This window comes from Centruroides vittatus, unplaced genomic scaffold (genome assembly GCF_030686945.1).
Source record: "Centruroides vittatus isolate TY-2023 unplaced genomic scaffold, ASM3068694v2 contig_374, whole genome shotgun sequence".
NCBI classification, from domain to species: domain Eukaryota; kingdom Metazoa; phylum Arthropoda; class Arachnida; order Scorpiones; family Buthidae; genus Centruroides; species Centruroides vittatus.
In genome coordinates, this window is record NW_027122196.1 from 282,765 (window position 1) to 571,122 (window position 288,358).

At 29.7% G+C, this 288,358-nt stretch overlaps 5 protein-coding genes across 9 annotated transcripts in view; 2 read left to right on the top strand and 3 right to left on the bottom strand.

Annotated features, from left to right (window-relative positions):
* Positions 1 to 566: 566 nt before the first annotated feature.
* Positions 567 to 32,037, bottom strand: LOC136975508 (neurensin-1-like). Its single transcript, XM_067270570.1, has 3 exons — positions 31,903 to 32,037; positions 12,493 to 12,574; positions 567 to 2,932 (listed from the first exon to the last, which is right to left on the bottom strand). Exons 2-3 carry the CDS (start codon positions 12,562 to 12,564, stop codon positions 2,144 to 2,146), a joined length of 861 nt encoding a protein of 286 aa, XP_067126671.1. The 5' UTR covers positions 12,565 to 12,574; positions 31,903 to 32,037; the 3' UTR covers positions 567 to 2,143.
* Positions 32,038 to 49,217: 17,180 nt separating this feature from the next.
* LOC136975531 (transmembrane protein 14C-like) lies at positions 49,218 to 60,539 on the top strand. The gene is made up of 4 exons (XM_067270601.1): positions 49,218 to 49,371; positions 53,018 to 53,119; positions 56,008 to 56,095; positions 60,334 to 60,539. The coding sequence occupies exons 1-4, from the start codon at positions 49,296 to 49,298 to the stop codon at positions 60,386 to 60,388; spliced, it is 321 nt and encodes a 106-aa protein (XP_067126702.1). The 5' UTR covers positions 49,218 to 49,295; the 3' UTR covers positions 60,389 to 60,539.
* A 3,146-nt stretch (positions 60,540 to 63,685) lies between these two features.
* LOC136975509 (laminin subunit alpha lam-3-like) lies at positions 63,686 to 172,573 on the bottom strand. The gene is given in 66 exon segments (XM_067270571.1): positions 63,686 to 63,870; positions 64,240 to 64,459; positions 64,541 to 64,668; positions 68,134 to 68,284; positions 68,632 to 68,772; positions 68,848 to 69,037; positions 69,105 to 69,317; positions 69,390 to 69,578; positions 70,988 to 71,127; positions 71,555 to 71,719; positions 73,813 to 73,933; positions 78,524 to 78,647; positions 79,688 to 79,835; positions 80,713 to 80,872; positions 82,348 to 82,469; positions 82,546 to 82,702; positions 83,976 to 84,130; positions 85,268 to 85,285; positions 86,674 to 86,826; positions 90,911 to 91,065; positions 93,294 to 93,444; positions 93,446 to 93,471; positions 93,564 to 93,680; positions 95,561 to 95,669; positions 97,594 to 97,732; positions 98,874 to 99,034; positions 99,126 to 99,242; positions 99,352 to 99,550; positions 100,337 to 100,487; positions 102,275 to 102,386; positions 102,460 to 102,567; positions 102,645 to 102,787; positions 103,489 to 103,682; positions 112,725 to 112,808; positions 113,620 to 113,732; positions 113,856 to 113,996; positions 114,516 to 114,630; positions 116,390 to 116,514; positions 119,550 to 119,723; positions 119,942 to 120,112; positions 120,204 to 120,344; positions 122,446 to 122,679; positions 122,778 to 122,917; positions 123,967 to 124,150; positions 124,235 to 124,341; positions 126,981 to 127,158; positions 129,173 to 129,279; positions 130,643 to 130,851; positions 131,082 to 131,308; positions 132,436 to 132,549; positions 132,624 to 132,735; positions 135,310 to 135,521; positions 135,614 to 135,715; positions 140,466 to 140,621; positions 143,322 to 143,462; positions 143,543 to 143,698; positions 143,940 to 144,095; positions 144,244 to 144,362; positions 144,999 to 145,116; positions 148,268 to 148,357; positions 150,956 to 151,075; positions 152,976 to 153,035; positions 156,130 to 156,372; positions 157,778 to 157,931; positions 163,902 to 164,028; positions 172,222 to 172,573. Coding segments are annotated over 66 exon segments (9,426 nt in total). The 5' UTR covers positions 172,322 to 172,573; the 3' UTR covers positions 63,686 to 63,751.
* Positions 172,574 to 199,362: 26,789 nt separating this feature from the next.
* On the top strand, positions 199,363 to 249,245 carry TfIIS (RNA polymerase II elongation factor). The gene is made up of 9 exons (XM_067270577.1): positions 199,363 to 199,604; positions 200,157 to 200,225; positions 224,387 to 224,495; positions 232,409 to 232,648; positions 235,292 to 235,345; positions 236,471 to 236,625; positions 239,899 to 240,045; positions 244,381 to 244,452; positions 248,660 to 249,245. The coding sequence occupies exons 1-9, from the start codon at positions 199,536 to 199,538 to the stop codon at positions 248,666 to 248,668; spliced, it is 924 nt and encodes a 307-aa protein (XP_067126678.1). The 5' UTR covers positions 199,363 to 199,535; the 3' UTR covers positions 248,669 to 249,245.
* A 1,646-nt stretch (positions 249,246 to 250,891) lies between these two features.
* The window catches only part of LOC136975517 (probable 3',5'-cyclic phosphodiesterase pde-5), a 61,969-nt gene continuing 24,502 nt past the window's right edge, over positions 250,892 to 288,358 (bottom strand). For all 5 annotated transcript variants that reach the window (XM_067270581.1, XM_067270580.1, XM_067270579.1 and 2 more), the window contains exons 3-27: positions 287,295 to 287,372; positions 277,833 to 277,988; positions 277,724 to 277,761; positions 277,462 to 277,623; positions 277,353 to 277,390; positions 277,180 to 277,258; positions 276,985 to 277,078; positions 276,857 to 276,912; positions 275,606 to 275,656; positions 274,346 to 274,404; positions 274,214 to 274,265; positions 273,629 to 273,777; positions 273,459 to 273,551; positions 271,771 to 271,839; positions 271,582 to 271,696; positions 270,174 to 270,313; positions 270,020 to 270,106; positions 268,792 to 268,942; positions 268,565 to 268,720; positions 268,367 to 268,417; positions 268,170 to 268,291; positions 267,996 to 268,107; positions 267,838 to 267,918; positions 251,918 to 252,006; positions 250,892 to 251,833 (exon numbers count right to left, since the gene is read on the bottom strand). In XM_067270581.1, the coding sequence (XP_067126682.1) occupies positions 251,782 to 251,833; positions 251,918 to 252,006; positions 267,838 to 267,918; positions 267,996 to 268,107; positions 268,170 to 268,291; positions 268,367 to 268,417; positions 268,565 to 268,720; positions 268,792 to 268,942; positions 270,020 to 270,106; positions 270,174 to 270,313; positions 271,582 to 271,696; positions 271,771 to 271,839; positions 273,459 to 273,551; positions 273,629 to 273,777; positions 274,214 to 274,265; positions 274,346 to 274,404; positions 275,606 to 275,656; positions 276,857 to 276,912; positions 276,985 to 277,078; positions 277,180 to 277,258; positions 277,353 to 277,390; positions 277,462 to 277,623; positions 277,724 to 277,761; positions 277,833 to 277,988; positions 287,295 to 287,372 (2,330 nt within the window). In that variant the 3' untranslated portion in view covers positions 250,892 to 251,781. The remainder of the gene's footprint in view (positions 251,834 to 251,917; positions 252,007 to 267,837; positions 267,919 to 267,995; positions 268,108 to 268,169; positions 268,292 to 268,366; positions 268,418 to 268,564; positions 268,721 to 268,791; positions 268,943 to 270,019; positions 270,107 to 270,173; positions 270,314 to 271,581; positions 271,697 to 271,770; positions 271,840 to 273,458; positions 273,552 to 273,628; positions 273,778 to 274,213; positions 274,266 to 274,345; positions 274,405 to 275,605; positions 275,657 to 276,856; positions 276,913 to 276,984; positions 277,079 to 277,179; positions 277,259 to 277,352; positions 277,391 to 277,461; positions 277,624 to 277,723; positions 277,762 to 277,832; positions 277,989 to 287,294; positions 287,373 to 288,358) is intronic.

A 288,358-nucleotide genomic window follows, 5' to 3' on the forward strand; every position in this document is an offset into this window, starting at 1 on the left:
TTAAAAGATTGGAAATGTGTTTAAATTATGATAAATTAAAAGAGAAGCCTTATTACAAGGCTTATATCAAGGTCCTACTCTACAAAACTATCTGGAAATACAGTACAGTATATATAAACAGAGATAAGGAATATCCTTGCTTATATTCACTTCCATTTAATGAATTTAATGTAAAGAATTTTATTTTGTAAGGAAGAATGTTTTGTAAGACAGTTGATTCAATTATTATTAATTAGATATATAAACTTAAAAGAATTTATCTCGAAATAATGCTATTTGGGGGTAAATTAAGTAAAAAGTAGGAATGTTCTGCTTATATTTGCCTCCAAACAGTGGATATACCGCTAAAAAATAGCATTACTTAGAGGTAAATGTAAGCATAAATAGGCGAGCTTCTGTTTACAAACTTTTTATTGAAATTCATAAAATTAAAAAGAAAAAACTGTTTTTAAATTTAATCTTGTCTCCTCAGTCAAATAATTTTTATCTGTAATATGGCATACATTTCAAACTTTTAATACAATCCTTACTTTAATTGGAATAAAATCATTTTCTGGAATTTCTCTATTGAATTCTCTATATTTAAAAATTTCCTCTATTTAATGGTGCAATTTTTGTTAAAATTTAATATACAGATATTGCACAACTTGTTAATCTATTCAATGAGTGAATATTCACAATAGACTCACAATATAAAGGATGGCCCAAAAGTCAGTTAACCATTATAAGAACTATTATAAATTTTTCTTATTCAAACACTTTACTAATACTTCTTGTTCAATTCCCAAATTACAATTGTTGGATTTACATATAAGTTAAACAACTTACAGCTTAGGACCTCACCCTGTAAGTAAAGGGGTAATTGTTTTTAAAGTCATCATTATTTGATTGAGCATGAAGCACCTCTTATATGTTATAAATTACTCTTTATCTTGTCTAAGTTCAATCCTGTTGACAAAGTGTTTGGCATACAGATTTATCATCACCGGTTAACTGACATTGGGCAATACTGTGGTTTCTAATAATACAAAATGATTGCATTAATTTAAGTATCATTGCCATTTCTAAGTACATCTAGTAAACATGAAGGATCTATTCTAAGTGTATATACTTCTTTATTTTTTTTAAATATTCTTTTCTATTATATGCTATATTAATGGCAAACATCAAAATATGGAAACAGATTTTAGGAATTTGGAGTAATAATTCATTTCTACAATACAGAAAATGGATGTAAAATACAATTTCAAAAAAAAAAAAAAAAAAAAAAGGAAGTTTTTATAAGTTTAAAAATTAAATATCTAAACCTAAATATTTATAGCTTACAAGTAATGTTTAATTTATATTATTTTACTTTAGACAAGTATTAATGGTTCCTAAGGGGGTGCCACATTATCCATAAAATATGTTCATTATCTTAAAATATTCATAAAAATAACAATTTTTTAAAAAATTATAACTGGGTTTTAAAGTAAACAATTAATATATTTTCTAGCAATATTTACTATTGTGATTTTATTAAGTGCAAAAGACTTATAAATAGTGCTTATGAATGTAATAAAACATTTTTTAAAAATGATTCTCACATATAAATTTTATTATAAAATCAAAATTATATTATTAAATAGTTTAAAATATATTTATATATATTTTAAATAAGGCAAAAGGTCTTAAAGCTCAATAAATTTAAGTCAAACTATAGACTTTGCATGTAAATTAAGTACTCAACAAACACATTACTTGATCTAAATTCCCGTTAAAATTACGTACAGTACATATAACATTCTGTGTTTTTTTTTTTTTTTTGTCCTTTTTAAAGTAATTATGCTAATTATGTGTATAATTTATAAATATTTAACTAGGAGAAACATCAACAATGGTTAATAACATCACATAGATTTTAGTTTACCGAGTAAGACACATTACAGATCAAATTCGATCCGGTTACAAGGAACTGTATTATGTATAGAGGTATTCTAAATCAATATTTAAACATTGTGTTTGTATGTTTCTATTTGTTTGATATCATTATCAATGCATTCACATGTAAAATCTCTCTACATTTAATCTCATTCGAAAAAAAAAATTCCAAACGAGAAATTTGATAACATAATCCCTAATTGGATTGTGTACAGAAAATTCTTCACGGTATTTTGCACAAACCGGCATTTGTCATGACTACTTCATTTTCTAAACCTCTTTTAGGTTGGATATTGGCTACTTCTTCAGTGGCCGGAATTTTCTTATCTGTTGGACTTTTAGGAGATTCGTGGCATTCGACAGCTACTCTAAAACTATCATTTATTATATCTTCTTCGTAATATTGGTTCATCAAACTTGGTAAGAGGAGTGCCGCTACTAATATAATTCCACCAACGCAAAATACCACCAAACCGACAACTTTACACAAGTCCATGTTACGATTAAAATCGAGAGCCGCGTGATCGATTATGGCCATTTCTTGTTGGTGTCCAATAACTGGTTCTTTACGAGGAACCAAATATCCAACCATGAGCAGTACAACACCGAACACCAACAGGTTAATGCCTAACCATAGGGAACCTTTCCAGAAGAGTGCCCCGCGTTTTCTTTTCCTAGGTGCTATCAGATAACGATAATCTGCATATTCTTCGTATATATTTGGATCTTTAACGGCTACCGATTCGTAGAAGCTATGCAAATACGATTTGACTCCAAAAAACTCCGGGCATCCATCTTTTTCTTCGTGTTCTTCGTGTTTTTCTAATTCGTTTCCATTAGGTAGCAATTGTTGTCTTGGCGATTCTTCTTCCTCCTTCGATTTTTCCGTTTCTGCAACCATTTCGAGCTGTCCTCTAGATAAACTCCTTGCTTTTCTAAGCATCATTCTCTTCTTTTTCATTTCCTCTCGTTTTAACTTCGGTCTGGCACCTTTATAAGTATCGTCTTTTGACTAAAGAAAAATGTAAAACATAAATAATACTGATAATATATAAAAATTCCAAATAAAATATTTTAAAAATTCTACTAAATTAGATTAAAAAATCTCTAAATATTTTTAAAATCTGTTATTATTTGTAATTCTATGTCTCAATTAGTGGCAGTTTTAGGTTATGACAGACCCTAGACAAACTTGAACTCGAGGAGCCTTTTTATATAAGTTTAGATAATAAAGCTTCATCATATAATACTCGATATCATCTGGAATTCAGGTCAAAGGCGTATTATAGATCTCGGAGGTCCTAGTAAATTAAATTTTAAGGAACTATTCCATCAGATATCCATACTTTAAATGTATTTTTTAACAAATAGTTGGGCAATAATCAAGCATGTTTACACTTATATTAATTAACACACTTTTTCTCAATTGTTATAATAATACATTATAAAAGGAAAACTCATTTAGGACCTCATTTAAGGCCCTTGGAACCAGAGGAAAATGCATTTTATTTTTACTAAGCCATTGATCGTAACTAGTGTTTAATTCGGAGAATTTTTTTAAAACCGTAATCAATTATATCGTGCTTATATGAGGCCCCAAAAATGCGAAGCCTTAGTTTGTCTATGCCTAGAATTTCCACCGGAGAGAGCCGAATTTACACACAAGGCCTCACTCTTCTAAATTTATTATTATTTAATGAAGAGGGGATGGAACCTTATACGTTACAGCTTTGGAAACCAAGATTAAATCACTGGTTACGATTGCAGAACGAAATACATTATTTAAATTGGAAATATATATATACAGTATATATATTTATTTATTTTAAATCATAATTTATCTAAATATTTATTTTAAATTTCAACATTTATCTTAAAAACTTCGATAAAATATTATTGACGAAAGAAATAGGTCAAATAAATATGCTTATCAGATTAGATTGTTTTCGATATTCTTTTTCCGTTTAAGCAATAATTTAAAATGAGATTATTACTATTTTTTTCTAATTTTTAGAGGCTTGAAATCTAATTTAGAACATAAAAAATACGAAAAACTGATTAATCGTGTGATGGTGAAAGCGAAAACAAAAATCTATCGCTTCAATCGAAGGACATTTGCGGAATTTTATAGAGTCAAGTACAGAAATTAATCTCCGATAGCAAAGAAAAAGGTCAAGTATATATACTCGTTTTAAGTAAGATTTTCTTTTCGAATATTATGAAAGTAATTAGGAATAATTTTGAATTAAATTTGCATATTTAAGATATAAAATAAATCTTAAATAATTAATTCTATCCCGGGCTTCTGGAAACCGTTCACTTTTATCCCGGAATCCCGGGACAAGCAAAAGACCGGGAAATGAGAAACCCTACCAGATTTTTACCGTCTCTAACGCTTGAATAGGGCCCAGTTACCCTTAAAAGACTTCCCGTAGGGCATTATTCCCTGCGTAACGACCATCATAAACGCATACAACTACTATTACATGACAATTACGTCACACTTTACCATGGCTAGATATAGCCTAGAAGCTCATGCGTAAAATTTAATTTATTTTTACGGTATTTTTACAGGCATTTAGGATGATATTAAATATGCAAATTATTTTTTCATTTTTTGAAATAATTTAATACGTTCTGCAACCTCCAAAATCATATTAATAATGCTGTGTAAGATAGTATATATATTAAAAATTACCTTTGAATTACGTAGAAATTTTCACGAATACAAGAAATTTAAGTTTGTTGGAAACTACATACAACAACAAAAATAAATGCCTTTGAATTGAGTTAAAAATTTAAAGAATAAAATGAGCTTAGATCAAACTTCTAAGTTAGAAGGTAATTTTCAATATTTAAATAAAACATAATACAAAATATACATTATTGTAAATTTTTATAAGATTTTGAAAACCAATCATGGTCAAAATGCCCTTTCCAATTCAATGGATGTGGGTGGAATTGTCTTTAGTGCATTTAAGAGAAGACAAACGTTACGTGTTTTTTCACCCGTAACGTCGAAGATTTCTATCAATACACTAGTTCGTTTTCGAGATGCGTTGCAGTACTTTTGCTCTCAAGTATTCTTGATTTGTCTACGTCGACTGCTTTAAAATCGGTAACAAACTTATATCCCGATAATTCGGCAATTCGTTTGGCTTTAATAATCAGGTTTATGAAGAAAAACTTCATACCTGAAAACTTTGTACTCGTTTCTATCTTCGTACTCGTTGCCCAATTTGCACAACCTGACATAATGCAATTATTGCAGCTACTGGGCGTAGTTAAAATTAAGACAGCATCGGCGCAGTTATTCAAGATATTACAGGTTCTGACAAGTAAAGATTTTTCAGAGTCCTGCCACAAATACATATTGATTATTGACAATCTGTAGATGTCATAACGAACAAATATTTAAAAAAACTAATAAGCAGGCTTAAAATTAATAAATACAAATGTATTCTGACAGTTAATTATACTTTCTGTCTACAAAATTTCCTCAACCTTAACACAAAAAAAGAAAAAAGTGAACTTTTAAGAAATTTGCGGGATTTTCCGGGATATTTCCCGGGATAAAAAAAAAACAGTCAGGGTCCTGAGATCCCGTTTGAGAAACCCTAAATACGGAATACACCACACAGCCAGCCCATCCGAACTCTGGAACGGAACTGCTTGCTACTGTTGGTCCAATTATTTTACATTGTTATAAGGCATATTTGCGCCCACCAGTGGCCGAATGGATTCGCGCCTGGTCAACGGGCTGGCCATATGGAGTTTCCCGGGTTTTCTTCACATTTGTAACACCTAGATAGGGGCCAGTTTTTTATAGACAGTCCTCCCGAGAGGCGTCCCCCTCGGCAGATCGCAAGTTAACATACTCGGGCTTTTCGAGGATCGATAGAAGCACGGTTACTTGCAATTGGGGGCCTTTAGTATATTAAAATATATATATGTTACAGTAAAAACTCGTTTTTAGTGAAAACGCGTTTTTAGTAAAAACGCGTTTTAACTAGTTGAAACTAGTTTTTACTGGATGTCATAACCCGTTTTGTCTAGTTAAAACTAGAATTTACTGCTGTACATGTTTTGATTTTAGATAAAACTACAATCAAACATTAACTTTTTAACTTTTAACATTAGTTAAACTCTCTTGATATTTAGCAGTGGCGTGCTGTCATTGGAAGCGGTGGAAGCGCCGCTTCCACCTTCCAATGACCTTCCCTTGTAGTTTCTAAAATATAAATTTTCATATTTTAACGTACTTTGAATCAATTAAAATTAATACTTTATTATAACCGCATTATGTATCTTATTACAAATTTCTATACTACATGTGAAAAAAACGATAAGATTGCTATTGTATATTCGAATATCTGTGGCGAAATGGAAGCACTTCCGAGACAGCTTCCTCGGCGAGAATAACTGAATGGTGTAAAGCAGCCAGAGGGCATTGGCGCATGCGCTTTACAGAGCACCAACCTCACCTGGTTTAGCTGGTGGAAGCTACACACGTGTAACGCTTCCAACGATTCTATCCCTTAGACACTGGGTAGGGAGCTATCTAAGCGAATTGTTTAAGATTTAAAAAGTAAAGATTATTCAATGTTATTTTTATGTACGTTTTTTGCAAAGTTATACAGTATTTAATTATAATTTTTTTTTAATTATACTGTAATTATATTGACAGATTTTCAGACAAAATATTTAGAATTTTTATCAGTTTTAGATGTTAATAATTTTAATATCATGAAAAACAATTTTCCAAGCGTGTTTTAATTCTTTAAATTAAGTAAATTTTATGGGAAATTTTTTGATTTATCTACATTACGTAGTGAATCGCAATATTTATATACGTGTCCGGACTATATTCACAAGTAGCTCTTAAACATAAAACATATTATAATTAACATCGATCCGAACAAAGACGTACTAAAAGAATTATATGATTTAATATCATTAATTTTTATGGTACCATCTACCAGTGCGTCTGTTAAGTGCAGTTTTTGGACCACGAAGCAAATTCATACATTGGCTAGGAACACTCGGTCGGAGGAAAAATTGTCGTCGCTAGCGAAAGCTCTTTCGGTGGAAGTTCGAATTCATCTTCGATTTTGACTTTTCTCCCGCTCCAGGTAAGAGTCTCGTTACGTTCAGTAACGAGGGACCAATCACTCGGAAAGCGTGATTGAGGGAGAACGACCAATCAAAATGGACAAAAGAAAGAGCGGAGATTGATATAATCTCCGACAATCGAGGACACCTGGCACTCGGTTAACATTCTGAATAACCAAAACGCCGTGTGTCAACGCGCAAAAACAAAAACGAAAAAAAAACAATTTCTCGTCTATTGTGCCAACCTGTAACCCGTGCCACTTCGGACTTAGACCCTGTCCCCAACGCCAACAGAGGAAGTCTCCCCGTGCCCTACAGACTTATCAATGCCGCTGTCCCGGGGCCACCTTCGATTGACCATCGAAGAACCAGACCGACGCCCAGGATGTCCGAACGGCTGATTGTCCTAAGGCAAACTATTTTGTACATAGTATATAAACATATACTATGTACAAAATATTATATTAAATATTTTATGTTTGTTTTTTGTCGGTTTTTGTCAGATACGTCTCTTCCGCCACCAGCACATACGAATGGACCCTAGGCCATCACTGACGCGCAATTAACTGATTGCCCCTGAAAGTCGGCTTCTTACAGAAACACAGCTTCCCTATCAACAAATGTCACGGCACGCCACTGAATTTTAGCTACATAAATATGTTTGGGGGAAATAAATAAAGTGATGATTGGGATTAAAACATTTGTATTATTTAATACGATATTTATTGAAAATATTGGTCACACATCTGTGTTATTAACATTAATTAACCCTTTGTCCCTGAAGGCACCGATCGATCGGTACCCTGGCTTTTTAAGCAAAACTTCGAGAGTACCGATTCATCGTTTCTTTGGTAAATATGGATTTTTGTAAAATTTATTAACAACAGATATAATCTCGTTCGATATGAAGTGAATAAAGTATAATAATTCATTATATTAGTTGATAGCAGTATAAATTTTGATTTCAAACAAATGTTTGATATAATGTGCGATAATTTCGCAACGAATAAACTTACATGCATAAGTGTTATATCAAATTGTACAAAACAATCTTCTACGTTTTTCTGGCTTAGTGCCAGCAAACAACTATGTAACTAGACAATGTTAATTTTCACAAAATGTTACAAATTATCAAGTTTATGTGTCAGTTCTGATATATATTATTTTTTTTTCTTATAAATTTTTCTAATAAAATGCATTGAAAAATATCGTATTTAAAACTAAAGATATTAATAAATGTAAGTGATTTTTTTTCATATAGATATAATGATAATTTGATTTTTGGTGAACTTTTAAAATAATATCGCCTGACTGATCTATATTGCCTTAGGAGGGATCGCAAAATAAACGTAAACATGATGTCGGGGAAAAGGGTTAAAGCGATACGAAATTCATCATACACTATAGGAACGTGTTAGCTGAATGACCTTGGTTGAAACAGTTTTTACTAAGCCATTTTGTTAAAACCCGTTTTGTCTAATTAAAACTAGTTTTAACTCAAATTCATTTTTGACTAGCAGTAAATTCTAGTTTTAACAATGACATCCAGTAAAAACTAGTTTCAACTAGTTTAGTTTAGTTAAAACGCGTTTTCACTAAAAACGGGTTTTTACTGTAACATATATACAAAATAGCATTAAGAATGATAATTTGGTATGAATTATACAGAGATTTAATATATTTTTTAATTTACTTTTTAAAAAGTTTATCAAAATGTAAAATTTACAGTTTATTTTGTATTATTGTAATCGATATGCGGAGCCCTTTAGAGGTCGAGAGAAGCACTAAGTCTATCTTTTTGAAGCCTCAGAATGTTAAAAATATAATTTTTTTTTTATTTTTTTTAACGCTATTACATTTTATAAATAATAAAATTTGATAGAAAAGTAATCGATTTTCCTTGAATAAATTAATTTGTAACAAATGTTTTAAGGCCCCCATAAATGTGAGGCACGAATCAAATGGCCCTATTGCTCCATACGATAGAGAAGATATTAAATTAATATTAATCTAAATTTACGTCAAATTAAACTTGTTTTAAGTTACATAAGACTTAAATTTTATGTTGTAAATTCTTATAGAACTGAAGCCAAATGGTCATTCTGGATAAAGTTCATATAAAAATTTTTATATTGGCTAAATTATTATTATTATTATTATTATTATTTCTTTCTTACTAAAATTCTTGTTTTACGTTCAAAAATAGGAATGTTTTTTTTAAAAAAAAGTGTTGTAATATCAACAGATTATTCGAAGCGCTTCTACTTATCCACGGTTGAGTTATTTCTTCTGAAAGCTTACCCAGAATCTAAAGACAATATATATGTTTTCTTTTAAACTATTGTTTACAATAAAACGTCATATGTCTGTCTATCACGTAATCCGATTAGTTGGATACTGTTTTTTTTATTGTTCTTTAATACCTGATTTTTATATCTGTTTTTATCTGTAGAAAAATACAAACAGGAGAAAACAGCAAAACCTGTCTAAGTTAGTCACTATTGATTCCATAAAATTTGTCCAATTTAAAGAGGTTTTGTTTCCTCGGGGCGTTATAAGGGAGCGGTCCATAATCTGTATAATGAAATTTTGGAAAATCGATTTTCGTAATATCAAGTGCATAATGAGGAAAATAGATGTGATAAACAGAGTTTCAGTGAAAAGATAATACAGAAGGAGATCCTAATCTTAAGGCCCTCTGGTTCTCCAAGACAAAAGGAATGAGGAAATCTATATTAATGTTCGTAGGGCCGAATTCGTACATAAGTTAAACAAGTTATAGCTTACGGCCTCACCCTACAGATCTGCTAATTTTTTTTATTAGAGAGGGAAAGGCACGTTATATATTATAGTTTAAGACCAACAACAAGTCAAAATCTGGTCGATTCCAATTAAAAATCCAGTTTACAGAAGTGTACTCTCAGGTACAGTACCTTCTCCATATAGGTTATATTCTTAATTATAAACAGGCATTTTTAAGTTGTCTCAATACAGTCAAACCTCAGTACAGCGCTCTTCTAAATAGTGCCAATCTCGTAAATCATTACGAATATTCACTGGCGTAATTACTAACCCATGTACAATATATTAAATAGAGAACTCTTTAGTATCTGTGGAATCTTAGATTAGATTTTGCGTTGTAAACAACATTATCACCAAATGACTTGACTTTCAAACGCGTAGACCCCGAATACAATTCTTAATATTCAATGTACTTCGATGTAGTGCCAGTTTCAGAGATGCTAAATCAATGTTTGACTTTATTTAAATCATACAGAATGATTATTAAGCAGTCGCGATTTCAAGCCGATATGAAATCTCAGGCTTTTATCAGGGGAAATCTCTTTTATAGCCTCACCATCGCTAGATGAAAATATTATGGAGTGGATAATCAATTTACCTTCATCATACCATAAAAATAGCATACTTTTTTAAAATTTAGAATACAAATTTACTCTTTACATCAGTGTTTCTAAGCCAATTTTTTATTCTTTTTTTACTGCCGACATCTTTTAAATTTCTAAAATGGTGATAATGAATCCATAACTATAGCTTGTTAAAATCTTTGAAAGAGTCAGTACATTTAGCCTCATATTTCATATAATAGGAACATGTTATATAAAAAAAATTTTTCATAGGATTCTTCAAGATCCATTTTTGCCAATTTCAGAAATAATGGTCTCTCCAATTAAGTGAGAATGCCCATCTATCTAAGCTCTTCTAGTGGACAGATACCTTCGTGTGAAGACTCTCCAACGTGTAGGATGATCAATCAAATCTCCCGAATTGACTGTTATACAATATCCTAGTCTATTCTAGGAATAAATTGCAGAATTCCTTCGATCAATAAACTTCCAATTAGCGTTTTATTAGTTTATTATTAAAATATTTTGCAATTTATTTTTAATTTTTGAAAATTTATTTTATGTTTGTTATCTCGTAGAATCAGAAAATGTGTTAATTTTTAAACACGAATTTCATCTACGTTTCATATATTTATCTAATCTCTATTTTTTTTTTTTTTTTTTTTAAATAGCTTAAATTAGCACTTCGTTCGTCTGTCTGTATGTAACAACCCATCTAAATTCAAGATGTAAAATTTTATTTTTGTTTTAAGGATACAAAATACATTCACGCACCAATTTTTATCAAAAATTTGAACACTTTTCAGCTATTTTCACGTAAAAATGCAAGAAAAATGTTAATATTTTATCTTTAGAGTACTTTTAGTTTAATATCGACCTATCATAGAAGCTAACTAAGTAAAACCTCTCCAAAAAGGAACCTGAATGAAACGGAAACCTGTCTAAGGAGAAAAAATTCTTCGGAACGGAGCGATTTTTTATGTTAAAAAGTAACTTGTTCAAAACAGAAACTTATCAAACTGGGGAAAAAAATATTCGGTACCGTGCAATTCCGGCTTACACAGGTGTTACTGTACAAGCTTAATTGCTTCATAAAAGTAATTAGCTTCTGTTCTTGCTTCAGTGATAACTCTATGAAGAATTAACTACATAGACAACAATTTAAACAGGAATAAAATAAATTACAAGTAAAGAAACGTAAAGAGAATTAAAAAACGAAATAAGAAAAATATCCTACGACTGAACTTATTGATTTATAATCTATTTTATCCTCTCAATTTGACATATGCTGATGCGCGATATCTTCCATTTTAGTATAAACTGTCAAGAAATAAATTTTATTGTAACTAGCAAATTTATGTATTCATCAATTCTCTCAAGCGATTAAATCACGTCATATAAAGCTTAATGTAATATTACTAAGCAGAAATTTATTGTTAAATTCAATAAAAAAAAAAAAGAACTTTTATCGCTGCATTTAATATGAAAAACTAAATGTTTGCACTATTTTTTTTTTGTATAAAAGCAAAATTTTCTAAAAAAAAACACATCATAAACACATCATTTGCAGACACATCTCTTTAGAAAGTCCTGTAAACAATATATAAAGGTGTTTTCACACATTATTTGCACAGTGAATTCGTGTAAAAAAGTTCGAATTGTGCTAGATTTGTGTTCTAGTTTGTATACAGTAGGTGTGAAAACACTTTATACGTACATATATATATATATATTATATATACAGGTGAACACACATTCACATGTTATCTCCATTATGAGTCTTAACAAGAAAGCATGAGTCGAACTCCTTACTGGATTTACCATGCAAATATGTGAAAAAGTCACCTTTTTTATATATTTATGGGACTTTTTAAAGACCTAAATTAATAAAAGGCTGAAGTAGACTACACATAAAGATCCTGTTCCTGCTTTATATGTACATAAAGGTGTGCTCATATTTTATATATATTTAGAAGTACAGTCTTAATAAAAATAAATTGTAATTTTAAAATGTAAATATAGACTATTCAGATTATTATCTTTTTAATATCAACTCTTAATACTAGATTACACCTAGAGAATAAACAGTTCTTACTTGAGATTTTGCAACAGAATGTTTTTCTCGTTCGGTCGATAGTAAAGATTCTTTCTCCTTTTCTACGTTCATTTTTTAATTTCTGTAACCGAGAAAACTCATTTTAATATATTAAAAATTTAAAATAAATTTCCTAATTCACTATTTTATATAATTAAATACCAAAAATATTAATTATAAACTTATTAAATGTAATTTTGTAAATCGAAAACACGATTTAGAAAATCGCATTTAAACTGCTAAATAATAATTAAATGTGTGTAATTTGTATCTATTTAATTATTTAAAATTTAATTGCGTAAAATTTATTCGAAGTTGGAATAATTCATAATTACTTATTAATAAGTAATTATTAATTATCTTTATTTCTGATGCTCCGTTTCTAATAATTAAATGTTTTAAGCTGAAGACAATTTGGAGGAGGGAGAAAGGTGGTAATTATTTATCCAGTAACTGAATGCATTCTTAAATATTTGTTGGAGATTATTGAGAGATTTTTATTATTATACGGGTTGGCCCAACAGTTAGTTGTCCTTCGTAAATCGTATAATAACTGCCTCTTTCAAATACAGTCAAATTTATAAAAGTTTTTCAAACACTTGGGTTGTGTGATGATGCGACAATAAGTTGAAGTCCACAAGAAAGTTATAAAAGCTATAAAATTTGGCAGAAAGAATTGTCTTTGACAATTTTTTGCACATTCCAAGCCTTGTTTATATTATTATATTCTCATCGAGCAAAATATATCATTGACTGTAAGTAGAGAAACTAACACAGAAATTGTCTCATACATTCATATGAGATTTCATTATAATATACAATAAGAACCTCTCTAAGTTAGACATTAGTGGTTCTATATAAAAGATTGATGGAACAAGAAGGCAGAGCAACATTTGGGCAATGTTCCAAGTGGACTTTCTTTGGGAAATTGGCCCCTACTTAGATGTTAGAAACGTGTTGAAAATCCGGAAAACTCTATGGTATGGATAGAAGCTACTACCGGTGTTCAGTGGTTTTACCCATTAGGCCACTGGTCGTCACCAGAAAAATGTGTCCAATTTAAAGAGGTATCCGCGACAGACGGAAAAAGAAAAAAATACTTCGATGGTTCCAATTAAAAGAATTCAATACAGGTGTGTTCAGGATAGTAGGGATGTCCAACTTGGAAACTTTTACTTCTTTCTCTTAATTAATTGAAATTATATTTATAAATCCTTTCTCTAAATTTCTTCAGCAAAATGGTAGCTTCTTTTATTGATTTTTTAAGAGTTAATTATGGAATTTTCTTAAATATTTAATTAAAGATATAAATTTTACTTCTTGGCTTATTTCTTTTACTGCAAATATTTTTATATGCCATTCTATTTGCCTATTTTTTAAGATGACGTTTCTCTGTACTTCACAGATCTGATGGGTCCATTATAACTTATAATCAGATTAAGTTAATAAAATGATTTTAATATTAAATTTAGTTTTTTTTTTTCCTTTGATGTCGTATGAATTTCAGCGCATTCATTACTCAAAAAACGCCGCATATTTACTCATATTTACGTCAATTCACGCCGTTAGTGAAGGTTTGTTGTAAGAATTTTTATTTTAATACTTGATAAATATCTTAAATATATAACTTAATATAATTTAAACATCAGAATATTCGAATATATTTCTGTCTTTTGTCGCAGATAAGACAGCGTGAGAAGAACAGTGATGAGCCAAGATGTGATGCGCTTCGTTGCGATTATTCGCATCACATCTCTTTTCTTCCTTATTTTTTAAATTTTATTTTTTCAGATTTAAAAAATACTCAAAGACGTTATAAATAGATTTTTTTCTCATTTCTGGCAACGTCATTCCATGTCAACTGCATTGTGTCAATGACACGACACATTCGCATTTAAATAGGGAAAAGACACTATAGAAAAGACAATTCTACACAAATCTACGATAATTATAAGTTGAATTTTAAATTTAAATAATAATAATTAATTCGGGTTTAATTTAAATTTTTAATTACTCAGAAATTCAATTCGGAAATTACAAGTGAATTTTTAATTAAATTTTTACAATCATAAAACATACTTAATGCATTTTAATTAATAAATGAACAATTTAATTAAAAATTAAATTTATGTAGGAACGTTTTTAACTGTTTATAAAGACATAAAGTTTATTTATTTAATTATTTAATAGCGATTAAATCCCCCTTTAAAACGCAATTAAACTTAACTTAAAGATAGGATCCTAATATATATGAAGTTTGCGTTGAATCGTAGATTTAGAGTACTCTTTAAAGTCCATATACAACAAAACTTCGATAATATTTTCCGTTTATTATACCTCATTTTAAATACAGTAAACGTTCGTTAATCCGATAATAATCCGGCATGTCAACATTTTGCCATTCGGAATTCGTTTGAGCTCGTGGCGCGCTGAAGATCCCGGAAAGAAATACATTACATGTCTGTAAAATAATTTAAATACAGTATTATATGCGGAGGAATCATTGATTTCGTACAATAACGTGCTCGTTAATGCTTTTGCGGGTTTATCAATCAATATTAACACCTTATTGTCGTGCACTTGCATGACTAATTACGAACCCGCGACAAAATACCAGTTTTCAGTTGTTTCTACCCACTTGGCCACGGCTTGATCATCAGGCGAAGTTGATTTAAATGCCCTAAAACATCTACGAATTAGTCATTCGAATAAAATTTATGTTATATAATCTATTAAATTGGAGTCTATATTCTCTTTCTGTATCCTATATTTTAAGTGTACATTTATTGAGAAAAAAGAAACCAGAACTAAATAATATTTGGAAGCTTAAATCCTTTGAAATTTAAGCTTTCAAAGGCTGACAAAGGAATTTGATTATAGATGAAAGGAAGAAACGAAAATCAAATGGCATCTAACGACCTTCATAATGCTATTCAATGGATGGAACATGTTTATGTTGAAGTAGAATGAAAATGATTCTGTTCTATTCATTAAAATTTTTAAATTTTTCTTTATTTTTTAATAAAAATAAATAAATAAATAAATAAAATCTTATAACTATAAAAGTATATATTTGTTATAAACAAAAGAACTGTCAACTGAATTGCTATCTTTGTAAACAATTTAATCCTCAATTTATTCTGGAAATTTTTCGAATTTTATCGATTTATTTAATTAAATTTTTATATTTTAAAGTGAAAAATTTCCTACTTCTTGTTAACTTGATAAAATTTAAATTAGAAAAAATTTTAATATTTAAAACTTTAAAATCTGAATTAATTACAATTAAAAAAAATGGTTCGTTAAATTAATATAATTTTATTATCCAAAATTCTGGAATAATTTTATGAGAATAATTAATGGTTTTTTAAAAAGAAATATAATATTATACATGGAAATTATTGTCATTTATGTCATCCTATGCGTCGCATCGCATCCTACCTATAATGGCTCGCGTCGTGTCGCGTCGCGTGGCATCGCGACAAATGATTTTTGTCTTTCGAATTTTCCTTTTTATCCTCATTTGGAAGCATTATTTTAATATTTATAAGCTTGTAATCGCCTTGAGCCTTATCGATGTTTACATATTATTAATAATCATATCAGATTGTTTATAAATTGATTATTAAATCTGTTACAGGAATTAACTAATTATCACTTTCTTAAAACTCTTGCTCTCTTTTTTTATTATTATTTATAGACCTTATAAACTGATCAAGGCCACACTCGGCAGGCTACGAAACACGTACAGTCGAGATACATTCCTAAAAACACATATCAGTGGTTTTTCCAGCCACCCTTTATTACAAACACATTCATTTATTTTTTGCTTTAACAAATTGTAAGCTATAAATCAATAAAATATTATAAAAGATTACAATTTATTAAAGGAATAATTGAAAATAAATAAAAGAAATTATAAGTTCTTAATTATTTTATAATTAAAAAAAATTAATTTAAAGATTATCAATAATTAAAATGACTTTAAAAAGTTTATTATTATTAATTTGTTATATTAAATTGTAATTTTGTTTGCTTAAACGAAAATTATTTATTACTTTTTAAAAAAAAATCTTCCATTGAAAGTTAGTCAAAACAAATATTTTCTTAAAGCACAAGTATTGTACTTGAAAATTCCAAATCCATTACAAAGATGACAAAAGAATAAATTTTGTTAAAAAAGTTTTTTACAGTTTATAACATAAAGTAAACATCAAGTAAGTTTTTCCATATATGTACAGTATATTATTATTATTATTACAGTATTATCATTTTACATTATACATAAAAAATATAATATAGTTAGGCCATTTAATTTATAATATATAATCACTATACATTACATAAGTTGTTTGATTTTGTTTTATATATAACTCAAATCCTCAGTCCTGTAAAAATGATTCTGTTTAAAATTTTGTGGGTTAAAAACATACAAAATCTTGGACTGTTTTTGACCCACAAAAATGAGTTAACATCAATTAACTGTGTTTTGCTTTGTGTGTTTCAAGTATACTTTTAAATATGTATATATATATATATATATATATATATATATACACACACACACACATATATATATATATACTGCACTGCTGTTTTACTTTATATTACATGCATATAGTCTGATGATAAATAAAGTATCTGAAATATGTATATTATTATTATTTTATTTCTTTAATCTGTATCCTAAAAATATAAAATTATATGGGTCAATTTTAACAAAGTTTATAAGGGTATATTTATGATCTTTGATATATAACTTCATTTAAAATTATTTTCGAAATTGTGTTAATAGAATTTTAGTTCATGATGATAGAAATGTATGTATTTTGATCCTTAATACATTGATTTATTTGTTAAATTACGTATTGATTCTTATTGAAAATTACAAGTTATTGAATAAATGATGTAAAAATTTATTAATAAATTAATTTAAATTAAATTATTAATAAATTTTTAATTAATTAAATTAATTAAGTTACTTAAATTACTGAAATTAAATTTAAGCAAATATTTAAATTAATTTGAAAGATTTTCTAACAATATATTTTAATTTATTATTAAAATCGTTATGAAAATTGATAAATTAATATCAAAATTCTTTTAAATTAATTTAAATATATAAAATTCAATTAAATTTGTATATATTTTAACATTTTAATGATTAAAATTAATTCTAATATCTTTATATTACAAACCTTTCTTATATTTATTAAAGTAAATAAACAATAGATAAATTGGAGAAATAAATAATAAATAAGATAAATTATTAATTTTATAAACAGATAAAACTGATAAGTATTCTTAATATCTGAACTGTAAACGATTTTAATGATAAAAAAATAATTTAAATTATAAATTTTAAAATATAATACTTTATTTAGTTATCTTTTGTCAATTATTTTTAAATGTACATTAAATTTTTATAGGGTATATTAAATGAAATCTAAATTATTGATACTATATAAATAACAGTTACTAATAAGAAAATATATCCATTTAGACGTGTTACAAGTGTATCTAGATGTATTATCTGGAGGAACATCATTAAGAGATGATGATCAGATGTTCCTGTACTAAATTACAGTGAAGTGAGTGCAGAAAAATAAAATAATCGTGTATAATTCAATGTAATATATTAATTTCCAACATATTTTAATGTTTTTTTCTACTTATAACAATTAAGATGTTATTATGTAAAGTTTTGTTGTAATGTTTATAAATCTTATAATTTTTTTAATGCTTACTTTTATTTCTAAGTAATTATAGCCATGATAGCCAAATTGCGGCTTCCGTATATCAAACCCCTATTTCTCATTACTTAGGGGTGTAACTAAGATTTTGCTCTGGGAGTATGGTGTAAAAAGTACTATAAAGCCTCCGAGAATTCAACACCCACATTACTCCTCGTAAGTAAGCCACTGTCTGTGCATATATTGTGTATATATATACTGTATATAATATAGGATGCGACTCTCAGCTAGTGTATTTCTGATACACTATCTGCTATCGTGACAAGATATGGCCACTCCTGAGTTATAGCTTCTATAAGGAAGAGTATTTATGCATAAAATTAATATATGATAGTTATTATACAGTTAATTAGTCATAGAAAGTCATCAATTATATATTTCATATTGTTTAGAAATTAATTTATAGGGTCTTGTTAATCCTTCATAAGTACCTATATTTTGTCTGCTCGAACGGGGTTCGCCTCTAAGAGAAAAATTTTCCTGTTTAAATCTAGAAAACCATTTCCTGCGGGCACTAAATGAAAGAACACCTTCTCCCTGTAAACACTATAAACACTCCGTGTTGTTTCCGCCGTGTTACTTCCTTTTTAAACGCATACAACACAATACGTCGTAAAACGCTCTTTTAAGGTTAACAATTTTCCTTTAGAAATACAAAACTTCAAAAATTAATGGTTAAAAAGTAATTAGCATTGTTGTCACATTCAGCATCTCGAAATCACTACAAAATTTCCCGTAACCCCCGATAGCTGAGCGAATAAAACCACTGAACCCCCAGTGGTCGGTGGTTTTTATTCGCTTAGTGAGGTCGTGGGTTCGCGCCTCACTAACGAGATGGCCACGTGGAGTTTTCCGAGTTTTCTTTGCGTTTGTAACTCTTAAATAGGGAGCCAGTTTCCTATAGAAAGTCCTCCAAGGAGCCATCCTCCCTTGGCAGGGAGCCATTCCCTTGCCAAGGGAAAATGACTTCCTGTGAGGGGGGATTCCTGATTCCGAGAGGGAAGAGTCATTCCTGATGAATTTATAGATTATACGTTTATAAATAATGTATTTTCAATAATATATTTGATATATTTTATGATTGATAACTTCAATTTGGTAAAATAATAGATGTAATCTTTACGTTTAAAGTCCTGCTGATTGTCTGTCATTTACTGTATCATAAACTTCCCCCCAAAATGATATTGGTTGGCTTTTAGAATATTAATATATTTTTCTCATTTTAAAATAAAGTAAAACTTTAATAAAATATTTTATAAGATTAGAAATTATTTAAAATTTTAAGTTTAATATATACCTGTGGATAACATCTGATTTCAAATGCAGGAAACTACGAAATATTAATACAGTATTTTATAATATATCTGATAATTTCCTTAATAATAATAATAATAATAATCTGATAATTTTTACATTAAATGGAAGAAAAAAACATTAAAAAATTATTATAATCCCAAATTAAATGTCTTATTTCAAATAATATGTCTTTAAAAATTAATACCTTAGCACAGTCTAAATATTTATACAAAATGTAATGAATAAAATCAACTTTTCATACTTTCTCTTATATTTATCAAAGAATTTATTAATAATTTGGATAATTTACTTAAGAATAGTACATATTGTTGACTTTTAGTATAACTTTCTTGATAAAATCATAAATTTATTTCTATTTTCGTAAAGAAATAAATGAGATAACATATGAAGAGACGTCTCATTGATGCACTGGGGATTTCGTTATTTCATTTGATTTGAGTTTCCTTTTGAAGATTTATTCTTTTATAAAAGATTGTTTGTAGTAGTTTCCATTGTAAATATTTTATTTGACGTTATATTTAGAAGTTTAGAAATTATTACATTCGGCTACATGAAGGGGGGAAGAAACACTTAAAAAGTGCAATCAAAAATGTTTTTTGTATATACATTTTTATGCTTTAAAAACTGACAAAAGATGTATTTTTTTCTGAATTGCATCAGTGTAAAAGGGAGGATATAATATTAATGTTTGTGTAGATAATCATTAATCATCTTTACAAAAATATTTTATTTTTAAGCCCTACTTTAAAAAATAACTTTGTCAACCGTAATCATTCTTAACTTTCTATTTTATATAAATATGTTTTTTAGTTTAGCCCGTCTGTCTCTGGTCTTATCGCAAAAGGCCTTTTCTTTTAAAGTTACTTCCGCCTGTGGCAATAAGAGAGTCTTTTACCAAGATAATTATGGGTTCGGTCAGGCCCAATGGATTGGCTGGGTGGTTAGAATGATCTACCCCGAAAAATTTCTGGGGTGCCACCATAACGCCCGTATACCATTACTTCAATTTGACGTCACTTTATACATCACACTGCAAAAAACTATAGAGTTGACGTCAAACTGAGCAATATTCTGACGAATAGAATGCACTCGTGTTTCATATTTCCGGGATCTCAACAAACATTTAATACAAATTATTCGTTCCATTGCATTTCTTTTGTATTAGAGGGAAAGACAATTTTATTTTTTGTCAAATTTTATTAATTAGGAACTATAATACAATTTTTTTTAACGTTGTTTGTTTTTAAACACCAGAGGCCTGTAAAAGGTAAGTGGTTCGGGCCTCTTTCGATCTCTGAGAAGTCATCGTTTATCTTATCTTCAAATATTTGCAATTATTACAAATATTTTTCAAATTTCTTACTGAATTACTCGAGATTATATGCAAAATTCCTATTTTCAAAGTTCCATTATTATAATTAAAATAAATAGAAGATTTATTCGAAATACAAACGAAAATAAAATAAACAGAAATTCTAATTGAATTTTGCTATTTTAATCATAGTTCGATTTAATAGAAAGACTATTCGAATGAATTTTTCTTCGAGGAATGTTTACTTTCATCAAAAATTATTGAAAGATTTTTTTTAAATTTTCATATTGACACAAATCCAAGATTTGAGCAAAAGAAGCATTCATTTAACTATGGCCAATCCAAGAAATTGGACACAACCGTACCTTTAAAAGGAATTACAGACAGAATTTTATAGGTAAGATAATTCATTTAATATTAATTTATAAAAACAATTTGAGTATTCATCAAGCGTTATTATGTGATCTATGGAAGGAGAAATGTTAAAAACGTAACAAGTTGCCCATGAACTTTATCGGTTGAAGATTGGATTTGATTAATGGAATAAGGCAACGCAACATGGATACGATCTGCTGATTGATGATGCTTCTCGAGAGGACTTTCTTTGGGAAACTGGCCCCTATTTAGGTAGTAGGAACGTGAAGAAAACCCGGAAAACTCCACGTGGCCATTCCGTGTCTATCAGTTTTTAGTGGTTTTACTCATTCGGCCACTGGTGGGCATAGGTTGAGGAGAGAAAAAAAGGAGAAGGATAAATATATTGTATTGTATATTAACCTATAAGGCTCGACTGCCGGATGGTTAAAGCGGCTACCGCTCTGGAGACCTAGAATCAAATTCGGGCGATCATCCCAAAAATTTTTCGTGGAAAAAATGACACATATGGCAGAGAAAAATAACCTAAACGGCTCATAATATTTTACTTTATAAAGGAAACCTCTTATACTGTAATATATAAGTTTATGGGCCAATATATAGTTTTACATACTGACCCATATGTAAGAAAATTTTATTTTATTAAGAATAAACGTCATCACAGCATTTTTATCAAGAAAAGCTTAACCATTGTAAACTCATAAACTAATTATATACCTAATCACGTATACTGTTATCAAACATATATATTGATAACAATACATGTGCAGCTACAAAAAATGTATTTATATTGGACTGCAATTTGAAAAAAATTGTAGGCAAATTTCCACTGTCGTCCGTCCGTCTGTCTTTCTTTCATTAACGTCGAGAACGGAACTAGAAAGATGAAAAACGAGGGAGACCAGGTATGGAAAGCTTAGGGGAAGGAGACCCCGATTAACTATACAGGAACATCCAATGCTAGAGATCCCCTCGACCTTTAATCACCAAAATTTAATAACATCAATGCCGCTAACAGACAAACTTTCCAGCAAAATTTCAGAAATTTTCGACAAAAAGCCCGGGGGTTATTAAGCTTTAAAGTGGGTGAACAAAATTGTGCCTCCCCCTCACACATAAACATCCATACATACAGAAACCCCTCCCTTCTGTTGCATTTCTCGACGTTTTAAGGTGTTCTGAATACAGAAATATAAAATTCTTGAATGGGTCTTCAGGTTTTTTACATTTCTGGAGCCGGATATAACGGTCGAGAAAGTAAAATAATAATAATAATAATAATAATAATAATTTTAAAATAATAGGATAGAAGATAATTGAAAACAAGTCATTTTAATGTCCGTACTTGACATTAAAAAATGTTCGATGATTAAGAAGATTGAAATTGGTCTAAAGACAATCTTTAACTTGGAGAAATGTCCTCATAAATCCATTATTTCACCTACTCGAGTGATAATGCACCCTCGAATCGACTCTAACTGCATTCCAAAGAATATGATTATCGTGCCTTTTCTCACTTTTCTCAGAAAATTTATATCCTTCTTCTGTTATTGATTTTATTCTCCATGTCTATAACGTCTCTTTTTTTAAATAATTTCTCTTCTATTTTTAGACTTCGACACAATAGTTCCATATGAAATTATTTTCTTTCAGATGTCAGCCAAACTTTTAATTTATATAAAATCGTTTTACTCTTATCATCAGGGGGTCCAAGTAGAGTCATCCGACCCAGTAAAGACACAAAGAGATTTCCGACGTTTCATCCTTTATGTAAAGGACATGATACGAATTAATCTTTATTTTGATACGTGGAAGAATTTTTTAAATTCGTTTTTATTGGTTATTTTTTATGTATGGTTCTGGAAAACCGTCGTTAAGCGATGGTTTTCCAGAACCATACATACCAAAAGTTTTACATTTTTGGGCTCAGGGCACCTTGAAACGTCGATAAATGTAAAAAGAAGGGGAGTTTTTCTGTACGTGTGAATGTTTATGGGTGTGGGAGGCACGATTTTGTTCACCCAATTTGATGCTTAATAACTCCTGGGCTTTTTGTCGAAAATTTCTGAAATTTGGCAGGGAGGTTTATCTGTTAGGGGCATTGATGTTATTAAATTTTGGTGATTAAAGATCGAGAGGGTGGGGAGATAGAGGGGCTTAAGTGCCATATCTCGAGTGGTGTTGGACTTAATAAAGATTTTACTCGTTATTAGCATTCACAACATTTTATAAACCCATCTCTGCCCTCAATATTAAGCTTTTTTGCTATTTTATAATAATTAATAATATAAAAAGTTTTTTTAATACAATGTCATAACAGATGGAGTCACACACTATTTTAACTTTTTTGCCGGGAAAGTTATGAAACTCGTTGCTGGAATTATTTTTCTGTTCTTGCTTTACCCGAATTTTTCTTACTGTTTTGCCCAAATTTGGGAGGCTGGTTCTGTTTGCTCCCCCAATTTGAACGCTCAAGTATACTGTTTTCATTTATATAAGTAGTAAGAGACCCTGTTTTATTACGTTTTCACCTTTAGATCCTGCTATAAGACCGTTAAATTAACCCTGCTTTTACGACTGATATAAATTTTCTTTACCAAATTGGAACTAGCTGACCAAGTTAACTGACTTTTGGACAACCCTGTACATTATTACGTATATAGATTTTAGTTACGTATCCTTGTGTATATAATTTTTTGTCAAACAAAAGAAAATCAAGTTTTAAGGGCTGTAAAGTAAGGAATTTGATATATTATTATTATTATTATTATTATTATAATTTCATAAATTACAAAGTGAAATGAGAGAAATCACGCCATGGAAGTATATAAAAGACATTATTCTTTAGTACTTATTGTCACCTGGTTTGATCAGTATAAAATCTAGTGAAATGCATTGAATATTGCATTGCATTCCTACTAACTGAAAAAATGCATTATTCAGATGTTTCAACAATTTCTTTTCAAGATTTTTATACATTTATTTTTTTTTTTTGTTTTTTCAAAAAATGTAAAAGTTCTGTACTGACTTTTACAATACTTTTGAATAAATAACACATTCAAATATCGACTTTTAACCATAAAATATATGTTATTGTGACATCGCCTGAATGCCGAACTGCAATTTGTTAAGCATATTTTTTAATTTTAAAAAATCCAGCAACGAGTTGCTTAACATTCTCGGCAATATTTGATGGCGCCATCTGTTATGATATTTTATTAAAGAACTTTTTATATTTTTAACTATTATAAAATGTCAAAAAAAATTAATTTCGAGGGTAGGGATGGGTTTTATAAAAAAATTTTTAAATGCTAATAACGAGTAAAATCGTTATTAATTCCGACCCTAATGGAGATACACGCGGCTTCTATTATCTCCCCATTCCTTCGACCTTTAACCACCAAAATTTAATAGTATCGAGCCCTCTAATACACAAATCTTCCTGACAAATTTCAGCGATTTTCGATAAAAAGCACAGGAGTTATTAAGCTTCAAAGAGGATGAACAAAATCGTGTCTCCCCACACTTCCATATCAGGCCTCGACTTTCATCTATCTAACTCTGTTCTCGAGACTAACGAAGGAAGGACGGACAGACAAACAGACGGACGACAACGGGAATTTATAAATCTGCAATTTGAAAAAATTTCAGCCCAATTATACTTTTATAAATTACAATTTATGCTATTTTTATACAGTAAATTCACTTCTAAAATAGCATAAATTGTAATTTTTTAAAGAAATTACAGTGAATTTTTTATAAAAATATTCCATATAAAGTACATTATAATGTACTTGACATTCGCATTGGGGAGGTGATTTTTAGAATCTGTAGATTGAATTTCTAGGAATTTGGTACGTGATAAAAGCACTAGAAACTAGGACCAACAGTTCTTATTTTTATGATTTTCACGTTTCTTTTAAATAATAAAATAGTTGTTTTTTTGTTTTATAAAATAAAATTTGCATAAATTACTTTAATATATTTATAACGTACTTCAAAATATTATATTTTACATTATGCATTCGGTTTAATAATAAATACCGTTAAAAGTATTCCCATTAAAAGTGTATGAAGTGTATTTTATATAGGAGAAAATATAAACTATTTTCAATTCTCAACCAAGGATATAAATAACTACATCTTTATAAAATATATGTCTTACAAGTCATGTCATACGAATCCCTCGAGTGAAGTTCAAAGAATTTCAAAAAGTAAGGGGAAATTATATATATAAAAAAACGAAATAGAAGCAATCATTTATTGAGTATAAACTTTAAAAATTATGTTTTAAAATAATATAATTAAATTTATTAAGAATCAACTCTATAAAAATATATATATATATATATACTTTGCAAGTGATGCTGTATGAACTCCTGAACTAAAGGTCAAAGAATTTCAGAAAAAAAAAGAGAAAAATAACTGAAAAAACTGAATGAAAATTAAACCCTTCAGTGTTATTTTTAAAAAATATTTTAATTAAATTTTTAAAGAACTGTACAGAACCTTACAAGGGGTGTTATATAACTCCCTAAAGGTCAAATAATTCTAAAAAATAGCGAAGAAAAAATATGTAAAAATCTGAATGAAATTACTTATTTATATAATATAAAACCTTATTTTTTAAATATTTATTAATTTAATTAAAATTAATTAGAACAATTTATCTTGTTTAACGTGTTTATTAACTAAGTAAGTAATCAATTTATATTAATAGCTGTTTTAAATAAAGGGTTTTGCCTTACAGAATCTATTCATTAATATTCACATATGAAGTTGAAGAGGTTAACCTAATTCTCTTGTATTCTTTCATTTTAGATACTTTCTATATTTAACCACCCGCAAAGGTAAGTTAAACGATACTCTCAAAAGTAGTTTTAAACTGAACACTACAGGTAATCGATAAATTGAATACCCGTCCAACGCCTACTCGCGCTGGTCACGTGACTTTCTTCTACCCACGTTGAATTCGATCAAACACCCCCGCAGCTTGACATATATATATATATATATAAGCCCAATAGAAATAAATGCTGTTATTGATTAATAAAGGTATGTCAGCCGAAGACTTTATATTATTTTCATGAATTTTATTAAAGAATTTAAACCTATAAATCCACCGGAAGACATTTTAGATTATAATATATGCATCAAATAATATATATATGTACTGTATGTATGCTAGGTGAAGGAGGTTCTATACCGTTCGCGTATAAGGATTCTGTACGAAATTTAATAATATCAACCCATCTAATTCACAAATCTCCCTGCAAAATATCAGAAATTTTTGACAAAAAGTACAGGAGTTATTAATTTTCAAAGAGGGTGAACAAAATCGCTCTCCTCCCACACACACTAACATTCATACATACAGAATCCCCCAATTTTTTGAATTTCTCGACGTTTTAAGGTGCTCTGTATGTAAAAATCTTGGGGGAAGTTATTTTTTGATTGATTGTCATACTTCCTCTCCGTTACATATAACAGCCAGAAACTAAAAGTTATTATTATTTTATTATGTTTTAAGGAAATTCCAAGCGCTAAAAATCATAGAAATTTTTCCATTATAAACAACAAAACGGTATTAATTTTAAGCTTTCACTTAAAATAAATTGTCGAAAAGTTATAGTATTTATATAAAGTAGTGTTTTTCATGACAGAAAAAGAAAAGAAAGTCTACAACGAATGTAACACCATTAAATTCGTATTGTTTGATGTAAATAGTAGTCTCGACACTGTTTACGTCAAGATAAAGCCAAGTGCTGTCTAAGGAGCGATGCTCATGGAGGGAATCTTACTTTTCGCTATAGTAAATAAATGCAGATGTTTAATGAAAAAAAAATCGTTCTCTTACAAGTATTTTGTCAATTATTCTTAAAGCTTTCGTTTGACAGCTTTAACACGCTTTCATAATGATGAAGGAAAACAGGTGTCATCTTGAATGCTCATCTTTCCAATGAAATTCAATATAAGTGCAAAGAAAACATTCTGACTCATATAACTTACAGTTTATACAATAAACCTTTCTCTTACTTGCTATAATTTTAGTTGATTTCGATTAGTTGTGGCCTTAAACTACAATATACAAGGTCCACACTCAACTAATCAGTAGCGTGAGTCCCTAAGCTATAGCTTCAGCTTATATTGTAAATTCGGCCCTGGAGCCAATTATATTAATTTAGTTGACTCCAACCAAAGGTCGAGGGTCGAGACATTATGTAACTCTGCATATAAAATATTATATTGTATACAAAAGTCATTTACATTTGGTATAGAGGGAATTACGAAGTTAAAATTCGTGTCAATATGTTACTAAAAGTATCGACATGTTGTTTGCATGCACAGATAACAGAGAAAATAGTGAAAATATTTATATTTTTATACAAAAAATATATAATTTTCAGCTGACGTATATTATCAAGATTTAATATTTTGAACCTGATCAATGGATTTCACAAGATTTCACAATAGTTGATATGCATTTCGAGTGTCTATTGCACGCTTTTTCAGTCATTAATCTATTAACACAACTGCAGTCTTTTTCAGTCATTAGTCCCAACATAGTTGCACATGTTCAGAGATTAATGACTGAAGAGGAGTGTCATACGTTCGAAATGTTTATCAATTTTTGTGAAATTTTAATATCGTAAAGTCTTTGCATCAGAACGTGCGTTTGTTCTATCTTCTATTTCAGCAGAATAAATAAAGGAATCACTAACAGCGCGGTTCTCCCATTGGGAATTAAAAGAAACTGAAAAACTTCGATCAAAATTTAAATATTTGGAGAGATTTTGTATCAATTGACTCTTCGTTTGAAAGGAAGAGTTCTAGAGAAAGTTAAAGTAAATATTAGAAAATCTTCCCCTAAAAGTTTCTCGATTATTATTTAAATATATATTAAAAAATAAAAGTAAAACAACAGTTTTCAATCAAAACGAAATATATTTTTAAAATAATTTTACAAATAAATTATTTTACTCGCCATAATTTCAGGTTTTTGATCTCGAAAATGAAACGAAATTGAAAAGCCAAGAAATTCCTCGTGAGTTTTTAGTTACAAATTGTTGCTGATAAATAAAATTTCACTCATTTTTATACAGTTATAATTTCTTAATTACGAAATTTCATTGAATATATGCACAAACATAAAGATTTGCATCCATAGGCAGGACTGTATGAAGACATCTATCATTAGGATGAGTCATGGAGGCTGATTTTTCCAACTGATGCAATTGCCAAGTAACAAGGCTGGTTCCTCTCCGCCCCTTCCCTCTTCGTGCCTTCTTATTTATACTTCTGCATCTCTTAATTCCGAAAAATACTTTTTTTTTTTTTAATGCGTGACTGTCGGCTGTTGAACGTAATTTGCCCGGCACCGGGAGGCAATGCGATCCTTTAAGTAATTTTCCTCCTGCCCATTGGCTAAGATATACTAACTTAAAAAGTTAAAATGAAGTGAAATCAAAGAACTGAAATTCTTCCTGCAGCCATGAAATTCATGGTTGCAGGAAGAAATACATATTTCTTTTTGTTTATTTTGCAAAATTATAACTTCTTCGTTCTGAAAACTCATTGAAATGCATGCACAAGGAAGTTTTTCTTTTCTTGTTTCCTGGGAATACAGGTGAGACGTGACACTACAATATAGCTTATCTTTTACGTAAAAATCCTTTCGGTTACGCATTTATATTGAAACTAGAGCTGAATTTTTAGTTTTTATACGGGTGTAATATTACAAAATTTTATCTAGAATATAAAGACACCTCCACACATTCTGTTTACATATAATTAGGTCATTTTTTCGTAAACGACACCCTAAAAACTGTTCCGTCTGACGCAGTAGATGAAGTTTCCAGGCAGGGCCATTTAGCGGAGGACCCAGACACAGAGATATCAATAATGTACTCAATAATATAGAAATTAATATAAATCACAGTTTTTTACAAGAGGTTTAAAAAATTTTGTATTCTATTAGTTTTATTAATGGCCTTCGCTGAGCGGTGAAGCCACATAGCTATTAACGGCTCGAGCCCTATCTCATTCCTCTCATATTACAATATAAATAATTTATTTTCAATAATTTAAAAATCCAAAATATTTATAAACTTTTTTTTTATTTAAAAACAGAACAAATGAGTTAAGATCACCGAGAAAACTGAATCCCAGATGGATCATTTGGTGTAAATCCTCTACACAGAGGGTCATGTTGAACGTAATTTGCCCGGCACCGGGAGGCAATGCGATCCTCCAAGTAACTTTCCTCCTGCCCATTGGCTAAGATATACTAACTTAAAAAGTTAAAATGAAGTGAAATAATATAATATAATATATATTATATTATTTCACTTCATTTAATCCCTCATATTCAAGATATGAGGGATTAAATGGTTTAGTAGTTCAGCACTGTCCATTTGCCCGTGCCCAAGACACAGACGGCTGTTTAATCCAGGCCCTAGGGGGTAAAATAGCATAGCGGGGTGAATTTAACCAAGCTTAAAGAGCTACGCGTACGCATGTTAAAGCAAAAAAAAAAAAAATATGTTTTATTTTATTTCAAAATATTTTTTAAATAATAAAACTTATAACTCATTTATATATTTCTAATTATATTTATTAATTATATTAAGAGACAATGAGCAATCAAAGCATCATAAAAAATCTAATCAATGAGAGATAAGATAACATTTTAAAACCATTATTTTACTGTTTAAAGTTCTGATATGACTTTTAAACAGTGGAAAACAGATAAAAATATTATCCAATTTATAAACTGATAAACTTATTTTAAGTTTTACGCGTTTATATAGAATTAGAGCAAAAACAAAAACGTCATCCGAGTAGCACTTTAACTTTCATTACAACGACTTTAGTGTAGCATTTACAAGAGAATTCAATTCGAGAGAATGGAGAGAATTGGATAAATTCATGGAAAATTTAATTAATTAACCATAAGAGTTAAAATAATTGATCCACGAGAAGAGAAAACTCTTTTCTCGATCCATTATTTCAATAAATGTGTTGATGGATCGATAATTTATTTTGATAGCTCCTTCTTTGTGATTTGGGAATATTCTAATGAATGGATTAATTAATCTGGAAAAAATATCAAAATATTCTAATATTTATTGCAATTTATTTGCTTAATAATCATAATATTGCTTAATATTAACGTCATAAAAATTCGGTAAAATCGAAATGAAATTTCGCTTTGTTCTCTTGATGTGTTTTCAAGAGAACAAAGTCAAATATCGCTTCGTCATATTTTAATATTTTTAACAGTAATTTATCTAAAATTCTGCATATTTTTAGAATTTCAAATTGTTTTATTCATATCTGTGATAAACATTTTAATTATTTTTAATTGTTAATAAGTTACACAGCATCAATTTAGATACGAGAAAGGAGCGCTTATTTTTCTGTAAAACGAGTGTGTAAAAACTTTATTTTTAATTAAATCTCATTAAAAACTATTATATGTAGCTCCTATATATGTATAAAAAAATTATATATATATATAAAACATATAAAATCCTTGTACAAGTAAGAACTATGCCTCAGATTCACTGATACTTGCTGTTATTTTTTATTTTATTCTATGCACAACAAAAGAAAACAATAAAGTAAAGGTGCTTAAATTATCGCCTAAATCGAGTGAATTAGCACATATTTAATTTAATATTAAATTTACTTTGTAATTCGACTGAGTTAATGTGATCCAGTTTTAACTAATTGCACGTCCTTCAATCGGAAACGTCAAAGAAACGTAAACATTTCATTGGAATATTTTGCATAACCAATGATAATTTATAAAAGAAATCTCGTAGGAGTGTACATGTATCGATATTTACTCATATCGATACAGCTACGTGTACAAAAGAACACCGAAACTACTTACATAAAAGTACACAATCAAACTGTATAATCGACAGCTTAAATTTCGAGTTACGTAAAAATATATTTAAAAATTACGCTTATAATTGTTTTATTATTATTATTATTTTTATAATTTGAAGATTACTGAACTGAGAAACTGTACAGATAAAAAGTCAACACGTGATATTGCTTAGAAACAAACGAGACCTTGGTCTATCGGTTGAACTGGGGTGTAAAATTAAGTAAAAATGAATAAAGATTATTGGCGTTAAACTTTATAAAAATGGTGCATACTTTACTACTTAAAAATCTCTTTTATATTTACGATAATTCTCGATAACAACAGCGTACAAGTTCAACGGCCAAAGTAGGGGAAATTAATGATCCAAATGATGACTCACAGTTATTGTAGGTCAAGTTTTATAACTTTACTTTTATGTCCTTTCTACCAATAGAATTTATCCGTAATCAAAACAATTTTTTTCCCGGTTGTTTTTTTTATTGTCAAGGTCAACGTCGCCCGAAACGGCGGCATTCTTGAATATCAAACCGATGTTACGATGGTATTTTTTCTACTAAAAATCGTCTTACACAATTAACTACCTTTGTTAACTACAATAGATCATGTTACACAAAAGCACCATTCAGCATCTTCAATTTATCAATGAAGTAAACAATGTTAATGGTGCACACCGGTTAAGTGTCATTCTATAATATGGCAATTGTTAATTAATACAGTGAGGTGTGTATATTATAGAAAATGTGTCAGTAACTCACCTGAACGACAGTTATCATCCGCTTTCGTACTACATCTACTGAACAAGTAGCGTGGATATCCTTGCGATGGTCTGCTTGGAAATCGGGAGCGTGGGTGGTCTAGTTTCGATCATGCGCATTTTTCGGCTATCGATCGCCAAAGAAGTTGCATGGCAACCAAGAACATGGCCTCATCGCTAACGGAAAGGACGTTAGAGGTGAACTTTGTATTGTTTAGATGAATAGAAACGCATCAGAAAATTGTAATTGAGTCCCTAACGATTGGTCGCATTTTAAAAATTGTTTTCAAAGAGAAATTAGCGTTGTAATTACTCGCCCGAGTGGAGTTTATTATCGTACATAGAACGTTTTTTTTTTTTTTTTTTTTTTTTAAACTGTTAAAAAAGCTTTCTTTCTAATTTATAAAAATTATGAAAATAAATAATTAGCAATCTTTTCTTGTTTCCTGACTTATTCAATTCTCTTTTACTCTATTACTTTACCTTATTGTTCCGGCTTCTACAGGTTGTTTATTCTTACTCTTTGCAAAGCAATTCCTCTTAATTATCTGTTAAAACGTGTTTAAAATGGACGTATAATTTGCTTTAAATTTTAAAATGATTCGGTTTAATGAATTTTATTTAAATTTCTTCTTTTTTTTAATTGAATATAACTATATATTTTTTGAAAATATGAATTTATGGGTTTTGAAGGATTTATTGTGGGCTATTATTTGCCTTAAATAGTAGATTCATTACACCAGTCGTAAAGGGAATACAGTATATTCAGGAAGTCGTCATCTTTTATTATCAATTCATTGATAGCTCACAATAAAACTTGTAAAATAACTAGACACAAAACAATTGTAAATCCTTTAAAGGGCTTTAAAATCTTACTAATCTTGAAGCAATTCATTACTTAATTAAGCGACACTTCTGTTGGTACAGATTCTATTTTTTTGTCCTATATAAAATAGGATCTGAACCAAGAAAAGTACCTCTTTATTCAAAAAAGATTAATTTACAATTATATATATATTTATTTATTTAAAATTAATTAGATGTTTATCAGAGAAAAGCTCGGTGACTCACCTTGAATAAATGTAGTTTACCATGAACCAGTTATAAAAAGGATTTTCAAGGTTCATCCGTTACCATAGTTAGGAAGAAGTTGCATTAATACCTATATTTTACCCTAGGAAATTAATTAAAATATTTATATATAAATGTATTTAGAACGAGCAATTATTTATCGTGACATCGACACAATGCCGGGCTGCAATTTTTAATCATATTTTTTAATTTATTTAATTTAAAATATACGCTATCCACCTCAAATTTGTAGCGGTTTGTCCCTGTACTTCATACTTTTCTTCCTTTAACAATAGAGTCGTACCGATTTCATATTGTTATGAGCTATTTTGTGGTAAGATAATGGTAATATTTTTCATAGAAAACCAGGGATAAAAGTTTTTCATAAAATTTTATATAATTAATTTATTGAGCAAACTCAAATTGGAAGTGCCACATCAACTGAGATATGGACACTTCCAACTTGAACGTGTGCAAACTGTTTTGATGATTTCTGCAATTTATTTCCTTCATTTAGCTTCTTCTTTGAATTTGTATTAAATTATTTATTTATATAATTTTAAAATTAATGGTTTTGTTAATCGAATCTCATATCATAGCAAAAATTCCATGTAGAAGATGCCCAATAGTTAATCGGGTTATATCGTAATAAGACTCATCTCGGTTAACTCGGGTCATTCTTTATTATTAATTGAAAATACTAGGCCTATATTTTTAAGTGTAAATATTATTAATATTGAATGTTAAAATATTTAATTAAATTCTTTACTTTAAGTATTTTAAATGCATTCTTTTTATTTTAGATTCTTAAATATAGAAACGAGAGACTCGGTATCTAGAATTTGTGCGGATATTTGAATCAATAGCTTTAAGTTTAATGAAGTCTCTCTATATTTGGGAGGCAAAGAGGGAGATAAGTATTGATCAAATTACAATTTACTTCGATATTTATTTCTTCATTGTTAAATTACATGTCGAAAATCTTGCATATAAAATTCAAATTTTACAGGCTGTTTTTTTCAACAAATTACTCCCAAAAGCATAATTTATTTCCATAAACGTTTACATTCGGGTCCACATAGAAGGGAGTCAGCAGAGCTTTCCAGGTTTTATTCACGTGTCTAAACATGTGAAGAAACTCGAAAAACTCTACGAGCCGAAAAACTCTACGGTTGGTGAGGTACGAACCCACAACCAGTTGGTTTTATCCACTCGTTTTGTTTTGTTGAGTTACAGCAACGCAACACTTAGCGATCTGCCTTCCGGGAGATTTTTTTAAGGGTAACTGGCTCTATTCAGGCGTTACAGACGTGGAGAAAACTCGGAAAATCCCACGTGGCCAGCCCGTCCTGGCGAGGTGCGAACCCACGACCGAACTCCCAGTGGAATCGCTTGGCCACTGGTAGGCCTTCGCCACTCGTCTATCGGTGGGCTCTCTAATTCGAAGGGACATTTTTCGAAGGAAATATTTTACGATGTTTTCTAGTACTTATTGCAAGATTTAAGATTAATTTCGTGTGCATTATGAAATTTATTTACACTTAAATACGATATCCCTCTTTAAATATTTAGTATTTATTTTTCTGAAATTACTTCTAAAATATGAATTATTTAATATTTTAATTTTTACTTTACAAATCAATGTGAAGTAAAAGCTCTATTTAATGTTATTTTGTAGTTTTTATACAGCAATAAAAAATAATAAAGCAAAAAACCAAGAGAGAAAAAACAAGAAATTATAAAGTAAAAAACTAAATAAATAAATTTTAATTGGGAAAATGAATTATTTATAGGTCTAAGGAAATTTGGTTGATAAATATTCATCGTTTCTTGCAATATGCTTTGTAAATTTTAAAAAATTGCAAAATGTTATTTTACTCCTTTGAATATTTGGAACAATTAAAATATTTATCTATTCAAAATTCAATAAACATTATATAAATTTGTGTTGCTTTTTATTGAATATTTCAGCAGTTTATGGACTTATTTATTCAAACTTGAATAAATTTTCTGTACATTCTATCATATAATACGACGAACTTTGGAAAATTATCGAGTTTTGAATGTAATTATCAATTCTAGAGTATTATCTACTAACAACATTCAATACTCTCTTTACATGTTTCATCAATTGATTTATAATTCTGCAAGTGACATTGCCTTACACTATAATCGCCCACCAGGCTGAAATCACTATGTCATGGATTCGTTCTCACTACGAGCCATCCGGTGTTTTTTGTCTAACACTAGAACGAAAGCCAGTTTACCATAGAAAGTCCTCTTGGGATTCATCCCCTTGGCATATTGCCCGAGTGTTGCGTTGCCTTATCCCATTAATTCTGCATCCTTTTTACACTGTAATTCACCACCAATTTGATTTCTTTTTAAATTAACGAGTGTCTGGAGATTAAAAATATTAAAAAAATAAACACACATCACTCAATTTAGAAATGCCTTCATGAACGACTAGTCACGTTTTCACGCGATCTTAAATGAACAGATCATTATTCATATGGTTAAATATGATCACGTTTCAGATTTATTTTTAAATAAAAATAGATTTAAATCTTTATTTAAAAAAAACGTAGAAAAAAATTAATGCGCTTTATGAGTAGAATTAGTAAGTACCGTACATTGCTGTATTAAGAGAAGTGAAGTTCGTCGCTTAACTTTATTAGCGAGGTTGAGGCCGAAATTTTAAACGCGAAAACATGTACAGTACATCGGACGTTCAGCACCGCTTTCCTGTAAGCCTAAAGTTTGACATGGCGTTTGGAATGTCGAGCATGATTCCACTGACTTTCCAAACACCATTGTCACACTTCTGGGCTTACAGGAAAGCGGTGCTGAACATCCGATGTACACGTTTCGCGTTTAAAACTTCGGCCTCAACCTCGCTATTGTAATTTGACTAAAACGAGTATAAACCTGTCTAAAACGGACACTATACAAAACAAAACCTATTTAAACGGAAAGTAAACCTTGGATTTACTAATGTGAAAAAGCACTTATATGCCGGAAACCTGTCTAACGTAGAAACGAAAGACCCTTTTTCGAGAAGTAATTGCGTAACAACCTGTATAATACGGAATTTTTCGACATAACGCTAAATTCCAAGTTATAATTAACGTAACAAAGTATCTGTGACGTTAAAACACTACTGTTTCTCACGAACTTTGTAAGAGTTAATAAAAACATCACCCTCCATAAAACGGAAAATTTTAAACAGTACCACCGCGGTCTGTTTTAAGCTGGTTTTTACTGTATATTCGTAATGAAGACGTTAACAAACTGATATACGATTTGTTCGTCATTTTGCAAACCATAGAAACACATAAAACATGTTCTATTTTATCATCCAGGTGTACATTTTTACACTAATTTAACCTAAGCTTACATTTTCTAATTTAAAAAATATAGGAATGATGTAAAAGTGTGCACTATTTTGATAAAACTAATGCACCTAAAATTATAAAGCGGAGTCGACCTTTCGGAGGTACAGTACATTCGTTTTATCAAAACAATGTACACTTTTACGTCAACTTGACGTCAATTCTATATTTTTGTAACGAGAAAGTGTTACAATGACGTCAATTTTGATGTTATTTTGACAAAACGAACGCACCGTTAAACCCTTTCATCACCCGGTGGTCCTGACCGAACCCATAATGGGCTTGCTAAAAAGGCCTTAGTCCACAGGGCAGAGAGAGAGTTAACAAAGGGAAAAAAAGCGCAGGCTCCTGTAGGTTTTTTATGCACGCTCTTTAATCAATTTGAAAACAATACAAGGCATGACTGTACTGTGTTAAGACTGAGAAACCTGCAAAAACATTATTGACATTAACATTCACGACGGTTCATGCCTACTAGTGGCAGAATGAATAACACCACTGAAAACTGATAATTGGTCGTGGGTTCACGCCTTACCAACGGGCTGGCCAGTAGAGCTTAAAGTTTTCAGGCTGGCCAATAGAGCTTAAAGTTTTCATGTTTGTAACACCTAAATAGGGGCAGCTTCTCAAAGAAAGTCCTCCCGGGAGGCATCCCCCTCACCCATATCTCCCCCTGCTGTAAACAAATAAAACAAAACACAACGATTCGTATGTATGTTATACAGTAGTCTTTTATTTTCCAGGCCTGTTTAGTATATCAGCCTGGAGCCTTTAGCGTGCCATGTCAAATTATTATCAGAAATTCCGGTTATTGGACATTTCGGGTTATATGGTTCGAGTTTAACGAATTTCTACTGTATGTAAAATAATAAATCGTGAAAACTTCAATTTATTTGCTTATATACTTAACTGCGAATATACTTTTATTATATAATTGACTTCGCATTGTAGGCAATTAGAGGGCTTTTTTAATCATACCCATTATGTGTTTTCGTCCAGGCTTATGATGGGGCTACCGAATGATGAGGGACGACTTCCGACACATCCACGACTGACCTCCCACGAAGAATTTTTGAAGTTGCTCGCCCAGATTCAATCCTGGGTCTTTCAGAGCGGTAGGATAACGCCTTCACTGTCTCGGCCATCCTGTCGTCAATTCTTATAATCGGTTATGGAACTTTGTAAAGGCCGTTCAATATACAATAATCATGTTATGAAATTAGTTACAATACTACCAAAAATAACTCCTCAACAGTTTGTGAGTATCTAAAGAAAAGAAGATTATTTTATGACAGTCAACAAGTATAACATCTCTGCAGGATAAACGAAGCGATGTTATATAAAGTGTTATAAAAGCAGGAATGAAAGACAATTTTTTTTGATAATAGGGAATTCTTGGTGTGTTTGAATAGAGTGAATACAGTACATTTTTAAGTAACTCACCAGTGCCAAGTGGAAAACAATGGTAACAAAAACACCACTAAACAATGGTAGTTAGTCGCGGATTCGCACCTCACCAACAAGCTGGCCGCGTGGACTTTACCGGCCTATCTAATACCTAAAATAAGGGCCAGTTTCCCATAGAAAAACCCCCAAGGAAACATCTTTCCTCTGGCAGATCGCCTTTCCGTTACCTTAGTCTATCAATCCAATCCATTTTTAGTTAATGCGGAAGACGTGTCTTCCATGTGGTATCTAAAAACAGCGCATATTCTCCTCATGACAAGGAGGAAAAGATTTGTTGCAATCAGTACAGCTTTGATAAACTGTGCCACTTAAAGTGAATCATGTCGTGACTCTTTAAAGAATGATTACCAAATTGATTCATTTCAGGAGACAGTTGATTGCCCTAATTAGCTCTTCTGTTGAGAGATCACGCAACCGATTCATTCCTTTATCACAAGCTTATAATACTGGAGCACGCACTTTACTCATCAGATCTGGCTCTGTGACAATGAATACAATCAAAAATTTAAGGTATTATCTTCCGAGATTTCCGCTTGTATTTTAGAGAGTATTTTGAAAAGGATAAACATTGAAATTAAAAAAAAATAAAATACAGTGGTACAGTACTTCGTACTTCGAACGCTTCAGAGTTCGAACGCAAAATTCGAATAAAATCTCACATTATCTAACATATTACATATGTTAATATATAATGTGTTAGATAATATGATATTTTATTCTTATGTTTACGACCAGTAACTACAATTTTTATTTTATATACAATATTTATGTATTATATATATAGTTTTCATGTTTTAATTTATTATTAGGGTATTCAATTATGTTAGTTTTTTTATCTTATGTTTATTTAGGCCTACTGTTTTCAGTTTATCGAAATGGGTATTGTTTACAATCTGGAAACGGATTGATTCACTTTACATTATTTCTAATGAGAAAATTTGATTCGGACGTCGAGGGATTCGGAGTTCGAACGACCTTCAGGAATAAATTAAATTCGAAGTACGTGGCACCACTGTAAATAATTTATGGAAATGATTCGAAAATACTTACAAAATGATATTCACTTAATTAATTAAATATATTTTAGGAATCTTTATCAATGCCAATATAAGTGTGGAGTTTAGATATGAATCATCTATGGTTCTGTGATAGTACCACAGATCTACATACTAACTAAACAGTAACTAATTAACGTTGTACGAGGTCCTGTGACTTGAGATGCCGCTTTTATATAAGCGTATACAGTGCAATGTAAAACTAGCATTAAACGATATTTATATTCTATAAGATATAGAAGAGATCTAAGTTGTTTTGGCAAGAAAGAAATATAGTTTTATAATTAGGAGCATAACAGTAATTCTCCTTAGTTTTCTAGATAAAAAATAAGCCAGCAACAAGTTGCTCGACTTTCCCGGCAATATTTAAAATTTTGGTGGCGCCATCTGTTATAATATTTTTAATTAAAAACTTTTTATATTTTCAACTATTATAAAATGGAAAAAAGCTTAATTTTGAAGCTAGGAATGGGTTTTTAGATTGTAAATGATAATATCGAGTAAAATTGCCATTAAGTCCGACCCTACTGGAGATACACACGACTACTATTATCTCCCCACCCCTCGACCTTTAACCACCAAAATTTAATGGCATCAATCCCCCTAATACGCAAATCTCCCTGCAAAATTTCATAAATTTTCGACAAAAATCACAGGAGTTATTAAGCTTCAAAGAGAGTGAACAAAATCATGCCCTTCACACATTTACATTTAATTAAAGAGTAAGTAGAGCTATCTGTATTTAGTAACAGACTTTGCTCTCTGAGAAATTGAAAGAAGAGAAGGCATGAGATATGAAGTGTGAAGTAAAGGGGGATAGGAAAGTGTGAAAAAGAAGACGTGGGAGGCCCAAGGGCGCCTGCATCGCATTTATCGATGAACAGTAGGGTACAAATAGAATACAATACAATATCGAAATATACAATTGACAAAAGGTGGAAAGCCTACTAAAACAAGAGGTAGGCTTTCGTACGAACATACAACTTGTAGAGCGTCACCAATTACAGAATACCAGGTACAAAGCAAAGCTTAATATTATTTGTGTTTCTTACAAACTAATTGCAACTATAAATACAATACTGTGACAAGTGGTTATTCACCACGGAACCGGTGTTCAACAAGGGCTGTGCCCTGGTAGCCCACGAACACTAAGATATAGATAGTTTCATTGCTGTAAGTATTACATAAAGCTTTAGTTTTATGCACAAAGTTTTAAGTCCTTGCCACACTTCCTTGTTATTTTGCCCTTCACACACATTAACATCCATACATACAGAAATTACCCTCCGAATTTTTTGCATTTTCCTCTGTTATAACAGCTGGGAAAGTAATAATATTGAGTGTTACTATTTAATCACGTCTTGGGATATGTCGTGAACTAAATTATAATTATTATTTAATAACAAGTAATTAATAAAATAAATAACACTTAAAGAATTGGTTAGAAGTTTTGCCAAAATATCAAAGTTCGTGATTTGGATTTCAGCCAAGAGCAGAAAATATTTTTTTCTATCTTGTCTGGAATCTGGTTTTCCTCTTCCTCCTCCTGCTTTCTTCATCCTCTGACGACTTTAACACTTAAATAGGGACAGTTTTCTATAGAAAGTCCTCCCTCGACAGATCGCCCATATCGTATACAAATAATCTAACACACTCTGCATGGAAAAAAAAAACACTGATATGGTATATAAATGAGAAGATAAATAATTTTGTCAAGAGAATGTGTGAAATTTAGCTTTCTATTGTAATTTATAAGGTCAAATTGTTTAGGAAAGCAAAATTATTCTTTATATACTGACGTTTTCGGCCATTTTATGATCATCCTCAATTTACAACGAATAGAATATTAAATGTCTTAATTAAAAAATAACGAGAATTTTTGCCCATTAGAATATTAGAACAGTTGTGCTTTTATATTCTTATCCGATGAGTTTATGTCATTAATATGCATGAAGCTTATAACATGAACAAAGCATGATTATGAGTGTAGAGAACATTTAATTTCTCTTCTTTCATCTTATACAATTACTTTCTCTCGATTTAAAAAGTTTGAAATTAATTATATTCCACTTAATATTAAAAATAATTTTAGTCAATTTTCTTAATTGTATAATATCACATTAATTGCAAATTAAGTACTATAAATACTCTTTAAATAATTCAAATGGGTCGAAAAATCCCAGGAATATGTTGGACCTCATCCTTCATCATCCGGCCGCATCATTATGGGCCTGATCGGTCACTCTTTCTGTAGGCATTAAGTGAACCTACACAGCAGAAAGAGTTAAAAATTATGTCAACCAATAAGACAGAAAATTGTCTTTCCAACTTACTGATGGTCATTCAGATGAGTCAACTTATGTTTTCTTCCAAATTTCATTTGCCTCAAACTTGAATTGTCTTAACTCTCTTAAGGTATGGTTTGGTTTATTTGGTTACGACAACGCGACACGTGAATATCTGCGGAAGAAAATGACTCCTGGGAGAACTTTTATGTAAAACTGGCCCCTATTTTAGTATTACAAACGTGAAGAAACCCTGAAAAACTCCACGTTTCCAGCACGTTGGTGAAGCGTGAACCCGCGACCAACTAGTGGTTTTATCCACTCAGCCACTGGTGGGCAAGCCTGTCTTAAGATGGAATGATTTGAGCAAATTAGGGAATAACTGCTCCTTTATCTATTTTTTACCTCTTTTAGGTAAACAATTCTTAATTCTCTTACCAGTGGATTCTAAATTCCTTTTTAAATAGTCATGCCATTTCAATTTTAGCTATCTAGCACTTGTTTGTGTACTTAATTCATTAAATCTTGCTTTGACTAGTTCGTTTTTTGTTTCTCTTCTCGTTTTTTCCAATATACTTGAAAATTCCACTTTATATTCCGTGTGCAGTTCAACATGGTAACAAAGATTTATTGATGGTCGTCATCTGAACTTTTACTAAGGATGATGAAATACTAAGACTAAGACAGTTGAAGAGGAGAGCTTTGTGGAAGGGCTTGTATTAGGCCTGGGCGATCTGCTGAGAGATGGGATACCTCCCGCGAGGACTTTCTATGGGAAGCTGGTCTCCTATTTAGGTGTTAAACGTGAAGTAAACCTGGAAAACACCAACCCGTTGGCGAGACACGAACCCACGACCAGTATTTAGCGATTCATCCACTCGGTAATAATAAGCTTGTTTGCCTCCGAATTGGCACTAAATCGGGTGTGGCGTTAAATTAAAGTATGCCTACTTCAAATAATAGGTATTATGTATAGTACTGAAGTAACGTATATAAAAACATTCACAATTTTTCATGTATACTAATCCTTAAGTGTTTATTAAGGGGCTGTTAAAAGTTATTTTCAATTTAAATATATATTTAAAAGAAAATAAATATTTATATTTAAATACAATTAATAAATCAGAATATTTTCATTATTTATTATAATTTATTTACAAATTATTTATATTAAACTTTAAAAAAGGCATTTGAAACTAAATTCTCATAAATTCTTAAATTTATTCTTGTGTAATTGATAAGAGCTAAGAGACAGGTGACAGAACTGGGTCATCGCATACGTAGGACCTCTCCGAAATTTTTATGGGTGGTTTGACCCGGATATATCTCTCACTTTTCCGTTTCCCTCATTGCGGGCCTAAGAATTGATGATGCGCTTTAAAAAAGCCCTATTAGTGCTCACAGAATTTTAAATCATGTGTCGAAAGGATTTTATATCACGTTTCTTTACATTGTAATCTTTTATGTAAAGAAACGTGATATAAAATCCTTGAAGCCCTCTTTAACGAGGCTCTAGTTACTTTTAAGGGGCCCTTCTGAGCCTCGTCAAACTAATGATTAATTAATCTTTCTTAACTTTCTTAACTTAACAGCTATTTTCAATTTATAGAAACTTTATAGGAAATTAAAAATAGCTATTAAGAAGATTAATTAACAGATAAACAGTCCCTAATTGTTTTTAACCGTTCTTAAAATAATCTTATCGGTTCACCTAGCGTTAAAAAATATCCTATTTTTAACTCTATTTAATGGTAATTCTAATTATACGAATGAGTGTTCATGTAAATTATTACTTAACAAATAAAGTATTTACGAGCAGTTCTTGAATAATGAATAAAACTGAGTAAACTGTTATATTAGAACAGTTTACTCATAGTTTTATTCATTATTCAAAGTTTATTTTTCAAGTAAATTATATTTAATAACAGTTCATTTCATTGTACATAAGTGTAATTATATTGATCTCTGTGTTACTGACATTTGAAGTTGATGAAAATTTAGCTTCTCAGAGACAGCAATACCATGAACAAGTGTTGAGAGATATGAGACTGGATTCAATCCCTTTTCCTAAGCTATAGAATTATACAAATAAAATCAATTTAAAAAAATTAAAGAATGGATTTTTTTAAACCATTAATCAAAATAAACTTTCATTTATATCACTTTAAAATCACATTTTTGAGGCCTTTTGTGGGGTTAGAGCTTAGGTCAAGTGGTTTTGCTTCCTCCCTCTGAGTCTTGTCATTGATAAATAAAATAAATTAAATAGATAAAAAGCATTATTCAATTTCAGAAAATTAATTATTATTAATTTTAATTAGCCTTTTATAATACAATTCATAAATATTGTAAGATCATTCAAAGTATTTATTGCTTAACAGAAGCATCAATAGTACATTAATGTAAAATTAATATGCCTAATTAATTAATTGTGTTATTTAACAGAAATCAATAAATACAAAGCATAGAAGACATGAGAAAGTTGAATGAGGCCTAGCCTAGTTAAAAATATGAAGCTTCACTTTTCTTTAAAATCATAAAAATATATTAATAAAATCAATAAAACAAATAATAACAGCTGATTTTTCACCTCTTATCAAAAGAAACTTTGATTTATATCATAGTTTTATATTTAAAAAAAAAAACAAAATTTTGGGTCCCTCTGTGCACAGGGCAAGGGCGAATTTTGTTGTGGTGCACAGGACTCGGCTGCAACCCCCTTCTGAGGCTTTTTTCCCGTGTAAAGCCAGGTATCCCAAGTTGTAATATATTGTATAAGACATATTGTTTCCTTTCTGCTCCCCCCTCTAAATATTTCTGGATCTGCTATTGCCCAGGATCTCGACGATATGGTCTTGTTGACTCCCCTCTATCTCTCTTATGTAAAGAGAGATTGTAGACATCAACTTTGCTCCCCTCAGATTAAACGAAAATAGAAGAAATTTGGAGTTCTGTCTGGAATTTTTTGAGTTCCACAATTTAATATAATACATTGCATGCAACGCGATCGCTGAAAGCAATGTATTATATTAAAATCTGTCTAACAATTGTCTTCTCTGCTAACACGAAAAAACCCAAAATCAATATTATACAAACTCTCTTGATTAAACTGAAAAGAAAATAATTATAAACTGCGTAAAATAAAATTGGTTTATGGATTAGATTTTGGCAACGTGAATTATAAGTAGATTATGAGAAAGATCACGAAAAGTTACGCTTTTGTTTGAATCCGAATCCCGATGGTCGTGTTGATGCATTGATTAATGCCAGGCACCAACACATTATAGCCTATATGACTGGCCACAATTAGGCTCATTACATTCTAGCATGACTCACAATTGTATCGATCAGCATAGATGAGGGTTGGAAAATAACGTATTTTCATGCTGGAGATCGGATGGCCGTCAGCCTGAATCGTCTCTCACTTTTTAATTAAAAATTATTAAATATATTTTAGAAAATATTAACTCTTTGTTGTCATGTAATTACACTCTTAATTAATTGGCTCACCAGCTGCCGAATGGATAAAACTACGGAACACTGATCGTGGATTCGCGCCTCACACAATTGGCTAGTCGCGTAAAGTTTTCCGGGTTTTCTTTACGTGTCTAACCATCTAAATAGGTGTAAAAGATCTCCTGGGAAGCACCTTCTCCTTGGCAGATCGTCCGTGTGTTTCGTTACCTTATACTATTAACTCAGTTATTCGAACGGAGTAGATGGTAGCGCCTGCATTTGATTATTGGAATAGCAAAAGATAATTAATTTATCATCATTAAGAGTATTGGTGGTTTTAGCCATAAGAATCCTAGCTTTTCGTTTAAGGTCCAATGCTTTTAGCAACCTCAGATACGAACAAATAGGCCTATATACTTTTGATCACTCCAAATCCGGTGCCAGCGTACTAGACTTCGTGTATTGACCATACATATAAAATACCATTTGTGATACGGGCTTAATTCTATATTAACTTACATAAAAGGTGCCTAGCAAGTTACGCTTGCCTAAGGAACTACACGATTCAAAACATTAAAATTAATGAATATTATATTGTTGATTTTAGAAACTCATCCCACTGGGTTGGTTGGTTTGTGGAATGTGGCAACGCAACACATTCTATAAACCAACGATTTGTCAAGGAAATGCTTCCCGGGAGGACTTCTTACAGAAAACTGGCCTATATTACGGTGTTAGGCATGTGAAGAAAACTCTGAAAACTTCACGTTGTCAGCCGGTTGGTGGGGCACGAACCCAATACTTCAGTACTCCGTGGTTTTATTCACTCGACCACCTATGAGCCTCATCCCACTTGAGGTTATCCAGATTAATCTTTGTGATCTGAATACAATAGGGTAGATTTTATGTCTTTTCTGTGACGTTCAGAATAAAGTACGTTTTCTAGTGTAAATCTGTCTAAATTTGTGAATATTTTCATGTAGGAAAATATTCACAAAATCATAATTAGCTTCGCGTACGTCGACACTTTTCAAGGATTCGGAAAGTTTGATAAACTCGTGATAAACAGAGAATGGTGTCGATGCTGATCAAGGTTTATATAACTAGATCCTGTCTGATTATCGTCTACTCGACTTGTTTTTGTTGAAGTTTCTGTTGACTAAGAGCTAATAAAATTTATCTCAGAGTATTTTTTGTCTTGGATGATCTCAACTGCTTATCTGATTATTTTCTCAAGTCAAAGATCTTCAGAAATTACAATTTTGGATCTGAAAATAGATTAAATGTTTTGATAGATCCAGATAAAAATAGGTATTAAATGTATAAATTATTTTTGTAGTCTAATTGCATAATAATTGTTTAAATTTAATACTATTCTAAACACATATGAATAAATTCATCTTGTTAATCAGTTAACACATTCATTTGTAGTTGTTGATATACGTCAACGGATATGTGAACGATCTCCCGGGAGAACTTTCTATGCTAAAGTGGTCCCTAAACGTGAATAAAACCCATAAAATTCCACATGGCCAGCTGTTGGAGAAGTGCGAACTTACGACCAACTACTAGCGTTCGGCTGTTGTATCCTCTCGGCCATTGCTAGGCAGGTTCACTTGTAGATATAAATCGTAAACTGAATTTAGAACAACGTGTTTTTCTTCTACACAATTGAAAAAAACACGATAAAAAATATGATTGCGTGTTTGAACAAGATAGCAATTTAGTATTTACAATAGTTTAACTAAGTTTTAGGCTAACCTCTAGTCAGGGCTGTCGACAGGAGTTGATTTTTTCCGCCCCGGAAAACTTAGGGGACCGTAGTGGTTCTTCTCCTATTAATTTATAGGAGTAGAAACAAAGATTCTCTCTGCCCCTTGCCCCATACCAAGCTTTCGACTGTCCTTCCTTTAATTCTCAAATAATCAAGTAATAAATAATAATGCTACTTTCAGCTTGAATTAAATACATTGCTGTCTTTAAAAAGCATGATAAATGATTTTTAACTTTAAAAACAGCTTAAATAAGTAAACATCGTGTATACAGTACACGTTTATGTATTACATACAGGGCTGAGAGAAATGAAATGGAGTTCAGTCAGTCACATACCCTCGCCCCTATTCAGAATTCATAAAAATGTATGAATAAAACAAATAAAAACATATTTAATTTATACATTTTCATATTACTTTTTTTTTAATATAAGGGCTAAATTTTGAGGTCCTTCAGGAGCCGAACAAAAAGATCTCTAACATCTTCTTTATCGGGGTTTAATAATGCATAAATATTTTTGCAATGGATTTAAAAATAGATTTTTATTGATTTTTCTGAATATGAAACCAATTATGTAGAATATTTACAGGTATACCTCGACTTACGTCCCTCTCGAGTTACGTCGTTCCCGATTTTACGTCGTTTGTCAAAAAAGTATATGGAAAAATAAAAATCAAGTTTAAGTCAGTTTATTCGACTTTAAATCCGTCCGCCATAAACATTGAAGTCGTAATATCACTAGAAAAGCGTTGAAAGCACATAAAATCATATTAAAATATGTACATTTACAGTAAATGTTAATACAATCATCATAAATCCTAGGGAACCAACCATGAAAACATCTGTGTTCCTGTGTTGTCGTCTTATTTAGTGGTCTTTAAGTGCTCATTATTGGCGTTTCCTCCATTACACAAGTAAATTCGACTTAGGCCTACGTCGCCTCTCCTGGAACCAATTACCGACGTAAGTCGAGGTATACCTGTATTTGAATTATTGATATAATTTCATTTCTTTAAAGTAATTCTGATTCATTTAGAAATAAAAATAAGGATAGAAATTTAGCACAGAAGAGCCGTAAAATTTGATTGATATAACTGAATAAAAATTTCTTTCCATAAACGATGATCTTTCATTACTTTTATTGATCTTATTCATACATTTCTATGGCTTTCAGAGAAAAAGAGAGAGAATCACAACTATGACTAACTCGACACCCTCTCACCTCTCTCAGACTCTATATTTTACATATTAATAAATTATATAAATTGATAATAATTGGTAATAAAAGGAAATAAAGAAAAGAATTTTTTTGAAATGCTGCTTTTTCAAGCTAAAAAACTTTAATTTGAAAATCCTTCTTGAGATCTTCACGTTTTTTTTTTACCTTTCGATGAGGAAAAGAATAAAAATCATAATTACTTAGAAAATAAACTCAGGTAGTTGTAGTAATAAATTATACAGTGACATTTCATGTATTTAATATAAGAAAATTGTTGTTACAACTGCTTTTGATGGATCCATTACGAATCCATCGGGAGCAATTTCTAGAGAGGAAAGTGAAATTGGATTACTTCAATGATTAGAAGACAAATTTCGCTTCTGTACTCTGAATTTTATTCATAATTACTGCAAACGTTGTCATTTGGGTTTGCTATTAAGTCAATATGGTGAATTTATCTGGGATCAATAAAGTAAATGTCATGAACTAAACATGATAACAAATCAAAGTGGTTAATATAAAAGAAAGCGAAGATAGCCAAGTTTTCTTTTTTTTTTTTTTTTTTAATCCAAATGTAAGGCCTCACTTCTCTCCGAAAGGCATTAAAATATACCACTACAATCAATAGACTGTATTGTTATGTTTTAATGCCTTTTTGAGAGGACTAGGTTTGAATAACCAAGCTTAGTCTCTCACTACAAGCGAGGGAGAAGCTACTAAGGAATTTGAGGGGCATCTTGTCCATCCATAATGTCGGCAATTTTCGCTGAGTAGTCGACAAAGTCATGCCATCAAACAAAAACATAATATATTTACTTCGAAATTAAGAGAAATTCGACAGTATAAAGAAGTTTATTTATTTATGGCAACGAGATACATGGGCGATCTGCCAAGAGAGATATCTCCTGAGATATCTCTAAGGGAAACTGGACCTATGTAGATGTTACAAATGTGAATAAAACCGGAAAACCCCACATTGGCCAGGCACGAACCCCCACCCAACTACCAATGTTCAGGGGTTTTATCCTCTTGGCGACTGGTAGGCTTTAGGTCGTTTAAGAGCATGAGAGATGGGAAGAAAAAAGTAGGTCTTCTTAACTGTCATTTTGTTTGAAATATCAGTATCAGAAATTTTTTCAAATTGGTTAATAATAAAAAGTTAAAGATTTTCTGTAAGATTTTAATCGTTAAACAGTATCTTTTTATTTATTTAAAGTGGCATTTGCGAATAAATTAAGGTGGCAGTCTATCGCTCTGGAGGACCCGTGATCAAATCAGGACGGGATGAAAAACCCAGTAATTTTTCGTGGGATGGTTCGACCCTCACGGATATGAATCCCGTCCCTCACCATCCGGCTGCCCCATTATGAATCTGGTCGAATCAATGATAGAAGGCCCTTTTATTGCTCAGGGCGAAAAAGGGGAGAAGAAACGTGTACGCAATCTGACAAATTTTTAGGAACTTTAAGAAAAGTTATTGATATAATTTAATTAAAATCATTACCGAAAATGATTTTAATAGTACATTTAAAGAAAAATCACCAAAATTTTCATGAAATAATAAATTAATAAAATGAAAAAACTTTTGATACCAGGGGGCGTTATAAATTTAAAGAGTAAAGGGAGAGGATGTATTTATTTTTGATTTAGGAACCTCGTGATACATTCTGCTGTCGATGGGAGTTGACGTTTTCATTGCGGGTTATGCTGCGACAGTTGCAGTCGGTGGCGTTGTCGGATACTTCAGAGCGAGTAAGAGAAGTTAATTTGTGTTTTGATTCGAATAAATTCCGTTTATTTTCCAGAACAACTCGAATTCTAGAAAACTTTCAAGTTCTAATCAGTTATTAAACACGTTACGATGCTGATAATTACTTATCAATCAACATCGTAATCAATGAATTTAGTGTTCTTATATCTAGGAAAGAATTATCTCAGGTTATAAAGTAGGCTCAAATCAAGCTCTGAATTGAATCTACTTTATAACAGAGCTGAAGAGCATACTCATAGGAATAAAAAAGTCAAAGGAACCATACCTCTATGTGCGATCCTTCGTGAGATATTCGCCTCCAAAAGTCAGTTTTTAATATGTGTCGGTATACTGCGTATTCTCTGTGCTCCACATTGTCGTGCACTTTGTTACCTGCTATAGCAGGGGTGTCAAACTCAAACTCCTTGAGTATGACAGCAGGCCAGATTAAAAATAAAATGCAAATGTAATACTAAGTATAAATAAGAAGTATATAAAAAGTGATTTTATTAAAGAAAATAAGTTATAATTTTTTTAAGTAGCGAGGTATTAAATCGAAATGTCATTTTGAGAATCCAGAAACTTGATTCCTTTTAGGCTTCATTATCTCCTCGATGTTTAGTGTCAACGATGTTGTATTGATTTTCAAAATGGATTGAAATATTCATTGTAAGTCTTAATAAATCTATTTAGATTTATTAATCTTCATTGTTGAAAACAACTGTTCACACACACATGAACTTCTAAACATAAAATGCGGGCAGCATGGTTCCTTAAGTTGGGAATTTTCATTTTTGAAGTACTTTGTGTAAAATTCCAATATGTCAACTTCATTGAACTTGCTTTTTAATGCAGTATCATGCTGAAAATCTGTTTGTTCCATTTGCAAGTACGTTGGTGCTTTACCTATGTTGAATGTAAATAGATCATTAAAAAGAGGAAATTTGTACGTATTGAGCTCGTGAAAATCTGCAAAATGACTATCAAATTCGGCAATAAGATCAACCAAACGGTTAGAAAAATCTGCTAATTTATCTGCATTGTATGTGCCAATTTCACGAATGCTAGGGAAATGGTCAAGTTTTTGTTCTTGCGGCTGTGACTCTCACAACTTTAATTTTATTTTGAAAGCTTGAACATTTGAGTACAGTTGCATAACAATTACATTTTTTCTTTGAAGTTTAACGTTCAAATTATTCAAGTGTTCCGTCATATCTACTAAGAAATCAAAGTCCAGCCACCATTTATTGCTGTCTGATTTTGTCCTCTACTTCTAAATAAAATTAACTGTTTTAATTATGAGATTCACCTGATTCATTTTCAGCACTTTAGAGACTAAGGCTTCTTAATGTACAATACAATACAATGAATTCCAACGAATTTGGGTTGTTCGCCATTAATTTCATTTAAAATTTTGTTTCGTATTTTCGTCACACCAAAATTTTTACCGACCATGATTTAGTAATATATAAAATTTAAATTCCAAAGTTACTTTAATGCAAAAAATGATAATTGGCAAAAGTTATTTTAAAATATGGTAAAGGAATCCCAAAAACATGGCAGGGAAGTGCATCAGGAAGCAAGAATGTATGTGAGTCTGTGTGATCCAGAGAAGTAAAGATTTCAATCCTATGCCATTGTTGACCTCACTCTCTGGAGATCATCCTATAAACACCATTGGAATGAAGGCTGGGTGAACTTTTGACTTATACAGATTGCAACAAACAAACCAGCTGCTACTGAGGTTCACTTCTTGCTAATCTGCTTAGTAGTCTAGCAAAATACTGTTAGACTACCATAGGCATAAAAATATTTTTAATAAAAGTCTAATTCATAATGCTTTTTGTAGAGTGAAAATAGTGAAAACCATAACAACTGCACACTGGGATTTACAATACAAAACGCTACTCACAAAAAACCTTTAACCGGTGCAAAATAAAATTTAACAGTCACTACAAATGCTTTCAGACCCCATTCTTTTTTCATCTTTAAAAATCGTCCCAAACGATTCTTTACCTGAGGGAGGGCCCAGGAGGGGTCTGAAAGCGTTTGTAGTGACTGTTAAATTTTATTTCACACCAGTTAAAGGTTTTCTTGTGAGTAGCATTTTGTATAGTGAAAACCTTTCAAAAAGTTCAAACAGTATCAGAATGTGCTTGTTGTCAGTTGAAAGAAAAGTTTTCACTCTGTTTACTTTTTCAAAAATTTTCTTACAAATTGTTGATTTCAAGAGAAAATCAGTGTGTATTAGATTTATATCTGGGAAAGTTATCTTAACAAATATATTAGTTTATGTCTTGAAAAATTTAAATTATTCCTAAAAGCTTTCCATCTATGTTTTTATTATTTCCTTTCCATTACAGATTATTTTATTGATGCTTGTAGCAAGAGTGCATTAACACATCAAACTACACTTCCCAAAAAAGACGAACACAGGACAATGTTGAAAGTTTGTTATATTCTCCCAACTCTTCTCCCTTATGTAATAAACAACTGCTCTCCCTTACACAACCACACATTAGAGTTAAGCATTACATGCTTCATTTTGTTGATAAGAAATAATATAAAATTTTATATAATTTTTACTAAAATCTGTTTAGTTATTCTAGAACTGTTTTACTCAATCACATATTAAATACTGTATATAATACTAGGTGGCAAAGTCCGTAACTGCCTATGGCAGCCCAACTCCTGATCACTTTGCCCAATTGTTTCCAATATAACAAAAATTTCAATAATATGTATATCTTCATCTGTCTAATTCTGAGTGAGAATTCTATAATGTAAACTAAGTTCAAGTCCATTTTGAAATGCACTTCCTAAGTTAATTGGAAAAATACCTTTTATTCAAATCAATTCTTTTCTTCAGTACAAAAAAACACAAACTTTTCTTACAGATTTTCTCCATCAAGATTGAACATAGAACAACCTTCAAACTCCAGAACAAAAACAACAATGTGATATTCAACTGATTCAAAAAACTTTTTTGAATGTTCCACAGAAAAAATATTTCAGTTTCATAGTTATGTGGTTCACTTCACTTGCTTGCCCACAGGATTGACCCACTGTATAGACTATTCATAACAGAAATTTCATAACAATTCAAACCCCATCTGCAAGGGGCCAACTCCCACTTGCTTTGGCCCCTCCTTGTTTTGCTCTTTTTCACTTCATTCCCTTCACTCTTTTCTACCTTTCATGCAGTGGCTAGCCAAATCCTTCTGCCCTTGATCATTTCACTCCCTTCTCAGCCAACCCTTTATCCCTATTTGCTTTGCTCAACTCAACATCTGATGGCTTTGCTTGCTTCACTTTTCACTTCCCTCTCAAACCGAACCCTCCTTGCCTTGCTCCCCTCCTTAGTCTACTGCTCAACCTCCCACTCACTTTGTTTACTTGTTCAAAAATTTTCTTACAGTTTGTTGATTTCTGGTGCTGTCATTTCTACTTTATTTTTCTTTTTTAAATCTGTGATGGGAAAAAGTGTTGTGATGATTTTAAATATTTTATATACTGTGTATATATATAGAGCAGATATGATTTTTTTTAACTCCTTCAAGATGTGTGAATTTTATATGTTTTATATAAAAGTTTAGTATTATTTATGTACTTTTGATAACACTAAAATATAAATTTACAATATTACAGAAAGCAAAACATCTTTGGCATCAGGACTTATTTTTGGTGGAATTTTGGGTTATGGATGTTACCAAATATCTGAAGATCCAGATGATTATTCCTTAACTTTAGGTTTGTCAAATATTTAAATTTTAATTTAATGTATATTCTTAATGTAATATTTATAATTAAATAATTAATATATTTATTGATAATTACTATAAACAAGAAATCCATAAAAAAATATTGTAAAAAATTAATCTATATTTGTGGGCAGCTATATAAATGTTTTAAAACATAATGTTACCAATAGGTATCTGCCAATCATGATTCATAATTTGTCACTGGAACTACAACTGGATTTATTAAAAAATGGCATTGAAAAGAGGAATCCTAGTGGATATCATTACATTTTAAAACATATAAACAGGAAGTTGAATCTGATTTTAAACATAAATATTTTAATTCCATTCTTCACCAAAATAAAATTTAAATAGTGTTCAACAGTTTGAATAAGGAGTAATAACATAGTTAGACTGTAGAATATTTCAATTTAATCAAAATTGGAATATAGGATTTACACTTTTATGCACATTCTGGTTTATAATTTTAGAATTTAGGTGGCAAGCAGCCAATGACAGTCTGTCATTGGCTTGCTTACTTGGCTGCTTGCCACCAAGATTTATCCAATATATATACAATACTATCTGTGACCATAGTCCTGATGTATATTATATTATGTATTATTAATTTTTAAAAATTAAATGTGCTTTCAAAAGCAAGCTTTTATTTTGAAAATTTGAAAAATGACATCTCTATCTTATTATTTTCTGTTCTAAATAATAAATTATACAAGGTGTTTGGAAAGTCACTGTGCACTTTTCTAATCATATTTTCACATTATTTTGAAAGACATGTGGCCCCACGCTCACCAGATCTAAATCCACCAGACTTTTATCTATGGAGTGCAGCAAAATCTGCAATGTATTGAGATCATCCATGCACACTGGATGACTTGAAAGCAGTGATGTCAGCTTTTATTCCAGGCTACAGGTGAAAAAACACATAACATTGTCTTCTCTTAAATGCATTAAAGGCGATTTCACCCAGATGAATTGAATCGGAAAGGGCATTCTTGGTAGCAGGCTTTTCATTAGTTAAATAATAACTGAATCGAATCATTGGAATATTGACCAACTCTGCTTTTTAAAATCTTATTATAAGAATTTATAATATGTTGTATTATGTTTTATTTAAAAACAAAAATTACTTTTGGAAAAATACCTTTTATTCAAATCAACCCTTTTCTTCAATACAAAAAAACAAAAACTTCCCATTCAGATTTTCTCCATCAAGGTTGAACATAGAACCTTCAAACTCCAGAACAAAAACAACAATGTGATATTCAACTGATTCAAAAAACTTCTTTGAATGTTTCACAGAAAAAATATTTCAGTTCCATAGTTATGTGGTTCACTTAAGTTAGAAGTTTGATCTAAGTTCATTTATTTTAAAATTTTCAACTCAATTCAAAGCATTTTTTTTATTGTTGTTGTTGTATGCAGTTTCCAACAAACTTTAATAAATTTTTTCTATTTGTGAAAATTTCTACGTAATTCAAAGGTAATTTTTAATACATATTTTACACAGCATTATTATTATGATGATTTTGGAGGTTGCAGAATGTGTTAAATTACTTTAAAAAATGAAAAATAATTATATAATTTGATTTTAAGATTTATTTTATATCTTAAAAATAATTAATTCTATTCCGGGATTCCGGGAAACAGTTTACTTTTATCCCGGAATCCCGAGACAAGCAAAAGACCGGGAAACACTACCTGTAAGGAACTGAGTAAGGTGAAAGCTTGGTTGAATCCAGAGATAACAGAGGTTGTCTGCAATAATGAGAATAAAATGTCTGGCGATCTCTGCTTTATCTGTGGAGGTCCACTCATACTGCCATTGAGAGACTTTCTCCCTCTAAAGCAGTTATTTGATATGAGTGGCAGGTAACAGATTGTAATCTGGGAACTGATCTGTATGATCTGCCACAGTTTGAGCAAGTACATCTGCCCTCTCATTTTCCTGATTGCCACAGTGTCCCCTCACCTAGTTGAGTGAATAGTGATTGGTGCTGGAGATAAAGGTGTTTAGAATGTTCCTGATGAGTGGGTGTATGCTGTACTTATTTTACAAAACCAAAATGGCTGACAAGCTATCAGAGGAGATTGCCACTTGTTTGTGAGAGTATGTTACCTCGCACCACTGAATGGCTTTGATTGATTGCAAATAGTACTGCTTGGAATACCAAGAAATTAGGAAGTAAAGTGCTAGACCCTTAGTGAATCTCCCTTCTATTGAGATAAGTCACAAATGCAAAGCCAGTTCCAGTGGATATCTTTGAACCATTAGTATATATTTCTATTTCATATGTTGCATCAATTGAAGAGTGCATCCATACCTTAAGGTAGAATGAGAAAGCTTGTTGAAGCAAGTTTTACTTTCATAGGAGTGGGCAGGGAAGTTCATGGAGGAGACAGTGATGTCATTTCCTTTGGCAACAAGATAGCAAGATACTGCATATCTACATGAAGATCATTGGTAGCTTTTTGCTCAGGACTTGTAAGGTCACAGTTGAGGCTATTGAATATGATCGAGTCAGGAGCAGAAGTGCTCTTCTTTGGGCAGTTTGCTGCTGTTGCTTGTTGCAAGATTGTTGGCTGGCATGCCTCCAGATGGTTGAAGCATTTGTGATTATTGAGATAAAGATAGCATTGTAGATGGGATCAAGTGCATTATGTTTGAGTTGAGAATGTGATATAGGTTTTAGCCAAATTTTATACATTTTCCTCACATATTTTATAAGAAAGTTGAGCATTTTTATTGTAATTTTTTTTTCCTTTAATTTATGGAAACCAGTTTAAATTTTTATAAACTAATATAAAATGTAATTTAGATTCATACATTATTAATTGTATAGTAATGTTAATTAATCTTAAAAATTTTATATAATTTAGCTACATCCTTGGTTCTTGCTGGTGTAATGGGATCACGTTATTATAAAACTAAGAGGTTCATGCCTGCTGGTTTAATTACAACTATTAGGTAAGTTAAAACTGTAAAATCCACACTTTTATATCTGATTAAATATTAATTTAATAATTAAAATATTGTAAAAGTAGGAATGTTAATCAAATAGCTTGCAAATTATAAAATAACAGCTCATTTAAAGTGTCCTATTAACACATTATTGTTAATATAATAGAGAGATGATGGTCACATAACTCATTAAGAAGCCTTATGTGTTTTACATTGTCTTCCAAGTTGAGGTGCTTTACCATTAATTGTTCTTATATAAATTTGTTAATGTTCTTATTGTAAATTTGAACAAAACAGTTTTTTGAATTTACCATTTGAAAGAATTTGAAGATGAAACTTCTCGGCATCAAAAGCATTAATATGAAATAAGATTTCTTGATGAGCTAAATGGCTAATGTGTTTTCTACTACTAATATTGTACAACCTAACAAACAGTAGATTTAAAATATTGTATGGATCAAAAACTGATTATAGTTAGAATCATACATTTTTGTTTTGATAAGTGCACTAGTGAAAATCATGAGTTTAATTAAATATTTTATGACAGATCTGTTAAATTTCACTGCACAAATTTCTGATACCCAATATATTATCTTAATCTCTATAATCAAATAGCTAATGAACAGATAATTATAAAAGAATAACTTTTATATTTGATTTTTTGAATGCAATAAAATTTAGCGAATCTTGTTATCTTAGACCTACAAAAAAAATTCATTAAAGTACCGTACAGAATTATAAATCATTCTTCTAAATATTTTGATAATTTACACACGATTTTGCACAGTTGTGTATTTTTGCATTTCAGTTTTACAAAATAACTATGACAAAACTGGAGATGTAAGCAGACAAAAGAAGCAGCACACCTTGTATAACTTCAGCAAAATATTTATTTGACCAAAAACTTTTTAACATTACTACATTACTAATTGTATAGTAATGTTATAAAATGTAATTCAGATTAAATATTAGTTTATAAAAATTCAAACTGGTTTCCATAAATTAAGGGAAATTTTCAATAAAAATGCATAACTTCCTCATAAAATATGTGAGAAAAATGCATAAAACTTGGCTGAAACTTATAATGCATTCTGTGTTAAAGCTCTTTCAAGTCCCTGCAGTGTAGGCTTTCTTCAACATGTAGGGACTTGAAAGAAGTAATATTAATATAGTAATAGGCCTTCTTCTTTAGTTGGAATACCAACTTTAAATTAAAATAGAACACAAAGAACATTTTAACTACATTTCAAATACAATGGAAAATAATTTAAATGAATGTAAAGAATACTAGAACACTCATACAATTCAAATATAACGACATAAGAAATAAATAAATACATTGTATAATAAAAATATAAAAATAGTTTTATGTTTGCTTGTATTTCTGAAGAAGGCCTACAGTAATAGGTCAAAAAGGTTTTTGGTCAAATAAATATTTTGCTGCAGTCTGCTGCTTTTGTCTATTTCAGTTTTATTCAAACAATGTTTCTTACTTTTTAAATTTTTAGTTGCACTCCTTACTAAATTTCTGACTGTAGTAATGGACATAACTGGTATATCAGCTACTTCATTTCTGATATTTAATTTATCAATCAATCAAACATTTTTCTGATTATATATTGTTATATATCCAATTTGCTGCATTATTACAGTATTTATAATGCAAACAAAAATATAACACATTAATAATTTTTAAAATGTAACAAAAATTTTTCTATGTATGCTTTAAGTCTCTTGAATTATTCTACTTTGTTGCTAATAATATAAATGTTTCTCTCCATAATAAATGTAATTAGTTACAGAAGTAAAATGAAATTAATTTTTGTAAAGCTAAAATGTTTCTAGTACAGTCAAACTTGTCTATAACGGAACTTCAAGGGACTGAACAACTCTTCCATAGTAGACAGGTTTCTGCTATATACAGGTTACCTACTATGGGTATCCCTTGATTAATGTGATTAATAAATTTCTCGATGTTACCGCATATATCGAAATTGCATTAATCAAATACAGTGTACTCTGTATTCAGTCGAACAATCACCACCTGCTAGAACAAATTTTCGGTTATTAAAGTTAAAATAAAAATATTTGTTATTATTTCATTCATTTGTAAAAAAGTTCTCTAAGATAAAAATGAGTAACCAATTTCAAAATAAAATAAAACCTTACAGTTGCCTATCTTTGTCAGACAAAATTATACTCAATTCAGTTTGTTTTCTTCTTAAGTGAAAAAAAAAGAACTGCGTGTGGAACACAATCATCAGCATGTTTTACAACCATTTCAAGTGGATGAAGTGTTTCAACAAATCTTAGTGTGTCTGTGACACACTAAGATTTGTTGTAAATTTACAAGTTATTATTCATCAAACTTTAACAATTTCTTCCCACAATTTCTCTTCAACAGCTTTTGGGGGACCCATGCATATTATATCCTTTAGTTCAAAATTTTCTGAACAAAACTTTCACAACCACATTTGATACATTCGGAGTTTATAAGCATCTTCCCCATACAATGTATGAGTATTTTTTACTGTTTGTATAGCATGATATCCATTATGAAACTTAAAAAGATTGAATAATATGCCCAATGTGCATTTCATCTGCAGACATTTTGAGTTGATTTTATTCAAATTAAATTTGATGTAAAAAAGTTTAAAATAAGCTTCAAAACAAAGAATACAATCTCACATTAGGAATAATGTGTTAAATTTCTCAACTTATAATTACATCACATAGTTATGTTAAGTAAAAACAGTTGTTAATAAAAATAAGCAAAAACTTTGTTCAAATCCCAATAAAATTACTGTAATACAGTTGTCATATTTTGCTGTTCTGTATTGGGTATGTGTGTAGTTTGCATGTAATAAACTACGTACTGGAAATGGAATATAAAAAACTACACCTTTATAAATCCAGCAAAAATTTTAATACAATAAAAACGTTTTCAATTGTTTTAAATGATCTTCATCAGTTATAGAAAAATTGAACATAAAATGAATTCGAAATAAATATAAAAATTAACGGAAAAATGCCCTTGTGGACGAAATATAGATAAATAAATAAACAACTTAAATGAGGTCAAAATACAGTGAAAAAGAATAAATATAACATCAAAATTAGCATTATCATTAATTATTGTAAAATGATCTCCAAGCGGTTGACAATGCGTCTGCATCTCTATGGTTTATACAACCAGTTCCCATGTGCACCTTGCAGATTTCTAATTTCTCAAGATGCTTCACTGCTTGCTTATTTGATGTTCTGATGATTGCTGCCTAATCCCATTGGATGCTAACATCTTGTTGTCTTGCATAGCCGCTAGAACAGTGCTGTCCAGGTTCTTATTGATTGTATATTTGTATTCATTGAGCCTTTGTTTTAAAGTGCACATCATTGCCCCCACATAAACAAGCTTGGAATTGAAACATTGATTGTGTAAAGGTACCGCGAATAGATACCCATCATTGAATTCCGATCCTCTTTCTTTTTATTGTTTCTTAAAAGTTTGAAAACAGTGGGATTACGTTGGTATACAATGTGAAAATTATTAGCTTTGGCAGTACCTCTATGTATCCTGTTTAAACATGGGATATAATTTAGTACTATTCTTTTCCTGTGGTCTACCTTTGGAGAATGCCATCCCATGGTTTGGAAGGATTTAATAAGTCTCTCAACCTCCTCTCTCCAGTATCCTTGTTGTTCGGCTATCTATCTTAAGAATGTAATCCAGTTCTTTGATTGTGTCATAAATGCTTGTGCAATGTGTATAAGCATGTTTAATCCATGCTCTGAAAGATGCCAACTTGATGTGCCTAAGATCGATGGATTGATGTGGGATAACAATGGGCTGAAGCAGATTTTACGATATATGTTGGTGCAGATCTCCCCCTTTCTTGCATGTGATAGAAATGTCCAGGAAGTTGACATTAGTAACGTTCTTTTGGTCAACTTGTAGCAATAAGCTATAAGGGTTATCGTTAGATCATGTCTAAGAAATGTTGCAAGTTAGGCTGCCTTTGTCACAGTATGAAAATGTCATCCATGTATCTAGTGTACAAAAACCGAAGAAATTTTCTGTTAATGACAGGTTTTTGCCATATACAGGTTCCATTATAGACAGATTTGACTGTATTATAATATCTCTTATATTAGCTATACATTTAATAAATATTTTAATGTTTAAATATATGCAGAAATATATAGTTGAATTTAACTAATTCTTTCTTATTTTTTAATCCTTTCAGTTTGGGTGTGGTTGCTCGTTATGGAATTCCACTAATAGTAAAAAATCTACAATAACCATCCAAATTCTTTTGATCAAAATTTTTTATACAGAACAAAGAGATTCGTTTTATAAAATTTCAGTACTCAATAGATCCTTAAATATATATAAAATGTATTTTGCAAAATCATCAAATTTATTTAAATAAAATTTGTTTATTTGTTTAGACTATTGTTCAGTTTTTTTCCCTTATAAGTTGTCATTGGGTTTAACAACTTGATAGAAAATAGAACATAAAACAGATTAAAAGAATGTAGAGATTGAATTTTTTAACAAGCCCATTATGGATTTGGCCAGGCCCAGTTCAATATTCAAGTATATTTACATACTCTAAAAGATGCTCAGTTTGTAACCTAATCCAACGAATGTTTAGTTTGTAATTGAATTCATCCCATACTCTCTCACATGTTCCTGTCAGTTGTCTTGATAGCTGCAGTAATTCCCAACTTTATTCCAGACATAGAGATAGCATAAACACTTTTTCTTTTACATAACCCCATTAGAAAGAAGTCTCATGGAGTGAGGAAGCCATTTCATCCACTAATTCTGCAACTCTATCTCTCCCAATCCAATAGTTTGGTAGTGTGGCATTCAGTAATTTGCAAACACACTGATGAAAATGAGGAGGCACTCTGTCATTGAAAAATGAACATGATGTCATTTTCTGTAAGCTATGGCATTTCTGCAGCAAATTCAAATAATTAATTCCATTCAGTGTTCTCAGCAAAGAAAAAAGTGGGCTATATAACTGGCTTTGTGACATTGCACAGTAAATCCCTTTGATGCTCAAAGGGTTGTATTATGATTTTTGGTACTCCCAACAGATTATGGAAATTAAACACCAGGTGTTGTACAATGGTTTTATCATTATCCATTTCATCTTACAAAGCCTCATGAAAGTTTTTTGTTTAGAGCAATTTCTCAGATTCCAACTTGTGAATCATGGTAAATTTGCAGGGTTTTATGTTAACCAGTCTATGTAAACTTGCCACATAGTCATTTTTAGCATCTGTAACTCACAGTTTCTTTGCCCCACTGATTTTCTTGGATTTCAACTAAAAATGACCACCACTTGCTGTACAGCCTCTTCACCCACACAGGGACAGTCATTGCTTCTCTCATACAAATGCATCTCTGGTTTTCAAAGTAGTTGCCAAACCAACTCTGTATCAATACTCAAGGATGTGGATCCTTGCAAAACAATAATCTGAAGGCATCGACCATTGGTGCATGAATTTGTTTTTGCACATTCAGTCATGCGAAAGCTCTTTTCTACACCATTTCTGAAAACAGTGAACCATGGCGTAAAGATAGATAATATGGAGTTTTTAATATTATACAAAATAATAAAGTAAGAGGAAATGTTATTTATCAATTTTTATTTTGCACTAAATTTTTTGAATTTATAAATTATTGTTTTAGTATAATCTGTTCAATACAAATAAATTAAAATTTTAGTTTTTATTTACAATATTTCTTTTATACATAAGATGTTGAACATTTTGAGAAAATCTTTATTTTTTCAAAATACCAAAATTTGATCATTTATAATTATCTAAATAAAATATTTTTGTAAATAATGTACAATAAGGAAATGTTAATATATGTTTTGCTAGTTATTAGATCTATTGAACTGCCAAATTGTGTAATGAATATAAAGGTAATTGTAAACCAAATTAAGAATTTAGTATTTTGAGAAGTTAAAAATGCTTAATAGATCTAATATTAAACAAAACATTTGAAGAGGTCAGTTCAGGAGGCTGGTTTTGAGTTACCAGAGATTTTGTACACATTCCCATCTTTTTGTAAAATAGCACACAATTAGGCTGGACATATATTTATATCGCAAGCATTCAAATACTTTGATGGTAGCACAGGTTTTTTTACCTCAAACATCAACCCACGGACTTTCATCCTTCTTGAACTGACCTCTTTTAAAATTATACAGTTCCTCTCTGTTATAATTGTATATGGACAGACAACCTGGTCATTTAATTTTTAATAAGATTTAGGATAAAATTTTTCTGTAAGGTAATTGTGCAGTCTACAATAAGATGATAATCTGGTTTTGATTGATTGAACTGTTTTGTTGAAATGTTTCTGAGCTATGGAGGAAATGGTGAACCCAGAATTAAAGACAGAAGAGATGGCTAGTATATAAGAGAGTCTATGACTCTGTTATCGTTATCTTGTCTTCAAATTGTTATGGAGAAATGACATAAGAAGTAGATTGCTTGGGTTTTAAAGCCTTATTGTGTTGTGGACCCATCCAATGGATATGCAAAGAGATGGATGATGAATTGGTCATAACCAGGAGGATGCAAGGGACAACATCAGCTTATCTAAAGAGGAATTGAAAGCTAGGGGGTTGGAAGATGTTGCCCTGTAATCCTCTTCTCCATTATATGAATTCATACCAAGCACCATTTGATTAGTGGAAGTGTCTTCAAGAAAATAGTTGAGACGAGGAATGGAAAATGAACCGAAACCTAAAATAATTGTGAGAAATCACAAGTCCAACTGCACTGAGAGATTTGAATTTGAGTCTTTTAATTATTGAATATGACATAATAATTATTGTTGTAAAATTGTACTTTCACATGCATTGAATTTTTTTAAGGCAAAATGTACAATGTCTGATCTATTTATTATATACAAAACATAAGCATATGTGGATGTTGTTCCATATATATCATCACAAAAGTATTTGGTGTGCACACAAATATAAAACATTTTTGAAATTTTGATATTGTCTGGGTGGCAGAACCAAATGAGAAAAGTATTTACTGAAATGTACTAGTAATTGAATGGGAAGAAATATAAAAAACTTTACACTGAATATAAGAAACAAATTGTCAGAATAAACTAAATATAAATGAAATAAAAGATTTGTATCATTAATTCAATTCCAGAAGACATTCAGCTCATGCTATTTGATCGACAAAGATTATAACTTTGTTTCACTATCTGATGATATTGTGAATGCTCTAAAAACAAAGAGAAAATTACATATCTGTTGTCATATAAAGTGATTGCTAATTTAGCAATGAACAGAACACTGTTCATGGAGGAAATGATCATCATCAGTTTTATCAATAATGAAAGAATTTAATTTGTAATGTTCAATATGTAATAAAGAAATCTAAGTGTATATGATCTTATGTCAGTTTGTATGCACAATTCAAACAATATTTTCTTGTGCTCTTCATATACCAGAGAGCGAACTGTATACAAAATGGATTAATTAAGATAAGTTTTTGTTTTTAAAAATGTAAATTGAGGTTTTTTTTATAAATATCACATTTTTCACAAACTTGATTAATAAAAGGCATTATTTATTTTTAGTTTGTTAATAAATTAGTTTCTCTCGTCCAGTCGATTTAACTCAACGGACAGGAAGATATCACGTTCTTCATCAACATGGCTTCCATCCACGGCAGAGGTTTGTTATTAATTTTGATATTTTTGATGCACCCAGTGAAAAATGTTGAGTTGTCTTCTGAAATTTAAAAAAATTTTAATAAATTTCTGAAATATTATTTTTGAACTGATAACATGAATTACATATGTGATAATTGAAACAAAAAGTTAATGGTCAGTTGCATAAAAAATATTGATAAATAACTTATGATTCATACAATTTTAGAAATGTCAAGTTTATTCTATTTTTACTGAATTACTGACAACTAACATTGTAAGGATTTTGTCAATAATAATAGTCTGTCTAGAGTGGAAAGAAGAACTATAGTGCTATTAAGAATTAATCTAAGTAAATACAATGTTTGCATCCATTCCTACATTATCATCTTTATCAATACTTAGACTTTGTTTAGAATATAATAGGTTCAACTTAAATATGAAAATTTACCCGTGAATCCTCCGACGTAAATATCTTGATTCGACTCATCTGGATATTGATTCCAATTTCCTTCCGTTCTAATTATTTCTAAGGCATTAACTTTCATAGAAAGTTTACCATAAGAATAATGAACATTAACCGTATGCCATTGATTGTTACACATGGCAAATTTTGAAGGAAACTCTTGAGTTAACTCTATGTTATCATCTGCATTCACAGAGACTTTCAGCTAGAAAATAATATGTAAAATATAAATTATTATTATTTTTAAAATTGTTTATAAAAATTACAAATGAATTAAAAAAATTACTTTTCCTTCTTGCAAATAAAGAAGAAGATTTGGTATTTTAGAACCAATCCTCATTAAAAGTCCATCCATTTGATTTGTTTTAAATTCAAGATGAATATCTAATGGCTGTTGAACTTTTTTGTAAGAATCTAATTAATGAAAAAAAATTTATATCTTGCATAATGAATGCTAACATTTTTCTAAATTAAATTAAAAATACATTTTATCACATAATCCTCAATTAACACAATAGAAATATTCCTTGGAAAGAACATATTAAATGAAAATATGTATCTCGTAATAATAGTTGTTAGGTGTATTCTTAGGTTGTAATCTAGGTAATTGTGATATTTCAAATGCATAGTCCAAACTTTAATTCATTCAAATTCAAAACTATTTTATTGGCAGATTTATGCCTTTCAGTTTTATAAAGTTTGTGATTTGAGATTTCTTTGACTCTTGTCATTTGTTTATCATCATGCAAATGCTACTTTGAAACACTTAAATTAATGAATGATTAAATTACAATGGCAGTTCAATTTCTGTCCAGAATTTCAATAATGGCAATGGAACTGTGTATGTAACATAGTCCCAGTTTATGTTTCTTTCTCTAAGTACTCTCCTCCACATACTGACACTTCTTTCATTGTTGCTAAAACAATAGAAGAAGGGTCAGTGTGCCTGCAGTATAGAAGTATTTGGCTGGTGTCAGAGCATGGCCCTGCACATGATGGAGGTAATCAAATAACTATCTGACTTAATTTCACATAAATTTCTATTTTAAACATGAAATATTTAAACCTGTATGTAATAATGCTGTTCTGCCCTCCATGGGTGTATAATGTGGGGAGGGGGTTTGCATGCACATGTGAAGTTTAAGGCTAGGCTGGCATTAGCTCATTCCACTGACAGGGCCCCCCATGCCAGAAAGGCCTAAACAGAGAAGCCAGACTAAGTGTACCTATTGGTCTCAGCCAAAGGGCTGTAAAACCAGGCATGAAATCATGGTAAACAGAAGATATAGTGCTCAGATAAATGCTACTGTATTCGGGGAAGCTGATGCACCAGTACTAATGAATGACTAGGGTACTGATGAAAAATGAACTAAAACAATAAATAAACAGTCAAGGAATGGCAACCAAATTAAGAAGTTAATTAAATCAAATAACAAAATCCAATTTACTACTTAGAATATAAGAACAGCATGGAATGCTGGACAAAAAAAAGTCATTGCATGTGAACTACATCACTATAATATTTGTATTGCAGCTTTGATAGAACTACAACTAAATGAATCAGGATCCCTAACTATTGAAGTACTCAATATGACAAAACAATCTTGTACTATTCTGGGGGCATTAAACATCAAGAGGGAGTACAATATTTATTATTTCCTTATTTATTGCAAAACCAACTATCATTTCAACCATTCTCTAGCTGCATTGCAGTCTTAACTTTGTACAGTTCCTCTTAAACACATCATCACTGTATATACCCCAACTGAATTACATGCAGACTATGATAAAGATGACTTTTACACACTACACAATTATAAGAAACATTCAGACTGATCTCTAAAATAGATATGATGATAATAGCTGGTGATTATAATGCTCATATTGGAGCAGAATGCCATGGATGGAAGGAAACCTTAAGAAATTTTGGCTATGGCAAAAGAAATGATAATGGAGCTAGACTGCTATCATTTGCAGCCTCAAATGGACATGTAGTGGGAAACAGCCTTTTCCAACATCAGCTTACCTGGTGTGCCCCAAGTGATGAAGATACGTCAGTGCTGGATTATGTAATAATAAATGCTAAATTCCAACTCATCCCTCAAAGTTGTTCAAGCTATGTACAGAGATCTGATCACCATCTGCTACATGCCACTGCGCATCTGACAAGGGGTTCAGTTTAGCCCATCAAATTTATAACTGATTGCAGGTATGCAGATGATAGTGCAATTTTTGCAGAATCTGATGCAAAGGCAATTGACATTAATTCGATTCATCAATTGCCATCAATACAGAAAAAACTAAAGTTACGACCTCTGATGGCTAACCAACTACAGTACATCTTAATAAAGCCCAAATCGACGAGGTCAACAAATTCAAATATCTTACTATATATTGATGCCTTATGCTGTTCCTATGATTTGGCAGGAACATCAAAATCACGCCAATGATATCAGTCATGCAAAAGTAACAATCAAAGGCTTTACAGCAAAATCAAAAAACAAGATACAATATTCCATCTGTGCTTCAACCAGTGTCCTATAATGTATTGGTGTCAGTACTGGCCCCACCTCTGGATTTCCTGGGGATTCAGAAGAGGAATCTGATCCTGGAGATGTCATGATGAGTCCCACAGAAGAGCCACAGCTCATCAGTCAGTCTCGGCTGAATGATCTGATTAATTATTCAGATCTTTCAAAAAGAAAGGTTCAACTACTTGTATCATGTCTCCAGCAGTGGAAACTTTTGGAGAAACAGGTTATGGTGTCCTGTTACAGAAAAAGGAAATCAGAAAATGTGAAATTTTTACAATATAGTACAATCTCTTCTTGCAATGATATCGAAGTTCACCCTTAAAGGATTTTTCTGCACAATGGCAACAAACATCTGTCTATTCTGGTTGCTCATCCTGTTCACATGAAAGAAACTTACGACAACATGGAGATAATGCTGGACAAGATAAAATACAATGAGTGTAAATGGAATTTGTGTGCTGACCTCAAAATTGTTGCAGTGTTAACAGATCTTCAAGGAGGATACACTAAATTTTGCTGTTTTTATGTGAATAGGACAGTCAAGCAAGAACCAGTCACTACTTGGTAAAAAAGTGGCACAGCAAATGTACAAGGTCAGAAAAATATTGCTCTTTGCACTCTGGTGGAGAAAACTAAAATCCTCTTACCTCCTCTTCATATTGAGCTCAGTTTGATGGAAAACTTCGTGAAAGGTTTGGACAGAGAAGGAGGTTTGCTTAACTGAAGCAAAAGTTTTCTCATCTGAGCAATGTGAAAGTAAAGGAGGAAATTTTTATTGGTTCCCAAGTAAGACAATTTTTGAAGTATCCTAGTTTCAAGAAAAAACTTAAGCCAATGGAAATGACAATGTGGGACATATTAAAAAATGTGAGCAGGAATTTTTTGGGAAATGTATGAACTAACAACTATGAAAAAATTAGGATCTGACAAGATGCACTTGAACTTGTTGATCTGTTGCAAATATAGCCAGTGCTGTAGTGTTGTGACCATTTGCCAATGATGCCAAATGCTCCTTTAAACATTGGTTGAGTGGGCAGGTCATGGACTCAATGTACTGCAAATTCTGGCTATCCCTGTAACTGGAATAGTATATACTCCTGGAAGTTGTAGGTCACATAGATCTTTGATTAGGAATTATAAAGAGTATACTGTTAGATTGCACCTAAAGGCAATAGAAATGTTATTGACTCTTGCTATTTCTTTCTAAGTTCATTTGAGTTGTTCAATGAGCCTCATTGTCTTAAAAATACCATCATTATTGAATTGAAAATGTTTGTTTTGCATTAACTTAACACAAAAAATTCCAGTTTGAAAATGTACAGTGGATGTTTTAACATTTACTTACCAAATACAGCATAAGCACCATCATTAAAGTATGCCCCCTGCTCAATTGAAGAAATACAAGGACTCGTTCCGTATGTAGGATCTTCAGGAATTTCTCTGTATTTCTCATTAACATGTAAATTTCTAATACATCCTTGAAATTTCTCTTTAACCTGCAAATTTAGTTTGTAATAATATAATTAACAAATATATTTATGTTAAAATTTACCAATTAAACTTAGCTGTCAACAACAAATTATACAAAATTTATTAGATGTACAGTCAGACTAATATAATATTGTAAAAATATCATAATTTTTATATATACATATTGCAATTTACAATGAATTCTACATTATTGTACTACACTGCACTGTACTAACAATAGAAGCAATGGTATAACATTAAGAATAAAATTTGAAAACAAGGCAGTAAAAGCATCCTAGGTATTGTTGTTTGAAGGAGAAAACACTTTAAGAGCAATGTTATACATCACCATGACTAATAATAAATAAATTACCAATTGTTTGCTGAGCACTGCATTCTTTACATCTCCAATATGTAGGATGTTCTTAAAATTGAATCGACGATTAACTTCTACTTCCTTCTCTCTGCCATCCAATACAATCCACATTTGTCTTTTGCTTTTCCTAACTGCAACCTAACATTTAAAATGATTTAAAAATAATTAAATTTTAATTAAATTTGATATAAATTTAAGTAAAGATGCACCAACACTATGCCAATTTCCATCATTAACAATTCCTACTAGTTGAAGTTTGATTTTATCTTGTTTTGTTAATAAATCTACTATCAAATGATTCTTTTCAATCATTATTGCAAAATGATGTTTTCTTTTGGTATTTTGGAGCAGCAATATCAATCCATAATTTTCATATGTGCGAAAATCAAAACCTAATGTAAAACTAAAAACACAAAAAAATCAAAAAATATTTTTAAAAGTAGAATGACTACATTCAAAAATTTACTTACTCCCGAGAAATCTCTCTTTTCGCTAAATTTACATGTACAAATCCTTTTGACGAACCACCAAAATTTACAGCTTTCTTTTCTATACTGTGTGGTATGCTTTTAGCACAGCTTTCGGTTGGATGTGCTAACAGAAATTGTGAATTCAGTGCTGTTGAACTGGTACGCCCAATTCCTACTCCTTCAAATCTCAATGGTTCATTAAAATTTAATAATCTACAAAATAAAACATAAATTATATCATATTTATTTATTTAACAAGTTACAGCAATTCTGAACACAACTAACTTGTCATTAAAAATGGCATCTTTAATGGTTCCGTGGAAACGTGGTCGTGATGCTATGTCTGAATCAACCTCAAAATCTGGTGGAATTCCTCCAAAATATAATCTGCCTTCACTTGTTGCTTCAATATCTCTAATTCCTTTAGGAAGTCTAAGATGGCTGACTTCTTCGTCATCAATTCTCATAGAAATACTGATAAAATAATTATAAAAAGCCTTAAAATATTTGATATAAATTTCAAAATGCTATTATCAAAAAATATGGGTTTAAATCCAATCTAGGACATAACAAGTATGATCTGAACCTACTGGTTTGGCTTTAGACATGTATTTTTTGTCTATGAGGTTATATATTAATATTTATATTTTAGATGTTTGTTTATTAATATAACTCTCTCTCCTTGTTCTTTGTCGTTATCACTCTTTCGTTACTCGGAGTTTCTAATTTTTCCTGATCTGCTTCATTATATAGTGCTTCCTATTGTCAGCTTTTCCATTTTTGATCTGGATTTAAGACAAGCTAGAGCTGTTGTATATAACAACGAGTCTTTGCTGAATGCAATCCCATCAATTAAATAATGTTATCTATTTATTTATTATATTAATAAACAGTTTGTATATATTACTTCTAAGATTTCTATTCATTCTATATCAATATTTAAATTGTTTTACTATCTTAACAAGAATACTTCTTCAATTACCACTATTCTTTATGCTACATTAAATAGTTTATCTAAAAAATGAACAAAACTTAATCATATTTAAATAATAAAGAAAACTCAAACTACTTGTTAGGAGTGTAGTTAACTGCAGTAGTAATGCTTTCAATTTTAGTTAGCTTATTATTGTGGCATTGTCACAATGCCAAGCTGAAATTTTTAATCATATTTTAATTTATTTAATTTTAAAATATATGCTCTCAATCTTAGTAATGTCTTGCCCCTGTACATCATAGTTTTCCTGATAACAGTCAAGTCATGCTGGTCATCTATCTAACTGTTCTGGAGAAAAATTTTGAATGAAATCATGTGACTTCCAGTCCAGACCAGAAATTTGTATATAGTCAATTGGGGCCTTCTATCTCTAAGCTTTCCACGTCTGATCTTGACTTTCATCTATCTCCCTCAATTCTCAAGATCATTGAAGAACAGACAAAAGACACCAATTGGAATTTATAGGCCTGCATTTTAAAAACTATAGCCCGATTATTTTGTATTTGTTATCCCAATGATGACGGAGAAAAAGTACACTTAATACACTATCCATTTTATTTCCACACAAATACTTCAGATACCTGTGCTCTTGGACAATTACTGCTCACATTTAATTATTTTGTATTTTTAACTATCTTAAATAAATAACAAACAAAACCTTCTGTCTTAATAGAAACATAGAGACATTAACATTGAGAGTTATAGTTTATTTATAATTCTTTCACATTAATTGAAATGTTATGCTTCAAATGCACTATAAACAGTTTTGATTTCTTGAAGGTTCGGAAATTGTTTTTGTGATAAAATTAATCTTTTCTCTTTATGAAAATTACTTCAAATATATATTAATAATTAAAATAACATGCAAAGTTGTTATGTATCAACTTACTTTCTCTTTCTTTTAATAAGTGTCACTGTATGGTATTCTCCATCATTGATAGTAACATCAGATGACATTTCACTAATATCGTTACCACTATTAACTTTAACTTCCAACTTTCCATCAATAATTGCAATAAAATAATAGTGCTGAAATTTATATCAAAAATATTTTTAAGTGTAATTATAAAACATTTTGATTATTATGATTTATAATTGTACACATTAAATATATGTATGTGCATCTTATTAGGTATAACTTTTAATCTGGCATCTATTATATAACTTCTGTTATTTTTAATTACCATATAAGACATACCACATTTTTTACATAAATTTTTTTGGAGAAAATATCCTTCATAGTATAAGGTTCATTCTAGTTTTCAGATAGATTTTTAGGTACACAGAAGTGCATTTTATAAGGCAAAAAATACAATATATCTAAAAGATAAATGGCTATTGTACATAATTAAGATGCTTAAGAATGAACTGCACAACTTTTGATTCACAAGATATATGTATATATTTCTTTATTGATTCAGAAATAGATAAAACTGTTTCCATATCTATTACTTACCTTTTGTCTATTGTCTGGACTTCTTTTTCTTTCAAATACTGACAATAATAGAAGAGCATCTTTTTGATTTGTTTGAAATGAAAACCCAAAACTGGAATCTTGAGGTAATGGTTGACCTTTCAGTTCTAAATATCCCGTTCCACGAAAGCTTGCCACTTTAATAGACTAAATTTTAAAAAATAAAAACATTTTCATATTTTAAAATACTGTGATCTAGAAGTTACTATTAATAACAGTTATGAAACAAATCTACTTTTATCTGAAAATATTTAACTGTGATTATGAAATCATAACTATGTCAACTCTATACATTACTCCTAAAGTTCTTATTTATATTTATGTAAGCAATTTAGTTTGTGTGTTTCTTTTTCAGATCTTTTAAATGAATATAGAAGAGTATTTAGTAATTTGATGAATTCAAAGAAAGGTTTCAAGTTTCCAAATTAGGGAATTAACAGACTGGAACAGACTGGCCAGCTAGATCACCAGATCTAGCTGGCCAATCTGTTCCTTGTGATTGGATTTCTTTGCTTGGGGTATATGAAAAGTCTGCAAAACAAGGATTATGATTCTGGATAGTTTATGCAAACATAGCTCAAATCATTCAGTGGCATTTTGTATATGAGGAGATACTGACAGTCATTACATCAAACCCTAACCATGATAATTAGACAATTATTACTAATCTTTCATTCTGTAATTGAAATTGAAATTATTTATAATGTGTTTTATTAAAATAGATAGGGACATTATGTCTACACTGTATAGCTGTAATTTGTTTTACATTCAAATTTTTGAAAACAAATTAAAGCTATATATTCAATCATAAGTCCAATTGCTATTCCATAAAAACAGACATCAAACCACAGCTTGCTGTTAATTTTTATTACATAAAGATTTTTAATTACAACTAATTTTAAACTAACTCTGAAAATGCTCCATTTTGAAATTATAGCAATGTTTATATAAAATTTTTCATTTTTATGACCCATATAACAGATTATTAAAGCTTGGTGACAGTCTTTCAAAAATGCCTTGTATAATGGAAAATATATAACATCAAACTATAAATTTTTATAGTAATAATCATAATCATAGTCAAAAATAAATTTATATACATTCATTTTTAATGTGATAAGGAATAGAAAACACATCTTAGAATTTCATTACGAATGGTAGTAGTTAAGTTATTAAGTACACAAATGAAAAGGTATAAATTTCTTTTATTGCTAACTGCATATTATCACAGTATGAGTTTTTAAGCTAGGTTCATACTAACCACTATGAATGAACAAAACAAACACTAATCAAAGAAATTGTTGTTAGCTTTGATGCTTCTTACTACCTGACAAAAACTGAATTAACATGATTGTTTGAAAAAATTTTGAACATTGGTTGTGAAAATTCAATTTGTCAAATTTCAGTTTGTTTGACCAAATTTGAGATATTTTCAACTCCAAACAAACTAAATGAACAGTTCTGAAAACAGGACAAAGTAGAATTTGTATGCCAATATAAAACTAGATTTAAGATGCAATAAAGAAGTGCTGCAAACAAAGAGTAAAATAATAGTAACTGAGATTAAATTACATAAGGAGGGAAGAAAGAAAGGAAATAAATAAGATATGTTACTATGGACACTGTGTGACTGTCATATCATGATAGAATTGAGATGGGTGCATTTTTGTAGTTAAAAATTTTTAAATTAGTATTAGTACCTACAAATTATCTTTTGCTCCATCTAATCCAAGCACTGTTACATGTTTGAGTGTGTGTGTGTGTGATCAGAGAAAAGGAAAAAAGGTTGCTGGGCACAGACAGGCGATCCTTACATTCACTTGGCATCAATTGCTTTGTTCTTGTATTTTGTCTATTTTTGGCATCTATTTTCCATTAGGTGTACACAATGCATTTTTATTTTTATTTTTGCTCCCTAAATTCTATTAGGCAGCATGGACATTGTCACTTTGACCCCACTATACCTTGAAAATGAAGTCAAGGTACATTTTTTTTTATTACATTTTTGGAGTCCTCATTACAATTAATGGAAAATGGCAAAGTTTAATCAAAATCAATCAATCATATTTTAAGAATGAAGGCAATTCTGTAAGTCATATAGAAGAGACTTCACTAACTCTCCATCTCAATAAAAAGTACAGAGTACTGAAAAGTATGATGAAAATCATGGTACAAAAATATAATGCTTAATAAATTATTGCTATTAATAGAAGATAGAAAATAAATGAAAAATTACATACTTTATCTATACAGCCTCCTTCTATTCCATATGCAACATTTTTCAACAAATCAATGGGCGTTGTATCTATTTGAAGATCTTTCATACAACCAAGAAAATTCTGAAATGTAATTTCAGGCCAACTAAAAAAAAATATTAAAATGTAAAATTTCTACTTAGCATTTTTAATTATTCTTTTTAAAATTTGAATATGAACTTAAATACATTCAACAAGCTTAACCTATTATCATCATCAGAACAGAATAAAATAAATAAATAAATGACAGGAAAAAATGTTTCATTTCATTGAACATTTGATACATACAATAAACAAAAGTATCAATTAATTAAAATATATAAATAAAATTTACTGAAACTACAAAATTGTCTTTGTGTTCCATTGTTACAAACACCAGTGACTTCCAAAAACAATTTTCAGTTATGCAGACAACCTTTTATTTGAGGCTGCTACTATAATTCACAATGAACTTTATTGTGAATTATATTATTGGCATAATCACCAGAGGACATTTTTATCCATTTTGCATTTTATTGCAGAGACATAGCCTCAAATAAAAGGTTGTCTCTGTAACTGAAAGTTGTTTTTGGAAGTCATTGGTGTTTGTAATGACAGAACATGAAGACAATTTTGTAGCTTCAGTAAATTTTATTTATATATTTTAATGTAAATACTGTTGGCCAAGATTTTATTTTAATAGCAATTAATTTTTATTTAATAATTGGAAATATTATTGCCATTCTCTTTAATTGAATGTACTGGGTCTGTAACATGTGTCACACAACATACCCAAGGTTTATTATGATGAAAATATACAGTAATCCTTGAGATCATTCAAGATCAGGAGTAGAACAGTGATACATAGCAGAAAATTATTGTTTCACTCTCTGAATACAGTTGATGCCAACTTGTCATACTGATAGGAGTATATTATGGGTAGAATGTAAACTTGAAATGTAGGCCCTATACAGACCTTTGAGATAAAAAAATTTTGTGCAAAACTTTCTGTAAAAAATTAAAATACTTTTATTTAATTTCATTGCAAGTTGTAATATCCTCCAATATTCTAAAAATAAAAGGTATTCTCCAAACAGAAATGGCATTTGTTTGGTTCCTAAATTACAGTTTGAAAACTGCAAGTAATAAATTGTACTGACAGCCTACAGTTAGGACTATTTTCCAGCTTTCTTTCCCACTTCCCTAGGAAGCTACAGAGTATTTTGAGAGGCTTTTCCCTAAAAAGTTCCCTCATAAAAGCCTGACGAGCAGACAAATGCAAATACAAGAGTACTTGTAAGCTAATCTCTGCACACAAAGCTAGAACTAATTTAAAATCGTAGGCACAAAAAACCTTTCACACACTATTTCTAGCAGACAAATTAATGAGCACAAACGTTTTCGGCCGTTTTAAAAGGCCTTCTTCAGGTGCACTGAGGACGGTTGGAAAGTCGGATAGCCAATGTTAACGTGACGTCATTGTTTATGAGGGGTTTCCTCTTACAAGTGACGTCTTAGCAGAGAAGGTTTAAACGAAATTGACCTTGAAAAATATTTTAAGATTAGCCAAGATGCGTGAACTATTGTCGAAGATATGCAAATCGTAAAAGGCGGAAAAAAGGAAATAGAAAGAAAAAGGAAAAAGAAACCTGATAAATTTAGAAACTGCACAAGAGAACGAAACGGACAAGGAGAGGGTGGACCGGCCTATTTAATTAAGGGGGTTATCGAGGAGTGACCGCCAGGCAGGGGAAAGCGAATCTGCATCCCTGCTGTTAATGCAGTTTCCTTTGAGGGATTCAGTAAAGATTTCTATAGCTTCGATTGTTCTAAGTTTGCTAGAGTCAAGAATAGGAACGGTAATCCTAGCATCTTCCCATTCGGCCGTTCATTTGCCCTTTTATTGGGAAAAGAAAAACTGAACTAGCTGAGTTAACTAAACTGAACACAAGACATTTTATAACAAGGTGTTGAAATGGGACAATAAATTGGAAAACAAGACTGCAGACATTTATCCACTTACTTGTTAGAAGGGCCTGATTGTCTCCATAGGATTTCAGGTGAGAGGCAAGTGCTCTTTGTACCATTAGATATCTCTATATATCAAATTAGCTCAGCTTACAAGAAAGTCCTTGTGTTTTATTTATCCATAACAACCAAATATAAGCAGAATTATACTCCAAATCATTTAAGGGTTAGTTTTTTCATCATAGTGTACTTGGATATGTTACATGATAGGAAAAAATGTTTCCAATACAAATTAAATTATCCAACATAATAAATTCTATTAACTGGATAATATTACAATAAATAGCACTCTAAATAACCTTTGTGAATTCAGTACAAAGTTTAATTTATCAGAATTCAAAAATATTCTGATAAACGTTTTTCAATATTTTTTGTTTTCAGATCATTGATGTTCTAAAATTGGAATGTGTTGAAGAATGCATTATAAAATTTAAAATTATTATATAATGTTATACATTGTGAAAATTTGGTGTTTATGTTTGTGTTTATATGGTAAAATAATATAAAAATTTAAGGGAATTTGATAACAGATTATTTCATTATTTGATAACAGACATATCAAATGCATTAATTAAGAATTAGTAAAAATTACGAACACTCAACTAATCAAATTGCATAAAATTCCCATTACTTTATATTGGATGACATTGGTTTATTGTAAAAGTATTGTCAGGCATATGAAAGGTTTTTCTTCTGTGTAGTTTACACATCCACTCTTAATTTCAACTTTGTAAATTTCCCAATGTCCCTAGAATTCTGAGGTGGTCAGTGCACTGGGATTGTCTGATTAAAGCAGGAATTTTGAGGTCTACCTGCACATTATTCTTAGAGGCATACAGTGACAGTATGGTAAGATGTTTTCTTTGTTCTATATCAAATTGTGTAAAAATGTAGTATGGAATTCACGCCAACACACTTACTTGAGAGAAAAAAAAAGAATAAATGAACAAAAAAAGGTTGGCCGAAGAAATGCTTTCTCGTGGCAAATTATTCTTAAAGTGCAAGGATCAATATAAGTGTTATAAATCATGGATCTACAATTTTGACACGAAAACAGCTCAACAATCAAGTGAATGACACTTGTAAGGAGAAGCAAAACTGAAAAGCTCACATCAAAGTCAGTAAAAAATCAAGGTCATATTGACTATTTTCTTTGATTGTTATGGTGTTATGCATCACAAATTTCCTCTGACTGGCCAAACTGTCAACAAAAATTATTATTTGAGCATTTTGTATCATTTGTGTGAAGCAATTAGTAGAAAATGACCTGATTTGTGGCAAGAAAATTCATGGATTTTGCACCATAACAATGCACTGCTCTTGTTGTTCATGAATTTTTGGCCAAAAATTCAACAGATATGGTTCTTCCAAGTTCTGAATTCACCTGATATGGCACCATAGGACTTTTTCCTGTTTCCTTGACTAAAGTTGTTGCTTCATAGTCAATGTTTTGAGTTGACTGATGCCATAAAAGAAAATTTGCTATGACTCCTGAAGGGATTTCATGAAAATGATTTAAAAACATGTTTTGAGGATTGGAAAAAATGTTGGCATAAGTGAATTGCAATGGGAGGGGATAACTTTGAAGGGAATGAAAAAAATTTTGATGAATAAATTCAAATCTTGAAAATTTTATCATTTTATTGAACTATTCAACTATTCCTGATACTTTTTGATCACAGGGATGTGTATGTGTATATATATATATAGAATGAGAAGTTAGTATATAGCTGATGCAATTCTGCTCTAAGAGATCTAAATTCATGTCTAAGCCAGATCCTGAAATTTCTGTGATGGTTTGATACAAATATGTCATTTTCCATCCATCATCATCTAGTTGCTCCATTATGGACCTGGCTGAACTCTCAATGGATGCAAGATAAATGTTTATACACAGTGTGTTTTATTTTTATATGTTATATATGTATTTTAAAGTGCAGAAGATTGTAATCTCCTTTTGTCTGCTGCTCACCCTTTTTAGATTATGAACGTGAGGATATGTATATATGTTATCCTTCTCCATTCCATTTTAAGACATCAGCATTCAAGACCCTGATAAGACACACGTATACACATTGTATTTTAAGGAACTAAATATTGCTAGAATATAAACTGTATATTATACAATGGTTTTAAATTATATACATTTGTTGAATAGAAGCAAATTTTGATTATCAGATATGTTATCTAGAGCTTGGATGATAATAATAATAATAATGTAGCTGTCATTTTGAGTTCTGTTTCCCAAAGATATGTTAGTTCTAAATATTTATATTAATAAGTATAAACTAACTAAATAGATAAAATTAAATAAATAATTCTATATTAACAAGGACTACTTAATATTGAAAAGTATTAGCTATGAAAAGTTATGTTTTAATAATTTTAGCTGTTTTTTTTTTTTTTCTCTTTTTCTGTGGGCACCAAGAATTTTTAAACATATAAACTAATATGTTTATATGTTTCAACAAGGATATCAATTCAGTGGCAAGATAGTGAGAAATGTCAAAATTTTCATGGGTTATGCCAAATCATCTAGTCTAAAATCAAAGCTGGATCTTTCATGGCTATTGGCTCTGAAGGATCTAGATTTGATTTCATTTCTTAATGTTATATTGATGCCAATTCATATTCTAAAAATAGTAAATGAAATTATTATTTATATCATAATAAATTCTTAAAAACTAACTTTGATGTAGAGAAATTTGGTGGTACGCCACCATAATAGAGTTGACTGTCTTGAATATCTAGTGTTGCAGGGCCTCCTTTTTGAATTGTAGATTCAAGGAATTCATCTTCAACTGCAAGTTGTCCTGGAGAAGGAATTAAAAAAATAATGAGAAATTTTAAAATTTATCAGAAATTAATTATGGAATTGTAGAATACTGATAAATAGATTAAAGACATTCAAACTCAACATCTAGAAAACAGAATAATACCTTAAACCCTATCTTTGTATGAACATTGTTTAGAAATGGAATAGCTCATACTAAACACATTAAAAAATATTGACTTTGTAAACATAAAAACAAACTATTATCTACTTGATCTAGCCATTTGATTAGTAAGGTATTCATTACACTTAAAATTGTGTGTGGCATGTGCAGTATACATCATTGCTATCAAATATGTCTGAATCAGATCAACATGCCATTATCTTGTTTTTGGATGCAGGATGAAGATCTATGAGGAAGTGTACAGTACTTGTCCCAAACCATCATTGTGGAATGATTTGCAAAGTTCAATGAAGGTCCTGACAATGTGCACCATCATATTGATAATGTTGTTATGCAGAAATTGGATAACCTTAAGCACCCTTAAATGGGAACACCCACTGTAAAGTCCAGATTTCTTCATGCTTTGTAATAATATAATGCTTTGTATAAGCTTTGTAATCTTCTATACAGGGGAACATTTACTGATTCTTTGTATCAATCATCTCAATTTTTTTATTATGATTTTTCTTAATTGATTTCTTAATTGATTTTTCTTAATTAGTAATTTGATTTACCATTTATTATTGTTGATTACAAAAATCAACAGTTGATTTTTGTAATCAACAATAATAAATGGTAATTGAGATGATTGCAGTTACTGCACTATTTTAAATTTACTGTGATGGAAAAAACTTCTAGAGTTTGAATCTCTTGACTCAGAACCAGAGAATTGTATATATTTGTATAAATTGAACAAGTTACAGTTAAAGAAATTGTCTAAAGTATGTACTGAATCATTAAAATTGAAATAATTTGATGATAATTTTCTTAATATCATTAATAATATGTTTTTAAGTTTTAAACATATATAATTCATTAGTTATTTTGAATCTAAAATATTAATATTAATAATTTACCATTTAATTTCTCTCTTCCAGCAGCAACTTGAGTCCACTGAGCATTATTATATTTTTTCTTGCTTCTCAAAATTAAATTAGATGAACCTCCCAAACTGAGGTGATAAACTATGTGACCATTTTTAAGTTCCAATGAAACATAATCTCCCTTAAATAAATAATTTTTTTTAATTAAAAGAATTTAAATTATAGTTATAATGTAGGATGTTCAGAAAGTCCTTATCTATTTCAGTTAATAGAATGGTTTCTATTGCATAGAATAAGAGAAAAATGCATAAAATTAGAATGAATTTGAAAAAATTTCATAAACTAGTTCTTCAGATACATGACACAACAATACAATAATACATGAGTTGCTGAATATATTAAAAATAATGGAATTTGTTAATGATGAATACAAAATTTGGACATCCTCATCTTGAAGCATGTATTACAGGGTGTCCAAAATGTTACTGTGCAGTGAGAAATTTGTAATGATATGTACAGAATTGCTTATGAGACCTGTATGTTGTATGTCCCACATTTCCACGTTGTGGTAGATGGCATTACTACTTGCTCATGGATGTTCTGGTTCATGGACTACAGTTTTTGAAAGACTTCTTTGCCAGTCATATAATCGCCTGTGTAATCTGGCCTACTTGGTTTCTGGACCTCACTCCCCCATATTTCACAGCCTCTGACACTTTTAGCATTTGCTGTAGGAAAAATTGCAATATTGTAGGTAAAACTTCACTTTTATTAAAACTTTACTTAAATCTTCTCCACTGTACAGTACCCTTTTAAGACACCCTGTAAATGCAGTATGAGATTGTCATAAAAGAACCCTGCATATCAAATGTGTCATATACATTTGTGAACAGACAAATTTGTCAATCCAAAAGCAGAGTTCAAAATCTATAGACATTATTCTTAAATTATTCAATAAATATATATTTTATAATTAACAGAATTATCCATTATCATCCTGCAATAAATAGGAACTTTTATAAACATCCTTTTATTAGAATGTAAAATAACAAACATACATTTTTGCCAGGAGCCATAAAAAGCAAAGAATTTTCATCATATGTCTTAAACCAAATTGTAACTTGATAAATATTTTTATTGTAACGTTTTATTTGTGGCAAAATAGCATAGCCATCACCATTTAACTGATATGCACTGGAATCAATATCTTCAGTGGCACTATTAAAATAAAAATTAATTTTATTTATAAAATATTATAATATAATTATAAGGAAAACTATTTAAAATATTACAGAAAATTGTAATCCCTAATGTTATACTATACAACCTGCAAATTATTTTTATATAACAAAAACACATTAAACATTATTGGAAATTTCAATCAAGATACTATCAAATAAAATGATTAGTGACAGTTTAAAAGACCTTTAACCTGGTGTTAAATGATTAGTACCAGGTTAATGTGACCTAAATTTCAACCAGGCTGCATTAAATGACAAAGTATTAGTTATGCAAGTTTTTCCATGTTTTGTGAATATAACTGAGTTTCAAAAAGTTTCTTTGTCTCATTTGTTTCTTTTTCCAATATGAAGATTCCAATAATTTACTCAGTGAGTGGGTCCAGTTTTATATGGGACATCACATAGTTTAAAATTCTTCAATCATCTCACCATAAATTAATTGACTGAACAGAAAGCTATTTAAAGCATTTTATACTATAACAATGTATTCTAATGAAGGGTTTACAAAAATATTCAAACATTAAATAAGAATAAAATTTATTATTACTTTGAATTTAAGAAGATCCTCACTTTCAAAGACTTTCAAGGGAGAAAACCAAATGATAATTATAAGTAATTATAGAATTTATTTATAATTATCCAAGCATTTTTTTCTTTCTTATACTTTTAACAAGGAAGTGTGAAGCTTGTTAGAATTATTTATCCTTTTTAACAATTTGTGCCATTAGAGGACCCTATGGCAAGGTTGTATCACCTACTAACTGTCCTTATGACTTCTTGTTCTCTTCATGTGAGGATGCAAGTGTCTAGTCCCTGTTACCCTTTGTTTGTTTATGATGCTCTTAATGCATAATCTCAAGATTGTCCAATACACCTTTTTTTATTGTGTTACAGTTATAAACTTTGACTATCCATTCAAAAAGAGGAATAAAAGGTGTTTCCACTAAACCTCAACAAACTAAATGTAATTGCTTGAAGATAATGATTTTAAGACCTTGATGAGTGAGAAAAGGTTCTCCAAATTTAATTTAACTTACTTTGAATTTCAGTTTAGAAATATGTGATAAAGTTGTTTTTTAAAATGTTTATTCTTTTTGCATATTTCTGTGAGTTGTAAAAAATTTATATCTTATAAATTTTTATATAATACACAAATAGAAACATAAGAATTTCTTCTTCTATATTTAAGATCATATATTCCAGGGCTGGCCAGCCATTGTGACCATAGAAAATGCAGGTAGCTCAGAAATACAAGAGCTGCATTCTCTACTGAAACTGTATTTTATATTATGGATATGTATTCCCTTATGTTTAATTATAATAAATAAATATACAGGAGCTACAGTAATGGTCTAGAATATATCCACAGTTTGGCAACCATGGATATATTCAAACTTGTAAACAGGACACAAAATATTAAATTCTAATTATCTAAATGAAAATATTTTGTACCCTTCTTTGCAACCTTCACAGCCAACATTTGTTTGGAAATTCCATAAACCCACAGCTTTTCCATCTAAAATCACTTCGTAAATACAAACTCCTAGTGTACGAGATTTTAGTTCTTTAGGTGCCTAGATAAAATATATAAAATGATCATAAAAATATAAATCATAACTAATGTAAATCTTAATAATATAATATATAAACCTTGTAACCAGGAGGTAGTCCTCCAATATAAAAATATGAAGAAGCATCTAAATCCATCTTGGAAAAACCTGCAGGTGATGCTCCTACAACTTCATAAGGATCATGCTTTTTTCCATCTGGTGTGGGTTTCACACTTAAACTAGCTATGTTACCAAATCTAAAAGATTTAAATAAAATAAATTGTTACTATTATAATAATTTTAATGTTATTGTAACAATATATTGTTTACAAAAATTTATGAAATCTACAGTAGGGTCTTGTTTTATGGAAGACTGCAGATTTATGTCTTTGCAGGTGACAAATAGTTTGATTTGCCATTGGATGTATATGATGACTATTACTTTTTCTGTCTGTTAACATAACATAGCATGGGAAAGTATTGTAATCACATCAAATTTGAACCCCTGAATGTTGCAAATCTCAACATTTTGAGAACCCTAAACCCAAAAACATCAAAAAATTCTGTGTGTAGTTGCACCTATTTGTTTAATATCTCAGGATGGGGGTAAAGATTAAAAAATGAAATTTGGCATGGTAACTTGTATATGAGGGGCATTAATGTTATTAAATTTTGGAGTATGGAAGTCAAAGGTTGGGGAGATAGAGGGGGAGTCATGTGTCCAGTGGGGTTGGACTTATTGAAAATTTTACTTGTTAATATTTACAATATTTTTAAAAGCTCATCTTTACCCTCAAAATTAAACCTTTTTTGCCTTCTTATAATAATTAATAATAGGCCTATAAAAGATTTTTTTAATAACAGATGACACCACACACAATTTTTTAAACTTTGAACTAGTGTCATAGTGTTTTTAAATGGAAATTTTTATAATAATTCAAACAAAATTACTCCTTTTAAGCTTGAATTTTATATCATAGTATAATTGAAAATTATTGGATATTCTAATAGTTCCCTTAACCTCCTGTTAAAGTGCCAGGAAAGTCAAGCAAGAGCCCTTGTCAGATTTTTTTTTACAAATAAACTTGAGTACTTTCAAACATTCTTGTCCATCTTCCAAAAGTCAAATTTCACCAAGGTTGTTCTAAATTTCATTGAATGCTAATCTCATTCAAACTTCTACTTAAATTCAAATTAGAATTTCTTAATCTCCAAAGTCAATTTAAGGATGTTTGATCCACTTTCAAAAAATATTGACAAGAAATAATGACTTTTGAAAGTAGATTGAGCATCTTTAACTAACGGCATTGAAGATTAAGAATATGGAAATTCCAATTTGAATTTAAGTAGCAGTTTGAATGAGATTAGCATTATCTAGCACTTTCCATGCTCAACAAAGCAACTTGAGAAAATCTGTGGATTGGAATCATATAGTGAACATGCTTATTTAAATGTCTTGTTATGTAATTTGTTTTAATTTTTAATAAAATTCATTAAACAAGAAATATTTATTGATAAATTAATTATTACCTTTGAACTTCAATTTTGTACCATTGCTCATTTCTTGAAAGTTGCTGATCGTTTGTTTCAATTGTCAAATCATGCTGAATGAATTGTGTTCCTCCTCCGGCATTCCATAAAAATCTAATTTTTCTGTTTACCATTTCTACTGCCATAAAATCATCCTAATTAAATAATTATTGAATTTTAGTGAGAGTTTTTCTTTAATATATTTTAAAAAATGCATTAATTTCATCTAATGTCAGAAAATATTTCTAAAATCCAAGCATTATGCTTAATGATTTGTCTGCCTTAAATATTATTGCCATTATGTAAATAAATATGTAAAATCAGCATTGTAACTTGAATAAAAATACAATATACAAAAAACAAGCAATTTTGCTTATTTTTTTTATTAAAGATTTTTCCTTAAGCTGAAATTGTTATGGGTACTCTATCCTGAGGGATGTGTTATAGAATTATTAAGCCAATGAAGGAATTGAAGATCAAGCTGCCAAAATATAAGTTATGAATAGTTTTTGGTGAGCTGATTGGGTCCATCCAGTTGAGAGTTCACACACTGCAAACCCTGAGAAAATTTTGAAATTTGACCAATTATGAGGGCATTTTGAGGCTATATGAAATGGGTATTAGAGTATATTCTAAAGTCAATATACTTCAACTCATTGGCTTACGATTATATTATTAAATAGTCTTATTTTAATAACAAACACATAAAATAACTATTGATATTGTTGAAAAATTCATTCACTACAAAAAGTTTCATCAGGGCCCCTAATCGTGGAGGGGACCTGAAGAGTAAGCTTGATTAGTTTCATAGTAGATCCACCATTGCTGGTAAAAGTATTAGAACACTCAAAATTAACAGAGATGGAACAAAATAATGTTTAAATATTGAAAGAAAATTAAAAATATACTTCAAACATTTTTCTATTCCAGAAAATCTTGAATAAAAAACAAGCAAATCTTTTTTCTTGTATATTGTTTTTGTTGAAATTATATGCAAATTTTTTGTGTTTATTTTAATGCATAAAATTATAGCATGCAATCCTTATTATGTTGTCTTTATGGTTGATATATTATAATTTATTATTATTACTATATATGAGATTTAATTTAAATATTTAACAAATCCAAAATGATATTTAATTGATCATACGATATTTAAATTACAAATTTATTCATTATATTTATTTTAAAAATAAAATATTAACAAATCATTAAATTAAACAAAAACATGCAAAACATGACAAATTTTCCATGCAATGAGTCATGCAAATTTATAAATATTATTTTCTTACTGGTATTTGGTTCGCTGGCTGTGGCAGGAAAATCATGTAAAAAATTAACTTATTATTATTAAATTCTAAAAAAAAAATTCTATAAAAATAAAAACTTTATATTATTATTATTTGTTTAAAAAATATAAAATGAGAGTTAAAAATCTGATAATGTTTTCAATAGGTTCTAATGCTAAATTGCATTATTTAATAGTTTGGCATTAAAATGAATTGAAGTTTAATAATTAATTTTTAAATATTTAGGGAGAAAAGCATCCCAGTAAAATGTAGCAACACTTTTTCTTTTTATCAAAAAGTATTATACTAAACTTCCCTAGTTGTCCAGAGGGAGAACACATATCACGGCCAATAATGGCAGGGTTACTAAAGAAACAATAAAAAAATACTAATATTGGCCAGTCAAATTTGATATTACCATTAGTATGGTTACTGTAAAGATATCACTTTAGCATACCTAAACCAGGAAATTCTGCAGTTAACATTTCGAGGAAGATTGAATTCTACTAGCATGTTTAAAAATAATTAAATTCAGCATTGCTGTACACATGAATTATGAACTCCTGACCAGCTCAACCCAAATGACTTCCACAGATGTGCAAGACTTCTCAATTTAAAGTTATCAAAACTTTTATTCAAAAACACAATGATCTTTTTCTTAATTAGATGAAATATAAATGGGTTAAAATGCTTTAAATTTTGTTTAAATAATTTCGTTAAAATGTAAATTTTTTCTTTTGAATATGGGGTGTGATTTCTGAAAGTGTTTACAATTAAATTATATGTTCTTAAAGGATTTTAGTTTCAAAAATGGTTCAGTAGAATTTAAAATTACAATCATGTACATAAACATACAATAGTTTTAACCTGATCATTGTTTACTATTTTATACTTAAGAAAACCAAAAATGGAAATCACATATTCTATATGTGATTTGCAGAGAAATTATCATGACAAACTGCTACTCCCAAGACAAAATCTTGCATGACTGATGCTATATCTAAATTATTAAATTTGGATTTATCGCCTTCTTAAATAACTTATAGTAAAGAAATAATTTTCTAAAATAATTAATAATTATTACAATTGACTAGGTGGTAACACAGTTAAGTATTAGTATACCATTGTAAGAGATCTAGATTCAATTTGAACCAAGATCTACAAGACAGAATGATTCAAGATATTCTGCATCTCATTTATTCTGTAAACCCCATTGCAGACAGATTGGCCATATACCTTGATATATTGGTGCCATGCATCAGTCAATTAATCCGTATTAAATAATAAATAATAAATATGTTAAAAATAAATAAAACAGAATAAATGAATGAATGTTTTATTACAAATTCTTAAAAATAAATTTTGAATAGCTTTAATAATATAATTTAAAAAATAAAATAATAACTTACTGCTTTAGAACTTCCTAAGAATAATAACAGACTATTTTGAGTTTCACTCTTTACGGCAAAATTAATAATAATATTATTCGTTGTCGTTGGCTCAATATCAGGTTTGAAAGATCGTACGCATTTATTTCTTTTGGAACCAATTGATACTCGAATCTGAAAATATATTTTTTTTTAAATATCATAATTCAATAAGCCACTAATTTGAAATAATTCTTAAATTATTGGATAATTAATGGAAAATAATTATAAATAAAATTTGCTTTGATTAAATTGTTATCTGGAAAGAAAATAACAAAACTAAAAAATATAAATAATAAGATAAAAGAGAAGAATAGACATTTAGAGAAATGAATTATAGTATTGAAACCAAATTCTAAAATATACAAAGCACTAAAGCAATATTAAAAAAAAACAAGTCATTTTAAACTAAATTTCTAAATATTTTATTTACTTGCTTAAGACACAATAAGAGCTTGATATAACAGACTACTATGGAATTCAAGAAATTTGTCCATTATAATGAAAGTCCATTTTATTGTGTTTATTTGTTATTGTGGACTCGTCCATTATATTGGAAAGTCCATTAATATACAGAATCATATTAGAACAAATCTTGATAATGGCCTTAGAGAAAATATCTGTAATTAGTAGATGTGTTCTCCAGATCCAGATAATAAAAATCAATGTATTTTTATTTTATTTCAGCAGATTTGTTACCACAAATATAAGTGAGATTCCAGTGTACTGTACATAGTAATATTGACTTGTTCATTACTGTATATTGATATTATGGACAAAAATCAATTATGTAGTAGATGAAATTTCAGTTTTAAAGGATATAAGCCAGATTTTTATTAACTTGTAAAAACAATATAACTATCTATCAGTAAATATTAAGCTTTTCATTTTCTTTTATGATCTATGGCTTTGCTTTACATAGCAAATTCAAGACTCAAGAGAAAACAAAACTAAAAATGAAACAGAACTAGACATAATGTGAAAATCTAGGTTGAAAAAAATGCTTAAAAATGAATTTTATATTATTTTTAATGACAATATTATTTTTAATAAAATGACAACTAAGACAAAATAAATAAAATAGTGATTGTGACAAAATAAAATGGAGACTAAAAAGTCTGTAACAGAAGAACAACAGTCTGTGGGACCTGAAAAACAGTCTGTAGTAACAGAAATCCATTATAAAGGAGTTTGTTACAGCAAATGAATTTTCTTATAATTTTCCTACACTTTTGGCTGGCCAGACCAACATCAGCTGTCCATAATAATGCAAGGTCTGTTATATCAGGGAGCTTTTATTATACTAGTTAAGTAATGTTGCATCAGCGTGTAGTCGGAACGAAGCTGCTCGCACCTTTATTTTCTAGATTATGAGGGAAAAAGAAACAAAGAATCATTCGTTCTCAACAATATATTTGATTTCTATTGGATCATTTAAAGGTACAAATATAAGGTCAGAGTAAGCCATTAATTAATTGCTACGTGAACGTCTCGTGAAATTCTGTCTATCACTATTGGCCTTGGACTTGCAGACTCGTAGCGATCTCTATTGTAACTCTTTAAAAATCTGAGTCAGTTATTTTCTTCATTCGACTCAATGTAACATTGGTAAGACCAATAGATGTCTATTTTTTCCCTATATCTATTTTGATTTTTGGAAGAGTTAATCCCTGTGATTTATGTGTAGTCATCGAGTATGCTAAGGTAAGGGAAAACTGTCTATGAGATCGCAATATACAGCCATTGTTCAAAGAGCATGTTACAGGGATTATTGGAAACAGATTACCATAGATGAAAGGTCCCTGATAGCTATCAGAATTCCACTAAAATAAACAGAGGAAGAGCTGGAGGCGAGCATTAGGAGCATATATAATGTAGCGTATAGTTCCTAGTGAACCATTGACGAGACCTCCTTGCACCCATAAGTTGACTCTCAGCATGATTCTGGCATTAACTGAGAGATTCAAATACTTGGAGAGACCAAGAGCTGAGTCATCTTTGGACGAAGGCGGGGCAATATCTGAAGTGTTATATGATCAAGATGCTATATCAAGATGAAGATGCTATATAACCAAGAGGGCATCCAGTTGACTGCAAGTAGTTTTCGTTGCTTTGTTTAACTTGCTCATTTGTTGGATCTTATTTGTTGAATTGGATCGGATTTGTTGGATCATGCTCTATGCTTTGGAACTGATCAAGTTCATCTCTGGATAAATAGGCTCGATTTCTTGTCGTCAGAATGTTCAGATCTGTATCAGAGAAATCACCCGAAGCTAGATGTTGTAAGACATCTGTGAAGGAACTATCTGCGCTATTTTGTCTATGAGAATTACTAAGTTCAATGAACTTCTCAAAAGAATCAAATGCAAATGTAATGTAATGTCCCAACAAGGTCCCTACCTTGTTGGGACATTACATTGTAAAAAACACTCGAGTAGAGAGGAGTATCTTTAACAGGAGGAAGCTGACGAAAATCACCAAACAAATAGATAAAGAATCCACCAAACGGCTCATCTTTCTCGGGGTTTCTCTCCCTCAATCTTCTCTCGATCATGTAAAGCATTCTTGCACCAATCATTGACATTTCATCGATGATGATGAATTTGAGCGACTTCATCTCAATCTGCAATCTCTGTGCAGCTTCATTTAGAGATCAAAATTTCGTACTAACGATAGGAAGACGAAGAAGAGAATGAATCATAAAGCCATCAATATTGATCACTGCTGCTCCACGTTTTAAAAAGAAAACTTTTTTAAACTTATTATTCTATAAAGATTCTTTATATTTGATGTGTATCTAGTTAGCGATAACGTTTACCTTTCAAAATTACCGTTTTAATGCATGTCATATTTTCTGACCACTAGATGACGCTTCTATACGTGCGTGCAGGAAGCGACTAACACTTGACTTCATGCATTCCTTGTCAACATTATAACTCTAGAATGAGTTTGTTTGATCTTGATGAAATTTTCTACGACGACTCACCATCACTCAAGGATGAATTGATTAAAATTTCAACTCTCAAAAATGATCCATACTGAAGAAAAACCCCTATCTCCAGTTCTACAAAAACGGATCATTTTTGAAAGTTGAAATTTTAACCAGTTCATCCTTGAGTGATGATGAGTCGTCATAGAAAATTTCATCAAGATCGGACAACTCATTCCAGAGTTATTTTGTTGACAAGGAATGAACAAAGTCAAGTATTAGTCATCACTACGTTCCGACAATTAACATGAATTATTTTTTATACAAATATTAAATGCATTTGTTAAAGAAATTTCTCAATGTAAAGGCAATTCAACAGCTTTTTAAGAGTTTCAAAATTTTCACAAAAACTTTAGCACTTTTGAATTACAACAACTAGTCAACATAAAAAATAAAGATGAAGAGAATATGCCAGATTACTTGGAACTAACACTGTCCCAAACTAGAATGAATATAAATTGAGGTGTTTACAGTTGTGTCTCTGTCCAAGCTTAGTCATCGTATGGATCAATCAATCAATTTCTTTTAATCCACATGATGATGTTGCAGTCAGAGGGAAACAGTCAAGTATATTTTCTGGGTGAATCCCAGATATTTATTATTCTGTGTCTACTAATAGAATATAGCAAATATACAAAACAGATACACATGGTTGCAAGGATCAAGATGTGATCCTGCTTATACCAACATATCTTCTACATCAAGATCTATTTTTGAATTTTCTATCATGTAAAAACAATCACGTTATTAATTCAAAATGTCAGATCACATACATAAATCAACATTCCTAGTGGCTGTCAGAGTGTAGCAATAATGAAAATGCCACAAAATCCAGATTATGGTGTTGTGACATCACAAACCCTAAGCAATACCACAACAGATAATGTTCATTGCCATTTTTTTAATGATGTGTTGCATGTGTGCATCCACCTTTACTTCATAAATCTTTTATTCTTTTAACATGGTACTGGTGCAGTAGAATATTCAGACTCTGACTGCTTTAATTTTGAGATTACTTGCTGATACACTGCTCTTATTGTTCTTATTCTCCTACTCTCTTAAAAATGTCCAAATTGAGTTATGATGGATAATATTTTATTTTATTTAATTTACACATGAAACAAAATACAGCCTCATGTTTATTGATATGTATTAGTAAGTTCTTGTAAGTGACAATGCTTGTTTTGTTTCAGCATCTCTTTGTAAAAAACAAAAAAAGAAAATACTCACACTAGATGCTTTTTGACGAGCTAATAAAATTTTATCTTTTAACTCTTTAAGATTTAATTGCATTTTTGCATGTGTATTTGAAACATTATCTTTAACTTCATCTGCAACGTCTGCTGTTCTTGATGCTCCTTTTATATCTGATCTTGCTTTTTCAACTATTAAAATAAAAAAATTATTTATAAATAATTAAATATATTTTCAGAATGAACTACCGGTATTAGAAAACTGTACTATAAAAAAGCAATGTCAGGATGTAATTTATTCAAAAAACATTTTTATAAAATTGATTCACTTAATAGATTAATCACATTTTTTTAAGGGACATATGTCATATTGAATAAATTTTCAAGAAAATGCAAAAGAAAAACTGTTTAAAACCCAAACTACATAAAGTTTTTTTTCTTCTCTGGTTTAAATCTCATTAGCAAAAGTTATGAGTTGAGGTGCAAATCTAATTTTTTACTTTAATAATACATTTACCATATTTTACGGACTATAAGACGCTACAGACTATAAGATGCACCTTAATTTTTAAGCAATTTTTAAAAAAAAATACCTATAAGATGCTACGGACTATAAGACGCACCTGAATTTTGGAGGCAATTTTTCGAAGAAAAAAGTGCGTCTTATAGTCCGTAAAATACGGTATATCTTTACCTTTTTATACCCCTTATATCCTTATGACCTTTTAAAAAATTTTGATTAAACTCTAAAAATTTTTTCAATCAAAAATTGAATGTTTTCAAGAATTTTTTTATGTTTGAATAAAAGCCCATACCTAACTTTAGGTAAAATGCCATTAACCAGTATCTATTACTTGTAAAATCTAGTACAGACAATGCTAGACTGCTACATTTCCCTATATTTTAGTAGGGATTAATCTGCTACTAGTCAAACTTCCAAAAGTCAATAATATTTTAAATTTAGTGAAAAATTTCATCACATAAACTTGGGCTATTACTACTTATTTTTACACTTAAACTGTACCTAATAGGCCTATTGCTGTATAAAAAAAAAAAATACTTGTTCAGTTTGTCCTACTAGATCCCCAATGATTTATTCCTGGCTACATGACTGATATAGCATCTTTGGGTTTATCATGAGATAGATGATAGATGATAGTTGAAGGATAAAGACAAAGTCAAATCACTTATGAAAATTTCTGAAGATTTGAAGTTATTTCAATTATATCTCTAAAAAGTTACATTTAAAAAATTATGTAATTTTTTATAATAATGTTCTTCTTTTTTCCCCTTCTTTGATTTCATAGTAATCTTAAAAGAATACAGAAATGTCTTAGACTAAAATCTGAGTACCTCAGAGAAATATGTTGATGGTGTAAATGATAACCTAGGCCAGGGGTGGTGAACCAGTGGTACATAAGGAGAAATCATATAGCATATAATGTATGATATGATTTCAATTTATCATCTGTCTTTTTTAATCATCCTTTTAGTTTATCACCTGATCCTCCTTTTGTCAAACAGCTTTTTTACATTTATTCTAATCAAAGCATATATTCGTTTCATTTATTTAAATATTGTTATTCAAAGTCTAAAATTTTGACATGCATAAATATCTTTAAAGCTGAGTATGCTTACTTTAGGGCACGCTGGCTAAAAAAGGACCTAGGCCATCCATCTGTCAATTAGTATATCTTTAGTACAGTATACTGTATTTTGCTTTAGACAATTTTAAAAAATTATTGAATTTTTCAAATTTAATTTAATTTATTTATCTATACTTGTTTAACTTTCTTTAGATTTTGATTGAAATAAATTATTCAATTGATTTTTTTCTATTTTTTCCTGTGAAATCATTCATAAATTAATTACATAACACTGTTTACATTTTTTAAATACCATCTCACTTCCTGTAATGCTGCTTAACACTATCACACACAACCATCCCAAAGTTATGTAATGATCAACCCTTTTAATTGTTTTAATGCATAAGATATAAAACACAGCATGAATTACCAAACATTACATGTTACATCATTTTATTAATTGCATGTATAACATACAAAGCAGTAACATAAACAGTATGATTCACTACACAACACTTCAGAAATAAAAATGAATAGTTCTGTTACCCAAGAGTTGAGCCCTAGCGTCATGAAACTTTGTAAACACTTTCACCCCTTTGTAATGCATCCTAATGCTTACCTGCATATCCACTGTTCTATATGTTATATCTGTGTTACATAATTTATGAACAGTCCCTGTTACTTAATGATTAATTTATACTTAATTCCTGTTTTTTAATCATTTATAAATTAAAAATTTATATACAATAAAATTTTAAACTCTTCCTTAAGCAAGTTCAATTAAATTTGAATAAAATAAAATAAATTAAAATAAACTTATAGAAGAATGCATACTTATTTGTGTGAAATTTTCTAAACCAGCTTTAGTGCCTGCTGTCAACAAGTCAAGTCGGGGATATAATTCTTTTTCAATAAGGTCATTGATTTCGTTGACTTTCCTCCTTCCTTCATCTATTTTAACGGCAGCTCTTTGTTTGTTTGACTTCTGCTTGCCTTAGTACATCAGGTATACCTTTTAGATAAGTAATTGATTTTTAAAATTGATTTAATTTATTATCTCTTACATCAACTTATACCAGTTAACTGAATTACTTAGTTATTTACCTGAATGAAGTCCATCCAAATCACGATTAACAATATCAAGTCCTCTTTGCCCTTGACGAAGAATTCTCCCTATTGCATCTAGAGCATGCCTTTTTCCAAATAAAAGCTCATCTAATTCTGAACGAGAATGTAAAATATAATGTACAGATTTTTCATAACAAAAGAGTACAATAATAATAAATTGATAATTCAAATTATTATCTAAGTTTATAAAATATTTTTCATTTGGAACTGTTCCATGTAACTGTTTTAAATTACAATATATGTTGCCTAATTTATAGATTTGACTAAAAGTAATTAAATAATTTTAATGCTGTACCGTAAAAATTTAAAAATATATATTTCAAAGGGAAGTTGCTTGGTCTATATACAAGAAAATAACAAAAAAAAACTTTAAATTTTCATGAGACACACCTACATTATGAATCTACACCACATGTGCTTAAACATCTAGAACAAGTGGAAATTTACAAATTTACACCCATCATAACGCAGCCAAGCCATAAACTATTGTGGTGTTGACTCCTCCCCCACTACCCAGAAGTCTTTCTATGAAATATAAACCTCTCCTCCTCTCTTCCTATGTCATACACCCTTTTCTCTACAAATGTGTTTGGCAATTTCTTGTCTTCTCAGCAGTTTGTTGCTTGATGATGCCTGTTTAATAGGGGCGAAAACGTTTGCAGTTTGAATATAATTTTCTTGCTGGTTTGTTAGGTTTTTGCAGTGTTTATTTTTGTTTAAATTTATTAAAGTCCAAATAACTAAACAGATTTCTGTAATTTTAGTAATAGATAGATTTTAATTAAACCTAAAAGAAATATATTTAACATTTATCCAAGAAAATTTTGCCATTTAGACAATTTACTTTATCAGAGCTTGTTCTCTACACATTAAGAACAATTGAGAAGACCATAGTGGTGTTTGTTGTTGATATATGTTAGGGCTGACCAGACCATGTTGTGATAGGAGCCATATAATACCTATCAAGAATACAAAAGCCACATTCTCTATTGAAACTATATTTTACTTATATATATATATATATATATATAACTTATACATGAGCCTCATATAGCTCACAAGCTGTAGTTTGGCCTACCATGGAATCCATAGAGAGATAGAATAGCATTTTAAAATTCCATAATGATAATAAGCAATCTCATTGTGAATGAAATTTGAGAATATTTTCAGTATTTTAGAGACAACTAAGAAATCCATAAACAAAGATCAAGATTATCTTAGTATTTATTAATGTTTTAATTGGTTTCAGTAATCTTGATGGACAGTGTAATTTTTGTGTAAAGAATTCTCTCTCTTAATTGTTAAAAGAAATACAGTAGAGAGTCATTAATCCGAACCCCTGTAATCCGAATCGCTGGTTATCCGAACGATTTTCAGTTGGACTGTGTTGTGCTGAATCGAATGTTTTTGATACCAGATTTACTTCTAAAGTATAATTTTCATGTTTTTATATTCTTCAATATATTTATTTTGTTTGTACAAAATAAAGAAATAATTTTTAACAATACAATAGCCTCGACTATTATTATAAAAATTTTCGTTAGGCTTAAAATTGATGAAAATTCAACACGAAGCGACACGCAACAGAGAAAAATTCAACACAAAGTGACACGCAATGGAGAAAAATTTGAACATCGGACAGGTTAATATATTTTTTCGTACATAATTGGTTATCCAAACAAATCACTAATCCGAACAACCCCTGTCCCCAATTGATTCGGCTTAACAACTCTCTACTGTATTTCTATTCCAATACATTGCTTTAAGTTTTGGTTGTAGAAAAAAATAAAAACATAGCAAACCAAACTAGTATTATTCACTTATTTTCTTAAATATAGTTGCTTCTTATTTAATCTATAAAGGTTCACACAAATATGAATAACCATAAAGAAAGTTTAGATTTCAACTTAAAGTAATATACTTTACTAAGTTAAATTTTATAAACAATTAAGTAAAAATTTATTAGTTATTACCAGGAACATCTTCATTTTTTAATTTATTTGCTTCATCTAATAATCCCAAACTTTCATATTTAGCTTTTTTTGCTTTTTCAGGAAGATTAGTATCAGCTATGGGATAAGCCTAAAATTATAAAATTATAATTATGTAATTTTAAGCATCAAACAAAATCAAGCTATTACTTAATTTTATATCATTCTTTTAAAATTTTCTCAACATATTTATTAAATTTGATATATTGTTTAACACATTCACTGTCCTCTTAGTAAGTGAAGTCTTTAGCTGTGTTCCAAAAAAATTACGCATAACTATTTTATAAGTACTTACTCTATGTACTGTACAGTAAATATTAATACAATTTTAAACTAAAATATTTTCATTTTAATATGATTTTAATCTAAAGTATTATATATATATATATATATATATATATATATAATACTTTAGATTAAAATTGTCAGAAATGTTTTATCATCATGAAACAAAAAAGAAAGAAATGTGGCAGTGAAATTGATGAAGCTTCATAAAATTTTTGTTATGAATAATCTATATTGGAAACAAAAGGGAAAAACCCATAGGGCAAGTGAGCAAAACAGCAAAAGGTTGAGCTGTTGTAGTTGGCAGGGGCCTTTAGTACAAAATAATAATAAAAAGCTCAATGGATATTGTGGCTTTATTAGCCTTGTTATTTATTTTTTCTTTTCTTTATTTTCCATCTTCCTGCAGTAAAACAGTACTTCCGGCTTCTGTTTCCTTAACCACACTGTAGTTAGTTGACCCATGTGGTCTGATCTGTTATAAAACAAAAGGGGGTGACACCCGATCTGTCAAGGGGTTACTGGCAGAGAAGGGAGGGAGATTCGAATGGGAATAAAGAAGACACTTTCGGGAAGAGAGGAAAGCAGGATGGAGGATATGTGAGGACAAGTATGTAAAGAAGACGATTATTAAGGAACGGATCTGAGATGTTTTTTTTATTATTGCCAGTCGCCCCTTTGAACTTTTCATTCTGTACAATTCCTGCATAATTCTATGACTCTTATATCTTACTCTTAATTTTGGGCCTGATATTAGTATAATTTAGTTAAGTTAAACCTAAGCTATAGTAAGCTCTTTGTTTGTCGGTACTTGGGAATCCATCAGTTGTATTGTAACGACTGGTCCCAGTTAATTTGTATATTGTAGTTTGTAAATGTGAATAGTTGTATATTCAGGATTTGGAATAATTTTTGAAACCATTAAAATTTTATCAACACCGAGCGATTCTCTGGATTCTGTTATTTATTACTCGGCTACAATATAATATAATCTTAGAAATTTTTAAGAAACAAGTTTTTATTTATTGTTTATTCTAAACAAATAATAAAATTTTCAAAGTGAAAAATATAAAAGTTTGCCTATGACACTCATGAGAATGGTTGGTATATGCAATAAACGAAGTATAACAAATTAGGTGTGAGAGTTCTAATATGTGTTCATGAAATTTTGTAGCATTATTAACATTCGTAAAAAGGAAATCTCTTATCTCGCAAAAACAAGGTGGTAATTTTATAGATGGTGTGGATTTACCACCTTGTTTTTGCGAGATAAGAGATTTCCTTTTTACGAATGTTAATAATGCTACAAAATTTCATGAACACATATTAGAACTCGCACACCTAATTTGTTATACTTCGTTTTTTGCATTTGAAGGCAACACATATTTACAACAACGAGGAGTTCCAATGGGGAGCCCAATATCCCCAGTTTTATGTGAACTAGTATTACGACGTTTAGAAAATAAAGTACTGCCTATCTTCAACAACGACATAATTTTATATGCAAGGTATATGCAATAATTCAGTGTAGACCACCCCAAGACATCACTGACAGTGAACATGTTAAATGTTCAATTTAAAATATTACTGAAATTTCAATTTGTTAAGTAATTGTTAGGCACAATATTATAGTTTAACAAGAAAAACCCTGTATTCAATGTTAAAGATTTAAAATAATAAATAAATAAATATATTTTAGAAAATTTAAGATAATTTAAAACAAAATTTACCTCACGATATGCATTTTCAGCAGCATCATTGGCTTTGTGGGCCGCTTCTTTGGCAGCATTGAGAGCATCAACAATAGACTGGTATGATTGAGCAGCTTCTTTTGGCAAGACAGATACTGCTCTTGTAGCATTAAATAAACTAAAATATATATGTATATATGTAATTAGTTATTTATACAAATTTTTAGTGAGTATATTTAAAACATGATATAATAAAATTTTCATAGTTATAAATAGGGCTCTCAATGACATATGACATGGCCTAAAGCCTCAGAAGTGCTTAAAGTGGCTCTAATTATACTTATATTAATTATATAAATATACTGTACATATGTGACAACTCAAACACCAAAACAGTTTGAATATTAAAATTTTAAACCTCATCCAAACTGCTATTTTTTCTGTAAATTTAACTCCTGTCCCATCAAGTCATCAAGGAAATCTACTCATTGTTATTGCATGGATGATCTAGATGGCAACATGACTTTAGCCACTCGTCCCAGCATCCAAGAAGCAACAAAGATATGATAAAGTAACTGACTGGCTAACTCCAGGGTTAGCCAGTCAGTTACTTTTGGGATACAAAATAAGGGCTGTTGGAGAGCTACATAGGGATAACAGAATCAAAGAACTTATTCTGAAAGTTGTGTGTTCCAAAAAGTCTTGGTGAAATCAATAATTATTTTGGACTTTTTTTTGGTTTATTGGATTTTCCCAGGTGATTTTGCTGACTTCATCCTGTACAGGTGATATTTATCACTCTCATTCTCTCTCTCTTTCTGTCTCTTTCAACTTAGGTTAGGCACCTAAGACCCTGTTATGAATACTCTGTAATCCTATTTAGTCAATAAAACTATTCATTTATCATATCTAAGTATTGTTACTTTCTATTAGACTCATGTTGTATTCATCTTTAACACAAGGCATGTCATCATTAAATGCTACGAGTTTGTGTAGATCAACCATTCAGACCTGACATAATCAACTTAAAACAGGCAAACTTCTTTTAATTACTATTAATATAAAAGTAAATTGTCATTAAGTTACATATTGTATAGTATAATAATAGTTAAAATATTTTTTAATTTAAATTATTTGCAACATATGCTAAAGAAAATAAAATTTTACTAACCAAATGTAAAATTTTTACATTTAATTTATTCTATTAAATTCCTATGAATTATATCAATATTTAATTTTTAATCCTAATGACCAAAATAAACTAATTTACACATACTGAAAATATTAAATGCTACACTTTAATAATTTATTCTACTCACTTCACTAGATGTTCTGCTTGTTTTTCTAAATATTCAGCTTGTTTTTGAGCAGGAATGACATATTTTTCCTTATATAATGGATTCAAACGAGATAAAATACTAAATTTTTCTTCCAGTTCATTTGTAGCATTATCCAATTCTCTTGAGACACGTGCCAAGGACTAAAATATTATTTATAAATTACAATTATATTTATTTTATTTATGTCACAAAATCAGAATTTAAATACAGAAGACTTTAAAAGAAACCTACATCATACTTGACATCAGCATCAATGACAGCATTTCTAGCTTTTTCTAATATTTTATCTGCATCTGTTAATGTTTTATTGGCTTTAGCTGCTACCTCAAGTATCTTATCAATAGCATCCTAATAAAATATGCATAATTATGTAAAAGTTATAAAATTATTATAATTCTAATATCATTAGTTCAAAAATAATATGTATATAAAAATTTATAACTGATTATTTACATACTTGTATTTCTTCTAATGCTCCACGTGTACCTTGAATAATATTTTGAGCTTGATGGGTAGGTTGTTTTACATCTTCATTAATTAACTTTATACTATTAATTAATGCATGTTCTAATACATCTAATCGATCACGCAAGTCATCTAAATGATCTCTGTCAAGCGTTAAACCTTTAACTCGTTCCAACAGATCGTGGGCTTTTCTGAAATAGTATAAAAATTAATTACTTTATTAAAGTTTCTAAATTTTTCTTTTCAGTATAACCGATGTGTGATAAACAAATTAAATGAAAAATGCATTCAAGAAACAAAATTTATATAGTTTAATTCTAAAACTGTGAAAATAAAACTGTCTAAATTGAAGATCAACAATGTTGATATGTTCTTTAATACTTTTTATATGGAATAACTATAATTTCACACTGTAGTTATGGTAACTCACAAGGAACTGGGAAATATGTTGGAGGACTAATTAGATTGCATTGGAACTAGCCATATTTACATAGTTATCATTGGGAGAATGGAGACTGATTTTGCCTTCTGATACTGATAGTTCATACAAAATGCCAGTCAAGAAAGGTGAATGGAGATTCATCCTTTTTTATATTGCTGTATTTCTCTTAATTACAAAAAATATATTGTGTTTGTTTTGGCGATATGACTGTCAATTACTCAGTGGAATTTACCCCTTAAACTCCCAGCTTTGCTTGATCAGAATAATAAAAAGTTAATAAGGCAGACTAGTTAAATTTGAATTTTGAATAAAAACATTATTATGTAAAAAGGCCACAACATTTCTCAATTTAAAACATACAGAGTTCAATAGATCCTTTCTCCTATTGTTAAACATGCTAAAGTGGCACATTCATGATATCTGGGTTAATGATACAAAGTTCTTATTCAATAATGCCACAAAATTCAAATTTAACCACTCTGCCTATAATATTAGATTGATAAAATATAATACAGTAATAATAATTAAAACATACTTCAATTCCTTTTCTGCTTGTCTCCTTTTAGGTTCAAAATCCCTCTTTTTTAATTCTCTAAGAATTCTTTCTGCTTCATCTAACAATCTACCAGTAGTTGATCCTGGTCTGCTTGGATCTTGACCATGTCTTCCCAATTGAGCAACTAAATCTGAAATACAGGAAATCCTTGTTAGTTTGAAATTCAAGGGACAAAATAACTGCAAGTTATGAATTATTGAGTTTAAAATTATCTAAGATTTACATATTTCTGTACAATATGCCAAATGCCATGTAACCAATGTAATTTAATAAGCAAATGGAATACAGTTAGGTATACAGAACGTTATTTTCATTAATTAATAATATAAATAAACTGCAGGTAAACAGCATGTGTCTGGTGAGAACTTCACAGGTTGCCAGATAGGTTTTATAAAACGTAAAGAAGAATTCCTCAAAATGTAATCAAAAGTATTTCTAAAGTGGCCCAAAAAGTAATAAGTCACCCAAATCTGGTAGCCTAGAGCCCTACAAATATCTCAATTTGCTACTTGTTGACCAATCTTGTAATCCTGAAAACCATCTGTATTTTATGAAATAAGAAAAAAAAGGTATTCCAAAGGTAAGGTGACACCCATGTGTCACCTTACCCATGTATTACTGTAAAAGCAAAGCCACATTGACCAGATTATTGTTGTTCTTGGACTATTGTTCTCTTATAGTATGAAGATACTTCAATTTAAACAAATGAGTTAACATGCACACATCATAGTTCAGACAGAATTTTCACTTTGAATTTCAAAATAGCCATATTTCAAACTAACAGAATTCCTTAATGTGTATATCTCTACATCCCAGGCTGGAGCAAATAGTAAGTTATGAATTGATGGAATTTTGAACTATCTGAGCTCAAATTATTGAGGATTTCTTGCAGTATAAGTACTATAAAATATACTATTAAAACTATTTTAAAATTACTATAATAAAGATCAATGAGTCTAATTAAACTGTAAATCAAATGATAGACCAATCTGCTGAATTTTACTGCCTATTTTTTATGCTAATTGTAAAAATTAACAATTGAATAAATTTGTCATTTTTTATAAAATGACTAATTGATTAATTGATTTATGTATCCATCAGCTCATTGAGAATCTGGCTATAGTCATCACAGATAAGTTCTTACACATAATGGACTTAGCCAACATAAAGAAGGAAGGTGGAACAATGGTTCAAGCTTTTATATGTAACAAATTATAAAAATTGGAATTGAGTGCAAATTGAGATCTTCACAATGTGAAATTCAATAAATTCATTAATTTAAATTATAAACTAATAAATTAGAATATAAAGGAATTACATATAGATTTTGAGAAAAATTCTTTATTAATGTTATAAAATTTTAATAAAACATTTTCTTGAGGAGAATCATTTCAGGTATATAACTCAAAAAGTCTAAACTGTATGTAAACTGAGATAACGATAGTTCAGGTGTTACAAAGGTGTTAGACTGCTACCCTGAGGGACTCAAATTTGAGCATGAATGTATCCTCAGAACATTTCAGGTGTTTCAGATATTCCTTTTGTCATCACTTAATTGAACAACCATGGATCTGGTTAAATGCTTGGTGGGCATGAAAAAAAGCCTTCCTACTATTCACATAACAGAATAAATAAAATAATTAAAAAAGAAAGAAAAAATATTAAACCAAACTTAAAACTGGATGAAGTGACAAGATCAAATTCATTCATGCAAATTTCTGAGGATCTGACTGAAATTCAGTCCAAATCTGTCAGAGTTGAAGCATACACTTTAATCATTTCAACCATCCATTATATTTTTGTTTTAATTAATTTAATACTTTGTATTGAATAATTTTTTCCTGAGGAAGACTTTTGTTAATAATATAGCCTTCCCATTTTATACTAAATAAATAAATAATAAATTAAAATGATTACCTGCAAGTTGTTTACGTAAATTTTGGATTTCTTTTAACAATTCATTTGCATCCAATAATTCTCTTTCAGCATTAGAAGCTATTAATATAGCTTTAGCTGCCATATCCCTAGACTATTTAAAGAAAATAATTATAATTAATCTTATATATGACAAAGATTAATATTTAGGCATTTTCAATTCTTACCTCTACAAATAATATATCTGCTAAACTTTCCAGATCAAAGTATATTGTAAAGTTGTCAATGAGTTTCTTTCCGAAAGCAATTCTTTTTACATATACATTTACCGGTTCCTATTTTTAAAGTATACAATTAAAGAAAACAACATAAATATCAAAAACACATTTAAAAATTAAAGCAATATAATTACAATTAGTGCTCTTGATTGATTTTGAAGTGAAAGTAAATAGGCCCAAGGAATAACTGATATATTTGACAAGTCGACTTTATTTAGAAGGTCATTCATATAATCTAAATCTGCAAATAGTGCTCCAGTACACTCGTCGATACAAGCTAATAAATAAAGAAACAAATTATATTTGTAAACATATATGTACAGTACATTCTATTAGAATAAATTTAATTTTTAATTATTATAAGATATGCTTAAATTAATGATTAAAATAGCTGGTTTGTTCAAAAAGTTTGCAGATAATGTCTGTAATATGTATAGAAAGAATGAGAATAACTAGGGTTTTTTTAAATACTTGGCAGCTATGTACTGAGTCACAATGCATAATGTGGTGATTATTATATCAGATATGTTATTTTTTATTTTAAGTCACATTTTGTATTAAATTTTTGAAGTTTTTGTATCAAACCATTGAAGAAAATATTGTGTGATAATTTTTTATTGAAAATATTTTTATAAGCTTGAACTTTTATATTATATCAAATACCAAACAAATAGCTGGATTCTTTATCTGGCTATAAGACTTATAAACCAATAAAGAATCCAGCCGTATGTTTGGTATTTAAAATAACTCGAGTTAGTTGTATTCATTTTAAGTTAGGTTTTCATACTTTGTAAATAAAGCTAAAATTTGTTTATAATAAAATATTAGCTTCATTATTCAAGCTTATATACATATAATTGAAAATATATACAAAATTAAATATATATTTGAAAACATTTAGTTTTATTTTAAAATTAATTTCTCTTTTTTGTATAAAATAGTTCATAAAATAATAAATACAAACATTTAACAACATACATTTACAGCCATATTCAGTCAATATGTGACGAGATTTGCATTCTGAACAATCTCTGCTAACTAATCCTTCTAAACAAAGGCATTTTCCAGTAACTTTGTCGCATATCTGACTTTTTGACCCATATGTATTGCAGTTACATGGTTCGCACGATCCTCCTCGTACATTTGGGTTTCCATAATATCCATCAGCACATCTATAAAATTTATTTTAGTTTATTTAGCTAACATAAATTTTAGCAGAAGTATGAAATGTACCATATCTGTATATTCAATTTTTTAAATATTTTTATTAATTGTAACAAATTATGATACAAATGCAACTCTGAATAAAGCAATAGGACCTTATCAGAAGTGTAGACCATGCCCATAGAAGTAAAAATAGCCAAAGGAACCAATGATCTGCATGTAACCCTTTGCGAGAAATAGCTTCCCTGAAATCACCCTATCTGAAATTTTGAAAACCATCAAAAATGAGGTAAAGTTTAAAGTGAAAAAATTCAGAACTTTTTCTCAAAATAATGCTAAAAATCAATGTTAATGTTTTCCACTTTACTAGAAAGAGATGGCTAAAAGCCATCTCTTTCTAGTAAAGTGGAAAACATTAGAAATGCCATTGCACTGACTACTTCTGAGGCATGATCAGAGTCACACTGCTTGCTTTGTTAAGCCTATCACAAGCAGTCCAGTCAAGAGACTGAGGTTTTGCCAAAATTCACAATTAAAGATTTGGTTTCTTTGACTTTTTTGGTCATCTGGGCATCAAATTTGAGGAAAGGGTCCAAAACCCTTACTAAGAACTGAAATTTACCCAAATTATAAGTTATATATTAAAATAATTAATATTTTTATTAATTACATCTTAATTGAAACTAGAAAGTATATCTGTTAACTAACACAAATGACTAAAATCATTTTTACTGCATAAATTTGTCATTTATTTGCTGGTTACACTGGTTTTAAATACATATTAATTTTATAGATACCATTTGTAAGTATATATTGTATTGATATTTGTTTATTGTCTTAAAAATTAAAATATTTTAAAACTTTGCATGAAAACTTTTTATATTATGTGAATATGTCATCAAATGTTTGAATGGTAAAAGAGGAGTGTAGGGTATGGAATTGCCTAGGTGCGCGATTCCCGCCCTGGTTTAAGATAACGAACTTTCTTGACGGAAAAACCGTTAGAGGCAGCCGTTAGAAATGTCCGTTGGAAAGATCCGTTGCATTTCAAATCGACGATAGACGGACGATTGGCCGGCGGAAAGTGACCGTTGGCCGGATGTTGTGGAAACATTCGAATTTGATTGGCGGGGGATTCAAACACCGGCCGCTATATAAGCAGTAGTTTCGGCGGGATCGGATCGGATTGGATTCGGATTGTTGTTATCGAGTTCTAACTATCTCTCTCGTTGGACGTTACGGAAATCTGGTGAAAGTGAACTCCAGTGGATTATTACGAACTTGTTCCTGACTCGGAGGTGTTGCTAATTACAAGTCTGTTTGTGGAGATCGTAAGGAGTTTTTCCGACGAACTTGTACAGATATAGTCGGTTGTCGCTTGGATTAGTGTTTGTGCATAATTAATTGTAATGCTACTTTGTATTATTTTGTACATTTGTATTGTAAATATAAACTTTGTGTTTGTCAAACCGACTGGGTGGTTATTTTGAACATTACTGGCGCAGTCTCGACAGGATACTTTGGATTACGTTGGATTACGTCGAATTATCCTGGATTACGCTCCAAAGAATCAGAAGAACTGAGCTACGACAGAGAAGCAGACGTACGTACAGAGCATCGAGGGGAACCGCGACTGCGGGGATAAAGCAAGCTTGTCAGGGGACAAGCCGTGGGTGGAATTGGATAGGCCAAGGGAAACTGACCGGCAGAAAAGAGGGTGTCCTGATAGGCTAGTAGACGGCGAGGCCGAACGCATGCGACCCAAGGCAGCGGACCGCGTGGTGGTGGAGGTGAGAGCATCCAAACTCTCTTGTCCACCGGGGAGCAGAGAAGCAAAGTATTGGGTCGAGGCAAAGCGGGGAGAAGAAAGGCCCATGCCGGTAGCCAAATCGAAGATGGGAACCTCTAGGGTCAGGGTGGCAAAAGTCCCCATGCTAATAGTAGAAAGTAGGCACAACTCACAGGTAGACCGGGACATTAGAGAGACTAGTGGAGTCGCGGCAAGACGAGAGGAGGAAGTTTGCAATACCCAACCCGAAGTTGGGAGGTCGCTGAAGGGAACTGAGATAGTAGGCGGCGGAAGTGGTCCCCCAGCTAAGGAGGTTTCGGGGACGGAAGCGTCGGGTTTAAGGGAGTCATGGGTCCCTAAAGCAGTGACAGGAACAAAGGAGAAAAGCCAACTGGTTGGAGCCTTCAGTCACCGGGTTGATAAGGTAACGATCCTGGTAGAATTGGGGAAGAAACGTCCCACAGGATCGCAGGAATCGGGGCAGGTGTCGCGTGCGGTAGCGAGCACGGTAAATCAGACCCCGGGTGTACCTGTATCGGAAGAGGACCACCGGAAGGTGGGTGACCGGAAAGGAGATACCCAAGAGAAAGGGAAGGAAGATCCCACGGAATCACGAGAGTTGGGGCTGGTGTCGCGTGCTGTAGCGGGCATGTTAAATCAGACCTCGGACGTACTGATATCAGAGGAGGATCATCGAAAGGTGTCGGACCGAAATAGAGATACCCAGGAAAAGGGAAAGGAACCAGAACGTCTTTCGGAGACGGCGGACAGCGGAATTAGCGACAGTGAGGAAAACGGGTCGGGTCCACGGGACACCCAAGTCCAAGATAGGTCACTCCCCCGACCGTCGGAAGCCGCCGGGAGCGGGAAAGACGCGTCGGTCCCCACAGACAACATAGGTCAGAATAGTGGTATCAGCAAACCCTTTAAACAGGCTGTAAAACTCCCAGAAAAAAGGGAAGGGATGTTGGGGCTAGCTTACAAGACCCCGCAGGGAGAACAATTAGGTGGTCAGAAGGTGACGAATCGCATTCACTGTGGTTCATATCGTCGGGAAACGGCGACGGATATCCGAAGGTACGGCCAGAGTTGGCACGAGTACCTAAGCAGTGCGTCGGTTCGCATTACGACAGCTCACATTACGATGCTCACAGGGGCTGAGGAACTGAGTGTCGGGGGTGCGATTTTGGTCAGGAAAGCATACCGGGTCGACAAAATCGACACGCTGGAAAGGGAAGAATGCGAGGGTGGCCGCCGGAGAAGATTAGAGAACGGCAGAAAGCAGTTGGGCCAAAGGGACAAACAAACTAGAAGTCCGCCGAACACAGACTAATACGGTCAGAATAGGATTTGGCTCGGGCATAAGCGTTGGAAAAGTAGCGATGGCTCTGCCTACGCGTCAGGTGTACGATCGCGGCCGGAAACACAAACAAATCGGGGATTTTCCCCTATGTTCCCCGCCCTCAGCGTGGGACGCCCGGGCTAGTAGTTTTAAAGGATATTTGTCGTGGATCAGACTAGGGAAATCGCATCAAGATACGCATAAGATCATAGTAAAAATGTGCGCGGACATAGAACTGATCGTGTCGTATCGGGTCCCGCAAGCATCTCTGTGCGTAGGTGCGAGTGAACATTCCCAGTTGTACCGGAGGTAAAGGGTCAGTCCGCACTAACGGACATTTGTAAAATTGCTGAGTGTTGTTGGATCAAACAGGCTTGAGCTAAGCTCAGTTTGATCCTTGGCCACAGAGGTGTAGGGTATGGAATCGCCTAGGCGTGCGATTCCCGCCCTGGTTTAAGATAACAAACTTTCTTGATGGAAAAATCGTTAGAAACGGCCGTTAGAAATGTCCGTTGGAAAGATCCGTTGCGTTTCAAATCGACGATAGATGGACGATTGGCCGGCGGAAAGTGACCGTTGGCCGGACGTTGTGGAAACATTCGAATTTGATTGGCGGGGGATTCAAACACCGGCCGCTATATAAGCAGTAGTTTCGGCGGGATCGGATGGGAGGATCGGATTGGATAAGATAGGATCGGATCAGATTCGGATTGTTGTTATCGAGTTCTAACTATCTCTCTCGTTGGACGTTACGGAAATCTGGTGAAAGTGAACTCCAGTGGATTATTACGAACTTGTTCCTGACTCGGAGGTGTTGCTAATTACAAGTCTGTTTGTGGAGATCGTAAGGAGTTTTTCCGACAAACTTGTACAGATATAGTCAGTTGTCGCTTGGATTAGTGTTTGTGCATAATTAATTGTAACGCTACTTTGTATTATTTTGTACATTTGTATTGTAAATATAAACTTTGTGTTTGTCAAACCGACTGGGTGGTTATTTCGAACATTACTAGGAGAGTCAAAATTTCAGTTCTGAAATACAGTTATATTGTGATTAAATGTAAAGAATGTCATGCTAATGAAGGTTTCAACCAAAATGTGTCCAGGGAAGAATTGAGCAAATAAAATGGCAAACTTGCATAGTAAAAATGATTCTGGTCATTTGTTAGTTAATAAATATTTTTAAATTTAAAAATATGACTGCTACAGTATATACTCAATCACACACAACCTGGAATATCAGCAAAAAGTTTTATTTAACTTCAAATATGTTAATTTGTCATCATTTTTATCGGTTAGTTATTCATTAGGTTTGTCCCAAAAATTGAACATTTATCAATGTTAACAGGCACAGAACATAAATTATCAAACACCAAATATGTTTAAATACTTAAAATGAAGTTTTACAATATGCTACATCTCTGTGACATGTGCAAAAGTGACAAAAAATAATAATACAAATAATAACTAAACTGTGTGTTGTGTTGACCTCAAATAAAAATTTCCAAACATCTAATATCATAGAGCAGCCTACAAAAGAAAGTCGACTCCGCCATAAAGACAGTTATTTCCCAAGTGTGAAAAGGACATTAAGATGTAAAAGAAGACACATTTTTCTTGTAATTACTTCTACGCATTTAATATTGTAATGTATCTAATATCATGTTTAGGTTTCTATTTTTTATGTTTCTAGCATGCTCCACTATAGTGGAGAAGTGCTTATGTTAGGACTTTTGTGTGTCACTCAGATGTGGATCTGTCAGATTTGCACATGCATGCTTCATTCAATCCATTTATTGTGCATGTCCTCACACATATACAACAACTTCTTAATTCCAAGAATTTATAAAATTTATTTTAAACAAAATTAATATTTGATTCGCTTTTGTAGAGCATGCTATCAGATCAGCTTGACCAAGCTTGTTTGTGCATGCTACAAAGATGTAACAAATTGTAAAAAATTCATTTTCATATTTAAATATGTTTGCACATTTGACTATTTACATTCTATGTCTGTTAATATTTGTAAATGTTTGATTTCTGGAACATAAACCTGATAAATTTTCAAATTAAATAAACCTTTTGTTGCTAGTCAAGGTTGTATATGATAGAGTAATAAATATTTTAATTAGTTATAATGTAAACCATGTTTCGTTATTCAACACTAATATATAGCAAACTTTTCTTAAATTAATAAATGAATTTGAATATTAGCATTTTTATTTATGTACATTACAAAATATAAATATAATATTTTTAAAATAATCAAATTATTAAATTACATTAGTCAGTTAATAGCAGCAAGAAACAATAACTTTGCTAAACTGTATAAAAATCATTTTGAGAGCTTAAGTGCTTATTTTAGAGAATGATAAATAGGCAACTGAATTTGATTCAATCACAGACTTTAAAGAATACTACTGTTTTAATATTATTGTTAATTGTCTACTTGGACTTTACTTATTAATAGGACTTTATACTGGAGTTTAAAGATTGGCACAGTAATGAGAGTTAGTTCAGGAAAGAACAAAATTTCTTTATTATATCACCTGTAGTAATAATTGTAAAATGAGAAATATTATCCAGTTATATTCGGGATTGGAATATGTATTTACATGTTTGGTAGTAATACGGCTGATGAGGGGCATGCTAGCCCGAAACACGTATAATATGTGTACAGAAATTATTACTACAGGTGATATAATAAAGAAGTTTTGTTCTTTCTTGAACTAACTCTCATTACTGTGCCAATCTTTAAACATCATATAAAGTCCTATTAATAAGTAAAGTCCAAGTAGACAATTAACAATAATATTAGAATTTAAGGACAGTAAGGCTTTTACAATTAAATGCTACTGTTTCATTGCCCTACATAATTTCAGCTATTCTTTAATTCTTTATTCAGCAACCAACCTATTGACAACTTAAATTCTTTAAAAACATTATCATTGAAGATTGCAAGGTTTTCTCCTGCATGCAAAATAAAATTATTAGAGAAACAATGCAAACAAAACTTACAGTTATATAAAAAGCAGAAGAGAGAAGATTGAGATGGTACTGACATATCAAAAGAATAGAAAATGGAAAGAATGCCATAAAAAATTTTGGAATGCCTACCACAGAAAATAAAACAGATGAAGACATAGATACACATGAATGGATGAATGGATGGATAAAGTCAAGAAAAATATTAAAATGAAAGGAATTTAGAAGAAAGATTTGGAGAAACAAAAACAAATAGCCAAAGATTTATTAATATTTTGTTTCCATCTCACGATTTGGGATGGAAGACAACCATGCCAACAATAGAAAACTATCCTAAAAAGAAGAAAAAAATATAATAATTTGTGAATATAAAAATATATAACTACTGTATTTATTTTTCTGTATTTTATGTATAAATAGTGAAATATCAGCAATTTATCTGCTTGTAAATATAATTATAATCTGACACATTTGGCATATTTACATATCAAGTTAAAACAGCCTTGAAATACTTTATATGTTTTGATTATTATTATTATTATTCAAATAGAATGCTAATTCCCAAAATAATATGGAAAAATATCTTCAAAACTATTAACATTACTTCAATTATACACTAAAGAGTCCCTAAATATGAACAAATTAATTTTATTTTTTTTTAAATTCATTTGTTTAAAATAAAAACTATTTTTCAACTTTTCAGCATCTAAAACTTGTCCAAATTTTAACACAATATTTTAAAATATAATTATTTAAGTTATATATGCATTAAATAATAATCAATCAATGATGAAGACATAATTTTATACAAGTACATACCAAAAAGTAAAGGCAATTTATATGTAATACTAATGTTATTGTCATAAAATGATTCCAAATCTCACAACTATATTTTAACAAATCTAAACATATTTTACCAGTTGGTTGTATTCAGTCTGATCCAATAATTAATTCTGGTAATATAAATAAATATGTTTTTATTTTTTAATGTTTTTGAATATTTTTTTCAATAAACTTTTCCTTTTATGACACCAAATTAATTTTTCATTTATATTACAGGCACAAATTAGACACTTTGGTAGTATGTTTACTATGAAAATATTCATATCTGGCAATCAAAATAAAAACTTATATCACATATTAAACTTTTATTATACTTTATTCATAATACCCAATTAGATGTGGTGTTCTCATTCACAATGCCCACTAATTAGTTATAATAACTACTTACTGTGGGAATATCTGGCAAAACATGATAGAAAATATAACACGAGTTATCTCAGATGGCACCTCTTGTTCAATTGCCAACTATGAGAACACGTTGACTGCCAACTCATAGTTGGCAGTCAACGTGTTAAAATAAAATAGTGTAAGGTTCACTTTCTAATTGTGTTGCCAATAAATAACATATTGTGATCAATTTCTTCTGATCAAAGTTCTTAAATAAAATGTTATCAAAATTTTACATAACAAATAAATCAAAATGAATATTTTTGAAAGAAAGGAAGAACAAATTGTTTGACAGCCAAAATGATTTTCATCAACCAAGTTTGATTCATGAAAATCATTTTGGCTGTCAAACAATTTCAATGACAATAAACTTTATGGATTGAGTCACTATTCTATTCAAGAAAGAAAGAGCCTATTGTTCAGTTATTACTAATGATTTAGATATCTGCACCCTATCATTTCTAGCTAGTCTAAGGAGGCTTGAATTAAAATGAAAAATTTTCAGTGAAGCTTAGGGAACATCTTGAAGATTATGAGAGAACTGCTTTAATGGAATGTACTAGGTATATAGGGTGTCTGAAAAGATAATGTGCAGTGAGAAATTTGTAATGGCATTAAAGTTACACTTATGACATTGCATACGAGACCTGTAAGTTGTATGTTCTGCATTTCCAGTTTATGGTAGATGGCATTAATGCTTGATGGCAGATGTTTTGGTTTCTGGACTACAGTTTTTGGAAGACTTCTTTGCTGATTGCATTATCTCCCATGTAATCTAGAAACTCACTTCTAGATTTTTGGGCCTCTGGGGAGATTTCCAGCATTTGCTGTAGGGGAAACTGCAATATCATATGTAAAACTTCACTTTTATTAAAACTCAAATATTTTCAACTGCACAGTAAGTTTTCAGACACCCTGTATAAACAATAGTTACATAGCTTTCAAGTATTTTCAAGTTATTTCACTCATCTTCAGGAAAACAAAAACAAACAAAAAGACATCATTTACATATGCATCCATTAAAGCATTTCCCTCATAATTATGGAGTTCTAACTTATTACATGTTGAAGAATAATGCATTTTTCATTCTTGATTTAATAAAAAGTAAAATGCCTTTACTTTTTTGATTTTCCTTCATATACAGTCAAACCTGTTTTTATGCGGTCTTTTTTTGTGCGATTTTTTATTTGTGTGATTTTTTTAATGCAATTTCTTATTTGTGCGGTATAGTCGGCGACTAGTCTCGTGCGATTTGTCATGTCTCACGTTGACTTATTATAGCTAAATAAACTTATTATAGTAATATTATTGCATGAATACGCAAAAAATTAAATAATTTATTTTTTAAGTCAACAAAACACCACCTGGACAAAAATATGTAAAACAGACAATCAATGAGACGATGCAGTCAAGTGCTGACAACTGTTGTCAATAAATTCTATTTCGTATGGTTTTGAGTTATTTTCTATGTGAGACTTTTTTTATGCGGTCCCTATTGACCGCATAAAAAAAATATTTTTTTAATTGTGTTGGGAAAACTATTTTTTATAGCCACTCGTGAAGTTTCGTGCGATTTTTTTTATGCAGTCCCTATCCACCGCATAAAAACAGGTTTGACTGTATTAATTTTGAATTATACTAAAATATTTAATATTATGTATTTTAAATACTCTAGTAACAAAAAAAAAAATTATTATAAAATACCTTTCACAATGACGACCAGTATAACCTTGCTGACAATTAATACAAATGTAATCAATTCCATCAGATCTGCACGTGTCACTAAACCTTTATGAAAGATAAAATAACAAAATTTACATTATGTATTTATATCACAGAACTATTAAATTAATGGATTATTTTTCTTAAAAAGTGGCAATAATAATTATAGAATATTAAAGAGCAATATTAATTAAGAAAAAATAAAAATTGTCATGAGAGTTAAATAGTTCTTTTTTTCAAACCAAATAAAGATTTATAGGTGAATTCTTTACTGATGACAGTTTGAGGTTGCATGCTTTCATTTTCTTAATTTATATTTTTAAGTATATTACAAAACAACAGATACACATGAATACATTTTTCACCCGAGCTGATCAGTAAATCTAAACATTTACTAGTATCTCTTAGTAAAAGTCCAAAATGTGGACATTTTATCAGGGATTTCGGAATTTCACCAGTCAGTATAGTAAATGTTCAGATTTACTGGTAATTTCTAAGTTACCAGACTTCAGAAATTTACAGTAACATATATATTAAAGAACTGCTTTGGAATAAATTGTTTTATGATTTATTATCAGTAAGTGATTTTACTTGTATACCTATTTATATAACTATATAGTGGGGGTCATGTAAAATTTTCTTAGATAAAAGGAGGTTGCAAATGGAAAAAGTTGCAAAATGGATGTCCTATTGTAAATAATTCTACAGATAAATTTATAAAGTTATTCTGTTTTAGGTTACTAAAAATTTTCGATATACTATCAATTTGAAATTGAAAGTGTGTCTTAACAATTGAAGTACAGTATAAAAATATTCACCTTTACATAAAACTGAAATTCTGTCAATATGTCAAGAGAGGAAGCTCATATATATTTACCTGTTAGTAGGTAGAGGACAAGAACATGGTAGACATCTTTTACTATTGACATCTTCATAAAATCCCTTTATACAACTTTCACAATGTGGTCCAGTACTATAATCTGTACAATTCTAAATAAAATGAAAAGCAAAACATCTACAAACAATATTTTCTGATAAAACAATTTTGTAGAATATTTATCTTTTTCTGAATACTATTAAACACTTTTTACCTGTCATGTTCAAATGACTTACAATGCATATTCCAGTTTCTTGATCACAGATTTTACTGCGATTATTACAATTACATGGCTCTGCCCATCCAACTAGATCCAAAATATTTTTATAATCGGGATAATTTGGTTTACGTTTACGATAATAACCGGGTGCTGGATCCTGAAAGTTGAAATAATGTTTAAGAAAAATCAGAACTTTTTAACATGAAAATAAAAAATTATAATATAAATTTAATGTTCTTTTCTTGCTATTTTCTAACTATATCAGCAAACTTTTCTAAAATAAATAGTTTAAATAATCATTGGAGTGCCATGGAGAGCTATTGATGTAAAATGATCTCTAGTTAATACAGTGATTAAGTTCTAAAGTTATATGATCTCATTCAATCTTTGCTTCCAGTCTGGAAGCAAAGATTGAACAAAGATCTGTGTAATGTAACTGATAATACATCTGCATGTTATGTAGAGGGTACAGATTTAAGTCCTGCTCTGGGCTAATCTTTTCTTTAAGAACTTCTAAATTATTTAATTTAATCTAAATTTATTTCTAATTATTAAATTTCACACAAGATGGTGGCATAACTTCCTACCTTTCAGCTGAATTAATTTGTTTAATAATTAGTTATATTATATTCCAAATGTAATCCAGTGATAGCTATTATAAAATCATTACTTATACCTGACAAGATGATCCTGTATATTTGGGAGGACAATAACACACTTCTACACCATGAGCTGGTAGAGGATTCTGATGAAAAGATCCTTCTGCTATTTCCAGACTCAAATCACTTAGTCTGTAATATCCAGATATAAAAAAATATGCTATTAACAAAATAATTTATCTTTATTTATGTAGCTTTGCATATAAATTTAATATCAAAAATCTAAATTAAACAAAATCAATAAATCATTGATTGAATTCAAAATCTTCAAAAGAAATGTTAATATAATAAAGCAATACACCAACCAAAGCCGAATTATCGGGCTAGAAACGGCTATAATAATAATAATAATTTATAAGATAATTTGGTACTAGAGTTAGGCATTAGGTGCCATCTCTTGCTAAATTTAATAATTATAATTTAAATAATTTAGAACTAACTGGAAGAAAAGAATCAGCCCAGAGCAGGTTTGAGTCCCACTCCAGGCCAATTGTTTTCTTCCAGTTAGTTCTAAATTATTTATATTATAATTATTAAATTTAGCAAGAGATGGCACCTAATGCCTAACTCTAGTACCAAATTATCTTATAAATTATTATTATTATTATAGCCGTTTCTAGCCCGATAATTCGGCTTTGGTTGGTGTATTGCTTTAAATGTATATCGGATTAGCTAATGAAGTTTGTTAATATAATACATTCAAAAACATAATAATTAAAATGTACTAAATTGAATAAATGATAAATTTGTATATAGAATTTATATTCATACTCAATATAAGTAAATAATTTTGATATATTTAAAAAATTAAAAATAACGGTTTTATTATACATATTTTTTGAGACTGGAGGAAGAATGGTGATGATAGCACTACTCCCACTACATACACCACTGCAATGCATTTACATGCACAAACACACCATAAATAAATTCTACATTTGATTATATTTATCAAGTTTCAGTGCAGAACTGTCAAGTGGGAAGCTGAGGTAGAGTGAATTCCCCAGGCCCAGAAAAAATTTTGAGGCCTGTAGTGACTCTTACCCCTATAAAATTAATGATATTTTTACTAACAGAAAAATTGATGAGACTGCTTTTTTATTAATAAAGAAACATTCTACACGCTTCACTTGTTCCAAAAAAAACAAAACAAAAAAAAAGGACATAGCTAAAGGAGCCTGCCCATTCTACCCTGAGCTCTCAACAGCCCTGCTTAGGTATGTTCTCAAAGATTCAGCCTTCTATCTTAATTAGAAGTAGATGAAATTTGAGTTGCAAGATTCAAGGACATGATACAAAACCAGTTAAATAAAAACATTTAATATTAAAAAATGTATAAATCACTAAATTACAAAAGATGTATTTAAAAATAATTTTTATATAACTTTAAATTACAGTAGAGCGTCATTTATCCGAATCAATTGGAGACTGGGGTTGTTCGGATAACTAATTTTTTCGGATAACCGATTATGTACGAAAAAATATATTAACCTATCCGATGTTGAAATTTTTCTCCATTGCGTGTCGCTTCGTGTTGAATTTTTGTCGATTTTAAGCCTAACGAAAATTTTTATAATAATAATTGACACTATTGTATCATTAAAAATTATTTCTTTATTTTGTACAAACAAAATAAATATATTGAAAAATATAAAACAAAAAAATTATACTTTAGAAGTTAATCTAGTATCAAAAATGTTCTATTCAGCACGACACATTCCAACTGGAAAGCTTTCGGTTAACCAGCTTTCAGATAAACGACACTCTACTGTATATAAAAATTTTAAATTCTAGTATAAAATATTTATTATAGGCTTTTTCTAAAGACCATTATTTCAAAAATTAATAAATTATAAATAACAAAATAAATTAAAGAAAGAACATTAACAACCTGGCATATTTAACATCAGATCCTGTGGTAGCTCTTATTAAGATCAACTGTAATCTTTGCAATGCTATCATTATCATAGCTCGAGTAACAGGAGTTTGAGGATTTTCATGATCTTGCCATTCATCCTGTAAAATTAATGTAAAACTAATTACTGAATAAAAATTACTAAACATTATGAACTGAGTAAAGCTATATGCATTTAAAAAGAATTCAAAATACATATAGAATATCACAATATAAGTAAAAATTATGTAAGAAAAACATGACAGTTTTAAAAATTTTTTGAAAACTTTATTTGGCCATTTAAATTTGGAATATAATGATTACAACATATAATTTTTAAATTTTAAATTCAGCTAATTAGAATGCTTTTTCCTAATTAAGAATAAGAAATTAGTATTTTTTCTAATCAAAGTTATTCATCATTTATCAACAAATTGTGTTAAAACTAGCATCATTTTGAAAACTATATATTAATAAATGAAAATTACTTTCTCCAGTTTGGTTTCCTGAAGGAAATAGTTCATTTATATGGTTCATTCATCATTTATTTAATGAAAAATCTTACAGATTTATCACAGAAATTTTTATATTATATATAATAAAATTAAAATCTGAAAAGCATAATACATTATTCATATTTGATGTTTGTCATGTCTATCATTTAGTGTTTCCTTAAAAGATTACTTTGCAAAAATAGGTAACATTCATTTTGCCATTAATCTATACTACTTGCACCTGTTACTGTATTATGTTTCTGTGAGCAGTATCATGAATGCTTTAAGAACAACAACAAATTTTTTGTGAATATTGTATATACAAAATGCATGTGTTTATTAGCTTATAAAAGAACTTTCTGAACAAAAGCTAAGACACCCAAATGATAAGTATCAAGCAGAGTTAATGCATTTTGTTTTTTATTTTTTATGTTATTTCCTTAAAAATTTTAGTTAAACTCCTTACTTGCTACTTTAAACTATGTTACCCTATGCAGTGCAGTACTTCACCATGTTTCCCATACTTTCCAACCAGAGGTTTATTCAAAGACAAGTTTAGTTGAATCCAGGATTAATTGAAAAAAATACAATACATATTGTGTTTTTTAAAAATTTATTTATATATATGTGTCTAATAATAAAATTTATAAATTTATTTATTAATTAACTCATATATAAACTTCTCAAAGCCTGATGATTATATTAAAGCCAAACAATTACCAGATTAAATCAGGCTACTTTACCACTACTAATAAGTTAATCATTAGCAGCAGTGATGTAGCCAAATTTAATCAGGTAATTGTTTGGCTTTATTATTAATTAATTCAATTAAGGATTCTATTTCTCTAATAGGATTTTATTATATTTTAAATCTTTGTTACAATTCAAAAAAAATTTTAATAAATTTTTACTATGTTTCATGAAAACTTAAAAACTAAAATCATTTTCTCTTATAAAAAGTTGTATCATATATTTATAAAATATTAAAAAAAATACATTAAAAAATGCTTAAAATGTGTTGTTTAACTTGTTCTACAATGTAGATATTAGTTTTGAATTCATAATACAGTCAAACCTCGCTTAACGAGCATAATTTGTTCCAGAGTCTTACTCGTAATGCAAAACACTCATTAAGTGAAACAATTTTTCCCATAAAAATTAATGTAAAATACAATAATGCATTCCATGCCGAAAAAATGCTCAAATGTTTTATGTATAACATTTATTCAAAAAAATTGTACAATATACACTGTTAAGGAGTGTGAATCATCATCATCTTTTCTTCTAGCACGGAATGAACCATCCTGGAATGAGAATTCAATTTGCAGAAATAAATAAAAAATCACAGCTAAAATGTTTGATAAACACTCCAAATGATATGCCAAATTCTTGGGTCATGTAAAGGCTACAATTAAATATTAGAAATTAATTAATTTTACTAGAGATAGGCAGTTATATTTCCATCTTGTATTGAATTTAATAATTATAAATAATTAATTTTTAATTCGGACATTTCTAAAATTTAATTTGGAATTGGTCATTAAATTTAATGGCCCAAGAATTTGGCATATCATTTGGCGTGTTCATTATATAACGGACTATGTTGTTGTTGATGTTTATAAGTAATATGTGTGAGCACAAGTTTGGAAAAATATGTGATCACAAGCAACACTAAGATGCTAGCGCAGTGGTTCCCAACCACTGGTCTGTGGACCACCAGTGGTCCGCAAGAGCTAAAATATGGTCTGCAAAAGATTTAAAACTTTTATTAATTTTGAGTTATTATTCCCACATTGATACAAATTGAATTTAATTTTTACTAAAAATGATATGTTTTCTATTATAATAGTACTGTTAAAGCATGTTACTCTTGAGTTTAACTATTACTTATGTTAAGTTTTGATTAAAGTTTATTTTTAGATTGACACAGTTTATTTTTCTTAAACCTTGTGGTCCCTGCTAGCAACAATAAAATCAAAATGGTCCCTGGTCCAAAAAAGGTTGGGAACCGCTGTGCTAGCGGAATGAGTGCTAAACACAGACTGATGGAACATGCCGCATGCACACAATTCGGAACTTCCCCTCTCCTCATCACTCGTTATATGAAACATTGCTCATTAAGCGAGGCAAATTTTTACAATTTGTTTTGCTTGTTATGCGAAATGCTCATTGTGCGAGGTGCTCGTTAAGCGAGGTTCCACTGTAATACTTTTTTTCATGCCCATCACTAATATAGTCAGGTGGTCTGGATATTTTGAGTCCCATCCCTTACCACCCAGCCACCCCTAACCAGGCACCCATTGTGGGCCTGATCAAACCTATAATGTGTTTGGTCAGGCCCACTTATAAAGGCCTTCTTAGTGCCCATAGGAGTGGAAGAGTTAAAAAATAAATAAAAAAGATACAGCTAAGTTCATAAAGATGGCTGGGAAAGAATGAGACCAATACATTCATTTTAATATGATGTTATTTTTTCATCATTATTTAATAAATTTTTAACATATTAAATTATTTAATTTAGTATGATAATTAATAAATACTAAAGCAATAATATATAAAAAACATGATATTACATATCAATAATACATTATTTACAAACTGTTTAGCAAATTTGTAAATTTATGCTAATTAGTTTTTTTTATTTTTTGACTAAATCATCATACCTCATGCAAATGAATAGTATATTGATTGGAAAGAGATCGAGGCGTATGTGTCAGAACAAGACGTCCATTGCCTTGAATTATCACTAATGGATATCGATGTAGAAATGCATCAGGAAAATGGCTTCCACTATGACTTGTAACAGAAAACTGTAGTCTTCCATTATATGATAATACCTAATAAATAATATTTATATTATCAATAACTACAACATAATAGTGTAAACAGTATAATAAATATTATAAATATAACTTTATGAATAGTTAAAGTATATAGACAAGAAACATATCATAAGAAATTAAATAATATATATATATATATATATATATATATATATATATAACTAATATCTAATCATTTATTACAAATAAAAATTTAATAAAATTATATTTACTTTATCTCCTAAAAATTCTTTTGGTAAATTCCAATATAAAGGTTGATCTAAAACATACGGTATATTCATTTTAGTATTAAGAGTTTGTCCTGGTATTACTCTGAAACCTTGAAGAGCAGATATTTCGTCATTTCCGACTCCAAATTCCACTTCTCTGTCTGGGGCTGTTAACTAAATATTCATATTTAATAAAGTTTAATGTAAAACTTATATTTTGCTAATAAAGTTTATATTTCATTAAATATTTAAATGAAAGAAATACCTTTGACCACATTAAATTTGCTTGATTACACTGTTGAGTGTGACCAAAACAAAAGCATTCAAAACATCCTTTCGAATATGTTTCTAATAATCCAAATGCATTTTCTTTACATCTATCACATGTTTTTCCAATAACATTTTCCTATTAAATATATTATTATATAAATTTAAATATTTATTTTAAAACATTTTAAAACAGCAATGATATAATTTTATTTTATATGCTTGCATTGTTATGCAAAAATTTTTGCACAATTTACTAAATATTTAAATATCTATCATTGTCTTTCTTTGCCTAATTCCTACATTTTACACAATAAACTCCTGTATAAATCAAAATCTGTAAAATAATGGAATTATATACACAGCATATATAATCATATTCTATTCAGTAATTAATTTAAACCTATGCTGAAAAGTGTTATATTTTATTATGTTGTTGAACTCTGCTCCAGTTTTTTGAATTGCTCTCTACCAATTGTTAGTGTGATCCAGACCCTCATTTCATATTGTGCCACTACATGGCAAAATGTTTCCTTTTCTGTTGAATTAAATATATACCTTGAGTGTAAAATAGGTATATATCAGACATAGATCATTCTTGTGTTTTTTATGGACATTTTTCTACAGTGAGACTAATCCATGCCAGACATGAATTTGTATAACTTTTATGAAGCATTAGCATGTGGCCCTAACAATGGTCTTACAAGATGACTGCTGAAGTATCTTATGGTTGGTCACATACCTCTACACTGTTTTCTTACGTAAGGAAATTATTTTAAAGAATGGTTCTTGAGGTCTAGGAACTCATAAAGACTGATTTATTCATCTTATAATTTCTGATATTTCTGATAATACAAGTTATAATGAACATGTGGTATGAAACACAAGCTGGCAGAGAGACAACAGAAGTCACATCTATTTTGCAAAGATATACAAAGAAATAACCATAAAACATGTAATAACTGACATGTTTGAAAGACAAAATAGAATCTGGAATATTTTTTCTTCAATATGTTTGTTGTTATTATACAAAGATATAGATGGTCAAATGTGGCATTATGCATCATGTTGACTCTTAGAAACACTGGCATTGTGTTTCACAATATGATTCATCACGATTGCTTTCATGATTTGCATCTTAGTCTGATGTTAAAAAAACTTACATGTTATCAATGAATTACTATGCAATTGTCATATGTCTTTTTGTTGAAGGATTTATTCTATTTTACTGAATGCATTAATTTATTATTATTGTGGCATTTTTTCAGTAAATTACACTTTTAAATATCAGTTATTTTACACACATTTGTGCAATGCTGGGAAAATATATTTTGTCTTTGGATAAATATGGACACATTGTATAATATGCTGAATGTGTTTTCTGTGTGAACCAATAAGAAAAGCCAATCAATCAGACAACATACAGGTGATCATAATTAAAGTGTCCCTATTCAACATTGTCTGGAAGGATGAGTAGCAGTCCAACTCAGCCAAATTTTGTTTTTTTGATGGTTTGGAATACATAGAAATCGTTTCTATATGTCCAGAACTGCCAAAATTTATAGTGTTTTATTCATTAAATACAGGTACTCTTCACTTTACGACTGAGTTCCGTTCCGACGACTACGTCATTAAGCGAACTGGTCAATAAGCGAGGAGCTTACACCGGGAATATAGAATCGTAAAATTATACAAATTATGCAACAAACTTCAAATTTATTCATAAAAAGACTATTACAGTACACTATTAGCTTATTATAGTACGCGCAAGCCTATTATAGTATGCTTAGTGCGCATGTCACCATTCGCCACTGACCAACACTCAAACTGAGAAAGAGGATTCCCTGAATTGCAGGTTGAAACTCAATTGGTTGTAAGTGCGAGTGGTCATTAAACAGATAGGTCCTAAAGTGAGGAGTACCTGTATTTGAAAAATAATTCTATTTTTCATTTGTAAAATTTAGAAATAATTATAATTTTACTACAATACAGCTCCCTTAACAGCACTGTATAAGTTTATTTCTCTAAAATTTTTGGTCTTCTGGCTATTATAATTTTAACAAAATTCTAATAATTTAATTAATCTAATTATAGTTTTAGCAAAATTCATCAGTTCTGTCAAAGAAATTGTACTGAATAACAGTATATAATTATCTTAAAGATTATAATCTAATTAAGCAAATTTTTTTAAAATATATAGCCCAAAAATATAAAATTATATTATTTAAATCTCAATTTACCTTACAAGGACATTGTCCTCTTTCATCACATTGACATTGACCTTCATCCAGGTGACATCTAGTAAGATCAGTACCTGCAGAATTGCAGTCACATTTGAAACAATTTGGAAATTGATAATAACCAAATTTACATATATCACAATGTCGCCCTTCGAATCCTTCTTGACAGAAACAATTTCCTGTTACATCATCACATTTTTGATTGATAGATCCCCTAGGATTGCAGTTACATGGCTGAAATTACATCAAGTTTAAAAATGAAATGCATTTTCAACTGTAATGTTTTAATAACAAGAGTTATTAATTATCACTATTAATAACTTAATATTTACTTCACAACCTCCAATAGGATCATAACCATGGGCATTTGGAGTACAAAACTGACATCTATCTCCTTCTGTGTATGGAGGACAAACACATCTACCATTTTTGGGATCGCAAATTCGTCCTGGTACATCACATGGATCACATTCTATAAAAAAATTAATTTAGAGTAAATCTTAAAATATTGATATAATGACAAAATTTTTAATATTTTTATTACTTTTAATGAAATGATAATTTAATTTATTTTTTATATTTTCAATTATTGACATTAAAAATAATTCAATGATAATTGTTAACGATGTGCTTTAGAATTATACTCTAATTTGTTATATTTATACATCCTAAAGAAATAATTACATCCAACTACTTAAAACTTAGGACCAAAAGTTCAAATTAGAATTTAACTAGTTGAAATTTTTTTCTTGGGTTAGGTCAGATCCTCAATAGAGTGAACAGTGTTGGATGGTCTGTCCTTCACCCAGGGCTAGGGCCAACGAGAGAGTAAGCTGTGGATTTTTCCCAAGCCTGGGGAAAACAGAGGCCCTTATGGTTGCTATCCCTAAAATTAATGTTAATTTTACTAACAAAAGTAAAATCTTTAAAACTGTTTTCTATTAATAAAGAAATATTCTACATATTTCATTTGTTCAGAAAAACCAAATGACAAAAAACTCCACTAAAAAGGCAAAACGGGCCTTCTCTACCCCCAGACCCCCATATAAGTTTTCAATGGCCCCGACTAAGCCCAACATATTTTGATCAAATCATTAAATCCAAGTCACTCCAAGTAAAAATTTAAGTCCATTACTACTTTGGTAATCCAGATATCAATCAATTAGCATTCATTTAAGTTTGTGAATGTTAATTGTTGACCCTAAATAAGTAAGTATACTAGTAACTGTCTTTATCAGCTCTACTCTGGGTTAACATACAAAATATAATGAAATGCTTATATACTTTTAGAAATCTGGACAATAAAAATATTCAGAAGGAATTTTAGAGTAGACATTAATTTTAAAAAGTATACTTGAATCAAAAAATTTCAGAAGTTTTACTCTACTAAAGATATTTTTCTTATAATTTTAATTTATAAGATATATGAATTTTATATCAAAACAATAAAAAGTTTAAATTGTAACAGTTGTAATTTATTTAGCTATTTTATTAATTATAAGGCAAATAATAAGAACCTACGACGACATCCTCTAGATGTATAACCATAATAACCACTAAGACATCGATCACATTCCTTGCCACCAATTCCAGGTTTACAATTACATTGTCCAGTAGTTTCCTCACAAACAGGTGATAAAATTCCAGTACTGTTACAACGACATTGTTCGCATCCATCCCTCGACGCTATATTCCAATAACCAGGCTAAGAAAGAGATTTAAAAATCAACTAAACATATGAATGTTTTATGCATATTCTCTAAAAGTTACAACTAATAAAATATCATACTTCACAGTGATCGCATCTTCGACCAGTAACGTGATGTTTACAAGCACACTGTCCAGATGTTTCATCACACCGACGATCAACAGAACCAATAAGATAACAATCACATGCTAGAAAATAAAAACAACTCATTATTTTAAGTATTAAAAGTTTAAATCAAAATCAAATCAAATTAAACTATGAATGATATTCTTAGATAGAAATATTAAAATTCTGTTTATCCACAATATATTTAAAATATTTTCTGATATGTATAAAATTAAGTAAAAGAGGCCTCAGACTGATTCTTAAAACCAATTAAAATGCACTTACTTAATTAAAAATAAAAATAAATTTTAATAAATTTCTATAAAATTTTTGGAATAAAACTATTCATTTTCCATCAATAGAAGAAATTTTAGGATAAAGAATTGGGAAAATTGTTAAAGTATAATTAAAAACAGAACCATTTAGAATATCTGTGGGAATAATTGAGCATAAAATGAACAGTCTCTGATTTAACAATTAATATTTGGTTATTATTATTAAAATAGAAAAAGTGTAATAATAATGTTAAACTAAACTTTGTGACAGAAAACTCATCTTCACACTTTCATTGATATTCATGCACTGTCCACTCAATTCTTCTTGCCCACACTTTCAACTCACCAGATTGGCACATTATCTATGTCTTTGAAGGAAACTTTTGAAATTCATTTTCTGATTCCCACATATCTTAGTTTAGAAATTACTATTAAACTATACTATCCTATTTTTCATTACATTTCCACAAATTTCCATTCAAGTTTTCTAGTTAAAAGAATCTTCATTATTTTAATTCTTCTGTTCTGCAGGCACTAAAAGGCCATTTTTTATATTATGGATAACAGTACATTAAAGTATGAGGTTCCAATCAAGACTCAAATCTGGATCCTGAGAGCAGTAGGTTAAAGTCTTTACTATCATTTATACAAATCATTATCATCATCTATATAAACATGAAGACTGTCTACTCATCATGTTTGTAAACACAAGATGTTTATAAAGTAAGTCCCATTTTCAAAAACTTATTATGCAAATACCATGATATTCTAGATGTGGCATTTGCACCTGCAACGCCCCAGGTTCCACATCTGGTTATTTACCAGTGACAGAACAATGGACGATACCAAGAAAAAAAGACCAAGTGATGAGAGAAGTCAGTGTGCTGAGGAGGAACAAAAAGAGTAGTAGTATTCAGCTCGCATAGAGTCCTGTATACATGGTCCAAGCAGTGTATGACATTCTTTATTAAATAAAACTTTGTTCAGTTACCTTGGTGTTATTTGTTTTATCTGCACTATCTAAATCACTGGCAAATATAAATTCCATGACAACCACAATAAGGACATTGTTGTTTCTTCCCATGCATCCTGTCCAGTATCCTGGAAGCACACGATTGATATTCACCAAAAACACTAGGTGACATAATCTTTTATATGTGACATCTGATGCATCCAGGTATATCACCCACACAACAAGTTACAAGTAAATCAAAGTGGAACTCACTTCACAGATATCCTTGTGAGGTGCGCAAATACCGTACACAAAGAAACTGGAATTTTTTAAAATCAGAATCTTTAATTCGCGTAACAGGATACGGGAATTTTTGTGGGATGCCAGCAAAAAAAAATCTCTTTCCCCGACAGGTATATATATTAGTATAGTTACCGACACTATGGCGAGAATACCGACATATGTTAAATCTCGCGATGACTCCTTTCTTTTTTTACAAAATAACCAGCCTACTAAGAGTAATTAAAATATATGTATATCTTACAACTAAACTTATAACTAATTATAATTAATGTAGGATGATAGATAAATGTAGAAGAATAAAGTAAAGAATAGAATGAAAAAGAAAGAGGTACCCAAATATTTCAGTGTTATTTTGGTGCGATATATACATATATATATATATATGTTGGACAGATCTCTTCTTAATCACGAAAAATGTTAATTTCTTCTCTAAAACATAAATTTCTTAACAGACGTGGACAAAAAAAAATATTCTTGAACGTTTTTTTGATCGGGATTTTCCTTTTTTCCCTCACACCTCTTTGTCGTCTCCATGTGGTCCCAAAAACGTGGTGGAGAGCTACCTTTGGCGTGTCTTTCCTCATCCAGTCCTAGCCAAAGAATGACCGCTTGATCCCTGTTCTACCCTGAGGGTCGCATACCGTCCCATTGTCCTTAAGAGACCACCTGCTGTTGCGCCATTAAGCACTGGTTGGGAGAAAATTCCAGGAAGGGAAGAGAATAGTAATAGGAAGAAGAAAGAAAGGGAAATATATATTCTAATATAAAATAAAATACAACTGTACAGTACAATAATGGCATTTAGCCACACCCTGTATTAGTTTAATTTTTAAGTAATTTATCAGTATAATTACATTTATAAATATTTTAAAATAAAACTAGCAATATTTGAAAACTGCTAAAAGAAACACTTTTAATTCTTTACAATGCAAGTAAATATACATCAAAACATTTTATGCAGAAATTAAAATATTTTTAAATGGATAAATTAAGAATGAAAAATTCTATTAAAATAAGACAAAGAATAAAAGTGGTCTGAACAATTGTACTTTAATATATATTTTATAATTTTCTGAAGTAAGTTTAATAAAACTAAAATAGAAAAAATAGCTAGAGTTAATACAAATACTGTTGTGTAATAAGTGTAAATCATTTGATTAAGTGAGAAAAAAAGGTAAAGAAAATATTACACCTTTACATCCTTCTTCAGAATATCCATAATGATTCTCAAGACATGAATCACATCTTGCACCAAATACACCTGGCTTACATATACAACGGCCAGTTATTGGATCGCAAGTTTCTGATTTTGCACCAATCCGATTACACCAACAAGGAACACAACCGGCTTCAATGTTGCCATATCCATCCTAATATAAATATGCAATTTTATATGTTATTTATTGTTAATTACTTTTTAAAATATATTACAATATTTATTAATTAATTAAAAGAAAGATGTGTGCAATAAAACAAAATGCAACAACAAAAGTCAAGTTAAATGATTCAATACCTACAAAATAATGTTTTTTTTTCATTTCTAAACATTTTAAAACCATTTCTCCAATCATTAAAGTCTATCATTTTCTGCATTATAGGAGATCTTCAGACAACATTTACAGCTTGAACAGCTCCAATAAAACAGAAATAATTGACTCTAAAATCATTAATGGTGAGTAATTACTTTTCAGCTTACATAAAATATTCATCAAAAATTTTTTTTGAAAATTGTTTTAATTTGAGAAATATTTCAAGTGTCATTATTGTAATAAAACAATTAAAAAGTATATATATTGATTTATAAAAATTCATTTTTATACATTACAAAAGTTTCTTGCAACTGATCCGCTCATGTGTCCAAAACCTTGCTTTCTCTACAGTTTTTTTTTCCAATCTGTCAACTCTCTCTACAAACAGGTGTTTCATAATTATTCCATTTTATTTTTCTTACTTCCTTATTCAATTTAGTGTGTAGATTTTCTATACTCTCTTTGCTATTACATTGAATAGCATACCCATTTTTGATATGCATTGGCTGGTCACAGTTGAGTCCTTGGGTATCCTTCCCTTTTGTTGGAGGTACAAATTCCATTGATGATGATCTCCTCAGTCTCTATCAGAAGTTGGTCGCACTTGACAGGGTTGACTGAGATGATGGTGCTGGTGGCCCCAGTGTTGTGTTGGAATGTATTCCAAAGTGGGAGGTGACAAAGAAGCTTGGATAAAGTCTGCAGTGCTGACTATTGCACTAAGGTGAAGGTGCACAATTGAAAGGCTGGTGATGAAGCTCTCTGTGCCCTTGGAACTTGAATTCTTATAGGTATTTTTGGGTCCCAGATCAACCACATCAATTGGTTATTTTCCCTCACCCACACCATTTAATTGGTCATCACTTGTTACCAGGTGTAATACAATTGGAACCTGGCTGTGAAATGGTCAAAATTGACAACTGATGCAACCTCAACCGGGGACAGTTAATCTTAAGACTTACATAATTCATTTTTCTGTTGTTTTAAATATGAAAACTACTCTTCATTTTTTTCTCGTTAGATCAAACATTTCCTTATTTGGACATAAAATTGCCAAGTCTTTATATCAACAATCTCACGTAATAATTTTATAACATTTCTTTGTATTTTTGTGTGGTTCCAGGGTGTTTTCAGATTTTCACATCCAACTGCTCATGATAGGTTATAAATTCCCTTCATACATTGTTACAGACATTACAAATTAAACTGATTTTACTAAATAAAATATATTTTCTGTTCTTAAATAATAGAAAAAAAAAGAGAAAGTAAATGAGTAAATGTCAATCTTTATTTAAGGTTACTATGCTTAGCTATATTAGAAATATAAGAAAATAGCTTCTATGAAAGAATTTTAAGTTATTTATACATTTTATATAGTGTCTAATTGTATTTTGTTAAAATTGTATTTTGTCTAATTGTATAATTATAAGGTTAAATAAGGTAAAGCAATCAATTTTTCATAAGGCTCATTAACAAAATAAAAAATTTCTATGTTGGCTAATTCTGCATTTTGTTTAATTGCATATGTCTTTTATATTTCAATATTTGGTAATTTAAAAAACTTAATATTGTAATATTGTATTTATGAAGATAGTTATCCCTTTCACTGGCAAGAACAGCAATTTTTTGTGCCTGCTATTTCTGATAATATCTGATTCTCCCAAGAATTTCTCATACTTGATAATCTTAACATGATTAACCTGCCAGTAGGTTTTATCAAGCAAGAACCAAACCTGCCAGTGAAAAGATTAACAATAAATAATTTAATAAACTAACTTTTTACATATATCATACTCACAACTTGTGCTTTATTTACACATTATAATAGTAATTTATAATTAAATTATAAACTTACAGCACATCTATCACATTTTCTTCCAAGGTAATTAGGCTTGCAAATACACTGTCCTGTGGTTTGATCACACTCATCAAATTCAGAGCCATGCTGATTACAGTCACATGCTATAAAAAAATAAAATTAAAATAATTTATATATTTAATGATGATGATAATTTAATTATAATTTATTCAATCTAGAACAAGATGTAAGGTCAATAACAGTACATTTCATATTTACTTAATATAATTTTATTCAGACATCTCCAAAACTTCAATCAAAATCCAAAATTATAAGAAAATTATAATTTATCAGAGTAAATTCTTTAAACACTTAAATTAAATGTTTATCAAATAATTTATGCTTATGAAAATGGGTGAGCAAAGCTCAAAAATATTTGGATTTATTTGAATAAAGCATAATTTTATATCATTGTTATTCTGATTATTTTCTAACTGAAGACAATGATTTTTTTTTAAATAAATAAAATTATTATGAAAAAGATTAATTTGATTTGTTTTATATTTATTTATTTATTTATGTTTACAAAGAAACAAAGGCCATGTCTCATAGACAATACGTGTCTCCCTTGGTACAACAATTAGATAACATATCCAGTTAGAAATCATAGAACAAAATTATTATAAAAAAAATCAAATATATTATACTCTGTAAGTAGCAATGCATTTCTAAACTAGTCCAAAGAAAACTGTGAGTACAGTTATCCAAAAAGAATGCTACAAACGTTTATTTGTTTGTTGCCTCTAGGAAGTACAGGAGGGTCTAATGATGTGTTCACTTGTTTATAATCGATCAGCGCCGCCGTAACTTATCCGTTACAATTCCCAGACACGCACCTGTTATCAAAGAGTTGACCGTTACGATTTGACCGTTACGAGATTGACGGTTGCAATTTGCGCTGATCGATTATAAACAAGTGAACAGATCATTAGACCCTCCTGTACCATAAACAAAAGTGGTAATTCACAGAGAGAGTGTTTTGTGTTCTGCAGTTTGTAAAGTCAAAAATCAGTTCATGGTAGATCACTTTGAAATTGTCTGATAAACTCAAACATTTATTGAAAATCGTGTTGCACAACGATGAATGATTCAGACCTTGTGAATGTAAAACACAAAATGTCTTCTCAGTTGTGGAATCACCATGTTTGTTTATGGCACTTTCTACATGCAGTAGACAAACAGATGTTTGTATGCAGGTGGTAGCTGAAACTAGGACATTTCCACTATTGATTGGTATGGGTAATAATTAACATAATTACAGTAATTTAAAATGGTAAAATTCTTTTTGGAAGATCCTGTAAATATCATAGTTAGTTTCTGCCTTATGACTTTCTGGTTACAATAATCCATACTATGACAGATAAAACTAGTATCAGTGTATGAATAAAATTATTTTCAGCACAAAACAATCAGTTACACTTAATTCAATTCCATATTACCTAAATATTAAAAAAATAAAGTACTTACGTCTACAATCCTGAAGTTTTGGATTGCCATAATGTCTGTCTAAACATTCACCACAGTTCCATCCTCCAGTATTTCCCAAACACCTTAAACACTGCCCTGTAACATGATCACAATAACCACTAATGGAAGTATCTACATTATTATTACAGTCACAGACTTGACAAAAACCACCAGGAACTTTAGGATTGCCAAAATAACCATCACTGCATCTAAAAGTAAATATATGGTCTAATTAATCATCATAAAAACAAATGCGTGAAAGTACTTGAAAATGGAATAATTTTATAAATTGAAAAAATTGATTATTATTCAATTTTCAATTTATTTCACTTTAAATGTCATTTCTTTTATTAGTTTATTTATAAAAAATAGGCTTTCTTCCAAATGATTGAATATTTTTAATTGTTTTTAAACTAATTCATAGTAGTTTTAATATTACCTTTCACATTTATTTCCTTCATATCCAGGAGGACATAACAAACAAATATAATCTTTTACACCTGCTTCAGGTGAAATTTCTCTGCATGTTGGAGAAAAATTATTTTCTGGGTTCTCTAATGGACAAGCACATCGTTTACAATCTCCTGATGTTCCTTCTCTTGCATCACCATAATAACCTGGTAAACAACGATCACATTTATCTCCAGTGGTATGATGCAGACAATTCTATAATGAAAATTTTATCTTATTAAAATATAAATATTATAATTATTCTTAAGATACTTTATTAGAATTTTTATTATTTGATGTTTGATCTGTTGATTTGGAATAAAGAAATATGGCAAGAGTTTGTTATTACTTGTTTATTTTCCAGCACACAAACATAACAAAATTTTTTGTTTTTGAACCATATTATAGTGATCACATGTTGTCACTTAACCTGTAGGGTTTCTGAAACCCAATCAAGAGGGCAAAAATATCACGAGGGTCATACAGTCACGAAGGGTCATATTGGGTGATCAGCACTGAGACAGACTCTACGGTTACAAGAAACCATTTATTTGAATTTTCAGATTTTATCTGATTTCCTCTGATTCCACTTTCTGATTGGTCTCTCCTCATCACCTGGTGACAATTCAAAACCTTTCGAGGGCATGGGAGAGGTCAAAATCGAAGTTTAATTTGATTTCCATCCAGAGATAGTTGATCTTTGTTTTTTATTGTTCTATTGTTTAAAAGTTTACATCGTTTTCATTAAGAAAAACTATTTCTAACTTCTATTTTTTTCTCAAAAAAAAAAATAATAATAATTTTGTCCTTAAAAATAAATGATTTTAATGCGAATTTCAGTGAGGTTCGAACCTGTCTAGAGCCTCACATACCATTATAAAATTGTTTTAATTATTATTATTTATTTACTTATTATTGCAGACAAGATAGAGAAACTGAATAAAATTAACTTTTAATAGCGTCAGTAAAAGCATCAGTTTATACTTATTATTTTAAGCTTGCGTACCTTTCTAAAAGTTCTGCCTTTGACTGTTGTCTTGACCCCTAATTCATTTAATTTCTTTCTTAACTAAGCAGCACATAACAATAAAATTCTTTAATTAAATTGTACATTCGGTAAGTCCATGTTTTTATAAGTAGATTAAAACTTCCCATTCAGTTTCCACTGTTCACTCACTACCAGAAGTTAAGTATACATCAAGCTGATACTAGCATCTCAAGTGACAAGATTTAAACCATGCATACCCCATTAATGTAGAAGTATTTGGTGTTTAAGTAAAAAATAAATTAACATTTTATAAGTTTATATAATATGAAGTTAAAAAAATAAGATAGTATCTGACCTGACACTCTCCAGTAATAGCATCACAGGATTCAGCATGATTATAACAATCGCATTTTTGACAAACACCTCCAGGTAATGTACTATTTACGCGTCTGAAACCTGGTACACATAACTTTAAAATACATAAAAATAATAATAAATATATTTATTAAGATGAGTAAATCATTAATGATAATGAAATTATACCTCACAAGATAGTCCTGTATAGCCTAATGGGCAAATGCATTTTTCGACAGCAATCATTTTCTTTAAGCTCTTGGAAGTTTTAGATGCAGTTTCTAATCCAATGTCTTTTAAACTATAAAAATCGATTAATAAATATTTTATATATAAAAATAATAAATTTATTTAAATTTCTCAATATATAGTAAAATTAAACATAAATATAAATCATTACAATTATCATGATACTTTATAATACATAACAATAATTTCAGTAAAAAGTCAGTGTAATGAGAACACTTCCAGGATAGAACTGAACAGAACAAATCAAATACCACTTACAAACTTTGGTGTTAGTCCTGCAAAGAATATACAGTATATTTCTAACATTTCCAGTCAAATTTAACAGAATGTTTGAAGAATATCTATTATATTTGAAAAAAAATGCACATGCATCCATCAAGGAATAAAATTTAAATGAAATGTTCAAAAAACAGTTGAAAACTGAAGGAAAAATGCACATTCATCAAACTTGGATTTAAAAATGATCATTATCATAAAATTCCTGGACACTAACTGGATGACAGCATGGTTAAAGGAGAGCATCCTAGCAGGCTTCTCATGCTTATGAAATTGACTTTTCATCTTTGGTGTTGATGCATATGCTCTAACATTCATAAGTAGCTTTTGATTGTCAGTATAATTGTGAGAGGTCCTGGATAGGTCCGAACCATCACGAAACCCATGAAAATCAGTTAATTTAGAGAAAAATGTAATTGTTTAAGAAAATCAGAAAAATAAAATGTTTGTATTTGGACACTTTTTGTTTATGTTAAAATTGCAACGCAGATTCATAAATCGTAGAGGGAGATTGAATTCAGCTTTGATTTTGACCTCTCCTGTGCTCCAGGTGAGAGTCCCGTTAAACTTAGTAACAAGGAACCAGCCACTCAGAAAGCAGGGATGAGGGAAATCAACCAATCGGAATGGCCAATAAAAGAATGGAGACTGATATCCCTGTCATTCAAGGACACATCGCACTCAATTAGTTAACGTTCCAAATAACCAAGACGCCGTGTGTCAACATGTAAGATACAGTTTTTTGCTAATTATGTCAATCCTTAACCTGTGCCACTACTGACTTAGTGTCGCCTAAAACAACCACCAGGGTCTCCTCTACTTGTAATGGTTTTGGGGCTACCTTCGATCAGCAATCTCCAAGGAACGACATTGAACACTCAGGACATCAGAACTGCCAATCGTTCTAACCAGTCTTTGAATTTGGAATGAATTGTTTTGTATAGAATAAGTTACTTTTTGCTACAATAAACGGTTTTTGTTGTAAGGACTTGTGTCATCTCTGCCTCCAGCACCACCACCCACATACAAACAGCCCCTAGGCTCTCCCTGACACAGGATTAACCATTTTCCCTCCGAAAGTCAGAAAACTCACACTGGTGTCAGAGAAGAGGGATTTTAGGTCCCCGAACTCACAATTGTGGGGACACTAAAATACATTATTATAGTGAAATTTTGTATCACTAAAATATAATAAAATTGCCAGAATGTTGAAAAGTGATTATATAATGAAAATGCTTACATCTTGAGGGCAAGGAATCTTTAAAATTTGTTTTTCTTCAGTAGTTTTTTTAATCTTGCCCATCATGGGCCAAGTCCACTACAGAAAGTGCTGGTAAGGAAAGAGGCAAAAACATATATAGAATCACTTCTAAGATATTCTGAATAGACCTGGACTGGAATCACCCCAAAGTGGTAAACTAATGTATTTACAGTTTCTGTTAAAAAGTAAAGTTAGTGCCCCTACAAAAAGGATTTTGTGTGTTTTAGAGAATTTGATACCTTTGTCTTGCATGTGGCTAACATGCCTTTGTCTTGTTTCTGTATTGTGTGCTTTATACTTATCTTACTTGCTTCATTAAAAATGATTTTACTATAATTAGTCTTAGTTATCTATTTAAGATGCTACGTGCAACAGCTTAACCATCTGGCAGTCTACATTTGTAAGTAAAACTTTGTAGTCAGCACTCTCTTGAATAAACAGATGAAATACAAAATATCACATACTCCTATCCAGAATAATCATTATTTATTACTGAAACAAGTCTATAATTTTCAACTGTACTATATGTATAGTCAAAATCTTCTCCATAAATCTCTAAATTGTGTCACAGCATTCTAATATTCTTCCTGGCACATTTTTTCTCTTTAACAAAAATGGTACATGCTTCACATTATTTTCACCTAAACTATGCTAAGATGGTAATCTCAACTTCATCTACTATAGTATCAGATGAAGTCAAGATTGCCATTTTGGATAACTTAATAAAATAACTTGGATAAATTAACATTAATGACACTACACTAGAAACTAAATCAACAACTATCTTTGTTTTTTTAATTATAGACTAAAATTAATATATACAAGAGATTATTTACAGATTAATTTGATAACTATTCTGAAGATAAAATTCTAATCCTAAAAATTTTATATAAAACGAAAATAGTTCTGTAAAAGTGGAGCATGTTTACATTAAACTTAAAACTTATACATATATATATATATGTTTATATAAGAAATATAAACATATATATATGTATAAGTTTTAAGTTTACATATACAGTACATACATATATATATAAACTTAAAACATATTATTTATTAAAACATCATAAAAAAATATTTTCTTACATTCCTTCCACTTGATCTGTATGAAATTTTGCACGAATAAGGAGTCTGTTTACATTATTCAGAACAAATGTAAATGTTTCTCTGCTAACAGGACTTGCTCGACCTGTACTTGTAATATAAAACCAATTCTGTTCTCTCAGAGGCATTCTTATAGTAAAGGTGTCTTCTTCTGGATGCATACCCCAATTATATCCAAGACGTACATTATTACCCTAAGTACAATATTAAATAATCAAGATTTCACATTTTATAAGTAAAATATATTTAAATATTAAAGATACATTGTTTAAATATATTATTGTACCTCTAATATCACATCTGGATCTTCTGTATATTGACCTGATGTGTCACCTCTAGCTATGATATACCTAATACGGAACGATAATTCTCCTCCATATGAATATAACTATAAAATTAAGTATATACAATAAATTATTAATTTATTTTATAAAATATTTATATTATTTTAACTATCACAAAAGATACTTTTGCAACAAACTACTTTCGGTAATTTGTACTTTGATAAACTTAAATAATTTTATTGATTACAAGTTACGTAATAAATCATATTTTTATCATGTAATAATATTCAAACAAAAACAATGCAAATAATTAATTAATATACTAATATTTTTTAAATTTTATATATATTATTCATTTTTGAGAATTAAAAAATTAATTATAATGATATTTGATGGCTATTTCAACTTAGGAGTACACAACCTTTCAGTATGTGACTTCTACAGTTAGTTGTCAAATATGTATGATTTTTGAATCTTGGTTTTTAATTAATAAACCTTCTTTATAATTCTTTAATCTTCTTGTGTGATTTTTAGGTTATTCTGATTAGAATATAAATATTACCATAACAACTGAATGATAAAACTCCAAATCATTGTGATTTGTTCTGATATTATTTTGTGAAAAATTCATTTCTATGCTCAGTGCTGACTTGCTGGTAACTTGTTTCTGTGCAAAAACCTAATTTTGCTGTCCCTGCAACTGTCTATAGGCAATTGTTCTAAACAGTTGCCTATATAGAGCACTTTTAGCACTGGCAATCTTTTATGAACTATTTATAAACAACTAAAAAGTACATTTATGGGACTTTGCTGTATTCAGCTTATTATTTTTATTTATTTTTCTTCTTTTGAACGTTTTTAAATGCTCATTTTGCTGCCCCTCTCAGTTTGTCACAGGCAGTTACCTGATTGCCTCCCCATCAAGCCAACCCTTGTTTTTGGAATATGATTCAAATTGTTTTTAATCTGTTATATTTTTTTTTAGTTTAGAAAGTTTTCTGATGTTCAATCTTATTATGTTATTACCACTTTAAGAGAAATTTTTAGTTAATTGCATTTTACTTAAAAATAAATATATTATCTTATAGTCATTATATTTATATTGATAAGAGTATCAATAGAAATTTAAATGCTTATCCATCATCAAAGATTATAATAAAACACAGTTAAAATAATATAAATATTATTACAATTATTGTTGGAAATTGACATTCAAGCCTATTTTTTCTTACAACAATATTAAATAAAACTAAAAGTCATATAAAAAGATAACAAGGTAATTAGAACAGCTTAAAAAATCAATTAATATAGAATAAAATTAGTATATTATTATGGATTATTTTAACAATATATAAAATTATACCATAAAAAATAGCCCTTAATTTCAGCTTTTTAGTTAATTGTACAGAATGTTCTAGGCTTTAATTTGTTATTATATATAAATAAATCTTATATATCAGATAAAGTTATATAGATGACACCATAAATTACTACACATTTAAGTTCAAAGTTCTTTTGAGGACTATATAATTCTTGATAATTTTTATGTGTAAAATACTTATAGAAGTTATTAAACTCTGGATTGCCTCAATGGGTGAAGCAATAGGGCAACAGGTAGTGACCCTGTTGCCCTATTGCTTCACCCATTGCTTTTATAAACAGGGCAACAGGTAGTCACCCTGTTGCCCTGTTTATAAAAAAAGAAGTTTATTTTTATTATTTATTGTACATTTCAAAGAATATATTTCATCCATTGGTTTTACATTAGTATTCTGTATTAAGTTTTAAGTTTTTATTAGTACAAACTGAGTATCATGCTCTACTTTTTTGGAAAAAGAATATGACAGCAAAAATTTCTTTGGCATTTTTAACGTACATGTTATGATTAAGCATAAGAAAAAAAATGTTGAGTACAGGTACTCCTCACTTTACGACCTATCTGCTTAATGACCACTCACACTTACAAACAATCGAGTTTTGATCTGCAATTTGAGGAATCCCCTTTCTCGGTCAGTGGCGAATGGTGACATGCGCACTGAGCATACTATAGGCTTGCTATGCACTTTTTCAGTCAGTTTCATTCCGACAAGCAGTCACTGTGTAACCTTGTTTTTTTTACAACGAACTCGAAAATTCGACTGTAACTCGAAAATAGTACAGATGTCGAAGAAAAGAAAAAGAATGGCATTATTTGTAGAAATTGCTAAGAAATGAAGGAAAGCTATTGCCTTGAAATAAAAATAAAAATCATACAAAACTATGAAGCTGGTAAAACAATAAATGAAATAGCATGTGATTTGAAATTGGCACATTTGACAATTTCAACGATTTTAAAGGATAAAGTTAGAGTTAAAGAGGTAGTGAAATCATTGACAGAATTTAAAGCCATAATAACTAAACAGTGAAAAGGTCTTATTCATGAGATGGAGAAATTATAGGCATATGCCAAAATAAGCCTTTTAATAATTCAAGCTAAGGCATGCAGTATCTTTGAGACTTTGAAGGCATGTGAGGGTGAAAATTCGACAGAATCACTTACAGCAAGCCATGGATGGTTTCAACAGTTTAGGCGAAGATTCAACCTACATAATTGGAGAATCAGCAGTGAGACAGCAAGTGCAAATATAGAAGCAGCAGAAAAATTTGTTAATGAATTGGATGAAATAATTTAAAAAGGCAGCTACTCAACTACTGCCTGGAACAGATATTCAATGTGAATGAAACAGACTTTGGTGGAAAAAAATGCCTGAAAGGTCCTATATGAACAAAGAAGGTAAGGCAATGCCTGGTTTCAAGGCTTTTAAAAGCCTTGAAACCAGGCATTACCTTACCTTCTTTGTTCATATAGGACCTTTCAGGCATTTCAGGTCCAGCTTCAAGGCTTTTAAAAGCCTTGAAACTGGGCATTGCCTTACCTTCTGGTATGGGATGAGTGAACTTTTAAAAGCCTTGAAACTGGGACAGGATCACGTTGTTGTTGGGAGAGAATTCCGCTTGGTTCAAGTTAAAGCCTTTCCTGATCTATCACTAAAAAATCTATATGCGTTAAAGAACGTTAGTAAAAACAATCTGCCCATTTACTATCATGCAAATAAAAAGGCATGGATGACACAAACTTTATCTGAAGATTGGTTTTTGAACTGCTTCATACCCTCAGTCCAGCATTATTGTTTGAAAATGGGAATTCCTTTTAAAATTATTCTCCTGTTTGATAATGCTCAAGGTCACCCCTAGCATCTTGATGATCTACACCCTGATGTAAAGGTATCTTCCTAAAAACACAACTGCTGTCCTACAGCCAATGGATCAGCATTTTATTTGCGCACAACTTTTTCCCAATGCAATGGAAAATGATGTAGTAACCCTTTGTGATTTTTGGAAATTGTACAGTATTTTAGATTGCATTAAAAACATTGAATCGGCTTGGGATGAAGTGACAGATAAGTGTATGCAAAGCATATGGAAAAAATGCATAAAAAGTTTCACAAACAATATTGAATCGTTTGACAATCTTGAACAAACTGATGTAATTCAAACAATTCCAGGCCACTTAATTTAGATGTTGAAGAGGAAGACATTGCTGAATTAGTGGATTATGCTGTTGGAGAGCTAACAAATGAGGATTTAATAGAGTTAGAAGCAATGCAGCATTTGAAAGAGGAAGAAGAAGAAAGAAGAAGAAAGAACTGAAGAAGTGAAAAAGAAATTCACAATACATGGGTTAGCTGATGTGTTCTCCAAAATTAATCTGGCTATGTTGGAACTTGAGGCTACAGATCCAAATACTGAATACATTTTAATAAAGTTGAATGTGGAAACTTTTAAAGTGCTATAGAGAAATTTATCAAGAAAAAAGACTACAAAGCAAACCACATTTATGAGTTTCTTTTTGACTGTTACATCCAGGATCTCTGCCCTTGAAAGTACAACTTCTATTTCATCATCGTCATCTCCCTTACCTGGACCCTTTACAGCTCCAGATAACCAAATAAACAAATGATAATATGTACATATGCATGTCTTTTTATGAATAACTTTGAAGTTTGTTGCATAATTTTTATAATTTTATAATTTTAAAGTGATCCTATATTCCCAGCACAAGCTCCTCGCTTATCAACCAATTCACTTAAGAATGTAGTCATTGGAATGGAACTCAGTCATAAAGTGAGGAGTGCTTGTATATTGGTAGGGAAATTAATTTTTATACTGACAGTGAGTGTGTTATAGTTGTTTATAAATAGGTCATACAAAAATTCCAGTGCTAGAAGTGCTTTCTATTGGCAACCATTCTGGAAACACAAGTAGCAAAAATCAGTTTTATCTCAGGTGAAAGCAAAAACTTATTAGACTATCAACATAGAGGCAATAATGATATGTATTTAGTCAGAACAGCAGGAGAAGTGTGTTCTGAACAGATTCAAAAGCAAAAATAATATATTTTTAAACCATAAGCTTCAAGTTAAAAAATGATATTTGAGATTACTATTAGTATTAACATATGTAAGATATTAGCATTTTTACACATATTAGTTGTAACCTATCAAAATGACAAAATAAAACATAAAATTCATCAATTTTAAACTAGACAAAGCCTCAAAGTAACTTATTTTCTTGAATATAAGTGAATTGAAACTAAAAAATTATTATAAATTTAATTATTTAAAAAAAATTTGAATTCAAATGCAGCAGATTCCACCAATAAAAAAAAAGTGATTTGTGTAGAGATTCAGATGTACAGACATAATAGGATATTTTATTATTAGATGTAGAAAAAATTCTCAATATTAAATTATTTAACATATTTTAGGATATTCTTAATAATAATTAACGCATGTCATGCTTTATTTTTCTCACCTTTTTCCCTATATAATCTTTTGGAGCTAACCAATAATAATTATCATAAGGTAGCATATCATCATTAGCAATCATAAATTGCTTGTTATGCATAGTAGGATAAGCAATTCGATGTCCATCGATATCTGTTACTAACCATCCTTCTGTTTTAGTAATCTGAAAATTTTAAATTTATATATTTACTTTAATTAGAGTTTTCACAAAAAAATAATCAATGCTTTGCCAAAATAAACAGAACACAATAAAACTTGGAGAAATTAATATCAAGTGAATATTTATTAATTTTCTAATTGAGAAAACATAGCTTATAAATTTTATTTATAATATTCAAAACAATACAGTCAAACCTGTTTTTGTGCAATTTGTTTTGTGTGATTTTTTGTGTGTGGTATATGAATTTCAATCAAATTGGTATACTGCACAAAAATAATTGCACAAAACACATTGCACGTATAAAAAATCGCACAAAAAAAGACCACACAAAAACAGGTTTGAGTGTATTCACGAATTGAGTCATTTCTAACACTTTTGAAGAATTTTCAATGAAGAAACTTGCAACTTTTTAAAAAATTTCAATTCTTATGTAAATGATGATAAAAAAAATAAATAAATAAAATAACTTTTAAATTATTATTTCAGGAACCCAATAGTGCTGTTTTTTCCCCAAACTTATCACAATGACTACTGTATGTTATAAATCTCTTTTTTATTTTTTTTAAGTATCTTTAACAAAATGCATTTTAAATTCATATCATCCATCTTCAGTTGTTAAACAGTTGTTACATATTAAAGTTTGGTGAACAAACCAAATTATTAAATACACATTGTGATAAATTTGGGAAAAAACAGCACTATTGAGTTGCTGAAATAATAATTTGATAAAGATCCAAACAAGAAGCTAAATGAAGAAAATAATTTTCCTTACATAATTTAAAATAATAATATAAATATTTTCTCAAAGATTTATCCAAGATTAAAACACCATAAAACAAGAAAAAATGAAATAGAAAATATGAATAAAATAATGATAATTGGAGTAATTTAAGGTATTGATTTTATTTATTTATTGATTTATATGTCCATCATCCAGTTTTTTCTGGGATTTACTTTACAATGATAACTCCAAATGAATCAAATATACTTGTATGCTTAACTAGATTTTCTATTAAATGAATACAGAGTTAGTAGTGTTTGAAAATGGAATCTGTGAGCAATATGCATTCTACATAGAGAGCAGTAAAAGAAGCCAAAAAAACATTTCAGCATTCTAAACGGGTTCTTTTCAACAAAATATGACAAAAATTCTCATTTTCTACAACACATGTCTACATTCTAAAATATTATTCATGGAAAATTCAATATATTGTCTTGGCTCCTTACCTTTCCAGTCTGGATTTTGTTCCTTCTGACCACATTGTTTTTGGTCATTGTAATATGTAAAAAGTTCAAAGACAATCAGAAAGTCATTTCCAAAATAAAGAGGTATAGACATGTAGAGTAATACTGCAAAAGCATATGTCTCATAATATAAAATTATAGATTTGAAAGGAAACTATGCTGAAAAATATTTTGTGGTTGCTAAAAATTCAGGTAATAATGTGGAATACTTAAAATTTTTAAAATAAATTGTGAATGAGAAAAAAATCTTTTAAGGCATATCTTTTATGTACAGTATTTGTTCTATTTATTCTATCTATATATAAAGACTTATTTTTTAATATTTCTAATTAAAGAAGTATTATTTGATTAAATCAATTATGTTTATTGTCATATACAGAATTCAACATTCAATAAATTGAAATATGTATAATATGTATTGAATAATGTACTTAACAGTAATACTTTTATACAAATATCAACATCTAAAACTTCATACTTATATATTTAAGCCAAACAATTGCTGATTATATCAGGTTATATTACTACTACTATTAATAATTAAATGCTAGGTAATTTGGCACTAGAGGTAGGTGTTAGGTTCAATCTCTTGCTAAATTTAATAATTATAATTATATTAATATTTTAACAATTAATTTAGAAGGTTCTGGAAGAAAAGAATCAGTCTATCTGGGTTGTGTAACTGTCCATATGGTAAGTGGGAGTTGCAGATTCAAGTCCTGCTTCAAGCTGATTTTTTAAACTTCTTGTTTAAAGAATAAGCCTGATGTTTTTTAAACAGAGGATTTCCACTTTGTTAAGAAATTTTTAATAAATAAACCTGAGTATAATTGAGAGTGTAATTTTAATTAAGAAAATCACTGCAACAAAGATAGAAATTATTTAGTATTTTATTAATTACATAGTCACATTATAGCCCAATAATTCAGCAGTTGTTTGGCTTTAAGTTCAGATTCTGCATTTCTTTAGTTAAATGAAGATAGAAAGAAGACAGGTACAGGCTCAACAACTAAAGACCATTCTATGAAAAAGCGGACTTAGTACAAAATTTTTAAAAAGAGAGAGTTCAGCATCATTATACTTTTAACAGTGTACAGTAAAATGTATTTTACATTGATATGCAGTGGAATTTTAACTGAAAAGTATACTTTTCAGCATAAAATTCCACTGCAGAGAGAAGAAACAAATCTCTGTTTGCTTTAATAAATTTTTTAAAATTATAATTACTTCTAATTATCATCCAATTTTTTCCCCTAAAAGTGGATCTTTAAAGTGAAATGATCTCAAAATAGTAATTTTTTAAAATTCAAAATAATAATAAAATAATTTTTTTCCGAAAATTTCTTTTTGCAAAGTGAGGTGATCTTATATTCAAAATAATAAGATAAATTCATTAATTTGATTGATGTTTTTAAATCAAATATTTAAAAAATTGTTATTGATTCAAAATATTCTTACAATTTCAATACCCCAATCACTTGAAGTACAGTTTTTAGAAACTCCAAAACAGAAACAAGGTGAGCATCCATCAGGATTGTCTGCAGATAAATGATAATATCCTTTTTTGCATTTATCACATCTAATTCCTTCAACATTTATCTATATAATATAAATACAAAAAATTTAATATGAAATAATCATAGTCTATAAATTAGAAATTAGAAAATTGTAATGCATACTTTACAGGTACAACTTCCTTCACATGTTGTTCCATCCACCGTTCCAGCAAAATGACAAGGGCAAGGTTCACAGAAGGGATAATTTCTGTATCCTTTTGCACATTCATTACAATTTTTTCCTGTAAAACCTTCTTTGCATAGACAATCTCCTGGTGCCTTGATAAATGAAAAATAAACTGTTTTTAATACTTTAAATCAAGTTTATAAATTTATTAATATTTTTCAGTTATCTTTTAAATTTAGATCTACTCCAAAACATATATTTTAAAACACTCATATCACAAAATAATGTTTCAGTTTAAAACTTTAGAAATAAAAGATTTTTTCTAAAGTATGTTTAAGATTTAAATTAAAATGATGCTTTTAAATAAATATGAAGCAAATTAAAAATAACTACCAATCCTTCTTGTAAATGTGAACCATCTTTTACACATATTCCAGTCATTCCAGGTGCTGTACATTTACATTTTTGACAATGAGAATAACTATCCTGTTTAGCATTTCGATAATATCCATCAGCACACTGTTCACAATTAATACCAGCCGTATTATGCTATAAAAGTGAATAATTATATCAATTTTTTTACAATAATTTATTCATTTAAAAAATAAAATATGCTTGTTAACAAATATTACACATTGTATTATTAATTAAAACATGAAACTATTAATTAGTAGAAAATGAATTACACAACTCTCACCTTACAGTTTTCACAAACACCTCCTCCTTCATATTGTCCTTCAATATTAAGACTCTCTCTTCTATCAGCTACATTTTGATCATAATAACAACTTTCTGCATGACCAAAACATTGACACACTAATAAAAAACAAATATATATTAGAAATTAGAATGACAGATAAATGAATTATATATAGTAAGGATGAACTAGTCACTGTGATTACTCAGCTGAATTAATAAATGCACCTTCAGCATTGAGTGAAATTTGAAGAACACTAATATTTTCAAGCTTGTTAATTGGCCAGCTTTAGGCATGGACAAGCATGAAATTGAAATCAATCAAGTTAAAAATGTTAATGTTCTTTAAATTTCATCCACTGTTAAAGGAGCATTGATTAATTCAGCTACTATGTAGTAATATTTAATATTTATTTTTAATTTATATCAATTTTGTATATAATTGGCTTCTGATATATTTGGTTACTTATTAGAAGCTGAACAAATCTTTATTACTATTTATAAAATTATATTTTGAATTAATATTTTAACCAAACAATTTAAACATCTTTTAATGAGTTAAAGTATTAAGAATTATTCTCTTTTCTAAATTAATTTAGAAAGGAAAATAATTCTTTAAATTTAAATTAATTTAAATTGCTAATAAAATTTATGGTGTAATATGTAATAAAACACTCCATAAATACCTTAAAAATATGTAATAATTGTTAGCTAAATCAAAATATATTTTATTGTAAATTATGTCAAATATCTTACTTTCACAAACAGCTCCATCTGTAGTATTTCCTGCTCGCCATGGTTTTTGATTGTATAATGGACAACAAAAATCACAATTTTCACCGCATGTATTATGTTCACACTTACATTGTTGTTTCTGTTATAAAAATGAAAATTTGATTTATAATTAAACAAAAAATATATTAATATTATTATTAGTTTATTTCTTCTGCAAAACCAAGGAAGATGCAAGCAAAAAAAACGAAAACAAAAACAATTTTTCCTGTGTTTTTACATGAGTTAATCCAACAATTTTTGAAATATCATTGATATGAACAATGTTTGATAACAGATATTCCCAATAAATTATGAAACAGTAAGTGAAAATTATCCTGATTGATCTTATCAAAATTAATATGTTACATATATTTACATATTATTACACGAATTTCTTTACAGTTAGTGAATAATTGTATAGAAAGAACATGCACTTCTTACAAAAATAACATAATTCTTTATTTTACAATAAAGTTTTTGATTTGAACATTACAAAACATGTATTCAGTTTGAGTTGTAAAAGAATTGGTTGATATACTGTAATGCTAATTAAAATATAAAAAAAGAACTATCATTTCAATTAATAATCTGTTAATAAAAGGAAAGTGCACCATACAAACTGGAAGACAGTTCAAAACACAAAAAATATCCTTTTCTATTTTTCCAGCAAATATTTTAATCTATGGACAAATGTTTTCGGACTACTTTATAGTCCAACACAGGGTCTATTCACAATATCAGATCTACTCTCATTTGTCCATTAATTAAAATATTTGCTAAAAAAATAGAAAAGGAAATCATTTTAATCTGTTGACACCAACTGTGAAACTGACTAGCCAGTGATTTATTATAATCTTTAACAGCTGATGTGTGTAATGATTTACCAAGACCATGGCATAATTTTCTACCAAAATTCTGTTATTTAATATTATTTCAGGAAACAAACTTAAACTGTTAAAAAACTTGGCCAGATTTCTTAACTGTTTATTTTTATTCTTAAATTTTTGATATGTGAAGTATATCAATGCATTTTTGTTAGCATAAAAATGAGTTAAAAATTTCATAATTATTCTCAAGCAATCTAACTTAACATTCCTGTTATTCAATTCAATAATTGAATTCATTTCAAAATGTCATAACTTAACCATCTTCAAACTATCCCACTGTGTAGCTATGCATGTGGTTAGGTTTTTGGCTAGAATTGCCAACTCTTAGATGTACAGTGCACTCTTGTGGCTGAATAGCCTACTGCTACAAGCCCTTTATAAAGGTTAGTAGCATTGGGTCAAGACAAGGATAGAGAAGGATTCAAGCAACCAAGAAGGAGCAAGAGACAGAATGTCTTCATGTGTTCATGATCACCAGAAAAAATCCTGTACCTTTAATCCTGATGCCAATCAGAGCAGTACTACAGGCTATGTTGCCAGCTGGATGATCTTACAATATAATGCACCAATTTCTAACTTTCCATTTAACATGTTACATAATCTGCTATTCTCTGAATGTGTCCAAATTATCACAATCTATACTATTGCAGTTTTTCTATTATATACATAATAATCAAAATTAACACAAATGTAAAACATATCATGCATATGGTGGTATAACTGACATTTACTATGTTTAGGTATTACACAACAAGTTACAGGTTCAAAATGTATTTTTGATAAATATTTTTCTGAGTGATTGAAATTTAATTTAATTAAATTAATACAAATTTTTAAAATTATTTTTTTTTTAATCATGAAATAGTGGTATATCTGTGGCCGTCAGCCATATTTTAGTTACATATATATATATAATTCATAAGTTGTAAATACATATATGTATTTTCTATCTTCCTTCTTCTTTCATTTCTATTCTCTTATTTCCATTCCTTTCTTCTTTGTCTCAACAATCTAACTGTTATCGCTGGAGGGCAGGATTACCCCTTCTAAGAACTAAGGGGGAGTGAGAACAAAAGAAAAGAGGAAGCTCTGAGGACTAAGTGGTAGAAGAACGGACACTTTTTGGCTAGACCTCGAAAGGAACGGAGGTGCAAGGCAGTGATCCAGACTCGAAAGAGAGATAAAGAAAGGAGACTGCAGGACTGTCGAGGCCAGAGAAGTATAGGCACGAGGGCTAGAGAACGCCGAGAGAATCGGAGAATATCGAGGACGAACAGCCAAATAAGGAAGAAGGATATCGATCAATCAAGCGTTAACCCGGGTATTTTCTATCTATTTCTATATACTTTCCACCTTTCCTAAGTCTATCCGTTTCCCTATTATATTAGTTTTAAGGTAGTTATAAGTTTAGTTTTTAAGTCGGTTATAGAGGTTTTATGTTACGCGCGCATGTATTATTGTTTGTACACAAGTAAGTGGCGACCCCTTCCCCAGTGAGGATACTCAAGTTGGGATCAATTGTAAATACAAAAGAAAAGAACAGTGTTCCGAGAGCAATAAAGGATTATTCAATTGTAAACATAAGTTTTGTGTTCATATTTGTAACATTTATTCGTGGACTTACAATTCTCTTGATACGAACCACCACATATCTACATAATACTTCTATAATTTTTGAAAAGTATATTTATTACAGTGATAATTGGAGATATCAACAATGTTTAACAATTATTATTAACAATTTATTATTTGTAGATTAATGAATTTGTACTATTTCACGTTATTTAAAAGTGTGATTGAAGAATTTTTTCACTTGCTTTTATTTAATAAAAATTCAAAAATCCAATAAAACTAAATAGAAAAAACATTTAATTTCATTTTAAACAAAATATAAAATTTGAATATTTGAACAAGTACTTGAATGGCCCCATCATCATTTAAACTAGATAATGGGAAAATAAATTGCTTAATATTTAATACATGTCAGGTTAGCTTTTCTAAAATGTTAAGCAATGAATAACTTTCTGAAGTATCACATCAAACTAAACATATCAAAAGAATTGATAGCATACACTATAAATTATTATGGACTGATGATGGACTGAGTCCAAAATGCATTTCTGATATCATTAAAGAGTATATCTTTTCAATTGATATCTGCTTCATTTTCTTCACTTAATCTACAAAGTGTGTAGTAAGTCTGTAAAATTACTCAACTCTGGTTTATATTAAGAATTATTCCTGACCAGAGCAAGAATCATTATAAAATATATATTTTATAAATGAACTAACTTTATATAGTAAATTAATATTAAGTTACTTCAGTTAAATTTTAAAATTTAATGAATTATCTAAAACTCTCACCCCTGATGAAGAATCTGTAAGACAATCTCTAGCATGACCATAACAAACACATTGTCCTCCAATTGATATATCTTTTATCGAGTAGAAATACTGAAATTTAAATCAAATTTAAACATTACAAAAAGTCAAATTATAATTTATAAATTTTACTTAAAAGTTCAATATAGTTTTTAGACTAATTTGGTAAAATGATAACAAAAGTTTAAACTTTATAAAATAGCAGATGATTAATATTGAAATAATGTAATTTAAATATATACGAAATTTTCTTACAAAATTCATAATATCAAATTTCATAAATTAAAATTCAATAAACTCAAAACTTGACTTTATCAAATACAGTCAAACTCTGTTATTACATTATCAGTTTATGCAAAGTTCACATTAATACAAAGTGGATTTGTGGTCCCATGGGCAAGGAAGGATAGGCATTTCAATATTAATGGGTTTGGTTAATACAAACTTCAATTATACAAAGTGCCAATTTTTAAGTTCCTTTGACTTCATGCAGGGTGTGTAAAATGTTACTGTGAAGTAGAAAAGGTTTAAATAAAGCTTTAATAAAAGTGAAGTTTTATGTATAATCAGTGGTGATATTCAAAATATTTAACAAAGGGTTCGCTAGCAGAAAATTTTTCCCTAACAATCACCGATAAACAAAATGGAAGTTTTGGCTAGAAATAAATACAATACTTTTTCTTGTGATATATCTAATAATCAGTGGCATATTTGGAACGTAAGGGGTACCTGGGCGGAGACCAGGTAACAATAGTATATTAGTGCTTTCGACCTTTTTTTTTTTCTTTTGTTTTTAGTTAGAGAAATTTTTCACCCCGAATGGCACTGCTGATAATAGACAGATGTCATCGTCTCTCGAAATACAATATCCTTTTTATTTCACTGTCCATAGCCCGACACGAGGTTCCACAGCCATCTTGTATTATCTCATGCACGTGAGATCGTGGGATCTCTCTTATGACTGAATCTAGTTTCAAGAACTCTCTTGAATCGATCGCGATTAAACCTCGTTTCAGTCAAGATTGAAATGGTTGAGAGAGATCGCACCAAGGCATAGTCCCCGACCTTGCTCACAATCTAGATTGAAATGCTCGGTGCGAACAGGGTATAAGGCTCTAGTTTAGTAGTGTTAAAAAGTATAATACGTATATTTTAATATATTTTTTAAAAGAAACAAAACCACTGAGAAATGTTGCGTGTGTTTAACAAGGTTCAGGAAACTGAAAATTTTACCAACAGGTTCGGCCGAACCTGCGTGAACCCACTGAATATCACCACTGCGTATAATATTGCAGTTTCTCCTATAGAAAATCCTGAAAATGTCTCCCAGAGGCCCCAAGATCAAGGGAAAGGAAGTCTGGAAACCATGCAGGCCAGATTCTATGGGAGATTATGTGATTAAAAAAAGTCTTCCAAAAACCAGAAGACCTGTGAGCAAGCTGTAATCACATCTAGCATTTTATTAAAAAAAACAAGATATAAATATTTTCATTTTGCCTGATGATAGCAATTGCAATATTGCAATTGCTATCATCAGGCTAAAAATATAAAAGTAAAAACAAAAAATAAAGAAACATCGAGATTTAAGAAACCTTTCTTTTAGTGAAAATATAAAATAAAACCATATTAAACTTTAAATATAACATTATTAACAAAAAAAATTAATATTATAGTAATAAAGTGTTAAGCTTATGTAAAAAAATAAAAAAATAAATATATACAGGAAGATAATATCTTGTTTAAAATTAGAATTACAACCTGTTTGCAACTTTTTTTATATTTGTAACTTGATGATAGCCATCACAGCAGCTATCATCAGGTTACAAGTCTCATCAAAATGAAATCTTTGTTTCTTTTTCTTCTTGTTATGTAATAAATCTCTTAACAAATGTCTTAAGATTTTTGATATTTTAAATATGGAATCCAGTAGTTGTTAAAAATAGAGTATTAAAAACTAAATTTTTTACAATATTTTAACTCTGCTGTTTCAATATCTTTCTTTAGACTCTTTAATTAAAAATATCTGCAATGAGTTGCTGGATTTTTTAAATTTGAGACATCATTTTGGAATTTTATAAGATAAAATCTTCATTTCAAAAGAGCTTAAAATCAAGGAAGCATACAAGGAAAATTTTTCATAAAGTCTGACATCACTCAAGATACAAAACATGACCACCTCTCTGTCTCCCCACCACAAGTTCCATACTCCAAAATTTACTAGCATCAATGTCCCTTATAAACAAGTTATCATACCAAATTTTGTTTGTTAATCTTTACCCCATCCTCAGATATTGGCTGGATGGTGAGGAATGAGACATATATGGGACAGATCACCCATGAAAAATTCCTGGGGAGTTGCTCATTCAAATTCTCTCCCAGATCAATAGGCTGATGCCTTAACTGCCTCAGCCATCCAGCCAACCAATTTGCAATATTTTAGTTAGAAACATTACTTTGTATTAAGCTGAGTTTAGTTAAAAAATTCTCTTCAAATTCAATTGAAACACTCATAAATTAAAAGTCAAAATAAAAAATATTTTAATTTATAAATAACTTTGAAAAACCTGTAGAATATAACAATGATGATAGTAGTTACTTATTAATAATGTTAAAAAATTACTAATAAAAGAATTTAATATTTAAAACAGTATAAACAATACTAATACTCACTCTCCTTGTCACTGCCTTGTCAATTCTTTCTGGATCATTTGTTTGTAAGGTCATAAGATCAGCATTTAAAGTTCTAATCTTTTGTAATCTTAATCTTACATATCTTGCTGTTGTAAATTTCTGAAACCAAAATTTAATTTATACATATTTAATATGTTTTAATCTACTTAGTACTTCCAAGAAACAAATCTCAACTTCTGAACTTCTTGAAAATATTAAACAGATTAAAATACAAAATTCCTTGAGGAGGGCTATTTGATATCTTGACATCATCTTTTTTCAATTTATGTTATCAATTAAAGTTAAAATGAACTTCTTGGCTATAGATCCCTTATATTTAGTAAAAGATAAACATATTATTATGATATTAACATAATATTAATGATATAATTAATATCAAGTTAATTTATATTATTAATATCGTTAATACAAAATTATTTTGATGTTCAAATATATTTGGTTTATTATGGAATATATAGGAATGTTTCAAAATGTTTTGAAGCAATGGTTCTAATTTGAATCTGAAACTGAGAATTATTTCTCAAAAACTTCAATCAAGTTTTGCCTAAGACTTTTTGCTTTAAGGTATTTCATTTTTAATATAAAAAATTCAGGTTTATTTTATAGAAAGCTTCTCAAAATGATGAAAACCTGATAAAATTTGTAAAGATTGTGATAATTTATTATTTATTATGATCTCTCTGGATCTCTTTGCACTCAGATAATATGCAAACTTGTTGCATATTAATTGTTTTCATTGCAGAGGCCATGGGGACATTGCCTAATATGCTTCAGGTAATTTTTCAGTTTATAAATTCTATATATTTTATACTTTTGACATTTGTATAAGCATTTAACATAATCTTACATTGTTTAATAAAACTTATGTAATAGTTTTTTTTTTTTTTTTTGGAAACCACACTGAAAAAGAAAGATGTAGTCTCTCATATGAGGATATGCATTTTGGGCATCTTCTGCCCCTCTTCAATCCAATTTCTTAAGAAATTCCTATTTAACATTACATTCAATATAGAATTTTATAACATTCAAATTCTTTTCATATATTATGGTTTACAGTAGCATGATTTCTGTCTTTTTCTTCTTAGTTTTCTATTATGACATTTAAATCAAGTCCAAGATTAACTTGGTTTAATGTTATAATAGAAAACAAAACGGACAGAAAAATGCTACTTTAAACCATAAAGGACTGTCCATTCATTATGTGTACAATTTTTGAGCCACTTTTGACCACCCTCCCTCTCTGTTATGTTCAATGATATACTTTTAGTAAATGCCTATCCCCTTTAATTATGTGTACAATAGATCGCAGACTCTCCAACGTTGGAGAAATGCTACTAATACCACTAAAATTGTCCATGTATACAATGCCTCAATCCCCTTTCTCCATCATTTACAATAATATACTGTACTTTCACAATCCTCTCCTTCCTTTAAGCTAACTGTCTATTAATTAATAGACAGTCCCCAATGTATGAAAAGAATTTGAATGTTTTAAAATATTACACTGAATATGATGTTAAATAGTAACTTCTTAAGAAATTGGACTAAAGAGGGGCAAAAAATGCTCAAAATTATATCCCTATATGAAAGAGTACATCTTGTTGAGTGTGGTTTCCAAAACAAAAAAACAATCACTACATGTTTCATTGAATAATACAAGTAAAGGGAAGTAAGTGGAAAGAAGATGGTTCATTATTATATAAATATGTAGAAATTACACATTATGCCTGATTTTGGTTTTTATAAATTATTAAATTTAATAAATAACTGATTACTTTTAAAAGATACTGATATTGTTAAAAGACTTAGTATGCTTCTTGTTTTCTTTATTTGTATATGTAAATGATGAGATCTAAGTGATTGATACATTTATTTTATTTTTTAAAAATTTTATTTATTTGTTATATTTAATATTAAAAGCTTTTTATTTAAATATATTTAATACCTTTAATTTAATAATTAATTATTCTATATTATTTTATATATATTTTATATTCACCCTTAAAGTATCACTTGGGCCATCTACTCCAGGTCGACCATTAACTAGTGACGTATGAATCTGAAAAAAACCATGATAATGTAAATTCAGATTTTAAAAAAAAAGCTTCATGAAGAAAAATAAATCTATATCTATATCTTATAAACAAATCTATTTGAAGTATTTAAACAACTAATATTTGAGAAATTTTTAAAATCATTTTTTTTAAACATATGACTCAATAATTTATTTAATACTTATTTATTTACTACAATTATTTATTTAATATTTAATACTTTCAGGGGAAAAATTTCATCTCCTTCAGAATAATCAAATAATTCAAATATATGTATGTAGTTTCTCATATTTCAATACAAATTAATGTTGGAAATCTCTAAACTGCAATCAAAACTTAATATACTTCTTATAACTCTTTCTGTACTGTGGGCACTAAGGGGAACTTTTTATCAAGCCCATCATGGGTTTGCCAAGACTCACAATTAGACAACCAAGTGATGAGGGACAATCAACTCCATCCAATGAACAAAGCGATAATACAAATATGTCTCAGTAACCTTGTATAGCTTTGCAAGTAAAAAACTCAGAACAAATCACTAACGTTTTCGACCCACTTTTTAGGGTCTTCTTCAGGTGTTCTATAAATATTTTCTGGTTTTATTCTAATTTTTAAATTTCCAGTTTCTGATGTTTTCTATCCTCAAATTTATTTTTTTAATCTTTTAAAATTTAAATATTCAGATAAAATTTAAGATTCCTTCCCAGGTCATCCAGAGCAATAGGCTAACATCTTAACTGCTTGGCTATTGAAACTCAATATTTTAACAAATTTATTCTTTATTGTTTATCATCTTGTACAGTTTATGTACAGTATTTTATAAAATAATAGAAAAGCTTCAAATTAATTTTATTTTGCATTAATTTACAGGTTGTCTGAAAAGTTATTGTGCAGTGAGAAATTTGTAATGACATTAAAGTTGTATGAAATACTGTATGTATACCTGGTCAACTGGTACCAAAGGACAACTTACAGGTCTTGTATACAATACTGCACATATAACTTTAATGTCATCAAAATTTTTCACTGCACAGAATCTTTCAGACACCCTGTGTTACTTTTTGTATATTTTTCTGCATATTGTATATATTTGTGTAATCAAACTTATGATTAAATATTACATTACTTGTACATTATTTAATTATTATATTAACTATATAATATTGGCTTAGTTACTATGTTTTAATTTATTAATATCATAATATTATGACAATAATATCAATTTTATCCTAACAAACATCTTTTTAAATACTGTATTAGTACAAAATTTCAAATATATAATGTAATATTAAGAACAGTGATACATTTTGTCTTAGCACTATTTTCATTGGCCTTTATATATTATGGATAACAATAAAAATCTAAAAACAAAAAATATACAGGTAACTCTCATATAACCCATTATAGTTAAGTTCCACAAAAATGTCTTGTTATATAAATTGCTTTATTTGAGATTCAGATTTCTTATAAAAAATGGGTTTACATTCCAAAAAAAATTTTTTTAATGTAAATTTTATCTATTATGTAAGGAAAAAGTTTTATTAATTCAGAAAATTTCATTTAACAAAACACAAATTACAAAAGAAAAGCAAACTTATTGAAATTTGTAAAATAAAGAACTGTACATAACAATCTTCCATTTCACACAATAAATAAATTTTAATCCTCTTCATTCATCTTCACTACTATCTTCTAAAACAACATTTTGCTAATATTCTTTACTTGCCAATGGCAAGATGTCTTCATCACTTAAAACCTTTTGGACGTTGCTATAATTTTCAACTTCTATATATTCTTCTAATGGTATTGTTTATAAGAAATCAATTATGAAAATCTGCTGAGTGGTTTGTTGGAATTGTTTTTAAAATTCATTATATGGTACTAAACAAATTTCCAATTCTTTAGAACCATAAGATAAACAGATAATTTCATATAAACTCATATTGAAATTGCATTGTACAAGTACTGCATTATACATGGATACCTGTACTTAAAAACATACACATTTTGAAAACAATCACAAAAATAACTCAGTCTTCTTAGTAAGTCCTTCTCATACCACAAAAACATATAATTAATTAATAACAGAACTTTCTTGATAAAAGACTTTCTTTACAGACTTATCCTCAAGGTATATAAAGTTATTTTTATATGATTACTGTCTAATCAGATAAACTTTTAAAAGCAATTTTATATAGCTTTGGACGAGGAAGAACTTATAAAAAACAGTTGACTACTGTTTAATTGTTCTTTTAATATGTGAGAGCATTCTAAGAAAATGCCAAATTATTTTTGTTCAGTTGTGTGAAATGATCAATTATGTGAAAATGAAAACTTTAAAGAATTCAGTTTTACACCAAAGTGGCTCTGGCATTGGGACTATTTGCTTCCAGACATCCTGAAGATAATTCATTGTGGTGCCATTAAACTGAGGAGATTTTATGATTTGTTGTTGGCAGTTCAATGGCTGTCTTTTCTTCTTATTTTTGTGTTTGTCTTCAAATTATATAATGTAAAAATGAATTATTGGTTCAATCACCATTTTAATTCTTCATTGTATATCTCTAATTTAATATTTTCATTAATAATCATTCTAAGGACCCTGCAACAATTTTGGTACCTGAAGTAAGTCTGAAAATGACACCTGTCCATTTACATTTTCTATATTTTAGTATTGGTGTTTCAAAATTTCTTTAATAGTTAATAGCCAACAATAGCAGATCAAATTTTTGTTACATTTAAAGAGTATCTAACATTATGACATCTTTCTGTATCCATTTCAACTTAATACCTGAGTCAGATACCTCATATATATATATATACACGAGAATCCCTGTTTCACTTGTCTCAATAATTAATAGATTTAAGCAAAGCATTCAAAACTGATAAATAATAAACAATTTAACTTACTAAGCTTGTCTAACAACTTCACTAGTGTTTCTTATGAGAGTTGGTAATTGTCAACAGTCTGTTGACTGCTTTATAAATTGATAATTTTTTTGAATTGAAACTCTTAATAAATTTTGCTAACTTAAAAATACAAAATCAAATAATTTAATTTTAAAATGTAAAAAAATGTTTTAATTAAATAATACTTACTTCTCCATTCTCAAAAGGATTTAATTTGGAATAGTATGAGGTACAAATAACTTCATCATCACTCCTATATTTAGGTGTTCCTAATGTTGGAGGTATACGATATATTTCCCAGCATTCACTATCACTTATCACATAATATTGCCATGGTTGATAATTTAAACCATCCAATGAATGTTCTAATATCCAGTTTCCTGGTCTTGGAGATATTGCAGCTTTCACAATAACATAAGCAACTTGATAAACCTAAAATGAAAATTTTTACAGTGGAAGACACAGTAGAAGTAAATTTGTTAAACATTTCTTAACACTCAAATAATATACTTATGAATTTGCATTGACATCAAATTATATTATTATGATTAAGAAAAAGTTATGTTTTTACGTAAAACATAACAATAAATCAGAAACTAAAATGAAAATATTAGTAAATTAGTAATCAGTGGTTTTATTTTTCACTTGTAAGTTAAAAAGTTTTCTTTCTTTTATCTGTCATTTTTGTTTACGTGCAATTATAGTTTACACTGCTTTAACTGTATATTTTATTCAGCTCACGAAAAATGAGCTATGGAAGGAGTGTTTGCAGGATTTACCATTTATATTGAATATAAACAATTGATATTTTTTATGCAGCTGCAACATTAATATCACCATTTAAACTATAATCCACAACCACAACATGCTTATTGTATAGTAAATTTTATCACATACAAGCACGCAGTGCACAGTGCACGTCTAACAAATAATATTGAACTTGATTGAAATTAATAAATAATTAGGCCTATATAAGTATAAGATTTAAGTTATTGTTCTTATGTTCCATTTATGTCTTTTAGAACAGCTTATTATCAACTTGGCCAAAACAAAACTGATATAATGTTCAGTAGGAAAAAACTTTAGAATAAGGCCTGTCTAGAGTACACATCTGAGAAATATTGATTTAGATGTTAGCTTTCTCAAAGCATAAATGAATTATGAATCATAATCCATATAGATAAAAACTGCTTATTTATCTATATATTTCTTTAACAAAGCAGTGTTTTGTGTGTAACATAAAGCACTGGTTTTGAACCAAGATGCCATAAGGGTGCCACAAAAAGGATTGATGGAATGACACAATGCATACATGAGTGATCTACCGAGGAAGAGTGCCACCCAGGAGGCTTTCTATGGGAAACTGGCCTCTATTTAGATGTTAGACATGTGAAGAAAACCCAGAAAATTATCAGCATTCATTGGTTTTATCCACTCAATGACTGCTTGGCCTTGATTCAATGAAATATAGTACTGAATAGCATCATAACACTTCTCATGTTTATTACTAAAAGTATCTTTACTAAAAGTAATAAAGGTGCAGTAACTCTACATTGATAAAGATGTACAGGAAAGCCAAATGATCTACTAAATTATCAGGCTATTTTAGAGTATAAAGATGCTGCAAGAAAAAATTATCAATTTGGGAGTGTCCCTATTAGAACAAGATTAAAAACACTGACATAATGAATAGGAATAATTGAGTTTAATCTTAAATCTTGGATCATGATGATTCTTTTAATTTTTTACTAATTTAATTAAGTAGTAAAAAAGTCATCCAAATGCATCTAAATAATTTTACAGTCAAGATTTTGATACAGCTTACATATAAATTTACCTGTTTGAGATCAAGTGTAATAGTCACCCATTCAAACTGTTTTCCATTTTGTAATGTTGGACTCTGCCACCATCTATTAGTACCATCAATGGCATTTGTAATTGGATGTTGTTTGGATGGATTACTTGCATCACAGATTCCACATTGAGGCTCTCTATAAAACAAAATTTTAAATTAATTAATTTGTTTATAACTACTTTATTTACATAAATATTATCTAATTTTATTATATTTTTATTTAGTGGACTTCAGTTTATGTTAATATACAATATTTGATGAGTATTTTATTTACAGCATATAAATAAAAGAGAAACTGCACAGAAGGATTATTATTTACAATAATGCTTTCCTTGTATAAAATTTCATTAAATACTGTAATTTTGATGAGATAGAGAAGTAATATTCAAATTGAAATGATGCTTCATTTAAATTGGTTTTCCAAGCTGCAAAAGATGTCAAGAGACATTTTAAATAAACTTTGATTATTAACAGTGAAATTTAAGATTAGATAACAACTCTTCTTCATTTTACTACCTAATTAAAGAATAACAAATGTAATCCAATACTTTTAATCAGGAAAAGTCAAGCAATGTCTCATCTTTTGCAAGAATATATTAACAATTCTCTTATATTTAAAAATGCTTTTATCACTATACTATTATTGTAAATCTGTGTAAATAAAATAAAATTACATAATCTATGCAGCATAGATAAATTAATTTATTAATCAAATAAATCAAATAAATATCAAATATCTTTATTCACAAAAAGGGGATTATCCCTGTTGCAGGGGGTTGTACAAAATTGACTTGTAAATTTTCGTATTATTAAAACATTAACTAGGTTATTAAAATTTAACAGTCTTTATACGTTGGTTTTATATTATTTCATTATTAACATAAATAAAAACAGTTATTTTAACAAACACAGTAATATAATTATACAATAATGAAGTTATATAATGTTGATATATTTTGACATACTGGCATAGATTTACAACATTTTTGTAATCTTAATGAAATAATTATACAGAGAATAGAGATCATTTTTATTTAGGTTATTGAGAGAATTTCTATAATCTTGGGATGAATCACTTTGGAGTATTCGAGGAATGTTGAAAGAATCACGTACATTAGAGAGATTTTGACATTTCTGAAGTAAGTGTTCAATTGAGAAGTTATCGAATTTGCACCATGGGCAATGATTGTTTGATAGGTCAATATAGAAATTATTGATATAAAGGGAATATTTATTTAGACGTAATTGTGAAATTAGCCTTTTTACGTTGAAGTTAATTGATTTTATCATATAAGGTTGTACAGAAGGTATTTGTAAAATTTTTAAGTACCAGGGATGATAGGTATTGTGATTTAGGCTATTTTGATCCATATTTATAGATTGAGCGATAGCTGATTCCATTAACATAGTATATCCAAATTTCCAGTCCTGAATATTATCTTTGAATAGAAGATCTGATACTCCAAAAGAATTTAGTATTTTATTTAGTTTAGTTTGCCAGAGTTGTATTGTAGTTGATTTTTTACTGCCTTTGATTATTTCGTGGTGCAGAAAGGTAATATTACTGTCAGATTTGAATTTTAAACGATAGTAGAATTTAATGATACGTTTTAAGAACAATGGATAAGAGCAGATACGGTTAGTTTCGTGGCGAATTGCGTAGCCTGGGACAGTTCTTTCTAAGTGAAAAAGTTTGCGAAGAAAGTAGATGTGAAATTTTTTAATTTATTAATTTTAATTAATTAATTAATTAATTATAATTAATTAATTTGTTTATTTAAATAAATTAATTTGATTCATTATCTAACATGTAACACATAAAAGCTGTTTGTCTAAGTTTTACCTTACAGCTTAGTCAGTCAGTTCTGTCTTGATTACATATATAATTATTTCAAAAAGTCAATATTTTATGAAAATATTTGTTATATATATCATTCAAATTTCAAAAGTTTTATATGACTTTATTTTTAAATTCTCTGCAAAGCATACAAATTTATGTAAATATTTTAAATTAATTTTTAAACTGATTCATTTCATAACATAATTCAATGTAATTTTCTCAGTACTAATAATACAGAGTAGTAAATCATTGCTAAATAAAGAAAATAAAGATCCCAGCATGAGCTAAAAAGGAAAACAAAGGAAAATAAACAGTCCAACTAAAAATAAAAATATGTCCTTTGAAACATGTAGTAAAATAAAGTTGAAAGTAACAGTTCTTGTTTTATTTTTTTAAGATATAAAAAAAACTCTGTAATTAATTAATTTCATATATTTGTTATATTTTGTTCCTGTATGTCTTTTTTTACTTTTTTTAATTCTTTCCACCTGTGGGCATTAAAAAAGTCTTTAAAGCAGGCCTATTATTGTAGGCCACCAGGTCTACAATGGGATGGCTGGATGGTGTGGGACAGGACCCAAACATATTTGGATGGATTCCCCTCCAAAAAATTCCTGCAGTTTTTGACCTGTTTAGATTTGATCCCCAGTTCCCCAGAGCAGTAGAGTGCCACCTTAATCACTCAGCCATCAGGCCATCTGGTCCTCTATATGCCAGAAAATGATAAGAGAAAATAATTCACTAAAAAGTTGGCATTTAATTAACAAAGAGAAAACTTAAATATAGTAAAAAGCAGCCTACATTTCAGTCTATTTGGTTATCGTAGGATAAGAACAGAAGACAGATAAGAATATTATGAGTAGAATAATATATTTGTTTATATTCTCTGTATTAAAACCATGCCTTTCTTTTATTTTTATTTATGTTATGTTTTGAGACACCATGAAGTATTGACACTAGACACTGGACTTTTCCAAGTCCACTTTATTTTCTTATGTACTTTACAGTCTTTAAACTAATTGTTCCAAGTGCCAATAAGCAGTGCCATAACTAGGACGATGTCAGCGGTGCCCAGGCACAGGGCGTAGACCCTGAGGGTGCAGAAACGACCTGGACCAAGTTTTGGATCATAGTTTTAGGGCGTAGTTACAGATGCTCGCACTGGGCACATAAAAGGCTAGTTACGGCGCTGCTAATAAGCGTTTTGGGCTTGTGCCCTTCATCTGTTCGCTAACAATATTTATTAATACATAATATTAGCAAAATATCTCTTTACAAATGTTTTTTTCCTTTTTAGACATATCCGATACATGTTTTTTACAGCAATTTTTATTCTATTGTTGAAATACATAAAACCAAAACTTCACCGAGTATTGTAAATTATTTAAAATTTTTGTAATTTTTTAATAATAGCATTGCAATTTTTAACTATACAATGCTAAATTTTTTAATAAAAAAAATCTTACATAGCTTCATGTAATTTTTATTTAAAGAATTACTCACTTCCATTTTATACATTGGACACAGTACCAATAATACTGCATATACCATCGAACAGCAGCCATATACTGCTTAACACAAGTTAGCACTTTGTAAATCATCCCACAAACTGCACTTGCACATTAAATAATTTGCATATATACATTTACACATCTATAATCTGCATATTTATTTATTCAATTTTACAATAATTTTACTTAATTATTGTTTATTTTAATACTTAAATTTTTATTAAGTTTATTATTAGATCCTATAATTTCAATGCTTTCTTTAAATTTTCTACTATGAGTATTGTGCTTACGATGTAGAATTTTTATATATTTTTTTCTATATTACATTTTAATCTATGTTACAGTTATAGCGTGTACAATGTTTGTAAAAAACAGAGTTAATTTTATTGTATTTTAAATTGGCAATATGTTCTTTTAACCTGACTTTCATTTTCCTTTTAAAGAATCAATAAAAATGAAATATTTTTTTGAAGCTGGAACACTAACAATAAACAACTCAACACCTTCCATACTTTTTCCAGCAAAAACTAATAGAACAAATGTGTTTGGCCTCTTTTAGGAGCCAGTTTGGAATAATTTTTAAAACCTGAGGCAGGTCCCTAAAAGAGGGCAAAAATGTTTGTTCCATTAGTTTTTTGCTGGAAAAAAATACAGGAGGTGTGGAGTTGTTTATTGTCAATGAAAATAGTTTAAATCTTCAATTAATAGATATTTATTTTAATGAACAATTCTATAAATTATTCATTAAAATAAAATGGAATGTTATATTAAAATGAACCAATATAATACAATATTCAATAGTTGCTTTATATGACTACTTTAAATTATTGCTTATTTAAAGTAATTCTTGGATTTATTTATTAAATTTTAAAAAATTACAAGATGATACATTGTTTATATTTTTTGTTTTAATTTAAGCATAAATTTTCAAAGATTATTTTAATAATTAAAGTAAAATCTTTATTATTATTACTTAAAATTATCCTTCATACAGTCCTAAAAGCCAAAAGAACTTTGCACCATTATAATAAAAATAATAAACAACTGTTAAAATTTAATAAGAAACGTTTTTGATCAAATCTTTGGTCATCTTCAGTTTACAGATATGAACGGAATCTGTATTGACAAAGACACCATCAAAAACATTTCTGATTAAATTATCTGTTTGGTAATGAGAATGTTAGCAGTTGTTTATTATTTTTATTCTTCATACAATCTACTTATCTTTACAAAAAATAAATAAAATACTATAGTCAAGTTACTATTTACAAGCTATACTGAAAAATTAATATTTAAGAATGTTTTCAGACTTCAGTCTTAGGTTTTCGTTTACTAACAAAATATACTATTCCTAGAGCAAAACTATTAAAATTCCATACAAAAATCTTTAAAGTAGTGAATATATAAATAGTGACTTGTTTAACTTTGTTTATTTTCATTACTTATTTTTGTAGATCATATAATAAGTAAATTTTAAAAATTAATTAAATGAATGTAAATTGAAACTATTTCTCATATGTTTTTAAAGTTGTGATTTTTGTCAAATCTAAACCGTTTTGAAATTAAATCTAAAACACTTTTATAAATAAGGATTAGATTATAAAGATGAATACATGAAAAATAACTTAAATACTAAGTGAAATTTTCTTATTTTTAAAAAGAAATAGTTACAAATTTATTGATTGTTTTATTTAATACTCTCTTCTTATTACAATAATTAAATTTTTTTAATATAAAAAATATATATGTAGTGTTTAGAAAGATGATAACATATAAACTTAGTATGTTCACTAAATAAAAATTACTAAACACAATAAATAATTTTCTGAACTTTGTATGTTAATGATTATGTATTACATTTCATGCAAAATATGGAGTAGCCAGAAAGTCCCCCATGCATGATTTTGCCTTGGTTTCCCAGTTACAAAATGATCTTGATAACAAATTCAGTGAACAATGGATGGATATGATATGGTGTTCTTTAAATTAGACTTAACATAATGTGGTAATTTACTTTAAATCATCATAAAAGAGAAAATTTCCCAAATTCTACTTTATAACACTTATACCAAAAACGATATTAATAAGCAATTGTTACTATGAATAATATCAAAAACAACATTGAAGAAAATTAAGTTTTATGTGGAGGATGGAGAAAGCATATACATAATTTCTAATTAAAATGTATAGAGATTGCACTGTGCTTATGAATATAAATATAGCAGTAGTATATTAATATATAAACTGATATAATAAGTCTCAAAAATTAATTGTACAATAAATTAGTTTGCTATATTTATGTTTTAAAATTAATAAATCTTGTTTACAAATGCAAAATTTTCAATTACTTTAAACATTAATTCAAATATGTAGTCATTAAAGGAATGTTAGGTTATTTTATTTATAATATTATAATATATGTATATGCTTTATAATGTTATATATCAGAGCTGGCCAAACCATGTCACAATAAGAGTCATACATTGCCTATCAGAAACACGAGATCCACACTCTCTATTGAACTGTATATATAACACGAGGAAGCCTATTTAGTTACGCGAAAATACTTTTTGTATATTTTTTGTTTCTGCTTCTATTAAGAAAAGTTTTATTAAGTTAACATTGCAAGTGATATTTAATTTATAATATAATATTCAGAGTCTTCTGTGGTTATCAGAAACATAATTGATAACAATTAGGTTTAAATATTATATTTTTACGTGAGTGATTAGAAAATTTAAGCATAAAAACATACCGCATAAAAACATGTTCTACAAGTTTGCAATAATTTTCGGGTCCTGTTTCTCCACAGGTTGCATTTGTAGTAATTTTGGCACTTGTCGCTAAGTTAAATACAGAAGGGAAGAGACCTTTTTCTGAATCTGTAATTCAAAAATATAAAAATAAAATCAATTTTTTTAATTAAAATAAAGTTATTTATATCTAAAAGATTTTTTAAATAAAAGAAATAATTAAAAAATTATACATTATAATGGATTTTTTTAATCATACATCTGGTTGGTTATCTTTTTCAATAATATTTTTTTTCAAATATTCTCAAATTTCTTTCATTGATTTTTTCAATACTTTCAGTTTTTTATTCTGACTTCTTCTTTCATTATATTACAAGGTCTGTAATATAATTATGGGAATTTTGAAACAAATGTGTGCTTACTCTTATTACATTTTGTATCTATGAATAATTTATTTTAATTTAAAAATAAAATATATTTACAGTATTATAATATAATTAAAATATATATATTTAAGTTATTTACATAATATATTTTGGTTTATTATACAATTTATAAATAAATCAAATGTATGTAAAGTTTTTAGTAGTTCCGAATTTCATTGATTGTATTCTAATTAAAGCTTGTTAAATGCTTAAATTCATTTAGAAAAATTAATGAAAATTTATTTTTTATAGTTAGTTTTTTAAACAATTTATGCACTTATAAAGAAAATCTAGGGCAGAAGCAACATTAGACAGAGACCCATGAAGAAAAAATGGCTCAACATGTGCAACCCCCTGCATAGAGGATGTAAATTAGAAACAAAGTTATATAGAAAATAATACTTTCAAGATTTTTGTAGATAAGTACAGCCCAGATAGAAGTGGATTAACAGAGACATTTGGTCCAAGCTCCAGACACAAGATAATAAATTTTGAGATTCTCTATTTAAAAAACTTGATACAAAAGTGATATAGTTTAGTTTGACTTAGTGGTAAAGAATTTGGTTTTATTTCTTTCATTGATTTTATTTGTATATTTTTATGGCTTTCAAATAGGGTCTACATTTGCAACTAGCACAGACTCTATTTTATTATTAATACTTACAAGCTTTGGATGAATATGTAGTAGAAGCTTAGCTACTTGAAGCATATTTCAAGTAATCAAATTATTTACTTTAGTATAATTTATGGCAATTGCATATAGCTTTGTAAATGAAAATATGTATAATATAGTTTCAGATTATGTAAATAAAGATATTTTATAATGAAAAAATCTCACAGACTTTCATGGAATAATTTTGCATTTTTATGTATTGTACCTCATTGAAAGAATCCTTCCATATAAAAGTATTGTTAAAGTATTCTAAATAATCTAAAGTAAACTATCAAATTATTTTAAAGTGTCCTACCATACAAACATTCATAAAATTATCATGGTAAGTATTTATTCTACAAATTTAATTTAAAATTATATATATACAAATTATTACTGATTATAAATTTGTGATTAAAGCTTATATAATTTATATAAAATTTAAGTATATTAATCATTTAATTTTTTCAACAAAAACTATTACTTTGATACTTAGAAACATCAATTGTTTTTCTTAGTTGGAAAAAATGCTTGATTTAATGTTAATTTGCTTTAAAAAATGAAGCATTAAATTAAATAGTCTTATGTGTATAAAACATTTTTTTTAATTTTAATTTTAATACATGAATTAAATTTAAAAATCAGAGAGAAAACTCTCTACACTAAAATTCTAAAAAAATAAAATACAAAAAAAAAGGTTGCAAAATTTTCTTTGGTCACGAAACTGCACTTCTCCATTAAAATTCAGAGCAGGATCCAATTTTAATTTATTCTAAACTAACTTTCACTTTAAAAAACTAGACCAAAACAAAAATTTTTATGATATAATGTTACACAATTTAATTTTCCTTTTAATTATTTTATATTTATAATTATCTCACTAATTAATTTATAAAAAAAACATAAAAAATAATTTAATTATATAAGAAAAAAAATTAGCAAGTTTATAACTAAATATTTAAAATATAAATTTAGTTTATAGTTTGTTAAGTTTATTTATTAGAAGATAATTTTGTTTTGATAGAAATGAATGAAGTGGAAACAAAAATTTTAAATTGTTTCTATGGCATTTACTAATGTTTATATTATATGAATGGATATAGAAAAAAAAATTGATTAGAATTTCATCTATTTATAGTTTATATGATTGATAAGAATACAAGAACATCCATACATGGAACTTCCTTGTTTGGTTTTGAAATTTGAACTTCTGTCCACTTCAATAATCTGATCCCAACAAGGGAACTAAGGTTATGAGGTAGAAAATGTGCAACTTCAAGTGGGAAAAAGTAACACGATGCCATTCGATCACAATTGGCATTCCGTTGGGTGCCAATTTATGACCCTATAACTTACTGACTTTGCAAAATATCAGGTTGTTCTACTATTTAAAGTTGTTTTAGAATCAAATGAATTAATTTCTCTCTAACTTATCTTCATTAATAAATAATAATGGGAGAAGATAAGGAAATTTTTAATCAATCTTTTCTTTATGAGATTTTTTTTCCTTTATCTGTTAATCTAACTTTCTCTTGTGTTGTTTATATAAAAGTCAATTAAGAAAATGATATTGAAAGTATTTGTTAGTTACACTTTTAGATAGAAGAGATGCAAGTAAGGCCATTTAAAGCAGGTTAAATTTATAAATAAAGTCTTGTGGTTTTTTTAAATAATTTTTTTGGCTTTTAGGGAAGGGTGAGTCTCCATATTTCTGATTGACCCAGCCCATGGCATGTTAGAGAACCTGATCAATGACATAAATCACTTTATGGCTTTCGTGCAAAAAAAAAAATCAACTAAGTAACCACAAAATTTAAATTTTTATGTTTATACATGCGTGTATGCGAACGTATTTTTGAAAGAAAGTATTAACGTTATGGAAATTTTAAGATTTTATCTCTTTGGTTATTTAACTGAATTACTTTACTTTTATTTCGAAGAGTTAAAGGTTATGAAATTTAAATTAAAACGATATAAAATAACGTAGATACATGCATATTAATGGCCATAAAGATAAATCAAAAAAAGGGCTTGTAAATAGAAATTATAGTAACAAAATAAAGATCTGGTTAAGATAAAATGCCAGAATTTTATCTTGAAGGTAGATCTTAAGTAGATTTTTAAGAATAATTTAATACGTTTTTATCCAATGCCTAAAACGCACTTCAATATGTAGCGTACACGTCGAACCTTAAAGGTTCGCGTAAAGTTTACATTAAAGTGCAAGAATCGCACGTAAAGTGCACATTAAAGCACGTAAAGGATAATAGAAGCGTAAATGCTGCTCTTCAACAAGTATTTTACGTATTAAAGTTCAAGAAAATGCAATATGCATCTAGCATTTACAGTTTATAAAAGAATTTACACAAAAAAATCGAAGTACTCACGCTTAAGTAGTCAGTAAAAAGCTCGAATAAATTGTTATTAGAAACAAAAACAAACATTTAAATTAAAAAAAAACAGAAATTACAATACAAAAATCATTATTATTTTTTCGGCATGGAGTTAGTATAACATTAAAGAAAAATACCGACCGGAAAATTTGAAATTCCTTTTATTCTCAAGAGTTTTTTTAAGCGTTAAGTACCGAGTTGTTCTTAACAAACTTGATTAATAACTATTCTTTGAAGAGGTACAAAAGCGGAACCGGATAAGTTTAGATGAAGTGACTAATTATGTAGAAAGACAGATGTTGGACTTTAAACTTCGCCGTCGGACAAACTTTAGGCAGATGTATGAATGAAAGTTTTGTTACATTATCAATGGCTTGTCTGTCTACCAATATCGCGAAGATCGTTCACGGTTTTTGTCGACTGTCACACCTGCTGAGAATCGTTTTTATTTATTCTACCCTTCTTATAATGATAGTTTGATATCTAAACTCGAGATCTAAATTCTTCAAATTTGTCTATTAAATTAGTAAAAATAACTAAAATATAAGGTTAAAATTATTCAAATTTGAATGATTAGTGACAAGATAAACTTGGATATCTAATGCTTAGTAACAAGAAAACTTGGATGTTTAATTCAAGAAATACTAAAAGGATTATTTTCTTTCTTCCTCCATATCCAAATAACTGAATTTAAGGATTTGCAGCGGAAAACAGCAAGGAAATTTTAATATGATTAAACAAAAAATCGCATTCTCTATTTTTCCCCCTCTTCCTTCATTCTTTACTTCCGCAAAAATTTGATATCTGAACTCGAGATGAAAATTCCGAAAATTTGCGTATTTAATATTAAAATAAATAAATTTTAATTTTAAATTCTTCAAAATTTTGAAGTTTACTAGTAAAAAAACGATTTAAATGTTTAATAATAATAAAACATTTTAAATTTCATTCTATTTTTTCCTCTTTTTCACGAAAACTTCACATCTAAAGTTCAGATACAAAAGAAAAACTTCTAGAATTAAATATTAAAATTATTTAAATTTGGATTTTAATAGCAATAAACTTCGGGTATTTAATTCTAGAAATATTAAAAAATTATTTATTATTTTTATTTTCTCGCCTATCTTGTAAGAAAAAAATTTATACCATGTCTAAATTATAGATCAAGAGTCTTCAAATTTACATGTTTATTAATAATGTTAAAATTCTTAATTGCATGAAAAACTTCGAATATTTAATTTAAAAATTATATTAAAAAATCACATAATTTTTTCCTTCTCAATAAAAGTTTTATACCCAGAGAATCGCTAGAAGGAAAACAAAAACATGCTAATAACCCTATGGAAACAGCCATTGCTCCATACGCGCGAGTTTTTAATTGCGATTTAAAGTCGGCATATAGCCCGCACCCCTTCAAGTTGTCTTTTAAACACAGATAACCCGCGGAAAAATATGGCAGATACCAAAAAATTCAACATTTAGCAGCATAATATCTAAAATTTTACATTAAAATCAGAAAAATTTGAATATTAAATACCAAAAAATCTATTGTATTCAATTGATTTTACTATACCCAAACTGAAGATCAAAATTCTTAAAATTAAAATATTGAATTGTAAAATAATTAAATTTAAAATCAAAATATTCCAAATTTAGGTTTTAATAGCAAAATGAACTTGGATATTTAGTAATAAAAAAATACCAAAAACTTGAATTATATAGTTTCTTCCTTTCCCCCAAACTTTGATATCCAAATCTGAGATCAAAATTATAAAAATATGAAATATTTAAAAAGCAGAAAAGATCATTTAACAGAAAAAAAATCTAAACTTCCAATTTAATCTATAAAACGTGGATATTAAATATTAAAAAGATGTCAGCCTGACGCTCTGAGGATCAGGGATCGAATCCGGGCGGAGAACTTCAGGAATTTTTCATGGGAAATCTATCCTAGATATGCCAGGCCCCATCCTTTACAATCCGGTCGCCCCCCATTGTGGGCCCGGTCGAATTCACAATGGATATGGAAAAAAAGGCATTCTTAGTGCCCACAGGAGGAAAAGAGTTTAAATATTTTTTCCTCTCCTCTTTTGGGGTAATTTACTATCAAAATTATTTAATGCGAATATTTAATTGCTACAAAATTAAATTTAGTTTAAAATTATATATAAAAATTGGATTTTAACCATCAAAAAAAAAAAAAGATATTTATTCTGCTTTTTTTTTAAGATAGTTTGCAACGCCTAAACTAGAGATCAAAATTCGATTTATTTATAAGAAAAAATAAATAAATAAATAAATGACTATCATCTTACATTGCAAAACATATATTTTACAAGTGAAATAATTTATTGTATCGATAATATATATGTCAAATGAGCTATTAAAGTTTCATGATCATGAATCATCGAATCGATCTTGAACAATTTCACTCTCAAATAAGATATGAAAGTAAAATTCCCGATGACTCAACACGTTTTATATACGAAAAATTATAACCATATATGAACAGCGTTGAGTAAAAGTAATATTAACAAGTTTATATTATATCATTAAACTTTAAATTAAAGTAATCAATCCGAGAAGAGTTTGAGGACATAAAAAGTTCATTACACTTCTTCAATTGTATGGGTAACGTTTATGGACGTTCCAACAGTTACTTTTTTTTGTTGTTTTCTGAGTAACAACGAAGCATTTCTACTTTGTTATATCAATTTAAACAAAAAATATTATCTTATCTTAACGGAATGAAGAAGATAAAATGATTTTCCGTCATAAACTAACCCATCTAAAGACATTGATAAATGGCCACACTCTATATAAATTCTGTAGCGTGGTTAGGTGGGATGTCACGATATAAAACCGCAATTAAAAAATAAAAAAGAAAATTTAAATAAATTTTAATGATCTAGTTTTTTTTTTTGATGTCCTTTAAACTGGTTTAAAGTACAGTAATTAAAGTTACGTTACTATATTTTTATTTATTTATTTTTTCTTTATAAAGTGCAGCGCGCCGTTGTTAGAGTATTGATAGATTAACTTTCAGTAAAATGATTAAACAATTCGCGATGTCACATAAATTACGCTTTAAAAAATATATTAAAAATGTGATGAGTTAGTATGACTTATCAATCTACTTATTAATTAACTGGCAGAGTATTTTTAGAAAAAAATAAATGAATAAATAAATAAATAAATGTAGAAGCGTGGTTATTCTTCCTTTCTAAATTGGTTAATTATCAATGTGAAGATAAGAGAGAAAGCGTGACAATCTGTAAATAATCTTTTAACAGTTTAATAATTGTTTAAACACGAATTTTCCTCCTTTTTTTAAAGAAAATTCTCTAAATAAGTAGCTTATAACATTGTAATTAATATCTCAAGATAAAAGATGAATTAGGAGCTTTATATTTTAGAAAAGACGAAGGTTATAGTTCATCTATTAAAGTTTTCCTATTCTAAAACTTTCTTATTTTAATAGGAAAAAAAAAGATTTCTAACTTCAAGTTCTAGAATTTATTAGAATTGAAAAACTTATTCATAAACACTTCTAATTCATTTTATAAACCTTTCTAATTCTAATTAATTCTTCTAATTGTGATTTATTCTAATGAAACTGTCCAATTGTAATTAACTCAAATATGTCTTTTAAATTCTAATAAATAATAATAATAATAATAATAAAGCTTCTAATTACATCAGTAAAAGCCTTATAATTTCTAAATGATCAAGCTCTTAATTGATCTTACAGTATTATAATTAAAATCTCAAGATAAAAAATGAATTGGAAGCTTTGCATTTTACAAAACAAAGAATCTAATTTATATTTGTTTATCTTCAGACATTAGTTATAATTCATTGACTCTAATTCATAAAGTAAAACTTTTTACAATTTGTTCTTAAAGGATTATTTTATATCAATTTTAACAGAAATAATGATATAAAATGATATTTATTATGATAAAAAAATAAGATTTTTTCGTAGATATAAAGGATTTTATTATTTGATAAGATTGTGAGTTTTATATCATTAGTAATTAGAAGAAAATCAATTTTATGTGAAATTCCCAGTGAAAAGTTGGCATAAAAAATATACCACAGACGAGATAAGAATTTTAATGATGAATCCCCATAAAAAAGAAGGGAAAATCTACAAAATTCTAAGTATTTTGAACAGCAAAAAACAAAAAACATTCGCATAGAACGTGAGTATTTTTATAATTAACTTCTAGAAAAAAAACCCTTAGTTAATTATCAAAAATCTCATTAGAAATTACTTCTGGCATAAGATTTGCATCATTTTTAAAATATTTTAATGTGTAGAAATCGTGGAAAAATTAATTTTAGCGCTTAATTAACAAATTAAAAAAAGAAATTTTGCATAAAGTATGAAAAATTATTATTTTAAAAAATTCCAGACCCATTGGTTAAGGCTGTCTGTTATAGTAATTGGAAGCAGGAATGTATCAGATTGTAAACAGTTAAGAAACTTGCAAACAGTTTAACGTCATCGCCTGATAACAAAGTCTTGTCTCCGGAATGTGGGATGACAATATCAATGTCAGTAACGAGCAGGTAGATATAGATAATTGCCAACCCCACAAAAATATTCATAAAGGTATCAATGGGGTGCGGTCACGTTATACAAACGAATGGAGCGTGAATTCGAACAAGAAAAAAAAAATGTTTTTCGGGGGGAGCTAATTACCCAGAATTCAATACCGGAGCCGGAGTGATGACCCATTACATTGCAGATTCTAAGTTGGTCCTCCAGTAATCCTATATTAACCGAAGCGGTGTTATGGAAATTGATACAGAAACCGATTATATGAGCAAAATTGGATAAACTAACCTGGATCGTAATCGTAATCCCAGAATATACTCCTTTCATTCCTTTGATTTAATCCTGAATCGACTAGAAGAAGTAGGAGCAAAGCAACGACCAGTTCCATGACCGCGGGCATAGAGAGCGGGTTAGTGCCGAACATGTTTAGTCTCCTCCTCCTGTCAGTGGTTGGTTCTCGGTTGTGGCGGCTTATCTTTGCTAAATTTTGATGTCTTTTTCTATAATCGATCGATCATGATCGATTTTTCATCGATCTATGCCATTATTATATTATATACTTAGAATGAAACGTGTACTAAGTTCAGGCGTTCGCTACTTAAACACGTTCGCATCTCTTCTTGATAGTATTTTATCGTTATTTAAAAGTATTCAAAGTATAAATCGTTGAATTTTATATACTTTTACACATAAATTACTGTAAAGCACCATGTAGCAATTTTTATACACTGAGCATTAAGAGTGTACAAAGTTCAGGCGCTCGCAAGTTAAACACGTTTACACTCCTTTCTTAGTACGGTTTTATCGTTATTTGAAAGTATTTATTGTCTAAATCGCTAAATTTTATATACTTCTACATGTAAAAATGACTATAAAGTACTGTATATTAATTTTTATATACAGTATTTAACATTAAACATGCATAAAGTTCGGGAGCTCGCTACTTAAACATGTTTGCACCCCTTCTTGGTAGTTTTTGTAATTAATATTAAATCATTAAATTATTCATATTTTTCTGTAAAAATTGCCATATTATATCATATACTAATTTTTAAAGGTAATTTTTTTTTCATAATCTTCTTATCAAAATTTGCACTTTAGACATTGATTATTCTTTGATAATTTTTAAAAAATATATTTTTAAAAATTAATTTTTAGTAAATATTTGATGTTAAATGTTTATTCTTGATTAAAATGAAAGCAACAGGATGTCAGTTTATTATTATTAGCATTAACACCTGCAACAATATCAACTTCGATTCAGTGGAAGCTTAGATATTCCCTTACAAGTTAGACCTTTACATTATTAACACCAGTGTCTAACTCTTTACTTATTATAAAATTCTAATTTTGGATATAAGTATACATTATCGCATGTTTTATTTTTGTCCTGTTTCTCCTCCTCATCCTCATCTTCCTCCTCATCTTCTCCTTCTTCCACTTGACATAATACCAATTCTTTGGCATAATATCAAGAAAAAAACCTCTTTAAAGTTATAAAAAGAAATATTTCTTATAAATTTTATGCACTTTTTATAAATAAAACAAAAAAATAATTTATTTAAGATTATACAAAAATGAATTATGACAGTGTTGAAGTCTGTTAGCTTTCTGTTAACAAGGTTCTTTCTAAATTAAAAATTGCTCTTATGTGATTTTGAAAAGGTTAAATATCATGTTAGAAAGTTATTTTTTCTTTTATTTTTAATAATTCTTATATTAAAACAATTATTTGAATAATATTCAATCACCCTTAATTGAATTAAATTTTAAATTTAATATAAAATTTAATTTAATTTTGAATAAATTCGTGTAAAATCCATTTAAATTTAATCTTCATTACATTTCTGAGTATTTAAACGTGATTACAATTCAATTTAAAATATATTAATAAATAAATTCTACACATCTGTAACTATTGCTTTTTTAATACAGTTTTTTTTAAAACCAGACTAAAATAGATGTTAGCATTAGGACCCTTCCTTTTTTTGAAAAAGAAAACAGTAAAAATCTAATAAAAATAAATACTGGACCCTATCTAATTGCTACAACAAATGTTCCAATTTATATTTGGTCAAAAGTACAAAGATTTTTTTTCGAATATTCTAAACAAACGAAGTATAATTACGTAGAATATTAGAGTAAAATCAAAGTACAGTTAAAAAGTATATAAAAGATCGCGTGACAGATATTTTACTTTGGAACCTGAACGTGTAGAAAAGTCAGTATACTGTACTTTTCCGCATTATCTGTATATTTATGTAGTAGCTAAGCTAAGCTAACAGCCAGGCTAGGAGTGTTAATAGCGTAGTTGACAACGCACATCTGGCTACTGTATAAATTATACGAAAAGCCACCCCTTTGAGGGACATGTAAGAGGTCAAATATTTAATTTTCCTATTAAAATTATAGTTTAAAAAGTCATTAAAAGTGCGTTTTTATCATAACGAAATTAAACTTTCAGCAATTCTGTGTTGTTCTAAGCAGTTTAAATGCCTCAAAATACAAGTTTAATGTTTAAATTTTGTGTTTTTTTTTTTAGAAAAAAGTCCTGTGATGAATTTTTTTTCCTTTTTTATCAGCAGAAAGACCTATAAGCATACTTAAACACTGTACCTGACACGAATAAAGAATTAGAAAAGGTCTGAGGCCTGTTTAGGAAATGCTTCAGTTGCTCGACATTTAAAAGATCTATACAACAATTGTAAAAGTAAAATACAAAAGCGAGTGAACCGTAAAAACGCTCAGCACTCAATAAAAAACTAACACAGGAAAAAAATGGATGAATTTTTGACAAGTTTGAACATGTAGAAAGTGACAAGTAAAGAAGATATAAAGACAAAAAAAAGAACATTTTTATTTATTTATTATATATTTAACCTCGTGTTATTTATTTATATACTTATTAACATCATTCATAGGACGTGTACGGATGCATTTCCTCATCCCTGACGACGTCAAAAACAAGTGGGAATAGGGGAAGAAAGAAGGAAAAAAAAAGGAAGGAGGATAAGATAAGAAGTGTAGTGGATGGAAAGGGAGAGTGAGTGAGTGAGTGGCGGCTCTTTGCAAACTGGAAATAAAAACAGTTCAGTGATTGTAGTCGTAAAGTGATCAACAGCTAACACGTGTAAAGTGCCGTATAGGATATGGGCTGCACCTCTGCCATATTCTTAGTATTAAAAACCTTTACGTCTAAGTTGATAAACCAGATGTAAAAATCACTTTTCTCGGTCTGGTTATTGTCGTTGAGCCATATACTTGGCACTTAAATCGAATAAATTGGCTTCGAAGGCTATTTGTCAATTCGAAAATTGTGCGACAAAGAATAGAATACACTCCAAAATATAGATAAGTGGCCATTATCGCATCTTGTATTTAAATACTACAGAAAAAAAAGTATATATTTCTTAATGTTTCTATTTATGGAAAGATTGTATTTTTATAATTTCTAGTTTATTTAATTCATTTAAATTCATTTCCATCGCAATTATATAAATAGCCTTTACAGTGTGACGTCACTCAGTTAATAACGAGTTTTGTTTATTTTATAGATTTTTTTCTAAATAAAAAAGATGAAATATAGATATTAAATAAGTTACGTGATTAATTTAAGAGAAAAATTATCGCATAATGAACTTGTAACGTTACTCTCCTTGTCTAAGAACTGGAAGTAAGTCAAACGATGCCCACACAAGTAGCATGCATAAATCCTAATATGGCATCGAAATAATTCAATTTCTTCCTACACGATGGCGCCACACCTTAAACTTAAATTATCATCCTGAATTTATTATTAATAATCACAAGGTTTCTTTCTTTCTTTCTTTTTTTAATTATCTAAATATTTTAGTTAGTAAAATTTAAATTATTCTCCTAATTTAAACGATTAAAAAGCTTTACAATTAATGAGTACTTTATACTTTAATAAACTTTGTTTTGAATATTTTATGCATCATTATGTAAATTAACTTTAAAGGTAAATAAATTAAGCAAAAATAACTTTAAAAATTGCAGAAATTTAACATAATACCGCTACTTTTTTTAATACCAAAAATCACAATAAAATAAAATAAATAAATAAAAATTCATTGAATAAATTAAAAGATGATTTTTATAATAATAATTTCATTAAAATTTTTACAACATAAACTTATAATGAAAAATAATGAAAAACTAAAACTTTCTTTTGAAAATTTTTGTATTTTATTTTCACTATTTAAATTTTGAGATAAATTATAATGAACATTTTAATTTAAAATTATTTTATAGTTTATCTAATAGACTTTTATTCATTTTTATTTAAAAAATTAACTTTTTTTATATCATTAACTTAATATCTCTATACAATACAGTAACAATACATAAACTGTACATGTATTGTATTATATACAAATGTATAAAGTGAATGATATAAAAAAAAAAAGTCAATTTTTAAAATAAAAATCCGTTGGATATACTGTAAAATAATTTTAAATATAAATAAAAAATAATATATTGTACTGTCTACCTTCCACATCTGTACACTAGTTTTTTAACTATTTAATTCTTCAAAATATATCTAACATAAAAGATGTTTAAAAATTAAAATATATAATACATTACATATTTATCTTTCCTTATTTATATATTTAATTTTTTAAATTTACTAAATTGCTAGTTTAATGAATAATTTTTAATAGGAACATACAATTATCAAAACCCTACTTTTATATACAGCAATGAGTAGGTTGGTATAACTTTAAATTTTTTATCCATATAATATTTTTTTTTTATTTTAACTTTTATAATTTGATATTTTCCTTTCAGAAATACAAAACCTGAATTTCTCAGAACTTACGTAAGTTCATTTGCATGATATTTAATGATTATTTTCCTATTACCGCACCAAAATAAACGAAAATTAAGAGGTCAATGATCGTAACCCCCTTATCCAGGCCTCTTATGATTTTATTAAAAGCAATTTTCTTAAAATTGAAACTTAAAAAATTTATAATTTGTCAAAATTAAAACGAAAAAATAAATAAAAATTTATAATTTATTTATGAGTCAGATTTACGACTAGCTACAATTTAGGACCTCGTAGAAACGTGTTCGGGAAGGCATCATACTAAGAGTTATAACTTAGGGCCTCACGTTTTAAATTTATTATCGTTATTATTGGAAGGGCCTCTTAGCTTAAGGCCGTAACAAGTCTGTGTCCGCTCTTATCATTTACAGTATGTTAATGAATAATTAGTTGCTTGGAGGGTTACACGTTAGTGTGCTAATTGTTTATTGAGCAATACAGTATTTTCAATAATTCAAACATTTTTAAATCTAATTTTAATTTATTATGTTTTAATTTAATTAGCTTTTACGATTTATTATCTTAAGTATAATCTTTAAATGTTTAAAAGAAAAAACAGTCTTCGATGACAGTTTAGATTCTTAACAGCTCCCAATGGTCAACAAGATAACAATCGAATCGCTTCTTAGAATGGATCTTCGTGCTAAAGATAGGAGAATTTACCCTCAAAATAACAAAAACAGAAAAAAACATACAAGATTTAAGCAAAAAATAAAATAAAATCATTATTTAAATACCTTAACAGGATATTTAAAGCCAGTTTTATAATGACAAAGTTATAAAATTAAAAGTCGCATCATTCTCTTTAATTAATGAAAAAAGAATGTTTTTCAGTTTTAAAATATAATTTTTAATAATTTTAATATCAATAACACATGTATTAATTTTCTTAAAACAATTAGTGTTTGCATATGGAATAAACTAAGTACACAAGTCATTGCATATGAATCATTTTATGATTCTAAATTCAATAACGTTGATGGCCACCCGCAGTTCCCAACTAAGACGAAAATAACGAGAAAACATTCCAGCAGTTAAGTAAAAAAGAAAGAAAAAATAATGTAATACCAATAAAAAAAACCAAACAGAAAATTAATTAAATGTTGTTCCACTTGGAAACACGTTAACGCGAATACGTAGAAAATAGGTTAAGAATCATTACAGAATACTTGAATATATTACAGATCGCTGGTAGATGAAAGCTTAAAATTTAACATAATTGCTAATTGGCATCGTGTTTCCAACTAGTTTTAGCCCTTAACTTCGAATGTGAACGGAATTTTTCGATTCAGTTTTAGAGGTGTGTACTCCCGCACTTGCCTCGGGCACTCACTCGAAAACGGTGGCTAACACGAAGAACGAAAATACAATTATAACACACGAAGAAAAAATCTTCCAACAGATATTTAAAGTCATCTATCAAATTTCATAAAGAGCATCACGTTCGAATCAATTTCAAAAAAATTATAACAAGTAAAACCGTTAGTTTAACACTTAGAAAAAACAGCTGCAGTGTTAAAGACACACTAAACTATAGTATCGATTTATAAAAGGATCAGCACTCACCTGTTCTTCTTAGTTGGTTACATTTGATGCAAGAAATGACAAGTAAAAGAATCATGCAATGTCCATTCATGACTGATTCCTGGACACAGCGAACGACCTTTGGCTTGTCCTATTGTCGTGTACTTCAACTTTAGCAATGCTTTCGACCCAACAGGTGGTGAGTCTTGTGCTACTGCCGGACCTCCCGTGGCCAAACCCTCCTGACCTGCGCACACCTTCCCACAGAAATCGTTTTCCCGCCTCCTCAACTCCTTCGAATGAAGTAACTTTCCCTCTCACGTTTTAGTCATTCATTCAGCTTTCCAATTTCATGAAGTCTTACCTCCCAAAACAACCCATTTCCTGAAAATTGCGCAGCAACCAAACATAACTTAAAGCTACTTTATAAATACAAAAATAAAAAATTGATAAAATTAATAATTATATACACGAAAAACTATTTTTTAAATATTAAATAAAAGTACATTTCTCCCAGTCGAATTTCTTTGCTTTTAAATTCCTGCAAGTCATACTTATCTTAACTTAGTGCAACAGGAAACAATTGACTCGGGTCACGTGACTGACATTACTCAACCCCCAAAATTTTGTTTGGTAAATTTTTGAGGGCCAAAAAAATTGTTCACATGCCATAAGTCAAGAAAATGATTGTATTTTTTGTTTTTTCATCCCTCTATTTTCATTTTTATTGAAATTTAATATTCTGAACTGGTATTTATCCAGGAATGAATTTTACTTTTTGTTTCTTAAATTCAGTGATTCGGCTAAACATTAAAAAATAATCATTCAAAGTTATTTTTAAAATATTTTTCACTGAACAAATAAAATTATAAAATAAAACAATAATAATATTTAATTAAAAATACCATAATCAATTAAGTTACAAAGGTTAATAATTAATATGAAAAGAGAAATATTTTAAACAAATATTTCTCTTTCTATATGTTATAATAGTTTTTCAAATTATTACAATTTAAAAGTAATATTTGTTTTAATATTTTTAAATTTGACTCTACCTAATCACAATAAATTCGAATTTTATATATAAGTTAATACATATACTGTATATAATAATTTATATATTATATATACATTTCTTTAATGAAAATAATAATAATTATCTATAAAATTTAGGTTAAGATAGCAAAATTTCCTTCAAATTTCTAAAAATCTTTGTTGTATTAGCCTATATTTTACAGGTTAACAAGTGTGATAAATGATGAATGTATGGTACTGCATATTAATGAGCTTTACTCTTTCATATCAAAGAAAGCTTTATAAAATATATTTTAATTTAAATTATTTTATTTTATATATTTTATGGTTAGGCTATATAATTATCATCACTCACACTTCATACCTTCCATAGCATATATTCACTTCTACAGGTTCTCATTTAACTTTTGTGCTTTGAAATATCAATTTATAAGAGTAAATAATCATAAATTTTCTAAAGATTCTTTCTTATATTCATATATTTTCGTTATAAAGTTATTGTTATTCAATAACAGTGAATATATATGCAATGAAACTATAAAATTCATTGCATGTGTTCCCATTGCTGTAGGTTTTCATATAAATCTTATGAATTAAAATATCAATTTCCAAGAATAAAAGATCATCAGTTTAAAAAAAAAAAAAAAAATACATTTATATTCTTGCCAAAAAGATAAGGTATATATTTGTGGTGAGGAATGCAAAATGATGATTTCTATTTATAATTTAATCTATTCTTTCTCCTTAGTTCCTATCAGAATAATTAAAAAGGTCATCCAAAAACATATAAAAGTACAGTATATATATATATATATATATATATATAACGTATATACAGCGTAAACTTATTTATTTTTTGAACCTGTTTAGATTTATTGTTTTAAGATGTGCAATTGGCATACCACATGGGTGTATAAAGTGGCAAGTGACTTGTTTATTGTACCGGACATTCGCATTTCGTCACGAACTAATCCTGAAATGGTTAACTTGTCTTTTATACATTTTTTTTAACATAATAAATGTTCTTAAGAATCTAGTTTTTAAGTATTTTTACAAAATTTAATTCATTAAAACTTTCATTTTGTACAGTACATTAACTAAGATGCTAACTATACCTTGCAAGAACTTATTAAACCTATTTAAAATTTTTTACTGTTGGATTGTTACTTTTTTTACACATTTATGTAGTAGAATATTTTGTTTTACTGATATTATTTTAATTTTAATTTAAATACTTTGCTTAAAATAATAAGAAATGGGTTTTTAATACATCGACTTCTATTCGAATTTAATAATGCTTAAACTTAATACTTGGAAGAGTTTGATGAATTTATTTGCTATTAATTTATAAAAAAATATATATATATTAATTTTAATTTTTTTAATCATTAGTTTCATGCAAAACAATTATATTTTCGTAAAATAATATAAAAGATGTTTTACTTCTGCTGGAAATACATTTAAACTTTGATTTAGCGCAACTATTTGTTTGCTTTTGAACCTAACATTAAATCGAGTGCGGCGCTGAACCGAAGTACTCTGAAACAATGAGAATTGTATACAGAGCTAGATTAATGGGTAGGCCTATGTGATTTGTGCATTCACACTAGATCAGGGTCGTGGAGAGCGATCGGACGCCCTTGGTCTAAGGCCTCCAGGAACCCTCATACCTTTTGACTTAGCGCTCTCAGCTTATCATCTTTTTTTTTATTATTTTTTTTCTATGCACTCGAAATTACTTAAATTGATTTCCTAGATTTCATAATTATAATTTTATTATACAGATTATATCCCAGATCTCCCTTTCTTTCGTCAGACTTGCATAGGCTCTTTAGAGTGGCTTAGAATGGCCTCGTGCTTGGCACTTGGCATATTGGAAAGACCCTGCATTTGTATTTTGCACTGGGCCTCTCAAAGAGTGAGTTCTGATTATATAAAACAATAAATTTCTATACTGTTTGAGAATTTGAAAGTCGTATGATATGGGGATAATGTAATTTGCAATGCAAAATCGTACGTTTAGTGATTCACAGATACTGAAGGGTTCTCTAATATTTGGTTCTAAAGTATTCATTAGCGCTTCACAAGAGGCACTATATCGAGGTATAACTGTATCTAAACTGAAGTGAAATCAATGAGTTATAGGCCTATTTAACTGTCAACGTTGTCTGACTCTAAGTTATAAAAACCTTCAATAAGTAAACATTAAAAATTAGGAAATATTTGCATATTTATTTTTAAAACTCTTTCCGCCTTGAGGGCACTAAGAGGTCCTCTTCTTTTTAGCAAGTCCATTATGTTACTTCATATTATACTATCAGCCAGGCCCACAAATGGTATAGGACGGGGCCCGACGTATGCATTTAAGGGCTTTTTTGATCCGTTCGGATTAGATCTCGAGTCCTCCAGAGCGGTAGGCTGCTACCTTAAGCGCTCGGCCATCCGACTGTCGTTTATTTTTAATTATGAAATTAAAAATCCTCTAAAGTTAAAGTTATTCTTGGATAACGTTTTTTCATTCTAAGAGCGCATTCTCTCTTCTCTCTCTCTCTCTCTCTCTCTCTCTCTCTCTTTCTCTTTTTTTCCTACAAATAGACGATGTTCAAAAATCTTGTAATAAATTTCTTATCTAAACTCTTACTGGAATAGGTCAAGATATTTTATCAGTAGCCAAACCACCATTTTATATAAAACAGATAAGGTGAACATAGAGTTAAATGATATATAGCCCATAAAAAACCTATATAAATCTTTATATTTTGATTTAAAAAAAATGCCCTAAAAATTGTATTTCTCAAATTAAAAACTGTATCTTATTATATTTTCATTTGGTTTTATGTATTAAGTTTTTGTCTGAAGCATATTTTTTAATAGAAGTAAAACTAATTATAATAAGATAGTTAAACTGTATATTTAACATAATTTTAAAGTCAACTTTATGAACATTTAAATTATTAAAAAATAAGAATAAAAAAATAATTTTATTAATTAAAATTATTTTAATTTTCTTTACTTTTTCTATTTTTCTTCAGGAGATTTTAACAATCTTGTTATAATCTTTACATTGCATTAACTTAGAAATAAAACAATTCAATTTTACAAATAAAATTTGCCCTAAAAGAATATCTTATTTAATTATAATTAAAATAAATAGTAATTAATTAGCTTTTTAAAATTTTAACTAAAAAAAGAACCTTCGTTTAATTAATGAGAACAAGCAAGAAAATGATCTCAAGTATTAGAATATTCATATTAAAGTATGTTAAAGTTAATAATTTTATTGCTTAATTAAATTGTTTAAAAAGTAAGTATAAATTTTATAAGTTTTATTAATTATAATTATTTAAAATCTTTTTTTTTTAAACCAGAAAACACTAAAAAATCTTGTAATCTCTGCTAAAAAATTTTGTTTCAATTTACAAATAAATTATATATATACATATATATTTTAGGTCAAATTTTAATTAAAATATTTATTAATTAATTAAATATTTTCATTTTTAATTAAAAAATAATTTAATTTAATGAAAAAAAATACAAATAAGAAAATGCAAGTGAAAAAATATTCATATTAATTTCAGTACAAAATTTATAAAATAAAATCAAAATGTCCACATTTATTTTTCTAATTATAGTTTAATAAAAGATATGTTTACATTTACTGAAAATCTGGATTACTTTCACGTCAGTTTATCTTCCTACACTTGTGCAGCTGTTTTATAGTTTCACATTAGTGTACCTCTTTAAAAGCCGCCAACATTGATGATGCTAACACGTTATCTTGAAACAGATTTCAGGAAAACGTAATATGAGATGCTAATTTTTTTACAATTTTTCATTAAAAATTCGATTTATAAGAAAGTTATTTTTAATTAAAACGTCACATTAAAAGATTACGTATAATTAATTTACGTTAAAACGGGAAAGAATTTTACTGAACATAAATCAGGAAACGATGTTCAATAAATTATGTTAAATCAGGATAACATGTCCATGTGTCCCGTTTTTCACGGTAAGGTGGGTTACTTTACCTAACATTCCCATTGTCTGTTTTGTTACGGTCTGCGGTAGAGTGACCAAGACCTTTAAGGCATTCTGATATGTCGTAAACACCAGTTAGGCAAGAAAAAACAAGCGAAGATATAACTTGAATTTGATAAATGTAAAAGAGAAAAATATTCTGAGTTAATGTTGATGCTACATTAAAATTCAAATTAAATTCTAGAATAGACTTTTGCAAAGTTAAGTAAAACCTGGAGTAAAAAATATTCACCATAAAAAGAATTATAAAGTACTTATGAATATGTAAGTCTATAAAATGGTGAAAAAGTGTTTAAAATGCTAGACATTTATTGTCAAAAATAATAATAAATAGATAATTAATTCTCGATTTAACGCCGCCGTTTGTTTGCCTGTGAAGTGATCACTTAAGATATCGAGTGTGCCGCTAAATTGAAGATCTTCAAACAATAAGAATCAATTATAGCATTGAAATCTAATGCAAATTCGAGTTCGAAAATCATAATTTGATGATAACAATGTCTGTTTAATTTTCGTCGGATGGATAAATATTTTTTTTTTTTAGAAACAAGAGACAAGTCGCTCTACATTAAACAGCGCTAATTCTCAGTGGATAAAAGGAGCCGAGATCTCGATGGGATAAGGATGACCTAAAGATGTCGTAAGATTACCATACCAATTTTAAAGATTTTTAACTTTATTGGTTTTTCTGTGTTTTTTAAAGGAACTTTTAAAACGTAGGCAGTTGAGTAGCCTAAAAAGGAAGGTCCGGCTGTCTATAAAATTGTTCTGGAACATCAGTGTAAATGGTGATCGTCTAATAAATTTTGGAGCGACTTGTCTCTTGTTTCTAAAAAAAAAAATATTTATCCATCCGACGAAAATTAAACAAAAATTTACTTTAAATTCGTCACCAGAGGGATATATCGGCGTAATCTACATTAAACAGCGCTAATTCTCAGTGGATAAAAGGAGCCGAGATCTCGATGGGATAAGGATGACCTAAAGATGTCGTAAGATTACCATACCAATTTTAAAGATTTTTAACTTTATTGGTTTTTCTGTGTTTTTTAAAGGAACTTTTAAAACGTAGGCAGTTGAGTAGCCTAAAAAGGAAGGTCCGGCTGTCTATAAAATTGTTCTGGAACATCAGTGTAAATGGTGATCGTCTAATAAATTTTGGAGCGACTTGTCTCTTGTTTCTAAAAAAAAAAATATTTATCCATCCGACGAAAATTAAACAAAAATTTACTTTAAATTCGTCACCAGAGGGATATATCGGCGTAATCTACATTAAACAGCGCTAATTCTCAGTGGATAAAAGGAGCCGAGATCTCGATGGGATAAGGATGACCTAAAGATGTCGTAAGATTACCATACCAATTTTAAAGATTTTTAACTTTATTGGTTTTTCTGTGTTTTTTAAAGGAACTTTTAAAACGTAGGCAGTTGAGTAGCCTAAAAAGGAAGGTCCGGCTGTCTATAAAATTGTTCTGGAACATCAGTGTAAATGGTGATCGTCTAATAAATTTTGGAGCGACTTGTCTCTTGTTTCTAAAAAAAAAAAAAAAAAAAAAAAAGATAACAATGTCGTTTGCAATGCAAAACGTATACCTAATTACAAAAACTCTCTATATAAATGTTTATGAAGAAGATCCATTTGCAGGTATTCGTTGGCGCTTGCAAGGATGCACCATTTAGGAAGGCGCTAAATACAGGTTTGAGTATATCTAATGACCTTCAGATATTAAAAAGAATCCTTCATTAAAGTTGCTGTTAAATATTGGAATAAGTTATATTTTTTCAGTCCTGTGAACATTGAGACTTTTTTTATTCATACCCACCTTGGGTTTGATCAGACCCACAAATGGGGCAGCTGGATGGTAAGGGATTGGGACCCTACATATCAGATCATATAGGATTTGATCTTAGACCCCAGAACGATCAGAATTAAAATTTGTAGAGGTTGAGAGAGCGGTGATGAGGCCTGGTCTTGTCATGAGTGTGAAGGTTCCATTTCCTTGCTTTTGTAGAACTTCGTGTAAAAAGTTTCATACTATTTTTTACTTAAGTAAAACTAAATTATGTGGGTTGCTTTTTGAAGACTGGCCCAAATGGCTCTATTAACCCGCCTTGTATCTAGGTCTTGCAATATGAATTGATGGAATAAGACAATACAGCACATGACCGATCTGATGAGGCTTCCGGGAGGTCTTCCTATGGGAAACTGGTCCCTATTAGGTGTTAAACAGAAGGAAAAACCCGGAAAACTCCACTTATACAACCATTGGGGGCGAAACCCACAACCAATTACCAGTGTTCAGTGGTTTTATTGGTTCAGGTACTGCTGAGCCTTTGAAATTTAAGTTCATCATGAAAGTTTGAAGATAAAACAAAGAGCCAATTCTTGGTTATTTTATTTCGACGAATTTTCTCAAATTTTACAATAAAATATTAAATTTGTATATAACATACTGTATATTAAACACAGACCTTAAATAAATAAAGATTTTACTCTTTAATCAAGTGTAAAATTAAAAAAAATATTAACGTATTTTTATACATTTTGATAATAAATGTAAAAAAAATTATAAATTATTCCGGAATAATTTAAATAATTAAATAAATACGCAAAGTGTCAAGAAAATAACGTTAAAAATTAAGGTTTTTTTAAGCCGAAAGGAAGATAAAATTACATTGAATGAACGAAGAGCAAGTTTAATTAACCTAATGTCACTGGTTAAAAAACTAGTTGACGCTTTAAATATGAGCATTCAAACCTACTTTATACATATGACACATAATTCTTTATTTGTTTTTTATTACTGTATTTATATTTTCTTACAGGGTGGCAACATTATCGTGAAGTCATCCTTATTTTCAAGATTTTATATAAATCATATTACATTTCCCCCTTACAGAAACATAAATTTTAAATTTAAAAAGTTTTCTATCCAATTATATTCATTATAATAGTATAAAATTTTAATTAAATATAATTACAGGGTTTTTCTAATATTTATATTATTATTTCTTATTAATTTGTTAATAATGTTGAACTTCTTTATTTTATCACAATTTTTTACATGCGAATAAAATTTTTAAAATAAATTTATGATGTATCATAAATAAATACATAAATTATATATTATTTTAAATATTGTACATACAAATAAATATTAATGCGTTTTTTGTTCGATAGAGGGTGCCACATAAAGTTATCTAGCATAACACTGGGTGTTCGCACCTCGCCAGGACACTGGCCACGTGAAGTTTTCTCCACGTTTGTAACGCCTGAATAGGGGCCAGTTACCCTTAAAAAGACCTCCCGGAAAGCATTATTCCCCGCGTGTAAACAAATATATATAATTACTATGTCGCATTGCACGTTACAATTTACTACGGGGCGCCATAGCTCTCCCCAACATAAAAGAACAAGAGTCCATAGATATACTGGTCTCTCAGCTATGTTATAAAGTATAGTTAATGTGTCAAGTTGGTACTCGAATCGCTTTATCTGTTTGTTAGTAGATAGTTTTGCCGTTTTCAAACATTTTGTAATTTTTTTCTACAAAAAAAATAATAATAAATAAAATAACAGCACGCCAAATAAGTGTTTTGTGACAGGGTGTAAAGTGGTGAGAAGTGGCATTTTTTTACACCACTTCCGAACCAATAAGTAGAAACGTATAATACCTCGAAAAGATTTACAACTCACAAGACTTAAGAGGATGGAGAATGTGCGAATTGCATTTTGATGAAAGATTTCTGATGTGCATATAATTGAGGGTAAGAGTTGAGATTCCAGGTGGAAAATGACAACTAACACAGCATGCTTATCCTTCGAATTTTTTCAATTACTCCAAAGTCCCAGAACATTTAAAACTGTTTGCAGAATACTAGCATATCAACTATTATTATCATCCACTTATTAGATTAGATAAATTAAATTTAAAATATAATTTTTTAATACAATATTTCGATAATTTTTAATATTTTTTAATTTTTATTTACAGTTTTAAATTAAGTTTATTTTTTAAATGTCTCATTTTAAAACTTATATTGCTACGTATTATGTATGCAAGTTTTGTACATAATTTTCTCTTTCTGTATATCTGTTTAATCTGTTCCTAACCTTTTATGGCTCAACTTTAGTTACTCTCCTCTCATTAATAAACACAATATCAATTGTAAATAACATTTACCATAGCTTCTTTGTCATTGCATCCTGCAATAATTCACCTAATTAATAAAAAAAAAACATGTGGACTTAAAGTTAAACTTTGATACACTCTAAAATCCACTCTAAATCCCCTTTTTGTAACACTTTAACCTATCCCAACGCTTGTCTTAACATTTCTATACATATCCATAATTTAATTTATTTAACTCATAGCAAAATCTACTGGTGTCACTAAACTTTCGCTAGAAGTGCCACTGTCTGTAGTGGTTTGCATAGGCCAAGTGCCACGTTGAAGTGCAATATCTGTGAAACGGTTTAGATACGTCAAAAACATCTATATATGCCGAATCAGCGCAAAAAATTCTACCATGGGTATTTTTTCAGATATTAGCGAGGTTGAGGCCGAAGTTTTAAACGCGATAACATGTACCGTACGTCGGACGTTCAGCGCCGCTTTCCTGTAAGCCTAGAAGTTTAACAATGGTGTTTAGAAAGTCAGTGGAATCATGCTCGACATTCCAAACGCCATTGTCAAACTTCTACAAAAGCTTAACGTCCGACGTATACGTTTTCGCGTTTAAAACAAAACTCGCTATTAAGGATATTTTTCAGATATCAAGGATATATTAAGAATTATGGATATTTTTCAGATTAAGTGCACATTAACCTAAAGAACACCATTCTGAAAAATACTCTTTCTACCAACTACATATAACTACTAGACCCCGAATCGAATCGCCATCTTTGAAGCGGTGTTCGCCATGACACTTTGAACGTGTGTTCGCCATGACACTTGAAGGCAGAAAGCTGCGCACCTGCAGGAAATGCCTAATACAGATATGAATGTTTATCACATAAATGCACAATTTTCATGACTAATTTGCAAAATTGATAAATAATAAATGAAATAGTCAAAATTCTCTGAAAAATACTAAACTATTCTTTAATGAACAACGTTATCTTATTTTTGTCCCCCTGGAGAAAATCCTGACTACGCCTTGAAGTGTAGTAGTTATATGTCGTTGCTTTCTAAAGTGAGCATTTCTTACTGGTAGGCCAGTGTTTCTCAAACTTTTTGGTCCGCGACCCCTTTTTGCACTAAAAATTTCAAAGGACCCCCCAAGAATGACTATGTGTAGGAAAACATCCCGGAAGGAGGGGGTTAAGTACCTTCTCATGGTCGCTCCAGTGCTGCCAGCTAAAAACGCATACCAACTAAAATAATATTGGAGTAGCCCAAGACATAGCCAAATATTGCAGCGTCACAGCACTAGTGGAAATTTAAATTTGCTGACTGAAAAGCTTTCGGTTGATCGGTTTTCGGATACGACGCTCTACTGTATTTCTAACTCGACTTGTCTACAGACGCAACGCTGCTAGCGAACACCGTTCCAAATGACAATGTTGTTCTATCATAGTTTAGGCTGAGAGTGGAACTCGAGGATTCCCCAATAGCGCACAAAGTTATGAATATTAGGCTCGTATTAAAATATTTATATTGTTTTTATTATTTATATGTGCAATTTATTTAAGTAAAAATTATTTTATGTATTTTTTTCTATTATTTCTAAACACGAATCCATAGTAAATTTATAAAATATTTGAAAAAAATTGATCTGGCATCAATTTTTCAGCGACCCCCAAATATTTTTGCGACCCCCCCCCCCTTGAGAATCACTGTGGTAGGCTATACTGTACTGTACCATGTTAGAGCAAACTTTGTTAATTTACAATATTGTTGGATTGCTGTATGTTAGATTTCAATGTAAAACGTCTTTGTAATCCAAAAAATTATGGTAGATAGTCTCACAGCAAAAGAGACCGTCTACCATAATTTTTTGGATTACAAAAACGTTTTAATTGAAATTTGCTAATTTAAGCAATAGTGATTGTTCAATTGCATTTTTTTGATATTTTTTACATTACATCAAAAACCTAGCGAAATGGAGAATGGAATGCCAAGGGGTACGCAAGTCAAAAGAGGTTGGAAACCGTTGGTCTAGAGCAGCGTTTCTCAACCGGGGGTCGCAGTGATATTAAAATGGAGTCGCGGGTGAAACCATAATTTAAATAACTGTTATTGTACAACCTTGTCTAACCGATTCACTGGATGTAGATGGCTCACTTCGTTTTTTCACAAATTTATCCATTTCGCATTAGAAATTAAAAAAAAACAATTCAGTTTTACGGTTGACCGCACACTAAAATGAAAGCACTAGACGCACGCTTCGCATTCGAAACTTAACTGAAGTGATGCAATCGCCAGCGCCTCTTTTATACTAGTGACAGCGCGACTTGTTCAAACGCACCCATATGCATGTTTAAACATGCTCTCACAGGGAGTATTATAGAAGAAGATCAAATTACAAAGAGCATGTACGCATCAAGTTGGAACTTTTGTCATGTATGTACACGTCATACATGCATGTTCATATCCGTCGCTATAAACGCAGCGACATAAAATAATAGGAATACAGTAGAGCGTCGATAAGTGGAACGATTTTCAGTCGGACTGTGTCGTGCTGAATCGAATGTTTTTGATACTAAATTTACTTCTAAAGTATAATTTTCATGTTTTTTATATTCTTTAATATATTTATTTTGTTTGTACAAAATGCAAAAATAATTTTTAACGATACGATAGCCTCGATGATTATTATAAAAATTTTCGTTAGGCTTAAAATCGACGAAAATTCAACACGAAGCGACACGCAACGGAGAAAAATTCAACAGGAAGCGATACGCAACGGAGAAAAATTTGAACATCGGACAGGTTAATGTATTTTTTCGTACAAAGTCGGAAACTGGAACAAATCATTAACTGGAAGGACCCCAGTCCCCAATTGGTTCCACTTATCGACGCTCTACTGTAGTATTACATTTTTTATACTGTCGGTATTTTCTTAATGTATAAAATTAGTGCAATGTGATTATATAATACCGTAGACTGGGGTTACTTTGGTACGGTTTTTTCACTTTTTGCACCTTTCTGTTCAAATGACTATTACAAACCATTTTGCATTGTATTAGTTAGGTAAATACGATGTTATTTTCTTTAAATTCACCCATATTTTAACTCCCAGGTCAAGAGTTTAAAAATACTCTCACGTTTTTCTTGTCCTAAAGTAGGACAAAGTGTTACCCTTTAAATAGGGGTAACATTAGGACAAAGTGTTTTTTCGTTTTTAACAGTATAAAAGTAGGATTGTTGCAATGTTAGACTGTCACAAATCTTTATTTATCAATAATAGTCAATAACTTAATGCAATTTATGCAAAATATAAATTTTTACAAAAAAGGATGCTCGTATTCCATTTCCTCAGGTACCCATGTCATACTGTCGTCAGACTCCGCATAAGTGACCGTTTCCAAGCTCATGTCATCACTTGAAGTGTCCTCATCTGATGTATCCCTCTTCCTTAAAGCTCGCCGAGTGATGGATTTCGTGGTTGACGACGTTGAGGGGTTCCTGCTTTCGTTGGAAGGTACTCTGGCAGCAACATTATCGGTGGTGATACTTCTCCCTGCCGGTACATTAACCTTCTTACGCCGCGACGCTGGGTTAATTCTTCTCTCTTTTTCGTTATTTGCTGGAGAAAGACTTGTCAATATTTTCTGAAGACAAGTTCGAATCCCGAGCCATCACATATGAAGACAACCTCTCGAGCACTTGGTTACGGTCAGTTGGATAAATTCCAGACTTCCGAAAGGCTGCCCTCATGTTGTCCTGTGCGGTGCTCAAACTCTTCCAAAGATTCTTTAATATGGCCGGAAGTATGTCCTTAGGTATGGAGCAACACCTACTGCCTTGAGCTGTCCCAAAGTTGCCCCTTATATGTAAGATTTTTCAATAAAGTATTTTTTATAACCAAATAATTATTTTTAAATGTTATCAAACACTTGATTATAATAGATAATGATTATTTATTTCAAAATATTTACCCTTGTTTTCAATAGAAACTGTAGAGTTTTTCTCAACGAATAATAGTTTCTGGAGCATGTGTTGATCAAACAAAGCATAACCTAACTAAAAATGGCTGCCTAAAAGGCGGGAAAAGAAACAGAGCTTCTGGACCTTGACATTACATGGCAGAACAGTAGGAGCATTAGAACCAATGACAACAGTTTGTATATCATTGAAATGGCAATGGAATTGACTTTAAATTCATTCAAAACAGTGATTGTCCCAAAGTTACCCTACTTGTCCCAAAGTAACCCCAGTCTACGGTATTTAAAAAAATTTACATTTATAATTACAGTCAAAATTCAATTAGTAATAGTAAGGCTTACTGTTATTATTCCTTTGGGGGTCGCGAAATATTAATTCTATTTATATTTACAATAGTAAATATAAATAGAATGGGGGGTCGCGGAGCTAAGAAGGTTGAGAATGGCTGGTCTAGAAAAAAAAGAGGCAGTGACGTTAAAATCACGTGACAGCTGAAGCCAATTACCGTGATGATTCAGTCCTACTTCTAAGAGCATGTGTTTAACGAATGAGAAAGAAATCGGAAGTAATTTGCCACAGCTAAGCAATCAATGACTGATGCTCATTGGTTAATTAATACCCAAGTTGATTCTTTCCATAGACAGACTGTAGTAAATATAGATGTGTTAAATTAAACTTCTATAAATTAAATTATATTCGTTATCTGAAAATTGATAGCATATCTTGAAGACAAAGATAGCTTTTTTAACTCAATATGGAATTTTTCCAAGAAAAATTGATAACTTAATTATCTTTTTAACGTTTTTAACAAAATTCATTGAATGGAATTATAATTATTTTAAATGTGAACTCAAAATTTGTTTAATACATAACATTTTAACCAGCAATCATTTATTGTGAGATGTCACAATAAAAAATTGCCGGGTTGCAATTTTTATTCATATTTTTATTTAATTGAATTTAAAATATATGCTCTTCACCTCAAATTAGTATTGTAGTGTTTTGCCCCTGTATATCATACTTTTCCGTTAGCAATGGAGTCGTACCAGTCATTTATCTAACTCGTTTCAAGGGAAACGTTTCGAATTGAAATAACGTGACTTCCTGTCTAGAGGTTTGTATTTAGTTAATCAGGCCCTCCTGCCCTTAAGCTTTCTACATCTGATTTTGATTTTCATGTATGTAATTCCTTTCTCGAGATTAAGGAAGGACAGCAGTCGGACAGACAACAGTGGGAATTTATAGGAATACAATTTTTTTCAAATCGCAGCCCAATTAATATATTTTGTTTGATGGCCGGTATCCAAGGAAGGCTAAGGCTTCAATTTAAAAAAGCTGCTCTATTGTAAGCCTGACCGAATTCATAATATACGCAGGACCGGTTTTGGACTGTTAGCAATCTATGTGCTACAGATATTCGGCCGCCCCTATCAAAGCTGCTTGCGAGTAAATTCATAACTTAACCTAACTGACGACAGCCTAGTGGTATGTTTTATGACAATTTCATACAGTTGACGGAGTAAAAAGTCCATAAAAATATTTCATTTATATATATTTATTTTCATTTAATTCAAATCAAGCTGTCTCATAGAAAACAAGCCTTTTTATTCAAAGTTATATCTTAGCGCTGTCATAAAATAGAATTTGAAAATTACAATGAAATTAATTTAAAGAAACTTTTCTTAATCTATACCTATATAATTATATAAATGTGAATGTTTGTTTGTTTGTTCACTATACATTCCTAGGCCGTTCGACCAATTGTTACGAAACTCGGTAGTTATGTTTATGTACCCATAATTTAGATAATATTGTATATCTAACCCTAAGATATCTATTGAATTTTTGTAAATCAATTAATTTTAACTACATTTGATTTGCTGGTTCACACCTGACCCCATCTATTGACAAAATTTAACAAAATAATAAACTAAATATAATTCTTATAAAAAAAGATATAATTTTTAAATAAATAAATAAATAAATATGAATATATATATACAGTATATATATTATATTCATTTAATTACTGCGACAATAATATAGCACGAAATAGACGCTCTATGTAATTACTGGGACAGGCAGCATATGGGAAGCATACAGGACTTGCCTGCGTGCAATCGAAAGTCTATAAGTATTTAATTTTCCACATCGAACGACTGGGATTTTCATTTCTGAACAGTACTTTCTTAATTTCAATAAGTGCCCTCCAGTAGCCGAGTGCATAAAACTACCGAATTCTCGTAGTTCGTTAGTCATGGGTTCGGGCATCACCAACGGGCTAGTCACTTGGAATTTACCGGGTTTTCATCATATTAGTAACAACTAAATAGGGTCCAGCTTCCCTTAAAGTTTTCTTGAGATGCATCCCCGACAGATTGCTCACGTGTCGCTTTCAGTAACCAAATAAACCAAACTAATTCTAATGGGCGATTATTTATTGTGACATCGTCACAATGCTGACTGCAACTTTTCGTCACAATATTCTCAATTTTTTAGTGGTGGTTTTGCCCCTGTACATCATACTTTTCCTGTTAGCAATAGAGTCGTGCCGGCTATGTATCTAACTTCATTCGGGAAAAAATTTTGAATCGACATAACGTGAGGGCCATTTCAGACCTGATGTTCGTATATACAGTAGAGCATCGATTATCCGACCCCCGATTAACCGACCGCGTTCTAGTCGGCAAATTCAAATGTCCGCTAGTGATGTGGCGCTACAATATTTGGTTACGTCTTGCTACTTTAATATTATTTTTGTTAAATTTTTGCATGTTTTAGCTGGCAGCACTGGCTCGACCATGAAAGAGAGGCTAGTATTTAAACCAGGCCTAATACACTATACTAATAATGTATTTTTTCATACTTTTCGGTTATCCGACCAACCCCAGTTACCAATTAAGTCGGATAATCAATGCTCTACTGTAGTTAATCTGGGCCTCCTGCCGTAAACTTTCCACGTCAGCATCTACTTAACTCCTTTCTCGAGATTAAGGAAGGACAGACAGGCATCAGATAGAGGACAACAGTCAGATTTAGGAGTCTACAATTTTTGTTAAATTGCAGCCCAATAATTTTTCTATAAACGCGATATTTACGAGAACATACTTTCCACGTCGTTTATATATTCTGTTGCCAAAATTTAAATACTTTATCATCACATAAAAGAATTATTCTCTCATTTTTACAAGATTTTTTTTTTATCTAAACAAATTATATGAAGTCTGTCGGATGTTTTTTTTTTTTTTTTTTTTTTTTTTTGTAACTCTTTCCGCCCAGTGGGCACTAAGAGGGCCTCTTATAGCAAGCCCATTATGGGTTCGGCCAGGCCCACAATGGGGCGGCCGGGTGGTGAGGGACGGGGACCGACATATCCTGACGGACCACCCCCCGAAAAATTCCTGGGGATTTTTCGACCCGTCCGGATTCGATCCCGGGTCCCCCAGGGCGGCAGGCTGCTAACCTTGACCGCTCGGCCATCCGGCCGCTGTCTGTCGGATGTTAGGCTTAGCAACTTCGATCACGTAGGGGGCCATCACATTCTGTTTAACACGGATCACTTTTCAAATAATTCATAGTAGACCTGTATTAATGAGTAATCGTTGAGCAACCTCTCTTTCGGAAGGAGGCCAACGACTACTGTTCTAATTACTTCAAACTCCTCCCGAAAAAGTCCTTTCTTTCTATCGGACCAACAGTATGGTGGCATTCGAATAGGAAAATTACATAATAAAAGGTTACCGGCCTACACAAAATATGTTTTAAGTGATTTTCGAGGGTGTCGAGTTTAAATATTTGGTCCGTTTTTTTTTTTCAAAATTTGATTCGTTGGCAGATTACCATTTGATATTCGGAATGAGCAGTTTCTGAGTTAACATTAGAAAAAATTATATCTGAAAAAATTTAAAATATCATATTTTGAATTTCTGTATACTTGACCATTGAAAGTGTGCCATTTCGTACCATCCAAGTATCGCGATAAACGTGACAATGGTAGGCTGAAATAACCAAACTGTTTATATGGTTTTCATTTTAATGTTTGTTATATACTACAATATAATATAATATAAAGATTAGAAGTATGAAATAATCTAATAATCTTAATGTTTGTTGTTATTTATGCTCGGGCACGCTGGGCTTACTTGCTACTAAGTATATAGATACAATATATACGTGTGTTTAAAAATTAAATGTGAATATTTAAATTAATAATGTTCGTGCGCATCTCTTTTATTTAAATTTCATTTCCGTCAACAATTAAAACAATGGTGTAAGTATCACTTTAAGATTAACAGTGCAGGAATAAGGGCCCATGCAAAATGAAAATTAAGCATAAACATAAAACCTTGTACCTATGTTATTTAATGCAACCATTCTCAATAAGTTACGTAAATGTAACCTCAAACTTAATCATAGGACAAACATTAACATAAATAAATAGCAAACTTTTATGCTTTTTACGTAATTTAAAACAAGAAAAAGGTCGTAGAGGTTATGAAATTCCAACTGGTGAATTTTTGTCTGATTCAACGGATGAAATCCCATCACCTGTTGTTTGCACTTTCAAGTTTTCTGATGCAAAACACCTAATAAGCAAGCTTTGGCGTTATTTAGATACATAATCTGCACAGCTATATCATCAGTCGCCATGCAAACATCAATCTATTTCATCGCCGACTACTTTAAAAAATAAAATTCAAGTATAATTTAATATTATTTTAATAAACTGCACTATAGGCCGCCCTAGGAATTTGGCCGTCTGTGTGCATGCACGCAATGCACAACCGGCCCTGAATATACAGTATAAATACTGTATTCTCAGTGCCTGCAGAGAACAGTAGTTTAAATAATAATAATAATAATAATGAGTTGTCCGAAAATATTTATTATGAGATAACCAGTAATTAAAAATTCATATGTGCAAAAATTTATACCGAATGGCCAGCAATTCAAACAAACCTTCTTCTTTCTACTCGGTTCATATGGAGATGTCCTGACGGCTTTGTCCCTCCGATGGAACGACCTCTACTGGCTAGAGGAGACGTCTAGTACTACATGTGTATGCTTTCAGGGTCTCGAGGTGCCTTCTTGGAGCTAGGTGTGCTGAAAACCAGTAGATGAGAGACAGGTTTGACATCAAACTAATTTTAATTTGAAAGGTGGATTTAAGTTCGAGGTGGGCCTATGTGTATTGCGGGCAGGTGCGCCAGAAGTGGCTGATGGTTTCAATGCTGATGTTCCCGCAATGGAGGCACGAAGGTGAGAGCTGCTGGATCTGTAATTTAGAAAAACGATGTAATTGAGCAGTGTCTATGCGAAGGCAGCATAGGTTTATCTTGGCATGCCTGGAGGATGCATGTTCTTAGGCCCAGTGTTGGAAAGGACAAATGTGACTCTTGTCTTTACTGTGTCTGTGAATTGAAATGATTAAGGCTCTTTTCCAAATGGCAGAACTCTTTCCCTTGTCCCTGATCTGATTGAATAGATACCGAAGTAAGCGGAACAGGAGATTCCCCGTCTGCAGGACTGCATTAAGTTCAATCTGGCAATACAAGCTTGCAGAAGAGCTCTTCAGGAGCAGTGCCCAGATGCTTGTCATTGGGCAAAGCACAGAGTGTAGCAGTTGAAGAAGGTCTTCGGTCCCAAACCCATTTTGGGGGTTGCAAAGAATTTCACGTAAAAGCCTGCCCTGGCAAGTTTAGTCTTGAGGAAAGTGCCTTGAGCTATCCAGATTAGGAATTGGTGGAAATATGGAGGCTTGACCCGGGGAACAGTCCCTGTATGTAAGGTCAGTGTCAAAGGGGAGCGGCTCTACCAAGGCAAAAAATCTATAGAGGCACTTTTTCACACTGAGAAAGCCAGGCTCCAGGTAGCCACCCAATGCTCGATGTGGTCCAGGACGGTCTACGCCTGGGAAGTTGCTGTTGGTTGGTGGGAACTGCTGGGAAGGTACAGGTTATCTGTATAAAGAATGCCTGTGATGTTTTGGGGAGGATTTCCCAAAGGTCAGCCATAAAGCAAATAAAAAGGAGAGAGGCCAGCACGCTTTCCTAGGGAACCCCTGATCGAAAGAATAGTGTTGGAAGAGGTGACTTCTCCACGAATCTGAATAATGCAGTTAGAAATGAAGTCATAGACGCAATCGCCCTCTTGCTCTCGTGGCTGATATGGTGGTGGATGGTGGCTAGTGGTTGGGTGGAATGGGCAAAGACTGCAGAGGCGGGTCTTCAAATCCGCCTCTGCAGTCTTTAAGTAATAAAAGTACTAATATTTGTTTTTTTTTTCAAATTTCGAAAACAAACTCGAATAAACTTTGAGCACCAGCCTTTTAAACGTTTTGGCGACTGTGGGTGTGAGGGAGATTGATCAGTGGGGTTGGCATAGGCAATAGAGTCCTTTGGTTTCTGAATTAGAATGATTATAGCTTTTTTCCAAATGGCAGGGCTCTTTCCCTTGTCCCTGATCTGATTGAATAGATGCAGAAGTGACCCTATAAGAAGATGTTAATGGCGTCGATTTTGAGTGCCTCCGTGGCTGTGCTGATATCTTTGAGCTTGAGGATCAGGAATACTGATCCTCAAGTCCAAGTATCTGATGTCGAGGAGGTAGCTGGGGTTTGTGATGTTTCAGTACTGACAAGTGAGTGGAGACTCTTCGGCGATAGTCTCGGCAAGGGGAAATTTCCCCTCTAGGACGATAGTGAAAGAATGGTGTGGAGAGAACCTCGTTATGCAATGACTTACCTTTGCACTTTCGGAAAGATTCGAAAATTGCGCGGCGGAAAAATTGCCCGCCGCGTGGAACGCAACGGCGGGAAAAAAGTACTGTTTACCCCGACTATGAAAGGAAAACCGCGGCAAGTATATCGTGGATTTCGGGAGGGCTGATGAGACACTTCGTGTCGGAGTGTTGTTGTGGGGTTCTACCCCAACTGCTGCTTTTGCTTATGCTTTGTGCGAATATAGTAGTGTCTCAGGAATGACCTGGATGTCTGTCCTGAACTCAGAGAAAGCTTGCCAACTGATAAGCGGTTCGATAATCAGAAGGAACTCGTTCCTCGTCTTCAATCTTTCAACGCAAACACGTGGAATCACAAATTCTAGTCGGCGTACACAACTGTATTGGCCGGATGGCCGAGCGGTCAAGGTTAGCAGCCTGCCGCCCTGGGGGACCCGGGATCGAATCCGGACGGGTTGAAAAATCCCCAGGAATTTTTCGGGGGGTGGTCCGTCAGGATATGTCGGTCCCCGTCCTTCACCACCCGGCCGCCCCATTGTGGGCCTGGCCGAACCCATAATGGGCTTGCTATAAGAGGCCCTCTTAGTGCCCACTGGGCGGAAAGAGTTACAAAAAAAAAAAAAAAAAAAACACAACTGTATTGTCAATTTTAAATAAACATTTGTGCGCCTGTTTATTGATTGAGTTGCAGTTGGGCAGCATCTACATAGCTACGTCGCTGCGCAATGTAAAATTAAAAAGTGCGCCACCATTCGGCAAAATAATCGTTATATTTATTTAATAAGTCGAATACAAAAATAATCGATATCGATATATTAAAAACTTTTTTTAAATTAAAACATTTTTACGATAAATGGCATTTAATACGTTAACAATAATTATAAGAATTCATATATCACCGATTAGAATAATAATAAAAGTAATAATAATTTTTTCAAATTTGGAAAAACAAACTGGAATAAAAATTTCTTTAATGTTGATTCGTTACAATATTATTGGGACATAATATTCACGTGATTATTTGTTTTGATATAACACCAATAATACGTTAGTTGTTTTAAAAATCGTAATTAATACGTCATTGGAGGGAACCAATGATATATTCGATACTATCGTAGTCTAAAGGCTTTTCTATCCCAATGTGCATTTCGCAGAAGTGACGGTTGGGAGGAAGAGCCTCTAGTTTTTACTAGAAACGAATAGCAACGTGAACTTTTAGGGCGGAATTGCCCGTCTGATATTATTGATTTTAAATCGTTGAAACTCGTGAAAGTATATCATTGAGTTTTATATTAGCTAAAATAATGGGTTGTGAGGAAGAAGTACTTAGAATAGCTAAAAAGTTGGAGAGAATGGTTGCTAATGGAGCACAGGTCAGAATCAAGATGGAGATTGAAAGATTGAATCTCTTCAGAAATTTTTCCATTTATCGAAAACTTTATTTTCTTATATGAATATTATACGTATTGGAATATTTAAAACGAATCCAATCGAAAGAAAAATCAATTATTAATGTGCTATGAAATGATTTATTTCTCTCATAAGAGGGATGTGTATATATTTAGAGCCTTATCAAAGCCATTGAATGATATTAATAGAAGAAAATTGTATAAACAATTCTCTGAAAGCTCTATATATAAATATATGAAAAGCTTAGTTACATTTGTAATGAAAGTTTTTTTACATTAAATTTATTATTTGAAAAATTGGTTTTTCTGATATTAAATTTAATTAATTACAATATAAACAACATAATGAATGAATTAAATATACAAAAAACACATTTATAATATTAATTTTAATGTATATAAAAGCATTATTCGATGCTTTAGTTTATTTTATTATTATTATTATTATTTTTTGTTTTTTGAATATTAAGTTTATGTAAAGTTCAGTTTTTAAAAATTTTTACTTATATTAATTAGGGTCAAGAACAGGCTTTATCTCTGTTGAAAGTGTTGCGAGATCTCCCAATTACTCTGGAAGTGTTACAGGTAAGTGTATGTGATTTGTGTATAATATAAAAGCATTAAGATTCCTTAATTTCTATAAAAACGATGTAATTATAGTTGATAATTTAACATTTTAAATAATTATGTAAAAATACAAGTAATAGATTTTCATTAATATGAAATTTTCAAATGTTTGTAAATGTATACTGTTGAAAATGATGATTTTAAGACAAATATAAATTTAAAATGTACAAGTAAATACCAACAGTTTCTGCATTATGATAAGTTGAAGAGATATTAATAGATAATACACATTTATAGACCCTGCTTTGTGCTGAATCTGTTTTATTAAATTGCAAGTAGTAAGCAACATTAATGTTTTATTGCTTATCCATTTTGAATTTAAGTAATTATTAAATAATGAAAAATATTGCATAAAAACTGAAAATATTTAAAATAATTATCGAGTTTTAATGTTTATCTTGCTATGTTTTCTTATAGGCTACATTATATTACTCAGCAATTCTTAACCTTTTTAGTACTCAGCACCCTGTTGAATCTGAAAATAAGCTCTTGCACTCCCTTAAAAATGTGTGTATATTTGTTGCACGAGGGTTTTACTCAATTCTCGAACCATGTTAGAGTGAATCCGTGCTATAAAAGCATCGTATTATATGGGGATGTTCCCAATTCTCAAACTGTGCTAGAGTGAATCCGTGCTATAGAAGTGCCACGTTATATGGTGGTTACCTGTAAATATTGTTGCAAACCTCATTTACGTTCTTATTCAAGGTATGTGAATATGTCTCAACTAGTTTCTGTACTGTACATGACAATGTGACTACATTAACTGCATGTACTGACGACTGATGACAAGTGCGATGTGCCGAGAGGTGGTAGGGTAGCGAGTGTAGAAGTGAGACGGTAGAGAGTGAAAAGGCGGGGGTGCTGTGTTGCCGGGTACCACGATTTATAGAGAACAGGATCACCTAGTTCGTATTTTTTTAAATTTTTGAAAATCCTCTCACACCCCAGGTTAAGAACCACTGTATTATGGTATGTTTAAATATTATTTTTTTAAATCCTAGCAGACAAATTTAGGAATAAATTTTATTCTATGGATAGCATTTTCTTCAAACAATTATAACTTTTATTTTGTTAATTAAAATTTTAACAAAATTAAAATTTACAATTTCGTAACATTGTTTACTCCAGTCTCAAAATGTTAAAGTGTTTCTATAAAATATTTTTATGTGGTTGTAGAATTTTTGCAATAATATATGGTGCATATAAATATCTTAAGTTTGTAGAAAGATAAGTCACATTCTACTATATATTTGTATTGATTTTATGGATCTGTTATATTCAAAGCTTAGTACAGAAGAAGTGAGCTTTTGTGCTAATGAAAGGTAATTTCTGTTAACGGGATGCCAGCTGATATGGTATGATTCAAGCTCTGAATGAGGGGTTTCACACCACTCCAGAATTGTTGACCCTTTACAAGATATTTGCTTCCAAAGATCAATTTTGAACATATATCAGTATACTACCTAATCTACATGTTTCGCATGTAGTCATGCACTTCGGTGCTCGGGCGGGGCAAGTCCCCATACCCCCCTCAAACTATATAACATCAAGTATTCCACAAACAGTCAAGTGGGCTACTCAAAGCTGGCACAGTTACGTGGACTAAATAGTTAAATGCAATACACTCAAACCTGTTTTTGTGCGGTCTTTTTTTGTGCAATTTTTTATACGTGCAATGTGTTTTGTGCAATTATTTTTGTGCAGTATACCAATTTGATTGAAATTCATATACCGCACACAAAAAATCACACAAAACAAATCGCACAAAAATAGACCGCACAAAAACAGGTTTGAGTGTAATCTTAGTGGAGCAATGCAGACGACAATATTGTGTATAGGATTAAAGTTACAACTGATGTCCCATTAACAGAAAAGAACCTAATGAACTAATGCACATTAAATAATAGTATACATAATATTTTTAGTTAATGAAATAAGTTACCAGTTTTAATTTTTATAAATCATTTAGCGATAATCACATATAATAATTTATTTAGTTTCTAGTTTGTTATCTGCAATTAATTACATGATCGTATGACTGTGCATGCTTATTTTTGTGATGTATAAAGAAATTATGACCATGTCAATTATTTTATCCATTTGTATGCAAACATCTTATTTGAACTGATATCTTATGTAAATTTTCACTATTTTTTGTTAAATTTTTCATAAGATTTTGTGTAAGACATATTAAGTACATAATATTTTCTTACATATTTTTAATACTCTGAGCAATTTAAAATATTTATATATTTTGATTACTTGGGATCATTTTTATGGGTTTGATATTAAATAACATATTTAGTCTAATAAATAGTGTGCTGCCTATGACTTTTTATCTTGTAGTTATGCTGCTTGTATGCTGTTTATTAGAGTTTACTTACTTTTAGGGAGAAAATATTATTTTTGTTCTTTGAGAATTAGATGCAACTATTAATGGAATAAATCATGTATATTTTATTTTATTATTATTTGAATAACAATGCAACACGCACATTAACACACACATTAGTTTAATAAATGATAAAAGTGATAATGTAGAATGTGCTTTTTTTCACTTTACAACAAAACTTTATCTTCCTCCAATAGGCAGCATACCTGCTATTAGAAGGTGCTGTCTATAACTCTTTTCATCTTGCAGCTGCACTTTTCAGTAGAGGGTGCTTAATACTGCAGGACACTGTTTGTTAGAATAAATATGGTGTGTCTGTTTTCTTATTGGAATTGGAATGATAATCATATTTCCAACGTATTGTAATGTTTCAACCAAGATTATTTCAATAAAAATGTTTATGCATGCCATGATTTTTAGGAGGAGTAATGTTTGTAAAGAATTTTTAATGTTTACAGCTGGAACATAATAATTAAATTATAGTTTATTATATGGTTGGTAAGCAATAAAAAATTCTTAATATAATTTATGTATATGTATAGAAGATTTTTAAATATAATATAATTTTTAGTGTTTCAATATTTTTGAATGTAATTATTTTTGAAGAGTAAGAGTGATTTGAAAAATTATTGTATAAAATCAGTTTTCAATCAGTTTTTATGATGATTGTATTTTATTTTATTTTTTTATGTATTATTAGTGAGGTTGAGGCCGAAGTTTTAAACGCGAAAATGTGTATGTCGGACATTCAGTGCCACTTTCCTGTAAGTCTAGAAGTTTGACAATAACGTTTGGAACGTCAAGCATGATTCTGCTGACTTTTCAAACGCCATTGTCAAACTTCTAGGCTTACAGGAAAGTGGTGCTGAACGTCCGACATACACATTTTTGCGTTTAAAACTTCGGCCTCAACCTTGCTATTACTATTATTTTTGACTTATAAACATTAAATAATAATTTATTTGTATTTTTTATCCTTAAATTGAAATTTTTTTTTTGAATTTAGAATTAGATTAACATTGAATTTTGTTATTGGGCTGCAATTTGAAAAAAATTGTAGACCTATAAATTCCTACTGTTGTTCATGTGTTCGTTCATCTGTCTTTCCTTAATATTGAGAATGGTGTTAGATAAATGAGATTCTAGAGCAGATATGAAAGCTTAGGGACAGGAGGCTCAATTAACTATAGGCCTATATGAACTGCCAATGAAAACTGGAAGTCACGTTATTTTAATTTAAAACTTTCCCCTGAAAGAACTGGATGGATGACCAGCAATTCCATTGCTAACAGAAAAGTATGATGTATACAGGGACAAGACACTACAGTACTAATTTGAGGTGGAGAGCATATATTTTAAATTAAATAAATTAAAAATATGATTAAAAGTTGCAGCCTGGCAGCATTGTGACAAAGTCACAATAAATAATTGCTCATATTTTATGTAGTGTTGCCTTAAACACTGCAAGAATCATTCTTAAAATTAACTGTTGTAGAATTATTAAAGTATACCTAAACACTGTTCTATTTTTGCAAACTGATGGATCCTCTATTGAATGGATCAATGCTGAAAGAATCAACAGTGTCAAAAATTCATTATTTGGTAGATGTGTAGAGATTTGTGAAATCTTTAACTATAAATAATCAATGTATTAATTTAAAGAATGCAGGAACTATATCTCACATATAGTAACTTTTACAAATAATTAACACTTTTATAATTTTACAGCATTCATTTTATTTGAAAACTGCTAATTTCAATCTTTTTAAAGGATCATCTTCAGTTTTCATCTTTGTTGTAAATATTCAGTTATGTTAGGTAATTAATATTAATTTTTATTAAAGGTAAATATTTTTCTATGAAGTTGACATTTGATATTTTTTATTCTATTCTAATTTTTTATATTTTATTTGTTGCATTCTATGTGGAAGTTCTCATGTAACTTGAAGATGTTCTGTCAAATAGATTCAAAACACTTATTTGAGTAAACAGTTATGCTAGATAAAGAGTTTTTTTTAGCAGATGATTATAATTAAAGTACCCTCTATTCAACATTATCTAGAGTAGTGATGAACAATCTTTTTTGGATTTGAGTCACTAGTGAACTTTGCGTGCTTCGGCAGACCACATGCATTTTTTCTTACAGTTACAGCTTTTAAGCCTGCTGAGTATCAACATACTTCATAACCATTAGTACACTAGGTACTAAAATAATATATTGTTAGCTAATAATATACTACAAATAGTTTATACTTGCTTTTTTTACTAGTTTAATTTAGTTTGAATCTTAGTTTATCACAAATATCAGCTTAGTTATGTTTACATAAAAGCATAAAGCAGAAAACAGGTAATAAAATTATGTTGCCACAGCTCTGGGGCTGCAAATTAGGACCTCTCTAGTCAGTATTGAATATGGGTATTTTAATTAAGATTGTTCAGTATATTAGAGTAATTTATTATACCAGTGTGTGTGAAAAATTACTGTGCAGTAAGAAATTTTTAATGACATTAAACTTATGTTTAATGACATTAAAAATGACATTAAACATAAGTTTAATGTCACTACCGTATTTTACGGACTATAAGACGCATTTTTTTCTTCGAAAAATTGCCTCCAAAATTCAGGTGCGTCTTATAGTCCGTAGCATCTTATAGGTATTTTTTTAAAAAAAAACTGCTTAAAAATTAAGGTGCGTCTTATAGTCTGTAGCGTTTTATAGTCCGTAAAATACGGTATATGTAAGACACAGCATAAGAGACCTGTAAGTTGTATGTCTTATGTTTTATTTTCTGTGAAGTACACACTGAAGAACAGGTGTAAGAGAACACACTACACATGCCAGATAAGCTGAAGATGCTAATTACCCAACATGTTGAACAGATCACTACACTATACAGTAACTTTTCAGACATTGTATTTCTGTAAGCATTGTTCAAATGTAAATACTTCATCCTATTGTTTTGAAAAATTAGTTTTTCTAAAAAGAAACAAATATTTCATGAACATAAATTTCATTCTGTATCTGTTTTGATTCCTTTTATTCTATATCATCTAAATTCAACTACTCAAAACTGGGAATACATTGGAAATGTTAATAAACACTGTACATATAACCAATATCCAGCAAGAAGAAATTATAAGAAAGCAAACATTTTCATTCATGTTTAACAAGCATTGTCAGGCTAACTGACTTTTGCAGTTCAAATGCAGTTGATAAAACAACCAGTTTGAAGTGTGGAAGTTGATCTACAAACTTTAATCTCTCCCCCTCCCTCTTTGCACTGCAATTTGAAAAAATTGTAGACTTATAAATTCCCACTGTCTGTCTTTCCTTAATCTCAAGAATGCTATTAGATAGATGAAAGTCAAGACCAGATATGGAAAGCTTAGGGGCAGGAGGCCCTGATTAATTATATACAAACATCTGATGTAGACTGGAAGTCATGTGATTTCAATTCAAAATTATCTTCAGAACAGAGTTACATAGATGACTGGCATGACTTTGTTGTTATCAGGAAAAGTATGATGTAGAAGGGCAAGACGCTACTAATTTGAGATGGAGAGCATATATTTTAAATAAAATAAATTGAAAATATGATTAAAAATTGCAGCCTAGCATTGTGATGACATTACAATAATTTTTGATTTTCTCTATTACATCATCTCTCTTTTAACATGTGACTATCAATCACCTATTCCTAGTAACTTTTCAGTTTGAACTGGTTATTTTAACAGCTGCATACAAACTGAAAGTCAGTCTGATGATGCCCATTGGATATGGAAGAAAACATTTACTTTCTTGTAATTTTTTCTTGCTTAGTACTGGTTATATGTGCAGTGTTTATATCTTTTAATTTTGAAATTGTGAAATGTATTTTTTTCTTCAAATGAATATCAAAAAATTGGAAAAAAATAATGTGATTTGTAACATAAAAACTGCATTTTTTCTGCATATAGTTGTTGGAATGTCTAGGAGATAAACAATATTTTTATTATAGAAAAGGATGAATTTATTTTTCTCTAAGAATATAACAAGTCTTTCACAGCATAAACTCCTCATTAGTTAATAGCTGTTAGATATTTCTGTCTATTATTGTCAAATTTTCATAATTTTTTTGGGTGTTCAATGCTCAGTTTGAATTCAGTGGTCTACTGTGTATTGAGAATAAACCTTAAATATGTTGAAACTATTCAAAAAATTTAAAAACCAATGGGATCGGTAAAAAATTTCAATTCTAAAAACTTTAAATTAAAATCCAAGTAAAAAGCTACTCTTTAAAATCCGACTTCGAGTGAGTTAAGAAGACAAATAAGGACGAAAAAGATGCTATACTTTCATATTTTTATTAATTTCATTTCCCCAAATGCATTTCGCCATGCCTCATCATGTAATTTATAAATTATCTTGTACTTGTCCACAAACGAAGTCTTACATCGGAGAAACCGGAAGGAAGTTAGAAGTACGTTTAAAAGAGCACGAGGCAGCAATAAGATTAAAAAGAGAAGAATCGCCGTGGTACCTACATTATAAAAATAATTTTTGTAACATAGACAGAAATAATATAAAAATACTTTATAAAGAAGAAGATTGTTTAAAACGTAGAATAATAGAACATTTTTGTATAAAAGAATATGCAAATTTAATCAATCTGAATGACGGTATGCAGATAGATGCATGCTGGGAAAACATCACCCAGCATAAAAGGTACGGAGGTTACCAAAACTCAACTCACTCGAAGTCGGATTTTAAAGAGTAGCTTTTTACTTGGATTTTAATTTAAAGTTTTTAGAACTTAAATATGTTATTGAATATTTGCAAATAACATTTTAAACACTATTACTATGTATTTAAAAATTTCTAATGTTACTTAATGTTATCTTATAGGCATTTTGAATTGTAAATAATAATAATTTTAAGACTTCACTCTCTTCCTTCAAAAGCTTTATTAAAATTTAACTTTTTTAAGATTTAAACAATTTTATAGATGATTTTTACTAAAATTAGACAAGAAAAAGCAAGATAGAAATACATGTCAATAACTTTTGAGTCATTAATAAAATGTCTAATCTTCATGTACTCAAGTTGTCAAAAGAAAAAGCAGTACACAAGCTTCTAGTTATTTGGAAAATGTGCTGTAGAAATTGCATGCATGCGAAACTTGGCCAATACAATATAGACTGTTCTATGTCCAGCTTCATCATAACAATCATGGAAATGAAGCCAACAATTTTCGTGGGTACTGGAGCTTCAAAGCACCTATGTAGTTGGTACCACTGTTTTCTTCTTTAAAGATTGAACAGAACAGGAATGAAATGATACATTTGTATTATGCTAATAAAGTATATTCTTTAGTTTATTGGTACAAAACTAAATTCATATTAATTGGCAGTCTGGGAGGAATCTTGAAACTTTTTTTATTTAGTTTATTTTCAATATAACATTTATATATATTTTAACATTGTCCTGTGTGCACTAAGAGATCTTTTTTCAATCCTATCATGGCCAGACCCACAATAGGACAACCAGGTGGTGAGGGACAGAGTCTGACATACATAGCCAGAACAGATCACCTCTGAAAAATTCTTGAAGTTTTTTGATCATCTGGATTTAATTTTGGATTTCCCAGAATGGTAGGATGATATCTTGGCCACCTCAGCTATCTGGCTGACTATGGAAAATGGTGTTGTCTATTATGGTAGTGATGAATGTCTTTTACATTGAGGGCCTACTAATGTGTGTGGTTCTAATGTCGTGGAAAATGATGCAAATAAATGTATAAATTAAAACAGTCTGAATTTTAATAGTATTTTAGTATAAACTTGAAAAATAAATAAATAAATAAAGTATATCTGAATTGAGATGTTTACTCATGAACATGATCCTAATGAAGCAGAAAAGTACAGATAAATACCTAAATCTTAATCTGCTAGAATGCTGGAAGTATAGTAATATTTCTAAAAACTTTTAAGGACAAAAAATTTCATTAGCATGAAATGTTTCAAACTCTTAAAGTTTTATAACTTGAAGATTTAGGCCTGGAACACTAGCAGTTTTAACTGTTGAACTCCAAAATGCACAAATAATTAATAATCCAATGATAATTTCAGATCCATCAAGCCATGACTTGGCAAATTAAATATGTAGATATAGAGTAATTTGGATCAATAATTTATTTAATAATAATTAAATTTGATTTAAAATTTATTGTAACTATTACTATTAGCACAAGATAGCAGTCTGTCTTCCTTTAGAACTAAGTATGTTATTTATTAATAGATTAAAATATAGCCTGAATAATATGGCATTTAGGATTTAATTTATTTCAGATGTGATTATAATTGTAAAATAAGTGGTAATAATGATAAACTTTTTAAAATAAACGTGGAAAAAATTAAATAGAAAATAATTTTAATATCATTAATATCTGTTATATGACACTAGTTGGAAGGGTTGATCATTAGGCTCTCAAAATTTATTTTACTACTGTTTTCTAATATTATTTAATAATTATTTAAATTTTAAAAGAGTGTTGTTTAATTAATATAAATTGGGTTATGAATTGTTGTTATTGTAAATCCAATTTAATTAATTAAATCCAACTGATATGTTGAATTATCAGGCTATTTTTAGGCAAAGTTAATAATCAGTTATTAATTAATTTGACTATATGTAGGTGGTTATTATTAACTTAGCCTAAAAATAGCCTGATAATTTGGCAGATTATTTGGATTTAATGGATTGTACTATACCTTATAGAGTTTAAAATATGATCCAAATAAAGCAAAATGTTAATTACATCAAATTTAGTTTTGATTTTATTTGCAAAATGGTGAGAAGTAATATTATTTTCTATAAACAAGGAGAAACATTCCACTGTCATGCTATAATTTTAAACATATATAATTATCTTAATCATGAAAATGCACTTTATAGCAATAAGAAAAAGCAATCAGTTAGCATAAAGTAAACTGGATGAAATGATTAAATTATGTACAGAGGGAGGGTGAAATTTATCAGCTTTCAAGTTCAACTATTGATGTCTAGTAGCATATGAATATATCTTGTGCATAAAGATTTTCATATTTACTAAACGATGCTCTTGATGATGATAGATGAAGGAAAAGTCATTTGATGAGTTCATAATTATGAGTTAAAATCAGCAGATAACCTGTATCTTCAAACTGACTTTTAAATACACATACCCTGCAGGTTGTTTACATGAAACGCTGGTATTTAAAAATTTGCATAAATTTTATATTTAATCAGAAATAAGACTGAATTGATTTTATAAATTATTTTTATAGACTATTGATTACATAATCAATATGATGACAGATTTGCTATAACAACATAATTTATATATTAAAAAATAGATGACATTGTAGAATTTTTAATTAAGAATATAAATTTTTATTTGTTTGTTGATAATTATTGAATATTCCTTTTTCTCGTGATATTTTTTTGTTTTACTAAAAAGGATTAGTATGAAAAACAATTAAAATTTAAATGTGTTCGATGTATGCAGTAAGTGAAAGTTAAAAATTGTGATTTTTAGTATGAGGTGTGATACTTGGTTTGAGTTTGAAACTGAATATGTTAGAGATCATATCAAACAAGCTTCCAGAATATTTCAAGGCCATGAAAATGATTATTGTTGAATTTTGCTACTTTCAAATGTTCTGCTGATTATCAAAATTTTTATTATTATTTTTTTGTGAAATATAAAAATATTTTAATTTTGTTTTTCAAGATAATCATAAATTTTAGATTTATTACATATAGTTTTAAAACTAAAATAAAATTTAAAATCTTTATATCTTATACAAAACAATTTTAAACATTTTTAAATTTAAATATTTTAAAATATCGTAGTTTAAATAGAAAGTATTACATTTGATCAAATTTACAAAAGCAATTATTGTATAAAAGTTTAGCAATGAAATTTTGCAACGTCAGAATTTATATATTAATAGAATTTTTATATAAAAATAAAAATTCTAGATAAAAAATTTCAATAAAAATATACATAATTTGAAGATAAACAAGGATGAGAACATTGAAGAGGATATAGGAAGATAATTTTCTTACTCTGTTTTCTTTATTTCACAAACACAGTAAAACATAAGTGGAGCTCGTGTTTATATCCCTATGTATTATTGTTTTAATTGTTTGATTTTACAGAATTTGTTTTCAGAGAGATTTTTACAGCAATTTTTGCACAGTAAGAAGAAAACAGACTCTAAAAATAGGTCAACTTTGCTTGTGTTCAATTTATTTATGTGGACTTTTATTACTTTTATGCTTTTATGTTTGTCTTCAAATCAAGTATATTTTTAATAGTTTCTATAGTTTTAGTAAATTAATTGATAGATATATATATCAATTAATTTACTAAAACTATAGGAACTATTATATATATCTTATCTCTTAAAAATTGTTCAAACATTTTAAGAAAACACAATATTCAAAATTAAACAGTATACTTTATTTTACCAGGTAATGAATTGGGCATAATTATAATTAAACAAGCTTCAGAAATGGCTATGCAATTATCTGAAAGCTCATGGTTTAATATAGATTATTATTCTGATGAATTTTAGCAGATAGCTGATATCACAACAAAAATTATTAGTTCAACAATTTATCTAATCATATTGTAAGAAATTATAAATAAACAAGAAAGATGAGATTAACAGAAGAGAAAGGAAAATAACAGTTGTGTCGGTAGAAAATTACACTAAAAAAATTGAAGAATGATAGATTTAAATATCAGTTGAAGCAGCAGATAAAGCTAAAAAAAAAAAAAAAAAAAAAAGACATACACAGTATAAAATAAACTATATCAGGTAATAGTACTACATAATTGAATAGAAAGGAAAATTCAAGTTACTAGTCAGAAGAAAATTAGTAAAAAATTGTCACATCTTCAGAATTTTTGGAATTGTTGTCTGATGATAATTATATAAGTTTTTTTTTTTTTTTAGATTTTCAGGAGGGAAAAGCAATATAGAAAAAGTAAAAAAATAATAATTTTTAAATCTAATATAAAATAAATGCTTATTATTATAAATTCACCTAAGCATTTATTTGTTATATCTGTTTAAATGAGCTTATAATAAGCAAAAAGAGAGGATAAATTACTAGATTATCTGAGAAATCAGGATTAAAAAATAAATTTTAATCAGAATAATAATTTTAAAGCAAAGATCAAAAAATTATTATTGAATATTTTAAAAAAAATAATCCTAAATTATATCACTCCTGCTAATTTCTCGCTATTAATTTCATTTATAAGTTTTGAAGGCACATGGAAAAATATCTGTAGAAAGAAATACAAAAAGAAAGATGAAATGAAGAATGTGCTAGAAAGATGTTGCATTTAGTTGAATTTTTATTTGATTCAATGACAAAGTAATATCAAACTGTAATAAATTAAAATGTAGATGAAACAAAGTACTACATCTGTCAGTTGTACATTTTTTATTTCTCATAAGAATAAATGTTTTTTTTATTTTTTTATCATTACTATTGAAATAACTTACAGATGTTGGTATATTTATTTGTTTTATTTTAAAGTATTTTTTGGATTTGTTTTTGTGTAATGGTATAAAGTATGTGGGTATAAAGTATAATTTGTTTAAAATTATACTTTATACTCACAAGTATAATTTATATATATATATATTTTTACCAGCCAATTTTATTTTAAACCACATTTTCATTATATACTTTGACAGCTGACATTTTAAGGCTTATTTGTAAAAAATTTTGTTTGATTCTGTACAATTGTTTTTTTCTTTCGGTGACCCATCAAATATGGAAAATCGAAAGCATCATTTTCAGCATATTTGCTTTTTTCTAACTAAAAAATCAAAATGCTGTTCAAACAAGAAGAAACTTGTGGTACATGTTTGGAGAAGATGTGTTGAGAGAAAGACAGTGCCAAAACTGGTTTACAAAATTGTGTTCTGGCAATTTAATATCGAAGATACTCCACATTCTGGATGGCCATTTGAAGCCAATGAAAACAAAATAATGGTACTGATTGAAGCAATTTGCCATATAACAACATGTGAAATCACTAAGAGCTTAAATCTGTTAAATTGAACCGTTTATTATTACTTAAAACGAATTGGTTCATTTCAAAGCTTGATATATGGGTTCCACATGTTATTAACGAGAGATGCTCTCTATGGTTGGATTTTAAAGAAATTTTTTTTTTTAGCTTTTACCAGACAATTTAACAATTGATTCGAAAGTGTACTGCCATCGAGTAAACAAATTGAGTAATATCATCAAACAGAAAAGGCCAAAATTGATCAACAAACAAAGTGTAGTGTTTTACCATGATAATGCCAAATTTCACACAAGTTTGGTAACTCGTCAGAAACTGTTATAGCTTAGATGGGATGTGTTATCACACCAACCATATTTGCCAGATCGGGCACACTCAGGTTATTACTTGTTCTGGTCTATACAAATTTTTTTTAACTGTAAGACATTTACTTGAAATGACAATGTCAAAAATCGCTTGAATCAGTTTTTTGTAAACAACGATCAAAATTTTTATGAATGTGAAATCATGCTACTACCAGAAACAATGACAACAGGTATTTGACCAAAATAGTCAATATATAATTCAATAAAATATTTATTTATTATAAGAATATTGCGTTTAGTTTTCTGTGGAAAAAACGAAATTACTTTCCGAACAACCCAATATATATACACACATATATTTGAAACACGCATCTTCTCTATTAGACAAATTATTCGGGCCTTTAGTTTTTGTAATATCCTTTATTATGAATTAAATAAAGATAAAACCAATAAATTGCATTAGTTAAATTATATAACAAAAACTTTGATTCTACAGAATGCCGTTCTTGGGGAAGAGACAAGATCACTGTACATTAGGGTTTCTCAAACGGGATTCCAGTTGTTTTTTAATCCAGGAAATTCTTCTCACCCTGGGAAATCCCACAAATTTCTCAAAAGTTCACTTTTTTTTATTAGTTTGTGTTAAGGTTGAGGAAATTTTGCAAATGGAAAGTATAATTAACTCATAAACTATCAGAATACATTACATACCTCAAAGCCTGTTACCGGTGTGTAATTAACATCAAAAATGAAAAATTAAATTTCATGAATGTTTTCGAACCTTCCGAGGTTTTTCTTCAGGCAGTAACGAATTTCCATTAGAATGTCATTAAATACGTATATTATTTGAAATTCAAATATGTGATACCCAATGAAGATGGAAGCTTTACTAGGCATGCGCTCTATATATGTAGTGTTGAGGAGAATTTATAGCTCTTTGTTTATTAGCGCTTGCCATGTTGCAGACAGATTTAGTTCCTCTTTGTGGTTGATGCAGGCATTGCTGAGTTTGTAGATACCAACCACTTTAGATGTTCAATGTATTGTGTGCTGAGGATGATTCATGCCTGGTTAAAATTCGGCTCTATCTCAGGATCAGTGGCATAAATAGCCAGAGCTGTGATGGTCCTGGCGTGTTGTATGTTCGTGATGTGCTTTTTTATTCTAATGCCCAAGGAGTGCTTCGTAGAGCTGATGTAAATGAGCTCTCTATCGCATCTGTTATCTTTTATTAGAATGTTGTAGACTCCTGGGAGTCTATCTCGGTTAAGAACGTTCTTTCCATTGTGAAGGATGTCAAAAATGATTGGACATCTTCTATATGCGATATGAATCCGACACTTTTTAGCTATCAAGTGATTGGAGATATGGATTATAAGTGACCAGGATCCTTTTCTCCACTTCAGATCAGCTTTCATTATGGGAGTGGACTTTGAGTGCTTCTTGGGAGAGGTGGAATTTTTCGATTAATTTACAGGTAAGTCTAGGATACCTGTGGTCTGAAGCAATGTGATGCGTATGTCTCAGTTCGACATGCAGAGCTTGTTGTGTGGATGAATAAGTGTGCGCCCTTCTAATTAAAGCATTATAGGCTGCAATTTTGTATTGATGCAGGTCATGCGATTCCACTGGAATGTATATAGATTCTGCTCCCAGTTTATGGTATACCTCAGTGTGAATTGCTGATCCTTCAACTTGAATGCTTATGTCTAGGAAATGGACTTCTGTAGGATGCTACTGATCAATTTATTGAACTAGGTGGTAAAATCTAGTTCAATAAAACGGATGTCTCTACTTTTGATAACTTGGTTTCAAACCTTGTTTCCAAAGATAGTATGCTTTTGTATCACTATCATATCCAATTAAAATATATTCATTACTTCTTAGTGTGAATTTACTTTTTTCAGGTTTATTGTTTACTGCAAAAGCTTTGCTTCCTATCACATGAATATGGGATATAGTAGATTTTCTTAAGGTAAGAATTTTTTCTGGGGTCTTGTCCATGTTTCTAGTAGGACACCTGTTTCTGATGTATGCAGCAGTAATTATTATCTTGGTTCATAATGACTGATAATTCTGAATTTATCAACATGCATCTTGACAAAGAGTTTTATTAGCATGTTCAGCTAATCCACTCTGTTTAGGTGAGTATTCAACAGAGCTGATGTTTTATTCCGTCATATTGAAGAAATTTCGTGAACTCCTTGCTTAAATATTTTGACTGTGGTCACTTCTAATCATTTTTATTTTTTGCCCGGTTTACTTCTGTGAAGTTGATTTCTATCTTTTAAATGCATCAAATATTTCACTTCTGTTCTTCTGTATAGACAGAAATTATTCTGGATTTATCATATATAAACACGACAAAATATCTTGCTCCACCAAGAGATTTGATCTTCATTCAGCCATAAATGTCTGTATGAACTACAAATAGACACTCATCAAACCCGATAATATTAAACCCTTACATCATCAACTGCCATAAATAATTGAGCTATAAATGATTAAAGATGTATGAACTAGTTGTAATACATGATTTGGACTTGAGAAAGATTCTTTTGGAAATGGTAATCTTGTCTGTGTTCTACTAATACATGTTTCACAAGCCTCAGATTCTTTGGGAGAATTATCAAATTGCAAGTTATGTACTATTTCTTTTGTTTGTAATTTTTTCAAATTGCTGTAGTTTAGATGTCCAAGTCTGTTATGTCTGGATATCTTTCATTTTTGGATTAATTTCTTTTGAGTGACTCTTCTGTGCTATAGTGATTAGAGCAGAACTTTCTGTAGGTTATCTTAAACATAAAGCTCATTCCTTTTAATGCCTTGTGCCAAAATCTCTTTAGTTTTGGTATTTTCTAAGCTTGCATATTTATCCTGGAATGTGGCAGTATAAGATATCTGGGTATACTTACTGATTGAAATTAAATTTCCTTGAAGGTCAGTTACAAATAGTACCTTTTTCCAAAAGTAGTGTATCTTGTTTCAAATTAATTAAGGTTTTCAACAGAATTAAGCCCCTTCCAGTAGCTTGAGTTGTTTTATTGTTGGCTAGTTGCACCTTTTGTGGATTAATTTGTTATTTTTATGAATTGCTTGTCATCTCCACATGTGCAATTCCTCCATTATCGAAACACCATTCCTCTTTTCTTACAGTTTGAGATAAAGGTTCACAAGATTCAAATGTAGTTGTTGTTGCTATTTTGTTAGGTTCTTTTGAAGATGTGCTGTGTTCTTTTCTTTTGTTCCATCAACAATCAGAGGATTTTTGCCCTTGTTTGCCATAGGTATAATTGAAAGAGAATTTCTTCTTTTTCTTAGAGTTAAGTTGATCTTTGCCTTTATTTTCATTTGAGTGTCCCACAAAGGCTGTCTGCTTACTTGTTATATCTTCTTCCCTGTCACATCTCTTTTCCTCTTCTAGAAGTTACACTTTTAATATGTTGACTTCAGGAAGTTGATTTCTGCTTTCAATTGCTATGCTAAAGTAGCAATTGAAATTCTCATATTTATCAGAAAGTCGTCAAAGGATCAGAATGGAAAGAAGTTGTCAGAAACACGTGCCAATTTATTAAGTGTTTCAAAGAAGATGTCTAAATATTCTTTCATACTTTGATTTGGCTTCATTTTCATTTGAAGTAATTGTCTTGTAAAACTTACTTTCATAATTGGTCCTCTCAGCTGATGTACAGGGTGTCCATAAAGTCTCTTTACCATTTCAAAAATTTATTACAAATGCAATTGATAAGATATTTTATTCAGATTTGTTCTATTTATTCAGCATTTATTAAAGTTTTTTAATCACATTTTGCATTGAATAATTGGTCCATTTTTCTTCAACAAGACATCAATTACTGCAAATGTTTACCTTGACCTTTTAACTGAATATGTGGCACCACAGCTGAATGACCTTCAACCAACCATCATTTTTCAGCAAGATGGTGCACCACCATATTGGGGACTGCATGTTTGTGGGTTCCTCAATTAAACATTTCCAGACCGGTGGATTGGAAGGGATGGACCAATTCCTTGGCCACCACATTCACCAGACTCCCCTGGACTTCTTTCTATGGGGCTATGTTAAAGATATCGTGTATCGAACAAAGATACGGGACATTACTGACCTAGAGCAAAGGATTACTGATGCCATTGCCACAATTGATGAGGCTATGCTACAGTGAACATGGCAAGAGATCGAGTACCATCTTGATGTGCTTCATGCAACTAATAGTGCCCATGTAGAAGTCTGTTAAACAAGGTAAAAAAAACTTTAATAAACGCTGAATACAATAGAACAAATCTGAATAAAATATCCTATTAATTGCATTTGCAATAAATTTTTGAAATGGTAAAGAGACTTTATGGACACCCTGTATTTCTTTTAGTTTGTCCAACATTTCCTTTGATGTGCTACATCTTTTTACATGAATTATTTCTGATGGTTTTATGCTTAAAATAATTGTTGCTAAAGCCTTTTGGTCTTTTTTGTTCCATTCTTCATCAGATTCATCTGATGCTTCTTCAACATATTTCCAAAGGACATTTTGTATTAAAAGTATTTTCATTTGCATTTTCCAGCAGTCATAATTGCCTTTTATTCAACTTTTCTTTTTGAAAGAATTGCATATTCATCTTGAAAGTTGATTGGAACTATTGAGTTGTGACTTAAACTATTCTAGAAAAAGGCTTACCTTCACTTTGTTAGAATATTAATTTGATGGTGTTCTAGAAGTGTAGCCTGGACCCATAACCTGTTAGATGAATTATTCAGGTTCTTCTAGTTTTTGCAATAAATATGCTTTATTACAAATTAGATGAAGATAAAACTAACAAGTAAAACGGCAAGGCCATATTTGGGACAAGACTGTCTCGGAGACTCTCTACTAAGCAGGATCACTTTGATGCTCACAACAGGTCTCGTTCTCATTCTCCAATCTTCTTTGGTATTGCAACTAGTGATACCAAAGAAGATTGCTGAGTGCGATCGTTCAAACTTTGCCGGCCACGGTCATGGCCACGAGGCCATCCACAATGCATTTTCGGTGAAATTGACCTATTCAATGTCAAACTTTTTCTCTGTCGCCGAGTTGAATTTTTGTCCATGCCTAATGAAAATTTCCCATTTTTGAAAAAAATAATCATGGCTATTGTATAGTCCAAAATTATTTTTTTATTTTGCACAAACAAAATATATATATATTAAATTAAGAAATGTAAAAAGGAAAAAAAATTATATTTCAGAAGTTAGTTTTAATATAAAAATATAACGACTAGCACCATCTAGTTTCAAAAATGTTCCAATGCTTAAACAAGATATCTCAGGTCAACCAGTGAAGGTCAGCACATGACAACCAGAGATATGTTGGGAATAACACTGGATACGTAAACGGGTTTTTTCAAAGATTCATTTGTCAAAATTCAATTTTGCGACATTTGCATTTCGAACTTTCCAATGAGCAATGCATGTGCAAATCTTGCACTAGTGCCTGTTTGTAAAGTGTCGCCATTTTGTACAGGTATACCTCGCCTTACGTCGGTAATTGGTTCCAGGAGAGGCGACATAAGTCGAAAAACAACGTAAGTCGAATTTACTTGTGTAGTTACAACGTAAGTCAAAACTACGGTGAAATATGCCAATAACGAGCACTTAAAGACCGCTAGATAAGACGACAACACAGAAACACAGATGTTTTCATGTTTCGTTCTCTAGGATTTATGATGATTATATTAACATTTACTGTAAGTGTACATATTTTAATATGATTTTATGTGCTTTTAACGCTTTTCTAGTGATATTACGACTTCACTGTTTGTGGCAGATGGATGTAAAGTCGAATAAAATGACTTAAACTTGATTTTTATTTTTCCATATACTTTTTTGACAAACAACGTATAATCGAGAATGACGTAACTCGAAATGACATAACTTGAGGTATACCTGTATTTTATTTTGATGCGGTTCTTGGTCCTGAGTACCTAAGAGTCTGGTTTGTTTTATGCGCGCATGATTTGGGCACCTAATACTCTGTGCCAAATTGTAACTCCTGGCAAGTATTCTTTCATACCTGAAGCTGGTAAGCCAGGACGGCACTGCGATTTTATAAACAAGACATAGTCTTGTCAATAAATTACATTAGTTAAATTACATAACGGAAACTTATGTTCATTAGCCAAATTTCATCTGTTATCAGAGACAACATTTTTGCAAAATAAAAGTTTATTAACCGATTTGATTATTAACTAAGGTGTTCACTAACCGAGGTTCCACTGTACTTTGATTCTTATTGATCATTTATGTACTTTCCTTCACATCTGTTTGACGAAACTACCGTATATCTCGGCAGATAAGACAATAGTTGAACTATAAAAAATGGCCCCAAAAATCCAGGGTCATCTTATAGGACAGATATAAAAAAATTAGATTGAAATTTATATAAATTAAAACCATTATAAAAAGACAGACAAACCATAATTATTTACTAGAAGAGATTAGGATATGTGCACAAAATAGAATAGCCCATAGGATGTTTTTGTAAATAGTCAAGGTCATTACCCGAATGCTCGAATTAGTGGGAATGTTTTCAAAAATCACCAGATGCAAGAAAATAAAATTTGTTCATTCGAAAAATCACAAATAGGACATAATTCCATATATGCTATACAGTATTATTATCCAGATGATGATCCTGATCTAAATTCATAGGCTGTTGATGGTTTGGGGGTCGTCTTATAGGACAGATATATGCTAAAACTATAAAACTTCGACGAAAATTTACACATCGTCTTATCTGAAGGTTGTCTTATCCGCCGAGATATATGGTATATAGCGATATAACGTTAATTTCATTATGTGATTTCTGTTTCAGTAGTATTCAATTAAATGATTTCATTTGAGACAGGTTTTGATTTAGCAAAACTCTTCAAATAATAATTTATTTTGGCAATTGTTTTGAGCAGACACACATTTTATTAGGTTTACTTTTAGTGGAAATCCATTTAATGGACTTCTACTAAATGCTTAACCCATTTTCATGAGTATTATTAGGCAGTATACAATTTCATTACTAGTATGTTTCACTTCCAAGGGGAACAAAATTCATTTTGAAACAAGAAAAAATATATATAAATGCACTAAAAGGTGGTGGTAGTCCAAAGTTTGAAAAACACTGCATTAAACTAAATATAAATAATATAATTACTAAATATAATTGTTTTTTTAAGTACTTGCATGATACTTTTCAGATATTATTGAGTATTTATGATGTCATATTTTAATGCAGAATATACTAACATATCTTATGTAATTTTTCAATATTAAATGAATTAATAAGAGCAATTATTATTTGGTATTTAGTTAGTCTGTATAATTATTTATGTATGTTTAGAATTGTTGATGTAACATATGAAAATATTTAAATGAAACAGTGCTTGATTAAATCACTATCTTTCATCTAACATTAGAAATATAAAATTATTATTGAGAGATAATTCAATAAATGAATGTGATCAAATTACAGATGAGTGTTAAGATAATTATATTTACTTTAATGGTTGTGTCGTGAATGTATTTTAAAATATAATGGTCTTAAGAAGCTTTTCAAATGCTGTATTTCAAATGCTATACTAATTTCGATTACTGTAACTAAAAATAGTCTTATATAATTCAAGAATCTAAATGCAAAAATAATATTTTTTCATATGAAAAATAAAAAAAAAGCCAAATTTCTTTTATTTAATACATAAGTGAATAAAATTTTTACTCATATTAAAATTATATTTGAATGAATGTATCTGAAATGTTTATAACTTTTTTTCCTTTGTATCTAGGAATTGTCATGAGGGTATATAGAAGAAACATATACCACCACTAAAATCACTTAAAATATAAATTCTGGATTTTCAATTAAATTACTTGATTTATAGATTATTAAATAAGTTTAAATGTGTTTTTTTGCTTATAAAATTAATAAAATTGATTTTTCTTGGACCTGTTTTCTGCAATGTTCTATCAGACTTTATGTAAGCTTTTTTTTTTTTATGTTGTTATAAAAGATGAATGCAACAGTTTCATTTCTTTATATCAACAACACAATACAATATTTTATACCCTTTACTGTACATCTGTACATAAATTATGATATGCAATATAGATTATTGTACTGCTTCAAAATATATTTTGCTGTTAACATAGATGATTGTTCCCAATACCACTTAATTAAAGTGAATGGCCATTCAGTAAGAGCTTTTTAAAAAGTAAATTTATTTGATAAGTCCTACTGAAATGTGTCACAAAACTAAACGTTACTGTAATTAAATTGTGCTTTGGAATGTATCCAAGTTTTCAATCTAACTTTCTTGACTACAAATAGACTTGTTAAGGAAGTTTTTATGCATTTAAATTTTCATTAATTTTAATTAAATATAAAATGTTATAAAATAAAATTACATAAGTTATAAAATGAGTGCTGTTTGAAACATAAAAGCCTAGAGTCTATCTTTTAATGCATTAAAATAATTAAGTAATGTTATTTTAATGTTTACATGATAATTTTAAACAGGTTGTTAATAAAAATAATTGTTAAAATGTAAAAATAATTTATAATAATTTTCTGAATTTATGTAGTTATATTTATGACTGTTATAATACATAAAGCAGTTTATTTCATCAATATATTTAATGTTACAATTGCAGATTTTTATGTTGATACTTCTGTTAAAAATTTCACAAAAATTGATACTTTCACATTTTTACTGAAGATTAACTTAACAAAAAACAAATTTTTTGGTAGAAATTTTTTTTAAAATTTGCATATCCTCAATCCTAGATGCAATTGAGGATATGCATCTAGGATTTTCTGATTCATTATAAGTTCAAAAATTGAATTTTAAGATTTTATTTAGGAGGGGAAATTTTAAAATATTTAATTTTATTAAGGTTTGTTAAGTAAAAAGTTAGAAAAATGAGACAAATGCTATAAAATAGATAATGTTTGGCAGTTCTACTTTCATGTTCTTATGCACATATCATTTTTCATTTTAATGCTGTATCATAATGTTCTTTTGAAAGCGTTTTAAATGTTAAAAAGTTTAAATTAAATGCTCATTACTAATAAAGTTGATTTGAACTGATGTAGTTGAGCAGTATAGCCAAAATATCTATTAATAGTGTATAACTCACCAAGTAGTCTGCTGGTGATAACTGCTGATTGTTGTTTTTGACTGCAAATTTTCCATTATGGACAGGTAAAAATGGGTTAAATGCATTTTCAGGTTTGGTGAAATATGGTACTTTACTATATTTTCTGACATTACAATTATCAAAAATTTAGAATTATAGTTTTTATTAAATTTATATTTTTATTTTATTATTATTTGTTTAAATATCAATTGGCTTGTTTGACATTAAAATAACAAATTATCATGTATTTTAAGTTGTACATTGTAATGTTTTTACAAAAGTAGTATGCTTTTAATATGCAAATATATATTGTTTTCATATTTGCATAACTAATTATTGATATGCCCCTTCTTTGTCAAATAAAATTTGGGTAAATGGTGAAACCTTTTTTAAATGTTTAATTGAATTAAATGATTTAATGCTTATGACATAAAATTTCAAAATATTATAAATTTATTTTTCCTGTAAGTGAATTTTAAATTTTTATAAAATTAGAGATTTTTATGCTTTAATTAAAAGCAGTTTTTAATTTCATTTGCCATAGCAGTTCCTTAAGAGACTAAAGTTATTTATTTTTGTTATTGAACATTTTAAATTGAAAATAAACAAATAATAATAAATTAAATCATAGAATTTTGTTGGATGGTGATTAAGTTTAAAAATGAAATTGAAGACACAGTCTGTTGAAAAAAGGAATCACCATTTATTCACTTTCAATGTTCCAGAATACAAACTTTTGACAACTGACCTTTCTCTGTAGCCCATTTGACCATCAAAATTAAAACTTCTCTTACAAACAAAGAAAAAATACTTAATTAAATACACAGGTTTAAAAATTGGAACAGCCAAGTAGCTACGGAGAAAGGTTGGTCATCAAAAGTTTGGGTTCTGGAACATTGAAAGTGAATGTTGAAAAAAGAATCATTATTTAAACTAAGTCTTCAATTTAAAAATGGTAATAATAATCTTTAACTTCTACTTTCCCAGCTGCCATGTATTCATAACAAGGGAAAGTATTGAAATCATGTCAAATTTGGCCCTTCAAGATTTATTTATTTTTACACATAATTAGAAAAGTCTCAAAAGACAATGGAGATAAAGTGGAGAAACAGCCTGAATATTAATAATAAAATATAAATAACAACAGATGTCAAATACTAATAATAAAAATAAGTCACACAAGTGTCTATTGGCATTACAGAAAATATGTTACTTCACAAGTATTTTCAACAGTATATAACTGTTCTCTTCAGGCAAAATGAAGAACAGAACGTTAGAATTCTAGAGACAGAACATTTTCAAATTGCTTCTCGTGCATGAGCATGGAACATAAATAACAAATATAAAATTACAAAAATAAGTATGATATACAATGACAATCACTATATATACCAGACATGGGCAAGTGCGGCTCCGAGAGCCACATGCGGCTCTTGCTGAAAGTGTTAATTTCTGTTTTTTTTTATTATTATTTTTATAATTTTGTGAAAATATGTTTATTAAAAAAATTCAATATTTATTTTATATTATATTTATGTTATATAATAAAATCGTGCGCCTTACCATACTATCCGCCCAACAGTACAGAACTGCGGCTCCCATACATTTTGCAAAACCTACATTTCTGCTCCCACTGAACTCTTGCTTGCCCACCTCTGATATATACTGTCAAAAGTACTTGTGAAGAAAACATATTTTCTGTAATGCTGATAGACAGTTGTGTGACTTATTATTAGCCTGAATATTCTAGTTTGTATTTAAAAAAACTAAATATTTAAATATATTTGTTTAATCTTAAGATATAATACTTTATGCAAAATATTAGTTAAAGTAGAGGTGTATTCAGAGAGGGGCAGTGTGTTGTAAGCCTCCCCTCAATTGAAAGACATATAGTAATCATTTTCCTACCAATTTAATGAGACCAATTGATTGCTGTGTGTCTTTCAATAATCATATTTTGCAACTGTATATTAATTATTGTTGTTGATATAACATAGTAGTTGAATTCAATTAACTTAATTTGATGATAAACAGCTTCTAACTTTTATTTGATAAATATTGAAAATGGGCATAATCGTGTTACTATTTCTTTAGTTTTAATATTTTAATCAATAGAAATACATAAAATTATTTCATTTTAACTTATTAATTATTTTATATTTAGAAAACTAGAATTGGTATGACAGTTAATTCCCTTCGTAAGTCCAGCAATGATGAAGAAGTGATTTCATTGGCTAAAACATTGATTAAGACATGGAAAAAACTTCTCTCTGGTAAGTTAAATATCTACATTTAATTTTTATAGTAATGATTATTTAATTTGTTCCTTGTATTTATCATTTTATTTTTTATGTTATAATAAAACACTCTATATTGTTAAATAATTCGGTATTGAGATTCAAGATTTTTCAATGATATTTTTCAGAAATATTGGCAAAAAATGTGAATTTCAGTATTATATTAATATTTAACTGCACAATATTGGGTTGTATATAAAATGTACGACTCACCAATTAACCGGTGTGAATAACGTTTAAGTGATGAACATTTTCATTACCCCTTCTGGGCACTTTTTCAGGTCTTTTCTTAATTCAAAACTGGCTGAATATAATATAATAATATTAATTTTTATTATATTATATTCAAAATTAAATTTATTACACTTTTATTTTCATACTTTTATGTTAACTTCAACAATTAAGAAATGCCTTATGTAGATAATTATAATAATAATATCTATAAGGATTGAACAATTGAAAAGTGGACAAGTGTCATGTTTCATCATGCAAAGTAGCAAATGGTGGGGCACCTTATGGGTGGGTAAGCTCAACATAAGTGAAGTGTAGGCACATTAAGTTTTGGCAGGAATAGATTTTATCTCCAGTAATTGGCAGATTAATGTTAAGTTTGTTACAGTGGATGCATCCAGAATTGAATAATGGGTAGTAGTTTGGCTTTTAGTGGCTGAAGGAAATAGGAGTGCTGACATCTATAGACAAATTAAACATTGTTTAGGTTGAACAGCAGTGAATAATTAGTAAAAGAATTACAGAAAGGTTGCAAGTCAATTCAGGATAAACTGAGACCAGGTCAGGCACACACTGTAATCTCCACTGCATTAATCTCCTCTGTGGATGACATGATCAAAAGTGACTGACAAATTACAACTCACACAATTGGTGTATCCACGAATTTGAGCAAAAGGATGGTTGGATTAATCATCCACAAACATTTCCAATTCAGAAAAGCCTGTGCACGATGAGTGCCAAAGAAATCTCACTGGAGATCACTAGATTATACAGATATCACTGAGTTTACAGCACCCAATGCACTAAGATGAAGACCTTGAGTTCCTCCTTCATATTGTTGCAGAAGATGAGGCATGGTGTCACCATTACACTCATGAAATGAAGAATAAGAGCAAGCAATAGAAACAAACATTTGTCCTCCCTGGCACTTTGTAAGTCTGTAACAATACACGGTGCTTGAAAAGTGATGTTGACTTTTTTCAATTGCTGTGGACCACTGTTTGTTTAATTTATGTCACCACATACAACAATCAAATCAGAACACTATTGCAAAACTGTCATGGCTGTGCTAAGCAATAAAGTCAAAATGCCCAGGACTCCTCTCACAAAAAGTCATCCTGCTTCATGACAATGCCTGTTCCCATACAAGTACAACCATTGCCATATTACAGGAATTTTGCTGGGAGATACTAGAACATCTGCTGTATAGTCCTGACCTGTTGCTATGCGACTTTCACATTTTCGGACTTCTCAAGAAAGCTTTGCAAGGGCAAACATTCATGTTGAATGATGAGGTGAAGAATAGGATTGAAGAATTTTTTTACTAGTAGCTGTCAGAATTCTACATGAGGGGCATCAATTGTGCTTGTGAGATGCTGGGATCTTTGCTTAAATAAACGTGGAGATTTCTTTTAGATTTGCATAAATGTTTTCCAGTTCTGATATGTGTCCACTTTTCATTTCAGCAACCTTTATATATACTATATTTTAGTGCACATAAAACACTCATTTTAGCACAGAATATTTAGGAAAAAGTAGTGATGGGACGATACCAAACTTTCTCCTGATTTCAATTTTAGTCAAATCTATGATGTGTTTGATTAAAAGATCCTCTTAGTGTTCACAGAGCAGAAAGAGTTAAAAATAAAAATCTAGATAACATGATCATATCTTTTAAACAATAATGGCATTGTGACTCTGATCTTTTCAGTTCTTATTCACATCAATTTTTGCAATTCTAATAAAAGCAAGAATACAGCTCAAGCAGGAAACTAGAAGCCACAAAGACAGCAGTTAACATGTGCTGCCAGTTAGGCTCATTTTTGCTAATGCAATCTATAGTAGAGTTATTCTAAAGATGGAAAATTCTAAAAGCATTTGTTTAATTTTGTTATACTTTTAAGTATATAATGCCATTAATGTGATGTTTCTGTAGTGATTTAAGTAGGTGAAATGTTTTTGGAACTTTAAAAATAAAAAAATTGATGAACACAAGAAGTATGTTTGGAAAAATTTTGCCATCCAAAAACAAAAAGGCTATGAGATTTAATGCTTTGAGAAAGCAGCTATGAAAGATAACTGCATGTGCACGAAACAGACTAATTAAGCATTGAAACATGTTGTTTTATAGCAATAAACAAAAATATTTTGTTAAGTTATTTTCGTCTACATTTAATATCAAGTTAATTTTGATTGTAATGAAGTCTTATCTAATCTGACTGTGAGTAAAATAGAGACCATGACAGAAAAGTATTTTAACTTCTAAACATAATTTAGGGAAATGAAAAATCTTAAAATTAGTACAGTTTTGAGGACTTTCAGAACATAATTATTAAGGAAACTTCTGCTATTTTCATTTAGTAAAAGAGCTTATAATCTTGGCAGTAATGCAATAGATTTGAGTTTATTAGATTTTAATGGAGCTTATTGTTTAGGGGAAAATACATTGTGACTGCTAGGATTTGCTTCATTCAAAATATTAAAAAAGTAATAAATATGATAATTTACTATATTATTTTAAATATAGTCTTAACTTTCAATTTAATTTTACTGTGTATCCTCTCTCTCTCTCTCTCTATATATATATATATATATATATATATATATATATATATATAAATGGACATGTTTGTGCCTATATTTCACTCTACAGCCAAAACTACACATCGCACATGAATGGTGTTTGTGTGTGGTACTAGCTCCAAGTCTCCCATCATGCACTATGGTGGTTGCGTCTTGATAGCTCTAAGTGTGTGGGAGATATGGGGGTTGAAAATGGTTGACTTTGAAAATGTGTGACACTTCAATGAGAATGTTCCAGTTTTTTCTAGAAAGTTCCAGAACCTAGAGGTGAAATTTGGTACACAGTTAGGGTACATCATGAAAATGCACACTAAGAAGGGATTTTTCGAAATTCCTCCGCGGGGGGGAGTCAGAGCATTAACCTGAAGAACAGCTTCTACTGTACTATTTTAGATGCAAATTTTTGTATTTCACTACGTTTTAGTAGGGTACGCAATGAGAATGAACACTAAAAAGTGATTTTTCAAAATTCCCTCGCAGGGGAGAGGGAGAGCATTAAGTTTTAATTTGGAGAACGGCTTCTACTGTACTATTTTAGATAAGATTTTTTGTTATTAATTACATTTAGTCTTCATTCAGTACTTAGGGATATTAAATTGATAACATTTCAGGCATTATTGTAAATAATTTTTATATATTTCGATTTTTTAACCAAATGTTTGAACCGTTTTAAATTCGAATTTCTGGAATGTTTACAATCATATTATAATTGAACCAATTCAATTATAGAATGATTGTAAATGTTCCAGAAAATTTATCAAATTAAAAACAGGTGTTAAATAACAATTACTATGGTTGTTGAAATATTGAATGTAAATAGGGTTTGCTTGCAAAATCCGCACGAGTGAAGCTGCAGGTAACAGCTAGTATATATATAAATGAGGATGTTTGTATGTTTGTTTGCTATGCACATCTAGGCTGTGTGGCCGATTGCTATGAAACTTGGATATACTTCTAACTTACATCATGTTGTACATCTCACAACAAAATATTGTTGGATTTTTACATATCAGTTAATTTCTGTCAACATTTCATTTTTTAGCTTTACATGTAATGTCATCTGTAGGCAAAATATTTAAGAAACTAATAAAGTAAATATAATTCTTACAAAAAAAGATATAATTTTATAAATACGGTAGAGCATCGATTATCCGACCCCCGATCAACTGTCACATCTGTTAACTGACAGCATTTTAGTCGGCAAATTCAAATGTTTGCTAGTAATGTGGCGCTACAATATTTGGCTGTGTCTTGGCTACTTTAATATTATTTTTGTTAAATTTTTGCGTGTTTTAGCTGGAAACACTGGCTCGACCATGAAAGGGAGGCCAGTATTTAAACCAGGCTTAATTTTCTATTTTTTATTTATTTCTGTATTTATTTTTTACAAAATAAAGAAATAATTTAACAATGATTATTATTATTTTAAAAATTTTGTTAGACCTAACATCGATGAAAATTCAATGCGAAGTAGGTTAATAGCAATATACTAATATGCTTATTACATGGGATATACTAATATGCTATACTAATAATGTATTTTTTCATACTTTTCGGTTATCCGTTTTTCACTCATCCAACCAATCTCAGTCCCCAATTGAGTCGGATAATCAATGCTCTACTGTACATATGTTACGGACAAAGTGACTAATCCGGCATTATGAATAATGACCAAAAAGGGCGGGCAGTGTAATAAATATTGATTAATTTATCAAATTGACCGGTCATTATGAATACTGCTATCACCTAGTCGGGCAAAGTGATAATGATAAGTTGAGGAGTGATTATATGACACACGCTAGCCAATTGGCACTCAGTTGCACGTGCATATTGCGTTTAGTACTGAATTTGGCGGTAGTCGCGACTGTTTGTGCTCTCACAGATTCCTCCTGGAGGGGAGTCGCCGGCAGGCCGCCGATTGTTTAACGTCACTAGTTATTTATTCACGGTAGTTCTTGAACACATGTATCAATAACTAGTATGTATCAATATCTAGTAACATTAAACAATCGGCGGCCTGCCGGCGGCTTCCCTCTGAGAGAAATCCATCGAGAGCACAAACAGTCACGACCACCGCCAAGATGGTGCACATAGGTAAAATTTTGCCATTTAATTAATATAGTTAATAGTACTTAGTTTTAAAAGATTACATGTTCTTTTTAAAATAATTTGAAATAATTCACAAAAAATAAATATTTCTAAATGAAATAAGTGGCGGTTTTTTTAATCAAATTTTAAATTTGCTACTAAACACGATACGCACATGCAACTGAGTGCTGATTAGCTAGCGTATGTCGGATGATCATTCCTCAACTTACTATTATCACTTTGCCCAACTAGGTGATAGCAGTATTCATAATGACCGGTCAATTTGATAAATTAATTAATATTTATTACACTGCCCACCCTTTTTGGTCATTATTCATAATGACCGATTAATCACTTTGTCCATAACATATATATTATATTCACTTAATTACTGCGACAATGTTAAAGTGCAAAATAGATGTGCTATTACACGCCATTATGCCATTACTGGTAGCACATAGCACTTTCCTGTGTGGAATGGAGTAGCGTTTTGCCTCTATACAGCATACTTTTCCTGTTAGCAATAGTGTCATGCCAGTTATGTATCTAACTCTGTTCAGGGCATAATTTTTGAATTGAAATAATGTGACTTTCAAGTTACCATTGGAAGTTTGGATATAGTTAATTAGGGACCTCCTGTCCCTAAGCTTTCCTTATCTGATCTCGGCATTCATCTATCCCAATTCTTTTCTCAAGATTAGGAATAGATGGAAAACAGACAACAGTGAATTTATAGGTCTACAAGTTGTTCAAAATGCAGCCTGATAAGTACTCTCCAGTAACCAAGTAGATAAAACCACCAAACACTGGTAGTTGGTCGTGGGTTTGTGTGTGGCCAACAAACTGGCCATGTGCAGTTTTCTGGGTTTTCTTCATGTTAGTAACACCTAAATAGGGGACAGCTTTACATAATTCTTCCTGAGATACATCTTCCTTGGCAGATCACTCACATGTCACATTGCCATAACCAAATAAACCAAACCAATTCTAATAATTTTTCTATAAATGCAATATTCACATGGACATACTTAACTACCACGAAACTGGACACCCTGTCCCTTTCCTTATTAACTCATTGCCCCAAGCTTTGTTCACTGGTACTGCTTAATGTTCAGTCAAATTCATGTACATGCAATGATTTTAAGGCACAAAGCTCGAAGCCTTTTTCTGTGCTGATGTTTATTTTTCTTATTTATTATTATGGTGATGTTGCTTCATTCAAAATTTCCTGTAGTTTTAGTCTGTGTAATGTGCAATTTATTCACATGTTGGGTCAAATATGCTTCCAGTATTCTTATGCCAAAATTTTCAAAACTTTCCTTTAGTTAGATGTTTTTGCTGAGCTTTACTGTTTCAACCTGGTTTCACCAGTTTTTTTTTATGGGATCACATAAAAGCAATTATTCTTGCACTTTTATGGGATTTTTTTTTTTATTTAAACAAGTCTTATATCAAGTCTTTTGGGCATTAAAGTTAGCAACTTTCAACACATGTAGGGCCTTCACAATCTAGCCAACACAAATCACTTTTCAAATATTAATAGTAGACCAGTATTAATGAGTAGTTGTTGACCCTCCTTGCCTCTGGGAGGAGGTCAACGACTACTTTTGGTCAAATTAACTTCAACCTCCCACCTCAACAGTCCCTTCTTTCTATTGGATCCAGCAGTATGATGGCATTTGAATATGAAAATTGCATAATACAAGGTTATCGACCAGCACAAAATATGTTTTAAATATTTGCTCTATTTTTTATGAAATTTGATTTGTTGGTAGATTACCATTTGATATTTGGCTGTGAATGAAACAGTTTGTTACAGTTAACATTAGAAAAAAATACAATATCTTAAAAATTTAATATATCATATTTTCAATTGCTGTCTACTTGACTAATGAAATTGTGCCATTTTATACCACTCAAATATCATGATAAATGTGACAATGATAGGCCAAAATAACCAATTTTTTTATATGGTTTTTGTTTTAATGTTTGTTATATTATAGTATTTGATTTAGATAACTACTAAGGTTATCTTACGTAAGGGTTTATCATACCAAGTGACCAATCTAACACATTTTAAATTAAAAGTTATTTATTCCTCTACTGTCCACAATTTAAAGAAATTTTTAAATGTGTTAGATTGTTTACTTTGTGTGATAAACCTTACATAAGATAACCTTTATAGCAGTGTTTCCCAACCTTTTTAGTGTTATGCCCACCAAAGCCTTTCTAAAATTCTTATGCCCCCCAACATATACGTTGAACTATTTTGGAAGGTCTCTCGTTGTCGTGTTCGTTGAAGTTTTTCTTGCACTCAATTGCCACACTGTTTTATTGTAACTATTCATGGTTACAATAAAACAGTGTGGCAATTAAGTGCAATTCTTTCATCAATCCTTTCATCAAAGTCTTTTGCACTTTCCAGTCATTGCCAAATGTGACCTGGAACACCACAACTCACGTCTGCCCACCTTGAGGTCTGGGCAAAGAATGTCCTTTCTCCTCTTTCACCGGCCTCAGGGCCTTTTTCATCTCTTTGTTCTCAGTGGTTCTCAGAATTGTTAATCCCACCCCAAGGGAAAAGGGTTATAAAGGGAAGTTCTACAAGGAAAGGGAAATAAAGAACAAATAAAATTAAAACTAACTTAAATCAATATTTACAATAAATATGGCATACAACGGCTATACGGTTAACTTAAACTCTGGATGAGTCCATTTTCGAATTGCCCCCCTTAACAATCAAATTGCCCCTCTGTGGGGCCTGGGCCCCATGTTGGGAAACACTGCTTTATAGGTATATAAATCAAATACCATAATATAATATAATATAATAGAAGAGTTAGAAGTACAAAAAAATCTTAATGTTTGTTTTTATTTTTTGTCTGGGCAATGCCAGCCTTACCTGCTAGTTATTTTTTAGAATACTTGTTCATTTAAATTTAATTTATAATAATACATTTCAAAATATGGATTAATTTAAATTATAGGTTCACCAAGTCCAAAAGGCGATGGATATGGTAATAATAAAGAAAAATCAGATTCTCCTCCAAGTAGCAGCAGTTCAGGCAGCCAAAAGAGTAGTCCTAGCGAATTCAGTCCTTCACAGAAGCTTTCATCAATTACATCTTCAAAATCACTTCCTAAACAAACTACCTTTCCTTCAGATACAAAAGACACAGTACGTTTGAAATGTCGAGAGATGCTATCTAATGCGTTAAAGGGAGATGGTAAGTTTGAGTCATTTTTTTTTTACTGTCAAATAACTAAATCTGTCTGAATGAAATCTCTTAATAGTAATAATAAACAAAATTTATATTTGTTATCTGTATGATTTTATTCAATATTCAAAATATTGGTATGAGTAATGGTTAAACAAAAATGTTGTGCCAAACACATACTTGAAAAATAAATAAATAATTTTAAACTCTTAAATTATTTTTTGACCATGAATACTTTTTGCATTTTCTTTTTGCTATTGTGATTAAAGAACAAGATAAATATTTAAAAGTATTTTATTTTACTTATTTTTAATATGGAGTGCTCTGCTTGAAAGTACCAATTTTAATTTGCCATAAAAATGAATATATAAAAGCAACAAGTGGCATCTAGTGGGAAACTCATCAAGTTTTATAGAGATTTTTTAGTACTGCAAGATGGCACAGAAGTTGAATTGTGTACATTATTGTCCAGTCATTGCTTTGCTACAGGAGAAAGCACAGGTAGTGATCTGGTATGCCTGATAGCATGGCCACCAAAATCTCTCAAGATCCCCTTAGATTTCTTTCTGTGGGATTATGTGAAAGATGTAGTTTATGCAACTTTGGTCACAGACCTTCTGGATCTTTGGGAGCACATCATTGCAGCCATCATCACTGTGAAACAGGACAGGCAGCAGTGTATATAGCAGAAAATTGTCTACCACCTTGATATTGTCACTATGACTGCTGGAATGCACATAGAGATGTGGTAATTTTTTGCAATGAAATTTACTGAATTTTTTTCTCATGTAAAATCTTTGGTGAACCTTTCTTTTACTGTTATTTTTTTTATAGTCAAATCAAATTGGGTACTTTCAAGCAGAACATCCTGTATATTTGGCATGATAATCTATACATTCTAGTTTAATCATATTTTATTACAGGAATTTTACATAGATTATATGTATAGATTTTATTTATTTAAGAATTTTAGAGTTGGCAGATAATTTGTTCAGTTTGTGATTTAAGTTAGGTTTTGTTTAATGTTACCTTTTATAGGTTTTTATTAAAATATTATCACTTGCATAATCAGTTTAGAAAAGTATATATACAATTTTATATATAATTAACCTGATAAATGTTATTAAGCAATTAATACAACCAGATTCTTATCAGGCTACAATAAGGATAATTAATTAATAAAATATTAAGCAGTTTGTCTAGAAGTAGGTGGTTGAGCTTCCATTTTGTCTTAAATTTATTTATATTTGATTTTGTTAAATTTAGGATGAAAAGATCAGCCCTGAGCAGGATTCAAACCTGTCTTACCGTGCAGATTTGTTGCTACTTATGCTACTCAAACCTCTATCCAATCTTTGATAGCTTTGAGTAGCATAACTTACAGTGCATATGCAAGAAATATTTATTTTGAATTGTATAAAGTAGGAATTTAGTTGAAAAATTTATTAAATTCTTACATTTTTATAGTATTTTTAATTATTAAATAATTTTAAAACACTAAACAATATAGCATTTGATATTGAAAATATTTAACTACAATTAAATTATTGACCTTCCTGGATGGAAAAAATTTCCATCAAAAACATTAGTTATTTTAATTATAATTAGTTAATTAAAATTTGTATTAATATAAATTGTATTAGATTCTCAATTATCTATATTTTTACTAGAAATTAGAACAAATAATTCAGAACTGATGAGATACTTTTCTCTAGTTTTTGTATTTTTAATAATTTATATCAAAATTAAAAATAGTTCTGTATTTACTATTATTCATAACTCTCTATTCCAAAAATCTAATATAAGCAATAATTGAAGGAGTATATCTCGAGAAATTACTTTTCAGCACAAAATTGATACAAGAACAAACATTTTTGATTAGTTATTGTCAGTTTTCAATCTAATATAAAAAAACAATGTAAGGCAAAACAGATTAAAGTTCTAGAATTGGAAAGTTGTTTTTGTGTTAAATTGGAATCTGATAATGGCTAATTAAATTAGCCAGAAATGTTTGTTCTGGTATTAATTTTATGTTGAATAGTAAAAGGAATTTGTTTAAAATATGCCTATTCCAAACGTGCACACTATCCAACAAGAAAAATCAGAAAGTTAAACTCATTAAATAGTAAAAAATATCTATGGCGGAAAAATGATATATCATTTTATTTCATATTTTCTTTATGGGTACATTTATAAAATTGATTGAGTTAAATAAATTATTAACAAATTGGTTATAAATTATTAATTGCACTCCGTGGGCATGCTTGATGCTGATGATATTTCAAATGAAATTCAAGAAGGAAAGAGTTAGTTTACATTGTGAAGAAAATGGCATTTGGTGATATTAATGTATTTAAATTTACTTCAATGTATAAATTGTGGATTAAATGGTGAAATGATACAAATAACTGCTTACATTGAACAATGTAAGAAAAATATTTTGGAAAGAATGCAATAGCAATGTATACAACTTCAATTTTAGAAATCTGCATTTTGTTGTAAACAAATCAGTCACAATGGATGGATGAATCAATTAGGAAAGAACAAAATTCACTTATAAATATTATAAAAATAAAGTGAATTTCATTCCTTATTGACTTAAAGCAATTTAATTTAATTTTTATTAATAAAATATTATTTAATTTTGGATAGGCATTCCTGAAGATTCGGAAGATCCAGATGAATTGGCTGGTAAAATAGAAGATAATATCCTTTAATGGTTAAATTTTAATGTTATGTATTTATTATGTTAGTATATAAAGAAGTAATAGTTAATTCATAAAATATGTTAATTTAAATGCTTTTTTATTTGTTTTATTTATTTACTTTCTTTTTGATAAAGGCTTTTTTTCTACTCATATACAAATTAAAAGTTCCTTTGGCACTAGATTTTTGTAAAAATTTGATTGTTTAACTGTTTCAATTTAGAAATTTTTATAAGAATTTAATGAATAATGAATTTGCATTTGTATGAGCTCAGAAGAGCTTCTAAAGAAAGGTTGACTCTGTTAATTGGACTCCGGTTTGAAAAAATTGTAGCTCTATAAATTCCTACTGTCATTCGTGTCTGTTTTTCCTGATTTTTGAGAATGGTGTTAGATAAATGAAATTCAAGGTCAGGTATGGAAAGCATAGGGGCAGGAGGCCCCAATTAACTATATATGAACTTCCAGTTTGGACCAGAAGTCATGTTACTTCAATTTAAAGTTTCCTCCTAAACGGCTTTGGATAGATGAATAGCACAACTCCATTTCTAATAGAAAAGTATGATGAGTCTTGCCTCTACTTTTCTAATGGAAAAGTAGAGGCAAGACACTATAGTACTAATTTGAGGTGGCATATTTTAAATTATTTTTTTTTAAATTTTAAATTGTTACATTTTAAATTAAATTCATTTTATTTTAAATTAAAAATATGATTAAAATTTTCGGCCTAGCATTGTGACAATGCCACAATAAATAATTGCTCATGTTAAACTGTGTTTCCATGATTATGAAGAAGAATGCAAATTTTTATTTGTATTCAGTCTTCAACTTATAATTTTTTTTTTTAATATATTTTCTGGATTTCATTGTGATAGAAGAAATTTTCTTTCTTCTCATCAGAATTTCAAATAAAGCTGAAGTATGAGTTAAAAATATTTTTAATATTTATTAATTATGTAAGCGAGAAACTTAATTTTATAATGATTAGAAGTTAAATAAATTACATAATGTAGTATTTCATCTTTATTCCATTTGATTTATTAAAAACCAACAAATGTAACTTAATGGACTTTTTTTTTAACATTACAAAATAAAATGATTGTAAATATTCCTTAACAGTGATTATGTATTTATAATGAATTGAAAGATACAGGCATGAAATATAAAAACAGAATACGTAGCAGAATTTCAAATTTAAAAGATGGTAAAAATCCAAATCTTCGTCTTAACGTTTTAAGAGGTGCTATATTACCCGAAAAACTTGCTTCTATGACAGCTGAGGTAATTATAATTTCTAAATTATCTAAAATACATGATATAAATTACAATGAATAGTCATAGAAATCTCTGAAACTTTGATCTTTTTAAAATTAATTCATGTTGTTATAGAATATTGGCAAAGAGATTATGTACAGATCAATTAGAAATGCAAAATTTGCATTTGATTCAAAATGCAAAAGTCACAAAGAAGGAGCAAGCATAATTTCCTTTCTTTCAGTGTTATTCTCATATTACTTAGTGTTGCTGATGCCTGCTCCCTACAGATCAGTTGCTACAATGTGATCTGCTTATATTTTGTAGTTGAATGTCTTGTTCCAATCTTTTCTTTTTATCTCAATCTGTAACTGGTAAGAGCATTGAGTTTTTTATACAGATATCTATATGCAAGTGTACTGTACATATGTATTTACCATATTTTTACGGATTGACTAGCATGCCACGTATAAATGGGATAGCCAGTATGCTGAAAACCCCTAAGGTTACTGGCATGCCAGTTAAACTGCAAGTAAAATATAAAATTAATCAGATCTAACAAAACTAGTTGTTAAATAAATGTTAAAGAATGTCATACTTCTGAGTACAAATAACATTGTAATTTGACTGACTTACAACTAGGAAGAGTTTTTTTTTTACAAAACAATAAAATAATTAGCATGTTATTGACATTATTAGTAGCACAGTAGAGCATCAATTATTCGAATACTGATCAATGAAACATTGGTTAACCAAAAGCATTCCAGTTTGCAAATTCAAATTTCCACTAGTGCTTTGGCACTGCACCACTCTCCTACTCCCTGCCAACCTAAACCTAGGCCTACTTTAATGTACTACTTTATGTAAGATGTGTAATACAAAATATATACAATACAATTTTGTGTTTAATGTATTTTTCGTAAATGATCAGTCATCCAAAATATCAGTTATCCGAACAACCCCAGTCCTGAATTGTTTGGGATAATCGATGCTCTACTGTAGTTTAGTCAATGTGGGTTGCACTGTTGATCTACCCTGACTTTGAAAGATAACACTATCCTCTCAAATTTCACACACAGTGGGTGTTAACAGGTGCAAGTTGAGATAATTTATAGGGAGTTTCTGAAATTTGATATGTTTATTTTTGCATTTTCAGATTGAATTACAATAAAATAAACGTTGCAAAAAAGCACTTTGAGTATTCCACCAGTATTTTGTATTGTTAGAAGACAAAATGCAGAAATTAAACATATAATTGTAGTTTTTGATATAATGCTGACATTTTCATAATTTTAGAATAATAGCTGATGTCTATGAGATGCTATGCAATGTAACTAGTTAGTTTTTTTTTTTCTCTTTTAACGCTCCATCTGGAGAAAGATGTATAACCTCACTTAAACTGGCATGTCATTCCTCAGGATAAACTGACATGCTGGTTTTTACCATATGGAAATATCTGATTTCATGGTCTCCCCAGATGGACCAACATACCATGAAAATATGGTATATAAATTTACAGTATATGTATGAAAAGACTAGAATTTTAATGTAAAAGATGCATTCTGCTAAACATTTTTAATTAAGTTAATTAATAGATATATATTGACATTGAAAATACTGTTTTTTTTTTTTTTTTTTAAATAAAATAAGTCAATAAGACTAAAATTTTCTCCTTTAGAAATCTTTACAGAATTTTGCTAATATGATTAGTCTTAGAAAGAGTTAATGAAGATAACCACATGATCAAGGCAGTTAAGGGAACAACCTACTGCTTGGGCCCCAGGATCAAATCATGAAATTTCTCTTAGGTAGTCTATTCCAGATACATAGATCTCTGTTGTTCTTTACCATCTAGCAATCTCTGTGATGAGCATGGAAAAAAGACTTTAAGAAAGAGAGGACATGGAAAAAGTTAAGAATGAAATGTAATAAAAAAGAATTTGAATTTACAATTAAGAAACTATAATCATATTAATGAGAAAAATATTTATTTTACTACTTAATATTATAGCTATTTGGCTTGGTGACTTACTATCTGATTTGGCTGATTTTAGTGTTGGATTTGTTTGATTATTTAGTAGTAAAAAAATATATAATTTTTGTTCAAAAATTTAATTGAACTAGTGCTGCTTCCTCCTTATGACAAAGTTTTCTCAATTCTAATATGCTTTTTTTTTTACTTTTCTGGTCTCAAAAACTGGGGTGTGCATTAGAATCAGGCACAAAGTTGATTTAATGCAGCCTTGTTTTTATTTGTTCTCTTCACTCTGCTCAGCAATTTGCACGTATTATGATGTCACACAGTATAGACATGGTATACATCCCTTTATTACTTGAATTTTAATTTTGGTTTTGGTTTGGAATGATTTGATGGTGTTTGGAACTACAGCAAGTCAAATGAACAATGTTTAGTAGCTAAATTTCCTATAAAGCTGTGTTTATGCAGATAGTTAACTTCTGTGCTGAAGAACATATACAATTGAACCTATCTATCTTGAAACATGTATATCTTGAAAACCTATATCTCAAAAAATATAAAAAAAAGTCAGGCGTCAGAAAGTATTGATAAACTATTTCTGTTAAGGTTGTCAAAAATGTTTTACTTATGCCTAATAAGATGTGTATTGTACTTGCTATTGTATTAATAAAATACCATACCTCGAATCAGATCTATTACTGCATACAAACCTCTATATCTCAAAATCTGTCTATCTCAAATTTTTTCTCATTTCTGTAAGATTTGAGATATATGGGTTTAACTGTATACAGATATTTAAGTGTGATAAATTTCATGCTTGTTCATACCGAAGTGAAATCTCACATTAGCATATTGATTGTATGGTAATTTTGAATGTGATTTTGTATTTGTTTGCATATCCTCTGTATCTGATGATGGAGTCCTAAATGTATACATTTGGAAATGTGGATATTGTGAAGCATTACAAGTATGAAAATAAAATGCTTTTCAAAAAGCATTTATTATTGTTTAAATAAATTAACTTTTTTGCAGCTGCATTTTCGATATAAGATGTACAGTACAGTACATTAAACAAATTATTTGGTGTGTTACAATAACTAATTATTGCATTAAGTATGGATATTTCAATTTCAATTTGAAACTATGATACACTAAATAAGATTTATTATTAGTTAAAATTTAAATAAAGTGTTTTATATTTATCATTTTTATATAGCAAGATTTTAGTGAATTTTTGTATGTATAGAATTGTTTAATGCTATTTTTAAACACAGAAGGAGAAAAGATATTTTATTAATTACCACTTCATTTGTAATTTTTAGGAAATGGCAAGTGACGAAATGAAACAATTACGTCAAAAGTTCACAAAAGAAGCTATTAATGATCATCAGATGTGTGTGACTAGTGGAACAAAAACAGATCTTTTGAAGTGCCCTAAATGCAAAAAGAATAATTCAACTTATAATCAAGTAAGAAATTAAATAATAAATTTTTTTATGTACGGATATAGTAAGAAACATTTATTAGGAGCAGTTTGCTTTATTGTGCTAGTTTTTTATGCACGTATTAACTTCAAACTAACAATTTGAATTTAATATATGTATAAAAATCTAGCACAATGTGAACATTTTCATCATATAATAATAGAAAATGTAGGTTTTTATTGTTATGTTGATGATTAACAACAAAAAATTTATGCAAAGTATATTTGTAAATCTTGACCATGTACTGTTATAAGCAGTATCATTCTGTCTGTTTAGTAAAGAAAGATTACAGATATTTATAAAATTTTACAAATTTACAGATTTTACAAAATAATCAGTACTTGCACGTATTCATTTAAATACTTTTATTTCTATTTTACTTCAAGCATTACTTATTGAAACTTTAATGGATTACTAATGAAAGAGTAAAATACAGTAGAGAGTCATTTATCCGAATCAATTGGGGACTGGGGTTGTTTGGATAACTGATTATGTACGAAAAAATATATTAACCTGTCCGATGTTGAAATTTTTCTCTGTTGTGTGTCATTTTGTGTTGAATTTTCGTCAATTTTAAGACTAACAAAAATTTTTATAATAATAATCAAGGCTATTGTATTGTTAAAAATTATTTCTTTATTTTGTACAAACAAAATAAATATATTGAAAAATATAAAAACATAAAAATTATACTTTAGAAGTAAAGCTAGTATCAAAAAAGTTCGATTCAGCACGACACAGTCCGACTGGAAAGTATTCGGGGATATCCGACGTTTCAGATAACCGGTGTTCAGATAAACGACTCTCTACTGTAAATGAGAAATTATTTATTGTGACATTGTCACAATACTGGGCTGCAATTTTTAATTTTTTGCAATTTTTTAATTTATTTAATTTAAAATATATACTCTCCACCTCAAATTAGTAATGTAGTGTCTTACCCCTGTACACCATACTTTTCCTTTAACAATAGAGTCATGCCAGTCTTCTATTAACTGTTTTCGGGGAAAAGTTTTGAATTGAAATAACATGATCTCTGGTTTGCATTAGAATTACTTATACAGTTAATCTGGGCCTTCTGCCCATAAGGTTTCCATATCTGGTTTCCGATTTCATCCATTTAGTTTCATTCATGAGATTAAGAAAAAATGGACAGATGGACGGACAACAGTGGGAATTTATAAGTCTACAATTTTTTCAAATTGAAGCCCAATTATGATATATACTTTTTTGTGGGCTTGAGTAATATTAGCAGAGTACTGGTTCCCTGAGACCTGTTTAATCAAAGATTCCATATTATTCAAAGATTTGAATTGTGGAAAAGTACATTAAAAATAAGAGTATGTAGTATAGCACAATACAGTTTATTTCACAAATCTTGGACGGAGAATGTACTTTACTTGAAAGGGCTCTAGAAGTTTTAAAAATAATATACTGTGGCAACTTCTTATGACAATATAAATTTTAATAAAGATTAAAAGAGTTTTAATTGTAATAGTCATAAAATTTTGTTTTATAACAATATTATTGTATTTTGTACCAAACATTCCATGTTATTAAAGTTTTTGATTATCTGAGGTATCTTCATGCAGTCACATTACCTTGGATAATCAGAACTTCGAGTTTTCATGAATTTAACACTCCTAAAACAATACAAGACATTCTTGATTTAAAAATTCCTCATACAATGAAGTTATCTAATTAACAAAACTTACTAGTCTCAGCCAGTATCTATATAAAACATATGCAGTTCACCCTCCCTATAATGAAGAAATTTTGAATTATTCCCACCCGATAATCTTATTACTGAAGATTTAAAATTAATTACAATTAAAACTTAATATTCTAGTATTATCATGTATTAGCTATTGATAACACAGTCTTTCCCTTGAATATCTTGAACTTTAAACTGTTTTGTAAAATCTATTTGTTCAAATATGTGAATAAAATGTATTGGAGAATGTTGGTCAATATTCCAAGTTCCATGTGCATGTGCTTGAATGGACCACTACTGCTGCATGAAACTGGATCTCCATTGCTGCATGGTCTAGATTGGTGAGGCACTATTTCTAAGAGAAAAGTTCAAATAGATGATGTCAGGTGATTGGGGTGGATCCTGACATCATCTCTCTGAACTTTTTGTCTTTGTGGACATGTCAAGGATTGTGTGTATCCTACAAAAGTGCCAGATATGAGAGCCCTGTGCACAAGAATTGCAAATGCCATTAACAGCATGACTCCTAACATGTTGGCTTAGCTGTGGACTAGAATCAAGTACAGACCAGATATAGGTCAGAGCATACATGGAAATGTATGGACTTAATTTAGTAACTAACTTCTTCAGATGAGCTTTCTACTATCATTGTCCACAGTACTGTATAGTAAAAGATTGTTCAGCTTGTCATCTTAGGCTGCTCAAAAAACATACAGTTTCTTATATTAATATTGTATAAATTAATAACTGATCCCTGAAATTTTTCACCAAAAATACTGTACTACCCACTAAATTTCCACAGTCACTTCAATTTCATACTAAATTTAGTAGGAATCCAACAACTTGGCAATGTGATAGACAACAGCAGTATGCTTAGATGTTTTGATCAGTAGTCCAACTTGTGTTCTACTTGTTATTAACAGTTGAATCCTTGCTGTCAAATCTGTTTAGTGTCAATTGTATTCACATTTAATCATATTTTTTATTGTGTTAATTCATCAAAATGTGTGAACTTTCAATAATCTGGCAATTTCCTTAATCCAACTGTGTGTTGGATTATTGAGATTGTACTGTAATTCTTAAGTTAATGAATAAATCAATATATTTTTTAAAATGTTACCTAATATATAAACTTCAGATCATTCATATATAATTTATAATTATTATTATTTAAAATTTGTATCTTATTTTATTTTTTATATATATAAATTTTTCAGAATGTATTTTATGTAAAGTTAATTTTGATGGTTCATAATTGAAAGATATGTCATATTACATATAGAGACATGCCTTAGTAAATAGACACTGTCTTTTATTTCACAGTATTCCCATGATACAAATGCCACATATGCATATTAACACCACAAAGCCTTAACCTGTCTAGTCATGAAAGCAATGAGTTCTGCTAACTTGGCTAGTAGAATGTTGGCCCACTCAACACATAAACAATCTAAAAGTTATCAGTGGGAAGCAAGTTTTCATAAATACAGTTGCACTGCATGATCGAGCAGATTTCAGACATGTTTGATTGGATTCATGTCAGTGACTGACTGACCCATGGAATCTTGCCAATGCCTTGTGTTGCCAGTCAATTCCAGGTATTTTTGGCAGCATGAGAAGGAGCTCCATGCTGCCAAAAAGAGAACAGAGTGGATTTTATGTCCACTGGAGACTACTAGAGAATATTGGAAGATCCTTTTTCAATATGGCAATGGTTTTTCTGAGTTAATATTGTCACATGCATTTGGTGACATTCAAACTATCTATTTACCTTATGGTACCTTACCTTATCTCTGTATATAAATATCCGAAAAGATATGATAAGACATATATATACACAGGCAGTCTTTGATTAACATAATAAATATGTTCTTTTAAACTAGCATGTTAAGTGAATTCTCCATAGAACATCTACTAGGTACCTTTTCTGAAACTGCATTTTACTGAAAAGTAATGTATGGTATAGAAATTGTTCATTATTTAATATACTGTGTTAAAACAAAAGCATATTAAACTGAAGATGATTTCATTCTTCATTCTACAATTTTGATATTGAGGATTAATAAACATTTTATGGTGGAACTTATGCTGTAAATTCTAGTTGTCATATAGTATCAGTAGGGAATGGCATCAAAATTGATCATAAGTTTATCTAAATGTGATGTAATTCATTATTGTATAGTATGATTGATTTTATGGTGTTTACAAGGATGAAAAGACTGCTCTGTACTAGAAAAATTAATTTTTTTTAATATTTTTTATTTTATTTGCTTTATCATATTTTATGAATTTATATATGATAAAAGGTGATAATTTCTCTATTCATGCAGATTTTAATATAACATCCAACAAATTTATTGTTAAAATGCTTAAAAATTCTCTTTTTACACACTTTAATTTAATTTAGTGATTAATTAATTACTATTAAAAATTAAAAATCCTATGTACTTGATATTGTTAGTATAAAGCACTTGCACTATCATTTTAGTTGTTTACATTTGTAATAATTATATTACACCAATTATTCAATATAAAAAAATAATTTTTTATCACAGACTATTTTAATGTATATTTTACTGTTTAATTACAAATTTTAAAATGTTTAGGTTCAAACAAGAAGTGCTGATGAACCTATGACTACCTTTGTTTTGTGCAATGAATGTGGATTTAGATGGAAAGTAAGTTCTCATTTTATATATAACTTATGTATATAAAGTTTTTTTCGTAGATGATGCAATGAAACTTACTATATTTGGATAGAATGAAGAAAATGTACAAGGTGTCCAAAATGTTATGCAGTGAGAAATTTGTAATGACATTAAAGGCATGTGTACAACATTGCATACAAGACCTGTAAATTGTCCATTTGGTACAAATTGACCTTATGGTATTGCATACAACTTACAGGTCTTGTATGCAACATGTAACTTTAGTGTCATTACAAATTTCTTGTTGTATAGTAACTTTTTGAACACTTTACAAAAATAGTATTATAAAATATTATGGCATATAACACATAAGTTATTTATTTATTGTACTTATTAATTTTAAAAAATAGAAACTGCAAATATGGAAATTCAGACGCTCATAAAACTTTTCAAAATAGCAAATACAATTTAATTATAAATGTTTTTGTAATTAAATTGTTTTTGCTGTTTTTAATAGGTATGTAAATAGAATATAATATAATTATCTGTTATATTCAATTTTCACTAAATTTAAATTTGTAGTCTACCCGACGAAGGTCTTCAAAAAAACCAAAAATGTTCTTAATTAAATTGTTTTTATTGTTTTTAAAGGTTTTATGAGTATCTGAATTTATTAATTTTATAACAATTTTACCTCTTTTATTAAGGCTTTTTCAGTTACAGCCAGTTAGAATAGACTAATTAAAAAAAAAAAAAAAAAACCAAAATAAGAGTCAGTTTGTTAAAATTAATTTCCAAAACAGGCAAGTATCAACAAGTTCATTTAATTACATTAGCTTACATTTCAATATTTTAACAATTTTGTTTGAATTGTTTATAGGTGAAAAAATATAAGAGGCAAAAGTGATTTTGTTTATCACGTTTATTAATAAGAAAAGATGAGAAAAAATGCTTAATTCCAGAAACCAAATTAAACTTTATTCAGAAACATTTTCCTTCTTTTAAAAATCATCAGCAGTGAAAATTATCAAATGTGCTGAAGGAATACATTCTCTTTTGAACACATTCCTTCTAATACACTTGATAATTCTCACTGCTGATGATGATCTTATAAAAGAAGGAAAACATTTCTGAATAAAGTTTAATTTCGTTTCCAGAATTAAGCACTGTATTTCTCATCTTTTTGAAAATTGTGCCAAGTTCAAATGTTATTTTTGTTGGTATTTATTAATTTTATAATACTGCTTTTACATCTTTTCTTCATTCTACATATGATTTAAATTTTTAATTTTATTTCTTACTACACAAAATCAATTTCACTTAAAAAATTACAGACTTTTAAAAAGTATGTCATAGCTATTTCATTTATCTTAACATTTTTACTGCTTCAGAATTTATATTCAGAGGTTATCAAAGAAACTATACTTAAATTTTCATTAAAAATTTTTCCATAAACCCATCATGACCTTGATAGAATTTAAAATTGTAGAAATTTAGAAGGAAACAATCACGGTTGAATTTGGTTAATTAAAACTTGATTAATTTGATTGAAAAGTTATTTCCACAAGTGGCTTTGATTCTGTTAAATTTGGAATCAGAAAACCTGATCCATAATTTAATATATTAAGTGTATATTATGTATAAAATATATACTCTTCTTCAGTCTACAATTTGAAAAATTATATAAATTTTACATTACTCACATGGCACATACAAATGAAAAAAAAAAATTTTTTTTAAATTCATCAATCACAAATTTTTTAGTTTATGCTTGGCTGTCCTCTTGGAATGATGGAAAAAATATATTTGGTTTAATTTGAATGTATAGTACAGTATTATACATCCCTTGAAATTTAATGTTAAAAATTCAGTTAATTAAAAACATTTTTCAGTATAAATATGGATAATTCAAAGTTAATATATTTATAAATGAAAATAGCTTGTAGGATACAGGTTTATAAAATGCACATTCTGGGATGTAGGCAGAATTGTCAGGTATTTCACAGTTTTAATGACCTTTGAATCTAGATAAGACATTGTAAAAACAGAGCTAAGCAATGCCATTAAATGTGAAGCACATACAAGTATATTTTTAACTTAAAAAATTAGAGATTAAAAGAGTAGAAATGAGAAAATGTAGTGTTGCCAAAGAATGTAGGGTACTGACAGATACTAGAAACTTGCCAAAAACTATTTACTTATTTATTTACAAAAGTACACAGTGATGCTTAAAAAAGGCAAGGAATGATACTCCCATATACGAGTTTAATTTTTGGGATTGATAATTTAAACTTTCTTGGATTTTCTTATTTGAATAAAAAGTCCCAGCTGTTTTAAAGCATTCTTCTACTTCTATTTAAGTTTTTCAAATAATCTTATACAGGGTAGCAGATAAAAAAAGTAGCCCTGATCTGTAGTTTAGCAGAAACACATAAGCAAACTGCTGGTATCATTGTAACAGATGTTGAAAGTGGTCACCTATGGCATCTATACACAGTTACACACATCAAATCATGTTTAGAAACATCTGGCATAACATAGTTATATAGATGACAACAAAGATGAATGCAGCATTCAAGAAGCATTGTATATCACATAATGAAAAATTCCTAAATTATTTTGTAGTTTAAAACTATTAATCAAGGACTGAACTCTGTGAAAAACACACAGTAAAAAAATAACATTCTGTTAATAATTGTTTAAAATGTTGTAGAGATAAATGTAAGCCATTTAGATTAGTTTTGATATTTAATGGGAATGACATTAATTTTAATTACAAATATCTTTGAAAATCTGAAAGAAAAAATTTGTTTAAGAAAATACTTGGAAGAACTCACACTTAGGAGTAGTAGTTACAGTAAAGGCAGCTCCCCACATTCCATATTTCCCAAATGCTGAGCAAACATTTGGCCAGTACCGAGTAGTGTGGATGATTTACTCGTGACTCCACTTGACAAATATTCGGTATTTTCCATTTTCCACTCCTCATTGATATATTATGCTGAACGAAAGGAAACAAATCTTGGACAAACATTTTGATAATTCCCACAATGAATCAATGCTTGGCAAATAAGCTTGTGTGTGTATGTGTATGTGCTTGTCACATGACAGACACTTTGGAAAAAGACAATTATTTAGCAATTGGAAAATACCAAGTATGTAGAGTTGCCTTAATATATAACTTCAACTAAATATTTCTGATTTTTATTTCTTATAGAGAAACTTGCAGTTAAAGTTATATGTACTTTTTCCCCCATCCTGTATGATGTAGATTAATCTAAATATGTTAAATAATGTATCCTCTGCTTCTGTTCTGTTTCTTTAATCTCAATACATAATCTGTTCAAACACTGTCCTTTTCTAGGAATTATGAAATCAGACTCCATAATTACTAGCCAATCAACAATTTTATTTTACCCAGATGCATTTTGGAAATTAAAATATTTTCCTCCTCATTGGGCTTTCTTCCATACAAGCTAAACAAGGCACAAACACTTTTTCTACACTAGTAAATATGCAATAACTACATTAATTTTACAATTTACAATCACACATATATTAAAATTATAAACTATTTACTTCCTCGTTTTTCAACATTCCAACCATATTGGCTATTTTCATATTAAAATCATTTTTTTCTATTTTAAAATAACAAAAATGTTCAATGATTCAACAAATAATGAACAAAGTTTACACACAAATAACAGAATGTTCATTTTTTGCTTTCTACAACTAAAGGAGTATAGTAGTAAATTTTAAGTGAAATTGTTTTAATAGATAAAGTAAAAATTAAAATAAATTTATTTTTCCTTTTAGTTTTATTTATGATTTAAATAGTTATTTTATATTGCTTAATTTTTTTATGTAGAAAATCTTTGATTTAATGGATTTTCACATAATAGCAGATGATGATCAAAAATGCTGGATACTCATAACTTCATAGTTTGTTGCTGTAATGTATTTAAGTTTTGCTAATTTATACAGAATTAATTGAAAAGTTTATAGCATTGAAAATCATTTGTTTTAATTCAAAATATATCATACAGAATAGGTAATTTCAATGCCTAATTGCAAAAACCATCATGTAAATGAAGCTATTTATATGGTGATTATGCATACATTGAGACTTGAGCTTTAATAAATATTTGTTGTGTGTTAATTCATTAAATCAAAGGTTTATTTTTATTTTTGTTGTCATTAATATTTTTATTATAATAACAAATGTTTTCTTTTATAGTTTTGCTGAAGAACTGACAAAGCAGCAAGCATTTTAATCATTTTGTTTAATTTTTCACAATCATCACACGAACAGCTCCTTAAGTTTAGGAGAACTTTAACAGAATGGCAAGAATTTTATTTTTCATTTACCTAAAATTTTGCTTGAAATGTTTAAAGACGGAACCAAAAAGAAAAAAAGCTATTAACCTTTAACATGGTTTTTGCAAAAAGTATCACCGTTCCATCTTGGATACAAATTTCTAAAAACGAATTCTGTATTTAAATACTTGTGATTTTTGAAAAATTGCCCATTATCAGCCAGTAAGATTTTCTCATTTGGGTTTTTATTGCAAGGAATTTTAGATTCCGTTGTAAATAAAATATTCTAATGCAGTCGAAATATATTCGTTGGAATTTTGTGTGATATATATATATGCAGTTTATATGATATAAATGGCAACATTTATAGACACGGTTGCATCGGAAGTAATGGTAATCCTTACCTTATGGCCGAAGTTATATACATATATAACTAACTGTATGATACAAAAATATTTTACTTTATATATATATATAAAATATTATTTAATATACATTTATTAAAAGCAAACATAAATCTCCTTACAATTGATGATGTTCATTTTGTTTAACAAAAATTATCCAACAGATTGAAATTTCATTCCAGATTGTAATGTTTTAATATAAATTTTTTAGATCGAATGATTGTATAGAGAGCGACAATTCATACATATAAAGTTACAGTTAAAAAGTTATTAAAAGAAATTAAGTTTTTGTTTGTATGATTATTAATATGTTTGCCTTTTTATGATAAGTTTGCAAAGCATTTTTAATATATATACATGCTATATATTTGATTATTTTGAATTTCTTGTGTAGTAGTAACATCTCGTTTCAGTTTGATTTTGTGTATTGTTGAATTAGCATTTCTTTTTTTTTTTTTTTTTTAATGGCTGACATTTGAAGCGGTTTGTTACCTTAAGACATTTAATGTTTGAAACTATGCATTCCTCACGCACAACAAAATGTTTTACTACCAGTTTCTTAATTACAAATACGTAAATGTGTTTAAAATGTAATTTCTGTCAATACGAAAGTAAGATGTAGAAGATAATTTATATAATGTTAAATCAAAAAGTAATTAAATTTCTTTTTACTTGAACAATAACATGTTGAATTTACAAATTATTAAAATAATATCCAAATTTTTCTTGTGAGAAGTTTAAAGAATTTCAATAATTAAACAGAAAATTAGCTTTGATTTTTAATAAGTTCATTCAATTAAAAAATATTTTTTGTTTCTTTTTCATTGCTGTTTTAAGTTTTATAAATGTAAAATGTTTAATACTTTATATTAAGTAAGCAGTTATTGATTTTTATAAGTAAATTAAATGGCACATGTTAATTACAAATTCTAAAAATGTCTCAAATTTAATATCAGTGATGTGTTTAATTTAGAAATTTTGGAATGAGATTTTTAAAATTCAAACACTTTCAAGCCACGTTCACCCGTCTTCAGTACAAATTTGTCCTAAAGATGAGTCAGCAATGGCTCAAATGCACTCGAATTTTAAAGATTTCATAATTTAAAGAATTGCTACACAACTATTTATTTTCAATTAAAAATTTCTTGAGACCTTTTCTATATATCATCAGATTGAACACTTTGTATGTTCTAGGTGAAAAACTGTTAAAAAATTACTTGTGTTCGGTCTGATAATGAGATGTGAAAGATCTTAAAGCATTTCATGAAAACAAACAATTGATTCCTCAAATTTTATAATTTGGAGAGTTCTGTAATACAGAAATAATTTTGTCAAATTATTATTTTAATATATATATATATATATATATATATATGCCCGCCAGTGGCCGAGCGGTTCTGTCACTAAACACTGGGAGTTCAGCCACACTCAGATGGGCTGGCCGTGTGGAGTTTTCCAGGTATTCTCCATGTTTGTAACACCCGAATAGGTGCCAGTTTCCCTTACAAGACCTCCAGGAAGGCATTTTTCCTTACATAACATTGCGCACCAGAGAAGGCAATGAGGAACCACTCTGGTTGTAACTTCCCCAGGATACACCTTGGTGCCTTACTAACGTGACTTACTTACTGACGTTGGCAAGCACCTGGCGCACTTATTAACCTGCGCCAGGTGCTTGCCAACGTCAGGATTTCTGATATGACGTGCAGATATATATATATACTTTATTTATATAGTAATATATATATATACTTTATTTTCCACTTATAGTAACTTTTTTTTATACAATATAGCTGTACAAATATCAATAATACTGTAGATATTTTGTATTTTAAACAACAAACCAACAATATTGATGGTAATTGTTTTTTCTATCACAGACAAATCAGAACAATTGTACAGACATTTACAATGTACTTCATATAATACAAATGCTTATGTAATGTATTTATAACAGCTTAAAAAATAATTACACGATCATTCGATAAATAGATTTAAAAACCATTTAAAACATCCCGAATTGATCAGAAGACGAAGATGGTCCAACTAAGATGTCGATTGGGAGCATTTAACATGATTGTTGTCATTAAAATGTAGTATTTAAATCACAATAACTGCCCCTGGCATGCTTTTATGTAGAAAGTTGATTGTTTTCTTACTTACTTCATCCATACAGCATTCAAAATCTCATATTTTCAGGCACTGCTATAAAATTTGCCTTACAGACACTCAATGTTATAATAAATATATTATTTATTTATTATAAAAATAGATTTTAATTCGAGGACTGTCACCACAACAAATTCAAATAATTATTATTCTTTATCAGTTTCATGGTGTTTTTCTTATAGTAACAAGAGTATGTATACTTTTTTAGACTCCTTAAATTCTGGCAAATTAACAGCATGTACATTAGCAGATATGAGATTCATACAATAATTTGCTTATTCTCTATGCATTACTCCAAATATTATATCATTTGGCTATTTGTAGTTTTAAATATTTTATAAATGCCATTTTTGGATTACAATTTGGCTTTGTACCATTCTTCAATCATACAAAAGATTTACTTAACAATAAATTAAACAGATATTCATCCATTTATATGCCAAAGTATGAAAACAAAAACCACATTAATTTATTTATTTTCTTGCTGGTTGGCTAATTCTTGCCACTTTTGAAGATTTTTTCTAAAGGAAGAAGGATTTATTTTTAGTAAAACTATTTTTACTAATAAAAACTTACATAATAATAACAATAATAATAATACTAACTGACAACCATCCAGCATTAGTCTTGTTTCAGGAACTAATTTCTGTAGTAAATCATAACAAGGGATGCAGATACCTTGTAAAAATCCTACCTGTTGCAAAAGTATGAAATTTTTAAATCTAATTATTAGTCTTTCTGAAATTAAATTTGGCAGAAATACTGTACAACAAATTCATTCTTGTATATTAATTTTCTCATTCACATAATATAAAGGAAGAATGTAATCTGTATGTTTCCAAAACATTTTTTTATGAAAATTAACAAACATTAAATGGCTCTTTCTATATCAGTAGAAAGCTTGAATTGAAAAATAAATGCAGTAGAACCCCGATTATCCAACCAAACCTGTAAATGAATACTGTACTATCTTTAGTGTTTTATACTGTCATTTATAATGGAATTTTTATATAGTTAAACTTTTGCTGGAATTTAAGAAAGGTGTTGTTTTCTCTTTATAATGGAAATTTTAATACAGTATGTATTACAAAATGAGCAGTTATTTATTGTGGCATCATCACAACGCAGGACTGCAATTTTTAATCATATTTAGTACAGCATTTCTACTAAAGTGCAACTATGCTTTTTGGAACACGAAGAGTTGTTACTAAAACACTGGACTGTCAACATCATTTATTCATCCTGTTTTAACACTTAATCATGTTCCAAAGTGCAACTATTTATATAAGTAGAACTCTCTGCATGATTGTTGATCAAAATACTTCTGTGTAATGATCTTGATAAAATTATTTCAAACAGTAGAATGATGACATCCCAAAGATTCTCAAAAATTTCCTTAACATCCCACCTCATTGCAATCTGTCACAAAATTTTACCCCTGGTGTGGACATTGTACCCTTCAATTGTATTCATGTGCCATATTTACTGACAATTAATTAGTTTATACACATTCAAAATGGCAATTTATGCTTGTTTATCATAGAGAAATAATCATTTCTCTATGATAAACAAGGAGTTTTATAACCTGAATTGGCTGTGAGGTAGTCTACTGAGGAATTTTTTCAGATTGAAGAGACGTTTACTTAATCAACTGATTATTTTTCATTAAAATGTAGTAGTTTGTGGATGTTTAGAAATGGAAACCTCATTAACTTCTATAGTAGTAGTATATATTCTCAAGGACATACCTGAAATTTATATAAAATAAAAGCTTTATATAGAATTTACTCTAGTGTTTATCCTCCAAAGGAGAAAATATTTTAATTGGAATAAATGAATAAAGACAAATCCTTAATTTAAAAATAATTTTATACTATAGAAAGTAAATCTTCCAAGTGGACAGACAGATTTATAGAACAAATACTATTTAATATTTAATATATCTTTAATTATACAGTCAGTTGCAGAATCATGACAAGGATTTAATTATATGTTAAAGATGCATGAATAACATCTGTGATGAATGTTATAGGGCAAACTGTCTAATAACAATATAAATTGAGATGAAAGATGAAGGCTATTGATTTTAATCTGTAATTTGGGGATGAACTTTAGCTTTTATTGATGTCCCCTATTCTATGCTACAGATCAGTGTTTACTTCATGTATTTTTTTAATATTGTTAACTTATTTTAGGTGTTAAAAATATTTTAAATGTAAATCAGCCATTTTAAATTTTATTAATTCCAATAAACGTGAACTTACACTACTTTATTTAAGATAATTCCATTTGTTTTCTGTTATGCGCACACACTGACGTCAATGTGACGACATTTCTGTACTGGCTCTTTGTTTAAAATCAAGAAGTGACGTCAGATTGACGTTTAATACACATTGTAATTAGGTTGTATGCTATAAGTCCTGTAATTCTGCACGTAGATTAAACACGAAGAACCTTCGTTTCGTAATTAAGATGGCGTAGATAAATCTAGATAAAATGGAGGTTTAGACAGGTAAAAGTCACTATATATGCTGAATTATTATAATCACAAGGACTATAAGCAGATTACATTGGAAACAGTCGAATGTAAAATTAAATGCAATGCAATTTTTATATTTAAAATGTCAGCTGTCTTGTAGCTAACATGGCTTCTGTAAATTGCTTGCCATTTTAAAAATATCAAATTTACATGTACTTTTTGTATTAGACATTTTTTTCTTGTGTGTAATTATTGAGTGGACGTGCAGAAATTTGCCAATTTAAAGTTTAACTGTACAAATATCGAAACGCCCTTTAGTTTTGACGCATTTGTTTGGTTTCTTTCTAACCTATAAACATCAATAATCACGGAAAACATCACCCATTTTAACTATAAATTCCGTCTGACTGACTTGCGAATTAAACAGTTGCAATTTAAATTTTTCATATAAAACAATAAAAAAAAAAAAAACAGGAAAATTTCAGTTTCAGTTGCAATTCTAATTTGTTATTTTAGAAAGTACTACGTTTAAAATGAAAGCTAATTCACAACTGTGCTGTAATTATCTTCAAGATACATTAGCATATCAATAACAATTAAAACTATTATTGAGCGTATCGAATTCTTCATTTGTAGCCCCACATAACAATAGCTACAGTTTGGAATACATGCCTGGTAGGTTGTGAAATATATGTTTAACCAATGAATCACAATAAGTTTTGCTGGTTTTATGACAGCAATTTGAAGGTTCTAAGGCGAAGAACACGTGCAATAATCACATGAGAAGAAATACTGGGAGAAAACACTTATTAAAACAAAACAAAATACGCAGCTGTGAACAATAAAAAAAGGAATTGAAGATACTGGTTACAAGGTTATCCTGTAAACTGACTTCAAAACGGATGGACAGCAACGTAGGCCAATCTTGCCATTTTATAGATAAAATTACTGCGCTTGTGTAACTATAGAAAATCGTATAAAAATCTAGCAACGAGTTGCTTAACTTTCCCGGCGACATTTAAAACTGCGCCTGTGGCACCATCTGTTATGATATTTTACTATTAACTTTGTCATTTTATAATAATAAAAAATATAAACAGTTTAATTTTGAGGGTAGGAATGAGTTTTATAAAAAAATTGTAAATGCTAATAACAAGTAAAATTGCCATTAAGTTTGATCCCACTAGAGATACACACGATCCCTTGGACCTTTAATCATCAAAATTGAATAGCATCAATTCCCCTCATACACAAACTTCCCTGTCAAATTTCAGAAAATTTCGACTAAAAGCACAAGAGTTATTAAGCTTCAAATTGGGCGAACAAAATCGTGACTCCCCCACACACTAACATCCATACATACATACAGAATAAACCCCCAATTTTCTCGACGTTCCAAGGTCCCTGAGACCAAAAATGTAAAAATCGGGGGTGCTCGTCTTTAATCTATCTACGAGTAACTCCGTTCTCGGGATTAAGGAAAGACGGACGGACGACATTGGGAATTTATGGGTCTACAATTTTTTCAAATTGCAGAAACTGACCATTCATTGAAAAGGTAACCAAAGACGCGACCATAACACCAGAATCCAGTTTGAATTTAAAAATCGACTGTAGCGCCGTCAGTAGTAGTCATAAAAATCAAAAACGACCGTTAAAATTGCGACTCGATTATCTACGTCACTCCATAATCACGTGGTTTGGAAGAGTTCCAAATCGAATCGATAAATGATGTGGACGGAAAACTGGTAACTTTACCGGTCGATAAAACGTTTTACGCATCCCTGTCGCGATTTTAATAACACGAGAAACAATTAGAAGTGGCTGCAGGTAGCGCCATGTACATTTTTTTTCCTCTACAGAGTTATTGGTGAATATTAAATCCAGCGTGTTCTTTGACCTACTTTTTCCGTGTTGCGTGATTCAGTTACTTTAACATACAGGTCGGTAATTCTGCGTACCTGCGCTGTTACTTTGCTAAAAGAGGCGATTAAAAATTGTTTAAATTTAATTTTAAAAAGTTAATAAATTTTTTTATATCTGTATATTTCTATAAAAGATTTTTTTTAGTGTTAAAATTTAAAACATCCCTAATTGAATTTTTTATCAACAGAGGGCGGTAAATGTTCTTTCGATATTTTTATCCCAAATTTAAGCTCTGGCATCATTTTCCATCGCGAAAGACTTCTCGACCGACGTTTATGTTTGGTGAATTTATTTATTTTTTTTAATAGAAATTTCAATTCAAAGACGAAAGCGCGTATTTTCCCTAAGTACAATATGTAAAAAAAAAACGAGTTCCTGCAAAACGACAGAATCGGGAGCATGAATTATGGGTTTCACTGCTAATTTTGCATAAGTTTTGAAAATTCCCTTCCCTGTATATATACTGTAATACTGAATAGACATATTTAGGGCATCGTCTTGATACAGCTGCCTTAATTTAGTGGGTAATATAATATGATAATGCCTAATTATATTTTTATGGCAACGCTAAGTATTTAATAAAAATAATAGCCTAAATTATTAAGTAACAATTAAAAAATGTTTCATCATCATCAAGTAATAATTCTTTGAAATTTTAATTTAGACTTAATTTTCTACTTTGTTTTTACCACACTGTGGTCCTTAAGAGGGCCTTTTTTGAGACCCATTATGGGTTCAGTCAGGTTCACAGTGTTAATAACTGATTTATTTAATGATAGAGATAGAAAAATTAATTTAGCCCATACGTATCGTGGCTTTATATCCGGGAGAAACCATCCATGAAAACATTCTTAGGCCACCCGGATTGATCCTGGGTCTTCCTTATGGTAGGCCATCTGGCTAGGATTCTAGTGATTAAAGAGGTACAATTGAATGAATTTTGTGATCCATTATTTTATTAACTAGAACCTATCGCATCTCAATAAATTATGGATCACTTTCATCATCGATTTTTAATGATGGAAGTGATACACATCACAATCTGTGCTTTATCATCATCATTTCTATATATGTATATTAATATGGAAAATATTTCTTCGTTTTTCGGTGTTTTGAAGATATGAGACACGTCTCGAATTCGAACTCTGTCCTGTATTTAGATGCTTTGTTAAAATTAATAATCTGAGTTGCACCATGACTGATATTGTAATTCAAAACTCAAAGAAATGTTTACATCATTAATGAAGAATATTTTAATTTCAATGCTGCTGTTAAATATTATTAGTGTGGGGATGCCGTACACGATATCAGCTTCTCTGTCATTCGTTATTGATCCAATTCTTTCGATTTCTTACACTTCCAATCTCACCTTGCTTTTCCTCGTATGAAGGCCCACTACTGGCCGAGTGGATAAAACCACTAAACACTGGCAGTTGGTTTTGCTTCGCGCCTCAGCAACGGGTTGGCCACGTGGAGTTTTCGGGTTTTATTCACATTTGTAACATCAGTTTCCCGTGAAAGACCTGTCAGGAGGCGTTCGGCCACTTGTCATATAAAAAACAAACCAAACCACGTATGAAGTGTTTTAAGAGGACCATTTTTATCCCGAAGAACCATTCTTGACTACTGTTGATTTCCATTATAAGCATCATGTTCTAAGCGTTATATTAATACTTAGCTGGACAGCAATTATTGGATATTTAAGTTATATTGATGTGAATGACCTTTTAAATTGCAAAAGCTTAACTTAAAATGAGTTTAAATGATATTCACAACTTGATGGAACAATACTTTGAGTACTCCATCCAATTCTTCGTGGAAATGGATAAAAATGAATAAAGTGAAATGCTAATTTAGCATGCATGATACTGATATAAGATTACACATAAATAGTAAATTTAGTGCTTATTGGCTGAAATTTTTGTGGGTAGGTTGGACTCGAATATGTCGAGTATTGTCATTCACCACGCGATACCCTATTGTGGGCCTAAGTGAATCAACGATGAGCATGAAAAAAGGACCTGCTAAGTGCTACTGGAAGGAAAACATTTTAAAAAGTTTCGGAAATCTATATCTTTGAGAACATAAAGTAACGAGGAACTGAATTAAAATGTCGATTAAATATTATATTTTTTAGATCGATTAAATGTATCTGCACACGCTCTAATAAGCACCCAGAAGCACAAAAAAGAGAAAGAAAATTATAAATAAAACATTTCTTAGATAAATCTTACGAATTAGAAATAAGCTTATCGATTTTTTAATGAAAAAGTATCGGAAAACAAGTAAAATATATAATTAAGAATAGAAAAAAAGTCTATAGTAAAAAAATATAATAAGTGATAAAAAAATTTGCTTTTAAACATATCTAAAAATCGATTAAAAAATAAATAATAACGAGCAAAACTTATTATGACATCCTCAAAATGCCGGGCTGCAATTTTTAATCTTATTTTTAATTTATTTACTTTAAAATACATGCTCTCCATTAGTAGTGTTTTGCCCCTGTACATCATACTTTCCTCGATAACGACAGTCTAAATTCGTTGTGAGAAACATTTTTGAATTAAAATCACGTAACTTCTATTCTAGATAGGAAGTTCGTATACAATTAATCGCGGCCTCCTGTCCCTAAGCTTTTCATATCTGGTCACGACTTTCATCTAATTGTTAACATCGATCTCGAGATTAAAGATGGGCAAACAGACGGATAACAATTTTTTCAAATTGCAGCCCAGTTAAATTCCAAATTCCTAAAATTTTCGATGGTGTGATTTCATTAAGAATTCAGCGGCATGTTTTCAAATTTAATTTTTTCCCTCTCCCTTTCAACGTAGACATAAGCCTATTAACAATCCATAATAATTAAAAATGCAAAGAAATGATTTCCTTGTTTCATATTCTCGGCTTGATTAACTTCGTTTTCGCTATCAAAGCGATTTAAAAATGTTTCATTCTAGCGGAACGTAGATGAATTTGTACTGAATGGAAATAAGTTCGCTTCGATTATCATCATTTGCATAAAAAGATCCGCTCTAATTCATCTAAAGTACAATTTATAACGTGGAATAAAAGCGCATTTCTGTACACAACAGAAATGCGCTTTTATTCCACGTTATAAATTGTACTTTAGATGAATTAGAGCGGATCTTTTTATGCAAATGATGATAATCGAAGCGAACTTATTTCCATTCAGTACAAATTCATCTACGTTCCGCTAGAATGAAACATTTTTAAATCGCTTTTGTTTCGTTATAATAATTAAGGGATAGTTATGGCCGAGCAGTTAAGGTGGAAGCCAACCACTCTGGGGACCCGAAATCGAAAAAAACCATAGGAATTTTTCGGGGAGTCGGGTCTTGTCTTTTGCCACTCGGCCACCACATTATTGGCTTGGCCGAACCCATAACGGCTTGCTACAATATGGCCCTGTCGGTGGCCACAGGGCGGAAAGAGTTTTAAAACTTGAGGGCTACTTGAAAAACTTATCATTTAATTCGCTTTTGACGACTAAATAACCGAGATTATAAGCACTTACTGCTCTAAGGGATCCGAATTCCGATCGGATCCTCAGATAAAGTATTTTCATGGATTCTTTGAGTTTGATTCTACCTCATATTAACAGAACATCAAACCTTAATCAAGTGTACAAGAGCATCTAATGTATTTACGCGTGGAGTGGCTTCAAATGTGTCACATTGTATCTTGAATACCTAAACTCTGGTACTACCAAAAAAAAGTTAGGATTTGGCCCGTTATGCGAATAGCTAGATGAAAGCGCTGAGGGTGTCAGGTGGCGCATTTAGCGAAAGCTGTCAATGAATGGGTGCGTATCACATGATTCATCAATTATGGATAATTTAAATCGTAAGAAAGACACACGAGACATTTTTTAAAATATTGAAACCTTAGAGGAATATGACCGATAATCTGAATAATTCATATTTTATTTTATTTTTACCAATTTCTAAAATAGCCAGTTCAATATAAAAATTACTGAAAATACGGCGAAGCTCTACAAATGCATCAAAATTTATAAATATAGTTAAACCTCTAAACAACGGCCATCCACAGGAACATTAGAAAAAATGGTCTTTATTCGGAAGTTATTTTTTAAGCATTTTCTTTCAACGCTCCTGAAAAAATGGCCACCGTTTAGAGGTGACCGTCATTGGAGATTCGATTGTATATGACGGTTGCATTTCCATGAAATTCAAAAACTTCGTGGAAATTTACGGTTATCAATTAGGACCGATCAATCGAATATCATTAATTTGAGGAATTAAATTGCACATTGCAATTTGAAGGGGGAAGCTCACATATAGACAACTGACGGACAGAAAAGAAAATAAATTAAATAAAAATTTCAAATTAAGAAATGGAAAGAGAAAAAACTTCTACTTGATTAATTTCATGAAATTTAGTCATTTTTATAAAATAAAGTCGGAACAAGCTTGCCGAATCGTCAAGAAAAGGAGGAGAAATCGCTAAAATTTAGTTTTCTTGTTTGTTTTTTTTTAAAAAAAAGAAAGAAAGGAAAAAATTCCAGATTTTTCATGAAAGATGGATGCTGGAAAAATCGATTGAATAAATTTACTTGGGACTTAAATTAACGTTACAGATCATCGTTTACTGCCGAAGAAATTATACAATGCCCTACCTTATTTTTCCTTAATTGAAGTAAAATTATAATTGATCATTTATTACAAAAATTTCGATAATTTCGAATAAAAAGTAAATTAAAAAAAATCCAAATTAATATTACAGTTAATTAATTTAAACGGAAGTTTGCTTGTTTGGATAAGGCAATGCGACACGTGGAGGGTGACATTTCCCGGGAGGACTTTCTACGGGAAATTGACCCCTATTTAGGTGTTATAACGTGAAGAAAACCGCGAAAACTCCACGTTGGCGAGGCACAAACCCACCCACTCGTCCACTGGTAGCTTAAATACAGGTAATTATTAAAATTAATTTAATAAATTGATTTTGTTTTTTTTTAATTATAAAAAGCCTGAAAACTTAAAATTTTGTATACTTTACATTTAAAAATAATAATAAAATATTTCATTAATTAAACATTTGTTTCTATACCCAATCATTCGATTATTCTATTTCTGAATTATTAATTTCTCAGAAATAAAGGGATAGTAATATCCAAAGCTGTTGTCATGTAATTAAGTGATATTTAATTACATTATGACAGACTGTCATGAAGTTGCTACAGTAACACAAGAAATGTATAAATTATTTGTGTGTTAAGTTAATTGATTGTCTTTACTTAATTACTAACGAAAAAATTAGAAAAATAGCTATCATATAGTATATAGTGTGTATATATATATGTTATGGACAAATATACATATCAATAGGGTACTTTGGGTAGGGTTAGACCTTGGCGAACTAGGCAACTGTTTAGGGTCTAGATCTGAGTCGTGGATTTGTAAATTCACGTTCAAATAAATGAGATTTGATATGCATGAGCCGTTCATTAATTACGTGCACAGTTTTTGAGCCAATTTGACTCCTTCCCTCTTTGTTGTACTTTTGGAAAACCCTTTCCCTTTATTTGGGCAGCCATATTTTGCCCATTAAGAATGAAGCTGACATACAATGGATTCGATCTGCAAGAATGAGGGATGGAGAACGATGTCCCGAACCATGCGAAAAGTTCACAAAAGATTATTGGAGTGGTTCCTGCAAAGCCGTCGTATAGCGAGCCGTCTATTTCTTTTAAGCTCAAAATCGGGTCAAGATTACCTTTCTAGAAAATGGAATAGATAGAAGGAAACGCAACATTTGGACGATTTGCCGGGCGGTCTTCTCAGAAGGACTCTCTATGTGGGGTAGGTAACTGGCCCCTATTTAGGTGTTAGCCACGTGAAGAAAAGTCGAAAAACTCCACGTGGCGAGGCCCGAACCCACGACCGGTGTTCAACGGTTTTATCCATTCGGCCACTGGTGGACGTGGACCATTCTGAAGAGCTGAAGATGCAGGCAGAATTCTCCTTCCATCAATAAAAAAATAAATTTTTAATGCATAAAAATATATTTACAATGCACGGATTTTCAGTAAAAACTCATTAACTTCCATCTAAACATTCGATACTGTTTGTTTATGTGATTGAATGTAAGGCAATACTTTGCAATATGATTAGAAAATGAGTATTTCGCAATTAATAAATTAAATTTGATACTCTAATTCCATCAAAATCAATCGATAATGTGCGCTTTTGGACTGTTAAAATGTCAGACAGTTACGAAACAAGGAAAGATAATAATGTTACATATTGTTAGGATCTTAGCGTGTAAGATTCCTAATCGTAAATCGCTGTTTTATATTTCACAAAGAATGGGTTATAACGGTCGGACTGGACACCGGTCACGTCCTGCTCGTCTAACTGAACCGAACAAAAGACGTCCCCGAATCTCTCGCGCCCACACGTAAGTGTAACCTGATCAGTTCCAGACTGGACCCAGGTCGTTAGGTTTTCACACGTGCAAAACAGTCGACCCAACAACACGAAATTGCAATTAATTTAATTAATTTAATAAAGGTTTATTTTGGGAAGATTTTTTTAGAATATTCACCGAAAGTAATTTGTTTTGGAAAAGTCAAATTTTCAAGAAATTCTGCAAAAATTTCTTTTGAAAGAACTTAAAATTATCCAAAAAGAATAAATCCATTTAAATCAAATATAAATGATTACGACAATTTAAAAATTAATTATATTTATCTTTTAAAACTATTTTTTCTTAATTTTCTAACAAAATTTAATTAGATGATTATATAAAAGCACGCATTTTACTGTAAAAACTTTAATTGGATTGAATTTAATTAAAAAATTTTCTTAGATTTAACGCCATTTTAAGTACATTCAAGATGATGAAAATTCAGGTAAATAGTTATTTGGTTTCGGGCAGCTGTCTGCCTGTTAGCAATATCCAAATTGTTTTCGTACTTCGCATACTTCATTTTTCAATCAATAAAGGAATGAGAAAGATTTTTCTCCTAAATTATTTGCGAATTAATCTTGAAAATTCCATTGCAAACATACTCGATAAGAGCAAGCGAATTAACTTATAATACATTTTTTTAATGTCAATTACATTAATTTTTTATAATTATTATTTAAATTTTATGAAGTTGCATTATAAAATTAAAATGGCATTTCAATATTTACATTAATTACTCACGAGTGAATGCTGGACAAGAAATAAAATGGCTACGTTGCAACGATCATATTCCAAATGTACGGACCTTCAAGCGCCGTCGATTCGCTTGATGCGACAGAAGTGTTTCAAAATTCAGAATCGTAGTTCCTCAAATGCAACAAAGAAATGCTTCAAGACTTATTTCAATAACGTTCTGTTTTTCAACAGCATTTGAGGATCACTGCTTATCAACTGGTATTGGAAGTTGAGAATGTTAATGAAGTAAGTCTGAAGTACCTCTATGTTGCATTGCACTAAACACCGGTTATGAGGAATCATAGTATACGAGACACCTTGCTCCTCCAACTTGGGTGTTAATGCAGTAGCATAGCCTATCGTTTATTGCTTAAAAGAAGCAAAATAAAATTAAGGGAAATGGCATCACAATAAATCGCTTGAACTCATTGATATGGTGCAATAAATTAAATACTCAATTTTGTATAGTCTACATTTATATACTGTATATATATATATATATATATATAATATAATTGTACATGAGAAAACGTTATTCAATTTAAAGTACTTTCTCTGTAATTAATTAATTCTAAATCTAAATGAAATCCTATCTTTCGTAACCATAATAAATCACACGTTGGCCACACAAAATTTCATTTTCTTTCACATAATTCTAGTTTTATTAAAGACTATTTGTTATAAAATTTAAAATTGGAGGAATATATTAGAAATTTTTCTTCTTTACTTTTTTTAAAATAAAATTGCGTTAAAGAAGGAAATTAAATTTTTTCGTTCGTATTATTTTTGTATAATTAATTGACTAAGAACAAACCACTCCACTTCAGTCGTATGGAAATTTTCAAATTTAATTATTACACATTTATATTCTTATATAAATCTTCATCAAAGCGACTGAAAATTGCATTTTTCCGTGACTAAATTTATATTAAAATTCAACATATTCGTGTTTCCCCTTCTCAAAACACATGGGGGATTAACTTCGACTGTGCATTAAGTTAATCGTTTGTGACCTTCGAGGTACTTCTGAAACAATCCATTTAAACGTTTTAAAAGTATTTTTTACACTTAAGTTTAAAAACAAAGTATTGGTAAATTTTTATTTTTAATCCATTAAACTGAAACTTGGGTGGTGCGTGTTAGTCTAGTCACCGAACAATGGGTTCGCGCCTCACCAATGAACTGGCATCATTGAAGTTCTCAAGGTTTTCTTTACATGTCTAACACCTAAATAGGGGTCAATTTTCCATAAAAGTTTTTGTGAGAAGATTTCCCTTAGCAGATCACCTAAGAGTTATCATCCAATCCAATCAATCCTAATGGAAAAATCATGGGTCATACAGCATCGAATCCGATCCTGATCACTATAATTTACCACGGGTAGTAGAGAATGAGACATTATTTTCCATCCTTTACCCGTGTTACCTATTTCATTACAGGTCAGGCCATAATAACCGTGGAATTATGAGAGGTCACGTATCATACAAACACTCCAGATCGCTACAGTTCATTATGGGTAATGCGAATCGTGTCGTCGTTTCTCACCCCCGCCTATTGTATTGACTCCATAATGGGCCTTAGCTTAATGTAATGGACGATACAGCTCAGCCCTAAATAACTTCTTAACATTTCTAAGTTTACCATAAAAAATTTCTCATGAAAATTAACAAGTTTTTTTGTCGACATAAATACATAATTTATTCAAAATAGTTCCTTCTTTCTAGATAATTACATATTCATTAATATAACATCAATTTTAAGAATTTTTTTCCTGTTAAAATTTAAGTTAAATCATGAAAAATTAATGATACAATACTTGAAGGAGCTAGAATCGAAACGATTAAATTCCAGTTAAGGATTTGGTACATTTTGTACCAATTTTTAACTGGTATTTAACTGTGCCAAATCCTTAATCCTTCAAAATTTTCACACAATTTAACTAGCAAATTAAAAAAAAAAAAAAAAAAATTGATAAAGTAATGAAAATTTACACTATAGTGTCATGAAATGACAGATTTTCATATTTTATACAATCCTTTAATGTGATTTTATTCCCAATTAAAATCATAATAACATTTAAAATGTTAGATAATTAACCTAAATAAATTTATATATATACAGTATTACTCAGAAGACCCTCAGCTATAGCATAAAAAGCCGTTCCTCTCATATAACTTTAAAAGAGTGAGGCCATTTGCTGTAACCTAAACAGCTGTGTATTTAACTTCAGGTGATATTAGGAAAATCAGGACTAAATTTACACCCAAGTATAACAAAATACGTGGTGTTGTTTGTTCTATTATTTTGCACGTAATGGGAATTAAAGGTATACAAAAGAGCGATACACGTTGCATTAACTAATTAAGAAAATCAATTTTGATTATTTGCTTTACAAATGATTTAAGTAACAAATCTAAGTTTCAAATACCGAAAACATTTCCGTATTTGTTACTGTAATTAATCCGGGGATTAACTTTTATAATTAAATATATTTAATATTTAATTTCGATGAAGTTATTAAACCATCTACATTAATTATATACTGGTTTTTACAGTTATAACAATATGTTTCGCGGTTATGCTATTATATTATACAGTACAGAATCATTAATATAAAAGTATATTTATATTAATATTCCTAGTGTTTTATTTAATTTAGAATTAAAACTGAGATAACCGAAGAAGAAAAATAAGTAGAAATCGTCACTAGGATGAGGAGAAGTATCTGTTCTCCAAATTCTGTACGGGCTTCCTACATTTTACACATTTATAAGAGCATAGAAAAGGACCTGCACTCTACAGGTGCATAGACAAAGGACCTGCACTCTACAGGTGCATAGACAAAGGACCTGCACTCTACAGGTGCATAGACAAAGGACCTGCACTCTACAGGTGCATAGACAAAGGACCTGCACTCTACAGGTGCATAGACAAAGGACCTGCACTCTACAGGTGCATAGACAAAGGACCTGCACTCTACAGGTGCATAGACAAAGGACCTGCACTCTACAGGTGCATAGACAAAGGACCTGCACTCTACAGGTGCATAGACAAAGGACCTGCACTCTACAGGTGCATAGACAAAGGACCTGCACTCTACAGGTGCATAGACAAAGGACCTGCACTCTACAGGTGCATAGACAAAGGACCTGCACTCTACAGGTGCATAGACAAAGGACCTGCACTCTACAGGTGCATAGACAAAGGACCTGCACTCTACAGGTGCATAGACAAAGAATCTGCACTCCAGTGTGTAGAGTAAAGGATCTACTTGTAGCGTTTAGATCCTTTCCTACGCTCTAGACTACCTACTCTGCCGAAGCATAGAGAGGATCTTTGTTCTGCGAGCAAATAGAGATGATGTTAACATTGCACAATTATTATTTTGTATTTTAAAACTTATTTTATAGCAATTTCGCATCTCCGAGCACTAATAACAGGTACAGAAGATCGACGACCTAATTATCGATTCAGGAATCGACTGCTGACTGATGTTCAAATTATGCGTTCGCTATGCAGAAAAAAGGTGTTAACAACCGGTGAGTAAGTGCTTACGCATGTAAATGAGTGATTGCACGAGCTAACCCTACCTATAATTAAAATTTGAGAAGTGTTTATCATAAAAACTTGTTTCTTCACGCGGATTTTAATTATTCTTTTGGTAGATTTTCTAGGAGCTTTTACAGCATGGAAAAAGTTACGAATTTTGCAAGTTTTTTCTAGAAATAATTCATGTTTTTGGAAAAATGCTCTTACTTGAGTATACATCAGAGTTTTAATGTGAGACACGACTGTAATCTTTCAACGACGTCATACGTCATCAATGACTTCGCATATCACATCAGAATCGCTTTTCTACCTTCGGTAACACGTTACGCGACGTCAGTAATCTAGTCCTGCACGTCGTCATGTAATTAACTTTCAGACACCACCAACAATAAAGATAGGATAAAGGATTCTTTCAAAACCCTTGAAAATTAAAGTTTTTTTTTTTAACAAAAAACAGATAAAACCTTAAAAAGTTTAAACTTTACAGCCCTCAATTACCGAAAAGCTGTGAAGAAAAGTCCACAAATGGAGACATAAAATTGCATCAATTTGGAATCACAGAACTTCAGCGCTCGCTTTCATCTCCCCTAAATCACAAATGAGCTAAACGTCCCACTTTCTGCCCGCAACAACTCATTGCTATTGTTCAAATTTATGTAAAATTATAAATTAGTTAAAGATTAGAGCCGCTTCCCAGCCAATTTCTGATGTCCTCCTAACACATCTATAGTTATATCAATGCGTGACAGATTATCGGTATTTCGATGACAGCAGATGTCAGATCAAGATTAAGTGGAAGAGATATTTATTTCCATTGATCAAAACAGACAGACAATAGTCTAAGGAGAAGTAGCTGTACTTTATATCAAGATTAGAATCAGTTCTTTATCCTATCGCCACCAACATTTAGAAAAGTCTAAATCCAATTAAAGATACTGCTTCTTAATAATTTCGAATGCTTAAGTTTCCCTGACTATTTTTATTCATTTAAAAGCAACAAAATCAAAATATTTTACTGAATTCTTATAAATATGAACTTTTTTTTAAGTACAGTCGAACTTCTGAACAATGGGCACTAATAGGAGCACGTTGTTCAGAGATGGTTGTAGTTTAGAGGTTATTTTTTACGCATTTAGAAACGTTCCTGAAAATGATCGTTATATAGAGGTGGCCGTTATTGGAGGTTCGAATGTATTAATATTTCGAAAATTATAAATTTATCCTAATATTGGTTCCTCGATTTTTTTTCATGTTTACTAAAATCATCGCTTATTTTTAATAAAATTTACCAATTTTTATGAGTAAATAAATAAATTTATATTAAAATTTGGAATTTTTTAATGTTAAAATACAACATTTTTAATGAATTAATTAACATACCTGAGATGCTGGTTTTTCGTGTTCTTTATTCCTGTCCATCATAGGAATTGGCTCTCTTCCTTGAGCTCTTTCAATATCGCCCTAAATTGGAAAAAATATTAATTAGATGCAAAATTTATTAAATTTTCTAGAATATTTTTATTTTTTCTTCTATAAACCTGCTCATAAAACTCCTCGAAGATGACTCGAACGGTGTCTTGCTGCTGTTCCCAAGGTTTTGTACTTGCACATAAGTCGCAAGCCGTCATTGTGATGGCTTCTAACAATAACCTATAATTATTTTTTTATTAATTGATCAATTGTAATTAATTTTTATTTAATTATAACCTTACCTGTGGTCGTTATTATTCCAATCGAACGATTTTCTATTTACAATTTCTTCCATTTTGGCTTTATTGGGAAAGAATAATGCTAAATCTGTTGCCAAAATACAATGCTTAATGTTACCCAGCACCTGAATTAATCGAATATTTTTATTTAGTACACGATTTTTAATAATAAAACGCATTTTTTAAAATCAATAAATCACCTGTTTATATTCGGTGGAACTTAAATTTTTTAATATGTTGTGACCTTCTTGCTAAAATGAAATTCAGAAAGTTTGAAGTTCTAACTTTAAACTTCTAACTCGTTTAAAACAAAAAATCTTGCGGGCAGATAAACACACAGACAACACAAAACATTAAGCAAATTTCCAGATAAATTGCTAAAACATATTTAAAAATACCTGCAAAATAGATACAGTTTGGTTAAAATGATGATGCTCCAAGGTGGAAGTAGTGTAGATTGCAGCTAGAGGTGATGCCGAATTCACTAAGAATTGATTAGTTTTTCCTCTATGATCCAAATCGTGGCATAAACAGGCAACGAACAAAGATAATTCCTACAACATTATACCAAAAATATTACGAAAAACATGTAACTGTGGCTTTAAAACAAAGTTATTTATCAAACCTCCAATGGTCTAAAAGTGTTTCTGGCTTTCTTGATGACAACGTAAATTGCGTTGGCCACACAAAAACCATGGGTCCAATTGTGATAAGGAACCCTTCGATAATTCTTCTTCACTGTTAACGTGAATCTGATTAGGCAATCTAAGTCGAATCTAGAAAATAAATTACATTCATTTAACACGAAGAATCATCATTAAGTTAAGAATTATTCATCAAAACTACTGTAATTTTCAGTAATTTTGGTGTGTCTGAAATGCCAATTTTTGATATTTTTAGAAGAATAAAAACGTTTTTAAGCAAATAAAATTAAACATTTTTAAGATTAGTTTCAAATTAACTACACTTTAATAGCTATTGTCAGCTCTAGCCGTACAAAATACTCAATATGAAGGTTCTTGCACAATTTTACAACTTTTAACTAAAAAGATATACAATCTTCATAAATAAAATTGAATTTTTATTAAGCAAAAAGTTATTTAAATGAAATTTATCTTTTGCTGCTGAAATTCAAGATGTCGAATAATCAATTTATCGCATTTCTTCAAATCAATGTATGAAGGAACGAGCTTTTCTTCATACATTGTATACGATGAACTACGGGAAAATATGCCCGTTTGAAAGAAAATTGGGCGCACTGGGAATAAGAAACAAATAAAAAAAAGTCGAATGTAATCTTTCTCAATACTGCAATCAGTCTCCATCTCTCCTTTTTCAACTTTTCAATTGCTTCTAATATTAGACTTCCAAGCCGGTTGAATTTCTCTATCTTGCACTAAAATGACACTAAATTACCAAAAATTCCGTACAATGTTCCTACAATTTCTCTTCGAAACTCTCTTTTAATAGAATTTAATTACGGCATATTACAAAACTCAACTTAAAAAATCCAGCAAAGAATTGAGTAACTTTCCCGGCAATAAAGTTAAAATTGTGTGTGCTGCCATCTATTATGATATATTATTAAAAATCCTAATGAAATTTTAATTTCATGAGCTAATTCTTATACACGATTCACAAAATATGGGCTAAAACTATATATAATGTGAAAAATATAAGTAGAATATCATTCAAAGATTACGACTCAAGATGCGGATATAATCATTCGCACCCCTCGTAAACACGCACGTTTCTTTAATTACCTTAATTAAATATTAATTAAAATAAAATATATCGTAATGATAAACTTAATCGAGTTCTAAATTTATGAATTAAATTGCCAATTTACTCACTTATGCAAGCCAAAAAGGTCGCTAAACATATGAATCGTGGAGGTCACCTTTTCATCAGCGCTAAGGTTATAGGGTGAGAATGCAAAACTGGCAACGAAATAATATATAAATCAATATATTCAGAGCATAGAATAGAAGAAATCAATTGACTTACTCTAATAAAATATCGGGTATGTTGGCAGGAAGAGCCTGTTTGGCTCTATCCACTTCCTCTTCTGTGCAAGTGTTATGATAGGAGAGAATCTCTAGTGCCACTTTATACTTCTGCTCCGATCGACGTATTTTGTCGTACAACTGAAAGCACACTTCATATAATGTCAACATTGTAAGAAGAATGACTCCATTATTCGTCAATATATTAAAGTTTTAACATGGAAAAATTACTTTGAGTTCATAATAATTAGCGAATTATTCAATAATTTCTGTAAAAACAGTCATAAAATCGAATTAATTTTAAATCGTCGTCATTTACTTTGTTATTCTGTACTTGTTTTAGTTATCTGTGTATATAATTTTGGTTACTCTAGAGCTTTTTTAGGTATGTAGGAGCTATTAAGAGCATACAACAACAATTCTAAAGCTGTGCTGATATACAGGGGCTGTTGGAGCTTTATTTTAAATATAAAAATGGAATTTTAATGATAATTATAATTATTGCAGGCAGGGTTGGACTTAAAATTGTTGTGACTAATCTATAACATTTAACAGGCCCATCAAATAATGTAGCATGCAGAAATGTGTGGTCAAAAGCTATAGATTCGTACTGGAGGCCCTAAACTGGGGTATAAAATATCGTTGAAAGACAATAAATTCTTTCTGAAGCATACCTTCTAAACCTAAGAGGTAAGTCTTGAACTTAAAGAAGCTTATATATATGTAGTGAAACCTCAATATAGCGCAAAACGAATACTTGAGAATGGGTCTACTCCATAAAGTACTAAATTTTGCATTGTTATCATCAAAATACAGGACTTTCAAACACCAAACTTATGTGTAAGACCTCTTTGTATAACTGTTATTATTCAATATGCTTCAGTTTAGCATCAAACTCGATTTAGTGTCTCAACACCGAACAAATGTTTGTTCTAAACCGAAGTTTGTGTGCATATATTGTGTGTTTTTATTAAATTAAAAAAAATTTTTTTTAGTTAAAAATCAAATTAATCCGCTATTTATCTTTACTCATCATTGACTAAAACACTTTCTAAATTTTCTGTACTTCGAAGAAGAAGCTTTCTTTCCTAAAAGTATAAATCCCACAGAAGATGTAGCAAAAAATATTCGAAGTTTTTATTTTTAGTAAAAAGAATAATAATAATACAAGGAAATCTCCGTTTTTGTTAATAACCGAAATTTATCTTCAATTTATTATTGAAGTAAACAATTTCCAGGAGGATTAAATAAGAAGGAAGATTACTAGAGCGAATTGTTTAGCTAAGTAACCTCTTAAGACCTTAAAGAAAATGGCGAAATATGAGAAGAGAAGGAATTAAAGTAATGTAGAGTCACGTAATTCGTACAAAAAATAAAATAATAAGAAAATAAACATAGAAAAAACTTACTTTAGCGTGATGAAGAGCCAGTCCGCAGTATGTTGCAAAAGTAGCGAAAGCTTCTTCGTCTATCTTACTGAACGAACCATTTACTTTGTTAACCATCTGAACGACGCCGATAACACTAAAAGAATCGTTTATTTATAAATATACGCGTCAATTCGAAAGGCTATTTGATAAAATATGCAGTTTGCTTACTGGTTACGAATGAAAATGGGCATACAAAGTAAGGATCGGGTCGTGTAACCAGTCAGTTGATCCACGGTTCTGTAACGATATTTTTGTTAAAGTTAGTTATGTATACATTTTATAGATCACAGCAGACTCTTGATTATCTGGAATGAACGAGAGGGATGCCATTCTGGTTAATCTGGTAACGCTTGTATCCAGATAATCCTGAAATCTCGTATGGCTTCATTTCTGGAAGTTGAATTCTGCATTAATGTCAGCCAGATTGACCCGTTCTTTTTCAAAAGAAATGCGAAGAAACTATCGTACACAACTGCCTCACTCATAATAAACTGGGCACTTTGGCTAAATGTATCATTCCTCTTCTCCTCCTTCCAGCCATTAGCCTACAAAGTTATAAAACGATTTATGATAATTAATGGCTCATCCATAAGAATTTTTTGGCACCCCAGTTAATGTGACCCCGCATAATCGAGAGTACGCTGTATATTATTAACATATGCATCTTTCGGAATGTAAATTTGCTAGAGGATGGTTTCAAAAAGGCTTAAATAACGTTTTTCAGAGAGGCATCTTTTCGGATTGCCATCAATTTGCAGGAGACCTTCCCAGTAATAATTTCTGCTTTCTGTAGCCATTTTATCAACATTTTCTTAATTTACTAGCGCGATATGATCAAAAATTAATTAAAATTTCACCAATAACGTGTTTCTGGAATAGTTTACGATGCAACACACGGAGAGAGACTTAATGATGTGAATGAGACTTTCTCTAATTGACACATTTCATGTTGCTAATTGAGGGAATTTCCCAAAACTGTGTTGCTAAAGGATAATGAAGAGAAATTATGAAGTGAGATTTCTGCTTATTAACTAATTCCAATTTTGAAATATCGAATAGAATCCAGAACGTTTGCATTATTCTTAATCCATTAACCATTAAGCAACGTTGTTATGATGATTATTTTTATCCCTGAATGCCACGTATTGCAAATCGCCTGACTTGTGAAATATTATAGAATTATAAAAATAATTTTAATTCATTCTTATAAATTAAGCGTTTAAAAAACGATTTAGAATTAAAAACATATTAAATATTTACTTGTTTACGCGTAAATAATTGAGAATCGTTTACAAGAGGATTACATTAAGTTCTGCTCACTCATCGGAAAACTTTGCAATATCAGAGCTATGGTTTATTTTGTTCTTTCACTTAAGCTTCCATTAGCAATATTTGCTGTAAGTTACGATCAATAATAGACGATTCCGCTTGGCAATTTTCGAGAGATGCATCTAGAAGTCGAAACGTGTGATAAAGTGCGATATGTATTTGTACGTGGCAATTTTATTGAGTATCCTAGCAGATTTTCTGATGTTTTAACCATTTTTTTTTCTTTTATGCGAGATCAGAATTCAAAACGAATTCAGAAACTTGATATAAAGGTAAAAATAAAGTTCAATTTATAAGAAATTGAGTTACAAATTCGTGGGTGAAATTCTTTATGGTGAATTTTCTGGATGATTACAGAGCCTTGTTTGCTTCGTAACTACAATATTATTAAGTAAATAAGTAAATATAACAGGGTAGCCCAAAAGTCGGTTAAATGAGATATACTTTAAAACCAGTTTGGTACTATTTAAATTTATGTTTACTTTAATTTAACTATGTACAAATATGTAAACACCTTTATTAAATACCTGTTAAATCTTTTATCGTTATAAGCATCAGAAATGTTTAAAGATTCACCAGTTAAAGCGACGTGCCCGGCGATACCTGTACCCAATGCAAATCTATAGAAGAGGAATTACATGAGTCACAGGTTAAAGAATCACAACGAATAAATTGATAAAGTAATCTACACTGTCACCTAATTTCCTTGGAAGCTTCGGGCTTAATGTTATTGGTACTATCCTGACTACCGCTGACGTCGAATATTCTTGCATACAACTCTTTAGAACGTCCATCGACCAAGAATAAAGACGCTCTATCCGCATTTACAAGTTTCTGAGCGAACATCTACAATTAAAAATTTAACTTTAATGATGTCTTATTGTTCAAAATTACATTTGGTTTGCATAAAAAATTAAAGTGAAACGAGAGGAAAATTGGCATATGACAACACGTAGCAAAAAGCGGTGACTTCGCGGGGCATACAGTGATATCACGTATTAAGGTGTAACAAGGAATAGTGTTGAGAGAGATTAATGACATTCCTTGTTAACATGTAGTAGAGTGGTGAGGGAGATTATTGGTATCCATATGTTAACATGCAAAGGAGGGTGTTGAAATTAGTGCCATTCCTTGTTGACGTGTGCCAAAAGATGGTGACTTTGCGATACAGTAATGAAATCCCCTGCCACACCTTGCCATATTCCAATTTAAAAATAAAACTCCTTGTTTAATGACGGTTTTATACAAACAAGCCAAACAAATTATCGGATAACGTATTTACCATTATCTTAACGATGACGGTATCCATGCTGATCATGTCTTGAAAGATCGATCTGATAAACAAACAAATTACGAAACTTGAATCAAGAGGAAGAGAATAAAAGGAGAAGAGAAAGTGGAAAAGTAATCTCACTTGACTACTGTCAGCAGGAAGTTATTCAATTTCCTTTGACGAACCATGTTCGTGTACAGCTGTGTAATAAAATTCGAAATAATCCTTAAGCAGGAATTAATAAATTAATTAATTTAATTCGTCTTAAAAATAATTATCCTACGGGAAATAAATATTTATAAAAATGATACTAAAAATAAAACTATTAAAGTTTAGTTAATTATTAATGCAAATTAAGATTTTCTTATTATAATTATAAGGTTATTACTTTAATACTAATTAATGTAACATAGTTATGATTAACAATCTGAAAATTATCTAATAAATCGCAATTAATATAATTATAAATTTAATTGATTTTTAATGAAATTTCGATAATAATTATTAAAGCATGCATTGCTATAATTAGAACAGAAACTGGTTCTGATTAGAGTGAGAGAGTGCCTTTATTCCGGGTCCAAATGAGGAAATGCCCCAAAATTTATTGTCTTATGTAAAAAACATTATATAAAAAATTTGACAAAAAATTCTGTTTTTCTTTTATCGATTTTATTTGTATATTTTTATGACTTTCGGATAGAGATAAGACCATGGTCAATTCAGGCAATAAAAAATTTCTGTGGTTTCCCCTTTTTTTGATGGTGCTCTAAAGACGCGCTTAGAGTACCATAAAGGAAAGGGGGAACCACAGAAATTTTTCATTGCCTGATTTACCACGGTCCAAAATCCAAATGGTACAGCTGAACACAAATGGTACAGCATGGTTCACAAAAAAGAGCCCCCACAATAAATGAAAAACTAAAGTATTTGCTGGCGAAAAGCATTTCGAGAAATATGATTTTATTTGATGCTTTATTATTGTTTATATTTTGAACAACATATATAATATATGAGGACACCAAACTATTTTAAGTGCTAAGGTCCTCTAAGTCTTAAGGGCCCATATTTTGTTAATAGACAGGGCCTTGTCTCATCTCTATCTCTTTCTTCCTGATTACTACTTATAATTAATATAAAAACGTTTAAGTGATTTATTAAAAGTAAAAAACTTTAATAAAATTCATTTATTCAACAAAATGCTTGACTTTCTTGAGAACATCCATTGATCTTTCTTTACATGAGAAACTTTAACTTCGACTTTTTATACGTTTAATTTATATTAAAGTATAAAGATATATAATTACAAAGTTAAAAATAAAGAAATTTAATTAAAATTAATTAAATAAATCACTAAAAAATTATAAATTGAAATTAATTAAATCATGCAAACGTAGTGCTTACCTCAGCATAATGTAAAGCGATACCACCCCACACTAAATAACTGTTAACTATCTACATGGAAAAAAAAATTAAATATAATTAATTTATATTATATTAATGACCTAATTATTCATCACTTTTAACAATTTATATTTAAAAAAAATTATATTGATTTCCTGTTATTGGTAATTAAAAATAAAACAGGAATTTATGATTATGAATTGCAAAACGAAAATTTGCATTAAATTATAATTAAAAATCAAGTTATATAATCGAAATTATTTTCTGTAATTTGTATTTTAATGAAAATTACATGAAATAATCGTCGTTTGTAATTTACTTTCTGCCAAAATAGCGAATCCGATATCGATTATCAACTTCGAACAACAACTTCTTAATCACATTTTCCATACATTTTTATATAATTTTTATGAAGCTTTAGATGAATAGAACGAAATTTTACACTGTTTACTTCGATATTTGTTGAGGGTTTTAGGTAAAAAATTAATTTTAGTAAGTTAACGAGCCATTATTTATTGTGACATCGTCACAATGCCGGGCTGCAATTTTTTATCAAATTTTAATTTACTCAATTTAAAATATATGCAAATCTACGTCAAATTACTAGTATCTTGCCCCTGTAGATCATACTTTTCCCGTTAACAACATAGTTGCTGTCATCTATCTAACTCCCTTCAGGGGAAACTTTTAAAATTGAAATAACACGATTTTCGGTTGAAACCGAAAGACTTTTTATACTTAATCGGAACTTCCTGTCCCTAATCCTTCCATATCCGGTCTCGGTTTACAGCAATCTAACTCTGTTCTTGCGATTAAGGAAGGATAGACAGACATACAGACAGACATACAGAATTTATAGCTCTACAATTTTTTCAAATTGCAGCCCAAATCTACAGCCATTAACAATCAAAGATGTTAGATCGATGTTACGCGTAACTCTTTCAAAAAAAATCGAGCAACGAGTTGCTTAACTTTCCAGGCAATAAAGTTAAAATTGTGTGCGGTGCCATCTGCTATGAGATTTTATTTAAGAAATTTCGACGTTTCAAAGTTAATTAAAACCTTGAAATTAAAGAAGTCAAAGAAATTAAAATGATCTCCAAAGATTTTTACATTTTAATTTCTTTTTAGAATTATTTTATTTAAAACCTTTAATCAGAAGAAATTCTAAAAGTTCTTTATACATAGAAACATAAAAATATATTATTTAAACAGTTAAAATTAACATTTAAAAGTTCAGGAACGTCTCACCTCTTCGTCTTCTTCATAAAATTCATTTTCTTCCTTCCTGTAAAGCTCTAAAACTCCTAAAAAGATTAGAAAATAGTGTTTTAGAGCTTTATTTCATCGAAAAAACTGTATAAAATAACATATCGAACCTGTCAGTTCTCCGTCAGGTTGCAATATCGGATGGCACAGTACATAAGCAGCATTCTCTCTATCAACCGGTACTCCTTCAGGAAAAAGCGGATTCTGTTACAAAAATCAAATATATTTGATGTAACAGACATTTCTTTTTTTAATATTAAAAAAATATAAAAAAATCTGATAAGATTCAAGTGATATATTTTTACTTGGTTATCGGTTTTCGTTCGAACGGCTTCTTTAGCGTTAGCTACGAAAGCAGCTAACGTGGTACCCGATTGTACTCGTCTAAAAATACAGGTTTTATTGATTATTTTTATTTAAAAAAATCGCATTCTTTATTAATATTTCAAGCTTCATATGAGTATTTATATACACTCACTTGGGATTTCTCACGTCCGTCCCGAAGGTGTAGATCTCCTGTGAATGTTAACAAAGAAGGATGAATCACAGAAGGGTATTTCACAAAATTAATTTTAAAATGTACATACCTGAGAGCTTTTATCATAAAGGTATAAATTCCAAGAGTCTGCATTCACGGCAGATGCTACAGTTTCTGATAATTCAGATAATACGTGTCCCTTATTGGGTTTTAGATAAAGATTGTTGGTCATTTCTTGAAGCATTTTCCTTTTGTCCGCATGGACGCAAAACTAAATTCGAAAAAAAATTAATAATAATAGAATTAAAAGTAAATTAAGTTGGAAATAGGTTTTATTTTCAAAATTAAGCGAATAAATTAACTTAAATCACCTTCCATCTCGATAGACTTGTTTTTCTTGGTGGTCTGCCTAATTTATAACGATGGTAATCGATAAGTATAATGGCTTTTTTTCTGACGGATTTTTCTTAAATTTCTTACCATTTGGTACTTCTGCCGATTGTGGTCTTTTATGGTTTCTTTGAGACTTTCTAATAATCCATCTTTCCAACAATTCCAAATCGATGTGACTCAATACGTAATCTTCTAAAAATTCGGGATTATCTTGAAGAAAGTCTATCACCGCTTTCGGAGTCGCTATTTTAACACAAATACATTAATAATAAGCACTTTCTTCTTAATTAATTATTATATATTTTCTTAATTTTTATGGAAAATTAGACAGATGACTTATTAAATTTACTTTTAAAAATTTGTCTATAAACAAGAGGCACAATCAGAAAAAATTAAGTGGATTGGATTGATGGAATAAAGCAACGCGACACTTGGACGATCTTCCAACAGGAGTGCCATCTCTCGAGGGTGTTTTTATGGGAAACTGGATTCTTTATTTGTTAGAAAACGTGAAAAACTTCATGTGGCCACCCCGTTGGTCAGGCGCAAACCCACGACCAATTGAATACAATATACACAAAATGTAAGTGCATTAAAGTTAATATTTTTTATCATTAAACACATTAAAGCAATATTTTTAGCAATTTTAATATACTCATATGAAACTCCCATGGATTTGTCAAATAAACGTGATTCCACACTGCTCTCTAAGAGTACAGAAAAATTTTAAAAATGCCTTAGTAACCAGCTCATCTTCAGAGGCAGCATAAAAAACGAAATTCGAACACATCCTAAAGTTTACGTGCTATAACGTTATGTTATGAGGTATGAAATGTCAATTCCACGATAAACCAGTCTCATAATAAGTTTAGCCAAAAGTTAATGTACAATTGTATAAAACGTATTGAAGATTTCTACGTCTTTCACATTAATTACGTGTTTGTACAGACCTTTAAAAATCCAAACCCTCTCCGCATCAGCTATTTTCTCTTCTCTATTTTTCTGCAGTTTAACTGCTCTCTCCCACTCGTGGCTTAGTGAATAAAAACTATTAAACACTGGTAGTTGGCGTGGGTTCGGGCTGGCCGTGTGGAGTTTTTCGGTTTTTCTTCACGTGGCTAATATCTAAACAGGGGCTCATTGAAAGTCCTCCCGGGAGGCATCCCCTCGGCAGAACGCCCACTTATCGCGTTGCCGTATAGCCTACAAACAAATTCTCCTCACTTTGTCAAACTTCCCTTTGCTAATGCTATAGTTTTTTACTTTTCTTCACAACTCTGTTCTCTAAATCTAACAATCAGGGATCTTCGGGTCGCATTTATATAGGATTTATTGTTTTTTTCTTTATCCTATAAAGGGATTTTATAGCTATCGCCTTTTTCCCGTGCTTGGTCTTCTCTTTTTCATTCCTTAAACACTCAAAAAGGGTTAAATTTCTTTTAACGGCAATCTTTTCGTTAGTAAGTTTCTTCAGGTATTTACAGAAACCCCGGTATATAGTGTATGAACACCTTCTGCTTCTCTCTGGTAGTAGTGAAGTTCGCCACGTTTCTCAAAAGTTACCGAAACAACATCCGCTAAGACCACGCTTAATTACTACTTCTCATAGGAAGTGGTCCACCAGTGGCTGAGTAAAACCACTGAACATTGGTAGCTGGCCGCATAAAGTTTTCCGAGTTTTCTTTACGTGCCTAAATCCTAAATATGGATTAGTTTTTTTCATACACATATATAGAGATTAGTTTCCCACAGAAAATCCTCCCGGGAGGATTTTCTGTGGGAAACTTGGCAGATCTACTCCCACTTGTCGCTTTTCCTTATACCAATCAATCCTGTAGAAAGCGCAAATCTTCCTCCAGATATTCCCAATTAGAGGTTAGATCCAAAGCTTTTTTAATTTTAATATAATTTATTAATTATATTAAAGAAATCCATTAATCCGGCACCACTTTGGTCTCTTAAGCGCCGGATTAACGAACTTCTACAGTGCATAAAAATTGATAAATTTCGTTATTAAACATTTCTTATACCTGAAATGAATTTTTGATTAATATTAAATTAACCAATTTAATATAACAACGTCACCAATTTATATAATGATAATACGTGTTGTACGAGTTAACGACAACACTTTATTAAATTTATAAATAAAACACCGTATACATAACAGGCTTTCAACACGTGTTTTTATCACTTAGACTATTTAAAAATGAAAAAAAAAAAATTACTCTGACAGAAATAAAGTAGGATTTTAGTGAATCTCTAATCTTTAATTAATGATATTAATAAGATAATATTGAGAATTAAAAAAAAACTTAGCATTAAATTTTATGACTAATTAATTTCAATTTTTTAAGCAGTTATTAATTAAGATATTTGTTTCCTAATTATTTATTATGCCTGTAGGGAAGCAAATCATTTACACAATTATTATGAAAATTACTAAGAAAAATTAATAAAAATTTGCATTTTATCACATAAAACTGTAAAAAAAAAAGGGGAGGAATTAAACGATGTCCGTGCTGTCATGTTAAATTCATAGCCGCAGTCTGGAATAAAAATTTTCTTTTTTTCTACAGCTTTTTTTCAATTTTTTTTTATTTTAGGCAACTTTTACACGCACTTTGCGTTAAAATTCACCACTTAAACTAGCATTTTTTGATAGTTTGAAGGGTGAATTTTAAAACGAAAGGTTAACACGAAGTACAAACTTTCATGTTTAGCCTTTTAAATGCTTTTTGAAGGCGTTAAATTTAGAGCCACAATGCATACACATTATATTTCTAACGCTAAATATATTTTAGTGCATTTTTAAAATTTTATAAAAATTTAATTTGAAATTTAAGCTTAATTTTACATTTTTTAAAGGCATTTAAGGCTGGCGTAGCGAATTTAAAACGTTTAATGTGTAAATTTAAGAATTTAAATTGTTTTTTTTTATGCAAAAATTTAATTTTTTCGAAGTAATTTTCTTAGTTATTTTCTACTTATCACAGTTTTGAGGCTTTGTATAACAAACAGTTAAAAATTACTTATAAATAAGTTTATCGGATATTTATTATCAGTAAAAGTATATTTTTTTAAATCAAAATTAATCAATTTGATAAGTAAAACAGTATTAAACCACCTCCGAAATGGCTTAATTTGCATACGACAACATCTCTCGAGAGAAGTATCAGGATCGATGGGAAATCGATCCCGGATTCTCCTGGTAACAAGACAGCGAAAGGTTATTGCTATTTTAATCTCACAAAAGATTATTCTTTGTGATGATATTCATAAAATTTTACAGCTTTATGGCTCCGATACGCTATAATTTTTTCTTTTACAGAAGTGATTTATGTAATATTTTTAAGACTTTTTTTCTTCTTAAAAATCTAATTTTCTTTACGATCATTTTTAAATGGTTTAATATAATGTATGCAAATTTAAGAAAAGAATAAACAAATAAACTAATGTTAACAGTGCGATTTTACACGCAATTCGGCACTCTTTGTAAAGTTTTCAAGCGATTAAGTATTCGAATAAGACATTAATATATATATAGACATTAAGACATTCGAATTTTTCATTAAGGAATTGTTTTTCTCAACATCGATGCTGATCGATAGCTGAAGATTGTGTGTTTAATAATCTTTGTCAGATCCATTTTCTTTTCATTTCGATAGAAAGTATCCAACTCGGATGATATTTCATAAGTTGCAGTGTAGTTAGAAGGTTTATAGATAGATTATTATAGAAAATAAATAGAAACATAGAAGAAAATTACATCACGTTGCTTCACTTTTATAAAACAACCATGGTATCATCAAGAATAAATTGCAATATCTTTAAATTGAACGTTTAAAATCACTCAATTGGAAAAAAAATAAAGAGTAAATTATAAAAATAAGGAGTTTTCTGTATGTATGGATGGATGTTACAGTCTGTGGGGGGCACGATTTTGTTAACCTGTTTGAAGCTTAATAACTCTTGTGCTTTTTGTCAGAAATTTCTGAAATTTTGCAGGGAGGTTTGTTTATTAAGGAGACTGATGCTATTAAATTTTGGTTATTACAGGTCGAGGGGAGAGAGATAATGGGCGTCGTGTGTATCTCTAGTAGGGTTGGACTTAATGACGATTTTACTCGTTATTAACATTTACATTTTTTATAAAATCCATCCCTATACTCAAAATTAAGCCTTTTGCCATTTTATAATAATTAAAAATATAAAAAGTTTTTAAAATAAAAATCGTAACAGATGGCGCCACCAAAATTTTAAATGTCGCCGGGAAAGTTAATCAATTCGTAGCTAGGTTTTTTATGTAGATAATAATATAACTTATTAATTTGTATACAAGAAAACTGTTTAGAGAAAACTGTATATACTAAGAGAAAACTTTAATTTAAGCAGAAAGTAATTTTTAATATAATTAAATTATTCAAAATTCCATCTATACTGTAGGTTAACTGGAATGTTTTGTAATCAGATGATCTCAAAAAAAGTATTGTTAGTAAGGTTTTCAACGTAAAGGTTCGTTTTAATAATTCCTCACTGAAAATACCAGAATCATTTTAAATATAATATTCATGTAGTTTATAGTATAATTTAATAAAGATAAATGCCAAATATCAATAGACATAATTTGGTTTACATATGAAATTAAACTATATCAACAGTTACGTAAGACAGTTATTTTCAATTACATAAAGTTGTTTGCATATTGACAAATGCTATTGAAACAGAAATACAGTATATCAAATTTAATATCATCTTAAAGAAATTTCATTAAGTATTAAGTATTTAATGTTGATTTATTTCAATAAATGCTTTATTTTGCATTAAACTGAGCTTTAATTTTTTTTTTATATCCAGTGATGTACAGGAGCGAGATGCTGCGAGATAATTTGACACAATTTAAATGTTATTACCTAACTTACTTTAAAAGTTTGGAAAATAAAGAATAAAACTTAAGTGTGGTTAATAGCTTCTTAAATTTATAAAGTTTTAAAAAAGTTATAAGAATTTATAATCTTTTTTAAACTTCTAAATGTTAGCTTATTAAGTAAAGGAAAAGAGGTCGGTTTCGATTTAAATTCGAATTTAAAATGATGCTAATTAAGTAAATAACTAAGTAAAATGCTATTTTTAATCTATTTAATATATAAAATAATTTTAAAACATAATAAAAGGTAAGAAAATAAATAAAAATCTTATTTTAAACATAGACAGTCCTCTGGAAATTTTACATGAAATTTCTAAAAGATGTTAAAGACGATTGGTTATTGATAAGATTGATAAATGACAATTGGTTAGATTACAGGAGTGTCTTTATCAATTTTTAATTTTTAAAAGGATAATCGTCGCTACAAAAAAGTTATATAATAAAATTTGTGCAAACCGGAATCGTATCGTACCGAATTTTTTCCAGCTTAGGCAGGTTCCGTTTTAGACAGGTTTTATTATATGTACAATTGATTAAGACACATTTTAAGAATTTTTTTTCCTCTTTATTAAAAGATTGTTTCCTGCTGTTTGAGAATTTGTTAGAGAATTATTGATGTTGAAAATTGAAATTTGTCTAATCATCAGCAAACAAATCGCTTGTGAGGAGTATTCGTTTAGTTAATAAGCTAATACAGTAAAACTTGTCCAAAACGGAACCTGTGAAAAAGGAAACCTGACAAACCGGAAAAAATTCGGTACCATACGAGCCCGGTTTATATAGGTTTTACATTAAAATCTTTATCAAGAATATTATTTTCTAAAAATTAAAAAAAAAAACAATTTTATTTTCTTATTAAAAGTCTGTTTTCATAAATAAACTAAAATTTAAAAAAGATGATAATATTAATTTAAAATGAGTTTAAAAATGGAATTAATTAAAATAAACTTTAATCAAATAAAATAATAAAAATAAAATTATAGGCTATTTTAATGTACATAACCAATTTATTAGAAATTCAAATGGTATATTTAATTGAGATTTATCTTTAAATTCACTCAAGAATAAAATTTAGGAGAGATGATAAATAAAGCCTACCAAATAACTACAGTAATTACTAACAACTATGAACGTGTAATTCTCTTCTGTCTCATTCTTCAACGTGTCAAAATGTATGAAGATAGAAAATTACATCAAGTAAATTGCTTTCGATTGTTTCCGAGCGTATGATTCGGGTTCGTACTCACGTCTAGCCGATTAGATTAGTGATGGGCTAAGGCAACGCAACACACGAGCGATGTACTGTACAGAGAAGGTGCCTCTCGGGAGGGCTCTCTACGAGAAACTGTCCCTATTTAGATACTAGACAATTAAAGAAAACCCCGGAAAAATTCACGCGATAATATGGGAAACTGATACCTGTTTAGGTGTTAGACACGTGAAGGAAACCCGGTTGATGAGGTGTGAATCCACGACCAATGTTCATTGGTTTTGTCTACTCAGCCACATGACATGTTGCAAACGAATAAATTTGATACAGAGTTTTCAATAATGTCGTACTTGTTTTTATAAATATGTAAACAAAAGATAAATTTCGATATTGCTCGTTCTCTTTTCTTTATTCAGTTCCATTTTTTTTTTAAATATGAACATTTGTCTTCAATAGAAAAACTATTTATGTAGTTTCTCTATTTTACTTACAGAAAAGGAAGTTTATTTTATACATTAAAAGTATTAAATTTTCTATAAAAATTATGCATTAAAGAGTCCGGTTGGTGTTACGAAATGTCGAATTGTGTGCAGTACACGGGTAGATATAGTGTTTGTTTTTTCCTGTTTCTTGACCTAAATATAGTGTTTTAGAACGGTATAGAATCGAAAATTTCAGTTCTGGTATAATTATTATTGTGTATTGTGTTGTGACAAGTTTTCCGCCCTTTCCTCCACGCAAAATACTACAAAATCTCTAGGAAATTACGTAATAAATAATAAATTTTACGTAATAAATTCTAATGAAAGATTTTTTATAAATAACTTATTAGAATTTATTTAAAAAATTATTTAAACTGTAGAATTAATTAAAGTAAAACCTGTCCAAAACGGAAAAAATAATTATAATATAAATATAAATAATTGGATTTAAAATATATTTTCTGTTATAAAATTACAATATTTCTTTAAATTAGCATACAAATATAGTACATCTTTGATGCTCTTGTATTAGCATTGCTTAAGCATATTTTAATCAATGTATTTTATATTTTAGAATAGAAAAATTAATTGTTAAGACATATTTATAAATATATTTTAATAAAATGTTAAACAGGTTTTAATGTAACTAATTTTCTCCTGATCCAATTACTGTGTTTATTTTCTGCAGTTAATTTTTATTAGTTAAACTGATAAAAGTTAAAGTTACTTAATGATATTTTAGTTACCTTTAACTTCTAAATTAATAAGATTCCAAATTAAATTTATTTAATTAATTTATTTGTAAACAAACCTACTACAGTACATAAACATATGCTAACAATTTTTGTCTATTTTGTATGTATTTACATACAAACGTACTTATACTAATTTATAAATTAATAACGATATATATATTTATGAACTAACAAACGGAAATTAACTTGATTTTTAATTAATTAAACATTCATATGGTTGAATAATTTATTATATTATGTAAGAGAATAATAAATCATAATAAGTTATTCTCATTTTTTTACAAATCCTGTATAGAATCCAATTTGTATAAGTGAGTTGTAGGGTCTGCTCTACCTCCAGGCCCAATACGTTTAGATGAGGCCTGGGAGTAGAGTGGGGCTCTTTCTTGAACAAACGAAATACCTGTTTTTAGTAAAAATAACATTAAATTATAGGGATAGAACCACTTTGAGAGCTATACTAAGGCACTCGTAGCCCTACCGAGGAGTAACTATGAAGTCGTATAGTGGCATTACTGAGGAACCACAATTGGTTTCTAGTGAGGAGCCAAGAGCTGTTGAGACGAGGAGCTTCCTTTGGGTCTTCCTTCTCGACAGTCCTGATGCGGTATGGTAAATGTTTAAATATTCTAACTTACAGCATATAAAATTTTAATACGGACTTTAATAATTAATTAACTTACGTTATTTCGATAAATATATTGTAATTAAGTCCATTTTTTATTGCCATTAGATGCACGTAGCCACTGTATAAACATATCGATATATCGACGTTACACTGTAACTCGCAGTTTCTGTTGATTTATTTGTGGTAAGCGCTCAAAGTAACGCTACGATACTGAATTAAAACACGCGTCACACAAAAAAATATAAAGAAAAGTCCGTTTTTATTGCTTAAGTTTGCGTAACAGTTATATACAACCATATACAGTGATTTGATAACGAATTCTGCGTTGAGTAACAATAGAGGAGCATTAGATAAACGTTGTACGATAATATATACATTATTAAACGATATCCTTCATTATATTAAACATAACAGTTATAATAATGTTAAATTTGACAATTAAATTGCGACAGGACGGAAGATTAGTTTATGTAAATGAGTCAAGCGGAAGATCGCGCCGCGAACAGATTAATAACGTGTAAAAATCCTAAGTTATTCGTTTTCTATTAAAGTTTAATAAATAAAAATTACTTATAAAATTTGTTTATTCTCATTTACAAGCAAGAAAACAGAAGACGATAGCAAAATATCAGTCAGTGCCTTCGTCAGTCAGTGCCTTCGTCATAGCGCGAATCGCGTCGCATCGATTCGCGCTACGACTGAATAACCTCGATTAAATTAAATTTTATCTTCTATAATGTAATAAACACATTCATTTATTAACCATAAATAGTTACAAGTATTGCTTATTTGGTTTTATAAAAATAAATTAAATTTATATCGTTAAAGCATTACTCTATTAGCGAAGCTACGCGCCATCGTGTGCCACACGCATAGATGCGACGCGACTATTACTAATTTTAATTTATTATAATTTTATTCTCTAATATATAAAGTTATAAATATATACATATGAAACATATTGATAAATTTAAATGTAAAATAGGCTAAATTAAGTTATAAATTGATCAACTGAATAGAAGAAAAGTTAATTTTTTATAAACTAATTTAATAAATAATATTTATGAATAAATAAATAAAATTTCATACGTTTTTAATTTAAAACATTAATTTTTTTTTACATTTTAGAAGCGAATTTATGGCTTAAAAGTCAATAAAAGCAACATAATCGATTGAAAAATGGTAATAAAATCAAGTTTGATTTAAGCTGACAGCTATTTTTTAACCTTTAAAAAAGTGTTTAAAAAAGTGAATTTTCTATTGAATATGAATTAAATTTTCTAAAAATACAATTTTTTACAACGTTTTCTCTATTTTAAAAACAATGAAATAAATTATTTTTGATAAGTTTTATTGAATTTTTTCTCGCAAGCTCGAGAAATGGCGGAGTAAAGAGGAAAAAAAAAATTATTTGCGATTGATTTAATAATAAAATTATATATTTAAATTTTTCTTTTACAAAAGTTATAACAATTGATTCTTTCTATTATTATATAAAATTATTTAAATACATTTTATTAGTTAAAAAAAAGAAAAATCAGTCTTACTCGAACGTTGGATGCAATCTTGAGAGCAACTTCTCATTATTTTAGCTGATTTAACGGTCTTGTTAGTTTTGGATGCCTCTAAAATAAATAATAATAATAAATTATCTTACTAACTACTAAATTTATTAAGAAAATTGTTTAAATTATAATTAAACTTATTAAAATCGGGCAAATATCGCTATATATCTGACTCGCGCATCGCGTCGCGCGTTATTAATATGGGACCGCTTATGTTAACAATCTATTAATTATATCTATTTTATTATATCTTATACATCCTTCTATCTCGAGCATATATTTGTTTAATGTTAACGAAGACAAATTAATTATATTTAAACAATTACTGAAGCGACGAGCGACGCGACGCGACGCGACAAGCGAAGAGAAGACGAGTTTATCTATTTTAAAATATGAAATTAGTTTTCGTGGAAAAGTTTACGCAACTCGTTGCTGAATTTTTTTAATTGTAATTAAAAATACTTTCAATTTCAAAATATTAAATGCAGAATACTTTTATTACGATTAAAATTTCTACTCATTGTAATTAAGTTTTTAATTGTAATCGATCGCAACTGTAATAAAATCGAGTAAATTTTTAATAAATGAAATCGATTTAGATCGTGATTAACACAAAAAAGTCACAAATTTTTTCATAATTACAATTATAAAACATGAATTTAATTGTAATTAATCGAGTGAATTGCAATTAAAAACGTAAATAATTGGGCTGCAATATGAAAAAATTGTAGACCAGTAAATTCCCGCTGTCGTCCGTCTGTCTGTCTTATTGTAATTGAAATAAAAATTTATTGAAATCGATAAAATTGTCATTTATAAATAACAGAAATTCGTGAAAATTTACTTGTTTTTGATTTCGTTTTTATGACTTTTAAGTTAAATATATTTTATATTCAATTTAGTTTTTAAATAAATAAAATATTTCTTTTAAAAAATAATTTAATAACGTTAACATTTTTTATTTAATACAAGAGAAAGAACAGGAGAAAATCAATTTACTTTCTTTCTAAAGAATAATACAGTAAAACCTGTCCAAAACGAAACCT

Bases quoted from the DNA above. Each gene is read 5' to 3' on its own strand.
- LOC136975531 (XM_067270601.1), top strand. From the start codon at position 49,296: ATGGGAGTTGACGTTTTCATTGCGGGTTATGCTGCGACAGTTGCAGTC. The intron at 49,372-53,017 runs GTAAGAGAAGTT...ACAATATTACAG, and splicing joins TGTCGGATACTTCAGAGCGA to AAAGCAAAACATCTTTGGCA. The intron at 56,096-60,333 runs GTAAGTTAAAAC...TAATCCTTTCAG, and splicing joins GGTTTAATTACAACTATTAG to TTTGGGTGTGGTTGCTCGTT.
- LOC136975508 (XM_067270570.1), bottom strand. From the start codon at position 12,564: ATGAACGTAGAAAAGGAGAAAGAATCTTTACTATCGACCGAACGAGAA. The intron at 2,933-12,492 runs GTAAGAACTGTT...ATTTTTCTTTAG, and splicing joins ATTCTGTTGCAAAATCTCAA to TCAAAAGACGATACTTATAA.
- TfIIS (XM_067270577.1), top strand. From the start codon at position 199,536: ATGGGTTGTGAGGAAGAAGTACTTAGAATAGCTAAAAAGTTGGAGAGA. The intron at 200,226-224,386 runs GTAAGTGTATGT...TTTTATATTTAG, and splicing joins TTACTCTGGAAGTGTTACAG to AAAACTAGAATTGGTATGAC. The intron at 235,346-236,470 runs ATATCCTTTAAT...AACAGTGATTAT, and splicing joins GGCTGGTAAAATAGAAGATA to GTATTTATAATGAATTGAAA.